The sequence below is a fragment of the Heptranchias perlo genome, chromosome 25 (genome assembly GCF_035084215.1).
Source record: "Heptranchias perlo isolate sHepPer1 chromosome 25, sHepPer1.hap1, whole genome shotgun sequence".
NCBI lineage: Eukaryota > Metazoa > Chordata > Chondrichthyes > Hexanchiformes > Hexanchidae > Heptranchias > Heptranchias perlo.
The window spans coordinates 38,163,652-38,442,927 of NC_090349.1; the positions used below are offsets into that span (position 1 = coordinate 38,163,652).

Below are 279,276 nucleotides of genomic sequence, written 5' to 3' on the forward strand. Positions count from 1 at the left end.
GGTTTGATTCCCTGGGTATTGGCACCTCATCTAACTGGCCATTAATATTGCATGTGGGTGGTCAGCTATTCAACTGTAGGGGGTGCATCGCAGCATAGCACGATCCCATTCTTGCCAACTCCCACACATGCACACATTCAAGCAGGTATTACTATATTGCATCCTGAAGCAGGAAGCCCCTCCCTAGCTTCGAGAGCACTTGTAGCACTTTAGCTGTCATCATTGCTGGGATCAGTTGACGAACTACAGATTGGGGACTAACCCTAGGCCCTCATTGGTTTGTACCTTACCATATGATTAGTTGTGCCTAGAGGTTTAGTAATCTGGCAATATTTTCCTTTTTTTAAGTATTTATCCAATTCCCTTTTGAAAGTTACTATTGAATCTGCTTCTACCACCGTTTCAGGCAGTGCATTCCAGATCATCATAACTCGCTGAGTAAAAAAAATTCTCATTTCCCCCCTGGCTTTTTTTGCCAATTATCTTAAATCTGTGTCCTCTGGTTACTAACCCTCCTGCCAGTGGAAACAGTTTCTCCCTCCCTACTCTATCAAAACCCCTCATGATTTTCAACACCTCTATTAAATCACCCTTCTTTGCTCTAAGGAGAGCAATCCCGGCTTCTCTCTTTATATTTGTAATTTTATATTTTACTTGTATTTGTTATTTTACTGGTTTTTCTTGTATTCAATTTTGTGAGCTGGGTTTGGAATGAGCTATTTTTAGCACTATTCACCTCATTGATAAATCCTAAATTAGAGCACCAAAAACGATTGTCAACAGTCAAGATTAGATTGAATAGGGGAACGGGATGGGTCAATGTGATTAAAACTACCTGATCGCTTGGAGGGTAAACGCCGACACAGACTGGTTGGGCCGAATGGCCTGTTTCCCTGTTGTAACTTCTATGTATTTTTGTGCAAATCTGTTAGTATTAGCAAATTGAGATATATGCAGATAAATGGGAACTTGGATTTAAACTTTTATGTGGCTTCCCTGAGGCTCCATGGAGCCCATGAAGGCAAAGTAGCTTGGATATCACCTGCACCAAGACATGGGGTCCTTTAAGACCACTGCTTTGGCAATTTGGCCAAGAGCTCAAGCAACTTACTCTTTATAAGAACATAAGAAATAGGAGCAGGAGTAGGCCAATCGGCCCCTCGAGCCTGCTCCGCCATTCAATAAGATCATGGCTGATCTGATCCTAACCTCAAATCTAAAGAACACAAGAAGTAGGAGCAGGACCCGGCCGCTCAGCCCCTGGGCCCTCTCCGCCACCCACAGGGCCTTGACCGATCCGAACTCAGCTTCATGTCCAATTTCCTGCCCGCTCCCCGTAACCCCTAATTCCCTTTATGGCAGTGGACACGTTTGAATGACAACTTCTAGTGACTAGAACTAGTAACTATTCATTTCAGAACTCACTTCTCTCCTTGACCAGAATAAGGGCTCAATTTAAAACTATGGTAGAGCCTAAATTATCTTCACATTAGCTGTCCAATTCGTCTCGGATTCACCCTGTCCAACCATGTATGTAGGAATTGAGCCATTGGCTTAGTGGTAGCATTCGGGCCTCTGAATCAGAAGGTGCAGCATTTGAACCCTGCTCCAGACAATCCGAACCAATTGTTGCCCGGAGCTCCAGCTCTGAATTCTGGGTTGACATCCAGCAGGATGCCAGTGTCCGGTGGTATCATCGTATGGGTTGTGGGTGTTGATTAAAACCCTCCTGCTGTATAGGGCTAACCATGGATGGAACGCTGGCGTTGCGGTCTGTCAATCAGCCTGCGAATCCTTCCACTACATCACACTGTTCTCCAAGCGAAGAGTGCGAAAGCAACAAGAACCAGCAGTATAACGGTTAAAATACTGGACTAGCAACCCAGAGATTGTGAGTTGAAATCCCACCATGGCAAGTTGTAAAATTAAATTCAATAAGTCTGGTAACAGGAAAAAATAACCATGTAAGCTGTCATTTTAAAAACCCTAATGGTTCACTAATGCCCTTCAGGGAAGGGAACCTGTCACCCACCCCCTACCTGGCCTAGCCTACACCTGCGTCTAGTCCACAATATGTGGTTGACTCATAATGCCTTCTGCAGTGGCCTAATAAACCATTCAGTTGTACAAACAATTGCCATGTCAGAGGCAACTAGGAAATGTGGCCTTGCCAGTTTTGTCCACAGCTAGAGGACAAATACTAAAATAAAATATCAGGAATTTAGATTACTAGTGAGGTGATCATTCTTGTTAAAGCAGGGAGCTTTGAATTCATAATCTACAAACATGCTTTGTTGTGCCATGTTGAACTTCTAATTTTATATTTTTCTCCTGTTACTGAATATGGTTCCTTCTCTGCTGGCTTCCAGAACTCACCTCTTGACCCCTGTTTCAATTAAAACTTTTGTCTGCTATCTAAGATTTTTTTTTCCACTTTTTCACCTTCAGTGCTTTTAACAAAAAAAATCAATTTGCCAATTTTCTCCTCCTGAAACTATTGATTTCTTACTGGGGTCTGGTTTCATGGATGCTAGGTGCCCTCCAGTACTACGCCAAATAGCTGCTATTCATGTGTGAGCCTCCACAGTAGGTGTTGGTAGACTATTTAACCACATGGGGCATCACACCAGACCCTGATCCTGTCCTTCCCTAAAGATCCACACACAAACATTTGCAGCAGAAGTCACTTGATATCTATCAGGAGTAAAGATTTTGACCAATCTTTATATTTTTTTGCCCCTTTCTAGCTAGGAGTGCTGAGGTTAATTGTAACATCCCTACCACCTTTCCAGCTGAGATGAGCTCACTCATGATCAAACTTAGAACCTTCCTGGTCTGTATCACTCAGCGACTCACTGGGTGAATTCGCTAAGCCATCTGGGATCAAATGAATTAATCACAAATGATGCTATAGAATCATACAGCACAGAAGGAGGCCATTTGGCCCATCGTGCCTGTGCTGGCTCTTTGAAAGAGCTATCCAATTAGTACCACACCCCTGCTCTTTCCCCATAACCCTGCAAATTTCCCTTTTGAAAGTTACTATTGAATCTGCTTCTACCACCCTTTCAGGCAGTGCATTCCAGATCATATCAAATCATTGCGTATTGAAAAAAAATGTTTATTTTCTCCCCTGGATTTTTTGCCAATTGTATTGAATCTAAATGAGCAATTCTACTCCACATTTTTTCTGCCACTCTTATTTTCTTTCCACTTTAATCCTACTTGCATCCACATTTTCTCTTCTATCTGGAAAGAGAGGACTATGGTTAGTGTGTTGTCAAGCTCTCTTTCACCCACAACCCACCCCATCCCCTCCAATTTTCACCCCCTTTCTCCTGAAGGTGCTGACGCAAGCTGGACACTGTTTCATGGCCACCAGCTGCCCTGCAGTACCGTGGCCATCCCTTGTGTGAATCTAGGCAGTGAGCGTCAGCAGGCTGTTTGACCAGAGAACTTATCGCAGCCCAGTCAAATCCCATCCTTACCCAATATCCATGAATGCAGAATTTCCAGCAGAAGCCACTTGATAGCAATCAAGAGCAGAAGCTCAGGCTTTGCCCCCGCATCCCCCTTCACCAACCCTCCCCCCCCTCCCCACCCCCAATCTTAGCTCAAGGTTATGAGGCTAATTGTAGTCCCAAACAGCTGAGACCAGCTAACTTGGCACTGACTGGATCTTCCAAGTCTGTACGTCTCAATGCATAGTATGCATACCAGGCAGTGTATTTACCAAATAAGCTATCAGGGAGTTTCTCAAGAACTTTCTCTGCATTCTAGCTTTTTGCTCCATCTGAAGCAAGACCATTTCTGCGAGATGGAGAAGAATGAGCACATGATTCCGAGATGGTAGGCAATATTTGCCCTGTTGAGGTTCCTGTACAAGCGTTAGAGCATTACATGTGCTGAAGTTCTGTCTTAACTCTATTGGACTCTTCAGCTCCCTTCCATCCTGTTTTATGGTCGCTCCTCCACAATGATGATGATTCTGGGTATCAAGATTTTAAGTTATGAGAAAATGCTGGAAACACTCAGCAGGGGAGGCAGCATCTGTGGAGAGGGAAACAGTGTTAACTTTTCGGTCGATGACTTTCTCTCTCCACAGATGCTGCTTGACCTGATGAGTGTGTCCAGCATTTTCTGTTTTTATTTGAGATTTTCAGCATCTGCAGTATTTTTCTTTTTGTTTTAAATTATGAGGATGGGTTGAGCAAATTGGGTTTGTTTTATTATTTGGAGGGAGGGAGTTTGGGGAAATTAGGCTTTTTAAATAATTGGGATTGACAAAGTTGATCCAGGCAAATATTGGGAAGCTTTCAAATGCCCAAGTTACAAAATGCCAAAGTTTTTCTTTAAAAAATGAAGTTCAGAGCGAAAAAGGAAGTCACTGAACTTTTTCACACAAAGGTAACAAGTTACCAGAGAAGGCCTTGAAGCAAATGATATAACTAGGCTTAAAAAGCAATTGGATGTGTTTGCAGAGAGAAAAGGGATTGAGGGATATAATGCAAAACTGCGTAGGTGAGGTTAATCTATGAAGAAGAAATTGTGCCAATGACAATTTTCTGTTCCTAAATATTCTTGTGTTCTCTTGGTTAAGGACTTAAGAAATAGGAGCAGGAGTAGGCCATTCAGCCCCTCGAGCCTGCTCCGCCGTTCAATCAGATCATGGCTGATCTTCGACCTCAACTCCACTATCCCTCCTGATCCCCATTTCTTAGAGTCCAAAAATCTACCTATCTCAGCCTTGAATATATTCAATGACTCAGCATCCACAGCCCTCTGGGGTAGAGAATTCCAAAGACTCACAACCCTCTGCATAAAGAAGTTCCTCCTCATCTGAGTCTTGAATGGCCGACCCCTTATCCTGCGAATATGCCCTCTAGTTCTACACTCTCTAGCCAAGGGAAACAATTTCTCAGCATCCACCCTGTCGAGCCCTCTCAAGGAACCAAACCTCTCCTCATCCACCCCATTCCACATCCAATCTCCACTGTTACATGTTTATCCTCATGCCCAATGAAGGACCTCGTGGACGACAAGAAGGAGTCGGTTCAGGGAATTGAGGAATGCTCTGATTCGGAAAGGAAGGAAAACAAACTTGGGATTAGAGCAGTAAAAATGATCAATTCAGATCTTGCTCCTGTGAAATGCTAAAGCTGGCTTCATGGCAATCTGAAAGAGGCCAAAGCAATTCATTATCCTACATAGATCATCAACACAGTCATGGTTTATGTCGGAATCTCCTGTTAAATTAATGAGTATTAGATGGTGGCGAGACGTATAATCAAAGTGACAGTATGGAGTATAAAAGAAGTGGACCTGAAAGAACAAGCATAGCCCGTTCCTGCCCAGATGATTCACATTCCTTCTAAGAAAGGCCATGGTTGCCAGCAAATCATTTGAAAAGTGCCACAGCAGGTGATTCAAGCCAGAATGCAAAGCCTGCAGCTACAGTGATGCAAAGTCCAAGCCCTGTCTATTCTACATCTGCAAATTGGCATCAAACAATGCAACAGATCTGAAGTAAAATTATACTCAACCCAGGGTTAATGGTATCACATTAAAACAACCCTTCATCACAGACATTACAATTTGAGATACATTAAAGCCTATTTGGAAATGCATACTGGTTACATGATAAACAGAATTTATGACATATGAAGGGACATTTAAATTTGAATACTGGTTATACCATAATTTAATTTCTATAAAGTTATGTGCAAAAACAGTAATATGCATAAGTAACTACTGCTTGGTAATGTTAATTATTCATAAATAATGTAAATGATTAAACGCTGAGTCAGCTAATTCTCCTTCTGTGAGAATTATGATGACCATATTGCACTGTTTCTTCATTACCCACTTCATAGGATTCACATCACTGACTAGAATACATTGCCAACCAGTAATGGTGTTCTAAACATGCAACTTGCATTTATATAGCATTTCTCATGTAAAACAATGGCCTGGGTTTTCTGATTAGTATTGTCTAAATTCTGATACCCACCCGTTCATTTTAAACCGGCTAATGCTGCTGTTAAAATAATGCGGAGTGGAAAATCTAGGATAATGCCCCAGAGCGTTTTACAAGGAAGGAAAGTGCACTCTGAATCAGAAGTCAAGGAACTGAGGAGGGAGTGGGCTGAAACAGCTGTCAGTCAGAGGGGGAGAGGTGCTAAAGAAAAGTGGCTTTGGGGGGAAAGTCCAGAGAGCAGGGGCATTAATGGCTGAAAGGTTGGATGTGAAAGGATATGCTCAGTAACCCTGTCGTAGGAACGCTCAGCTTTGACAAAAGGCTGGGGAAGATTTCCCAGAAAAGTGAAGTGAGGCCAACTCAAGAAAGATATTAATACAGGACCATTTGCATCCTTAGAACAACAACAGCTTGCAATTTATTGCCCCTTTAACGTAGAAAAGCCTGGACCAGGCGTCACAGAACCTGACGGCCTGATCTGCAGGTCTTGCAGCCATTTCTTTCTTCAGAAGTGCCCCCTGCTCTCTGCAGCCAGAGTGCACCTCCTCTTGAAAAGGTGCTGGCCACCTTTAAGTGGCATCAGTGAAGTCCGTCAGGTGCCCCCTGTGACCTTTGTGGCCAATTCGGGCGCAATCGAATTTCTAGGCCAATGAATTCAAAACTTTATAGGTAATATTCCAAATATATAAGTTGAAGTAATGCTCCCCTCCTAGAAGGGATTACACCTATGTACGTCATTCGGTGGTTGAGAACTGAATCCCACTAGAAATAGATCAATGATTTCATTGCATTTTCTCGTAAAGGTTAATGAAACTCCTAATTTTATACAAGATAATGATAAATGAAGACTGGAATCTTAACCAGCCCCAAAGGGCAGTGAGGATGGGAAGGGTTTGACATAAAGATAGAAGTGTTGCCTTTTGCTGAAGAGTTTTACTGTATTACCTTGTACATATGCAACAAGAACAAGAGGGGAGATGAGGAAACATTTTTTTTACCCAGCAAGTCATTATGATCTGGAATGCGCTGCCTGAAAGGGTGGTGGAAGCAGATTCAATAATAATTTTCAAAAGGGAATTGGATAAATACTTGAAAAGGAAAAATTTGCAGGGCTATGGGGAAAGAACAGGGCAATGGGACTAATTGGATAGCTCTTCCAAAGAGCTGGCACAAGCACGATGGGCCGAATGGCCGCCTGTATGATTCTATGATACCTTGAAAAGTTTATGGTAATGGCTTTGCACCAAATATTGGGGGGGGGGGGGAAATGATCTGTGGATTGAGTGATGTGATAAAAAAAATCATTAGAATGTTCCCTGATGGCTCAGTAGGGAGATCATACAGAGCAGGAAGGTTCCCGGTTCAATTCTTGATTTATACTGAGCTAGCGGATCTCAGCGCGGGGACTGGGAGGGATTTGCCTCCAATGCAAGAACATTTAACATCTGGCACTGCCAGCAGAAATTGGCCCATTACATCATGCCCCCTATCACTTGAACTCACCAGTCCAGCAGCTTAACTCCAGCTGATGAAGAATTGACATTGGGTGATTTGTGGATTTCTATTTCCCTCCTTATTTTTGGTTCTAAAACCACACCGTGGTAGAGGTGGTAGGGGCATGGAAATTGCATAGCTGCACCTTAGCTTTTTCTTAAATTCCATTTCGGGATGTGGATGTCATTGGCAAGGCTGGCATTTATTGCCCATCCCTAGTTGCCCTGAGAAGATGGCGGTGGGCTTTCTATTCTTTGTAGTGGTTTGACACAATAGAATGGCTTGCTAGGCCACTTCAGAGGGCAGTAAAGAGTCAATCACACTGGTATGGGACTGGAGTCTTATGTAAGAAATAACTTGCATTTATATAGTGCCTATCACAACCTCAGGATGCCCCAAAACGCGTTACAGCCCATGAAGTACTTTTGAAATGTAGTCACTCTTTTATAATGTAGTAAATGCGGCAGCCAAAGTGCGCATAGCAAGGTCCCACAAACAGCAATGAGATAATGACCAGTTAATCTGTTTTTTAATGATGTTGGTTGAGGGATAAATATTGCCCAGGACACCAGGGAGAACTCCCCTGCTCTTCATCGAAATAGCACCGAGGGATCTTTTACGCCTCATCTGAAAGATGGCACCTCCGACGGTGTAACACTTGCTCAGTGCAATACTGAGTGTCAGACTTGATTATGTGCTCAAAAATATAAGCCAGACTGGGCAAGGATGGCAGATTTCATTCCCTAAAGGACATTAGTAAACCATGTGGGTTTTTACAAGAATCCGACAGCTTCATGGTCACTTTTACTGATACCAGCTTTTTTATTTCCAGATTTTCTTGTGAACTGAATCCAAATTGCCATGGTGGGATTTCCATAAGGTGATAAATCGGGCCATGTAGCGCCCTTTGTTACAGCCCTACGCATCTTCGCGAACATCCAAGATGGCGTCTTGACTGCACGTGCAAGTTTCCAGCTTGACATGCGCCAGGTGCCATCTTGGTATAGGAGTTAGCGCAGGCGCAAATACCGAACGCGGGAAGCATGTAAAGTAAGGAGAAAATGGATACAATCAGTGTGCAACGCCGATTTAAAGTGATAAGTCCCAAAATGGTGCCTAACGCTCAACTCAATGCACAGTCTTAACCCCGACCATCTGAACGTGTCTTAGAGTGCCTGGAGGACCCCCAACAGCGCAATTTAAAGGGACCATGCAGGATTTACAAGTTAGTGGCTGAATTATTGCTTCTGGCTGCCGAGACATTTGTAACTGTTCCTGGAGGACTCCTATACTTGAATACTAGGACTAGGGGACATAGTCTAACATTTAGAGCCAGAACGTGCAGGAGGGAAGTTAGGAAACGCTTCTACACAAAAAGGGTGGGAGAAGTTTGGAACACTCTTCTGCAAACGGCAGTTGATGCGAGCTCAATTGTGAATTCTAAATCTGAGATTGATAGATTTTTGTGAACCAAGCGTATTAAGGGATATGGGGCTAAGGCAGCTATATGGAGTTAGGTCACAGGTCCAGCATGATCTCATTGAATGGTGGAACAGGCTCGAGGAGCTAAATGTCACTGGCACTTGCTGCCTCCTGTTATGCGCCACCTTCTTCCGCAAGAAAGCAGTATGTGTGTCTGGGTGGTGTGCCTGTCATGGTTAAATAGCTGCCGTTGTGGGTGGGTGGCTTGCAACAATGGTAATGTGTAAAGGTAAGAGGAAGCATCTGATTGGAAGAGTTGAGTACTGATTGAAAGAGTTTATTGGTATGTGGGTGATGGGGGGTGTAGTGCGTGGTGCAATTGGTAGGAATAGCCACTTCACAGTTGACCTCACTCACCTTGACCACTCGTGTCAAAGCATTGAACTTCTTCCTGCACTGCATCCATGTTCATGGTGTTGTGCACCTGGCATTGACTTTGTCCCCCGCTGCCTCCCACTGCCTTTTGGCCATATGTCTGGAGGGCCTCTTGCACCCCATCCCCCCTTGCAGATATAGGATGTCCCTCCTTCTGTCCACCTCTTGCACCAAGGCCTCTAGTGCCTCAACGGAGAACCTTGGTGCACGCACTCTCGCAGGGCTGGTACCAACACAGATCGGCAGATTGGTGAGGTCTGGCATGCGGATTAGAGGATGTGGGATTTAGCAGTGCGCAACCTTTATTCAATGTTTTAACATAACTCATCAGTGTGTAAACATAGGAACGGGACCTGGATCTGTGTTTTACGTGTGCGATGTCTGATCTCTGTTCAGACTCCGTGCAGTCAGCAGACTGTTATTTTTAGCAAATAACAGGTACCGGCTACCTTTTAAAGGGACTTGAAGAGACATCCTCCCTTTAAGAGATTGGGGCTCCCCTGCTGGTAGAAAGTGTGAATTGCATTGAATCAACATGCAATGCCTGGATTTCAACACAGCTTGATGGTGAGTACTGAGACAGGACAAAGTTCTTGTCCTGCCTGCGCAGGGACTATTGGGCGCAGGTTAATAGCAGATCACGCTACCTGCACCCAATAATTATCCCCCGTGTTCTCTAGATTATTAGCCAAAGCCTCTGAATTACTAGTCAAGTAACATAACCACTACACTGCCGTACCCATGCCAGGGCAAACTTATACCCTCCCTCACTTCCAGTGGAATTTAGGGCAGAACTTAACGGTGGCCTAAAACTGCCATATTCTCTCAGTCCCAAATCCCCCCCCCTCAGTTAGATCTGTGGGATTAGGTCCTATGAAACCATTGGAATTTCAGGCCAGGTCTTAAGTGAGGCATAAGCTTGGTCATAGAATCTGACAGGAGGCAGCAAACTTCAACCTTCTGTTTTTTATTCTTAAAGTTTCTTCTTTGTTATACTGAGGACAATAGTTTCAAGGACAATTATTTTAAAATGAAATCCAAAAACCAGCCAGCATATTTCACAGTCTAATCCAGGGGTCTGACAATAAGGAATGTATAGGTATTGATTATACATTTATCCTTCTAGTGTGCTCCCTGCTTATAGTAATGTGGTACGATTTATTGCTGTATTATGTTACGAAATGAGAGAGACAAAAACCTGTTTAAGAGAGCAGAGGTCCGATGAATTTAAAGCAGCGTTACAGGTTGATAGCTCGAACATGAGCCTCTAACTGTCTAAGTTGATTTTTATACTTGCCAGTGTGGCTCCCAACCCCATGTGTGTAGTTCAGGATGTTGTAAATACAGGCAGTGTTCTCATTGTCACCATTCATATCACAAGCTGCACTGCTAAGCCCATGAGGAGAATAAAAGGACCCTAATTGCTTATAGTAGTCCACACTAAAATTAAAATTTTGGGGCAGGGGGCAGTAAAATCCCATCGAGATGAAGAATGTCAGTGCTGAGCAATGGAATGCTTTTTCTGTGGCATCTACAGGCTGAATTTTCAAATGTGTGCCTGCCTTTGAGAGTACTTATTGGAAAATAGAGGGCAAGTGCCATGATTTCCTAATGTGCTGGAAGATGAGGCTCCATGTCGGGAGTGTGCTTTTAGGAAATCAACCAGACTTTAGGAAGGATTTCAAGGCCTAGGAGTTCTCCTTAGAGTAGAGAAAGTTAAGGCGAGATTTCATAGAGGTGTTCAAAATTATGAAAAGTTTTGACAGAGTAGATAGGGAGAAACTGTTTGCACTGGCAGGAGGTTCGGTAACCAAAGGACACAGATTTAAGATAATTGGCAAAAGAACCAGAGAGGAGATGAGGAGAATTGTTTATATGCAGCGAGCTGTTATGATCTGGAATGCACTGCCTGAAAGGGCGGTGGAAGCATTTTCAAAAGGGAATTGGATAGATACTTGAAAAGGAAAAATTTGCAGGGCTATCTGGAAAGAGCAAAGGAGTGGGAGTAATTGGATAGCTCTTTCAAAGAGCTGGCACAGGCACAATGGGTGGAATGGCCTCCTTCTGTACTGTATGATTCTATAAACATGACATAGGTTGCATGCTCTACTCCAACAAAGTGTCCAAACCCCCACCTTACATGACATCAGTGTGATATTTGTGTTTCTCGTACAAGCTATTCTTGTGGCCTCTTTAATTAAACTGTCAATTTATGATCAGTTTCATGATGGTGAACTTGTGCAATTGCTACTCTTTCTAGATTGCCCCGAACTTACTTCACTTAAAACCCTTAGCCTCCTCTCCGTGCGAACATTTATTCTGTCATTCTAGGCTGGATTCAAACTCCGTTCATAAGATCTGAAGAAGGGTTCAGATGAAAAAGACCCTTTGGCCCATTTGATCTCATCATTTCACAATACCAAACCCATTTTATTCGCATTACAACATCTAGCGGTTTCTTAAATAAGTTCAGTGTACTGGCATCAACCACTGTTACAGTTTTTGAGTTTTGTGCTAGACCTTCTGTCATGTTCATTGTCACTGATCAAACCTATAAGCGGACCTTGTGTTCCTTATGATCCAGAGTGCATCTTTTACTGCCCGATTCTAGTCAAATGATATTGTGACCCGATGTTTCTAACATAAACTCCTGCTGCATATACTGGCCACTTTAATACCACAGGTGCCATTACATGTGTTCTCCCCTCTTTATGGAAGCTGAATTGAAAAAAAAACTCGATTGAGATGAGGTGCGACTACAAACTTCTTTATTTTACATGTAGTATGTGAATGAACAGAATGCAATTTTCAGGGCTCCTTTGCCTGAGAGCGAAAGAACCTGCCCCCTAAGAGTGAGAGATTACACAATTAGTTAACAAATCCAGTTCAGGAAATACAGTTAAGGAGCCTATCATTACAGCCACCTGACCTGTCACCCCATTCCAGCTGTTGATCAACCTCTGCTTAAAGAAATACTCCCTGATGTCTGTCGCAAATTTGCCCTTCACAGCGTGAACCTCTGTCCTGTTGCCCTGCTGTTGCCTTGATGTACTTTTTCCATTCCATTAAATGTCACACATTCTGATCAAGTCCCACCTGAGATACCTCTTATAATCAATACCTGTACATTCTTTATTGTCACACCCCTGGATTAGACGGTGAAATATGCTGTGCAGTTTTCAGATTTCATTTATAAATAATTGCCCATAAAACTATCGTTCAGCGTTCAGTGCAGCAAAGAAATAATTTTAAGAATAAGAAAAATAAGGTTGAAGTTTGCTGCCTCCTGTCAGATTCTATGACCAAGCTTGTACCTCATTTTTTGAGGCCGAAGAGCCCTGGCTTATCTGGCCCTTTGTCACAGCATGATTCTTTGAAACCTGGATTGTTCCCATAGGTAATAGGACAGTTTGTAATTTTGTATCGCTATCCAATAATGTTATTAATTTTTCAAATGCACGATGACAGTAACAGAGTACTCAATGATGAATCAGTTTTTGTCCTGCTCAGGAGGAAGACCATAAATCTTTTCCGACCTTTGTTAGTCATGAGTTCTATGGTCTTCCTCACTTGTGAGTTTAAAAATAGGATTTCAGTTAATTGTAAACTATCCTCTACATTTCAGTAAGACGCTAGAACCTAGAAATGACTGTCATGATACTAACATTACTTCATTATTTTAACAACACTGTTGAGTTATTTGTTTTAAACAAGTTAGTGCCTCCATTAAAATAGTGACTAGAGAATTGAAAGAAAAAAAGACTTGCATTTATATAGTGCCTTTCACTACCTCAGGGCCTCTCAAAGCACTTTAGAGCCAATAACATACTTTTGATGTGTAGTCACTGTAGAGGAAGGTCGTACGAATGCCTTCGCATTTAATAATTTCCAGGATTAGGAACCCAAAAATCAATTGTTGAATCCTAGCAAATTCTGTTAGAAGCAGAGCCAAGAGGCAATACTGATATGGAACGGTCAGAAACTAGGGCAAGATGCTTTGAGCACTGTGAAAGGAAATAGATACACCTGTGGAAGTGGTACAATTTTGATCAATGGGTGTCAATAGTTAGTGTGGAGTTCAAAACCCCTTTAACAAAAGATATTTGAAGAAAAGGGTTAGCTGCACCTCTTTTAAACAAAAACATTTGAAAACCTGCGAGCACAGTAATGTGGTAAACTGTATTCTCACAAATCCTATCTTTCCCTCACTGATGCTGATGGCATTGGAGACGTATGAGTTTCGGGATCGAAGACCTTGTACTGCGGATAGATATCTTGATTATTAAATAAATAAGCCAGATGGATAACATTGTGCTTAAAGCGTTGTCAGGCTTTCAGAACACTTTGGCTTTTGGAAGCACAAGCTTTTCAACACAGCAGGGGGGTAATGGAAGAAAAGGCAACAAAGACATACATCAAAGGCTTCGGATCAGGAAAGCAATGATAGGTGTGAAAAAAGCATGGGCCTCTCATTCCTATCTGGTAATCTGTTCAAAAGAACTGGGATTTGTAAAACATCAAATAGTGTTGCACCCAGCATATGGTCAAATGGTATAAGGAATGGATTTGAAACCATTGAAGCAATCAAAATTGGAGACGTAGAGACCGTTAAGAATGTCTGTGCGTAGAAATAGGGGCTATCTCTACATGAAAGGCCATAAACAGAGACAGTAAAGGGGCCTTTTACAACCCATCGTTCGAGCACATGATCTTTTCTACATCAAAAGGGTCTCCAGTCACATGATCAAAGCCTAAACTGTCAATCATTGAAGTATGTTAATTGAGGCATAGCAACAGGGTGCAATTGTACAAAAAGAATGACCCTCCCCAATCCTACATCCTATTGACAAAAAACAATATAAAAAGACTTGAGAGAAGAACGGGCACTTCTCTTCACCACCCGGCAATCACAAGGAATGCACACTACATTTAAACACCACGCAAGAAGAAAAGGACCTCGTGTTCAGAAGAGCTGATCAAACTTCAGGCCCGATGAGCAAAAGCCTTGGTTTAAAGGTTGTATATATATTAATGATTTGCCTGATGTGTGTATGAATTGTTATATCATTACATAATGTTGCAAATTATTAAGTGTATAGCGGGATTTTGTAAAGGAAAGTCATTTGTATGGTTTGATTTTGCTTTATGAATGATAACATCATTAAATAATTACTTTACTTTTGATTGATGAAATTACCATGAGTGAGGGTGATGTTCTTTGCTTGACTATTCGTCCAGTGTCCAAGAATCACACACAATAAGGAATTCCCTACATTAGTTATATAATATATAATCACACAAAGCATATTAAATTGTAAAAATTCTCCATGATTCATTGTTGATGCTATTGCCAGTTGATCAGCTAGATCCATGATCTGAAGTAAATGATGTCATCGCTAGACTATGTTAGAGGATTCCTGGTTGGTTATAAAGAAAGAAAGACTTGCATTTATATAGTGCCTTTCACAACCTCAAGACGTCCTAAAGCACTTTACAGCCAATGAAGTACTTTTGAAGTGTAGTCCCTGTAGTAATGTAGGAAGCACAGCAGCCAATTTGCGCACACAGCAGTGAGATGTATGACTCAGTGATATTGGTTGAGGGATAAATAATAGCCAGGACACTGAGAAGAACGCCCCTGGCCTTCTACGAAATAGCATCATGGGATCTTTTACATCCACCTGAGAGGGCAGACGAGGCCTCGGTTTAATGTTTCATCCAACGGATAGCACCTAAGACAGTGCAGCACTCCCTCAGTACTACACTGAGTGTCAGCCTAGATTTTGTGCTCAAGTGTCTGGAGTGGGACTTGAACCCGCAACCTTCTGGCTCAGAAGTGAGAGTACCACCACAGAGCCATGGCTGACACCTATCAAGAGATACACTTTGAGTAAGGTGGGCTAAACAATATAATAGACTAACACTCGAGTATATATGTGTGTGGGGTGGGGGGAGGGGAGCAGGTGTAGTTCTTTTCTAGTGGAGCAGCAGAGCTGGTGAGGTGGGGAGAGGTTTTAGTGTGTTTTTTTCTGCAACTGACTTTAAGATCAGTAGGTTGCAATAGATCCTTAACCAGTGCCAAGGGAATAGGAAGATATTTCCTTTGAATTTGTTATGAATAATACATCAACGCAGACTGGAGCTTTATGTTCTGCATATCCTTAACAAATACACCCATTATTTCTTCAGGTTTTTATCTCAGTAAGGGAGTTGTATGGCCACCACAGAAAATAATTGTGACACAGAACATCCCCTCTCTGGCCTTTTTATTCATTTTATGGGAAAGCCACAGCTGATACTTCAGCTTTTATTAAACTTTCCTGAACAAGTCAGCCTGTTACTGAGTCTCCTTTGAATGACAGTACCTCAGGACTGTACTGTCTAGCTGTCTTCCACTTGCTGGCTCGTTCCTCTGGGCATTTCCCTCTCTCTGAATCACTTTGAACTGTGCTGGAGTGATTCGGATCCTTAGTTACCACGTCTGTGCTGTGATTCAGAACTCCATTTTTAAAAGGGAAATTGAAACATGAGTGGGACTTCATGTTATCTTTTATTTTTTTCTTCGGATGTGGGCAAAACTGGTAAGGCAGTATTTATTGCCCATGTTTGGTTGGGCTGAGGGCATTAGGAGTTAATCGCATTATGTGGGACTAGAGTCATATGTAGGCAAGGTTTCCTTCCCTGAAGGACATTAGTGGATCAGTTGGGTTTTTATGACAATCCAATAGTTTTCATGCTCACTGTTCTGGGGCTAGCCAATTAATTACCAGATTTATTGAAATTAATTTCACAATTTACTATGGGTGGGTTTGAACTTACAACCTCTGAGTTAGTAGTCCAGTATCATACCACTCTGCTTGCAACTTTAAGACCACTGGTAAAATAAATGCAGGATTATTGGACCTGGTCACTTTTCTAGAGATGACGTGGATGTATCAGCAATGAAGAACTATAGTATTCAGTAGACTCTGTTAAATATAAAGAAAGAGTTTGCATTTATATCGAGCCTTTCGCATTGTCGGAACATCCCAAAAGGCTTCACAGCCAATTAATTACCTTTTGAAAAGTAGTCACTGTTATGTAGGCAAACATAGCAATGTAATAATTCAAACTAATGATACAGTTATACTGAAGCCTTTCTATTGATGTTGTGTGTCTTTCACATTGCATTGATGCAGAAGCTGCAGTATAACCTGGGATTGAAGTCACTAATCTGATGTGCATCAAACTGGCAAGCACTGTGCGCCCACCTCAAGGAGACAGTCTTGCATTGATTGGGTTTCTCACCGACTGTAGTACATTGGCAACTGATGCAAAGTTATCATTTTAAACATTAAATATGAACTTTAAGCAGATTGCAGATTTGACAGGACAGACAGCACTTCAGTAATTTTAAACATTTAACCAGCTTCCTGACCAGAGCTCTACGATGAAGCACAGATGTGCAAAGCCTCACTTTGCCTAGGATCTGAGCGTTGTTCCCAGCAGTATATCACAGTAGTGCCATCTCACACCACTCCTCACTAATAAGAGGGCCATAAACAGTTTAATAACCAGAGGTGACCCTGCATCCCGGCCTTTAATAAGTTGGACTTATTTTATACAGACTATAACTGAAGCTGTGGAAGTAAGAGCTTTATAGTTTAGTCAAGAAAGTAATTAAAATACAGGCCCAAAAAGCCATCTGCTGACAGCAGGTGGGTGTCCCAACACTTTGGAACAAAATTCTTTATGGTCTCATGATTGCAAAGTGCTACAGATGATTTTCTCCACATATGTCTGTCTTTTCATGGTGCGCCTGATTGGGAGTAACCTAATGGCTGTGATCAGTGAGGAATAACAGCTACAATCCTGATCTCTGATATAGAGTAGGAGGTTTAGGGGTGATCTTATAGAAGTCTATAAAATAATGAGGGGCATAGATAAGGTAGATAGTCAAAATCTTTTCCCAAAGGTAGGGGAGTCTATAACGAGGGGGCATAGATTTAAGGTGAGAGGGGAGAGATACAAAAGGGTCCAGAGGGGCAATTTTTTCACTCAAAGGGTGGTGAGTGTCTGGAACGAGCTGCCAGAGGCAGTAGTAGAGGCGGGTACAATTTTGTCTTTTAAAAAGCATTTGGACAGTTACATGGGTAAGATGGGTATAGAGGGATATGGGCCAAGTGCAGGAAATTGGGACTAGCTTAGTGGTATAAACTGGGCGACATGGACATGTTGGGCCGAAGGGCCTGTTTCCATGTTGTAAACTTCTATGATTCTATGATTCTATAATGGGCTTGATTTGTACTCCCAGGCGGGGAGGCAGCAAAGCGAGCGACCGACCCGTTCAGGAGCAACAGTAGGCGGGCTTGGACAATTTTGATGGCTGGGCCTCCTTAACATGCCACTTGCCAACTTCCCAATGGGGCTGGCAGGAGTCCGCCGCCAGGGATCCAAGGGAACAGTCGCCACCACAAGGTAACTGGTCTTGGAGGGGAATCCTGGTCAGGAGAGAGGGCAGGGGGGGTGGGGCGGGAATCCTGAGGTAGGGGATGCCCAAGGTTTCCTTGCGGGGCCCAGATGAGCAGTCCTGGCCTACGAGGAAACTAAAATAAAAAATTTTAAAACTCACCGTGTTGGGCCTCTTCTGGCTCAGGCTGCTGTGTATGGCAGGATTTGCCTGGCGAGGAAGCCATCACTGTTCACTGCCCCCCTCTTCCCCCCCCCCCACCCAAATCCACTGGGGCCATGGGTTAAAATAGCAAATCGGGGCCCCATTGACCTCATTGGAGCTTGATCTACATATTTAAAGATAATCCCGCCGATTTGGGACAGGTGTCCTTACCGCCTACAATTTAAAATTGCAATCGGTCAGATTGGAGCGGGAAGGCAGTGAGTAAGTTCACCTGCTCCATTTTAACCACCGCCCCTACCTGGTTTCTGCCGGTCAGAGGAGTTAAAATTGACCTCAGTGTGCCAGACAACCAAGATGAAATGCCACTGTTTTCTAACCTGGACAGCATTCCGCCGTAAGTTAGCTTCTTATTGAGTAGATGAAAACAATGCACATGAATATTAGCGGGACTTCGGATAACAGTAAACGTAATGATAGTGCATTGAAAACAAGTTTCCTCAGAGAATGTCCCCATCATTAGCCCTTTTGAAAATTAAACAATAGCTAATGAATTTTCATAGATTTGAGCTGCATTTTGCTCACTTCTATCTTTTTGTTTCTTTTAAAGAATGAGTATCAGTGCAATGAATGTGGTACTAGTATGGAGAGATTACTGAGCCTGGCAGTGTGAGGGAATTAACTTCCATGGAAATCTACTCCATTCATTTTAATTGTAACTGTACTTGTGTTCATTTTATTTCCAAATGTTGCCTCTCCACAGGCTCAGTAACTCCAAATGTCACCAATAGTCCCAGTTCGCAAAGGGAATCCCAAAGCAGTGCCCAAGTGGGAATCTTGAGTTGGCACCAAAGTGCAATTGCAGGAGATGGGGATGGCTCTTCAGCTCTGTTTCAGTGCTACCTTGAGACTCCCACTTACTCACGATGTTTTGAGAATTGTGCGTGTTGGCAATACAGTAACTGCTCCAAATTAATTTCCCCAGTGTTGTCATGGGCATCAATGAATAACAAATCTTCCAAAAAACAAGTGTTCCAGAGACTTGAGCACATAATCTAGGCTGACACTCCAGTGCAGTACTGAGTAAATGCTGCATTGTCAGAGGTGCTGTCTTTCGGATGAGACATTAAGCTGAGGCCCCGTCTGCTGTCTCGGGTGGATGTAATAGATTCCATGGCACTATTTGAAGAAGAGCAGGGGAGTTCTCCAGTGTCCTGGCCAATATTTATCCCTCAACTAACATCACTAAAACATTGTCTGGTCATTGTCACATTGCTGTTTGTGGGACCTTGCTGTGCGCAAATTGGCAGCTGCGTTTCCTACATTACAACAGTGACTACACTTCAAAAGTACTTAATTGGCTGTAAAGCACTTTAGGACATCCTGAGGTCATGAAAGGCGCTCTATAAATGCATTTTTTTATTTTTTCTTTTAAACAGAAATAATTATTTGTAACTTTTCAAAGGGAGCATTCTCTTTGAAGAAATTATCATGGAAAATACCTCCCAATTAAATCCAGGGGCCTATGGATTAGTTCAGTAATGATCCTATTTTCATATACAGAAAAATGCAAAGCAGTTGGCAAACCATATGTCTGCAGAAGTTTGGCTTTGGGCTTCCTAGTTCAAGTATTTCATTTATTGGTTAATTGGGTGACTGAGAAAGATGCGTTCTGCTTCCATATGGGTAGAAACTTAAATTGCCCACGAATCCAATCCAAGGGCTACCGGCTTTCCTTATCGTCCTAATCTTTTTTTAATTCTATGGTGTACAAAGATCCATTTCAAGAAACGGTGACTGGAGGGTCAACAAGTGTAGGGACATGGGGCCATTCTGTGTTTATCACTAGGAGATGGTCATGCAGGAGAATAATATTCATTTTAAAATTGGGACCTGCTGTTAATTGGCATTGACCATCTACAGCTCTGCTCAGCTGCTGCAATCAAATTAAGAGTCTTCGGCCTCATTTGAATAAAGGGTTTGTCCTTAATGAGCCTTGTGCACAGTTGGTGTGAGTCTCCTAGTGCAGTGGGCAGTTTTCAGTCACACTATCTCTCGCTGCTTGCATTGGCACAGAGCAAGTCAGTTCTCTGGTCCCAATAATATGGAGACCCCTGAACCGGAAGCATTGCAGCACCTCAGGCGGTTTCATCGCATTGTTGGTCCTACAGACTTATCATAAATATATTCAAAGGAGCATGGGTGATAACTATTGTCATTTTGAGCGGTGTACATGAACTGAACAGATAAGAATTGCATAGAATTACATTGAATCTACAGCACAGAAACAGGCCATTCGGCCCAACTAGTCTGTGCTGGTGTTTCTGCTCCACACGAGCCTCCTCTCACCCTACTTCATCTAACCTTATCTGCATATCCTTCAAGACACATTGCTACAATGAAACTAACAGTCTAACAAGGATGGTGGCAATCGGGCAATGGACAGAGACAACATATCACTCAATCACCTACACTCTTACACTATATCACTCCCAGAAGGACACTTAGCTTCTACCCAAAGCAAATTGTGACCCATAGACTCATGGTAATAGTGTAATCTTCCATTCCTGATTATATAAATAGTTGAATTAATTTCAGTAAAATTCTATTTGACCCAGACATGCAACTGAAAACCACCGATGACACTTTGCTATGATAATCAACCATTGATTGTGAAACAATTACTAGTTTAATAAGTGACAATCATCAACCCTCTCGAGGGATGTCATCATATATTGTCTGCATGAGCATCTTGACTGTTGATGTTCAACATGGCACTTGTTAAAAAAACAGACAAAGTGCTAACTGAAAACAATTACTCCCATGAACTATATAGTATATTTTATAATAAATACTCAGCTTTCACTTTCCCTGTTGATGACATTGCCTGAATAATTTGCTATTCTCCAAGTAGAAATACAACTGGTGTGAATCCATGTTTGAAAAGTTGTTTAAAACTTGATTTTAAAAAAAAATATTACCAATGATCTGAAGAGACTGTCAACTTTCTCCTAATATTAGAATTTAAGTCATATATGGATGCTGGTGACTGGAGCTTTGCATGTATATACAAACACAGATGAGCAGAGTTCAATTGTCACTGGGCAAAGAGCAATGTGGGAGCGAGTGGTGTATGTCAACCCTGCATTGGTACTGGCCCGGAAGGTATCTGTAGTATAACTGGCTCCTGAAATTCATCTGTCTAAGATGAACTTAAAAGGCTGATGTTTCACCATTAGATTAAGCTGGTACATGGTGTAGATCACCAGACCCTGATGATAAATCATGATAAGGTCGCCAGTATCTGGGTGAGATTTTTTATCTTCAGTTTGTATCTAATAAGGAGGACTACATGTTAGGAATCTAATTTGATTCATTCCGAAGGTGTAAATTATTTTCTTCTTCAGTTCCCTGAAGTTCCAGATCCTTAAAGCTTTAGCAGGAGGTTCAATTAACTTCTGAAGCATTGGAATACATCTGTGAGCTGTTCACTAAAGAAAACGAGCTCATTTGTACACATTAGTGGTGCTAATTCTGAAAGGAGGATCACAGTATGTCAATGGGCTCTTCTCATTCATTGTCCTCATGGGCAACATTGCTTTCTATTGCATAGCATGAATTGTAAGTTTTGTATCAACTGTAGAGTTCTCCTTTCTAGATCAAACAGTCTTCAAAGAGATTGAAAACTGGATATAACTGTCGTCTAGGTAAAATATTTTTAAAGCATTGATTCTTAGGACTGGGAGCATAACATCTAATCAGCTTCTTCTGAATTTCAACCACAGGTAAGAAAGAGAGAATTTGCATTTATAATGTACTTTTCATGTCCTCAGGTCATCCCAAAGCATTTCACAGTCAATAAATTACTTTTGAAGTGCAATTACAATTGTTACGTAAGCAGTGAGACAACCAGTTTGGGCACAGCAAATGACCAGTAAATCTGGATGACAGATGAATGTTGGCCAGAACACCTTTGAATATTGGGATGTAATCTTTAACATGCGCTTGAATAGTGGAGTTAACATCTCGCCTAAAAGGTGACTCTTCCAACAATGCAGCACTCCCTTGGTACTGCACTAAAATGTTAGCCTGAATTGTATGCTCAAATCCATAGAGGAACTCGAACCCACAATTTTCTGACTTGGAGACAAGAGTGCTATGAACTGAGCCAAGCTGTCAACAATAGCACACACCCATCTACACATGAGTTCAAGCCCACTCGAGAGAATTGAGCACATAATCTGGGCTGATACTCCAGTGCAGTACTGAGGGAGTATTGCACTGTCGGAGATGCCGCCTTTCAGATGAGACGTTAAACCGAGGCCTCATCTGCCCTCTCAGATGGTCATAAAAGATTTCATGGCACTATTGGAAGAAGAGCTAGGGAGTTCTCCCAATGTCCTGGTCAACATTTATTTCTCAACTAACACCTAAAACAGATGATCTGGTCATTTATTTTATTGCTGTTTGTGGGAGCTTGATGTGCACAAATTGGATGCCATGTGTCCTACATTACAACAGTGACTACACTTCAAAAATATTCCATTGGCTGTGAAGTGCTTTGGAATTTCCTGAGGTCATGAAAGGCGGAATATAAAAGTTTTCTTTCTTTCTTTACAAGATTTGTTCACCGCAGATGAACAACCAAGAGAATAATAGCAAGTTATATATATAGGAAATAGTGAAAGGCTGATACCATTGGAATATTTCTCTCTCCCCAGTGGATGAAATTGTGAATATTAATATGTGACCAGCAAAGATAGATCTTGGCAATCAAGCTCATTATATTAGGAATCAATTTGGGAGAAAAGCATTGTTCCCCAAGGAAGGTGCTTGGGAAGGGCTGAGATAAAAAAGCAAAGTAGGCTTACCTCAGGAAAAATGAAAAGGGAAGCAATTGCCTACCTGGAGATTAAGATAAAATAAGAACAAAGTCTGACACATCCAGCTTCTATAACCCCTGAGAGAACTCTCTCCCTGAATTTAATTATGGATGACTTGAAGTGTCCCTTTCAGGGATTGAAATGTCATTCAAAGTTGCTTGGTCTTTTCTCTTGTGGTTTCTAACATTATTGAAACCCCTTGCAAATGCATTGCAGACTTACAACAGTCTCCCAGCCAACTGTTATGTATATAAAAATCTAAAAATGTTGTGTGGATCCCCTGATGACCCAGTGAGCAAAGGCACCAACTCATAGAGTCGAAACTGTTATATAGAGCAGAAGGCAGCAGGTTGATTCTTAATCTGTGATGAGTTAGTTGATGTGAGAGAGGTCATGGAGAGCTGCAAGTCCCCTTGGAAACCCACCATAGCATGAGTTAGGAGGGGGGGGTGGAATTATGGAGGATGCATCAAAAACTAGCCCCAGTATTACAATAAAAGTGGAATCAAATTATTATATATGCTACTTGGCTCCAAACTAAGGTCCTTGACACTTCAAAAATGCCTGGCTTTACGCTAGAAGTATGTGTGGCCCAGAGGATGAGGAACTGTTACTGGATACAATGACAAATATCGTACGAAAACAATGCCAGCTGTCATCCTAGATTGTCATCAATCGCCATGATCTCAAACCCAATTTTAGTTGTGACAAAATATTTTTTAAAGTGGCATCCTCCTTATGGAAAAAAAAATTGTTTAGCAAACTATTTTGGGAGTGATAGGGTGAAGTCTTAGATAATGAGATCACATGCAGGTTTAATAGATTTCGGCCATTGCGTAGGATGTTTACAAACAAATTGGAAAAAATCTGCACTCGGGCCAATCCTTGTGAAAGGGATCCGATTTTAATCCCAGATTTATTTGATGTTGTTTTGGCAACTGCAAATTATGCGCTTGACACTTGACACGCGAGCTGCATCCTTTGGAAAGTAATGGCAGCAGGTTAACTAATTACACATTTTATTCCTTACAACGTAGAGGTCTGGGGTAGAAGGGTTTTATAATGAAAGGTGACCCCTTGTCTAAACGCGCCAGCAAGCCTCACCATTGACATGAAGCGCACGTTTGCAATTAGCCGAAGACAGACTGAGATAACGGTTTAGGATGAGCTGGGAAGCGGCCGAAGGACACACGGCGTTAGAGAGTCACAGATAACCCCCCGGCCAGCCTGCGATCCGCCAAATTTCCAGCTGACAACCAAAAAAAGCGGTGACGCAAAGAATCGATCCTCAGCGCTTCAGAATGCGAAAAGTGGCTTAGATCTCTGACTGCCTGCTACTCTTCCTAAACAAGATCTGCCACCCTGGCTTTGAGTGAGAAGTGGGGGAGAGCGAGAGGGTGAGCTGCAGTCGGTGATCGCTGTTGTTATTTCGGGAGAAGCTAGCACAGAAAGGAAGATTTCTCTCTTTTTTATATATATATATAAAAAAAAAACAAGGGACCCGTTGGAAATAAGGAACCGAGGATGTTGCCTTTCGGATTGGGGAACTCTCGCGTTCTATGGGTGCTTCACGCGTTCTTGATGTTGGGAATCCAAGCCCAGGTGCAAGGTAAGATATTTCTGTTGTATAGACTCAGTTTTTTGAAATCTTCTCCCTTTTCTCACGTATTCCTCAAATTCTTTCAATCTGTACTCTTTTCCTAGCTCAATTAATTACCAGCTTTGTCTACTGGAGTGCTATCCTGTTCTTATACCTATCTTCCCTCTCTATATATATCCGTGTTATTGTTCTATCTCTTCTCCCAGTTATTTATTTCTCCAATTGCTTTTATTTCATTGTATCAATCACGTTCTGTTGTCGTCGCTTGCCTGGACTCTTATTCTCTTTCTCTTGTTTCTGCCCTTTCTTGTTTCAGTCCCCCCCCCCTCCCTCCCTCGCCCCTCTCACCCCCTCGTTTTCCCCTCATCTCTCTCTCAGGATTCCAACATTTCACTTAAAAACAAAAGATAAAAAGAGACAAAGACCGATCCGCCCACGTACCGCTCCTCCTCTCTCCTCAATGATAATCTTTACTTCCTCTCTCAAGACCAACGCTAACCTTTAAATAGTCTGACACATAAATTCTGTAACTTCCTCTGAAGGCTTCAATAAAAACCGTAAGGAGCCTTCTCAAGAGGACGTACCTTTCGGATTTAATTATTTCTGTTATAAAACACAATCGATATTTCTCCGGTGGTTTTGATCTAAGAAACCCTACTGAAACGATAAAGACATGTAATTTGATTTGTCTACATGCTTTAAATAGTCCCAAATAAATAAATGTTACACTACATCAGTGAATCGGAGTGGATCTGTTGTTTCTGTTTGCTTGTTGGGTAAGATGATCCTGATTTGGTGAAGAATAGTTCCCCGCTTGCTCGGATCTGATTTCTCCAGCATCCAATTAATGGTGCCTGCAACTATTTTTCACCGTTGGATCACAGCGCCGTGTATGGGGACCCTCTGAGACTCCCTTTAGTCAGTGGAGTCAGGATACTCATTTGTCAAGCTCCAAATGTATTAACAGTAGATTTATTTGGCCCTGTTTCCTGCCAGTGTGTGTTTTGATTAAACGTTTAGAGGCAATTGATGAAGGTTTCGGTCAATTTTTCAAGCTAAACCCAACTTGTACACACAATCACTCATATATACCGCCCGGGCGGTGTATATGAGTGATTGTGTGTACAAGTTGGGTTTAGCTTGAAAAATGTTTCGATTGTTGACCAACTTTTCTTCTGCTTCTCGATTCTGTCCATTGTCCGACAAAAAGTGCATGAAAAAAATGGTGTAACATCCATTTTCCTATCAGTGGGGTCACCAAAGCAATCTACTTTATTACAAGGGTGATAAAGTTTAGCCTGATGTAGAATAATCCAAGTGCGCAAGCCGCTCTGGATTGCAGTCAGAATCTTAATACTCCCGCTTTAGGTTCTAGTAATTGTCTGCACTTTGTGTATGTTTATCATTACAGCACTGGACACTGTAGCAGCGGCATGCAATGCTGTCTGTGGTGGTGCAATAATGCTTGGTAAAACAGATTCTTTCTATCAAACAATTTACCATTTGGACAGTAGCCAAGGATAGTTTTGAACGTGAAATTTTTTTTCTATTTTGCAGGGGAATGTTCTTTCACCGTTTTAATGAAAAATAAAACTATTAGAGAAGGATCATTAATTTGGTTAAACTGGTAGCTGCGTGGCTGATTGTCTGATGCTTTAAGCACGATAAAAAAATGTGGAAGTTTGGTGATTCAGCACCACGGACAGATTGAGTTTGCGAATCAGTTTCAGCACCTCAAGCGTGGACAGCTCCGAACATGCTGAGCCGTGACCAAGCGGCGCCAGACTAGTCTTCCCTGTTATTAAACAGGGTACAATGTTGTGGCAGACTCGCCCCTCTAGTGCAGGTCCTTTTTAAAAAAAAAATAATGATTCCGGCTGGTATGGGGATCTTGTATATTCCTTATATAAGTGTGCCTTATAATAAATTGTCATTGAACGAGGTATAAAGCGTGACTCAAGTATCACAATGCTGTCTGAGGCCGGAAATGTACGCAATATGCATCATGCGATTAGACAAGAGCCTTCAACTCACCCTATTCTTGTGATGTGTTATTTTCCGAATGAATACCACGTATTAATACGCCCCCTCCTATAGTGTTCATTGAAGCTGCGTAAATGAACTGTCCTCTGCTCTGTTAAGGCCCGCTGTGAGTAAATTTGTTAATTTGGTGTACCTCGACCCCCCCCCCCCCTCCCTTCCCCAACTCTCACACACACACACAGACACACCCTGAACATGCTGACTCTTGCTGGGGTATGGTCCCTAGGCACCAGTAGCCTTCAAGTACCCTGCCCAAGTTGGCAATCTTCATTGATGAGGTGAGACGGTGAGTGTGGGCAGGCTGTTGGATCATGGAGAGAATCAGAGCTGAGTCCAATGCTGTCTTCACCTGACCTCTGCACATGGGAGTTGGGATCACTGGATAATCATCACCAGTGGAAACCCTGGCGAATGATTTTTTTTACCCTGGGGGTCACTGATGTGGATTGCAAGTCTGTCAGGGCGAGGACAAACTAAAGATCCAATCTGGGACCTTCTGGTCTGACTGGTTCAGTATCACACAGGTTTCTGCAATTGTCCACTAAGCTTTTGTGGGAGCTATTTAAAAATTGTTTGACATCTTGAAGAATATTAATCACAAGAGATGCTAAAGGTGTGTCCCTCACCTCTCCCTCAGGTGATCCAGAAGGTTAGGACTAGACAGAGATTCAAATTTACATATAACTGGATAACATGACGTGAAAAGGTCTTTGTTATAAATAACCTATGACTGTAAAATGATTATCAACCTCTATGAATGGCAATCATTATTACTCTTGTCATAACATGACTCCATTTGTATGGAGACAGCTTTTAGATCGAAAAGACTGCAATTTCTTGCTTTTGCTTTTAAACCCATGTTCCTGACTTAACTTTTACAACGTATTAAAATGAGTCACGCTGCACATAAAGGGACGTTAACGTCAGAATACGTTATTTGTTTCTTTACATGTGTATATAGAGAATTATAGGCCGAAAACGTCATTGTAATGATGGGGTAAAATTTCGTTTTTTTTTATTTAAAAAAAATTACAATCTGGGGTAGCATATTGGAGCTGCAACACATTGTATAATAGAACAATAAGTTGCAAGTTTGTGCTTGTGATGTTTACCCTGGAATTAATGCAGAGGATAAGGGCAAAAAAAAAGACTCTTCCTAAAGCATAAAACTACAGGACTGAGACAAATATAAAAATAAGACAAAGGAGGTTAAGAAACCGAACAGAAGAGCTAAATTAGGAAATGAGGTTAGGAAAACAGGGAATATTAAAGGAAACATCAATCATTTCTATAAATATATTCAAAGTAAGCAGGTGAAAAAAGTGGTGGGGCCATTAAAAGATCCCAGAAGTGACATGATGTCATGTGACCAAGGTGTAGCCAACATACTAAATACATTCTTTTCTGTGTTCATTGAGGAGACCATCGGCAGTCCGCCTAGCACAGAAGCTGGAATTCAAGTAGGGATAGAGGAAGTACTAAAAGAAATAGAAAGTGGTCACGGATAGGCTGAGGAAGGTAAGGGAAGACCAGGCACCAGGTTTGGATGGACTTCATGCAAGGGCATTCAAAGAAATGGCTAGCAAATGCAGTCAAGTCCTTAGCGCTATCTTTAGGGAACTATTTGAAGCCAGAGTAGTGCTCAAGGTTTGGAAAGTAATTTCCTTTTAAAGGGGGCACACGGATAGCCCAGGAAACTATAGGCCACAAAGCTTAGGAGGTAATTTTCAACTTGCTGCTTGAGTGTAAAACTGACATTGCAGTTTGGCCGTCCATAATAGAAACTGAAATCAATGGAAAGGAATATTAGGTGACGACTATAATGGGTGCCTGACCCACAAGGCCAGCTTCACGCTCTAGTGGAAAGTTGAAATTATCCCCTCATGGCTGTTTTGGCTAAAGTATTAGAAAAGATCTTGATTTTAATTAATTCTCAGGATGTGACCGTTGCTGGCAAGGCCGACATTTGTTGCTCATCCCTTGAAAGAGGGGCTAATGAAACACCTGAGTAGGTATGGTACAAGGGAGTCAGCATGGATTTGTGGGAGAGAGGACTTGCCGAACAAATTTACCGGACTTCAATGACAACAGAAATTCTGTGCGTGTGATTTATTTTGATTCTGCAAGGCTGCACAAGTGATTAGTCCACAAGGTAGAAAGATATGGGATGGGAGGCAAGCTTCTGAGGTGGCCTGAAAATTGATTAAGCCAGAGAAAGCAAAGAGTGGTTGTGAGTGGAGCTCTACAGATATGGCATGGGGTCACTAGTGGGGGTCAGGGGGAGGGAGTTGGCACAAGGATCAGTGGCACCATTGCTGTGTTCTATTTGTCCCTCAACCAACACCACCAAAAACAGATTTACTGATCATTGTCACATGTCTATTTCTGGGAGCTTACTCTGCACAAATTCCCTGCCAATAATATGCTTTGGGATGTCCTGAAGTTGAGAAAGGCGCTATATAAATGCAAGTTCTTTCTTCTTTCTTTACAGCGTATGGAAATGATTTGGAGCTGGAGCTAGAAACAAATCTGGTTATTTGTACATCACACTAAACTGGAAGGGGGGGTCAAACAATAGGGAAGAAGGAAATCAAATTCACAGGGATCTAGATGGGTTGGAAAGGAGGACTGATGAGTGGCAAATGTGAATAAATATGAGGTAATGAAACTAGGGAAGGAAAATATACAATAGGAATGTAAAATAAATAGTTCCAGGCTGCAGGTAACAACACATGAGAGGGACCTGGAAGTATTGGTGGCTAGCTCACTGAACCCAACAACACAGTGTAACAGCAGTAAGGAAATCTAACTGGATCTTGGGATGTACAGTCAAAGGGATTGAGTACAAATCCCAAGAGGCAATAATGAGTCTGTACACAGTACTGGTATGACCATTTTGGAGTACCATTTTGATTGCTGTACCATATGAAAGATATCCAGACATTGGACGCAATGCAGAAAAAGATGAACAGAATGATACATAGCTTAAGGCATCGGAGCTAAGAATAGAGGTTGAAAAGCCTGGGAACAAAAACAGAAAAAGCCGGAAGCACTCAGTAGGTCAGGCAGCATCTGTGGAGAGAACAGACAAGTCAATGTTTCAGATGTGGACCGTTCATCAGAACTGGAAGATATTATTGTTGAACAGCATCTAAAAAGAAACAGGACAAAGGGAAGAGAGAGGGAAGATATCTCACAGTCACGCACACACACACACACACATACACACACACAGCCTGGAATGAGAAGAGAAGGCTCAGGGCAGATACTATTTAATAGTCAAGATTCTTAGGTGATAGATAGATTTGACCCCAATAAGATGTTCAAGGTTGCCACAAACTCTAGAACCAGGGGATATGGGCTTAAGGAGGGAAGGTGCACTGTTTAGATTCTACTTTATTCAGAGGGTAGCAAATGTGAAGAATCGACCATCCAAGGAGGCAGTAGAAGCAGATTGTGTGGAAAAAATTCAGGGTGAATTGAATAAATGGTTGAGAAAGTGGCCAATTCAGAGGTATTCACTTTTGGGACTGGCCAGATGGACTGCAGAGTCTTTTCTGGTCCTGTGCTTGCTTACCTTCCTTAGGTTATGAATGACTGATTTCAGTCAGCCTATTACCAGGTAGAAAGTACATGCTTTTCTACTAGGAAGGGGGGAGGCAAATTGCCAAGCGAGGCATCCAGGGCTCCACACCTCTAGAAGTTGATTAAAAAGTGATATGTCAGATGGGGAATGTTGCACAGGATGGGTTACTGACAAAGAATAGAAAATAACCAAACAATGAAGGATATATTTTTTAAAAATAAAACCACTTGCTATTAACTTTGTACTCGCACAGTAGTATCATCTGCAATACAGTAACATTGCACGTTCAGTTCAAGAAGTCTGCGGAGGATAATAAAAAAAGGATAATAAAAAAACATTTACATTGCAGGCTTTAAAAAAGAGATTTCATTATGTAACTGCCAGTTGAGATCCACGGTGACTTTTAGTCACAAACACATGATTGTCACATGAATAATTGTACATGAATAATTGCACTCAAGAAGCCCTCAGGAAGCCCATAATTATTTGCTGGAACAATTGGAGTGGAGAGGGCTGTAACTGAATGAACAGTCATTTCCTCAGCTGCAGTAAACAACTGCCAAAACACAATTTGTTGCATCATCAAAAATTAAACAGTTACATAGTCCAAACACACAAATTATAGGCTTTGGTTTTTTTTGAAAAGAACCGATTAGAAATTATTAGATCTCCCATTTTCACAATGATTTAAATGTAAATTGTTAGTTATAAAATGTCAGATGACTCCTTACTATTGGATTGGAATTAAATTTTTTATTTTAATTTGACAGTGATTTTTTTAATATTTCGTGATTGCAGATTAGGGCTAGTACCATGAAACATAACATTCAAATTCTAATTAGTGATGAATTGCAGTTTTCATAATGCACTAACATTTCATTTATTTTGATCAGCCATAGAGACCCAACGCCCCCAATCTCTTGGATGTTTGTTGATCTCTTATAGAAAGTCATGACTCTCATCCCATTTCAGATTAGTGGTGCCTCACCATCGCACACTTCCCACATATTTATCCCATATAGTCAATTCTAACAACCCTGGCCATTCAACTGTAATGCATGTTAGACATATATAGATTTAAATGCTAGACATAAAGAAATATTACTTAAACTAATGCATTTTTGGAGGGGAGGAGAGTACTCAAATCAGCCTTTGAGTCCATTCATTTCTTCACATTTCAATTTATTTTATGTACTGATGTCATATTTTAAAATGGATATAATCACTTTCCTTTTGAAGAAGTCAAAATGTCTCCTTATCCAATGTCACCTAAACCATGAATACCTTTATGTTTATTTTTTTGCACAAGATGCTTAATGAATGTGGCAAAATTAAGATCAGTGCTATAGTTCCGAAATATTCTCCTACAATCTGAAATTTTTTAAACAACTTTCCCAGAATATCTGTCCTTTTTTGTTGGATGTTTCAAATGTTCACTGGTCCTTTTATCTTTAGGACATAGATTCAGGTCCATGCCTGAGATGTTTGCTTTTCCATTATTCATCCATGAGTGTGAAAGATGCCTGATTGCCACAAGGACCAGTCAATGAACCTTCGACAATATCCTGCTCTATTCTATGGGTATTGCGGAACTGAGATATCAAATCACAGAAGAACAATTTACTTGTCACAGTCCATTAATTTAAAGAAGCAGGTTTGTTTCACAAGTAATATATATTACAGTTTTCATTGTGAGTAAACCCTCCTTCATGCCTTTGTAACCTCTAGATTCAATTATTCCAATGCTCTCCTGGCCGTCCTCACACCTTGCATCCTCCGTAAACATGATCTCATCCAAAACTCTGCTGCCCGTATCCTAACTCACACCAAGTCCTGTTCACCCATCACCCCTGAGCTCGCTGACCTACATTGGCTCCCGGTCCGGGAACGCCATTGATTTTAAAATTCTCATCCTTGTTTTCAAATCCCTCCATGGCCTCACCCCTCCCTATCTCTGTAACCCCCGAGATCTCTGCGCTCCTTCAATTCTTGCCTCTTGCGATCCTCGATTTTCATCGCTCCACCATTGGCAGCCATGCCTTCAGCTGCCTAGGCCCTAAGCTCTGGAATTTCGTCCCCAAACCTCTCTGCCTCTCTCTCCTTTTAAGACACTCCTTAAAATCCACCCCTCTGACCAAGCTTTTGGTCACCGGTCCTAATATCTCCTTATGTGGCTCGGTGTCAAATTATGTTTGATAACGCTCCTGTGAAACGCCTTGTGACGTTTTACTACATAAAAGCGCTATATAAACTAAATCAATGCAAGTAGTTTTTTTGGAAGAGCCATTTTTCGCCAAAGGCTCGTCAATGGGGAGCAAAGGTACACCCCTCAGTGGAAAGGAAAGTGAATGGATGGCACATTAGCCTACCCTCATTATATTACAGTGGTTAGTTACCTAGGAGTTTGGGGACATTGTTAAGAGAAAGCAATTTAGCGGGCACCATCTATGAGGACTCCAGTCATTGGAGAGTGCACATGCCAGAGATATGAAGACTGGGGCTGAGAGGTAAATTTGGGTGTGAAAAAGGGACCAAGACTGATTCAACGAAGAGACCACAGGAGAAAACAAGGTTGGGGCCAAGATAGTGAATCCAAGTAGTGGCATTAATGAGGCTGAGATGAAGTAGAAAATCAGAGGGTACAACAAAGAACAAAAGGAGGTGAGAAGAGCAGAGGAAGCAGTAAGATCACATAGTACTGAGATAAGGGGCAAAGGGAAGAGTAGGTGAATCTAAAGGAAGTCCATGGTCTGGTTTCTGGAGTTGGTGTAAAGAGAAAAACTGAGACCAATATGAATAGTGAAATGATGAGAGATGAGAGAACATTTCTTCAGAGCTGGGCAAGCTTACTAAGTCTAAAAGTGAGGTACATAAAGGGCTTGATATTTCAGCAAGGCAACTCATTGGCGGACAAGACAACTTACAGCTTTGGCAAGCTGTAAAACAAAATAAGTAGTCCATTTCTAAATAGCATTAACATGTTTCTTCCTCCATCTTTGATGCGTTCTGTGTTTTTCAGTTTCCAGGTCTTTACAGACTCAGTCAGATCTTTCCTGCCCATTTACTCACTGCTGACTGTGTTGCCTTTATTTCCTCCATTAGCTAATTTCAATGAAGAATTAGACACATGGATAAAGCATCGATTTTCAAATTGAAGTCAGCGAGAGGACCACAGGGGTCCTCGAGGGTATCAGATTTCTGTTCAGCTGGGGCTGGGCATTTCACGTCCCACGAGTACATTATCTGTTTCAATATTGTTCAGTGTTTGTTGATTTACTAGCATGTTATTTGGGTTGCTGTGTACTAATAAAGAGAATGTCAGGACAGAGGCCCTCAGAGTGTAACACTTGTAAAGAGATCCCTCATGCAAAAAAGTTTGAAAACCACTGGTATAAAGTACTACTTACAGACTGCCTTCAGAAAACGGTTGCTAGCACTCAGACCAGGAAAGTCCCAAGTCCATTACAAGGTCTGTGCTAGCTTATCTGATCTCAGCCACGACAGCAGTAGGCGTTGCTACATTTGGCCTCTGTATGCCTGGGCTAGAGATAGTTCAAGTCACCCAGTGCTCCTATTCTCGACTGCTGTCTAGTGACCCCTGCTGGAAAGTGAACACTTGTGGACAACTGGTGAGGGCAGGATTGCGTTCCGCTGTGATGCCCCCTCCGTCTACACTTGAGTAAAATGCTCATCATCCGACCACATCCAAGAAGAACAATCACCAAAAGTTGGCTGTTGTCACAGAATTGTGCCCTATTATAAGTCAGCAGATCGATGAGACAATATCAGAAAAGGAAATAATGAGGGTTGCTGGTGAATTCAGTGTAAGTCAGGTGGATTTGACTGACTAGGCTTATACCCTGGAGTGAGTGTCGGCAGGTGATATTAAACCAGTCAGAGTATCAATCTGAGCAGGATCTGGACGAGACTTTTTTATTAAACAAAAGCAAAATCCTGCGGATGCTGGAAATCTGAAATAAAAACAGAAAAGCACTCAGCAAGTCAGGGCAGCATCTGTGCAGAGAGAAGCAGAGTTAACATTTTAAGCTGATGGCCTTTCATCAGAACTGAAATTTTTATTAAACTTTTTTTGACTTCATCATAGAGATGTTGTTTTTTTATGGAATGCATTTTTTCCATGGAACCCTGGAAGATCTGAAAAGTCAGAGGGACATGATAATCACACAGTGATGTTTTACATGGATTTTAAAGACTTCTGTGAAATTCAAGCTGCCCTATCCCCAACACCTTGACTTCATGGAACTTCAGGTACTCTGAAGAAAAAAAAAACTCCCTGAACTCCCTACAAAAAATGTACAGCCTGTGTATTTTATTTCCTATTGACTATCTGATGCTCTGTCAAGTCAGTGTGGGGGAAGAGGGTACAGCCTTAATCATCCCGTGCGCTGTCAATTATACTCCACAGTCTCTCAAATTAAAATTCATGCGACATTCAGCCTAACATTTCAATCAATAGAATTGCCTTGTCTTGAGCTCTTCGGGATAACATACTGCGTTACTGAGCCTTTTTCCTGGGTGCCATTTTAAGATGAAGTCGCAATGATGAAAGACATAAGTCCTCTTAATCACATTAAATTAACATTTCTAGGTATCATTGATATGATAAGAAAAATTCACTCAAATAACCTAATTTATAATTAAACATCCACTTTCAGTCCACAGTCCAGGGTTGTCGGGTGTTCTGAATGTGCTAACACAATGGAATACTGATAAACGGACATAATTAAAATATATTATGCTTGGCCCAGTTTATTTAGGAGTTACAGAACAAAATAATTGGTTTACAAGTTGCGGTTCCATGGCCCATTTAATCCTTTCTTCGTGTCATTTGTCTCCTACACCAACCCCCACCACAATTTCTTTGCCTCCTTTCCTAAAGATAAAGAAGAAAGAACTCGTATTTTATAGTGTCTTAGCACATCGTCAGGGCATCCCAAAATGCTTTACAACCAATGGATTACATTTGAAGATTGTCATGGTTGTTACCTAGGTAAACATGTTGGCCAATTTAAACACAGCAAGGTCCCACAAGCAGCAAGTGAATGAAAGACCAAATAGTTTTTGGTGGTGTTGGTTGAGGGAGGAATGCTGGCCAGGACACTGGGAGATCTCTCTGCTCTTTTTCAAATTGTGTTACGGGATCTTTTGTGACCACTTGACCGGATAGACAGGGATTTGGTTTGATGTCTCAACCAAAAGACGGCATGTCCAGCAATGCAGCACTCCCTCAGTGCTGCACTGAAGTATTAACTAGATAATCTTCTCAAGTCTATAGTGGAGTGTGAACCAACAACCTTCTGATTCAGTGTTCTCGGCTGATTCTTGCTCAGGGTTTAGTTGCACTGTTGTACTTATTCAGTCAGAGCTGGAGAAGTATTCTGCCATGGAGACCATCACACCTTAGCCCAACCCTGTTCTCCCAACATTCTTACATTTACGCTTTCCAGCAGGAGTCGCTGACCGTGGCCAGCAGTGGGAATCGTGGTTGATTTCCCGAACCCCAGGTCAGTAGAATTGAGACCAGATGAAGCACCTCAGTTACTATCTTGGCTAAGAGCAATTAGCTCAGCACAAACTGGGAATTGATCCTGGGACAATTAGTCAAAATAATTCAGTCTATGGCACTTAACCCGTCAAACTAAATTACCTGAGAAACTGTCTGCAAGGTAATGTGAAGAAAAAAACATAAAAGATGTTCAACAAAAAATAAACTTTACACAGACCAGATTAGACTTGTGACTATCCTGCTGTTTTTAGGTAAATTGAGGCAGTGGACTGACTATATTCTGTGTGAATGATTATGGAACATTTTGTTACTTGACTAGGGTCCTATATTGAAATGTGTTGACTCTATCTATAGGATTCTTATGGCTTCAGACATCAGATAATTAAGCTCACAACAACAAATTGTCTTTAATGATTTTACTAGAAGCACTGCCAAATAAAGCAAGAGTATTTACCTCAGTTCAGGGAACAGAAGTACAGTAGCATCAGCGCACTATCTTGTCGAGTCTGTCCTAACAAGCTATGGCTAACCTAGTTGTAGTTGTACCTGACTTTATTACATTAGGGAACTGTCCTTAGTCAATACTGACCATGAGATATCTGTACCTTGCTCTGATTATGTACCCAAGGCTGCTTTTTGTCAGATAGAAATACCACTTCCTTGTTCCACTTCTCCATACAAAGATTATCTGTTGATATATCCTCCTTCTATACAATTGTAACAAACATGAGCAGGATGTTAGGTTCTTATGAGATACACGTATGTGCATTACTCAACTTAACAATGTTGATATTCTGATTCTAAAACTACTAAAAGGTCATACTGGTACAGATATTTAATAATTCTCCATTGTAAGCAAAAAGAACAATAGTACAACGGCATACTGGCTAAGTCCGCAGAATCTCATCCGCCCACAAATACTATGCTTTGGATCAAGGACTCGATATAAAAGGAGTGAATTGGAAATCAGTTTGGTCGATTTAGATTCTAGACATGGGAAGGAATGGAAAGTGTTTCGATTAGACTCTATTTTTGGATCAGAATTCTGCTTGAATCAGGCATGTATTCACCTGGAACTCTGCACCAGTAATACAGCAAACACATCAGATAAATGAATGGAAATTGGAAATAATCCCAAACCACATTCCACCTATACACAATGCATTCACTCCTAATAACTGGATACATTCCTGCTCAGGTTACAATTTACCATCATTTCAGCTCAAATCAGATAATTGGGTATGTTTGTGTGTGTTTGTTATGGTGGGAGAACTGCCTGTTTACCAGTCCCAAAGATTGCATTGTTGATGGCTGTGAAAAGTCTGCCAATGCATAATTACTTTGTTGCTTCACTGATGCAAGGTAGGAAAAATTGGGGGACATCAATAAATCAATAATGTTGGGGAATTTACGATTGAATTACAAAGGGATGAACATTTGTATTTTGCCTTGGATAGATGTTGGCTCAATATTAAATTCTAATCCCAACTGCGGTTTTGACCATTAAGATTGTGATTCTCTGAACCTTAAACCAACTGAGGAAACAAGCTCTGAAAATCTCAACACAATTCCACTTACCTCAGAGTTCAGATGATGCCATAAAGATTTGTAAAGATGCTTCAAACAATGGGATTAGACTATAGCTTTGAGCTCTCCCCCTGCTATCCTTTATCTTATATAATAGTATATCCACAGTTTAAGATTTCTCCATTAGAGCACCGCTTTATGGGAATGTGCAGTACTGGAAGAGACTCTTGTGGTCCCAGCGTTTGAAAAATTCTATACAATATCTCATCTCCTCAATCTCTTTCTCTGGATTCTATCCATGTCTGTTGCCTCCCCCGGAAAACCTATTCCACACATTTGGCAATCTCTGTGTGAAGTAGCTAAATCAAAATCTACCCTCTTGTGAGCTTGGGTCTCTGTCCCTTGCAGTGCTATGGCAGGTGATGGAGCCCAATCTCAGCTGGAGGCACCAAATGGAGGTCAGGCACAAGGGGTCTCGTCACTGGGTTGGGATTGCTTCAGTGTGACCTTTCAAGAGAGGCGGAAGCTGGAGAGCAGGTCACCTGTCCACGTTCTGGGCGACTGAACATTGATAGCACAAAGAGAAAAATGAAAATAGTTTCTTACTGTGTCGGGAGAGTTCAAAGGTTACAGTGATGTCTAATGTGAGGCTCCTGAAAGGATATTAGTCTTGTGACCAGATACTAAAGTATCAACAGAAAGTAGTTTATGGTAAATGGACAGGAAATTCTGTATATATTTAATTAAATGTAGCAGTGGTCTGTGTTGTGTTAATAGACACAGAAATTTATTGCACTAAAGATTTGATTGTGATGAATTCAAACAAGCTGTTGTAGCAGCCTCCGACTAGCTCCAAAAACTATGCTTAACTCCAGCTCAGTGTGCAGCCAGGCAGAGTCAACATGCATCAAAAATCAACCAGAAACGAGACATTAGCACAAGGGGAGTCTTACCCTGATGTCTAGTTAATTGACAAGAGTCTGGGGAGAGCACTGATGACATCCTACAGAGTGCTGTATTCAGTTTGTGCATTAAATTAAATCAAGGAATGAATTCTTAATACAGGGATAGCTGCGGAATTCCTTCCTACGACAGCCTCCACTCCTCTTTCAGGTTCAATGATGTTGTATACTTGGATTGTTCGGAACCAAGGAATAAAATTAGTAACTTCTCTCCCCTGCCTCCAACATTCATCTTTCCTCAGCTGCAGGCACAGGCTCCTGCTGAGGCCACAGGTCCATTAGCACTGGCGTTCCTCCAGTACCTCAGTCATGTGGCCATCCTTCACGGGTGACTGAGCCTGCACTATGAGTGTTGGTAAACTCTTTGACCGTGGAATCTTAGCCTGATGTCTAGTTCATATTTGAGAGTCTGGAGAGAGAACGGATAACATCAGACAGAGAGCTGCATTCTGAGTTTATGCAATAAATTAAATCAATAAACGCATTCTTACTACACCAGTAGCTGTGGAATCCCTTGTTGCATTGCAATGAAATTTGATCCTGTACTCACCCAACAAACATGTGTTGTTCTTTTCTTTCCTCCTTGTCTCTAGTGTAGTGGCCTTACTGCTACCCCTGCAGGTGTCAAAACATAGGAAGTTCCTCATCAGTTACACACTGGTGTTGGTGGGATCTTACTGTGCACAAAATGGCAGCCGTGTTTGCCAACATAATAGTCATTGCACTTCAAAGTATTGTCTCTGAAGTACTCACCAACTGAACCATCAGGGTAGTGAGGATTTTTTTTTAAAAACCTTAATTTTATTACTTTGTTTGGAATCTCAAGTGCCTGAGTATCTGAGTAAATCGGAAGTGTTGAAGTCTGAGTAACTGGGTTTCCAGTTATTGTTGTACATTAGTTTTGCCAGTTCTCAGGAGGGGGGCTTCATGTTTCTGTACATGCATGCTGCGATTTCCCTGATCCCACCGTGCGTTTCACTCCTATCATCGCAGGTTCCAGCAGGATGGGGCTCAGCTGTGATACACACCTTTATTTAACGACTTTGCTAAAACTCACGGTCTAGGCTCAGGTGAAGATCGGCCAATTGGGCCAGGTAACAGAGTCACTGCCACTGGAACTATATCCTAGCTCGAGTTAGCATCTTCAGGAGAGCAGAAGAAAACCGAGCCAAAAAAAAGATAATGATTGCAGGTGTCTAGGGGAGTATGGCTTGTGTTTGAACTCAGTAATTAATGGTGATGAGCAAATATTCAAACTAGTCAGCTAGTAGTCATTTGCAAGGAGTACAAAACAGGCGACAAAGGTGTGACCAGCTGTAAATTTAGATGATCGTTTCTTTGTTTATTTTCTATAGGCACGTCCCCATTTATTGGTGCATTTATGTAGCAGTATTGCCATTGATGACAGCCCAGAATGAGGGGGCATAATCTTAAAATTAGAGCTAGGCCATTTAGGAGGGAAATCAGGAAGTACTTTTTCACACAAAGGGTAGTAGAAATCTGGAATTCTCTCCTCCCAAAGGCTGTGGTGCTAGCACAATTGGAGCTTTCAAGACAGATGGATGGATTTTTGTTAGGTAAGTTTATCAAGGGATATGGAGGTAAAGTGGGTAAATGCCGTTGAGGTGCAGATCAAATGATCTAATTTGAATGGTGGAGCAGGCTCGAGGGGCTGAATGGCCTACTCCTGTTTCTATATTCCTGACTTCAGTAACAGAACTGTAACACATTTATATTTGTCACAACTCTCAGAAACATCTCAAAGCGCTTCAGGCAATGAATTATTTTTTGAAATGCAGCAACCGTTTTGTGAGTAAGAAAAATCCAGAGCGAGAAAATGCTATTTGTCCCTTCGAGCCCACTCCACCTATAGTTATTCCATGGTGGACTTCCTTCCCACACACATGGCAGTCATATTGTACAGTGCAAGATCGTACAAGAAACAACGTGATACCTGATCAATGTTTTGCTTCATTGTTGTATTGGTAAAGGGAGAAAGGCTACTGGGATACCATGGACTCATCGTTCTTCCCTGAATAAGGCCATGGGATCGGTATTGTCCACCTGAACCACTAAAACCAGGCAGACAGGTTCTCAGTTTAAGATGTTATCCAAAGGGTGGCACCTCCAACAATGCAGTCAATGTTTCATGCCATTGTGACTGTGTAATTTAGAGATGCTCCCTTAACAATCAATATCTGACAATGTTGTAATTGGGCAACTGGGTTTATCCAAACTGGACTCACCGTGAGTCACCATGATGACGATTGTAAGAAATGCTTAAGCGACTGTATATAAAGTTGTTTTAAACCTTATTAAAGATGTTCCTTTCTTTATTTAGTTGGATTACAATGAACTCTCAAACAAGTACAAATAAGAACAGTAGAAAAAAGGGACACGCAGTATTCAGAGTTAATGTACTTTTGTGATCTTATTTCTCTCCTGCTTCTCAAATTCCTTTCAGCAAACAACCTAGATTACAACTCATTCCCCTCCCCACCCAATAGCATTCACTGATATTGCTGTAAAGTACCATTAAACATCACATGAGGCTCTGGGGGCTAACTGATGATCTGGAAACCAGTACAAAGATTGGTAAGGGACTTAATTAATAGATCGCTCTGAGGTTTTACCTGAAACGAAAATCTAACTTACTGAACATTTAAGCAATTGTCGAGTAGCCAAAAAAAATAAGAGTCCCATAATTTCAGGATGTTACGATTATGGCAAAATGATCAAAGGGCCTCTAGCTGGAGCATAAGGAAGGATTGTGATGGGACATCAAAGTCTGACCTTTGTTATTCTGGCACTTTGGCTCGATGGAAAATGGAATTAATCCCTGCATCCCTTAACACTTTCGATTTAATGAAACAGGCTGAATTGCCATGCACTAGGGAAAAGTGACGTGACTATTTTTATAATGTTTGCATATCATTTTTAAAAAATCAATACTGATCTTACCATTTTAATCCATTGCTTTACAGGTTTGTGTTTTTCTGCAACACATGTCACAACTTGAATATCAAAATATTGAAATATTTTTGCCCTATCATTTTTGATGAATTTAGGTGCCCCTGCTTATTTGATATCCTTTTGTGTAAAGGACATACAAACAGGAAATAAACTGCCATGTGAGCTTGGGACTAATACTTATTAAGCACTGTAGATGTGAGCAAAATATTGCTGATGATGGAAATCTGAAATAAAAACAGAAAATGCAGGAAACACTCAGCAGGTCAGGCAGCATCTGTGGAGAGAGAAACAGAGTTAACATTTCCAGTACTTTCTGTTTTTATTACTGTAGATGTGAGTGTGGTTAGTGACCCATTTAGGAGTGGGTTTTATTGGGTAAGTTCATTCCTCTCCTGTCCTCAAAATGCTTGATAATGTTCGAGTATAGTTCCATGGGCACTGGCTGCCCTCTGGTACTTCCCCCATATGATCGTTCTTCATGCCAGAACCTAGACAATGCATGTCGGGTGATTTAAACAGCAGTGAAAACAGAAGAGGAAGTGCCAAAAAAATATGGCGGGCAATAACATTGGAAGGAACATTGCCATATTTCCAGTACGAATCCGTGGCTGGGTATCACTGGTTTATCAGCAACACGATGGTAATGTGAATATAATCGTGTAATGAAGATTGGCACTTGCATGTGGAGTGTGTAGGCAGCGGGTGAGGTTTACACTTCATTAGTTTAATGGCGCCAAATACCACCTGTGTAAATGCTGATCTGTTCATCCAAATGAGTTTGTTTAACACCTCATCATTCACAGCCTATATAGTTCAGATAGTGCAAATGTCACACTTATTTGCTCCTTTTACGGTCCTTTTACATTACAGCTTGGTGCAGTCTCAGCCTCAGAAAGTTGATACCAAAATGAGTTCATGGCGATAATATCCTGATTTTACTTTTACACTCATACAGCACAGAAGGAGGCCATTCGGCCCATCGTGCCTGTGCCGGCTCGTTAAAAGTGTTATCCAATTAATCCCACTCTCCTGCTCTTTCCCCGTAGCCCTGCAATTTTTTCCTTTTCAAGTACATAATGTAGCAGAGTAACTGAGGGCCCTGATCCCTGAGTAGGAGTGTGGCCCTATTAAGAAACCTCCCCTTTAAGAAGTAATTAAGGCTGGAGTGGGTGGACACCTTCCCCAGTCAGGTGAGAGTTAAAAGGGCAAGACACAAGAGAAACAGGACTGCTGCTGATATAGAGCTCCCTTAACATAGCCCACAGAGGAAGCTGGAAATCAGCAGGGGCTGGCCTGGGCTCTGAGACCTGTGAAGGAGTTGATGAGCTGAAAGGCAGTCGAGGGCAGTTGCAAGGCAGCTGCGGACAGCTGAAAGAGCCTGGGACTGGAAAGCGTACTAGGCGTTGCCAAAGGTGCTAGAGTATGCTTTGTGTGGAGTGAATTAAAAGAAATGTGCTACGAAGTATGAATTGGTCAAGGACTATCGTTTGTCATAAGAAGATGGTGATGAGACAGTAGGATTTTGTGACAATAGCCAATTCCCTTTTGAAAGTTACTATTGAATCTGCTTCCACCGCCCTTTCAGGCAATGCATTCCAGGTCATAACTACTCACTGTGTTTAAAAAATCATTCTCCTTATCTCCCCTCTGGTTCTTTTGCTAATTAACTTAAATCTGTATCTTTTGTTTAGTGACCCTCCTGCTAGTGGAAATAGTTTCTCCTTATTTACCTGTTGGACCGAATGGGCTCTTTCTGGGCTGTAGACTCAATGTAATTCTATGTAACTTTTAGGAAAAGTTAAGGTGCTGTTTTAGTTTGGATTCCAGGAGACTTGTGTCTGTGAGCCGGTGGGCAGTGTTGATGTTTTCAAATCACAGCTCTTTATGTTGGCGCTGTTTTAGTTTGGATTTCAGGAGACTTGTGTCTGTGAGCCGGTGGGCAGCATTGATGTTTTCAAATCACAGCTCCCTTATCCTGGTGCTAGACTTGTATATTAAACTTCTCGTGGATCTGACGAGACTGCCTCCAGGGAAGAGATCTGGATATAACAGTGCAAACGCCAGGAACTGGCTCACGGGATCCAAGTTTAAGTGGCACCATTGTAAAAGTGGCTAAAACCAATAGAGTACATTGTGTTAAACAGGTGTAAATAGCTTATTTAGTCCTGTTTAAATCATGGGGTGGATTAGGAGACTGGCAGCAACATCAGAACAACTGCAAAAACTGAAGTTGCTCTTCTGGTACAATGCAGAAGTTAAAATGTTCTCACAACTGCAGTCTAGCACAGTTAGTTACATTCTTTGCTTAATAAGACACCCTTAAATCTTTGCTGTAAATCTTCCAGTCCTATTCTTAACCAGATAATCCACTTTAAAAAAAAAATTTGATCAACAGTATCATTAGGTGTCAGCCATGGCTCAGTGGCTAGCATTCTCACCTTTGAGTCAGGAGGTTGTGGGTTCAAGTCCCACACCAGAGACTTGAGCACATAATCTGGGCTGAAACTCCAGCGCAGTATTGAGGGAGTCCTGCACTGTTGGAGGTGCCTTCTTTCGGATGAGACATTAAACCGAGGCCTCCTCTGTCCTCTCAGGTGGACGTAAAAGAGCCCACAGCACTATTTTGAAGAAGAGCAGGGGAGTTCCCCCCCCCCGGGTGTCCTGGCCAATATTTATCCCTCAACTAACATCACTGAAACAGATTATCAGGTCATATCATTGTTGTTTGTGGGACCTTGCTGGGGGCGAATTGGCTGCCATGTTTCCTACATTACAACAGTGACTACACTTCACAAGTACTTCATTGGCTGTAAACGTGCTTTGGGACGTCCTGAGGTTATGAAGTCGCTATATAAATCCAAGTCTATCTTTCCTTCCTCTATTATCTGTTTCTGATAAGCAGCTATTCCACATATCCACTGGTTTGGGTGGGAGGAATCTAATAATCTCTCATCTGACTTCACATTTGTTAATTTTGTACGTCAGTCCTCAATTTCTACAATCACAGTTCAAGTTTAATAATCTCTTACATTATCCATTCTTCTCAATATTTTAAAATCTAGGTTGCATTCCCCACCACAACCTTCGTTTCTCCAGTGAGAACATGTTCTGAGCCTTTCTTCAGATGGTTGAGGTCGGACTCTACGAGATGAGTAACGAATGCACTCACCGTTAGTTACATTCCGGCATCTTTTATTTTAATGTTAAAAATGGCAGGCAGAGGGTATTTCATACCAACCCATTATCATGTTCATTACTAATAGTGCACAGCATTATTTTAACCCATTAAGGCTTTTAACGCCATAGAAGTTTGCAGCACAGATTCGACCCATCATGGTAGAATAATCCAAAACTAATCCCACTGCCCTGCTCTTTCCTTGTAGCCCTGTATCGTTTACTTCAAATACTTCCCTTAAAAGTACAAAAGTCTCTGCCTCAACTACTCCCTGTGGCAAAGCATTTCATGCTTTAATGACCGTGTAAAGAACTGTCTCCTAATCTCTCTCCTCACTCCCTTCATGGCAATTTCAAATTGATGACACCTCATCGCTAACTCTTCAACTAGAGGAAATGTTCTTTCCCGGTCCATTATCAAAACCCTTCATAATTTTTAAAAACCTGTATTAAATCTCCTTCAGCCTTCTCTGCTCCAGAGGAAATAGTTGAAGTATCTCAAGTCTCTCCTCATAACTATGACCTTAGTATTGGCCAATTTTATATTGGAGAGCATTTTTTTAAAGAAAAACTAGACATTGGGTATAATTGAGCTTTTCTTCCCTTTAAAGTTTCTGCTGCATCTCACAACCGATATTCTAGAGAACCCTGTTCTGTACTATGATGTGTTTTCTTATGTATTAGCCTGTTTAAATTATGGGGTGGATTTGGAGACTGGCAGCAACGTCAGAATTACAGTACAGGTGAAGTTGCTCTTTTCGTATTTGTAACTGTGCCCTGGAATGGCCCCAAATGCTGGCCGGTACAGGTGTACTGAGGGCTGTGGTTGCCTGCAATCAGAACAAAGTGACAGCCACAATCGCATGACTACTGTCTATTTACCTTTGCCAACAGTAGCACTTTGCCCCTGCAGAAAGGGAACAAAAGCGCTTGACAAGATGGTGATTTCCCCATCTTTGGAGGCAGTGCTGTAATATAAATGGGGTGTCTCAGAATTGTTGTCGCCTCTCTTCTCTGAGATTACTCCAAGGCAATGCTTGGCTCAGTTGGTAGAACTCTTTGCTGTAGGTCTGAAGGGAGCAAATCCAACAACAGCAGTCGAGCTCCTAATGTAAGCTGACACCCCATTGCAGTGCTGTAAGGGTGCTACATTGTCGCAGATGCTGTCCTTCAGATAAGAGATTAAACTGAGGTCCTGTCAGATAGATGTTAAAGATTTCAAGATCAGGGAGATCTCCTGATATTTTCAACCAATACCGCCACCAAACAGATGTATCGGTCATTCATTCCATTGCTGTTTCGGACACATTGCTGGTGTAAGATGGCTGCCACTTTGCCTCCATTTAACAACAGTTACCATATTCCAAAAATAATTCATTGTGTGAAGCACTTGCAGATGTTTTGATATCATGAAAAGACGCTGTGTGAATTAGACACACCATCCTAAATATATCTTCGTAGCTGAGTCATATAGGGTTAAAATAGCCTGTTTCTAATCAGATAGCCTGAGAGGTGTCACAGTCCTGTTGATAATTGCATTTTTTTTTTAAATGTTATGGGAACAAAATTTCTCCTTCAACAATGTTTTCTCTATAATTAATTGCAAGAATGCATGGTATCGAAACTTGTGATTTCCATACCCGGTCGTTAATTCTGGAGAGAAATCAGCATTCTCCTGTTTGTCCATTTAAAATAGGAAATTTACTCTCCTCCTGTCCTCAGGTCTGATTTCCCATCTGTGTGAATGGAGTAATAGATACTTTATAGATATTTAAAATAGAAGGGAAAATGCTGGATGTGCACAACGAGTCTTAGCAATATCTAAAAGAGAAAGGCCCGCTAACATTTAAGGTCACTATTCATGATTGAAGGGTCTACACCCGAAACATTAACCTATCTTTTCTCTTTCAGATGCAGACTGACCTGCTGTTCATTACCAGCTTTCTTTTTTAGCATTTCAAATATTTAGCTCAGTTGGATATGAAGACTTCATTTTTTTTTGTCTTTCTTCTTCAAAACCAATTTCTTTCCAACTGAAATGAATGAGTGTAGTTGCGAGCAATTCACAACGGTTTCCAATGCTCAGCTCTATTACCTTGTGCTTTCTATATAAAAGGTTCAGAATAAATTTCAATCTGGAAAAATTGGAGCTCACAAGGTCCAATTCACGATAATGGAAATGAAGCAAATTGCTGTAATATGTATTTGGCTGCCTTTCTTGCTTGGCGTGTAACCATTGAACTGCCAGTCTCATCACTTTAAAGCAGTGTTACTAACTTTATGCCAAGTGCCACAATCCCAACCAATGTGTTGCTTGAGTGCCAGCCTCAAGAACGCTGCACCAAGGATGATTGGCCGTAGATAGGAACAGCAGTAGGCCATTCAGCCCCTCCAGCCTGTTCCGCCATTCAATTAGATCATGGCTAATCTGCATCTGCGGTTTGCTGGACAGTGAACTCTTGAATTCAGTCATATCACTGTGACCAGTTACTAAGTGGAAGCCAGGAACCTCCCCACTGGAAGAAGAAAGAAGCCAGTAGTTCCATTGAATAGTTCTAATTTAACAAAACATTTCTTTGATATACGTGAGCTGGGATAATCTTGCCTCCAACAAGTGTTCCTTTGCCTACTTTTGCTGGGAATCTTAACTGGGTCAACACAGTGAATGCCTGTCCGAGAACTTCATTGATCAGAAGATATAACCCAGAACTCAAGCTAAGATTTACCCCTCACGCAGCCTCTATTCTACCTCCTGTCCGGTTGTGGATTTGATAAGAAGATGGGAATCTTGAGAACACAATGGCATTTGTGCTCCAACTGGTAAAATCCATTAGGCCCAACAAGCTTGTCACTTATTCATAGATCAACGCCACCAACCCATAGTTTCACTGAGGGGAAAATTTCCACTTGTCAATTTGAGTGACACTGGAAACGAAGTGGGAAGATTTGCTCTGATTACTAGAGATCTGAGAAAATATTCCTGCTATATTTCCAATCTAACTAATGCATAGCGACCAATGAAAATCTCCCTAATATTCCTCAATTTCTTCTCTCTCCTGAAACACTCTAGGGGTAGATTTTCAATTTGCCACCCAGGTGGAAAACTAATGTTGTAGATCAGCCGCTGGTTGCAGAGATCGCCCGATTTTCGTTTGCATTGAAATCAGTGGAATTGAAAATCAGTGGGTTTCTATAACCGGAACCACACGTTGCAAGTTATATCCCTCTCAAACAGTGCGGATACAAGTAATGGCAGCTGCTGAACCATTTCAGAGTCGCCAGCGTTAAACCGAATGTTTGGCATCAGTGCAAGAAAATCATGAAAATCGTGACAAACGTGTCGAATGAATGATGGGTTAATAATCAAGGGATGAGAGGAGGCCTTCACCTCATCAGTCTGGTTTAAATTGAAATCCCAGTGCTGGCCCACTACATCACCCAGTTTCCTTCAGGCCATATTATTTAATGGTGTGGTTTGTATCGAGGGGTTACCGACCTTTCCACTGCTGTTTTGTATCTTACAACATGCACAATCCCCAGTTTCTATGCTCCAATATCAACCGCTGAGTTTTTTTTACTGTAAAATATTGGGTGCCAATTGTATTGTCTTTATAAACCTTCTGTACAGATATATTAGCTATGCTCCAGAATTTGACTCATTTGGTTACAAAAACAATTAATGCTACATGTACATTTAGTGCTGCTCACACTGCTGCTGGAATTAGCCTGTTTACCTTGAAGGGCAGTGTCCACAAATTAACAACTGCTGTTTTAAAGGTGCAGTTCCCAACTATACCCAGGAGCTGCTTTTGTTTTTATTCATTCATGGGATGTGGGCGTCGCTGGCAAGGCCAGCATTTATTGCCCATCCCTAATTGCCCTTGAGAAGGTGGTGGTGAGCCGCCTTCTTGAACCGCTGCAGTCTGTGTGGTGAAGGCTCTCCCACAGTGCTGTTAGGAAGGGAGTTCCAGGATTTTGACCCAGCGACGATGAAGGAACGGCGATATATTTCCAAGTCGGGATGGTGTGTGACTTGGAGGGGAACGTGCAGGTGGTGTTGTTCCCATGTGCCTGCTGCCCTTGTCCTTCTAGGTGGTAGAGGTCGCGGGTTTGGGAGGTGCTGTCGAAGAAGCCTTGGCGAGTTGCTGCAGTGCATCCTGTGGATGGTACACACTGCAGCCACTGTGTGCCGGTGGTGAAGGGAGTGAATGTTTCGGGTGGTGGATGGGGTGCCAATCAAGCGGGCTGCTTTGTCCTGAATGGTGTTGAGTTTCTTGAGTGTTGTTGGAGCTGCACTCATCCAGGCAAGTGGAGAGTATTCCATCACACTCCTGACTTGTGCCTTGTAGATGGTGGAAAGGCTTTGGGGAGTCAGGAGTTGAGTCACTCGCCACAGAATACCCAGCCTCTGACCTGCTCTTGTAGCCACAGTATTTATATGGCTGGTCCAGTTAAGTTTCTGGTCAATGGTGACCCCCAGGATGTTGATGGTGGGGGATTCGGCGATGGTAATGTCGTTGAATGTCAAGGGGAGGTGGTTAGATTCTCTCTTGTTGGAGATGGTCATTGCCTGGCGCTTGCCTGGCGCAAATGTTACTTGCCACTTATCAGTCCAAGCCTGGATGTTGTCCAGGTCTTGCTGCATGCGGGCATGGACTGCTTCATTATCTGAGGGGTTGCAAATGGAACTGAACACTGTGTAATAATCAGCGAACATCCCCATTTCTGTCCTTATGATGGAGAGAAGGTGATTGATGAAGCAGCTGAAGATGGTTGGGCCAAGGACACTGCCCTGAAGAACTCCTGCAGCAATGTCCAAGGGCTGAGATGAATGGCCTCCAACAACCACTACCATCTTCCTTTGTGCTAGGTATGACTCCAGCCACTGGAGACTTTTCCCCTTGATTCCCATAGACTTCAATTTTACTAGGGCTCCTTGGTGCCACACACGGTCAAATGCTGCCTTGATGTCACAGGTAGTCAATCTCACCTCACCTCTGGAATTCAGCTCTTTTGTCCATGTTTGGAACAAGGCTTTAATGAGGTCTGGAGCCGTGTGATCCTGGTGGAACCCAAACTGAGCATCGGTGAGCAGGTTATTGGTGAGTAAATGCCACTTGATAGCACTGTCGACAACACCTTCCATCACTTTGCTGATGATTGAGAGTAGACTGATGAGACGGTAATTGGCCGGATTGGATTTGTCCTGCTTTTTGTGGACAGGACATACCTGGGCAATTTTCCACATTGTCGGGTAGATGCCACTGTTGTAGCTGTACTGGAACAGTTTGGCTGGAGGCACGGTTAGATCTGGAACACAAGTCTTCAGAACTACGGCTGGGATGTTGTCTGGGCCCATAGCCTTTGCTGTATCCAGTGCACTCAGCCATTTCTCGATATCACGTGGAGTGAATCAAATTGGCTGAAGACTGGCTTCTGTGATGGTGGGGATATCGGGAGGAGGCCGAGAAGGATCGTCCACTCGGCACTTCTGGCTGAAGGTGGTTGCAAACGCTTCAGCCTTGTCTTTTGCACTCACTCCGCCATCATTGAGGATGGGGATGTTCACAGAGCCTCCTCCTCCTGTTGGTTGTTTAATTGTCCACCACCATTTACGACTGGATGTGACAGGACTGCAGAGCTTTGATCTGATCCATTGGTTGTGGAATTTGCTCTGTCTATAGCATGTTGCTTCTGCTGTTTAGCATGCATGTAGTCCTGAATTGTAGCTTCACCAGGTTGGCACCTCATTTTTAGGTACGCCTGGTGCTGCTCCTGGCATGCTCCTCTACACTCCTCATTGAACCAGGGTTGATCCCCTGACTTGTTGGTAATGGTAGAGTGAGGAATATGCCAGGCCATGAGGTTACAGATTGTGCTGGAATACAATTCTGCTGCTGCTGATTGCCCACAGCGCCTCATGGATGCCCAGTTTTGAGCTGCTAGATCTGTTCTGAATCTATCCCATTTAGCATGGTGATAGTGCCACACAACATGTTGGATGGTGTCCTCAGTGCAAAGACGGGACTTCATCTCCACGAGGACTGTGCGGTGGTCACTCCTACCAATACTGTCATGAACAGGTGCATCTGTGACAGGTAGATTTGTAATGACGAGGTCAAGTAGGTTTTTCCCTCATGTTAGTTTGCTCACCACCTGCCACAGGCCAGTCTGGCAGCTATGTCCTTCAGGACTTGGCCAGCTTAGTTAGTAGTGGTGCTACCGAGCCACTCTTGGTGATGGACATTGAAGTCCCCCACCCAGAGTGCATTCTGTGCCCGCTACGTCCACCTACCCCCACCCTACCACCACCCCCCCCACCTCCCCCCCACCTCCAGTGGCTGGGGAATGACCTCGCGTCTATTGAAAGTAAAACTGCTTTGCAGTTTGCAGGCCCCTTTGGGCCAGGAAAGGGAAATTCAGCTGCTCAGTTAGCTGGCAGCTGAAAAATATGGCCTCCCTCCCACAGCAATCCACAGTGTATTCATGTTGCCTCCAGAAGTGATGCTGTTGTTGGAACGGTAGACCTCAAACATTTGTTTTGCTGATGTGCGTTGCCACAGGCACCGTTAACGGAACCCATTTTTCATTTGTTCATTCTCAGGATGTGGGTGTTGCTGGCAAGGCCGGCATTTATTGCCCATCCCTGGTTGCCCTGAAAAAGTGGTGGTGGGCCTTCTTCTTGAACCGCTGTAGCAGTTTGACACAACTGAGTGGCTTGCTACGAGTGTAGTTAAGAGTCAACCACATTGGTGTTTTACTGGGGTCATATGGAGGCCAGATCGGGTAAGGACGGCAGGTTTCCTTCCCTAAATAACATTCGTGAACTAGTTGGGTTTTTGCAACAATCTGACAGCTTCATGGTCACTTTTACTGAAACCAGCTTTTTATTTCCAGATTTTTTACTTCATAAATTATGAACGCTATGCTTGTGTGCTATTTGTAGACTGGTTAGTTTACTATGGCAATTATCATTTTGATACTGATTTCTAGGCTGCAGTTGGTCGCACGTAAACCACAGTTGAAGGAAAGAAATGGCTTGACTGGTGCTCCATGCTAATGAGAGAACTGTGATGGACTATAATGACCTTTATGTCTTACATGATACTTTATTTCTCTTTTAAGGCACTTCAACCTTGGAGGGCAACTGAAAACAGACACTTGGGGCTCAATTTTACCCCCAAGATCTGGGGGGCAGTGGGATTTTCCATTGTAAAAAAAAAGTTAACAAACATACTTTAAAACCGATTCTGCCTCCCCCCCCCGATCTCCAATGTCACCTGCACGCCCCCCCCCCCCCCCCCCGATCTCTGATGTCTCTCCCTCTTCCGGTGAGGTGTCTTTCTTTCTCCCGCCCTCCCCTCTTGGACACGTAGCTCCTCTCTGCCAGGCGTGAAACCTGGAAGAGGCATTGGTTGGCCTCATTAAGCGACCCGCCTACTTCCCTTCCGGATTTCACATCCGAAAATCCCCCCCCCCCCCCACCACTCCCACTCTCCTCCCACTGGCATGATATCATGCCCTTGGTTCTTCTGCCATCTGCTGTGCTTGCTTTATTAGCAGCGTGACCTACACAGAAATCTAGCCACGCAGCTCCGCTTGTCAGATTAAGTTTCCCCTGGTTCCGCAAGTCAAATGTGAACTGATCCAGCATATTTTTCACTCCTTTCATAATTGGGTTTGTACAGCTGTGAGTCAGACGGTTGTGGGTTTAAGACTTGCTGCAAGTCCTGAGCAATAATCTAGGCTGAAACCTCAATGCAGTGCTGTCGGAGGTGCCGTCTTTTTGATGAGATGTTAAACTGATGCCCTGTCTGCCTGATTAAGCGGATGTAAAAGGTCCCATGGCACTATTTGAAGAAGTTCTCCAAGTGTCCTGGCCAGCACTTAACCCCTCAACGAACACCACCAATACAGATGATCTGATTGCTGTTTGTGGGATCTTGAAGTAAGCAAATTGGCTTCTGTGTTTGCCTACGTAATCACAGTGACTACGCTTCAGAAGTAATTCATTGGCTGTAAAGCACTTTGGTGTGTCCTGAGATTGTGAAAGGCACTCTATATAAATGCTAGTTCTTTTTGGATTATTCCCATATTTTTTCGGATTCGGGGAGATCAGTGTCTGGGAGCCGACTCCTAACATTCGCACTTCCCAGTGACAAACCCGTAGATCCATGATAGGCTGGGCCAACTATTGCTGCCAAGATAAAGTATTGAATCTTACAACACCAGGTTATAGTCCAACAATTTTATTTTAAAATCACAAGCTTTCGGAGATTATCTCCTTCGTCAGGTGAGTGACTCACTCACCTGATGAAGGAGATAATCTCCGAAAGCTTGTGATTTTAAAATAAAATTGTTGGACTATAACCTGGTGTTGTAAGATTCCTTACATTTGTCCACCCCAGTCCATCACCGGCATCTCCATATCAAAGATAAAGTATTGTAATTGGTGGGAGCTGGCACAAGGATACCAGTCCCCTAGAATCTGAATTAAATCAGATCCAACCGTGGCTAACTAATGTAGTTAAGGATAGTATTAGATTAAAAGAAGAAGCTTACAATGTTGCCAAAAAGAATAGTAAGCCTGAGGTTTGGGAGGGTTTTAGAAAACAGCGTCAAGAAATTGCTAAAGAGGGAAAAAATTGAAATATAAAAATAGATTGCAAGAGCTTCTATAATTATATTAAAAAAGGTAGAGATCAGCAAAAGTAAACATGGGCCCCTTTAGAGGTTGAGACAGGAGAAATTATATAATAGGGAATACGTAAACAAATATTTTGTATCTGTCTTCAAGAAGAAGACACAAAAAACAAACACAAAAAAAAGTGGGGAGCCAAGGGTCCAATGAGAGTGAGGAACTTAAAGTAATTAAGATTAGTAAAGAAAACGTACTGGAGAAATTAATGGGACTAAAAGTCGACAAATCCCCTGGACCTGGTGGCCTACATCCTAGGGTTTTAAAAGAGGAGGCTGTGGAGATAGTGGATGCATTGGTTTTGATCTTCCAGAATTCCCTAGATTCCAGAACAGTCCCCATGGATTGGAAGGTTGCAAATGTAACCCCGCTATTTAAGAAAGAAGGGAGGGAGAAAACAGGTCAGTTAGCCTGACATCAGTAGTAGGGAAAATGCTAGAATCTTTTATTAAGAATGTAGTAACAGGGCACTTAGAAAATCATAATTAGGCAGAGTCAACACGGTTTTATGAAAGGGAAATTGTGTTTGACAAATCTATTTGTTTTTTGAGGGTATAACTAGCAGGGTAGATAAGAGGGGATCAGTGGATGTAGTATATTTAGATTTTTAAAGGCATTCGATAAGGTGCCACAAGAGGTTGTTACACAAAATTAGGGCTCATGGAATTGGGGAGAATATATTAGCATGGATTGAGGATTGGTTAACGGACAGAAAATAGAGAATAGGAATAAACGGGTAATTTTTGGGTTGGCAGGTTGTAACTGGTGGGGTGTCGCAAGGATCAGTGCTTGGGCCTCAGCTGTTTACAATATATATTAATGACTTAGATAAAGGGACCGAATGTAATGTATCCAAGTTTGCTGATGATACAAAGCTTGGTGGAAAAGTAAGCTGTGAGGAGGACGCAAATGACTATAGACAGGTTAGGTGAGTGGGCCAGAAGGTGGCAGATGGAGTATAATGTGGGGAAATGTGAAATTATCCACTTTGGTAGGAAGAATAGAAAAGCAGAATATTTTTTAAAAGGTGAGAGATTAAGAAATGTTGGTATTCAGAGGGATTTGGGTGTCCTTGTACACAAATCGCAGAAAGTTAACATATAGGGTCAAGGATGGCACGGAGCAGCTGCAGGGCATTCTGGAGGGGGAGAGTGAACAGCCAGTAGTCATGGTCCATATTGGTACCAACGACATAGGTAAAAAAAGGGATGAGGTCCTGCAAGGCGAATTTAAGGAGTTAGGAGATAAATTAAAAAGCAGGACTTCAAAGGTAGTGATCTCAGGATTACTATCGGTGCCACATGCTAGTGAGTATAGGAACAGGAGAATAGACAGGATGAATGCGTGGCTGCAGGGATGGTGTAGGAGGGAGGGATTTAGATTCCTGGGACATTGGGACTGGTTCTGGGGAAGGTGGGACCTGTACAAGCGTGACGGGTTACACCCGAGCAGGACCAGGACCAATGTCCTCGCAGGGGTGTTTGCCAGTGCTGTTGGGGAAGGTTTAAACTAGAGTGGCAGGGGGATGGGAACATGAGCGGGGAGTCAGAAGGGAATAAAGTTGAGAGCAGCAAGAGAGGGGAAGACCCAGGGGAAATCTACAATACAAATAGTACAAACAGTTGTTCAAGAACAAGTGAGAGGGAAAAGCGTAGAGCAGCAGAAAGAAAGTGTACTTTAGGCACGACAGATAAAATAAAAACTAGAAGGCATAAGGCGATTAACCCAGCATCAAAGCTGTGGCAGGGGGTTGGGAACCTGAGCAGGGAGACAGAGGAAAGCGTGTCAGGAAGGGACAGAAGGTATGGAGTAAAAGGTAAAGTGTTAAAAAAGGAAAAAGCAGGAACTAAGTGTCACAAAACATATTTGAAAGTTCTTTATCTGAATGCACGTAGCATTCATAACAAAATGGACGAGTTAACGGCACAAATAACTACGTATGGGTATGATCTTGTGGCCATTACAGAAACATGGCTGCAGAGTGACAATGACTGGGAATTAAATATGCCAGGGTATTTAACAATCAGGAAGGACAGGCAGGAAGGAAGGGGAGGTGGGGTGGCTATGTTAATAAAGGAAGGAATCACTGTAATACAGAGAAATGATATTGGGACAAAGGATCAGGATAATGAAACAGTTTGGGTAGAGATAAGGAATAATAAGGGGAAAAAAACACTAGTGGGCGTAGTATATAGGCCTCCTAATAGTTGCAACTCTGCTGGAAGAAGTATTAATCAGGAAATAGTCGGGGCATGTAATAAGGGAACAGCTATAATTATGGGGGATTTTAACTATCATACTAACTGGACAAATCAAATTGGGCAGGGCAGCCTTGAGGAAGAGTTTATTGAGTGTATTAGGGATGGATTTCTTGAGCAGTATGTAACTGATCCTACAAGGGGGCAAGCAACCTTGGACCTGGTCCTGTGTAATGAGCCAGGATTAATTAATAATGTCCTAGTTAAGGATCCCCTTGGAATGAGTGACCATAACATGGTTACATTCCATATCCAATTAGAGGGTGAGAAGGTTGGTTCTCAAACAAGCGTACTGAGCTTGAATAAAGGAGACTATGATGGTATGAGAGCGGAATTGATTAAAGTGGACTGGGAAAATAGATTAAAGGGTAAGACGGTACATGAGCAGTGGTGTTCATTCAAGGAGTTATTTTACAACTTTCAAAAAATATATATTCCACTGAGGAAAAAAGGGTGTAAAAGAAATGACAGCCATCCGTGGCTAAGTAAAGAAATGAAGGATAGTATCCGACTAAAAACAAGGACATATAAGGTAGCCAAACTTAGTGGGAGGATAGAAGATTGGGAAGTCTTCAAAAGACAGCAAAAAGTAACTAAAGGATTGATTAAGAAAGGGAAGATAGATTATGAAAATAAATTAGCAAAAAATATAAAAACAGATAGCAAGAGTTTCTACAGTTATATAAAAAGAAAAAGGGTGGCTAAGGCAAACGTAGGTCCCTTAGAGGATGAGACCGGGAAATTAATGGTGGGAAACATGGAGATGGCAAAAATGCTGAACAAATATTTTGTTTCAGTCTTTACGGTAGAGGACACTAAGAATATCCCAACACTGGACAAACAGGGGGCTCTAGTGGGGGAGGAGCTAAATACGATTAAAATCACTAAGGAATTGGTACTCAGTAAATTAGTGGGACTCAAGGCGGATAAATCCCCTGGACCTGATGGCTTACATCCTAGGGTCTTGAGGGAAGTGGCAGCAGGGATTGTGGATGTTTTGGTAATAATTTTCCAAAATTCTCTGGACTCAGCAAAGGTCCCGGCAGATTGGAAAACTGCTAAAGTAACACCATTATTTAAAAAGGGTAGTAGGCAGAAGGCTGGAAATTATAGACCAGTTAGCCTAACATCTGTGGTGGGTAAAATTTTGGAGTCTATTATTAAGGAGACAGTAGCAGAACATTTGGATAAACATAATTTAATAGGACAAAGTCAGCATGGCTTTACGAAGGGGAAGTCATGTCTGACAAATTTGCTTGAGTTCTTTGAGGACATAACGTACAGGGTGGTTAAAGGGGAACCAGTGGACGTAGTGTATTTAGACTTCCAGAAGGCATTCGACAAGGTGCCACATAAAAGATTATTGCTCAAGACAAAGAATCACTGGATTGGGGGTAATATTCTGGCATGGGTGGAGGATTGGTTATCTAACAGGAAGCAGAAAGTTGGGATAAATGGTTCATTCTCGGACTGGCAACCAGTAGCCAGTGGTGTTCCGCAGGGGTCGGTGCTGGGTCCCCAACTCTTTACAATCTATATTAACGATTTGGAGGAGGGGACCGAGTGTAACATATCAAAGTTTGCAGATGATACAAAGATGGGAGGGAAAGTGGAGAGTGAGGAGGACATAAAAACCTACAGGGTGATATAGACAGGCTGGGTGAGTGGGCGGAGATTTGGCAGATGCAATACAATATTGGAAAATGTGAGGTTATGCACTTTGGCAGGAAAAATCAGAGAGCAAGTTATTATCTTAATGGCGAGAAACTGGAAAGTACTGCAGTGCAAAGGGATCTGGGGGGTCCTAGTGCAAGAAAATCAAAAAGTTAGTATGCAGGTGCAGCAGGTGATCAAGAAGGCCAATGGAATGTTGGCTTTCATTGCTAGGGGGATAGAATATAAAAACAGGGAGGTATTGCTGCAGTTATATAAGGTATTAGTGAGACCGCACCTGGAATACTGCATACAGTTTTGGTCTCCATACTTAAGAAAAGACATACTTGCTCTCGAGGCGGTACAAAGAAGCTTCACTCGGTTAATCCCGGGGATGAGGGGGCGGACATATGAGGAGAGGTTGAGTAGATTGGGACTCTACTCATTGGAGTTCAGAAGAATGAGAGGCGATCTTATTGAAACATATAAGATTGTGAAGGGGCTTGATCGGGTGGATGCGGTAAGGATGTTCCCAAGGATGGGTGAAACTAGAACTAGGGGGCATAATCTTAGAATAAGGGGCTGCTCTTTCAAAACTGAGATGAGGAGAAACTTCTTCACTCAGAGGGTAGTAGGTCTGTGGAATTTGCTGCCCCAGGAAGCTGTGGAAGCTACATCATTAAATAAATTTAAAACAGAAATAGACAGTTTCCTAGAAGTAAAGGGAATTAGGGGTTACAGGGAGCGGGCAGGAAATTGGACATGAATTTAGATTTGAGGTTAGGATCAGATCAGCCATGATCTTATTGAATGGTGGAGCAGGCTCGAGGGGCCGATTGGCCTACTCCTGCTCCTATTTCTTTTGTTCTTTTTGTTCTTTTGTTAGGTACAACAAGCAATTAGGAAGGCAAATAGTATGTTAGCCTTCATTGGAAGGGGGTTGGAGTTTCGAGTAAGGAAGTATTGCTGCAATTATATAGGGCTGTGGTGAGACCACACCTGGAGTACTATGTACAGTTTTGGTCTCCATTCCTAAGGAAGGATATACTTGCCTTAGCGGAGGTGCAACAAAGGTTCACTGGATTGATTCCTGGGATGAGAGGGTTGTCCAATGAGGAGAGATTGAGTAGAATGGGCCTACACTCTCTGGAGTTTAGAAGAATGAGAGGTGATCTCATTGAAACATATAAAATTCTTAGAGGGCTTGACAGGGTAGATGCTGAGAGGCTGAGAGGCTGTTTCCCCTTGCTGGAGAGTCTAGAACTCGGGGTCATATTCTCAAGATAAGGGGTTGGTTATTTAGGATGGAGATGAGGAAAAATTTCTTCACTCAGAGGATTGTGAATCTTTGGAATTCTGTACCCCAAAGGGCTGCGGATGCTCAGTCATTGAGTATATGCAAGATTGAAAGCGATAGATTTTGTGACACTAAGAGTATCAAGGAACATGGGGATAGGGTGGGAAAGTGGAGTTGAGGTCGACGATCAGCCATGATCTTATTGAATGGTGGAGCAGGCTCAAAGGGCCATGTGGCCTACTTCTGCTCCTATTTCTTTCTTATGTTCTTATCAGCCCCAATATAACTGCAGCTTCTATACAGAATCAGGACTGAATAGACTGGAGCCCAGCTGACAGCAGTGCATTGGGTCACTTTTTCAGGTCTAGATCAAAAAAAAAAGTGAGATAAACGGGCCTCAAGGGTTTAATTACCTCTGGTAACACACTGTGTAAAATTCCTTTGGGTGCTAATTTAGCCTGTTTATTTTAAGCAGACCATTGACTATGTTAAAACATCAGGTAAAGGAATTTTACCTGAGCACATTGAATGGCATGCTGTCAAAGTAAATGAAACTCCTTAGCTGGTTAAAACCAAGCCTTGCTGCATCGCTAGCTATATACTTGTAATTTTGCTGGAGTTATTACTTACTCTGCACTTTGCAATTGACTATACTGGAAAAATACTCTGGAGAGATATCTCAATGTGTTCAGTGTTGCAGTAGGTAACAATATAATAATGAATGTGAAATTATGGATAGGGTAGGTGGGAAGGTATTGCAGAATATGTTAAATAGATGACTATCTCCGTCTGTTGAACAATGGTGCAAGGATATGAATATTAATGGCTTTAGAATGAGTCAGTTGTACTTTAATAGTAAACAATTTTACAACACCAAGTTATAGTCCAGCAATTTTATTTTAAATTCACAAGCTTTCGGAGACTTCCTCCTTCCTCAGGTAAATGTTCAGGAGCTCCTTGAAGCCTACGCATTTATACATATTGAACAATACATGGTGTTTACAGACTGCCCCTGCAACTGCCCGTTGCCAAGGCAATCACCGTGTTCAGACAGAGAGGTGTCACCTGCAGAACCCCCGAATACACATTCAACAAAAAAACAAACAGGGAAAAAAAAACAGAGAAAAAAAACTGTTTGTTTTTTTGTTGAATGTGTATTCGGGGGTTCTGCAGGTGACACCTCTCTGTCTGAACACGGTGATTGCCTTGGCAACGGGCAGTTGCAGGGGCAGTCTATAAACACCATGTATTGTTCTATATGTATAAATGCGTAGGCTTCAAGGAGCTCCTGAACATTTACCTGAGGAAGGAGGAAGTCTCCGAAAGCTTGTGAATTTAAAATAAAATTGCTGGACTATAACTTGGTGTTGTAAAATTGTTTACAATTGTCAACCCCAGTCCATCACCGGCATCTCCACATCATGAGTACTTTAATAGAGCAGACAGAATAGGTATGTGAGTTGGGCTGAAAAGAGAAAATGAACTTGCATTTATATAGCACCTTTCACGACCTCAGGATGTCCCAGAGCGCTTCACAAGCCATGAAGTATTTTTGAAATGTTGTCACTGTTGTAATGTAGAGAAACGTAGCAGTCAATTTGCGCACAGCAAGATCCCTCAAACAGCAATGAAATAAATGACCAGATGATCTGTTTTTAGTGATGTTGGTTGAGGAATAAATGGAGGACTGCCAGAATCCATGGAATTCTACCCTAGCATGAGACAGCACCTTCAGGAAAGGACAGAAGAAATGATGGGGAGGTGGGAGGTTTAAAAAAAAGCCTCTCGATGCCAATTTTTTAACCTAACTTATATTTATATCACGGCTAGAAATTGCTCCAAACGGCAAGGCAGCGGTGACCACCGCTCCTGCAAATTAATGAAATTACTTACTGTGGGCTCTGTGGTGTCGAATTGCTTGAACTTGAACTTTAAAAAAAATTGTCCGCTATCAACCCAACCTCTGGTCAGCGTGAGTTGCCGCAGCTGGAAAAATCTGTGAGGATAAGACATGCCCACAAAATCTGTCAGGAAGAGAAGTCACGCCCTTGGATCCAGGCTGCATTGCTCAAGCAGACTTCATTTGTTGAAAGTCAATATTCTGAATGTAATTGTAAATAAAAAAATTTTTTTTATATAAAGCCAAAGAAATAATTAAATTAAATAAGAAGAAAAAAGTTTTTAAAATTTTTTGGTCATTAACTTTTTTAATGACCAAAAACAATTAAAATAAGGAGTAATAAGAGACTCCACATTTTTTAAAAGTTAATTTTTAATTGTTTGGCAGTCATTAAGACTTACCGTGCTGTTAAAACTTAGATAAGACCTGTATTTTTAAGCGTATCTGTTTGGTGGCGTAATTAGTTACTTTCCAATGGGGCAGATAAGCAAGTTGGTGCTTTTTCAATGATTTCTTTGATTGCAGTGTGCGATATCCCTTTAATTCGAAGCTGCCATATCGCCAGTGAACCACTAGGAGCAAATTCTGGATTTCCGCATTTTAGTGCGCATGTGCGAACGCGGGAACTTGCTCCTTCGATTCGCCAGTAAAAACTGAAAGCGCTGTTGAGCTCCTCTGTTATTTCAGGAGCGATTTGTGCCCCAATATACTCATTTAAAAAAAGATGTTAATACCACAGACAAGCAGCGCTAGAATTATATTGAATGAAGGTGATATAAGATAGGATTGTAATGGTATCAGTGCACAATACTTTTACAGAAAGATTCAGTGGAATTATTTTGCATTTTTGGGGTTAGTGAAACTATTATAGATATTGTAACAACATGGTTGTTTAGTCCAATCGAGGATTGCTATGAATCAATTGTGTTGATTAATAAGTCAGTTGTCTCTGTAATTTTAGGTGATGAGATTTTTCCATTGAATTCCAGGATTATTGCTCAATAAACAGGTTCTCAAGAATGGCCCAAAGGAGATTGGCCCAGTAGTTTTCCTTCACCATCTTACCTTCATTCAATTCCTCACAGTGATAGAACAGCTGACATTGGGAAGCCTCACCGTTCCCTCATGTCCGACCATTACTTGGCATTGGGAGTTGGAAATTTTAATAAAAGAGCCTGAATGTGAACCGAAGAGCCAATTGATGTCTAAATCTAGCTGTGGCTCAGTGGGTAGCATTCTTGCCTTTGATGTCAGAAGGTTGTAGGTTCAACTCCCACATTGAGGATATAATGTAGGTTGGTACTCCAGTGTTGTACTGAAGGAGTGCCACAGTGATGGAGGTGCTGTCTTTTGAATGAGATGTTGAACTGAGGACCTGTCTGCCTCCTCAGGTGGATGTAAAAGACCCCATGGAATTATTCAAAGAAGAGCAGGGGAGTTCTCCCCGGTGTCCCAGCCATTATTTAGCCCTCAAATGATATCACTAAAACAGATCATCTGGTCATTATCTCATTGCTGTTTGTGGGATCTTGCTGTGCACAAATTGGCTGCCGTGCTTCCTACATCACAACAATGACTGCACTTCAAAAGTACTTCATTGGCTGTAAAGCATTTTGGGACGTCCTGAGATTGTGAAAGGTGCTGTATATATATGTGTGTTTCTTTCTTTAAACTCAATTATCTTTTTTTGGATACTCTCACCCTAATCGTTAAGCGTCCATTTCTGCAAAATGTTCAATCAACCAATCTGCTTCCAAAAAAAAAAGTCCAAATGGAGCTAGGGATGTTACTGTGCTATTAGATGAATGAGCTTTCAACCAAGCAACCAGCAGTTTTCCCAAAAGAAGGGCCTCCAAAAAGCCTTGGTGCTTGGATCGTCTCATAGCGAAAAGCTGCCTAATTTGGGTCTGTTATGTAACAATCGGTTTGTTGAGGTTGAAAAATCGGTTTACAAATAATGACTGTTTCAAAGGCAAAAGGCTGAAGAGGCTGTAATTATAATGATTTAAAAGGCGCTGTTTGTATCGACCTTTGGAAAAACAGTAAAACTGATACTCTGCATCACTAGTAGAAATGAAGCAAGTTCATCCCTTAAGGCAAGTGACTGTTCAGTCCAAATGCTACAGTTTCATTTCCTCATAATTTAAGGCCGCATGAGCAGAACAGATTGGTGGCAGTGATTGTGGGTGCTTAATTTATAGCTGATTGCCTCGCAAAAAAAAAAGTTCGCTTGACAGCAGGCTTCAAGTCATCTGCTTAGATGACTTTGATCGAGAAAGCCAATGCAATTGTCTCACCGGATTTTCTGAATCTGGAAAGGAATTTTTCTGTTGCCGGGTTAGACTGTTACACATTCTGTATTTCAGCAACGTTGGCTCGGAAATAACGGGTACCCAGGAATTATTACATAGCAGTTATCTGATCAGGAATCTTAGCTAACTCACAAAATATGAGTAAACTCTGAACAGATTTTAATCACCATCTGACTCGTGCAATGTGATTACAACCTTGCAGTCATTTCCAGATATCAGTATATCTTCACAGTATAAATAGTAGAATTTATAAGGAGATTTTGGGCTCCTATTTTTTTTGCCAATGTTGTGTGCTTGATGTAGACTGGTCACTATCCAGTTCATGTGTGATGCCATAGTCATTGAAGAACCAATAAATGTGTAAGTTTACTCAAATGATAATTCACAGTTTAATTCAGTCTATTACTGAACTGAATCCTGTACTTCTTAGGTATTTTCTTGATTCTCTTGAAGCTTTAATGACCAAGATGACTTCTGTGTAGCAGAATATGATATGATCAGCCATGATCATTTAATGAGATCAGCCATGATCTCATTAAATAGCGGAGAAGGCTCGAGGGGCCGAATGGCCTACTCCTGCTCCTATCTCTTATGGTCATATGGTCTTATGGTTAATATTTTTGTCCTTGCAAGCATACAGAAGGGAGCAACCAAAATAATTCCAGATGTATAGAATTTAAGTTCTAAGGGAAAGTTAACAAAGTTTGACTTTTTTTTTTGTAAAAAGATGATTTTGAGCTGACCAACTTGAAGTTTTCAAGATTATGAAGGCAATCGATAAAGATAATCCAGGCAAATTATTACTATGGTGAAGGGTTTGAAAAGGTGGTTAGGGAGGTCAGGTGGGACGTTTTTCCAGAAAGGGTAATAGACTTTGGAAAAGTTAGTAGGCAAGACCATTGAAGCAGATGTTGTTCAAGATGCAATTGGAGATATTTCTGGAGAGGTAAGGATTAAGCAATATATTGATAAGGTTTGTAGGGTGTAATTGCAATCTATCAAAAAGGAACAGGCTAAATGGGCCTCTTGCTCTTCCTAATATTTCTTCAATTCTTACCCGAAGGATTCCTTGTAGGAAAAATTAAATCAAAAACCCACAAGAATTGAGTTATGATTTACATCTAAGGTCCAAATGTGACATCGATTGGCTGAGGAGTCATCTTATATAAACCGACTTGTCACAACCAGTTGTTAACATGGGTTTATTGTAGCACTGTAAAGATTAGTTCAACACAGGAAGTGCAGCGTAGATTTACGAGAATAATACCTGGACTCCAAGGGTTAAATTACGAGGAAAGATTATACAAACTAGGGTTGTATTCCCTGGAATTTAGAAGATTAAGGGGTAATTTGATTGAAGTTTTCAAGATATTAATGGGAAATGATAGGGTAGATAGAGAGAAACTATTTCTGCTGGTTGGGGAGTCTAGGACTAGGCGACATAGCCTAAAAATTAAAGCTCGGACTTTCAGGAGTGAAGTTAGGAAATACTTCTACACGGAGAGGGTGGTAGAAGTTTGGAACTCTCTTCCGCAAACGACAGTTGATGCTAGCTCAGTTGTTAATTTTAAATCTAGATTGATAGATCTTAACCAAAAGTATTAAGGGATATGGGGCTAAGGCGGGTATATGCAGTTAGGTCACAGATCAGCCATGATCTCTTTGAAGGGCGGAACAGGCGCGAGGGGCTAAACGGCTACTCCTGTTCCTATGTTCCTATCTGGAAAACCACAAGGACTTGACTCAACACTCAATGTACTACTAACAACTATATCATTTGACAAAATCTATAAGACTCTGGTTGACACCATGATAAGATTCAGTTTCAGCGATCACAGTAAAAGTAACTGATACTTAATACAATTTTCAATCTATATCATGCAATATCACAGCATTAGCTGGGCTTACTCCAACAGTGATGGTAAAATTCAGTTTCCATGGTTACAATATGTATTTGGTCGAGTTCAAATCCAAAGTAGTACTAGTAAACTCTCAATTTACGTCTCTAACTCTAATTACATAAGTTTCAAGCTCATTCATGTAGTAGGAGACCTGCAGGAGTGTTAAATAGATCAACCAGTTTTGATAATGTACAAATTCAGCTTTTGTCAAGTTGTCTTTCATCATCTCCCTGATCGGCAATCTTCCAAACCCTTCTCCGATACCTTTCTCTTTAAGAGCTTCCATTTTAGAGGGAATTATGCTCAACCTTAAATCCCTTAAAATACCACGATAGACCAATTATAACAAAGAAATTCTTTGTTGTCAGACATTTTAAGAGTTATATAATTAAAAATAGAATAGACACATCCATAAAAGCGGATGACAAAATAATTAAAATAACTTTACTAATAGTTCTGTTTCAAGGATTTTATTGCACCAGGGTATCAGCTACAAGTCCAGGGAAAATAAGTTCCATTTGTTGGCCTTTCATTTGAGCTAGACAGATGTAACAGAAAATGTAGCTGTCAAATTAACTTTTATCTATATAAACTTTAATATTACTGGCCACAAGGTCAAAGATTAAATCCCTTTTTCAGGCAACAAGCTTCTGTTATTTACATATCCAATTTTAAGTTGTCAATCACAAGACTTGTAGAGAAAACAAAACTCTTTTGTGTCAGTTACTTTGTATGTTCATTATTTTTGACAGCACAATTTTAGTAACGTCTGCACTATGGTACCGATATTAATTTAAAAGTGTCAACTCTTTAATCCAACCTATAATTTAAGTTTCTCCTACAACTTTCAACATATTCTTTCCTAATGCTACACTGCAATGTCCACATTGGGTGTGAGTGAATGGAAAGAAAGACTTGTATCAATCATGTCTCTCAGAAACATCTCTAAACACTCCACATTATGGGTACGGTAACATAGTGGTTATGTTACTGGACTAATAACTCAGAAGTCATGAGTTCAAATCCTGCCAGGGGAATTTAAATTCAATTAATTAAATAAAATCTGGAATTTAAAAAAAACTAGTATCAGTAATGGTGGCCATGAAACTACTGATTGTTGTAAAAACCCATCTGGTTCATTAACGTCCTTCAGGGAAAGAAACCTGTCATCCTTACCTGGTCTGGCCTATATGTGACTCCAGACCCACAGCAATGTGGTTGATTCTTAATCGCCATCGGAAATGGCCTAGCAAGCCACTCAGTTGTTCAAGAAGGTGGCTCACCACCTTCTCGAGGGCAATTAGGGATGGGCAATAAATGCTGGCCTTGCCAGCAATGCCCACATCCCATGAATGAATTAAAAAAAACATACAATGGAATGCACTGACTGTTGATCTGTGAGCAGTCATTTTGCACACGAGGTCTCACCAACAGCGATGAGATGAGTGAGCAGTTAATCTATGTTTGGTGGTGATGGTTGAGGGAGGAATGTTGGCCAGGATACAGAGAGGATGCTCTACTTTTATTTGAATAGTGCGACAGAATCTTTAACATTTATCCTAACTCTCACCAAGTCCTGTTCACCATCACCCCTGTGCTCGCTGACCTACATTGGCTCCCAGTCCAGCAATGCCTCGATTTTGAAAAATTCTCATCCATGTTTTCAAATCCCTCCATGGCCTCGCCCCTCCCTATCTCTGTAAACTCCTCCAACCTACAACCTTCCAAGATCTCTGCGCTTCTCCAATTCTGGCCTCTTGCACATCCCCGATTTCCATCGCTCCACCACTGGCTGCCGTGCCTTCAACTGTCTAGGCCCTAAACTCTGGAATTCGCTTCCTAAACCTCCGTCTCTCTACATCTCTCTCCTCCTTTTAGGCACTGCTTAAAACCTACCTCTTTGACCAAGCCTTTGGTAACCTGTCCTAATGGGCTCCATTTTAGCACCCGCTATCGGGTGCGTTCCTGGCGGGGGGGGCTCTGAAAATTGGGGAATCCCGGAGCGGGTTGGGAGCCCGGCTCCAACCCGCCCACTGCCGGGTTATCAACAGGCGCGCCAACGTGCGCGCGCAGCCCCCTTCATGTGGGACTCCCGCAGGCAATTAAAGCCAGCGGGGTGCCACTTGAGAGTATTTGCCTTGCTATTTCAGGTCATTAACAGACCTGATTAAGGGAATATGTCAGGAGGGGTGGGATTTTAGAAACAACTGGGACTGTTTCCCATACTGGGGGAAACACTCTAAGTTGAAATGGACGTGTTGTAGCTATCAGCCTGTGGCAGCTGCAAAGGTCCATTTGACAGGTGGGGGGGAGACCCTCACTCATTGCAGGAGGCCACTCTGTCACTTGGGACAAAGTTTGGCCTCCACCACCCTCCTCCTGACAATCAAATTCACCAACTTGCACACTTACCCCGGGGTCCAGAGACATGTACCTACCTTGCGGACCCCCTCAGATGTACATCTTCCAGATGGGGGCCGCCGTAGCTGCAGTCATGACCTCCTTGGAGGGCGAACAGCCTCACCAGCCCCACCGGCCAAGCTGTCCACCTCTGACACGTGGAACTCCACAACACAATGCTGTGACACATCCACCTGCACAGCAGGAGGGAGGGCAACCGCAGAGAGAGATTCATTTCAGGGGGCACTACCCTCGCCACAGGGTCCACAGACCGAGGCTCAGCTTCCTGGACCACTCTGAGCAGCAGTGCACACGGAGGCTCAGAGTCACTCAACATGTAGTCGTGGACATCTGCAGCCTCCTTCATGCCGAGCTGCTCCCGGCTGGCCCGAGCACCATCTTCTTACCTGTCGCTGTCAAAGTCACCACTGCCCTCAACCACTTCTCCTCCGCATCCTTCCAGGGTGCCACCGGGGACATCGCCAACGCCTCTCAGTCGTCTGCACAAAAGAGCCCTGCAAATACACCTACACCCACTTTGCAGTGACACAATGGGTGGCATCAGGTGTGGGTCTTCATAGTGATCCTCAGGAAAGGGCATTATTGCACAAACCAGACAAGATTTGCAAAGACGTGGCAGTAGTGGCGCCAATATATGTAATGTGAGTTGGTCAGAAGGTAAACACCATGACAAACCCTCAAACACCCTTGTGCATCCCCTTCATGCTCACAACACGTTTGCCTTACGCTTCCTACTGCACATATGTGATGCATGCCCTGTGGCTGCAGCACAGGTAGTGGCAGGTCGAGTGAGGCTGACTGTGAAAGAGATGCACGAGAGGGTGAGTATGAGATAGAGCCATGAGATTGTATGAGGATTGGGTTGAGTGGTAGTGGCGGGATGAGTACTGGCAAGGTGAGTAGGTGCAGGCAAGATGAGGATGAGGTTTGAGTGGGTTTGAGGGGTGATGTGACAGAGTAGTGTTGGCTGTGCAGAAGGAGATGTGGGGTGGGGGCGGTGATGTGGCAGACGGAGTGCAGGGGAATGAGTAAGTGTACTCACTTTGGCTGACCTACTTAGGTCATTGGAGCGCCTCCTGCACTGTATGCAGGTGCGTGATATGTTGGTGGTGCAGGTGACCTCCTCTGCCACCTTGAGCCAGGCCTTCCTGGTGGCAGAGGCAGGCCACTTCCTCCCGCCCGCCAGGGAGAAGATCTCTGCCCTCCCCCTCCTCCTCACCCCATCTAATGATACCTGGAGTGAGGCATCATTAAACCTGGGAGCAGCCTTCTCCCTGGGCTGCTCCATGCTGTATTTTTTCCTATTTGTTGCAGCATCTGTCAGTGGAGGACTGCCCCTTTAAATAGAGCTCCTCCAGCTGACAGACCTTACTGCGCATGCGCAGCCCGCCCGACGCGCAGATCAGCAGTGGGGAACCCGGAAGACCAGGTAAGTGGATCCAATTAGGCTGCGATCGCGCGCGGGGCAGACTGATTTCACCGGGCGCGTTACCCACGCGCCCAATAGCCTCCCCCGCCGCAAACCCGCAGCCCTGGCAATATCGAGCCCAATATCTCCTTATGTGGCTCGGTGTCAAATTTTGTTTGGTAATGTTCTTATGAAGCGCCTTGGGACGTTTTACTATGTTAAAGGTGTTATATAAATGCAAGTTGTTGTTGTTGAACCTTCTTTGTCTGAACTACATACAGTAGTTTGTGGGCCAGCACCAGGGGAAAACGACCACAGAAGGTACTGGAGGGAGTCCGTCATCTCTACCCAGTGTGACCTATACATGACTCGTGTCATCCACATCCTGAGCACAAATTAAAAGAAAATTACAGCAGGCAGAAAATTTGCTGAGGGAGCTTTACATATCCTATTCTTTTTACTAATCATTGTTGGTACCATTATACAAAATAATAGTACATTTATAGTCCTTTTAATAAATTATGCTCCTGTACATGAGAAATAGAAATTGGATCAAAAAAACAAAACACAAAAAAAAGTTTTATTTGACAAAGAAATAACAGGATTCATAATCTGTGACATGATTATTTGAGTCTCTAAAATACAATTCTTTGTAAAAGTATTATCATTGTTAACATTGTTTTTGTAATTCATCCCAGTGACTGATAGCAGCGATTTTTATCTCTCTGTTGGGTCGTTGATGCTGGGCTGCTTGTTTCTATATATAACATCAACCAATCTCACTTGGATATACTTTTTCAAAGGGCGTCAATTAAGGTTAATGAACAATAGCTCACCAGAGGGTATTTCACTGCTGGTACTATAATGAAACAGGCAGCCATTTGTCTTCATGTTTCAATAACCCTACTCCAATACTGGCCGTACTCTGGTGATAACTTAGTTGCGCTGGTGAAATTTTCTTCCATTCATTCCCTCTTATGTTTCAACTTCATTTTTTTGTCGCTGCTCTTGTTTATAAGAACATAAGAACATAAGAAATAGGAGCAGGAGTAGGCCAATCGGCCCCTCGAGCCTGCTCCGCCATTCAATAAGATCATGGCTGATCTGATCCTAACCTCAAATCCAAATTCATGTCCAATTTCCTGCCCGCTCCCCGTAACCCCTAATTCCCTTTACTTCTAGGAAACTGTCTATTTCTGTTTTAAATTTATTTAATGATGTAGCTTCCACAGCTTCCTGGGGCAGCAAATTCCACAGACCTACTACCCTCTGAGTGAAGAAGTTTCTCCTCATCTCAGTTTTGAAAGAGCAGCCCCTTATTCTAAGATTATGCCCCCTACTTCTAGTTTCACCCATCCTTGGGAACATCCTTACCGCATCCACCCGATCAAGCCCCTTCACAATCTTATATGTTTCAATAAGATCGCCTCTCATTCTTCTGAACTCCAATGAGTAGAGTCCCAATCTACTCAACCTCTCCTCATATGTCCGCCCCCTCATCCCCGGGTTTAAGTTTCTGTCTGATTTATTTCCCCTCACTGGTCTTTGGCTCACTGGCAATTTCCATGGAGAGGTCTGGTCCATGGGCATCTCCATGGATGCTGTGGAGATATGAGAATGCTATGAGAATGTTTGCCACTTTTTGCCAAGTCAAGAACCAGGGGTGGCAGGAGGACCTCCCTCTTTGACCAAGCTTTTGGCCACCTGCCCTAATATCTCCTTATGTGGTTCGGCCCCAAATTTTGTTTGGTAATCGCTCCTGTGAAGCGCCTTGGGATGTTTTACGACATTAAAGGCGCTATATAAATGCAAGTTGTTGTTGTTGTCATGGCCTGAGCAGTGATGTATGGAAATTCAATGAAAACCTTGGTAATTTTAAAAACTCATTCCTGCACATCCCCTAAATCGAAAAGTAATATTCCAACAATCAAACTTTTTTGTTTTTTAAAAAAATTCCAGATTGCCCAATTCAAAACCAGGCAGCTGGCAATCCTAGTTATAAATATCACACCATGGCCACCCAATGGAACTGCCTCCTGCAATGATGCCAGCTGACTTGTGCCATCATCATGCCTGAATGGACTCACTGAGAAGACGCAGTGCCCATCTGCCCTTCCATATGTCTGCAGAACATTGTGCCTACAATTGAGAGTGAAGAAATCAGCCCTATCCAGACAAGGTTTAGTAGCCCGTTGGAAATGTAAACGTGAGGAGACTTTTAATGCTATTGCAGCAGAATAGCTTTAAAAAATTGTACTCATGAAAAAGATTTAGTCACCTAGCTGGAGCACAAGGTTGAGTGAACGATACCCCTGTTAAAGACACATTTGCATTAGAGTTTCTAATTATAGTTGTAGTGAAAGTTTCAATAATATAATTATATAACCTTTCTTATTTTCCTAGAAGTGAAGGGAATTAGGGGTTACGGGGAGCGGGCAGGAAATTGGACATGAATTTAAATTTGAGGTTAGGATCAGATCCATGATCTTATTGAATGGCGGAGCAGGCTCGAGGGGCCGATTGGCCGACTCCTGCTCCTCTTTCTTATGTTCTTGAAATCAGAGCCAGGCCATTCAGGGGAGAAGTTAGGAAACACTTCTTCATGTAAAGGGTGGTAGAAGTTTGGAACTCTCTCCCACAAAAAGCAGTAGATGCTCGCTCAATTAATAATTTAAAATCTGAGATCGATAGATTTTTGCCAGCGAAGGGTATTAAGGGATATGGAGCCAAGGCGGGTGGATGGAGTTAGGATACAGGTCAGACATAATCTCATTGAATGGCGGAATGGGCGGACACGTGGCAAGTGCAGTTTAATGTGGAAAAATGAGGAGAGGCAATATAAACTAGAGGGCACAATTCTAAAAGGGGTAGAGGAACAGAGGGATCTGGGGGGGTATATGTGCACAAATCGTTGTAGGTGGCAGGGCAGGTTGAGAAAGTGGTTATAAAAGCATATGGGGTCCTGGGCTTTATAAATAGAGGCATAGAGTACAATAGCAAGGAAGTCATGATGAACCTTTGTAAAACATTGGTTCGACCACAACTGAAGAATTGTGTCCAGTTCTGGGTACTGCACTTTAAGAAGGATGTGAAGGCCTTAGAGAGGGTGCAGAGGAGATTTACTTGAATGATTCCAAGGATGAGGGACTTAAATTACATGGATAGATTCGGGAAGCTGGGATTGTTCTCTTTGGAACAGAGAAGGCTGAGACGTGATTTGATAGAGGTATTCAAAATCATGAAGGGTCCAGACAGAGAAGGTAGAGAGAAACTGTTCCCATTGGTGGAAGGGTCAAGAACCAGAGGGCATATATTTAAGGTGATTGACAAAAGAACCAAAGATGACATGAGGGAAAACTTTTTTACGCAGCGAGTGGAATGCACTGCCAGAGGGAGTGGTGGAAGCAGACTCAATCATGGTCTTCAATAGGGCGGGGGAGTGAGACTAGCTGGATTGCTCGTGCATAGAGCCGGTGCGGACTCGATGGGCTGAATGGCCTCCTTCCGTGCTGTAACCTTTCTATGATTCTATGAATCTAACAGTCTCACGGGGCTAAATGGCCTACTTATGATCCCATGTTACTTTTTCTATACCCTTAACAATCATAGCTCTTATATAACAATATATAGCTCTTTAAGATCAACCCTCAGTCGCCTCCTTTACTGAAAAGGCCCGAGTTTTTTCAGTCTTTTCTCATAACGCAGACCCCTGACACTGGGGATTAGCCTTGTGGGGTCTTCTCTGTAATGGCTCCAGTGCTTGAATATCTCTATTTTCTTGTCAACCAGAACTATATGCAGTATTCAAGGTGCGGTCTGTCCAAAATACTATAAAGTTTGATCATTACCTCTTCTGACTTGTATTCTACTGTTTTGACTCTATAGTTCAACATCCTATTGGCTTTGTTGATTGCTGCTCTACATTGCTTGGACATGTTTAGTGTCAAGTCTACTAATGTAGGGTATTCCTTATTTCTTGTGATTCTTGGAACTGGACGAATAGTCAAGCAAAGAAAGTCATCCCCACTCACGGTCGTTTTGTTAATCAAAAGTAATTATTTAATATTCCTACCAGCATTCAGGAAGCAAAATCTAACCAAACGTATGACTTTCCTCTATAAAATCCCATTACATAATAATTTGCAACGTTATTATGTAATGACTTAACAATTCATACACACATCAGGCAAATCATCAATACAAATACAATCTGTAAACCAGGGATTTTGCTCATTGAGGCCTGAAGGTTGATCAGCTGTTCAGTCCACGAGGTCCACTTCTTCTTCTGTGATGTTCGACTGCAGTGTGCGTTCCTTGTAACTGCTGGGTGGTGAAGAGACTGTTCTTCAGTCTTCTTTCTTATATTGTTTTTACCAATAGGACGTAGAATTGGGGAATGTCATTCTTTTTGTCCAATCGCTCCTTGTTGCTATGCCTCAATCATTAACATATCTCAATGATTGACAGTTTAGGCTTTGATCATGTGACTGGAGACCCTTTGATGTAGAATAGACCATGTGCTCGAAAACAAGGAACGTTTATGGCCTTTCACGTAGAGATAGCCCATTTCATTTCAATGCACAGACATTCTTAATGGTCCTGACGTCTCCAATTTTGATTGCTTCACTGGTTTCAAATCCATTCCTAAATCATTTGACCATATGCTGAATGCAATACTATTTGATGTTTTACAAATCCCAGTTCATTGAACAGATTACCAGACAGGAATGATAGGCCCATGCTTTTTTCACACCTATCATTGCTTTCCTGATCCGAAGCCTTTGACGTTTGTCCTTGTTGCCTTTTCTTACATTACCCCCTGCTGTGTTGAAAAGGTTGTGATTCCTAAAGCCTATTGGGGAAAAATTCGACAGGGCCCATTTTCGGGCACGGGTAGCGTGATCTGCTAATACCCAGTGCTCGATGGCCCCTACGCAGGCAGCGTGTGAATTTCAAGCTGCCTGCTACTTACCATGATATCTCCGTGCTAACTGCGCTGCTGAGAGGCTGCATGGAGAATGAGGAAGCCCGAAATGGGGCGCGCTCAGCGCATGTCATCGGCAGCCTGCACCTCTTAAAGGTGCAGGTGCACATTTTAAATGGGACATGCACAGTCCACCGGAGGAGGGAAAGATGGCCGAAAGGATGGCCGGACCGGCGCGAGAGAGGGCCCCACGCTTCACGGATGATGCACTGGAGGCCCTGGTGGAAGGGGTGGACGAAAGGAGGGCCAACATGTACCCACAGGGTGGCAGGAGAACCTCCAGACTGCAGCTCCGCAGGCATTGGCAGGCTGTGGCCCAGGAAGTGAACGCCAGGAGCAATGCACCACGCTCGCGGGTGCAGTGCCGAAAGAAGTTCAATGATTTGACACGAGTGGTCAAGGTGAGTGAATGCAAGTGTCAAGTGGCACATCCAACCAACTGCCCCGCTGCTCCACGCATCACACCTCCCGTCACCCACCCACCCCCAACAAACACTGCCCATCCATACACAACGCTGCACTCGGCATGCTGCATCTCACCCGCACATAGCACCACACTTGCATACCACACAACCACCACTCACAGGTCACACACACTGGCAGCTATTCGACCATGACAGGCACATCACCCAAAAACCTTGTAGGAGACTCACTGACACACTGCCCTCTGTCTTGCAGGAGAAGGTGGTGCATAACAGCCAGCAGCAGGAGGGACCTGAGGGTGGACGGGGATGCCTACGCATCCTCACCCACCTCCCCCCCCCATTCCCCCCCCCCCCCCCGCAAGAGGAGACAGTGCTTCGGACCATTGAGCAGGCCATCGCTGCATCCGTGACAACATGCCGCGCTGGAGGTCCCGATGAAGGGGGTCTCGGCATATCTAATGCTCCTTCTCCTTTCCCACATCTCCCTCCTCCCATAATCTTTTCTGGCTCATGTGCTGCAGATGCTGTCGGCACACTCGTCTTACTTGCTCCTCTCCCTGCTTCACAACTCGACCTTGTTTCCCTTTGTCATCGCAGATACCCAAGAACATGTGGCAGCACTGTCCAAGGAGGAGGAGGAGGAGGGGGACACTGAAGGCACACCGTCACTCGCATCCACCGGCTCAGACACTGACACTGCACGTCGTTTAGAGGCTAGGTTAGAGGAGGGATCTGCACATGGCACAAGTGCACAGGAGCCGGCGAGAGGGAGAACAGATACCACAGGTACCAGCTCGCCGGAGGGTGAGGTCACTTACCAGTTCTGCTGCAGAGGAGTCAGATGAGGACTTCGATGGGCCAGGCTACAGAAGATGGCTGATGGGCGTACACCACCAAATGCTTGTGGCACTGGAAAGCCTGCCAGAAAACCTGTGCACAAAGACAACTTGGCACAGGGCTTTGCGCAGAGCTTGGAGCCCATCATTTCCAACATGGAACGGGTGGTCACCTCCATCAGCACACCTGTGGAACTCACCATGATGCAGCGTCTGAAGGCTGATGTTGCGGCTTCCATTGCAGCACAAATCGATGTGATCAAAGGTCTGCAAATTACGGTTGCTGCTCAGACTGCTGCATTGGAAGCTCAGACTGCTGCTATCGTGGCTCTGGGGACCACTGTGGAACAGGGCTTCCAGGGCGTCGCAGCACTCCAGCAATCCGTTCTCCAGCTGATCACCAGGAGTGCCATGGCACCGCCCCGTGCTAGTGGCAGTGGTGCCATGGCAATCAGACCTGCTGTCCTCTCTCAGGACGACAGCGTTCCTGCTCCCACCCCTGCCATTCCGCCAGTGCCCCTGTTGTTGCATATCGGCCAGACTGCTGCAGCCCATGGCGAGATGGTGCAGTCTGAAGCCGAGCCCTCCCATCCCAGAGCTGCTCGACGTCGTCCTCCAAGGCTATCTGCACACTCTTCCATTGAAGGCCAGCAGCCTTCCACCACCCATGCTCCAGCCACTGAAGAAGTACCTCGTAGGAGCACTAGGATAGTTAAAGGCACACAAACAACAGGCACTAAGGGAATGCACAAGGGTGAATAGTTCGGTTCTGTTTCCATAATTTCATTTATTCATTGATAAATGTGATTTTGAATTTGCATTTGGTGGTGGTTTTGATTTGTGCGATGAGCTGAGGGGAAACCAATGTGCAATCAGATGGAGGGCGATTTGATTGTCTTGTGGGAGCAGAAAGGTGGGGAGTGTAGGACTGTTGGTGAGTTGGGGGATATAGTTGACATTACTGATACCAGGTACGGATCAGGCGAGCATGCAGAGCCCTTGCAGACAAAGCATGTGGTCCCTGTTGCACCTTTGCGTCTTCCTCCACTTCCTCTTCTGGCTCCTCCTCCTCCTCCACAGCCTCTTCCTCCTCCTTCTCCTCCTCAGCTTCTTCCTCCTCCTTCTCCTCCTCAGCTTCTTCCTCCTCAGCCTCCTCCTCCTCCACCTCTGGCTCAGTGTCTTTTCCGATCATTGGTGGCAAAGGCTGCTCCCTCACGATGGCAAGGTTGTGCGGCATGCAGCAGACCACCACAAATCTGCCCACCAGCTCAGCGGAGTACTGGAGGGCTCCTCCAGACCGGTCCTGGCAGCGGAAGCGTTGTTTGAGGAGGCCTATGGTGTGCTCCACGATGTTGCGTGTGGCAGCATGGCTCTCATTGTAGGCCTGCTGTGCACGTTTGCATGGGTTCCTGACTGGAGTCATTAGCCACGGCATGAGGGGATAGACCTTGTCACCCAGCAGCCAGCCTTTAACTTGCCGAGCCGGGTGAAAGATGGCTGGCACATTGGACTGCCGCATAACGAAGGCATCATGACTGCTCCCAGGGTAGCGGGCATCGACCTCCATGATCCAATGCGTGTGGTCCATACACCAGCTGCATGTTCAGGGAGTGGAAGACCTTCACTGCCACAGGCAATGCTGTCCTTCCCTACAGAGATTAAATAAATTGAGTAGAGCCCATCGAAGGGGCTGTAGAAAGATTTGGTTTAATGGTCAAATTGTCTTTTCTGATCCCCTATTGTTTTCTTAATCGCGTTGCTAGAACTGGCACTTTCATTAGCCTGCTATTTTCTACTATCATGCATCTTCTGGAAACTACTACATAGATAGAATTTATATGTACAGTTGGGCAGTATCCTCCCTGTATCCTCACTGTATCAAAACCATGACCCATTGCACTACCTCCCATTCTAACTCAGTCTTTCCCATCACCTCTAAACTGTGCAACTCCTTACCTTACGGTAAGGGTACCTTCCCACAATCATCAGGCTTTTAAAACCCCAAAATAATGCCATCTAATCAGTACCTCCTGATTTATCAGGGCATATTCGCAGGTTGAGGGGTCGACCATTTAAGACTGAGATGAGGAGGAATTACTTCCCTCAGAGGGTTGTGAATCTTTGGCATTCTTTACCCCAGAGGGCTGTGGATGCTGAGTCATTGGGTATATTCAAGGCTGAGATAGGCAGATTTTTGGACTCTAGGGGAATCAAGGGATATGGGGATCGGGCAGGAGTTGAGGTCAAAGATCAGCCATGATCTTAGTGAATGGCTGAGCAGGCTCGAGGGGCCATATGGCCTACTCCTGCTCCTATTATGTTCTTATGTTCTTAACCTTGTCTTGTGTTCAACTTTTTTTTAGCAATGGGGGTGTCCTACAGTATAAACCATGGTCCTTCACCTAGATTTCTCAATTTTAAAAAAATTGCAGCAAGCTACAGGTAACTAGCTAGATATTTTTAAAACTCTTGATAATTAAACGCCCAATGAGTAATCACTGCAAAATGAAGCAAAGCCAAGAGTCATATATTGAGTTTCTAGCACCTGCTCCGCTGGCATTGAAAAGTATACTGTTAAATATAAATTATTCCCCAGCATAGATAAAAAGCTACTACTTCAAAAACAACACGCACAACAAATCTAAAATTCCCCTTTCTTGTCACTGCAAGGTTGAATGAGACAGTTTTAGTAACAAGGGAACCAGATGAGGATGGATTTTTCCCAGGAGAATTATCACCGTAAATATTCTGAGCACAGCCTGGTGACAGGTCCAGGAATATCCAACTGTTCAGCTGCCTTTCCGACTGAATTCAAAGAACATCGATCTGTGATGTTTGGTTTCTTGGAGGAAGAAGGGAATTAAAGATAAAAATACTGACAAAACCCTGCTATCCAAAAATATTTATGGCTTTCTCTTTTAGGGATTCTGCTAAGGAAGACAATCGCATTGTAGTAACGGTAAGGGTGGCGACAAGGTGAGGAATGGAGTCACAACACAAAGATGTGTCAAAAATGCACGTACTGGAGGAATAATGCTCCCGGCTAGACGCTGACTGATCGCATCCAGCAAAGAGGCTGAAGAAGCTGAATCAGACTTGCCCAAGATCTGGGCTGGTGTGATCTATATGGGGAGATGAAAATCTCTCCCATCTGCTGGCAGCAAAACATCCCATTTCATCGCAGGACCACACATAGGGAAAAGAGATAGGCTAAATCTGTATTCCACAGCTACTTGCCACTATCTCAAAGAAGGCTCCGAAAGCTTGTGAATTTAAAATAAAATTGCTGGACTATAACTTGGTGTTGTGAAATTGTTTACAAATCTCAAAGAAGAGCAGGGCAGTTCTCCCCAGTGCCCAGTGAATTACTTTTGAAGTGTGGTCACTGTGGTAATGGAGGGGAAAAAACAGCACAGCAAGGTCCTGCAAACAGCAATGAGATAAATAACCAATTAAACTGTTCTAGTGGTGTCGGTTCAGGGATAGATGTTGGCCAGGACACTGGGAAAATTCCTCATGTCTTCTTTGTATAGAGTCATGGGATCTTTTACATCCACCTGAGAGGGCAGACTGGACCCCAACTGAATGTCTTACCCAAAAAGGCAACACCTCTGACAGTGCAGTACTCCCCCAGCCCTTGGAGTTGGACTTTCACCCATGACTCTCTGACTCAGATGAGAGTGCTACCACTGAGCCACGCTGATGCCTATATTGATGCTCAGATGCTCAAGAATACACAATGGTTTCTGTACAGTCCGGGTGAATCATCGGTGGAAAGCAACTAGTCAGAACTAAATAATATGGGTTCTAAGGTTGAAGTAATATCCTGGAGTTTTGCTTGGATACTCTTATGAGTTAGGGACTTCACAGAACCTTGCTTTTTTGGGGGACATGGTTGTTTGCCTTGTTCAAGAAGTTGCAAGGTTTGGGTAAAATGCATCAATGGACCCTAATAAAAGTCAGGGATAAGAAGTGGCATTTTTATGTTTATCTCATTTCTTGATTATGGGACTTTGCTGCGTGCAAATTGGCTGCCACATTGACCCACATAACAACAGTGACTGCACTTCAAAAGAACATTAAATCTCCAATTATGGCATCATAGGGTAAGTTGTAAATGGTCTACTAAGGGAATAGGGTTAATGAGCTGAATGTACTTTTCTCATTCCATAACTTCCTATGTGCCAACATGGTCACTCTAGTGGGACACAACAAACTGCACTCTTGTGCAGGGGACCCTGAGATTTGACTCCTAGCTGATAGCCTCAAAAGACGGTTAAGTTGGCTATCCCAAAGTCTACAAGATGCTACAGTGGGGTGACGTTACGATCTCTCTGGATGAATGAATTATAAGGTGGGCTGAATGGCTTTGCTCATTCGTAATTATCTTGTGACCTTGTAAATCTTTCTCAGGTTCTGTGAAAAGGGACTAACCAGACAATGTGTATTTCAAGACAGTCTTTTTATTTATTGAGAAACCTATGTGAACGGCTAAGGCTCAAGGCCTTGTTTCAAAGTTGAAGTCGGAGAATGTTTCTCTTTATTCAGTTCAATCACAATAGCTAATTAATCATCAGGTTCATTATTTTTCAGATATTATTTTTAAGGCTTCAATTGAGATAACAATTGCTCTTTTCCTGCCTCTATTTAATTCTGTGAAACGGGAGTTTTATTAATTCGAATGCATGGCTTGGTATTGTATACTCCAATAAGGCAAATCATTATTTTTACACAATAAGGAGCATCACTGCAGAAAACGTGCGTTGTTTGTTGAAGTTAGAAATCCACTGTTTGAGAGTCCCCTATCTGTGAGCTGTAAGGATTCTGCATGAAATCAGCTCGTGTGCAGTCTTCATCCACTTCCAAGTGGCCCTGAGCCAACAGATCAAAAGGGACCCTCATTTTGCACAATTTGGCCTCATTAAATGAAATGAGGTTACAAGATGGTCGGTGTGTGGAATCTGATTGGTCACACTGGCGCAGCAAGGAGGCTTGGTATATTGAGGGAAGCTTTCTGCCGTTTGCTCAACAAAATAATGTTCCTTATGCACAAGTTTATAATTTTCCTATAAATAGCAAATGGTAGAAAACTCTCCCCATTGTTTGCACATTCTGGATTGACTACGCTACACCTGACCTTGAAAGGCTTGACGCTTAACAGGGTACGGTAGCATAGTGGTTATGTTACTGGACTAGTAATCTAGAGGCCTGGGCTAAAATCCAGAGTTATGAGTTCAAATCCCGCCACGGCAGCTGGCGAATTTAAATTCAATTAAATAAAAATCTGGAATTAAAATACTAGTATCAGTAATGGTGGCTATGAAACTACCGGATTGTCATAAAAACCCATCTGGTTCACTAATGTCCTTTAGGGAAGGAAGCCTGTTGTCCTTACCTGGTCTGGCCTATATGTGACTTCACACCCACAGCAATGTGGTTGACTCTGGACCCCATGAATTCTCATGGCATCAGGCCAAACATGGGCAAGGAAACCTCCTGCTGATTACCACCGACCGTCCTACCCTCAGTCCTCCTCCATGTTGAGGAAGCACTGAGGGTCGCAAGGGCACAAAACGTACTCTGGGTGGGGGACTTCAATGTCCATCACCAAGAGTGGCTCGGTAGCACCACTACTGACTGAGCTGGCCGAGTCCTGAAGGACATAGCTGCGAGACTGGGCCTGCGACAGGTGGTGAGCGAACCAACACGAGGGAAAAACTTACTTGACATCGTCCTCACCAATCTACCTGTCGCAAATGCATCTGTCCATGACAGTATTGGTAGGAGTGACCACCGCACAGTTCTTGTGGAGGAAAAAGTCCCGTCTTCGCACTGAGGATACGATCCAATGTGTTGTGTGGCACTATCACCGTGCGAAATGGGATAGATTCAGAACAGATCTGGCAGCTCAAAACTGGGCATCCATGAGGCGCTGTGGGCCATCAGCAGCAGCAGAATTGTATTCCAGCACAATCTGTAACCTCATGGCCCGGCATATTCCTCACTCTATCATTAGCCAACAAGCCAGGAGATCAACCCTGGCTCAATGAGGAGTGTAGAAGAGCATGCCAAGAGCAGCACCAGGCGTACCTAAAAATGAGGTGCCAACCTGGTGAAGCTACAACTCAGGACTACATGCATGCTAAACAGCGGAAGCAACATGCTATAGACAGAGCTAAGCAATTACACAACCAACAGATCAGATCAAATCTCTGCAGTCCTGCCACATCCAGTCGTGAATGGTGGTGGACAATTAAACAACTAACGGGAGGAGGAGGCTCTGCAAACATCCCCATCCTCAATGATGGCGGAGTCCAGCACGTGAGTGCAGAAGACAAGACTGAAGCGTTTGCAGCCAGAAGTGCCGAGTGGATGATCCATCTCGGCCTCCTCCCGATATCCCAAACATCACAGAAGCCAGTCTTCAACCAATTCGATTCACTCCACGTGATATCAAGAAACGGCTGAGTGCACTGGATACAGCAAAGGCTATGGGCCCCGACAACGTCCCGGCTGTAGTGCTGAAGACTTGTGCTCCAGAACTAGCTGCGCCTCTAGCCAAGATGTTCCAGTACAGCTACAACACTGGCATTTACCCGACAGTGTGAAAAATTGCCCAGGTATGTCCTGTCCACAAAAAGCAGGACAAATCCAATCCGGTCAATTACCGCCCCATCAGTCTACTCTCAATCATCAGCAAAGTGATGGAAGGTGTCGTCGACAATGCTATCAAGCAGCACTTACTCACCAATAACCTGCTCACCGATGCTCAGTTTGGGTTCCGCCAGGACCACTCGGCTCCAGACCTCATTACAGCCTTGGTCCAAACATGGACAAAAGAGCTGAATTCCAGAGGGGAGGCGAGAGTGACTGCCCTTGACATCAAGGCAGCATTTCACCGAGTGTGGCACCAAGGAGCCCTAGTAAAATTGAAGTCAATGGGAATCAGGGAGAAAACTCTCCAGTGGCTGGAATCATACCTAGCGCAAAGGAAGATGGTAGTGGTTGTTGGAGGCCAATCATCTCCGCCCCAGGACATTGCTGCAGGAGTTCCTCAAGGCAGTGTCCTAGGCCCAACCATCTTCAGCTGCTTCATCAATGACCTTCCCTCCATCATACGGTCAGAAATGGGGATGTTCGCTGATGATTGCACAGTGTTCAGTTCCATTCGCAACCCCTCAAATAATGAAGCAGTCTGAGCCCGCATGCAGCAAGACCTGGACAACGTCCAGGCTTGGGCTGATAAGTGGCAAGTAACATTCGCGCCAGACAAGTGCCAGGCAATGACCATCTCCAACAAGAGAGAGTCTAAGCACCTCCCCTTGACATTCAACGGCATTACCATCGCCGAATCCCCCACCATCAACATCCTGGGGGTCACCATTGACCAGAAACTTAACTGGACCAGCCATATAAATACTGTGGCTACAAGAGCAGGTCAGAGGCTGGGTGTTCTATGGCGAGTGACTCACCTCCTGACTCCCCAAAGCCTTTCCACCATCTACAAGGCACAAGTCAGGAGTGTGATGGAATACTCTCCACTTGCTTGGATGAGTGCAGCTCCAGCAACACTCAAGAAGCTCGACACCATCCAAGATAAAGCAGCCCACTTGATTGGCACCCCATCCACCACCCAAAACATTCACTCCCTTCACCACCGGCGCACTGTGGCTGCAGTGTGTACCATCCACAGGATGCACTGCAGCAACTCGCCAAGGCTTCTTCGACAGCACCTCCCAAACCCGCGACCTCTACCACCTAGAAGGACAAGAGCAGCAGGCACATGGGAACAACACCACCTGCACGTTCCCCTCCAAGTCACACACCATCCCAACTTGGAAATATATCGCCGTTCCTTCATCGTCGCTGGGTCAAAATCCTGGAACTCCCTTCCTAACAGCACTGTGGGAGAACCGTCACCACACGGACTGCAGCGGTTCAAGAAGGCGGCTCACCACCGCCTTCTTAACGGCAATTAGGGATGGGCAATAAATGCTGGCCTCGCCAGTGACGCCCACATCCCATGAACGAATAAAAAAAAAACTTACATTGTCAACTTTGCTCATTTGATCGCACCCTCACCTCTGACTCACAAGGTTGTAGGTTCAGGCCCCACTCTAGAGTTGGAATATATAATCTAGGCTGACACTTAAATGCAGTACTGAGCCAATGCTACATTGTTGAAGGTGCCATCTTTTGAATCATTGTAAACAATTTTACAACACCAAGTTATAGTCCAACGATTTTTATTTGAAATCTACAAGCTTTCGGAGGCTTCCTCCTTCCTCAGGTAAATGTCAGGAGCTCCTTGAAGCCTACGCATTTATATATCACAGAACAATACATGGTGTTTACAGACTGCCTCTGCAACTGCCCGTTGCCAAGGCAATCACCGTGTTCAGACAGAGAGGTGTCACCTACAGAACCCCCGAATACACATTCAACAAAAAAACAAACAGGAAAAAAAAACAGAGAGAGAGAGAGGCAGAAACATCCGGAAGGCAGAGAAAGCCAGCAAATGACCCATTATATTAAAAACAGATAGCTTTTGTTCGCTGGTGGGGTAACGTGTAGCGTGACATGAAGCCAAGATCCCGGTTGAGGCCGTCCTAATGGGTGCGGAACTTGGCTATCAATTTCTGCTCGACGATTTTGCGTTGTCGTGTGTCTCGAAGGCCGCCTTGGAGAACGCTTACCCGAAGATCAGTGGCTGAATGTCCCTGACTGCTGAAGTGTTCCCCGACTGGGAGGGAACCCTCCTGTCTGGCGATTGTTGCGCGGTGTCCGTTCATCCGTTGTCACAGTGTCTGCATGGTCTTCTGAATCAGACATTAAACCTGAGACCATGTCAGCCTGTTCAGGTAGATATTAAAAATCCCACTGCACTTTTTGAAGAAGAGCAGGGAGATCTCTTAGTGTCCTGGCCAACATTCCTCCCTCAATCAACACCACCAAAATCAGATTAATTGGCCAACTATTTCATTTCTTGTTTATGGGAATTTGCTGCACGCAAAATGGCTGCTACTTTTACCCACATAACAACAGTGACTGCACTTCAAAAGTTATTCACTAGATATGAAACACTTCGAGATATAAGGGTGCGATATAAATTCATGTTCATTGCTGGTTGAAATGAAAAGTGTTCCTTTCTCCAGCAGTGACATTGGCGAAAGCAACAAGTGCACCGTTGTCAAGAAAGCATGTTGGGTAGACCTTCCGTTTGGGGGTGGAGTTGCATGTCATTTTCATCAGGATGATATCACAGGCAAGTGACATGAAGTTGCCCTTCATTGCAATTTGCGTCCTTCCATCGTGCATTTCTAAACAAGTAATACGAGGTTTGTCAAAAATCAATATATGACTATGCAAGAGGGAAGTACAAGCTAGAACAGTGATTATTTCAGATGTAATATGGAGATGAGTCAATATAAGTAGAGTCAAATCATTGCTGCCCGTCTTGCAGTGAACCATAACAAAGATGTCAACAAATCCTAGGTGTGAGATTTTCAGTCACGAGTTTGCTACATACCCAAGGTATACTTTCTGCCAAACAAAAAGGTTAAAAGTCACAAGTTGTGTCTGTCACAGGTCACAGGGAACAGCTTGACAACACTTTAATCTCTGTCCTATTACTCGGCTGCTCCAAGTCACCGAAGCCAACTTTCGCTTGGCCTGCACTGGTGCAAAGGAGGGGCAATAATACTGTTAAAATGGCGGTGCAGTGCTTACCGCCCTGTTCGTGCCTCCATTGCGGCTGCTGCCGTTTTGGAAGGAGGCCTACCGCTGGGCCTGCTTCAGGTGTAGGCCCCTTTAAATATGCAAATCATTATAGGCCCCCCCCACCCCACTCACCTCTAATTGCCATTTTAAAAGAGAACTGATTGGAACCGTGAATTCAGTGATCAGTTCCACAGGCGATTGAGGTGAAGGGGCCCTTGCAAAGGTAAGTTAGAAATTATTTTTGATGGTGCCGGGAGCAGCAGCAGTGCCTCACAAAATAATAATCTGGGCCGCTGCCGCCCCGGACTGAGGCGGGTAAATGGAGTTGAGATACAGATCAGCCATGATCTAATTAAATGACGGAGCGGGCTGGAGGGGCTGAATGGCCTATTCCTGTTCCTATGCACAGGTTTAAAATGTTTACCAAAGCAGATATTTCACAAATCCTAGCTGGCGGAGAATTATGCTATTTTACTTGAGACATTTGATGTTGGTGGGAGGACATCAGGGGCATTGAGGAGGATATTTAAGTGACAGTGTTCAGAAGGAAATGTTTATAGCCTTGGGAAAAGTAACAGTGGCACAGGGAAAGAAGATTGAGCTGAGGGAAATGTAGCAGAATATGTTGTGGTTAGAATCGACTGATTTTATAGTTTATTCAGGGAGCCATTTTAGAAACAGCAATCTACTTTATTTACAATAAAATAGACAGTTTCTTTCTGTACGACCTGTCAAAAATATCCATGAAGATAGTACTCTACTCTGTGCTGTGTAAAAGCACCTTTATGAATTACACAGGCGCTTCTAATGTTTGTATGTGAGATATCACCCATCTTAAATGCTCCCTAACTGAATGCCAGCTTTTCCATCACCAAAGAAAGCTCGTCATACTTTGAGATCAGATTCTTTGCCAAAGCAGTCGTATACCGTACCCAGTTTGCACTGGTGAGGTTGACCCACGGATAAACACAATGAGCTATATGGAGGCAAACTTGACAGATTCAACCTGACCCACATTCTGTGTGCAGCTAAGAATTTTCAGCATGTTTCAGCTTAAATGAGGCAGTGTACATGCCTCTAGAGGAACCGAAGACTACCTCACAAGATGCTTTTGCTTCCTGCCACTGGTGGCAGAATAACATGGATCGCAACAGCAACTACAACTTGCATTTATATAGCTCCTTTAACGTAGTAAAACATCCCACGGCGCTTCACAGGAGCGACTATCAAATAAAATTCGACACTGAGCCACATAAGGAGGTATTAGGACAGGTGACCAAAGGCTTGGTCAAAGAGGTAGGTTATACAGAGCGCCTTAAAGGAGGAGAGCGAGGGAGAGAGATTTAAGGAGGCAATTCCAGAGCTTGTGGCTGAGACGTCAATGGCGGGGCGAAGGAATTCACAAATCTAAGATGGATGCGTCTTCCAAGGTGCCATTTTCTCTGCCTGACTGCAAGTTGAGTTTTCAACCCGTCTATACAGACCGACAGGGCTGGTTTTGAATTGCTGGCCTGTACAAATCTCTTCCCCCCCCTCCTCCCCCTTCCTCACAAACAATGGGGAAGGTCTGTTGCCCAAAACTTAAAATCACAATTGTGACCCGGAAGCATTTGCAAACCCGATTGTTTCTAAATCGCAATTGTGTGCGTGTTGTTTAAAATCATAATTGGGCAGATGTTTCTCGGTTGTTGGTCAGTGCACTGAATTCCAACTCGTGGTGTAAACGGGAGTTTCAGAAGCAACACTTCAAGATGATGAAGAGGTTCATAGTGTGAGCAAGGTATGAATGACCTATTTCCACTTAATATGTGACAGATGCTCTGGGCTGGAGGTAAAGCCTTTTCTGATGCTACCCTATATATTCATAGAAACATAGAAAATAGGAGCAAGAGTAGGCCATTCAGCCCTTCGGGCCTGCTCCGCCATTCAAAATGATCATGGCTGATCGTCTAACTCAGTACCCTGTTCCCGCTTTTTCCCCATATCCCTTGATCCCTTTAGCATTAAGAAATATATCTATCTCCTTCTTGAATACATCTAATGACTTGGCCTCCACTGCCTTCTGTGGTAGAAAATTCCACCCTCTGAGTGAAGAAATTTCTCCTCATCTCGGTTCTAAATGGCATACTCCATATCCTGATACTGTGACCCCTGGTTCTGGACTCCCCAGTCATCAGGAACATCCTCCCTGCATCTAGTCTGCCTAGTCCTGTTAGAATTTTATATGTTTCGATGAGATCACCTCTCATTCTTCTAAACTCGAGTGAATATAGGCCTAGTCGACCCAATCTCTCCTCATACGTCAGTCCTGTCATCCCAGGAATCAGTCTGGTAAACCTTCGTTGCACTCTCTCCATGGCAAGGACATCCTTCCTCAGATAAGGAGACCAAAACTGTGCACAATATTCCAGATGTGGTCTCACAAAGGCCCTGTATAACTGCAGTAAGACATCCCTGCTCCTGTACTCAAATCCTCTTGCAATGAAGGCCAACATACTATTCGCCTTCCTAACTGCTTGCTGCACCTGAATGCTCGCTTTCAGCGACTGGTGTACAAGGACACCCAGGTCTCGTTGCACCTCCCCTTTTCCCAATCTATCACCATTCAGATAATAATCTGCCTTTCTGTTTTTACAACCAAAGTGGATAACCTCACATTTATCCACGTTATACTGCATCTGCCATGTTCTTGCCCACTCATCCAACTTGTCTCAATCACATTGGAGCCTTTTTGCATCCTCCTCACAGCTCACATTCCACCCCAGCTTTGTGTCGTCTGCAAACTTGGAAATGTTACATTCAGTTCCCTCATCCAAATCATTGATATATATTGTGAATAGCTGGGGCCCAAGCACTGATCCCTGCGGTACCCCACTAGTCACTGCCTGCCACCTGGAAAAAGACCCGTTTATTCCTACTTTCTGTTTCCTGTCTGTCAACCAATTCTCAATCCATGCCAGTATATTCCCCCCAATCCCATGTGCTTTAATTTTGCACGCTAACTCTTGTGTGGGACCTTATCAAAAGCCTTCTGAAAATCCAAATGCACCACATCCACTGGTTCCCCCTTTCTATTCTACTAGTTACATCCTCAAAAAACTCCAGTAAATTTGTTAAGCATGATTTCCCTTTCATAAACCCATGCTGACTTTGTCCAATCCCGTTAATGCCTTCCAAGTGTTCGGTGTAATGCCTTCCAAGTGTAATGACAACACTGAGAGGTAAAGATCTGTATTGATATTTTAGAAAACAATATCTAGTTAGAAAGAAAGGATTATAGCAAACCTTACCCTGTTGTGTGAACTGTGGCTCAGTGTAGTGTGATTCCAGCTCTTCAAATAGTATCAGGGGATCTTTAACATCCACTTGAACAGTTTGTCTCATCTGAAGACCTCCAACATTATAGCACTCTCTCAGTGCAGCAGTGGGGCGTCAGCCTAGATTATGGGCTCAACTCCTGGAGTCGGCTTTGAACCCAAAGGCTTATGACTCAGAGATGAGAGTGCGACCGACTGAGTGAAGCTTACTCTGTGCTTCTCTCTGTGGTTGAATAGCCCGCTGACGCATGAGGGGCGATTTTAACCCAGCCCACCCGGCGGAAATGGTTCCAGGGTTGAGGTGGTGATGGGGTTGGCGCCGCGTTCCCTCCCCCACCATTTTAACTCAACGTTGGCACGGGAAGGCTGCTTTGCCCTCAGACAAGCGGGGCCCTAATTTCAATGGCAAAGTTGTGTCCCAATGAGGTCATCGGAACGCACCCGCCATTTTAACCGTGGCCGCGACTAAGGCCTGCGTGGTCTCAAACCCACCAGCGAAAGCTGCTGGTAACCTGGTTCCTGGCAACAGGAGGTCCAGGTAAGGATATTGTTTTTTTAAAAGGTTCATTGTGGGGGAGGAGGAGGATTTCCCCACAAGAATACCTCGGGCCATCCCTACATCCACAACCCCCCCCCACCCCCCAGGGGACATAAAACAAAAGAAAAGTCATTGCAGTGATAATTGATGGTGGGGATGGGGCTGGATACCAATGGATCAAGGATGAAAGCTGGAGTCTGTGGTGCTGCGTCCAATTGATGTACGGAAAGCTGCAGGAAGAAGCAGAGAACATGAATTAAAGAGGAGAGAAATGTCATAAAATTTTAATCCATTTTATTCCAGCTACATATATAAAAAAAATTTGCAGTCTGATATTGTGAACTAAGGGTTCTTTGTCACTGTCAAACACATTCTGGATCTAAATTCTCTACATTTAATTCTTTGCTGGCCTCTTCCCCCACCCCCACCCCCCTCTTTTGGGCAATTCTGCTCTGTGAGCCGATCCCCAGGCAAGAGCCAAGACAGCCATCTTGCTTTCAGTCCCCCGCCAATGCCATTGGATAGCATTTTTTTTTAATTTGAGGAAGCTAGCTGTGGCACTACCAACATTAGACAGAGAAAAGGAGAAAATTAACGATAGGCAGAAGTTGAAGGCAAAGCTTGGTTTTCAAAAGCCGGTTATAGGCAGGAGGGACGATGGGAAGGTAAGCGGTTCCACAGTTTTGAGATCCTGAGAAAGTTACAGTAGGCGACTATGCGATGGATCTTGCTTTCAACGCGGTGCAGAGGAAGAAAGAGTAGGGTGATGCATTTGGACCTTAGGAAGAACGGGAAAGTAAAGTTCAGCGGACCACCACTTATGTGACTCTGAGAGCTCCAAATGATAAGTGGTTGTCCCTTAAATGAATTGTAAGAGGCGCTATTCTATCAATCTTCCACAGAGAGTGTATGATCACTGGCACAGGATCCCCGGCAGGTCTTAGATGCTTTTATCTTTGCCAATCCAGCATTCCACCACTCTTTGAGGAAGGGCAAGGATACAGGGCTGGGGTAGCTTTGCTATCCCCTTGTTGCTGTGGCAACTGACCCCACTGTAGTGCAGTGGAACAGACATACACCATTGCTCTGCCTCCGCCACAGTTACAGTCGAGAACACCACCAGTATATTAAAGCAGAGGTTCCACTGTCTGGATCACTCGGGGGGAGTCTTGCACTCGATCCCGCAAAGGTCTCCAGGACCAACATGATCTGCCCTGTTCTCCATAACCTGGCCATAGGAAGGGACATTGAAGGCCATTCTGGTAAAGCCATCAGGGAAAACCTTATCAAGACATTTTCCTGATTCTTTCTATCCTTGTAACACAGCCTTTCCTACAACTAGCGTCGGACCCCAATTTAAATATTATAATGAGCTTCCTGAATCGTTTCCGGCATACACCCTGGACATGGGGGAGCCCGGTTCAGTATAGGTGGTGCACTTCCGGGACGGGACGGGTGTGCGTGCGCCACCTGCTATATTGGTCCCTTAATTGCCCATTTTACATTTGAAAAATGGGTGTGCACGATTGAACTTCTAGGCCCTGATATGTCTCATTTGCTTGATTCACGGCTACTCCATCCACTGAAAATTCTTAAAATGACTTTTCTTGCATAAATTCATATGGTTTCAACATTTAGGTCTTTGCTATGTTCCAACCATCCACACGATTTTCTCTATTTTCTCTTTCCCCCTTTAACTTTGATGGACCGCAGCTCTATTTCACAATTGCTTGTTTTTTAAGCTCTCGACTACTGTCTGCTTCCCTTTTCCTTGCCGCAAAGACATTTGGCTTACTGTTTTTTGGTCGATATCCTGCCAGTTTGCAGTGACGTGTCTAACACCAGATTTTGCTCTTGCAGCAGCTTTCTCTCACAAAATTATTTTTCCACAAATTATTCTGACTCTCATTTGTGAGTGATAATTCACCAAATTCACAAGTCTCAAGTTCCCAGTTCAGTTATGTACTGATTAATGGTTCCTCCCATTTTCTGCAAAAATGCAAAAATATTGTTCCTTTCCTACATTACATTTCATTTACGGTTCGAGTAACTTGGGCTAACTGATAATTACATACCATGCCAGATTGTCTCCTTTCCTAAGTTGAAATTATTATAAAATCTTCTTCCCCAATAACGTAGGAATATGAATGCTTTCATTTTTTCACTTTCTTCACCTACTCCAATAGCTGCCAGAAACATTTCAAATGTGGTTTAAACCTTTTCCAATTTTCTCCAAGATTTCCAGTCGTCTGAAGACTGGATGAAGATTGTAGCTTCTCTATTTTACTCTTTTATTTTACTGCATAATATCCTTTATTTTAATTTAGTGAATCTTTACTTTTCCTTTCCACCTTCTTCAGCCACTTCAGACAGTGAGCAGTATTCTTGTTTGAATTTATTTTGGGGTTCTTTGCAATGCAAGTTTAAATGAAAAGGGAATGCCTATTAAGCATATTAGGGTGTTTTACTACATTAAAACCGTTTTGTAAATGCAAGTTGTTCTTAATGCTTAAATCTATCAGCAGTTCAACCTTTAACAAATTCCATCTTCTGTCTCCTGACTGGAACAGCCTGCCTCAAATCATTTGCTTAATTGTGAGATACAAATTGTCAAGGAATGTCTCTAACTTACAGACTCCAACAACAACTACAACTACAACTAGCTCCTTTAACCTAGTAAAACGTCCCAAGGCACTTCACAGGAGCGTTACCAAACAAAATCTGACACTGAGCCACATGAGAAGATATTGGGACATGTGGCCAAAAGTATGGTCAGAGGTAGGTTTTCAGGAGCGTCTTAAAGGAGGAGAGAGAGAGGTAGAGAAGCGGAGAGGTTATGAAATGGATTCAAGCAAGGCTTTTGACAAGGTCCCACACGGCAGATTGGTCAAAAAAGTAAAAGCCCATGGGATTCAAGGGAAAGTGGCAAGTTGGATCCAAAATTGGCTCATTGGCAGGAAGTGGTTGAAGGGTGTTTTTGCGACTGGAAGGCAGTTTCCAGTGGGGTTCCGCAAGGCTCAGTACTAGGTCCCTTGCTTTTTGTGGTATATATTAATGATTTGGACTTGAATGTGGGGAGCTTGATCAAGAAGTTTGCAGATGATACAAAAATTGGCCATGTGGTTGATAGTGAGGAGGAAAGCTGTAGACTGCAGGAAGATATCAATGGACTGGTCAGATGGACAGAAAAGTAGCAAATGGAATTCAGTCCAGAGAAGTGTAAGGTAATGCATTTGGGGAGGGCAAACAAGGCAAGGGAGTACACAATAAATGGGAGGATGCTGAGAGGTGTAGAGGGACAAAGGAACCTTGGAGTTCATGTCCACAGATCCCCTGAAGGTAGATAAGGTGGTTAAAAAGGCATACAGGATACTTTCCTTTATTAGCCAAGGCATAGAATATAAGAGCGTGGAGGTTATGTTAGAACTGTATAAAACATTGGTTAGGCCACAGCTTGAGTACTGCATACAGTTCTGGTCACCACATTACAGGAAATATGTGATTGCACTAGAGAGGGTACAAAGGAGATTTACGAGGATGTTGCCAGGGCTGGAGAATTTTAGCTATGAGAAAAGATTGGATAGGCTGTGATTGTTTTCTTTGGAACAAAGGAGGCTGAGGGGAGATTTAATTGAGGTATATAAAATTATGACAGAACTAGTAGAGTGGATAGGGAGGACCTATTTCCTTTAGCACAGTGGTCAGTGACTGGGGGCATAGATGTAATCGATAGCAGGATTAGACTGGAGCTGAGGAAAAAGTTTTTCACCCAGAGGTCTGGAACTCACTGCCTGAAAGGGTGGTAGAGGCAGAAACCCTCAACTCATTAACTCATTTAAAAGGTACTTGGATGTGCACTTGAAGTGCCGTAACCTACAGGGCTACAGACCAAGTGAGATTAAGTTGGATAGCTCTTTTCCGGCTGGCACGGACACAATGGGCCGAATGGCCTCCTTCTGTGCCGTAACTTTCTATGATTCAGTGATGATTCTATGAAACATTGACACTACAGTAATGGAACCCTGGTAAGTGCTCCTACTATAACATTACAATTGTTAGATGCACATGGTCATTGAATATCTGCATGACTAACCTAGCTGCACCTCAAATGTCTACTATCAGTTAGGGCTAATCCAGCTCTAATCTCTCCGTGTACTACCTGCCAGAACTAACCTGACTACAGTACAACCATTCATTTGTTCCCCGACCTAGATTTATCTTTTGACTGTGAGGAAATTGGAACTGGCTAGCATTCTGCCAACAATTTTTTTTTTACAATTTCAATCTTTATGGATTGCACTATGAATGTTTAACAAGGAGATTCAAGTTCATAACAACATCACTGTGTGCTCCATGATAAACCAAGAGTTTCCCTTGATCTGTAGCCCACCTGTTACCTTCCTTATTTTCACAGCAATATGAAGAGTACCCTGGGAAGGGAGGGTTATTTTCCCATGTCCATGCATAATTTAGAAAATAACTATTCCTTATTTTTATAGTGTGAGTTGGCAAGATAATATAAGCAAGAATATTCTTGTGATGGATGGGAATTCTGGACAGCCCCCTTAACTTTAATGATATTGAGAGCTTAAGTGAAAATACCAGTACTGAATGTTAGACTGACCCAACAATTACACATAAGAACATAAGAAATTGGAGCAGGAGTAGGCCAATCGGCCCCTCGAGCCTGCTCCGCCATTCAATAAGATCATGGCGGAGCAGCTGAAGAACCAAGGCCCATAACATGGGGCAACTAGATGGAGTACAGTGGATAGGATATATCAGAAATTACATGTATTGATGCAGAGCGAAGGGGTTGAGGATAGGGTTAGAAAGTGGCTAGGTGAGGTTCATTTATCAAAAAAGAATGGGCTTGTTGAGGCTAATGGCCTTTTCTTGTCCCTAAGCGTTCTTTTCTTAAGTCGATAAATAAAGTAACCAATTTTGCGGATGTTATATGACAGGAATTGATACAAATATGAAAAGACACTGTGGAGAATGAGTGCTGACAGAGTTGTCCTACCCATTTACTGTGAGCAGAGAAATCTAGGTCGTGGAAATGAAGGGCAGTGTATTAGAACCTTGTATTATTAGACTGCCTTTCATTACTTCACTTTACAAAATAACATCAGCTACGTGGTTTAAAAATCTCCAGAGATTACATATTGTGATGAGTCAAGGTACGCACAGGATCACACAGCACTTACAGATACTAACGTCCTGTTCCTATGCTATATAGTTTTTGGTTCCCAATCCTCCATCAAAAGACAAAGCAACAACTGGATTTACGATGGTCTGCAACAGAAATCAGCATTCAGCAACTCATTGTTAGCTGAACAACACTGGGGGTGATTTTCACATGCAGCACACACTGGGTGGGTAGTGGGCAGAGTGCCCGCCTAATGGCACTAGTGAGGGCATCGAACCATTTTTATGGTCGGGGCTCATCTGAATTTGAACTGTGAGCTGGGCGTTGACAGGCAGTTCGCCGATCGGGGGAGGGGGGGGGGGAGCGGGAGATCCTTAAAGGGGGAGGCAATTCTGGGAGGGAGGGGGTAGCAGATGGGGAGATTTTTCTGGGGCCAGGAGGAGCATTCATGCTCCACCCATTGGTACCTGAAAATGGTGTCAGGGTTCTGCAACCCGCAGAGGGCTCCCATTTAAATATTTTAATATGGGGCCTGGCTGTTTCAGGTGGGGTCGCTGAATGTCCATTTCAAGGCCCGTTTATCAACTTGAATGGGGCAGAAGGCAGATGAAAAATCGCTTCCTCTAACTTGCCGACTGACTGAATCCAGACTGGATCTAACAAATCCAGTTTGGGATGCCCTGAGGTTGTGAAAGGCGCTTCCTTTCACAACCTCAGGGCATCCCAAAGCACTTTACAGCCAATTATGTACTTTCTTGAAGTGCAATCATTGTTGTAATGTAGGAAACCTGGCAGCCAATTTGCGCACAGTAAGGCCCCATAAACAGCAATGTGATAATGACCAAATAATTTGTTTTAATTGATGTTGGTTGAGGAATAAATATTGGCCAGGACACCGGGGAGAACTCCTCTGCTCTTCTTCCTATAGTCTGGCAAGTTATGTTAAAATGAATCTCCCCGTCCCCCCCACTTATCTTTAATGATCTCTGGACAAGGGCTGCAAGCAATAAATACGATACCTAAACATGGAATTCTACAAGTAATGCTGGTAAAGTGTTTTCAGACATTACGGTAACATGATTAGTACTGAGAGAAAAGAAATGGATTAGTAAACTGATATTAAGTACACGTGTGTGTTTTTTTCATGAATAGCTGAAGGTGCTCGACTCACATTGCAGGACACTGCCTGAGGATAGGGGGGAAGCAAAAATAAGTCGATGTAAAGGTTAGGTGGTGGCCTGTAGCAGGAGAAATGTCCCGCTGAGGGAGGTTAGGAGTTTTGCACTTCCTTGGAAAGAATGAATTGGATTAAGAGATGGTGCAGTGAGGATTGGTTTCATGTAAGGAGGAGAGTTCAATGAACATTGTAGTATGAATAAAATAGAGTGAGTGACAAGTAAGGATGTGATGGGAAAAGCGAGAGAAAGGGGTTTTACAGCTTTCAGGTTCTGGGAAAGAACCAGTCAGTTTAGGAGATGGTGCCATGAGCATTGATTGGAACAGTTCTCTTGGAAACACTTGCTATAGGGGTGGCGTGGTGTGTAATTACTTCTGACAGTCCCTCACTGTCACAGAATACAGTGTAAGGGAACTTGTGGACCTGTTCGGCAGGTGCTCGTTCTGCAAATTACTGGAACAGCGAGGGACTTGCTGAAATAATTTATTGTACTTCAGATCAGATTAGTTCATTTACTTCTCACCTCGTAGGGATTCCTGCCAGACTGTCGCTATGTGGCATCTCACCAGACTGAGCCTCTGCAAGGGAATGGTTCGGGTCCCAATTTAAAACCTAATTTTTGCACAGCGCTGTTATGTGGTTCTTCAGAGATTAAGCGTGTGTTACAAACAGGTGCTGGGTTCAGTCCAGATTTCTACAACCCCCATCAACAGTCAGTTGTGATTAGCTTTCTTGACAACTATTCCTACAAGGAGTGAAAGAAGCTGTATGAGAGATATGAGGAAAATAAGAACTCAGCATCGGTATCAGGACTTACTAGAGTCACTACTGTTAGATCTGCGCATCCTGTTATAAACAAATCCTTACTTGCAAAAACTGTTTAAATTTCTGCCCTGTATACTCCGCACTGAGCCGCTGTACGTCCTAAATACAAATATGGTTACAAAGCAACTGTTGGCATTTTTCACTCTGCCCTGAGACATAGAGAAGTAGGAACTGAGAAAAAGCTGATAGTGAGTTCTTTTCATCAGACCATGCATAGGGAAAGTGATGCATTTATATATGTCTGTGTGTACAAACGTAACTGTGATTACAAGCTCTTTTTTCTCGCTGTGTTAATCAAAACTAATTTCACCCTTTCCTAGTCTGTTCTTTTCCAAAACCCAAAGATGTGGAGCTCTTTAATCTTCTTTGGTCTTCCTTACCTCCTGCAGTCTACAGGCTTTTAAAACCTCAAGCTGGCATCACTTAGCCATGATTTGATTTACCTCATCCTCTCGCTCCCTCTTTTCACCCTAAGTGTTGTCCTATGCTATGGGCCTTGACCCTTCACCCTGCTCTCTCAATCAAAAGTGCGAACGAACGATTGCATTTTGCATCACCTTCAACTGCACTATCAACTCCAGTTACTGTGAAAAAGGGGAGCTCTGTCTCTTGAAAGTACTTCAGAACCAGATGACAATTTAGATCCAAAGTTGCTGTATAGTTAGTTTTAAGATTCAGCCTTGGCTGGATGAAACTCAAGCACAGTGACAGCAGAGGCCTGAAGCAGGTTTATACGTTTTGTAACGCCCTGAATGTTTTTGACAATGTCAGGACCTGATTCCAGTCGTCCTGAGAAAAAAAACAAAAAAAATGCAACTCCATCCGTAATGGATGAAATTGCTACCACAGCAATTTCTTCTAATGAAAGCCAAGCAAAAAGTAACTTCCACCGTAAGCTGTTAAGACAGGGTAGCAAATGTAGAGGCTGTGAGTGTCAACATTTTAAACCGGTGACATGGCAGCAGACTTGATGCAACAGCACTGAAGGTTAAAAGCATCCATTTATCAGGAGCTTACACTGCTGTGTCGAAACAGATTCATTTAGGTTTTTTTCCCTTACATACTTGCAAATTTTGTGCACGTCAGCATGAGGGATGTTAGTGCTGGGGAATGGGCCACTTTCCATTTTGGGCATTCAATGTTAGGATCAAACATTCGCAGGTCAATATACCAGGGCTAGAGGCAGTGTAACGCCCAACCGTGCCAGTGTGACACTATTCCACTTCCTACATCAGCTACTAGTGCTGGTGAAGGTTAAGGGTAGATGGCTGGGCTTACTCTTGCTCATCACCTGATACTTATTTTTGTGCAAAAGTTACCTGCCACTTGTCAGCCCAAGTCCGGGTCCTGTTATGGGCTGCTTCATTAACAGAAGAGTTGTGAACGGAGCTGAACACTGGAGTTGTCAGTGAACAGCCCCACTCCTGAACATACGGAGGGAAGGTCAGTGATGAAGCAGCTGAAGGTGGTTGATTCAAAGCCCTTTCCCTGAGGAACTGCTGCAACGATGGATCGGAATTTGCTCCGACCGGCTTGGCACATCCTGCTGACAAAGCCTACGAAAGTACTTACCTCGTGGTCTCCGACGCCCACTTGCTCCATTTTAATTTTTTTCTCAGCTCAGCGCTGTGGTATCAGCGCAAATTCCTTCGTGCCGATAGACTCTGTAGGAACGGAAGCCACGCCCACAGTGTCTGTCAAGTAGCTGGCAAGTAAAACTCATTCATTTAAAGTGAAATTCTCTATGTTAGTGTAAATAAAAATTTTTAACATACCTTATAAAAATCCAAACAAATTATTTAATTTAATGAAACTTACAGAAGTTAAAGGTAAAAAGGTAAAAAAAAATTTAACTTTTTTTTAATGATCAAAAAATATTAAAATAAGAGTAATTGGACATTCCACATTTTTAAAATTTATTTTTTTGTTGTTTCGCAGTCATTAAACAGTCACCGCGCTTTTAAAAAGTAGAGTACGGCTGGTATTTTCCAGCGTGCCTTTTGGTGGCGTAAGAATCTTCGTTCCAGCTGGGCAGACGGGTAAGTTTACGAATTTTTAACGATTTTATTGATTACAGCGTAGGTGGCCCTTTAATTCGGATCTGTCAAATTGCCGACGAGCCAATGGGAGCAAGTTCACGATTTTGGTGTTTTACTGCGCACGTGCACATTCCTGAACTTACTCCATCGATTCGCTGGCGGTCGGAGAGGACGCCATTATGGGACGGCGTCCTCAGGTGAGTAATTTCTGGCCCAATGTCATGACCTCTGATGACCACAATCATCTTCCTTTGTGTCAGGGCTGATTCCAGCCACTGGTGCATTGTTCCTTTTGACCCCCCCCCCCCCACCAATTGACCTCAGTTTTGCTAGGGCTTCTTGATGCCATAATCAGTCGAATGCTGCCTTAATGTTGAGAGCAACTAAACTCATCTCTCCTCTTGCATTCAGCTCCTGCATCTATGCCTGAATCAATGCCGTGATGAGCTTTGGAGCCTCGTGGTTCTGACGGGCACCCTAACTGAGCAGTTTATTTGTGAGAAGGGTGTTGCATGTTGGAGCCATTGATGACTTCTTCCATCACTTCACTGATGACTGGAAGGAGCTTGATAGGACGGTAATTAGCCAGGTTATATGTATCCTGTTATTTTGTGGATAAGACAGACCCGGATTCTTTCACATTGCCAGTGTTACAGCTGTAGTGGAACAAGTTGGTTGGGTGAGTGGTTAGCTGTGGTGCACGGGTTTTCAGCACGACAACCATTATGTTGTCAGGTGCACAGCCTTTTCTGTATCCGACTTGGCAGCTACCGTTAGTGCCAATTGTGGGGCTGTTTTATGCTCTGGGCCCATGCCCACTCAGAATTGGATTGAGACTGTCCGATGCACGTGTATTCAATAGGGCTTGTGATAATCATAGCAGGAATCTGTTGATACTTTGATATTGAAAAGGTTTCGGGGCTGTTTTTGGAGCGGCCAGCAGCGGTCCTTCAAGCCGTTCAGTGTATCGGCCCGCACTCCGCCCATGTGTCCCTTGAAATTACATAGAATTACATGGAATGTACAGCACAGAAACAGGCCAGTCGGCCCAACAGGTCCATGCCGGTGTTTATGCTCCATACGAACCCTATCAGCATAACCTTCTATTCTTTTCTCCCTCATGTGTTTATCTAGCTTCCCCTTAAATGCATCTATGCTATTTGCCTCAACTGCTCCTTGTGGTAGCGAGTTCCACATTCTAACAACTCTCTGGGTAAAGAAGTTTCGCCTGAGTTCCCTATTGGATTTATTAGCGATGATCTTATATTTATGACCCCTAGTTCTGGTCTTCCCCACAAGTGGAAACATCTTCTCTACGTCTACCTTATCAAACCCTTTCATAATCTTAAAGACCTCTATCAGGTCACCCCTCAGTCTTCTCTTTTCTAGAGAAAACAGATCCAGCCAGCTCTATCTTTCCTGATACGTTGAACCTCTCAGTTTGAGTATCATCCTAGTAAATCTTTTTTGCACCTCCTCCAGTGCCTCTACATCCTTTTTATAATATGGAGACCAGAACTGTTCACAGTACTCCAAGTGTGGTCTAACCAAGGTCCTATACAAGTTTAACATAACTTCTCTGCTTTTCAATTCTATCCCTCTAGAAATAAACATGGCTTGCTTTTCTTATGGCCTTATTAACCTGCAATCGGGGTCTTAACTACATCATAAATCCCCAATTTGCATAATCAAGGGGCCTACTACTTGAAACAGGCGGGTGATATGGCCACCCTAAGGGAAGGGTCCTTTCAAAATGGCAACACCCAAGGCATTGGCATGATTGGGTCAGTAAGTCCACTGCCCCCATTTTGCAACCATTGCTTTCCCGTTAATGCCGGTATTGGACCAATAATATTTATTTCAGTGTTGCATGAGCTAAAATGGCTGCCCCACAGAGATAGGAATCTCCCTGAACTCTCTTAGTACTTTAAAACATCTGAATAATGGTTTTGTTCTAACCTTAGTGGATGCGCTGGCCTGTGGTAAGATGGCAATCATTGACTTCAGCATTGAGGAGGCAATTCACCAAGTGTTCATCCTCTACTGTTATTATAGGATCATTTCTTCCCTAAGTGCTAAGTAACAGAACATTAACACAACTTTCTGTCACTATCAGCAAGAGATCTATCAGGGCCAACCACAAAGCAATCTCAGCACCGTTTATTTTGGAATAAAATCCTTACACTTGCCGATATTTGGCTTCCTTATACTGACCTGAACCCAAACACATTTATCCCACTTTCCCCAAGTAAATCTTGTTGATTAAATTTTAATCAGCTAATCTCATTCTATAATATTTCTGCCTTTATATAATTACCTCCTCCACTGTTCAAATGCAATTTAGCTACAGAGCAGAAGGATTTGTTCTGCAAATTACAAATCAGCCATAAGATTGGTCGCGTAAAAAGAGAGTACAACTCCTCCTCACTAGAATATTTCAGATGATTCTAAATTGTTATCCTCACTGGAGGATATAACATCATCTGTGATTTAACTAGGGAGGAGTGGATTATCTTTGGCATATTTGCTTGTTTTGAGTTGGTTGAAAATCACCAAACTAGGGCCCCAATTTTAACTTCGGGTGGGTTTTGGACGAGTGACTGGTGGGGTCATTTAGAAACTCACCCACAGTTGCAGAAATGAAGTGCTGGCTGTTTTAACTTTCCGGCCTCAGTTAAGTCCCACCGGCTGAGTTCCCACCCAGAATGGTTGTGGTCATTCATCACATCCCCAGGACATCTGCTGGATACAGCAAAGGCTATGGGCCCCGACAACATCCCGGCTGTAGCGCTGAAGACTTGTGCTCCAGAACTAGTCGCGCCTCTAGCCAAACTGTTCCAGTACAGCTACAACACTGGCATCTACCCGACAATGTGGAAGATTGCCCAGGTATGTCCTGTCCACAAAAAGCAGGACAAATCCAATCCAGCCAATTACCGCCCCATCGGTCTACTCTCAATCATCAGCAAAGTGATGGAAGGTGTCGTCGACAGTGCTATAAAGAGACAATTACTCACCAATAACCTGCTCACCAGTGCTCAGTTTGGGTTCCGCCAGGACCACTCGGCTCCAGACCTCATTACAGCCTTGGTCCAAACATGGACAAAAGAGCTGAATTCCAGAGGTGAGGTGAGAGTGACTGCCCTTGACATCAAGGCAGCATTTGACCGAGTGTGGCACCAAGGAGCCCTAGTAAAATTGAAGTCCATAGGAATCAGGGGGAAAACTGGCCAGTGGCTGGAGTCATACCTAGCACAAAGGAAGATGGTAGTGGTTGTTGGAGGCCAATTGTCTCAGCCCCAGGACATTGCTGCAGGAGCTCCTCAGGGCAGTGTCCTAGGTCCAACCATCTTCAGCTGCTTCATCAATGGCCTTCCCTCCATCATAAGGTCAGAAATGGGGATGTTCGCTGATGATTGCACAGTGTTCAGTTCCATTCACAACCCCTCAGATAATGAAGCAGTCCGTGCCCGCATGCAGCAAGACCTGGACAACATCCAGGCTTGGGCTGATAAGTGGCAAGTAACATTTGCGCCAGACAAGTGCCAGGCAATGACCATCACCAACAATAGATAGTCTAACCACCTCCCCTTGACATTCAACGGCATTACCATCGCCAAATCTCCCACCATCAACATCCTGGAGGTCACCATTGACCAGAAACTAACTGGACCAGCCATATAAATACTGTGCCTACAAGAGCAGGTCAGAGGCAGGGTATTTTGCGGTGAGAGACTCACCAAAGCCTTTCCACCATCTACAAGGCACAAGTCAGGAGTGTATGGAATACTCTCCACTTGCCTGGATGAGTGCAGCTCCAGCAACACGCAAGAAGCTCGACACCATCCAGGACAAAGCAGCCCACTTGATTGTTACACCCCATCCACCACCCTAAACATTCACTCCCTTCACCACTGCCGCACTGTGGCTGCAGTGTGTACCATCCACAGGATGCACTGCAGCAACTCGCCAAGGCTTCTTCGACAGCACCTCCCAAACCCGCAACCTCTACCACCAAGGACAAGGGCAGCAGGCACATGGGAACAACACCACCTGCACGTTCCCCTCCAAGTTACACACCGTCCCAACTTGGAAATATATCGCCTTTCCTTCATTGTCGCTGGGTCAAAATTCTGGAACTCCCTTCCTAACAGCACTGTGGGAGAACCTTCACCACACAGACTGCAGCGGTTCAAGAAGGCAGCTCACCACTACCTTCTCAAGGACAATTAGGGATGGGCAATAAATGCAGGCCTTGCCAGTGACACCCACATCCCATGAATGAATAAAAAAAAAGTTCCTCAGGGAAGTGATCTTGGCTCAACTATCTTCAGCTGCTTCATTAATAACCTTCCCTCCATCATAAGGCCAGGAGTGAGGCTGTTTGCTGACAATGCCACCGTGTTACACACGGATCTGGACAACTTTCAGGCTTGGGCTAAGAAGTGGCAGGTAATGTTCTCGCCACACAAGTGCCAGGTAATGACTTTCTTCAACAAGAGAGAATCCAGCCACCTTCAACAGCAGGATCATCTCTGAGACCCCCACCATCAACATTTGGCTGTTACCACTGACCAGAAGCTTAACTGGACCAGCCATATCAACGCCATGGCTACAAGAGTGGAATAAGGGCTCACCTTCTGATCCCTCTAAGCCTCTGCACCATCTACAAGGCTCAAGTCAGGAATGTGATAGAATAGGCACCATCACAATCTTGACATATATCCACCTCAAGAAGTGACTATCCTAGGTAACACTGCTGACAGCAAATATAAACACCGCAACAAGAGGTGCCATCAGGCATTCTTTCTCATGGCCATCTGACACAGGAATCCACCGACACCCTCTCCCACCCCCGATGCAAATGGGGCCCATTCCATGCCACTGGGAGCTCCAGCATATTACAGCAACCCAGTTGACTAAAGCAATTGAGCATGGAGTGCAGTGACCAGAGGAACAGGAAATGACTGAGAAAAGCCGGCAGTAATTAAACAAAATTCATTTTCTCATTTTAATTTTATTTGCACATCAATCCATTCTTGTACAGTCTCATTGTTAACCAGCATGAGGGACGGACACACACACACATAGGATAAGGCAATTGGCATTTGCTTTGCTCAATCCTAAGAGCTAGAGTTGTCCTGGGAATCAATATTATTGAAAAACCGTGATGTTGCACAGTATTGATTACCTTAACCCTTGACCTTCACAGTGATCTCGAGCATGGGTACAAATTAGGTCAGACAGCAAGAAATTCTCAACACAGAGCACAGGGACAGTGCGCCTCATTTCTGCATTTTTCTCTCTCTTTTAATCAAGACAGAACCCTTGGAATTGCAAGTGTTTGCTTCCTAGAAGGATGAATATAAATCACGATTCTGAAGGACTTTTATACCTCCTTATTGATTTCTCCTCCTTTTAGTTTTATTTTGCCTTTCAGCTCTCTTCCCTCCTCTCCTGGAAGTGCCGTGTTAATTGAACTCAGCCGGGAGTGGTGTGAACGAGTTCAAAATTGACCTCAGCGCCCACGACCCAAGGTTGGAGGCGGGGAAACAAATAGCCAGGACTCCTGATCATAATCCCTAACCAATGATGCTACCTTCCTCCATCTTGCTGTAGGGTGTGTATCGATAGGCATCATGTGAGGGCAGGATGGGGCTCTGCTGTGAGGTCCCCATAGTCGAATAGCTCGCCAACACCATACTCTAGGATTGAATTTGAGAAAGGCACTAGAGGGCAGCTGGTAGTCCTTGGAGCCACATCCAACTAGAACCTTCGGAAAAGGAAGGTAGAGAATTGGAGGGGAATATTTAGTGTGCAAAAATATTCCATGACCAAATGTCAATGAATAAAAGGGTTACATTACCTCAATAGTTCAGATATTGAGGTTTGATTAGGCAAATGTTGCTTTAATACACACCAAGCCTCTGGCAATAAGCTATTGTTTGGGAGTTGATTGAGGCTGGATATATGCAATGATTGGACGCTAAATGAATTCTTTTCTGCCGCAGGCTATGAAACCAGCCAAACTCTTGAAAGGCTAGTTAATTAATAATGATAAATCATAATAAATTGACAAGCTTAAAAGCTTTTCAAATCTTTAAAATAACATGATCACAATGTGAATGCAGAGTTGAGTGCTGAGATCAGTTATTCAAGTTCACTGTAGGACAAGATCAGAAATGGTGCATTTGGATGCTGGCATTTCAGGCACAGTCACGTATTCTGATGTTCAATGCCTGATGTATAATGATAGGCTATCTGCATGGTGCTAGCTGTTTATGGTTTGCAAGGTCAAACACGTTTCATTATGTGAAATGTAAATTCAGGCAAGATTGTACCTTTATCACACAAGAGCATCACAATTGTATTTATTAAACATTTTAAAGGACTGATCTCCCAGTTAGTGGAATTTTCTTTGGCAAGATTTTCTCCCCTCCTCTCCTGAAGGCGTTAGACCACACTGGGGCATTTGTTCAACGGGCACCGGTGTTTCTCCGACTGAGCCTAGACAGTGCATGTCAGTAGGCTATTCGCCCATGGAGTGCTCAGTCCTGTTCTAGACAGCACGCACACGCTCGTGCATCCACGCACCAGACATGCACGTACACATAACACACACACACCCGCAGACAAGCAGACGCATAAACAGGCATACACATGCATACACAGAATCATATACATGTGCACACACGCATGCATTTTCCAGCAGGAGTCACTAGATAGTGATTAGGAGAGTGAGCTCTTGCTGATTTATTTTCTGCTGAGAGACATTGAAGTGAAAACCAACAAAAGTCAGATAAACCATAACTTAGCGGTGTGACTTCATATCAGCACAGCAAACTGCATAATCCATATGGCTGAGTTCCACACTTGGCAGTGCAGTTGTCCAATGAATCAATGGGGGCAGTTCAAACTCTGTGTTGAATTATCTGATCTCAGCCTGGGCAGCAGTCGGGGTTTTACAATAACACCCCCCCACCCCCGGTATAGAGAGAGGGAAAAAGAATCGGCCAGGATTTCTGCCCCTGTTTATTGTCCAATGACCCCTGCTGGAAGAGCAGAGGTCAGGTGAGGACGGGAAAGAGGCTCAACTGCGAGGCCTTCCATGGTAAAATAGCCTGCCAGCACTCACTGACTAGGGTTACGCAAGAAGAATAGTGGGGAGCTAGCGGGAGACTGGTGCACATGGAATTGTATCGAAGGAAGGATCAGTGGGTTCAAGGAGAGGGGGACAGAGAAAATTGGAGAAAAAGGGTGTTTAAAAATGATATTTGAAGACTAATATCTCCATCAGTTTACGTGATTCTTTTGAAAATTTCAGTGTTAACAGCTGTGGAACTAAAATCCCTTAGGCTTTGGACAATGATTAATGATATTTTTAACGAATTAGTCACGGATTGAGTTGAAGGTCGCTTACACAATGAGGTTTCAAACTGATTGGCCTAAATGATGACAAAATGGTGGTGAGAGATACTATTATAATCCGAGCTGCTCGGTGATTTTTTTTTGGTTTACTTGGTGACGGGGAGCAGGACAGAGTTTACACGTGTACTTGAAGCAGAAGTTCAGAATCTGAAGTGTTCTGAGTTGATACTGAGTCTAATCTATGCAGATTGCATCTTATTTGGCTCAATCTTTCAGCCTATACATTACACTGAACAATACTTCACACCCCACTGTGGAGTGGGATTTTAAATCTTCTCAAAATGTATACACCGTGTCTGAGACCTTAAGAAAATCTTAAGAAGCTTTAGGAATGGAAACACGTCCGTTAGGCCCCCAAAGCCTTTTAAAACCCTGCCGGAAGGTTTCCCGTATGTTTTAGCCACCAGCAAAGTTGTAAACTTCAACAACATTCAAGAAGCTCGACACCATCCAGGACAAAGCAGCCCGCTTGATTGGCACCCCATCCATCACCCTAAACATTCACTCCCTTCACCACCGGCGCACTGTGGCTGCAGTGTGTACCATCCACAGGATGCACTGCAGCAACTCGCCAAGGCTTCTTCGGCAGCACCTCCCAAACCCGCAACCTCTACCACCTAGAAGGATAAGAGCAGCAGGCACATGGGAATACCACCACCTGCACGTTCCCCTCCAAGTCACATACCATCCCGATTTGGAAATATATCGCCGTTCCTTCATCGTCGCTGGGTCAAAATCCTGGAACTCCCTTCCTAACAGCACTGTGGGAGAACCTTCACCACACGGACTGCAGCGGTTCAAGAAGGCGGCTCACCACCACCTTCTCAAGGGCAATTAGGGATGGGCAATAAATGCCGGCCTTGCCAGCGACGCCCACATCCCATGAACGGATAAAAAAAAACAGGCTCTTTATGAATGAATTTCAGATTTTGCTATACCTGGCAGGCACAGCCAATCTCTCCCCTCCCCATTTTCATTCTTTCGCTTCTGCTTCTTGCCCTTTATTGCCTCCTACTACAGCCTCATCTACTTGCATGCCATTTTGTGCTACCTTATCTGCAATGCATATCCTCATTTTGGTTGTTCTTTTTATGCTTGAATTATGCTGTTTTTTTTGTACTTTGCCTTTATTTTCTTCATGAATGTCCTCTCTTTTTTTTAAATTCTTTCTCGGGATGTGGGCGTAGCTGGCAAGGCCGGCATTTATTGCCCGTCCCTAGTTGCCCTTGAGAAGATGGTGGTGGGCCTTCTTCTTGAACCGCTGCAGCCTATACGGTGATGGTTCTCCCACAGTGCTGTTAGGTTGGGCGTTCCAGGATTCTGACCCAGCGACGATGAAGGAACGGGCGATACATGTCCAAGTCAGGATGGTGTGTGACTTGGAGGGGAAACTGGACTCACATTTAAAGAATGGTCAACGCAGGGGAGGAACGGGTGTGCTGCCCACGGAAAATGTCCGCACCTTCAGAAGAAGAGAGGTCGAAGGGGAATCAAATATATGTATGTTTGGGATGCCCCAATCTTCCCACGTTCTCTCATGAAAATATTTAATATCCTAAATGAATGATTCCAGTGTCGGTAGCCTGACATCAAAGAGGATGCAATCTGTTTCGCTGTGAACCGAATGCCTGTGATTGAAAATAAGTGATTTACCTCAAATGAGAAATGGTGTGAAATTTCTGCTTGCCCTTGGAGAAGTCATAGAGTAACTGGAAGAGAGCCAGGTTGCAGCTGCCAGACATTTCTTCTGCCTCCTTCACGATGCTTTGTGACTACAAATTAGCGGGGATAGATGGCAAAGGGAACAAATCTTGCTCCAACATAAATAACTACATAAATAAATAACATAAAGTGTCCAAAACTAGGGGCCATAAATACACGGTAGTCACTATTAAATCCAATATGGAATTCAGGAGAAACTTCTTTACCCAGAGAGCGGTGAGAATGTGGAACTTGCTATCACAAGGATAGTTGAGGCTGAATAGCATAGATGCATTTAAGGGGAAGCTAGATAAATATATGAGGGAGAAAGGAATAGAAGGTTATGTTGATTGGGCAAGATGAAATAAATAGAGTGGGAGGAGGCTCATGTGGAGCATAAACACCAGCATAGACCAATTGGGCACCACGTGGCCTGTTTCTGTGCTGTAAATTCTAGGTAATAAATAGAAGTCAATTTGACTTTCACACTGACCCACGTGATTACAAATTAAGCCACTGTAATTCTCCTTATTGAACGTTGGGTATCCAAGCCTGTGCTGCAACCATCAATTTGGCAACAGTGTGACATACTGAAGATATACAAGGCTGTTGGGACCCTGGGTTCAAATCCAGATACCAGACTGATGGGCTGAAAATGTCCTGTCTGCTAGCTGTAAGGGCTCAGTGTGAAATGCCCCTACATTGGCCTTTCTGAAGGTAGAGAGAGGAAACTTTCATTTCATCACCCTCACTATATAAACTGAGAATAGAGATGATGATGAGAGGAATTATGTCAGAGTGACTCAGAGACAGAAAGACAGAGAGAGAGAAATTAAAGATTAGAGAAGCTGAGATGATTATCGCAAGAAAGATGCCATTTTTTAACATTTTTCTCTGAACAGTGCCATGGGAGATCAACAAATTTACATAAAGGCTTTGGGCCTTGTTTATACATTATAACATACACATATTCATGAATTTCAACATTACTGGTAGAACTTTACTGCTATTGCAGTGAGGAGGAGACCTGGAATCACAAACTGAGCAAGTTCAGTGAGAGATCTGAAGACACTCCAGCAAGATTGATTCAAAGGTGATCTTCTAGAGGTATGAGATTGATAAGGGTATAGATTAGGTAAACCTGGAACATTACTTTAAATTAAACTGCAGGAGTAGGACAAGGGGACACAAGATCAAACTAGAAAGGGGTACTTTTAAGACAGATATCAGGAGATTCTTTTCACGTAAAGAGAGATCAACATGCGTAATTAACTTGCAGACAGAGTAGTGGGGGTAAAAGACCTAGAATAATTTAAGAAACAATTGGATGCTACAATGCCGGAGGGGGGAGGGGGGAGGGGGGAGGGGGGAGGGAGGGGGAGAAAGGCGGAATAGTGTTAGGTTCTCTCTGGGTGGATGAATCAAGGGCTGTATAGCCTTCCTCATCTGTAAGTCTCTTGTGAACTGTCGATTTTATTTAGTGAGGCAGTTGCAATGCTGGTTCAGCCCACTAGATGTCAATGGCCACACGGTTTAAATGCTGGAATAGAATTAGAATGGGTGAAAAATCAGAGCGGGAAATATAGTTCAGAAGTCAAGTCACACCCGTGAAGGAAAGTGACATATTTTATGGTTATCACTTTTCACATTTCAGCTTTTGGTAATCCTGCCCAGGAATGGTGCTGTCCCAGACATTGCAGTAGACAATAGCCTAGAAATTACAGAGAATTACATAGAATCTACAGCACAGAAACAGGCCATTCGGCCCAACTGGTTCATGCTGGTGTTTATGCTCCACACAAGCCTCCTCCCACCCCTCTTCATCTCACCCTATCAGCATAACCTCTATTCCTTTCTCCCTCATGTGTTTATCTAGCTTCCCCTTAAATGCATCATACTGTTGGTGATATTATCAGACAAAAGCTTAATGCTTTTCCGTGGTATTCCTTTGGTATTTTAGTGGAGGCACTAACCCATTTAAAACAAATGAGTTGATACCTGTGTTAAAATGGTCGATAAAGGAATGTCATACCAACACATTAAGCATTTATCCGCTAATATCACTGCCACTAATTTCTAACATTCGAGGTAAGTACCAGTCAGTGAGAGGACTATGCGTCCATGAAAGATTTTGATTTACAATTAAACTGAGGTGATGGCAGAAATGTTGTAGTAAATGGCCTCCTACCAGAGCTTCCATCCATTATCACCGATTTTTTATTCGTTCGTTCATGAGATGTGGGCTTCGCTGGCGAGGCCAGCGTTTATTGCCCATCCCTAATTGCCCTTGAGAAGGTGGTGGTGAGCCGCCTTCTTGAACCGCTGCAGTCTGTGTGGTGAAGGTTCTCCCACAGTGCTGTTAGGAAGGGAGTTCCAGGACTTTGACCCAGCGACGATGAAGGAACGGCGATATATTTCCAAGTCGGGATGATGTGTGACTTGGAGGGGAACATGCAGGTAGTGTTGTTCCCATGTGCCTGCTTCCCATAGTCCTTCTAGGTGGTAGAGGTTGCGGGTTTGGGAGGTGCTATCGAAGAAGCCTTGGCGAGTTGCTGCAGCGCAGCCTGTAGATCTTGCAAAGTATATTATTGTACACCATTCCCAACTCACTAGAGAGTCATTATTGAATAAGAAATAATACCGTCTGACTCCATAGCACAAAAAATATAATTTTGAACGAGTTGACATTTAGCGATCAGGGCTCCAATATTCCCCCTTTAATTAAAAATCAGAGAAATGCTTGTTTTCAATATAATTAATGACCTGCTAACAAAATTGCAGGAAGATATAGCTTTTAAATGTGACAATGCATCCAGCAACCAATTATAATGTACATGCATTATAATCTCAAGCAAATATTGAGTCACTTAAATGGCCCAAATGTCGAAGTTTGCTTATTCAGGTGTGGTGTGCATAATTTTTGGTGAGAACAAACACAGACTTGCATTTATATAGCACCTTTCATGATCTCGAGATGTCTCAAAGCACTTTACGACTAATTAAGTACCGCCACTGTTGTAATGTAGGAAAACCCAGCAGCCAATTTGCGCCCAGCAAACTTTCGCAAACTGTTTTTGTTTTGTTCATCGTTTGTTCAGACCATCTATTTAGGTGATGTTGGTTGAGGGATCAATATTGGCCAGGACAATGGGGAGAACTCCCCTGCTCTTCTTCGAAAAAGTGCCACGAGATCTTTTACATCCACCTGAGAGGGCAGACGGGGCCTCGGTTTAAAGTCTCATTCGAAAGACGGCATCTCCGACAGTGCAGCACTCCCTCCGTACTGCAATTTGGTGTCAGCCTGGATTATGGGCTTAAGTCTTTGGAGTGGGACTTGAACCCACGACCAGATTCTGACTCAGATGCGGGAGAGCTACCCACTGAGTCACAGCCGACACCTAAAATGGTTGAACGACAAATGGAAAATCCTGATTTAATGTCAAGGAGCTGCAGATTTTGGTAATCTCAGTAACGGAGTAACAGGAGCGCGGAGAGCAGAGGAGGGCCACAAACATGCAAAGAAAGTGCTAAGGTGGTGAAATGCCACTGACCGATTGAAATCTGCCTCAATATCTTGGCTGGAGGTCCAGAAAAAAGTTGCAAGAAGAGCAAGAAGGGAAGCATGAATATTATTGTGAAGCAACATATGTAGATATGAAGCAAAGCAACAGTTAAAGATATACGTGGAAATCACTGAGCTGGCACAAATAAGTAAAACAAATTAAATAACTGATACAAAAAAAAAGTAAGGTTTAGTAAATAGGCAGAAAAATAGCAAAGTTTTGCAAAATTACAATCTGGTTGCCTTGAGAGTAAAGAGAATGTGTTGCGGGAAGGGCTAAATCCCCACAAAGGACTAACGGAAATCAGGAGCAACAACCCCGGGTTAGTTTTCCCATCCCTAACCCAGAGGCACTGAGGTCAGTTGTGACACTCCTACCTCCGAGATCAGCTAACTTGGCACAGGTCAAGGATGATGACCGGAACAACAACAACTTCAACAACAACAATTTGCATTTATATAGCACCTTTAAGCCTCGTAAAACATCCCTAGGTGCTTCACAGGAACGTTATCAAACAAAATTTGACATCGAGCCACATAAGGAGATATTAGAAAAGGTAAAGGTAGGTTTTAAGGAGCGTCTTAAAGGAGGGGAGAGAGGTGGAGAGGTTTAGGAAGGGAATTCCAGAGCATAGGGCCTGGGCAACTGAAGGCATGGCCGCCAGTGGTGGACTGATGAAAATCGGGAATGCACAAGAGACAAGAGTTGGAGGAGCTCAGAGATCTCAGAGGGTTGTAGGGCTGGAGGAGGTTACAGAGATAGGGAAGGGCGAGGCCATGGAGGGATTTGAAATCAAGGATGAGAATTTTAAAATTGAGACGTTCTAATGTAGGTCAGTGAGCGCAGGGGCGATGGATGAATGGGACTTGGGGCGAGTCAGGATACGGGCAGCAGAGTTTTGGATGAGCTCCAAGTTTATGAAGGGTGGGAGATGGGAAGCCGGCCAGGAGAGCATTGGAACAGTCGAGTCTAGAGGTAACAAAGGCATGGATGAGGGTTTCAGCAGCAGATGAGCTGAGGCAGGAGCGGAGACGGGCGATGTTACGGAGGTGGTAGTAGGCGGTTTTGGGGATGGAGTGGATATGTGGTCAGAAGCTCACCTTCCCGGTTCAGCTAACTCGCCGCCTTAACCATTTCTAAGCCATCAGAGAAACCTTTCAAAACTACTAAGTCTGCAAACTCCTGCCATGCCGTGCGTGAAATCATTTTTATTTTTTTTGACTGCACTACTAAGCTTGTCAACTCACATTCATTTCTCACCTGTCAGAATGATCTCTTCCATTTTAACTTGCATCCCCCCTCCTAATGTATCACGATGATAATATATTGCCCACCTGCGTCAGGAGTCATTTATAATTTGCAAAGCCCCAGACTGCTGTTTATCACACGTACCCTGGGTATGATTTGCACGGTCACAGGGAAATTATTTCACAACAGCAGAAAATAGAAACGAGATCAGGCAGGTACGAACGCACAACAGCCTGATGCAGCAATAACAATAACTTGCAATTGTACAGTGCCTTTAACGCAGTAAAATGTCCCAAGGCGCTTCACAGGAGTGATTATCATCAAAATTTGACACCGAGCCACATAAGGAGATATTAGGACAGGTGACCAAAAGCTTGGTCAAAGAGGTAGGTTTTATAGAGCGTCTTAAAGGAGGAGAGAGAGGAAGAGAGGCGGAAAGGCTTAGAAGGGAGGGAATTCCAGAGCTTAGGGCCGAGGCAGCTGAAGGCACGACCGCCAATTTGGCAGGGGGGGGTGCGACGAATGATATCGGGGTTGCGCAAGGGGCCAGAATTGGAGGAACTCAGAATTCTTGCAGGGTTGTAGGGCTGGAGGAGGTTACAGAGATAGGGAGAGGAAAAACTTGGAGACTGTTCGTACAAGAACCAGCTCCGAAGCTTTACAATTCTAAAAGACCAATAAATATTTCCACTGTTACATCAGGGGCAGGGTTAGGGGTCGTGCTGCTGCAAAAGCATGATGATTAGTGGCAATTAATTGACAGATGCAGTGATGGGAAATGCACAGATCTACAAGGAGCTGTTAGCATAATATTGGCTTGCCAGTTTGTGTCTGGCCGTACTGTTAGTGTTGACATTTTTCACAGGGCACTGTTTGTGAAATCTTTGAATAATTGTCCTTTGCAGATGCAAAGAATGATCAGGTAACATGTGGCATGACACACATGAGGGAAATGTATGTACACTGCTGATTCACCATCGAGAGCAGTGGACTACAATGCAAAAATCAATGTAAAAACATGGGGGAGCCAAAGCTTACACTGACATGATAATTGCGAGAACTGTACCATTATCTGAGCAGAGCATTAAATTCATTAGAAAAGGACGAGACATGTGAAATCCTCAAAGAAATAATAATTCGCACCAAGTCCCGTTCACCCATCACCCCTGTGCTCGTTGACCTACATTGGCTCCCAGTCTGCCACTCACCCATTTGTGTTCAAATCCCTCCATGACCTTGCCCCTTCCTATCTCTGTAACCTCTTCCAGTCCTACAAACCTCCGGGATCTCTGCGCCCCTCTACTCTGGCCTCTTGCGCATCCCCGATATTCATCGCTCCACCATTGGCGGCCATGCCTTCAGCTGCCTAGGCCCTAAGCTCCGGAATTCCTTCCCTAAACCTCTCTGCCTCTCTACCTCTCTCTCTTGCTTTAAGTAGCTCCTTGAAACCTACCTGTTTGACCAAGTTTTTGGTCACCTGTTTAATACCTCTTTACTTGGCTCTTGTCAAATTTTATCTGCTATCACTCCTGTGGAGTGCCGTGGGATGTTGCTGTTGAGGACAATTGTAGTGCCCTTACTGCTGTTGTTTGTTTTTAAATCTCAATTTAAAAAGTTTTTTAAATCAAATGGGTCCTAGTGCTGATGGAAAGCAGTTACTTTAGTTCAAAAGGCATTTGTTAAACTGCAGTTATGGCACCAAGTTCTGTTAACACTGGTTTAGAAAAGAAACATATGTAGAATAGATTGATGAAAGATGTATGGAGTTAATTCATTTTTCATCCATTGCTAATGTGGTCTTGACCCCATCAGCCTGGAGATGAAGCTAAATCTCTAGAAGTTAATAAGTTATTGGCAATGCTCGTGTGTCTACTGATTTTGACCAAGAGAAAAAAACGATTTAATTTCTTTGAAGAGTTATCAACTGAATCAATTGCATAGCTGCTTACAGTCAGGGAATCCTGCGGGTATCTTTTTTTAGCTTTGCTTCAGTCCCTTTCTTGATGAATCAATATTGTCCAACAGTCGTACTAATTGCATTTACAGGTATCCGAGTGTCTCTTTCCTCCAGTGCAGACGGCTAACAGCTTTGGTACACAGGGCCACTAACATTCTGCCAAACTCAATTAGGCTCCAGAGCCACAAGGACTTAGGACAGAGCTTCTTTTCAAGAAGCAATTTGAACTTAAAAGTATTGGTATCACTTTCTTTCTCTGTAGGCATCACATCCAAGTTCCCCGCCAAGTCACACGCCATCCCGACTTGGACAGATATCGGCCATTCCTTCATTGTCACTGGGTCAAAATCCTGGAACTCCTGACCTAACGGCACTGTGGGAGCACATTCACCACACGGACTCCAGCGGTTCAAGAAGAAGGCCCACCACCACCTTCTGAAAGACACCTAGGGATGGGGAGGGGGAGGGGGGGGGGGTAACCCGGAGTAACAGAGGCCACAAATTTCCTTGTGGGGCCCGGAGTTCCTTCACCTACCTCCAGTGGCCTGGCTGGATTCCCAACAGCTTCATCCAGTGGGACAGCTTCAGCGGGCACCCCATTCCGGAGTGGATTAAAATACCATCGCATGTTGTGGTGCCCTGATTTGCACTTATTAAGGAGGCTCGGAGCGGAAAATGGAGCTGCTGCATTTTAGCCTCATGCCCGCTACGTTTCTGCTGAGAGGGAAGGGTTAATTTGCCTCCAATTGACTTATTTGAGACACATAGAGACTGGCAAAGTTGTTATCAAAGGGTTCATTTATTTTTGTGGATTAAGCTCCTCTATTAAATATTCTCTGCGGTTTATGGATAATGTGATTTTCATTTTGACTCCCTTATCCTCCTGTACTCGGCTTATCCTTCTCCTGAGTTGTACCAATCGAATACAATGGGGGTGTGGGGAGGGACTAGAGGGTTGAGAAACCCTGCTTGGCTTTGAATAGGGAGTAGAACCTTTTTATTGTAAATAGGGAATCAGTGTTGCATCCAATAGACACTGCATTTAGATGATTTAGGTAGGCACTCTCTCCTAAACATGGGATAGTAGTAAAATAAAGAAAGAACTTGCATTTATATAGCGCCTTTCACAACCTCAGCATGTTCAAAGCGCTTCACAGCCAACGAAGTACTTTTTTGAAGTGTAGTCACTGTTGTGATGTAGGAAACGTGGCGGCCAATTTGCGCACAGCAAGATCCCTTAAACAGCAGTGAGATAATGATCAGATCAACTGTTTTAGTGATGTTGGTTGAGGGATAAATATTGGCCAGGATAATGGGGAGAACTCGCCTGCTCTTCTTTGAATAGTGCCATGGGATCTCTTACATCCACCTGTGAGGACAGACGTGTCTTCAGTTTAGTGTCTCATCCGAAAGACGGCACCTCCGACAGTGCAGCACTCCCTCACTGCTGCACTGAGGTGCCAACCTAGATTATGTGCTCAAGTCTCTGGAGTGCGGACTTGAACCCACAACCTTCTGACTCAGAGGGGAGAGTGCCACCGACTGAGCCACGGCTGACACTATCAATAGAAAGTTTGTCATAGTGCGCGGTTTACAATAAAAAGGACCGACTCCCTATTCAAAGCCAAGCAGAGTTTTTCAGTAATAAAGAAAGACTGTTAAATTGCCACCTTTGCACCTTTTCAACTGGAGAGAGTTGTATGAAGTCGGGCAAGTGTATGCAGAACAGTAATTAGAAAAACTGCAGCAATATGCTGAGAGGAGGCTAGAGTTTGTTTTTTAAACTGATCCATTATTCTATGTTACGGGTGACATTGAAGCACTTGTCTTCTTTAGTGTGTTTCTCCTTGCTTTTCTATCTATAAACAAGTCTGACAGCAGCGAGAATAAATCACCTAAATGGATGGACTTTTGGTAAAATGTCAGATAAAAGGTAGAGAGCAAACAGCTTATTGAATTGTTGCAGCTTATTCCAGCCTCGGGGACATTTCAGAAACCTGCCTCTGATATATGATATTTGCTGGCCTGCTTGAGCACACTTAATGCTGTACATGTGGGCACTTAACAGGAAGCTCTGCCAACTGTCTAATTATTGAGATTATGGCTGCTTCATACTTGTTTCGTTCTTGCCTTCTATGAATTGAGCTTATTAACAAACACAGCCAGAACTTCAATCAATCCAGCCCTCTGAGTGGCAAACACTTTGCTTTACCAGACGCCATATTGTGTCACATGTCTGTGAAGTAGTACCTTCCCTCAAGAGAAGACAAAGCTGTATCTAATGGGTAGATGACTCGAGGATTGCCACCTCTCCAATTTTGGACCAGGTTTCTGAGAGGGTTGTCCAGAAATATCTAAGATAAACTGGGCCGCAAAAGTCAGGTTTTTAAAGAAAAAGTCAATTTTAAACACTTGTGTCTGTGCCTCGTGGTGGAGGCATTGGTGATTCTTAAGGTTTCTGAAGAACTGTCATCATTCGCCAAGCCAATCTCAGCTCTCAAGCCCACCCCACCCCAAAAAATTCAGTTTTGAACTTGGCAAAAGATGACTACCCCAGGCAGCATGGATGAAAAATGTGTGAGGATACCCCACATTATCAAGCATTGGAGCGTGAGAACTAGTATTTTAATTAATTGGACTGCATGAAGCTCAAGAAGCTCGACACTATCCAGACATAACAGTCCGTTTGATCGGCACCCCATCCGCTGGCTTAAATATCCACTCCCTCCACCATCGGTGCATCATGGCTGCAGTGTGTACTATTTACAGGATGCACTGCAGCAACTCACCAAGGCTTCTTCGGCAGCACCTCCCTTGAAGGACAAGGGCAGCAGGTGCAGGGGAGCATCATCATCTCCAAGTTCTCCTCAAAGTTACACACCATCCTGTCTTGGACACATATCGCCGTTTCTTCATCGTCGCTGGGCCAAATCCTTGAACTCCCTACCTAACAGCACTGTGGGAGAACCTTCACCACTTGGATTGCAGCGGTTCAAGAAGGCGGTTCACCACACCACCTTCTCCCTGGGCAACTGGAGATGGGCAATAAATGCTGGCCTTGCCAACAATGCCCACATCCCGTGAATGTAGAAAGGAGAGCCGTTAACTATGATCCTTTTTTTGTTTCCAAGACTTGGCATAGTGAAACTGTAATAGTCATTTTGATGAAACTGTTTATCATACGTCAGTTGTACCATGCTAAATACACATGGCCTGCTGTCACTGTCACTGACGGAGCACATTGCTTATACCAGTCTCACTCAGATAGAACAGGACACTATGATAAATGGCTCAAGTGCTTTATTTGTTTTATCCTATGATGTTACTGATGCATGGTACAAAAATAAGATTACGTTTCAACTTTGCTTTTCATCACCACAGATACCTAAACAAAAAACAATTGGCTGTACGATACTTGGAAAAGAAATAGCCTTCTCTCCTTAAAGATCTTGCCTGAAGATGTCAGAGTAATTTTACTTTCATTTCCCTGGTTGGAAAGTAAATAACTCACCACCAGTGCCTTTATTTTGGAAGCCAGACTCCTGTTTCTAAGGTATTTTTCTTTCTGTCCACCTTTCTTCGACTGGCCTGCGCCATATATGTTCCACATGCCAAGAGGGCAGAAAAGGTTCAGCTCCCAGATCTCTGCCAATACTGCTCTAAAGATGTCTGTCAGGAGGTATGTGGGCAGGTGTGGGCCCTTGTGTGCTCTCCGTTTCTGGACTAGAATATACAAAAATAATGGAAAAAAGAAAGGTGTCAAAAATAATCAAATTGACTTCATTTTTCCCTCTTCAATTTTTTCGCTTCCCCTCACAAAAGCGCTAACTCATAATTGGGGCATCGTTCCACAAGCACCAACTACCCACTGATATTTTGCTCAAGTGAGCGTTCTTCATGTGTAAGCATGGTCAGTGGGTGTTGGCAGGCAATTTGGGTATCATAGCCAAGCCAATTCCTCTCTTCTGATGTCCACACTCAGACACTTTCCAGTAGGGAGTCACCGGATAATGACCGGAAGCAAAAACTAGTTGATTTTCTTTTTATCCCAACCCTGGTCTCAGGGCACTGAAAACAATTATAGCATCTACCACTGCCTCAGCTCAGATCAGTCAACTCAACACGAAATAGTAGTCAACTTGTTTCATTTTCAACAGAAACCTTGATGGTTAGACTTCCCTTTTGACTTAATTGACTGTAATTGACGATTGATAGTCAACACGCTACCTTCATAAATAATTGAGAACACTTTCAGAATAAAAAGGACTGATGCAGGAGAGACAAACTGTACCTAAATAAAGCAGGAACAAAGAGACCTGTGAGGAGCATTGGGGCAGCTGTCAAAAATCATTTAAATTGAACAGGGAGGGCAGGGAGATAGACATATCCCCAATGAGCCTGATCTTAGGGGTAATGGCAGTCAACAAGTTGGTATGGACACAGATATCCAGAGAGACATACTTGAGTTGGAGACCAAGGATAGGCAGATACTGGGGGACATGAAAGGAGGCAAATCTATTATACGATCTCAGGATGTGGGCGTTGCCGGTAAGGCCAGCATTTATTGCCCATCCCTAGTTGCCCCAGATAAATTGGTGTTGGGCCGCCTTCTTTGAAGCAGCTGAGCTTTTATACAACTGAGTGGCTTGCTAAGCTACTTCAGAGGGCAGCCAAGAGTCAACCACACTGGTGTAAGACTAGATTCTACCTAACAGCACTGTGGGAGAACCTTCACCACACGGACTGCAGTGGTTCAAGAAGGCGGCTCACCACCACCTTCTCAAGGGCAATTAGGGATGGGCAATGAATGCTGGCATTGCCAGCGACGCCCACATCCCATGAACGAATAAAAAAAAGGCCAGACTGGATAAGGACAGAAGGTTTCCTTGCCTAAAGGACATTGGTGCACAAGTTCCGACAGCTTCATGGTCACAAAGTGTATCTAGGCTTTCAAAGAGCATTTGACAAAGTTTCACATGAAATGCTATTCATTAAACTGAAAGCTATAGGGATTTAGAGCAAACCCTGGGAGTGGATAAGAAACTGACTGAAGGGTAGGAAAAAAAGCTATCCATTAGAGGAGACATGTCAGATTGGGAGCAAGTGGAGTACCTCAGAGCTCGGTGCTGGGACCACTACACTCTCTAATTTACATCAATGACCTGCAATCAGAAACTCAATGCAAAGTGGTCAAATCTGCAGATGACACCAAACTAGGAGAGGCAGCTCAAAAATTAATTGAATGACATGGACAAAAATAACAATGGCCAGATCAGGTCTTGAACAGGGCTTAAATGAGTGAGCATAGGAGTTAAATGATTTTTTCTTTTTGAACAGTTTTGTATGTTATTTCAGTTTTCTCACCGAGAGATCAGTACAGGTTGTTCTACAAATTCTGTTCATTTACTATCACAACATCGTGGGTTCAAACAAGACATGGAAAAAAGATGAGCCTTGACAGAATTAACATTTTCTCTCTTCCACCTTATTTGCAGTTCATGTTTACTGAACCTTGACTACTGAGATAAATGAGTGGGCGCAGTGCTACAGCAATCAAAGACTGCAATTGTAGCAAATGAGTGTGGGTAGAGAATGTCATATATAATGGAGCACATCAGGGACTGTGTATCCCATTCCATTTATGCACAACTTTAATGAAATAATGATGCACCACTTTATGTAACCGAAATGGAAGTATTTTATTTTCTACCCGGGTTTTCACACAATGCAAGTCGAAATTAATATACATGTGCTCATAGCATATGGTGAATAGTCCTGCATTGAACTAACACTGGAGTTAAAATCTGTAAAGCAAATGGCATAATGGCATAATGATTTTGTTAAAATTGCATTCTGAGGAATTTGACTCAAAACAATTGATATCCTTTGATAAATTAAAAGCAGTACATGTCTATACATTTCCTGATGATTGACACAAATGCAAAGATTTAAATTTTCATTAAGTGGCAACTAGCAAATGTACACGTAAAACTGATTTTTATAGCATTAAAACCCATACAATATGAACTAAATCTATATTAAATCCTTGTTATGTCAGACACTTACCTGTAGACTGGTCTAAATCCCAGGAAAACCTTTTCCTCCAAGCAGCCTACTCCTAGGTCAGCAACCTAATCCTCAGTTTAAAGCCATTTTCTGCGTTTCCCTGCCTGCCCTGAGCCCCAGTCACTCCTCACCCAGCCCTGAGTCTTCCCCTGCCCCAGCCTCAGACTTATATATAGGTTTTCCCCATATTTTACTATCTTCAACTCTGAACCAGTTAATGCCAAGCAAATAGTGGTGATGAAATCCAGAACACAAGTATTCCACATAAACAGAAATAACAGCAACAAAAAATAACTATCAGAACACGAAGCTCCAAAAAAGAAAACACCATAAACAAGTTACTGACGTCAGCATGAAAGAACCAGAGAACCAGCACAGCACAAACAGAAACAAGAAAAGCACCAGGAGGTATCCACAATATATTACTAATTTTCTGCACTCAACTTTAGCAGCAAAAAATACATTACATCATGAATGCTTCCAAATTGATCCTTAGAATTTGTTGGAGATCTTTACAAAATTACTGGTCGCGAAAGTGGAGTAAATGCTCCATTCTGAGTCATTCGAGATGAAAGCCTCCTCTATCTGTGGGCTGTGAAATGAATTTGACTGCTCTCAATCCAGCTCCAAGTGGACAGGAGCCCATTGCACAAAATTGTTCTTAATTGGCGTCAAGTGGGTAATTTCAGTCCAAAAATGGCATGGTGCGAGGAAATCCAATGACATCACATTGGTGCAGTAAGGGATCATCTTCTGAGAACCCATATATAAAAAAAACAAAATAAGAAATCAGCTATGCTTGTTAGCAAAATAGAATGTTAATGTTACGTTAATTATAATTATTTGCAAGGGACCACCCCCCCCCCCCTTTAATGTGACGTTCACAGGAGCATAGAAGTTTATAGGACAGAAGCGGACTGTTCTGATTTTTTGCTAGAGGAATCCAAAACTAATCCCACTGCCCCAATATCTCCCTGTGGTGCTGTATCTTCATCTGCTTCAAATATTTAACTATTCTTCCCATAAAAGATGCAGTGGACTCTGCCTCAAGTACTTCCAGTGACATTGAACTACTTCATTGGCTGTAAAGCACTTTGGAAGTTCCTGAGGTTGTGAAAGGCGCTATATGAATGCAAGTCTTTTTTCTTTCAGAGCATTCCGTGTTCTTACAACTCTGTGCACAAAGAAATTTCTCCTAACATTTCCTCTTCACTCTCTTAGTAACAGTTTTAAATTGATGATCCCTTGTCACGGACTCCCCAACCAATGGGAATAGTTTTTTTTCCTATTCACCCTATCATAACCCTTCATAATTTTAAAAGCATCTTATTAACTCTCCTTTTAGTCCATTAGAATTAATTACAGTATCTCAAGCCTCATCTCATAATTTTTCATCCCTTGTTTTATCCTGATGAATCTACACTGTACATTCCCAGTATTCCTACACTGATCAATGCAAAATGAATACCAAATCATTTCATTGCATAAGCATTTTACTAATAAGACAGTGCAGCTTTAAAGTGTACGCCTAATAATAGTAATGTGAGTAAAAGCATTTTTAACAAGATATATTACAGCTCGAGATGCTGCCCATGGGAGAATGATGATGGCAGTAATTCAGTGACCTATCACAAAGCCCTATCTAATGTATAAATAATATTGCTAATGCTGCATTTTAAGATTGAGAAGATACATTAGCTCTTCATTCTATAATCTGTACGTCTGCTTCTTGGGCACTTACAGCTCATGCATCTGAATGGAATATGTGTTTAAGTCAAAGGGACTTCTGTGCCAGATTACAGTGGAGGAATGCCTGATATTGTGGTGAGCTGTCCTGCACTAGGGGGAGCTGTACATTCTGTCTGCCTTGCATCCTCCGTAGACTTGAGCTCATCCAAAACTCTGCTGCCCGTATCCTAACTCGCACCAAGTCCCGTTCACCCATTACATTGGCTCCCGGTCCGGGGACACCTCGATTTTAAAATTCTCATCCTTGTTTTTCAAATCCCTCCATGGCCTCGCCCCTCCCTATCTCTGTAACCTCCGCCAGGCCTTCAATCCCCCAAGATTACTGCGCTCCTTCAATTCTGGCCTCTTGCGCATCCCCGATTTTAATCGCTCCACCATTGGCGGCCGTACCATCAGCTGCCTCGGCCCTAAGCTCTAGAATTCCCTCCCTAAACCTCTCCACCTCTTTAGCTCTCTCTCCTCCTTTAAGATTCTCCTTAAAGCCTACCTCTTTGACCAAATCTCCTCATATCTCCTTATGAGGCTCGGTGTCAAATTTTGTTTGATAACGCTCCTGTGAAGCGCCTTGGGATGTTTTACTACATTAAAAGCGCTATATAAATGCACGTTGTTGTTGTTGTTGTTGAGTGGTTTGGGCAAAATTGGTTACGGCAACCTGTGATTAACTTTACCAGTCTGTCACTAAGTCACATATCCAGGGTCTGATGCCTAGCGTGGTTGGGTTGCAGGCAGGCAAGCAGCCATTCTTCAGGAACTGATGGAATCACCATTCAATGGAGTAAGATGTGTGCCCATGCTGTGGTCCATTGGCAATGCCCCCTTGAAAATGTAGGAATCAGATAACTGAGGGCTGGGCAGATCCGCAGTACTCCAGGACAATGTTGATGATCAGTCACCAGCTTGGCCTCCTCTTGGAACCTGGGCTTGGAATTCATCCCACTCATCTCTATTTAACCCAGCAAGCCAATATTCTAATGGGTAGGGTGGTCCTAGCTGGACAACAATTGGAAGTGCTCTGTACTGGTAAACTACACAGATGCAGCGACACACTGTATATTTACAGTCACTACAGGTTTATGTATCCCTCCTTGGAATGATAGAAAAAACAGCCGCATGAGCTGTGCTAAACTGCAATGTAAACTTGACCAGCCACGAGGTCCCTGAGTATTAACTTTTACGTGGTGATTTGTTGCTGACCATTCGTGGATTCGTTCTACCTCTCTCTGAGGCTTCCCCCTCCCTTAGGACTTACCTGAGGGTCGCTGCAGGTGAGGGAGGAGGCCCGAAATTAAAGTCTACGCTCGAGTGAGCTGCCTGTGGAGGCGCGACCAGCTCGTTCCAAGTATGTTGATGAGGCCCAAGGACCAATTCTCATCGATCCTCAGGCCTCTTGGTATGGGTGCGTGCCGGTCGCAAAGCGCTGAGTCTATTTTCCTCCAGCAGTTTATACAAAATTGTTTTAGAGTTAAAGTCATAGAGTTATACAGCACGGATAGAGGCCCTTCGGCCCATCGTGTCCGCGCCGGCCATCAAGCCCAGTCTACTCTAATCCCGTATTCCAGCATTTGGTCCGTAGCCTTGTATGCTATGGCATTTCAAGTGCTCATCCAAATGCTTCTTGAATGTTGTGAGGGTTCCTGCCTCCACAACCCTTTCAGGCAGTGAGTTCCAGACTCCAACCACCCTCTGGGTGAAAAAGTTCTTTCTCAAATCCCCTCTAAACCTCCCGCCTTTTACCTTGAATCTATGTCCCCTTGTTATAGAACCCTCAACGAAGGGAAAAAGCTCCTTAGTATCCATCCTATCTGTGCCCCTCATAATTTTGTACACCTCAATCATGTCCCCCCTCAGCCTCCTCTGCTCCAAGGAAAACAAACCCAATCTTCCCAGTCTCTCTTCACAGCTGAAGCGCTCCAGCCCTGGTAACATCCTGGTGAATCTCCTCTGCACCCTCTCCAAAGCGATCACATCCTTCCTGTAGTGTGGCGACCAGAACTGCACACAGTACTCCAGCTGTGGCCTAACCAGTGTTTTATACAGCTCCATCATAACCTCCTTGCTCTTATATTCTATGCCTCGGCTAATAAAGGCAAGTATCCCATATGCCTTCTTTACCACCTTATCTACCTGTTCCGCCGCCTTCAGGGATCTGTGAACTTGCACACCAAGATCCCTCTGACCCTCTGTCTTGCCTAGGGTCCTCCCATTCATTGTGTATTCCCTTGCCTTGTTAGTCCCTCCAAAGTGCATCACCTCGCACTTTTCCGGGTTAAATTCCATTTGCCACTGTTCCGCCCATCTGACCAACCCATCTATATCGTCCTGCAGACTGAGGCTGTCCTCCTCGCTATTTACCACCCTACCAATTTTTGTATCATCAGCGAACTTACTGATCATACCTTTCAGATGTTTGGGGATTTGCAAAACTTTTTCATAGAGGGATAGAATTGAAAAGCAGAGAAGTCATGTTAAACTTGTCTAGAACCTTGTTTAGACCACACTTGGAGTACTGTGAACAGTTCTGGTCTCCATATTATAAAAAGGATATAGAGGTACTGGAGAAGGTACAAAAAACATTTACTAGGATGATACCAGAATTTGAGAGATTATACCTATCAGGAAAGATTGAACAGGCTGGGACTCTTTTGTCTAGAAAAGAGAAGACTGAGGGGTGACCTGATAGAGGTCTTTAAGATTATAAAAGGGTTTGATAAGGTAGATGTAGAGAAGATGTTTCCACTTGCAGGGAGACCAGAACTAAGGGCCATAAATATAAGATAGTCACTAATAAATCCAATGGGGAATTCAGGAGAAACTTCTTTACCCAGAGAGTGGTTAGAATGTGGAACTCGCTACCACAAGGAGTAGTTGAGCCAACTAGCTCAGTTGCATTTAAGAGGAAGCTAGTTAAACACATGAGGGAGAAAAGAAAAGAAGGGTATGCTGATAGGGTTAGATAAAGTAGGGTGGGAGGAGGCTGGTGTGCAGCCTGAACATCAGCATGGACCTGTTGAGCTGAATGGCCTGTTTCTGTGCTGTACATTCTATGTAACTCTATGTAATCCCAACAGATAACTTTGGCAAGTGTGTCCACCAGCCAAGAGTGCACCCTCACACACACATGCATTATATGGAAGAATTTAATGAGGCAGGAGTGGGGTCGTGAGTCGATATGGGGAAAGAAACACTGAGGCAAGACACAAGGCCTAAGTCCAGGATAGATTCCCAGTTTATGACAACCAGTTACAGAAAAGTGATGGTGAAAGGTATAGTTTGGGAAATTACGATACATTAAAACTGAGAGGGATGAGCCATTGTTTATTTTAGTTACATTGAATCAGTTTGACAGGACAAAACCTGCATTAATTAAAAACTGGATCAGCTGCAACAAGTGTGCCTTTCCTGCCCTCCCCCCTCATGCCCTCTCCATATTAGGAGAATATCCTGCTGTGCAAAATCAGTTCTGATCCCTAGCAGATTGAGAATTAGCCACGAATAAAAGAAAAATCAGAGCCAGGCCTGTAAATTAATCTCAGGCCCTGACCTGTCCTCTCACTGGGAGAGCGAAGGTTTAACAGCAAATGATTTGCACTGAAGTGAATTACACACTGAGCGAAAGATAAATTAGGTAAAACTCAACCAATGTCAGTTTTAATACTGAAAGGCTTATTAGATTCTTACTTGATTGTTTCATTTCAAAGACAAGATAGGAAGCTGCTACCGCTCCAATGATTGGGTTGAGTTTGAATTACACATTCACATAAGGGTCCTTTTGTTGAATGGGAGTCCTTTTCTTAATTCAGTTTGCCTTTCTTCCTTTTTTATGCTCTACGACTGTTTCCTAATATCTCCTTGTGCATCATATCAGTCTGTGTGCATGCCTGGGGTTGATTTTAACCTTGAGTGGGCTTCGGGCAGTTCGGGGCCCGAAACGCACTTGCTGGCTTAAGTTTGAGGACAGGGGTCTATTCCGCCCGCTGGGAAGGGTTAAAATCGACACTCTCTGTGTCCAGTCACTAGTTGCTTATTGAGGTGAGCAATGATCACTTTCAACAATGCCAGTTCAGATCAGGTTAACATTCACCAGGTACAAAGGGGCACTCTCGCGATTTCTCCAAAATGAGTAGGCGCCCGCTCCCAAATGCTAGTTCGTACAAGTTCCAAGCAGTACCGCGAGCAATTCTGGAATATTATCGGAGTGTCAGGCAGGGCTAGCTTGGCATTGCTGAATCAGTGCGACTGTTCCACACGGCCCATTGTCATCACTTTCCTGAGTAAGATTGTGAAATAAACGCTAACTTGGAGAGTACTGCAGGGCTCAAAATATTAATTCTGAAATGGAGTTCGGGCCTATGTATCAGGGCTGTAAGTGGTCTCACAATGGGGGACTATCCCTACAACCCTGGTATAAATCCAGTGACGGTGCATAGAATGACTGCAGCACTATCAACACAATATTGTACATTCTTACCACCTATTACTTCTTTTCATTGCTGTCCTGCTCATACTACTCTTTTCTCTCGAATCAGGAATATGCCGCACTCCCTTTGAAGGTAGGGTTGCCAACCCTCCAGGATTGCTCCAGGAATAGAAGGTTAATCTCCTGGATGCCACTGCGAGCAAAACCCTGGAGAAAAATCACTGGGGCATTAAAAAAAATGAGTTTTTTTACAATTTCTTTGAACAATTTCCTTTATTAGTTGTAAAAAATATTAGAGATAGGGAAAAAGGCTGCTTTACAGGGCCGGAGGGTTGGAGTTGTGCTGTCATGTGATGAAACCTCCAGGATTATGTCCAACCAGAGTTGGTAACCCTATTTGAAAGGTAGCTTGCTTCATTTTGAATTTAATTCTGTTTTTTCTCCCCTCAGATGTTGGTCTTCGAGGCGGCCTCGTCACCACAGCTGCGTCCCAACTGCTGGAGAACGGTCAGGCAAATCAGGACCTTGACGCGAGTGACCGAGAGCAAGAGCCCACGAAAACTCAGAGCGCCGTCCCCCCTCCGCCCAGCTTTTTCGACGCGGTCATGCAGAAGAAGGATCTCCTGCTGCGTCAGGAGGCTCTGCTACTGCCCTCCTCCATTCCCGCCGGACTAACAATGCAGCCCCTCCCGCAAAGGCGCCAGCTTCCTTCTCCAGAACAGATGGACCTGCTACGGAAACGCCTGGGAGCCAAAGGAGTGCCGGCGGGGCTACTTGGCGGCGCCCTGGTGACGACAGCCCCGCCGTCGTCAAAGGCTCTCTCTTCGTACTCAACCCCTCGCTCTTCTACGCTGGTCTCCGAGGCGGTGACGGAGAGGCCAGGAATTCAGGACGACCTGCCGGGCATCAAATCGGTAGCTCGGCGCGCTGGGTTGGCACCGCCGGCAAAATCATTGAGCCCCGGTTATCAGGGTACAACGCAACAGCCGTCTGTTCTGCCTGGGCCGCACTTCACGGATTCACACGATCTCGTCAGCGCCCGGTCCGGTCCGGAGGCAACACCCAGCTCCGGCAAGGACATCTCACCGGCTCCGACGGTCGTCCCTCCCACAGACGGGCAGACCTCAACGGTCAGAACGGATCGCTCGGGGGAAAATTCTGAAATGGGCGGGATGGAGACTGTAACGGAAGAAAGAGTAGACACGACCACTACAACCATCGTAACAACTACCATAATCACCACTCTGCAGACAGCAGGTAACAACAACAACAACAACAACAACAACAACAACAATTTATATAGCACCTTTAACGTTATCAGACAAAATAACACCAAGCCACATAAGGAGATATTAGGACAGGTGACCAAAAAGCTTGGTCAAAGAGGTAGGTTTTAAGAAGTGACTTCAAGAAGGAGAGAGAGGTAGAGAGGCGGAGAGGTTTAGGGAGGGAATTCCAGAGCTTAGGGCCCAGGCAGCTGAAGGCACGGCCGCCAATGGTGGAGCGAAGGAATATCCATGATGCTACAGTGCCATGGTATGGGCATAGTGGCACAGTGCATTGGAATGATGTTTTGAAAAAGTGCCTTTCCTCCTCTGCGACCTGGATTTGAATCCAGTCCTGTGAGATGGAATGACGGGCTTGTTTTTCACTTTGGATAGAGGTAGTGGTGGTGGTTCACACAAACATAGGATCTGGGTTAGATCCAACCCAGAGAGATGAAACAAAGGTCCCATTTCTCTGATTAACGTCGGGTGTTACCTCCCATGGGACATGGTCTTGTGCTTAGTCCTTTTGTTTTTGATCGAGAAAGGGGGACAAGGTTTGTGGGTACCCGGGCCAGGCTGCACGTGCCTAATGAGGCCAGCGGCAGGTCCACGACAAATTGGGCTGAGACAGCTCACCGGTTGTGGGAGCGAGTAAGTTCAGCCGGCTGAGAGCCACTTGGAGAGTACTGCAGAAATAGACAGTTTCCTAGAAGTAAAGGGAATTAGGGGTTACGGGGAGCGGGCAGGAAATTGGACATGATTTTAGATTTGAGGTTAGGACCAGATCAGCCATGATCTTATTGAATGGCGGAGCAGGCTCGAGGGGCCGATTGGCCTACTCCTGCTCCTATTTCTTATGTTCTTATGTTCTTATGTAAGTCCAGGTGTGCGGGAGCCAACTGGGAGGAGGGGGCAGTCAGGAAAGAGGTGAGTGGTGGCCGGCAGTGGACCACAGTTTAAATATGGAGGCTGGAGGAGCACTCCATATGTGGGTAGAATTTTGACTGAGCCCGTTTTCGGGCCCTGACTGGGCAGTGGCCCAAAGATCACCAGCAATTGGTCCTCGGGCCTCATCTACATATTTGAGGCGTGCTGCCTCCAGGGCAGCTCACCCCAGGGCTCCCTGCCTCCTCGGCAGCAACACTCAGGTAAGGAGGGAGAAGAAGAACTTGCATTTATATAGCACCTCTCACATCCTCAGGGCGTCCCAAAGCAGTTTACAGCCAAGGACGTACTTTTGAAGTGTAGTCAGGGTTGGAAAGGCAGGAAACATGGCAGCCAAATTGCGCACAGCAAGCTCCCAAAACCAGCAATGTGATAAATGACCAGATCAACTGTTCCTACTGATGTTGGTTGAGGGATAAATATTGGTCAGGACACCGGAGAGAACTCCCCTGCTGTTCTTCGAAATAGTGCCATGGGATCTTTTACATCCACCTGAGAGGGCAGATGGGGCCTCAGTTTAATGTCTCATCCAAAACACAGCACCTCTGACAGTGCAGCACTGGAATGTTACCTAGATTTTGTGCTCAAGTCACTGGGACTTGAAGGCGCGACCTTCTGACTCAGAGCCACAGCTGATATCGAATTTAAGTTCCGGGAAGGGGCTTGGAGCGAGCATCGGGTGGGGGTGGAGGGAGGGGGGTGATCACATGATGGGCTCCAGTGTCTGACCGCTGTCCATTAGCATGGGTAGATGAAATGGGTTTGGACAGTTAAAATCAACATCAGCGGATGTGCCAGAACTACATCCATTTTATGCTTACTTCTACAGTCTGGTGGACTGAAATGAAAGCATAGAAATAGTTGGCTGAACTATTGAAGATACTGCCCTGAGGTAGAATTAGGGTTATTTACTAATGCTGTAGGCTAAGACTATAATTATACAGTGCAAGTAACTTCTGTGCTTTAAAACAAAGAAAGCCAATCACCAATATACTGCGCACTTACTTTATATCCAGTTAGGAACAGTAGAATACATTGGACTGTATTGAGGTTGGATAATTAGACACTGACGGATTCTTATGCTTTTTTTAAGTAGCGAAGTCTTTAAAAAGGGGTTTCGGAATGTATTTGTTAATTAACCCTCTATTTCCAGTTCCATGCAGCATAAACTTCTCAGACTCAGAAGGGTACATAGACTCCACAGATTACCTCCCACTGTCTGCATATGGCTCCCTGCAGTGCACTTTTAATGTGACTGTCTTCACTGGATATGGAGTCGAACTCCAGGTAAGACTGACAGTTCCTTTTATTTTCATCTTGTTACACTGTCCCCATGCCAGATTCATGAAAACAAAATGCGACAGTCATTGTGCTGCATGAATGCGTCTGCAAAAAAATTTAGATTGTTCCAGAGCTTTGACAGGATTTGGATTTACGTCCCTTGTGCTGGGTATGACACATTGATGTCATTAACTTTGGTCGTGTAGCAGCCGGAAAAGAAGATGTGATAGGGCTTCCCTGATAACTCACTTGGTAAACGTACTTCCATGTATTGAAATGAGCCATACAGACCCGGGAGGCTCAATCTCTAATCTGTGCTGAGTTAGCTGAGCTCAGCAAGAATGAAAGAAAGAAAAAGAACTTGCGTTTATATAGCGCCTTTCACGGCCTCAGGACTTCCCAAAGCGCTTTACAGCCAATTAAGTAATTTTGAAGTGTAGTCACTGTTTGGGAAACATGGCAGCCAATTTGCACACAGCAAGCTCCCATAAACAGCAATTAAACAAATGACCAGATCATCTGTTGGCCAAGGGGTTTCTCAACACCTCCTGGCCAGGGAAGGAAAAATCAGTCCGCTTTTCAACGTTTGATTGCTATCCATTGACTCTTGCTGGAAAATGAACGTTTACAGACAACCTACCTGTGAAGCCATCAATAGGCAAATGCCTGTATGGGCTCACACAAGAAGGATAATCGCTTTGGGGCGGGTGTTGGAGGGTTGGACTCATATCCCAGCACAAGTCAGTGCCTTTAGAAGAAGGGAGAAATAAAATGGAGATGGATTGGAGTGAAAGGGGGGGGAAGAACACACTATGGAGAATGGAAAACGATCTTATTGCCAGGGGGCTCCAGCTATGACATTGTGCGGCATGGTGTCTGTTGGTAGAGAAAGGGGCCACTTTCCTCGATAATCATAGTGGGTAGCAGAGTAACCATGCAATGGCAGCAAATCAGTATTGTTACTTATTCCTGACATGATGCAGAATGATGCAAAAGCTGCATATAGATTATGCACTGAGGTGGCTTGCACCACTGTACATTGCTGAAATGATGTTGGAGCACCAACTCACTGCAATACGAAGCAGTGAGACGCACATTGGCATCGGCAAACTCCATGCTCCTCTCACCCGCTGGGCAGCTCAGATGCTCATCTCATCAGCAAGAAGGAAGAATCAAAGCCAGGCCACCGTCGTTCAGCTCACTGCGGCCAGTTACAGACCAGCAAAACACAAGGGGCGTGATGACTGCTCATCCCTTTGGTGGCGGTGTGTCACACGGTGAGGGGGGATCCTCAAAAACAGAAACAAAAAACAACAAATGAAAAATTAGGACCTTTTTAAATTGTCGCTCCCATAAATATTCAAGGTGGTGTCCTGAACCATTAGCATCCTGTCATGTGATTGAATGAAGAAGGGAGTGGTACAATATTGATTATGGTGAACTCCTTGGGGGTATGTCATGCCACATAACAGGAGAAACCATCACTTGAAAAACATTTTGTTGGTGTTATATTGGGGAAAACTGGGAGATGGCTAGCCAGGGTATCATTTATAATAAACCTCACAGCAGTTTGCCTGTGGCAGAAGGGATGGGGTAGCACAGATGGTGCACAGGCCATCTGCTTTAGTTTCGTATCTTCCTTGTTGCAAAGCTAGAGTTGCCAACCCCCCAGGATTGGCCTGGAGTCTCCAGGAAGTAAAGATTAATCTCCAGGGGCACGATTAAAATGTCGGCGGGATGGGAGCGGGGATGGGGTGGGAGCGGGAGTGGGATGGGAGCGGGGATGGGGTGGGAGCGGGGGTGGGATGGGAGCGGGGATGGGGTGGTCAATGGCCCACGGCAAGCCCCGTGTAATAAAACCTTCCTGTTCCCCGCACGATCCCGGCTTAATTCGTGGCCATTAACCTTGTTTCCGGGTTTGCCATCTGAAAGCTACGCAGCGGGCAGACTGCTCACCCACGTGACCTGCTGTCAGCTGGAGTGTCTGGATTTAAAGGGCTATTGCACCAATGGCTTTTGCTCAAGCAAGGAGCAAGGACACAGAATGGAGCAGCAGAGGGGCAAGCCAGCTCCAAGATTCAGTGACGCCTCACTTGACGTGCTGCTGGCCGGGGTGAGGAGGAGGTGGGAACAATTTTACTCGGCCGACAGGAGGAAGCCCCCTGCCTCTGCCACCAAGAAGGCCTAGCTGGAGTTGGCAGAGCAGGTCACCAGCAGGAGCAACATATCCTGCACTTGGGTCCAGTGCAGGAAGCGTTTCAATGACCTAACTAGGTCAGCAAAAGTGAGTGCACTTACTGATTCTCCTGCATTCCGTGTTGCAAATCACCCCCTCGACCCCCCCTCACATCATTCTGCACTGCCAAGACTACTCCATCTCATCACTCCTCACACCCACTTAAGGCTCATCCTCAATTTACCTTCACTTCCTGAGCACTTCCTCCCCTCCCCATTTGTGAACCCACCACTACCACTCACCCCAATCCTGATCCAATGTGATGTCTCTGTCTGATACTCACCCTCTGATGCATCTCTTTCATGGCCAGCCTCACCCAAAGCAATGCATTCATTGGATGACCACTTCACCCTCACTCACTCACACATTTGTACATTCTCCCCTTGTAGGAGAAGAGAGGTCAAAATGCACGTGAGAGGGCGAGGACTGGAGGGGGGCCACAACAAATAGTGGTCCTCACAGAGGCGGAGGAGGAAGCCCTGGAGTGCCTGTCCATCGGGGACGCCGAGACTGGCACCCCGCAAACGTCTGGTGACACAACTTTAACATTCATCACACACAACATGAATTGATGTTAAGAATGATTGGCATGTTGAACACCTCAGTATGCTCATCGCAACATGACACATCTGTGATGATCCTTAATATTGCCTTCTGTTCTCTTACACGCCCTTCAACGACCGCAGTGAGCCATCCACCAGTGCAGATACTCACATCTCGGTGAGTCCTAGTAGTCAGTTAGTTGGGTTGGCACCTGGTGAGTCACCACACACAAGTGAGCACGAGCAGACACTGGTGGCAGGGGCAGCTGTGGAGATTCCGTGTCGGTGGGCGCACTCCTTACCAGGCTCTGCTCAGCTGGACAAAGGTGCTGAACCCCGGGGGCCATCCTTTAAAAGGAGAATGATCGAGGGACAGCAGCACATTTGCGAGGTACTGGAACACGCTCCACTCTCCACAATAGCGGGCAAGTGCGGTAAAGTCTGAGATAGTGTCGCAGGTAAGTGCGGGAATGTCTGCGATGGAGAGAAGGCTAGCTTCCGTTGAGCTTCGAGCATGGCTCACAAATGAGTTCACTCAAGCCCTGACAACGGCCGTTCAGACTCAGGGTGAACAACATTCTGCCACCTTAAACAGGCAGACAGAAATTTTACAACTGGGCTTACAAAGCATTACACATGTCCTCCAAACTGTAGTCCATGAGGGTGGTAGGAGTGATGTGGGCCTGGCCCAGGAGAGGGATGATGGCGAGAGGGGACATGGAAGTGGGGACGCCACTCAAAGTGCTCCCACGTCTCACCCGTTGCCCACCTCTCAACAAGTACCCGCAATGCTGCCTGCTCTCCAGATGGCCGAGTCTTCCCCCGCACAGGTACAGGTGGGGCAGTCTTTGGCGGGGCCCTCACAGGCTCCAAAACCCAGAGGGCATAGGCCAAAAGCATCTAAGCAGTCAGGGCATGAACAACCTGCCACTACCTCTGCTGCAATCTCAGGGGACGCACCACGTAGAAGTAGTAGGAAGAGAAAGGCGAAGGTTTTTGTGATCACAAAGGGTATGCACAAGGGTGTTTGACAGAATGTCATGGTTTTCATTTATATTTGTTTTTTGATAAAGTCACATTAAATGTTATCATTCTCACCACTACTGCCACGTCTTGCCCATTTTTGACTGCCTTTTGTGATAGTGCCCTTTCATGTGCTTGATCATGAAGGGCGAGGCTTGATGCCACCCAGTGGGTGACTTTACAGTGGGTGTATGTGTAACTGCAGCACTATTTTGTGCGGTGGGGAGAGTGGGGGTGGTGATGGTGTTGGCGCTGCTCTTTCCAGGTGGTCTGAGGACTGGACTAGTCTCATTTTGTGATCTCCTTATGAGACTCGTTCAAATATTAGTGACTCCCTGACTTCACGAGCAGCCAGGTGAGCCACTGCTCTGCCGATGGGTTCCTCCTCCTGCTGCTCCTTCTCAATGTTCATGGCATGCTGGACGAGGGCATGGGGCCTCATCAACCGGCAACCCTCTCTGTTGCGCCATATTGTGCAGGACACAACAGATGACTATAATTCGACCCACTCTCGCTGGTGCGTATTGAAGCGCTCCCCCAGAACGATCCAGGCACCGAAATCGCATCTTCAGCAGTCCTATCACGTGGTCAATGACAGACCGGGGTGGCGATGTGCCAGTTGTTGTATTGACGCTGTTCCTCGCTGATGGGGTTCCTCAGAGATGTCATGAGCCACGTGTGCAGGGGATATCCCTTGTCCCGAGGAGCCAGCCCTTAAGGCTGTTTGGTGCATGGATGTGGTCCGGGATGTTGGATTCCCTCAGAATGAATGAATCATGGCAGCTGCCAGGGAATCTCGCACACACGTGAAGAAATCTTTTGCGGTGGTCACAAACGAGCTGAGCGTTGGTGGAGTGATATCCCTTTCTGTTGATGAATAGTCCTGGCTCGTGTGGAGGCGCTCAGATTACTATACACGTGCAATCAATTGCACCCTGTACGTGTGGGAAGCCAGCCACAGAGTGGAAATCCACTGCCCTCTCCGTCTGGCTGAGGTCGTCCATGGGGAAGTTGACGTATTGCGAGACCCTGTGAAATAAACCGTCGGTGACCTGCCTTATGCACTTGTGGGCAGATGACTGAGAGACCCCGGCGATGTCATCGGTGGCACCCTGGAATGATCCGGAGACGAAGAAGTTGAGGGCAGTGGTCACTTTAACTGCGACGAGCAATGCGATGCCACCAGGCTCAGCTGGGAGCTGCTCAACATGAAGGAGGCTGCAGATGTCTGCGACCACCTGGCGACTCACTCTCAGCCTTCGTAGGCACTGCTCCTCCGAGAGGTCCAGGAAGCTCAGCCTCGGTCTGTAGTGCCTCTGACGAGGGCAGTCCCTCTGTTGTTGCCCACTCTGCTCTTGTGCAGGTGCCTGTGAAGCACTTCTGTGGTGCAGCTGCAAGTGATGGAAGTGCACGCCGTGCCTGGCGAGGATGGTGATGTTCCTCATCCTCGAATATGCTCGTGAATGCAGCCATCGCGCCCCCCACCCCCTCCATCCTGATGGTGTCAGTTTGAGAGGGGTCCAAAAAGTTGGTAAATATGCATAAACAGAACGATTCTGAGTGTGAACCATGAATTTTCAGTCTAAACATAAAGAACTCCCAGCCAAAAGTTTGCCGGAGAGAACTGAGTGCCCTGGTGGGACAACTAACCTTTTATCCCCATCTGCCAAACAGGGATTTAAATGGCCAAATGGCTGCCGGCTGCAACCCGCCTAGTTTCCGATGGCGTGTTTCACACAGCACGGGAAACATATTGAGGTATCATTAAAATCACTAGCCTTCATTATTAATTGGATTTATGGGCATTTCAAGTACTTTAAGTACTTGATTTACTGCTTTAAATATCGTCCCGCTGGCTTTAATTGTTGGCGGGACTTCCGGGTTTGGGAACGGCGAACGCACCCAATGGACTCTGGGTGATGTGCGTTCTTCGGCGGGTTGGAGCCGGGATTCCCGCCCGCTCCAGAAAATCCTGATTTTCTTTGCCCCCCACTCTCCCCGCCCTCAACGCACCCACACTTTTGTTTTAAAATCGTGCCCTCAGAACACTGCTGCAAGCAAAACCCAGGAGAAAAATCACAGGGACATTAAAAAAAATTGTATGTTGTTTTCCTTTTCATTGAGCATTTTCATTTATGAGTTGTAAAACTATTGGAGATGGGAAAATTGGTTGTTTGACTGGCAGTCAAGAGTCATCCAATCGAGTAAGAAAGGGTCTGCTCACTTGGTATGGGAAGGCGGTGCATCACATGGGTGGAGGTGTTTGGGCGACCAATGGCTGGAGTGTGGGGGCGGGGCAGTTGGTTGCGAGAGATCATGTGATGAAACCTCCAGGAATACATCCAACCAGAGTTGGCAACTCAATGCAAAGCCCTTACTTTAACATCATTCATAAACCCTTTCCTCTAGCAAATGTCGGACAACTGAAATGAATTCCTGCACAACCAAGCCTTCAGTCAGTAGTGTTGGAGCAGGACTGCGCCGGGGACAGAAATTCCTATCCTTTTTTTTCCAAGACAAATTGTAAATAATGTTTCCTATGTAGATTTGTTTCCTATGTAGATTCTAATGGGATTTTCCAATAAGGAGCTGTTTCATTATTCGGTATAGATGATTACATTAGAGGCACTCTAATGAATATTCTTCAGCTACGTCAGCAGAAATGTCACTGCTGAGGGTGGATGTTAACAGGGAGATCTCAACTGATAAATCTGCAGCATCTGTCATTTTGCTGACACTTACATTTCCGCAGTACTTCGGTCCCCTTGTGCTGAGCTGTTTTGTTTGCCAAGGTCTTGGGTTAATTGTGACCCAAATATTATCTGCTGAAGCACTGTGCTGCGCCCACATGGCATGTGGGCAAGTGGGCAAGTGAGCAAGGTTTGAACTTGCTGGATTGTATCCAGTTGATTTTCAGATTTCAAGAATTTCTTCTTTGACATTTGATACCGATTGCGTCAGTGTTGCGGATGACGGGATAGTGGTTTTGGGGGGGGAATGGGCATTCTGATGAAGCTTATGCAACAATTAACTTCCCTTTTCTCTTTACAGATGCTGTGCTGTGTGTTTCCAGCACTTGCTGTTTTTATTTCAGATTTCCAGCGTTTGCAGTCTTATTATTTGGTATTAGAGAAGGAAGTGGTGAAAGTTGGGGATAATGTTGGGGGTGGGGGGGTGCGGGGGAAGTGGAAATAGTAAAAATAAAATAAAAAATAAATATTTGCATATGTACAACAGCTCATCAAAAAAACAATGTCTCAAAGCATTTCACACAATTCAATGTTTTTGGACTCTGGGCAAAGGTACTGTCCCCATTACCATTGTGCCTCTTTCATCAATAGTCTGAGCAAAGATATCACAGAGGGAGCTTGTTGTGGACAGTATTGGTGTGATGGGGACAGTATTTGTGAGGGAGGTGCTTGGGGATAGTATTGGTGTATAGGAACATAGGAACATTGCCTGGATGAGTGCAGCTCCAACAACACTCAAGAAGCTCGACACCATCCAAGATAAAGCAGCCCGCTTGATTGGCACCCCATCCACCACCCTAAACATTCACTCCCTTCACCACCGGCGCACTGTGGCTGCAGTGTGTACCATCCACAGGATGCACTGCAGCAACTCGCCAAGGCTTCTTCGACAGCACCTCCCAAACCCGCGACCTCTACCACCTAGAAGGACAAGAGCAGCAGGCACATGGGAACAACACCACCTGCACGTTTCCCTCCAAGTCACACACCATCCCGACTTGGAAATATATCGCCGTTCCTTCATTGTCGCTGGGTCAAAATCCTGGAACTCCCTTCCTAACAGCACTGTGGGAGAACCGTCACCACACGGACTGCAGAGGTTCAAGAAGGCGGCTCACCACCACCTTCTCGAGGGCAATTAGGGATGGGCAATAAATGCTGGCCTCGCCAGCGACGCCCACATCCCGTGAACGAATAAAAAAAAAGGAATATAGGAACAGGAGTAGGCCATTCAGCCCCTCATGCCTGCTCCGCCATTTGATAAGATCATGGCTGATCTGTGATCTAACTCCATATACCTGCCTTTGTCCGTATCCCTTAATACCTTTGGTTGCCAAAAAGCTATCTATCTCAGATTTAAATTTAGCAATTGAGCTAGTATCAATTGCCGTTTGCGGAAGAGAGTTCCAAACTTCTACAACCCTTTGTGAGTAGAAATGTTTTCTAATCTCGCTCCTGAAAGGTCTGGCTCTAATTTTTAGACCATGCCCCCTACTCCTAAAATCCCCAACCAGCGGAAGTAGTTTCTCTCTATCCACCCTATCTGTTCCCTTAATATCTTATAAACTTCGATCAGATCACCCCTTAACCTTCGAAACTCTAGAGAATACAACCCCAATTTGTGTAATAATGTTGGTGTGATGGGGACCGTTTTGGTTAGGGAAGTTCATGGAGACAGTATTGGTAAGAGGGATGCTTGTGAATAGTACTGGTGTGATGGGGACAATGTTGGTTAGGGAGGTTAATGGGGACAGTATTGGTTAGATGTGGATAATATTGGTAAGGAAGGTGGTTATGAACAGTATTAGTGTGATGGGGACGGTATTGGTAAAGGGAATAGTTGTGCACAGTATTGGTGTAATGGAACAATATTGGTGAGGGGGATAGTTGTGAACAATATTGGTGTAACGGGACAGTATTGGTGAGGGGGATAGTTGTGAACAATATTGGTGTAACGGGACAGTATTGGTGAGGGGGATAGTTGTGAACAATATTGGTGTAACGGGACAGTATTGGTGTAACGGGACAGTATTATTGAAGGGAGTAGTTGTGGACAGTATTAATGTGATGGGGACAGTATTGGTGAGGGGGATAGTTGTGGACAGTATTAATGTGATGGGGACAGTATTGGTGAGGGGGATAGTTGTGGACAGTATTAATGTGATGGGGACAGTATTGGTGAGGAGGATAGTTGTGGACAGTATTAATGTGATGGGGACAGTATTGGTGAGGAGGATAGTTGTGGACAGTATTAATGTGATGGGGACAGTATTGGTGAGGGGGATAGTTGTGGACAGTATTGGTGTAATGGAACAGTATTGGTGAGGGGGATAGTTGTGGACAGTATTAATGTGATGGGGACAGTATTGGTGAAGGAAATGGCAGCACTATCGGGGGGGCTGGAGAAGGAAGCAGCAGGCTTAATTAGGGAAGATAACATCAACAAAGGGAAAGATGTGTGAGGTAATGAGTCAGGATGTACTGCAGTCGGATCATTAACAAGCTGTTTTTCCACTTGTTAACAGGAGTTACGAACATAAGAACTGTCAAGCACAGGATAAAGACATTCCGCTAATCAAAAATCATCTGTCTAGATCGCTAACTCCCCCAGCCTAGCATCCAACTGCATTTTGAATACCCCTAATGCTTTCATCTCAACTACTTTGTCTAGGAGATTTTTCCAAAGAGTAAAAAAGTTCTTGTAAATATCAATGTTAAATTTTTTTTTCAATCATTTAAATTTATATAATTTAATCTTACTGGTCTGGCCTAATGAAGTAATATTCTGGCTTCATCTAATTTGTACCAATTAATACTTTAAATACCTCGATGAAGCCCAACCTTGTCTAATCCTTCCTCGCAGCTCACCCCTCCCCCTTAGACGGGATTATTCTATGCTCTTCTCTGCACCCTCCCCAGTAGCATATTTCCTTTCTGATACGCGGGTTGGGAATGGGTTGAGAGCCGCTCCCACTCTGCAGCCCTATCGTCACCGGGAGTGTGCCAGTAACCCCGTTAAGCGTGTAACCGGGGTTTCGCCTCACTTCTGGTGAAGTTAAAGCAGCGGAGTTCGAGAAGCTCCGAAGAAATTCCCAGCCACGGTGACCAGAACTGAACGCTGCAGTTCAGCTGTGGTCCGACCATAGAACTATGCAAGTTCACAACATAACAGAATGCCACTCGGCCCATTGTAACTGTGCCAGCTCTTTGCTAGAGCAATCCGAAGCCAATCCCACTGCCCCACTCTATCCCCGCAGCTCTGTCTCTTCTTCTGCTTCAAATTTCAATGTAACGACAAGATTTCAATTGACCCAGCATCCACAGCCTTTTGGGAGAGAGAATTGCAGATTTCATTAGCCTTTGTTGTGAAAAAGCGCTTCCTGATTTCACTCTTGAATGGACTAGCTCTAATTGTAAGAATGTGGCCCTTTGTCCTGGATTCCATTACCAGAGGAAATAGCTTCTCTCTATCTACTCCATCGAATCCCTTTATCATTTTAAACAACTCGATTAGATCACCCCTCGACTTTCTAAAATCAAGGGAATACAAGCCATGTTTATGCAACCTGTCCTCATAATTTAACACTTTAAGCCCCAGTATCATTCTGGTGAATCTGCACTGTACCCCTTCCAAGGCCAATATATCCTTCCTGAGTGCCCAAAAATGAACACAGTACTCCAGGTAGGGGTTAATCAAGGCTCTATACAACTGAAGCATAACTTCATCCCCTTTATATTCCAGCCCCCTTGAAATAAAAAGCCAGAGTCAGGGGAATGGAGAGTTCTGGGGGCGGGGTGGGGGGGAGTTGGAGGTTTGGAGAAGGTTGGGAAGGGGCATATAGTATAATCTCAGTAGACTTATACTGAGCTACACTGAGCTTTTCAGGTCACGTATTGCAACCTTTTATTTACTTCTTTTAAATTGCATCACTACATCCTTGACAGTAAAAGTGTTGAGTCTGGTGTTCCTCCCAGATCCTTTCCTTAGTCTCCTTCGGCAGGATTTTCCTCTGCCTTTCCGTCAGTTTTGCAGCAGTAGTGGGGTGAACCAGGAAGGAAAATCGAGAGGAAACTTGGATCAGTACACTCCGTGTTTGCTGCTCCCTCCACTCTATCACCGAGGACAGCTCTTTCAGCAACTACATCCCTGCTCACTAGACCGTGCTCCCCAAATCCCTCCACCTTGCTACCTCCCTTCCCTTCAGCTGAGCCTTTGATCTAACATAGTTTCTATTTTCCCTTTCCACCTCCTATTTCGCGTCGTCCTGTACACGAGGAGAACTTTGGGAATGCAAGCTGAAAAATTACCACAGAAATAAACCTACAATAGCCAACTGCGCTTTGCAAGTTCCTTCCCTTGCCCCCGTCTAGAGAGATGAAAGTTAATAAAGCCTTAATTTAAGAAAATAATAAAATTGTAAGCCATTTCCTCAGTTGTTCTTTAAGTAACGGTTTGATTTCTTTCCTGTCAGTTTGCGGGCGATGCAAGATAAGATAAGATAAGAAATAGGAGCAGGAGTAGGCAATACGGCCCCTCGAGCCTGCTCCACCATTCATGGCTGATCTTCTACCTCAACTCCACTTTCCCGCCCTATCCGCATAACCCTTGATTCCCTCAGTATCCAAATATCCATCGATCTCAGTCTTGAATATATTCAACGACTGAACATCCACAGCCCTCTGGGGTAGAGAATTCCAAAGATTCACAACCCTCTGAGTGAAGAAATATTTCCTCATCTCGGTCCTAAATGGCCAACCCATTATCTTGAGACTACGACCCCAAGTTCTAGATTCCCCAGCCAGGGGAAACAGCCTCTCAGCGTCTACCCTGTCAAACCCTCTAAGAATTTTGTACATTTCAATGAGATCATCTCTCATGCTTTTAAACTCCAGAGAGTATAGGCCCATTCTACTCAATCTCCCCTCATAGGATAACCCTCTCATCCCAGGAATCAATCAAGTGAACCTTCGTTGCACCCCTACCTAAGGCAAGTATGTCCTTCCTTAGGTAAGGAAACCAAAACTGTACACAGTACTCCACGTGTGGTCTCACCAGAGCTCTATGTAATTGCAGCAAGATACACCAACCCCCTTACAATAAAGACTAACATGCCATTTGCCTTCCTAATTGCTTGCTGTACCTGCTTATTAACTTTCAGTGATTCAGATAGAAGGACACCCAAATCCCTCTGACTACCAACATTTCTTAGTCACTCACCTTTTAAAAAATATTCTGCTTTTCTATTCTTCGTACCAAAGTGGATAATTTCACCTTTCCCCACATTATACTCCATCTGCCACCTTCTTGCCCACTCACTTAACCTGTCCATATCTCTTTGCAGACTCTGCATCTTCCTCACAGCTTACTTTCCCTCCTAGCTTTGTATCATCAGTAAACTTAAATACCTTACACTCGGTCCCCTCATCTAAGTCATTGATCTATATTGTAAACAGCTGAGGCCCAAGCACTGATCCTTGCGGCACCCCACTAGTTACAACCTGCTAACCCGAAAATGACCCGTTTATTCCTACTCTCTGTTTTCTGTCTGTTAACCAATCCTCAATCCATGCTAATATATTACCCCCAATCCCATGAGCCCTAATCTTGTGTGACAACCTCTTGTGTGGAATGCCTTTTGAAAATCCAAATGGACTACATCCACTGGGTCCCCTTTATCTACCCTGTCAAATGTTTTAATTCATTTTAAGTAGCACAAAGAGAATTAGCCAATTTGCAAAGTGAAATACAAACTATTTCAGAGAGAATCAGATTGGTTAATTATTTGGGAGGCATGAATCAGAAGCGGTGGGCAAGCTGCCCAGGTAAGTTAAAAATCTTTCTAAGTAATTAATCTGTCACAGGTAAAATGCTTTAAGTACCTCAATGAGATACATTTGGCTCTTTAACTGTCATCCCGCCGGCTTTAATTGCCGGCACTACTTCCGGTTTTGGGTCACCCGTTCGCACACAGGTGGGTCCCTGGGAAACTCGGAAGTCGGCGGGTTGGAGCCGGCTTCCGAAACCAAACGGGATTTCCGCGATTTTCGGAGCCCCCCCCCCCCCCCGCTCCCAACACACCCGCAATTGCCTCCTAAAATCACCCCCTTGATGTTGCAGTGAAGCAGTTTGCTTCAAAGAACCTTCCAGAAACGTCTTGATGTGGTGCTATTATTTCCTGTTGAAATGTTCACCCTTGCTGACCCTATAGCACAGTTCATTCACGGACTATGAAGCTGACTGGCCAAGGAAAGGTATCAAAGTGTCCATGACTCATAGTGACCTCTCAGACATGACTATCTAAGTGCGAGATTGAACAAAGGCTTGGTAGCTACTCGCTGGGGAAGGGATATCAAAATCCTTGCTGCCTCCTTTGTGGTTGACTGGAGTATGTCATTGTAAGACATTGAGGGAAAGAAAAAATATCTTTTCAAGTGGAATGCTGGTGAGGTTACCAGGGGAACTATAATTAAAAAATCCAATTATTTACACAGCTTCTCCAAGAGTGCTAATAATGCACTGTCCGGTCTCTCCAGTTTGAAGGATCAGTGAGTTCCAGGTGAGACTATGGGGTTGAATTCCCACAGGGATTCTCCCGATTGTCTGCCATTACACAGTGGAAACCCCAGGGAAACAGCATAAACGCCATTTAATCTGGCGTTTCCACAGATCTTCCACCAAAGTTACGGCAGATAATTGGGAGAACCCTCACAGAAATTCAACCCATAAGTTCTTGGTACAGTTTTCAATGGAATTGGGGGTTGGAGGCTAGGGTAAGGGATTGGTGTTGAGATCCAAGGCTGAATCATGAAGGGTTTTGATAGAGTAAATAAGGAGAAACTGTTTCCTGTGGCAGAAGGGTCAGTAACCAAAGGACACAGATTTAAAGTAATTGGCAAAAGAACCAGAGGTGAGATGAGGAGAATTTTTTTTACACAGCGAATTGTTATGATCTGGAATGCACTGCCTGAAAGGATATGAACATAAGAAATAGGAGCAGGAGTCGGCCAATCGGCCCCCTAAGCCTGCTCCGCCATTCAATAAGATCATGGCTGATCTGATCCTAACCTCAAATTTAAATTCACGTCCAATTTCCTGCCTGCTCCCCGTAACCCCTAATTCCCTTTACTTCTAGCAAACTGTCTATTTCTGTTTTAAATTTATCTAATGATGTAGCTTCCACAGCTTCCTGGGGAAGCAAATTCCACAGACCTACTACCCTCTGAGTGAAGAAGTTTCTCCTCATCTCAGTTTTGAAAGAGCAGCCCCTTATTCTAAGATTATGCCCCCTAGTTCTAGTTTCACCCATCTTTGGGAACATCCTTACCGCATCCACCCGATCAAGCCCCTTCACAATCTTATATGTTTCAATAAGATCGCCTCTCATTCTTCTGAACTCCAATGAGTAGAGTCCCAATCTACTCAACCTCCCCTCATATGTCCACCCCCTCATCCCTGGGATTAACCGAGTGAACCTTCTTTGTACTGCCTCGAGAGCAAGTATGTCTTTTCTCAAGTATGGAGACCAAAACTGTATGCAGTATTCCAGGTGCGGTCTCACTAATATCTTATATAACTGCAGCAATACCTCCCTGTTTATATATTCTATCCCCCTAGCAATAAAAGCCAACATTCTGTTGGCCTTCTTGATCACCTGCTGCACCTGCATACTAACTTTTTGATTTTCTTGCACTAGGACCCCCAGATCCCTTTGTACTGCAGTACTTTCCAGTTTCTCACCATTAAGATAATAACTTGCTCTCTGATTTTTCCTGCCAAAGTGCATAACCTCACATTTTCCAATATTGTATTGCATCTGCCAAATCTCCGCCCACTCACCCAGCCTGTCTATATCCCCCTGTAGGTTTTTTATGTCCTCCTCACTCTCCACTTTCCCTCCCATCTTTGTATCATCTGCAAACTTTGATACATTACACTCGGTCCCCTCCTCCAAATCATTAATATAGATTGTAAAGAGTTGGGGACCCAGCACCGACCCCTGCGGAACACCACTGGCTACTGGTTGCCAGTCCGAGAATGAACCATTTATCCCAACTCTCTGCTTCCTGTTAGATAACCAATCCTCCACCCATGCCAGAATATTACCCCCAATCCAGTGATTCTTTATCTTGAGCAATAATCTTTTATGTGGCACCTTGTCGAATGCCTTCTGGAAGTCTAAATACACTACGTCCACTGGTTCCCCTTTATCCACCCTGTACGTTATGTCCTCAAAGAACTCAAGCAAATTTGTCAGACATGACTTCCCCTTCATAATGCCATGCTTACTTTGTCCTATTAAATTATGTTTATCCAAATGTTCCGCTATTGTCTCCTTAATAATAGACTCCAAAATTTTACCCACCACAGATGTTAGGCTAACTGGTCTATAATTTCCAGCCTTCTGCCTACTACCCTTTTTAAATAACGGTGTTACATTAGCAGTTTTCCAATCTGCCGGGACCTTTGCTGAGTCCAGAGAATTTTGGAAAATTATTACCAAAACATCCACAATCCCTACTGCCACTTCCCTCAAGACCCCAGGATGTAAGCCATCAGGTCCAGGGGATTTATCCGCCTTGAGTCCCATTATTTTACTGAGTACCAATTCCTTAGTGATTTTAATCGTATTAAGCTCCTCCCCCACTAGAGCCCCCTGTTTGTCCAGTGTTGGGATATTCTCAGTGTCCTCTACCGTAAAGACTGAAACAAAATATTTGTTCAGCATTTTTGCCATCTCCATGTTTCCCACCATTAATTTCCCGGTCTCATCCTCTAAGGGACGTACGTTTGCCTTAGCCACCCTTTTTCTTTTTATATAACTGTAGAAACTCTTGCTATCTGTTTTTATATTTTTTGCTAATTTATTTTCATAATCTATCTTCCCTTTCTTAATCAATCCTTTAGTTACTTTTTGCTGTCTTTTGAAGACTTCCCAATCTTCTATCCTCCCACTAAGTTTGGCTACCTTATAGGTCCTTGTTTTTAGTCGGATACTATCCTTAATTTCTTTACTTAGCCACGGATGGCTGTCATTTCTTTTACACCCTTTTTTCCTCAGCGGAATATATATTTTTTGAAAGTTGTAAAATAACTCCTTAAATGAACACCACTGCTCATGTACCATCTTACCCTTTAATCTATTTTCCCAGTCCACTTTAATCAATTCCGCTCTCATACCATCATAGTCTCCTTTATTCAAGCTCAGATGGTGGAAGCAGATTCAATAATAACTTTCAAAAGTGAATTGGATAAATATTTGAAGGGGAACAATTTTCAAGGCCATGGGGAAAGAGCTGGGGAGTGGGACTAATTGGATAGCTCTTCTAAAAAGCCGGCACAGGCACGAGGCTGAATGACCTCCATCTGTGCTGTATTATTCTATGATTCTATGATAAAGAAAGATGTCAATCTAGTGTCTAGCCTCAGAAATATAATAATGGCAGCTCCATTTTATTTAAATGTAGAAATATCTGCTCGGGCTCCCTTGAGGGCTCAGTGCAAAAAGGGAGCAATATAAACCAGGAAGGTCCCACTCTCACTCCTCACGCCCCACTGAGTCAGCTGATCTCAACCAGGGCAGCTGTAGAGGTGCTGATGAATAAAAAAAACTGCAACTGCTGGAAGTAAAAAAAGCAGAGCTGTCACCATCTGAAAAGAGAATAAGGGAGAGGTTAACATTTGGGTGTCGACCGTTTGTCAGAACTCAAATGGCCTCAGTGACCCCAAGTCATGGATGAAGAAAATCGGCCGGGGTCCCTGCTCCTGACTGCTTCACGTGACTTTGTAGAATCGTAGAATCACACAGCGTAGAAGGAGGCCATTCAGCCCATCGTGTCTGTGCTGGCTCTTTGAAACAGCTATCCAATCAGTCCCACTCCCCCGCTCTTTCTCTGTAGCCCTGCACATCTACTTCTTTTCAAGTATATATCTAATTTTGTTTCGATAGTTACTATTGAATCTGCTTCTGCTGGAAAGGGCAAGCAAATGGTTATCAGCTGAAGGCTGCATCAGTGCGACACTGTGATGAACCCCATGGTAAAATGATCACTTACTTGTGGACTCACGTGTGAAGAGTGGCCATTTGGCGAGGAACCAAAAAGCTGCCAGCACCTGTGCAATTGTACCCCAGCATTAGTCAGTGGCTTCTGGAGAGGAAGGGAGTAAATTATGTGTGTTGGTGGGGGGGAGAGGATGTGGATAAATAATACAGCATCTAGTCTCTAAAGATAATGGAACTGAAGACTGCAGAGGAGTGGTGAAGATTGCTCTCCTTTTATCGTTAAGTGTTGAGTGATCTTATAAATATCAACCCTATCTTTGTCTGTGTAACTAATCTGTGAGAATATAATCCTGCTTTATTGCATTATAGGAGAAATACTCGTGATTTAAAGCAAAGAGTTTCTCTGGGGCAAAGAGCTCAGCCGCCAAAGATACCATAATTTACATGCCTGTAAACATTTGCTTACTACAAAGAGTAAAAACGCTTTCTACTGCCCAGTACTCCCATCTATTCATCTTGACAAGTACGCAAAAGATAAATATATACAAACACACAGACACAGCAAAAAAAAAGGACATTTGCCTTGGATCCCTGCGGTGATGATGTTTTGAATTTGACACTTAATGTGGCCAAGCGCAACTTGGCCTTGTAAAACTTCCAACTTTCAAAAGATGGTATCAGAGAGTAAAGCCAGTAACATTAGGGAGATTTAGCAGCCAATTAGAGAGTTTTAACAACTCATCTGAGGGATATGGCCAAGATAATCCATCAGAGACAGCCAAATCATAGAGTTGGATTCAACAACTAGCATCAGTAGTTTCAGGTTGCAACATTAACACTAGTTGCTGTTATTATCATTAGTATTATTACTATTATTGTTATTGTTATTAATAGTATTATTATTACAAAGGCTGATGATTCAATCACAGTTACATTTTCAGAGTATCTTTACAATAATTAATGAAATAACATCATTATCAAAGGTTGTTCCTTACTTCCTTTTGTTCCAGTAGAAAAGTAGGCAACTTTCACATATCCCCCATGACTAAGTGCAAGTGTCTTTTCTTTCTCTGTTTGTATGATGCAGTGCACTCTTTATGTCTCTTGGAATCTCTTGTTCTTAGCTTTTTTATATTTTCAACTATCTAACATGTTTCTGTCTCCCCTCTGCCCTTTTCTCTTTGCGGCCCCTCTCTCATCTCTTTTTCTTTCTCTATCCCGCTCTCTGTGGTTCCCTTACGATTTTCTTTCTTTCCTCCTTTTCCCTTTTTGACTGTTGGACCCCAAGGATGGCTCCATTCTGGCTGAGTCATGCAGAGTTTGATGTTTGGTTCTGTAGTCCAGGTGGGAGATATTCCGTCTGATTTCCCTTTGTATTGTTAGCTCTAGATTTGACAGGCGCCTATTTTTCTAAATCTCATTTTAATTTTAATTTCTCTCCTCATCCAAGGAATTTCAGCTTTTGCTACAGTCCCTTGTATTTCTTGTGATAATATGTTTAGTCTTTACCTTAACCATCTCTGGTTTGAAAATTTTTGAAAAATGTTTGTCCATTGTTTTATGTGCCAGCTTTTTCTTTCAAGTTTGTCTGGGCTTGTTCATTTTTTTTTATCTCATTGAAGTGTTCTTTTCTCAACCATGTACCTTGTAACCATCTTTCTCCACAGATGCTGCCTGACTTACTGAGTATTTCCAGCATTTTCTGTTTTTATTTCAGATTTCCAGCATCCACTGTATTTCGTTTACCTCGGTCTATCTTTGGGTAATTAAAGTCATCCATTGTTATCCCTCCATTTTTTAAGAACATAAGAAACAGGAGCAGGAGTAGGCCATACGACTCCTCAAGGCTGCTCCGCCATTCAATAAAATCATGGCTGATCTTCGACCTCAACTCCACTGTCCCGCCCGATCCCCATATCCCTTAATGCCCCTAGAGTCCAAAAAAAGTTTCTACAATTTTCTTTTCTTTTATTCTGCACAATTGAGCATGAAAATTCCATAAACTGCTGAGAGAATGTTGGATAAGTACCTAGTGAAAAATTTGATTGAGGAGTGTGACAGGTATCGTGGGATATGATATCTCCTAGACACTGGGACTTGCCGGATGGATCACTGTGGTCTTTTCCAGTACTGTGTATTCCTATGTTCCTTTCATTGAATAGCCTGTCTGCCAACACCCGGTCTATACTCAGTCATTAAATGACCACTTTGGCGACCTACCAGGGATCTCAGGAACTCACGGAACTGTAACCGAGCAAGATTTAACACCTTCAGGAAAGAAGAAAAGAAAGAAAGACTTGCATTTATGGAGCTCCTTTCACGATCTAAGGACGTCCCAAAGCATTTTACAGCCAGTGAAGTTTTTTTTTAAAGTGTAGCCATTTTTGCCCACAGCATAGTCCCCGAACAACGATGAAATAATGTCCAGATAATCTGTTTTAGTGACGTTGGGTGAGGGATAAATATTGGCCAAGACACCGGGGAGAACTCCCCTGCTCTTCTTCGAAACAGTGCCATGGGATCTTTTACATCCACCTGAGAGGACAGACAGGTCCTCATTTTAACATCTCATCTGAAAGACGGCACCTCTGGCAGGGCAGAACTCCTTCAGTACTGCACTGAAGTGTCAGCCTAGAGGAAAAACTGGAAGTAAAGTAGAAAACAAAACAGAAAACACAGTCAGTTCAGCATCAAAGTTCAAAATGGCCCTGGTATGAGTGTAAGGTGGTTTGACAACACTGAATAATTACATTCTCCAACTTGATCCCTGCTGTTCTCTTTCTTGTGAGCCCATTTACTCAAGAAGTTAAATATATATGTTATCCTAAAGCACTGGTTGAGTGGGTTGTCACTTTAACTGTTCAGTTTTAAACAGTCTGGAATTAGTTTTCATAAATCAAGATCATCCTGTCGACTTTCATCTATGTCTCCATTAGTGAAAGTGTTTTTCACTCTTTTCTGTGAAAAAGAAATTTGTGATGTCCCTCAGAATTTTTTCTTCCTTTCATTTCCCTCTCCCAGTTTAAAGGGGAATGTTTCTGTATTGCTGTATAGACCTCAGTGCTATAAAGTGAGCAAGTTGTACATCTATTGGTGGCTCTCAGTCACGCCGACCTTTGTGGTTTGCAACTGCTGACTAGAGGTAGGGTAGGAACAGACATTTTGCGTGCAATGCCCTGTCATGTGATGTCATGACGTTTTACTTCAGCGGCATTATGAATAGGATAAATGCTTCTTTTATGTGATTTTCTATTTCTCCTCCCCTCTTTTGTATCATCTATTCTAATGTTTAAGTCTCCATCCCCATGTCGTACATTATTCCCATATCCCACCTTGAACTAGTCATTGGCTGGTGCATGACCCAAGGAAGATTTTCCTCCTTGGGGAACAACCTAACTTCCCTTTAATGGCTCCTCCTCCTTCTGTTTGATGGTCCAACTGGATTGGGAACTCAATACTAGGACATATTGAATTGTACGGGCCTACCATGTTGTCCAAATACTGTTCTGCTGACAACAGTGATGGGACCCATCAGAGTGCCACTCCACTGGATACCTTGCAGATGTGTGCCCTGACCAGTCCTTCTTGCTAATCAAGAGGCGCTGAAGCTTCAGAACAGGACAGTTGTACTCTTTACTGGTCTGCAGCTGCTGCTCTTGCCTGGAACTGGGAAGCATCTGGAAAACGGGTAATAAGAACCTCCAAATAAATAGAAAATGCAAACAGCTCTGAATTGGGACAGTCATACTTCTTCAGAAAGCACTTGCATTCTGCACAGTGCCAACCTTTAGAGTTTGGGTGGTTTGTCGCTTTAAGAGATGATGAGGCATGTACGCTGTACGAATACATGATACGATATTGCACATCCTGTCACAATGATGAATGGTAAGCAATCAACTGCCATCTGCGGTTGGAGCCATAGCAACAGAGGGAGAATTTATCTGTTTGTATTTTATTTTTGTTAACGGAGAAAAGATTGGCCAGGGATCTAGTAGAGGTGAGGAGACTACACAATCAGAGCATGGCAAGATGTCATAACTTGTGATATTTATGCTGTTTATTTTACTAAGTATAACATATTTTTAAAAATACTACCCACAACTGGTTAGGGATTAATTAAGAGAAGTGGTTTGTTCTGAATTTTGTATTACTGCAGTTTAAGCCCATGTCTAATGGCTAATTCAATTGGCACAACTGCATCATTAACATAATTAGTTAATTAGTTAATTCTCTTTGAAGCAATAAATTGTCTTCAGCAGTGTGAAATCATGTAACAGCTAAAACATTTGTGTATCTGGAGCTTTATATTTATAAGAGGGTTATTATTATTTGATGTTAAGACAGAATGACAGGCTGAAGGGCAGCAGTTACAGAGGTTATACCAGGATGAGGCAAGTACTGTCTAGGGTTCCCCAGGGAATGGGACCACGGTGGACCACTACTGTTTTTAATTTGAAAGGAAAATCGGGGAGAGATGTATAATGGGTGGCCGATCTGATACTGCCCGTTTTATACTATTGCCAGATGTTGAAATGACCTCCAATCCCTTCAAACCGTTACGTGCTGTATCAATGTTTCAATTAGGCACCCAGTTAGATCCAGATTGAATTGAGTCAATGCGCCAGATGGAGTTTGTAAGTTAACAGGAGCTGCTGGATGATGCCATATATAAAGTTGTTTTCAACTGTAATCAATCCAAGTTTATTTTTTTCTTTCTCTTTCAATTCATTATTAGGAACCCTAAAAGCAATACAAGAACAAAACAATGGTGCTCTTCTTTGATGAAAAATCCAGAAATTAAATATCTGTCTTGGATGCCTGGCATATCGACCATTTAGGCAGTGTAGGAATATCGATCCTGAGAGCCTCTCGGTATATGAAGTGTTGGTGAAGCCTGGAAAAATCTTATCTTTAGAGTCCACAGAAAAAGGGGTGGTTGTGTGTGATTTCTACAGTAGTGGGTGAAATGTTGGCATCCTCCAGCTTTTTACTACTCACCTGACAAAGGAGATAATCTCCGAAAGCTTGTGATTTTAAAATAAAATTGTTGGACTATAACCTGGTGTTGTAAGATTCCTTACATTTGTCCACCCCAGTCCATCACCGGCATCTCCACATCATGGCTACTTTTTAAATGCAACAGTTATCATTACAAGCTGGAGATAGTTGTTCTTAAAACCTTGGTTGAAGCTCAGCAAGCATTTATCAATGATGCCTGAGGCGATTATTGGAGAACTCAGAACAGTCCTGAGATGGGTATGTTAATTTTTTATGTCAAATAATCACGAATCTTTCTCCTGTCATCATTCACCAAGTATTAATGCAAGATTTGGAAAACAGGTACCAGGAACCCAAATGATTTCTCGTGCAGTTGGAAATGTCTGTTTTCCTTTGACTGCCCCTTGATAATTACCTCAGCAGATAAGCTACAGTGTGCAGAAGTAAATTGAATCATAGAAAGGTTACAGCACAGAAGGAGGCCATTTGGCCCATCGAATCCGTGCCTGCTCTATGCAAAAGCAATCCAGTTAGTTCCACTCCCCAGCCCTATCCCCATAGCCCTGCAAATTTTTTTCCTTTCAAGTGCTTATCCAGTTCCCTTTTGAAGGCCATGATTGAATCTGCCTCCACCACCCCCTCGGGCAGTGCATTCCAGATTCTCGCCGTGTTAAAAAGTTTTCCTCATGTCACCTTTGGTTCTTTTGCCAATCACCTTAAATCTATGCCCTCTGGTTCTTGACTCTTCCGCCAATGGGAACAGTTTCTCTCTATCTACTCTGTCTAGACCCTTCATGATTTTGAATACCTCTATCAAATCTCCTCGCAACCTTCTCTGTTCCAAGGAGAACATCCCAGCTTCTCCAGTCTATCCACGTAACTAAAGACCCTCATCCCTGGAATCATTCCAGTAAATGTCTTCTGCACCTTCTCTAAGGCCTTCACATCTTTCCTAAAGTGAGGTGCTTAGAACTGGACTCAATACTCCAGTTGTGGCCAAACCAGTGTTTTATAAAGGTTCATCATGACTTCCTTATTTTTGCACTCTATGCCTCGATTTATAAAGCCCAGGATCCCGTATGCTTTTTTAACCACTTTCTCAACCTGCCCTGACACCTTCAACGATTTGTGTACATATACTCCCCGATCTCTCTGTTCCTTTACCCCTTTTAGAATTGCGCCCTTTAGTTTATATTGCCTCTCCTCATTTTTCCTACCAAAATGCATCACCTCGCATTTTTCTGCGTTAAATTTCATCTGCCAAGTGTCCGCCCATGCCACCAGCCTGTCTATATCCTCTTAAAGTCTATCACTATCCTCCTCACTGTTTACTACCCTTCCAAGTTTTGTGTCATTGCAAATTTTGAAATTGTGCCCTGAACACCCAAGTCCAAGTCATTAATATGTATCAAGAAAAGCAGTGGTCCCAGCACCGACCCCTGGGGAACACCACTGTACACCTCCCTCCAGTCCGAAAAACAACTGTTCACCATTACTGTCTGTTTCCTGTCGCTTAGCCAATTTCGTATCCATGCTGCTACTGCCCCCTTTATTCCATGGGCCGCAATCTTGGTGACAAGCCTACCATGCGGCACCTTATCAAATTAAATTGCATAGAAATTGAATCTCCCTGCCCTGGGATGGCAATTAATGAAATGTTTTTTGTCGGATCATTGAACATGACTTTGAGTTGTGTGCAGTAGTGTTATGACTCAGAAGAAGTCCATGAGGTCCAGCGAGAACTTTCAAGCTGCATTACACCAAGCTCAACAAAAATAATTGGTTTCTTTTGTGTATGTGTGCTCATTAAACTGAAGAATGACAGTACCAGGAAGTGGAACCTTTTTGTGCTTTTATCCACAGACAGCATTAAGTGCTCCCAGGCCAGATGTGGTGCAGGATAACATAGGAACGGCTGGAGAGCACAGGATTCGCAAACAAGAGAGCTGTGACTCTGAATTCTCAGCCTTGATTTGAGTTTTGGGAGTTTTCAGTCAAACGTTTTCATCCAGGGGAGGGTTCAGATCTCATTTATGCATCAGCTGTTGTGTCACATAGCTAATGTCTAATCCCAATTATTGTCAATCAGCACGTTAATCTCATAATACTACCAGGGGCTAGGGACACATATCCAATTTAAACAGTTTCCTGGCACAAGTGTATGTTTAGGTTTGAGCACATATCTTCCTTCTTTGCTTCAGTCAATTTTATTCATTTCTTTGAAGTTCAAGTCAGTAATGAACATCCAAAATCCAGATCCTCTAAATTTAATGTTTGAATGATGAGGATGGTCCATGAGAGAGGAGAATCTCTCCTCAGTTAATCCATACCAATTGGCAGGCTGTCTTCCCTTTAAGGCATAAGGCAGAATATTGCTGTCACTCCCTCTTCAGAATGTTTCTCAGATCTGGACCAAAATATTTAATGGTCTCATGATAATAAGCATAATTATGCTCTGATATCCCAGAACTATAATGTTGGTTTCAACAATCGAATAGAATATTATATTTTAAAAATTTTCATTTTGATATATCTTAACTTCAGCTTTGTTCTCTGACCTCTTCCTGTGGAGGTAAAACTCCTCTCAATGCTCTTAGTGGTTCAGCAGGTAAATCACCTTTAACTCTACGGGTCACTTCACCTTTAACTTTGAATTCGATGATGGATCTCTTTGCCTGGCAGCCATTTTTTTTTGGCAGATCTCATGCCAAATATTACCATAGTCTACTTGGGACAATTTGAGATTATATCTGTTCTAACCAATAATGGAAACATGTTTTAGAAATTATTTGCTGTTTGTATGGTAGGATTTATTTTTAACTTGCCCGAGTAAAATTAAACATTAACCAGATGAACGAATTTGCTCACCTTTTGATGTGATTTTCCTCATTCTTTCCATGTACCATTTTTTCTCCATATAATACCAGAAGAGACCCTTTATCCAAAGAAGCAAAATAATAGGACAAGATCCCTTTAACAACTTCTGTACCCTCATGGTATCAAGTATCTTTGCGTCCCCTTAACCACTGTATGGCCCCGATATTTATGAGGAGATGGGGAGGGAATGGGGGCGACTCTCAGCAGCCAGGAAACCCTGAAATACGGGGAATGCGGAGGTCCTGCCAAATTTAACGGCAAGACCTCATTTGAATCTTTTTTTCTCCGTTTCCTGGCAGGCAGTTGGCCAGATTGAAGGCTGGCTGGCTGTCGGGCGGGAAGGCCCACAGTAGAAGGGCTTTATTTTACAAGAACTCTTCGTGAAGGTCAAAATTACAGCATGGTTTCCCAATGGTTTTCTATAAAAAGATGACTAGCTGAAAAAAACTGAAGGACATTGGCATAGGGCATCGAGTAACAAAAGACTGGTTAACAAATGTAATGATAGCACATCCTTCCATGCTGAAAGAGTTCATGGGATGCGAACAGGTTACTCCTTGTTTGAGTTCTTGTGAGAAATGAAAACATACTGATGCTACAGGCAAAATTGCATGTTTCTTTAGATGGTTTGATTTTGGTTTTGTGTTGTGCTAATGCCACTGGCTTCTGACACATGAGAGTCTTGCAGTTTGAAGCAGCCCCAAAGAAAACTGACCAGATTCGCTAAGGCCAGTGGCCAGGAAGACCTGCTGTTTTTTTTTCTGGCCTTTCCAGGAGCGGAAACTGATTTAAAAGCAGCTCTTGTCTCACAGCTTGCCAGACTTGAAAAGAACCCTTCCCCAGAGTGGTTGACAATTGGGATTTTTCAGCCCTGGCACCAGTCTGTTGTATGCAAATGGCTCACACTGTATTTGGACAATTCTTGTCTAGTTAATTTCAGTCTTCATCCTTAAGTGATGCCATGCTTTGACATTACCTGCTCAGCTAATTATCAAACTAATGGAGTGTCTCATCCATGACAACCACATAAATACTGTACTAACATCAAGATGAGAAGCTCCAAAAGAAATCAATGCAAACTAAGTAATCGTGACTCTTCTAAAATTGTAACCGTTACGGTAAATGTTTACATTGCAGTATGATTTCTTATGCACAACCTCAGTAATTTACCTATTTCAGCGTGTGTAGTTAAAATTTGATCAAGCATATGGGCACCAGTAAAATAATAGTGGCTCCGCATTGACCTTAAGCAGGTTCTAGACTCAAACTGGTATTTGTTTTTTAACGGCACCATTGTACTGTAGCAGCTCCGCTAATTACGGCAGTCACGCTGGGGTTGTTACTCAAATATAACATCTACTAGAAGATGTTCTACTGTCTTGTCTTTCTTCAAAATTGACAACTTGATGATTTGACATTTACCTGCCGCAGACAGATGGTGAATGTTGTTGTTGTTGTTTTCCAAGCCATTTGGTGCTAAATCTTGTAGCTCTTTCTGTTCATATGACGCTACTCCCGAGGAAATGACACTTGTAAAAGTTCTGTAGGAAGCAGCTGAGAGCTCTGTTTCTGTTTTTCCTTCTTAATGTGTTAAGGATTGGCATTCAGAGACTTGGACCCTCTATTTCTGAAATTCATAGAAGTAGCTGATGTACAAGGTTTTTCTTACACCATATATACTAGAAAGAAGAAAGAAAGATTTTGCATTTATAGAGAGACTTCCACGATCTCAGGACGTCCCAAAGTGCTTTATAGCCAATGAAGTACTTCTGAAGTGTAGTCACTGTTGTAATGTAGGATATACTGACAGCACATAGACCCATATAGACTAAGCAAATCCTGGACATGTTTCCCCCATCCCCAAATTAGAGCCCCAGATATTGGACACAAGCCACTTTCCCAGTTAAGCCATCACTGGTCAGACATGGAGGTCTTGAAATTATAATCTGTGACTATTAGCATAAAAATATTTAATGCATGAAATTCATTTGTCTGCTATTTTAGCATAGGAATTAAACCATTTAAAATAAACAAGTTAATGCTCGTGTTAAACGTACAGGCAGAGGACTTTCAAACAAATGCAAGAAATAAGCACAATTTCAATCCAATACTGCAAAGTAGGTAGCGGAAGTTGAACATATCCACTCCTCCAGTATCAGTGATTGGATTCATTCTAACTGTCCAATGGAGCACAAATGATTACGCACATAAAGGTAAATTATCCAAATGTCCACCCCTGGTGTAGAGCCTCAAATTCCCCAACCCCCTCCCGGTGTGCAGATCAGGAAATTTTCAGCCCATAAATTTCCACACCAGTGGATGTAAAGCTCATGGACTGTGCATGTGCAATCTCCCGATATACACTCCCGGGGGTTAAGGCTCCTCACCAGGTGTGTGTTATCAGAAAATGTACCTTATAGATCCTCCCACAGTGGAATGCCTGGAAAAACGTGAACAGCCGGTCCACAGTGATATTATAATTCTCTATATTTCTGAAATGTTTAAGTAGTGGAGTGTAGATTAAAACTTCTAGCTGAAGAGCAAATTATTTAATTTCTTCAAAAATACCCTCTTAAAATGATTGTATCAAACTTAACTGGTCTCATGTAGGGTTACTTGTTATTGGAAATATTTTAGCATATTCTAAACAGTTATTGCAATTAATCACTCACTACCCTCTCTTTCTTTGATATTAAAATCCACCCCTAACAAAAAGGCAATTTTGGTCTTTATATATTTTTTTATCATTAAAGTCAAAATGGTAGTATATCTCTCTCTTTTATGTAATGGAGAAACCAATGTAAGGAGTCTTACAACACCAGGTTATAGTCCAACAGCTTTATTTGAAATCACAAGCTTTCGGAGGCTTCCTCCTTCGTCACCTGACGAAGGAGGAAGCCTCCGAAAGCTTGTGATTTCAAATAAAGCTGTTGGACTATAACCTGGTGTTGTAAGACTCCTTACATTTGTCCACCCCAGTCCATCACCGGCATCTCCACATCATGGAGAAACCAGGCAAGGTTGATTATTCTGGAAATTGGTCAAGAGAAAAGGGTTCCCAGTGCAAATTGAATTCAACACTATCAGGATATTATCAGGTGCCGAGGACCTGGATGACATGGTTAATTGCTTATTAGCATTCGATTCAATCATCCCCATTGATTGTACCTTTGTAGTGTCTTCAACGGGCCTTAAACTGTATAAAACTCCATGGGCAAACTTTGGCGCCTTAACGTAGAAAAATTTCCTACGGTATGTTCAAGGTCCACAAAAGAGAAAACTCAACTGTTCCATCTGAAAGACATGTTGGTTGCTAATAAATTTTAAGAAGCAGCTTACTATTAATAGTCTATAAACAAATCCGAACAATTAGTTTAGCTAGTGTGCATTGATCTGGCAACATCATGGGCTGGACTTTGCTGTGAGCGGCGAACGAACGGCACCCAGACTTGCGCTTGCCCATAGACTTTCTGTGACCTTTTGCATGGCAAGTTGCTCTAAATTAGAGAGCTGGTCAGCGCGGCGCCCTCTACAGAGCATTAGGGACCTGTGCGAACAGGGCAAGCAGCTGTGTATCTCTCTAACCAATCAGATTGAAGCATCATTAGTAACAACGCAGAGTCAGAACCAGGAAGTGTAAGTTAGAATAGTGAATTCAATGTCAAATCAGGTACAGAAAGTGAAATAAAGAGAGGTTAAGAAAGATTGAATTAAGAGATAGCAATAAAAGAGACAGAAAGAGAAAGTATTAATTAAATGTCCAACAACAATTAAAATCTGAAAGAATGAGACTCCATGCCTGTAAAAGTTAATTTTCAGTGCCAGAGATGTTTTTTGACAGTAATTACGACTTACCACGTCGTTAAAATGGTACTTAGACATGAAATGACTTGACTTAACTTTCATTGACAAGATTGGTCCGTATCTATCAGGTAAGTACAGGAACTTCACACCAGATAGAGAGGTGACGTATTGCACAGCTTTTGGAGGAGCAGGCATCTGGTACAGCAGCTTCTGGATTTCCACATTTAACTGCACACGTGCAGTCGCTGGAAGTTGCTGTCCGATTTGCACATAAATAACGGTGAGGCTAACTTCGGGTCAGAAGTCAAGCCTTTGGCTTCCAGTCTGGAAAGAAAGGAAGTGAAAAACAGACCGTGGAGAAATCTGAAAGGAAGTCAGGGGAAGAGCGTGAGGGCTCCCTGGTTAACTCTAGTTGACCAGTTTTAGAGAATTGTAAACAATTTTACAACACCAAGTTATAGTCCAACAATTTTATTTGAAATTCACAAGCTTTCGGAGGCTTCCTCCTTCCTCAGGTGAATGTTGTGGAAATGAAATCCTCGAACCCTTCGCATTTATAAATCACAGAACAATGCCTCGTGATTACAGATAGTCTTTCCAACTGCCCGTTGCCACGGCAATCACAGTGTGCAGACAGAGAGGTGTTACCTAAAAGGCCACCGAATATACAAACCACCAAAAAAAAACAGAGAGAGAGAGGCAGAAACAAACATAGAAAAGACAGCAAATGACCCGTTATATTAAAAACAGATAACATTTGTTCGCTGGTGGGGTTACGTGTAGCGTGACATGAACCCAAGATCCTGGTTGAGGCCGTCCTCATGGGTGCGGAACTTGGCTGTCAATTTCTGCTCGACGATTTTGCGTTGTCGTGTGTCTCGAATTACTGGTCAGAAAGTGTAGTTCGCCTACCAACAGGAACAGCTCAGTTTTTTTCCATCTTATGAGGAGCATTACAAAATAGTTTAAAGTTTGTTACTCTGCTCAAATCTGATAGGTAAAATACAATTGTCCTCATCGCACTAGAATGATTATCAGTCCACCTGCTAATGGATAGGAGAAACACACATGGGTGCACTTGCAAGATTACAGTGTCCAATTCACACAAGATGTTTTCATTGTTCTAACCCCCGGATCATGCTATCATATGACTAGACATTGGGCAATAAAGGTAAACTGCTGATCGTAGGGGACGAGGGGTCCACTTACAGGAGAGAGCAATAATGCTGAGAATATGTAGTACACCCCCAAAATTTAAAGCAGCCATTAAGCCATTAGCAGAGGTCATTTGCAACTTTCAAAATAGAAACAGAGCAAGACAAATTGAACGATGAATGAAATGGCTCTTGATTCAATGTTCAACTAAAAAATTACGGTTTCGTAATCTTGTTATAAGTTTTATCGCTGTGGTTTCAGAGCTGCTACTGTAGTCCTCAGAAGGTTACATCTACAAACAAAATGATTGCTTCTCGCACACTGGTGCTGAGATATTGTGTTGTCTTTCATTTCAGGTTAAGACTCTGAATCTCTCTGAAGGGGAACAGCTCTCCATCCGTGGATTGGAAGAGGACAGCTGGGTAGTTTTGGCCAACCAAATGCTTCTAGTCGAAGGCCAGGTGATCCGAAGCCCAACCAATACCATTTCAGTGCATTTCCGGTCATTCCAGTATGGAGGAATTGGGACATTTCAACTCCATTATCAGGGTAAGTGATAAGAACATAAGAACATAAGAAATAGGAGCAGGAGTAGGCCATACGGCCCCTCGAGCCTGCTCCGCCATTCAATCAGATCAGGGCTGATCTTCAACCTCAACTCCACTTTCCTGCCCGATCCCCATATCCCTTGATTCCCCTAGAATCCAAAAATCTATCTCGCTTAGCCTTGAATATAGTCAACAATTCAGCATTCACAGCCCTATGGGGTAGTAATTCTAAAGAGTCACAACCCCCTGAGTGAAGAAATTCCTCCTCATCTCAATCTTAAATGGCCGACCCCTTGTCCTGCAACTATGCCCTCTAGTTCTTGACTCTCCAGCCAGGGAAAACAACCTCTCAGCATCTATCCTGTCAAGCCCCCTCAGATTCTTGTAAGTTTCAATGAGATCACCTCTCGTTCTTCTAAACTCCAGAGGGTATAGGCCCATTCTACTCAACCTCTCCTCATAGGACAACCCGCTCATCCCAGGAACTAATCTAGCGAACCTCCGTTGCACCGCCTCTAAGGCAAGTATATCCTTCCTTAGATAAGGAGACCAAAACTGTACGCAGTACTCCAGGTGAGGTCTCACCTAAGCCCTGTACAATTGTAGTAAGACTTCCTTACCCTTGTACTCCAACCCCCTTGCAATAAAGGCCAACATGCCATTTGCTTTCCTAATTGCCTGCTGTACCTGCATGCCAACTTTTTGTATGCTAGGCATGCAGCTGTAGAAACTTGGAATGAGGAAGATGTCGGCCAAAGCTCACTTACATATTTTTCTAACTCATTTTGCAGCTCCTGAGCTGCCTCCTTAGAATCAGCTGCCCCTTTCTAGTTTGCTATCATCTCCAAATTTGACTAGTTTCCTTTGAGGTATCCGAATCCAAACCATTAATGTAAATTAGAAACAGGTACCACACTCAGCACTTGCCTCCACCCTGACATAGCTCCTCTAACGTAGTGCGCACCCACTACTTCCTACCCTTCAACCAATTTAGACTTTTCCCTCAATTCATACAATTTTTATGCTCAAGTACTAGCCAGTTGTGCAGAATATTTTGGAAGTCAAGACACACCGTGTCATCGGGGTTTCCACAGTCCACTTGGCATGTCACCTCCTCAAAAATGTCACGGAGGTTGGTCAGTTAGTATCTTCCCCTTCTGGATCTACATTGGCCCTTGTTTACCAGCTTATTATCATACAGGTAGCCACTAAGTGTATAGCTGATAATAAATGACATTATTCTACACGGTGCTGATTCAAGCCAAATGGGTCTGTAGTTGCCTCAGTCTGTTTGTCTCCCTCTTTGAAAATGGATAGCATGTTAGCCTGTCTCCCATCTATTGGTACCTCCCCTGTGTTCATTGACTCCCTCATATATTAAGGGATATAGAACCAAGGCGGGTGGATGTAGTTAGGATACAGGTCAGCCATGATCTCACTGAATGGCGAAACAGACTCGAAGGGCTGAATGGTCTACTCCAGTTCCTTTGTTCCTAACCTTGAGGTTTTTTTTTTGTTTTGAGCCCTTTTAGCCTGGCTAGGACTTCCATCTCATTTGACGAAGCAGTTAATTTCACTAAGCAGGTACCAACTGGGACCAATAACATGAAGTAAACAATTTACAGGCTCTTCAGTCCCATCTTTCCGTCTCAAATCCTGTCCTCGGTTTGGATAACACACACACACACATGCATTATTGTTTAGTTATAGATTTTGTAAGAAATCAAAAAGAAAGTTTGAAAATAAAAACATTGACAGCCCAGGATAGATTCAACTTAGTCATTTTTACATTGCCAGCCCAAGGCCAGAAATATGGATTTACGGACAAATTGGATTAAAGAGTTATCATTTCTACTGTCCAATGTGAATTGATTCTCGCCAGCAATGGATGTGCACTGTGATCAGTTCTAACAGTTACCATCCATCTTATTGAGTACATCAGTATCTTTTAAAACAAGAATCCGTGTTCCTTTTTTAAATTATGAAATCCCAATTATTCTGTAAAATGTTGAATTTGCCTCTGATTGTCCCATCACATTTGCTGTTCTCTAGAAAAAAAAAAGCTCATTTTCCTTTTGTTGCATTCACTTCAGAAGAAACCATTGTCGTGCTCCACTCAAAATTATTGTCACTGATTTTACAAGAACAAAGGTGTGCCTGGCTATACATAGGCAACTCGGGAAACTGAATACTTCAGCACGTTAAAGCACTGTCCTTTCACCTCTGAGATGTATTTGATTGCAGTTGAATCCCCAATGTACTGATTCTGTCAAACCTACATAGATAGAAATGCCAGTGAATAAAGTCTGAACTTAGACTGAAGACAGGAAAGGATCCCACTACAGATGTTCTTCTTGTACGTCTTATTTCCTCCTTTTGTTTATTTCCAACTTTTGTCTCGCTGTCAGGTAAGATGGACTTCATTTATGCTGTTGTATCACTTTCATAATATAAATGAGGCAGCTTACATGCATATGGAGGCATAGGACAGCAAGATAAAGAAAAGAAAGAAAGACTTGCATTTATACAGCGCCTTTCATGACCTCAGGACTTCCCAAAGCCAATTAAGTACTTTTTGAAGTGTAGCCACAGTTGTAATGTAGGAAATGCGGCAGCCAATTTGCACAAAGTAAGGTCACACAAACAGCAATGATGATAATGACTAGATAATCTTTTTTTTTAGTGATGTTGGTTGAGGGATAAATATTGGCCAGGACACCAGGGAGAACGCCCCTGATCTTCTTCGAAATAGTGCCAAAGGATCTTTTACATCCAACTGAGAGGGCAGACGAGGCCTTAGTTTAACATCTCATCCGAAAGACGGCACCTCCGACAGTGTAGCACTCCCTCAGTACTGCACTGAAGTATCAGCCTTGATTTTGTGCTCAAGTCTCTGGAGTGGGACTTTGAACCCACAACCTTCTGACTCAGAGGCGAGTGTGTTACTAACTGAGCCACAGCTGTCACCACAATGGTTTCATTTCCTCCCTTCAAAGCTGAAGTGGGACAGAAAGAAGAAATAGTAGTTAATGCCGTCATCAGGCCATTTGTTCAAGGCTGCAGACAGGTTGCTATCTCTGCCTGGCCACAAAGGCTAGTGTAGTGTCCGACATATTGATCATGTTGCTTTAAGAATGTTGTGGGATTGTGTGTCCTGTCTAGTTGCTACTTCGGTAATTTACATGCAGGAAGTAAAAGGTCCAATCTCCACCACTGGCATCCTCTGTGTACATTATTAATACGAGCTGATCACTTGTGTTGCTCATGGGTCATCTGGGGCTATGCAGTGCAGTTGTGATGTTTAGCACAGGCTGATTCTGAGCAGGTGAACAGTGCACAGCTGGATAGGGGTGGATGGGGAGGCGGGCACAGTGGAGGAATGGCTGTGGAGAAGACCACAGCATGGGGGGTGGTTTGGAGAGTAGTTACCTGGGTGAAGGAAGGAAGCAAACCAAAGTGTAGCAAAGAGGGCAAGAGGGATGTGGAGTAGTGTTCATCCCCACTTGTTACTTGTTGTTCTGGACCTATTCAATTGAGATTTCTTGGTGTTATATGAAAACAATATTTGAGTCAATCAAAAGCAAATGCAACATCTGCTTTCAATGATGGCACTTTTCAAGTGTGACGTTTTAAGGTGTGATGCATAAGTTCCAAAACTTTTTTATACACTATCTGCTTCTATGAAAGGTAGAGGCAGAAATTTGATTTTTACATTTCCTACCTGTCCAGATCTCCTTTGACATGAAGGAAAGTCTGTGAGTAGCAAATCAGAGTCACGGACACTGCTTGACACCAACTGTGTCACACGCAATTGTGCGAGTGACTCTGAACGGCCACTGGTGTGTGGAATTCCACCCTCCAGTGTAAATGGGGTGGACTCCAAGCACCAGGAGCCAACGCATACTACACTTACATAGTGCTTTGTCTAACCGGAAGGTCTCGAAGCAAGATGCGCAATGAGTCAGTGAAATTGCATAACCGCCTCAAGTGATGGTAGTTCTGGGTTATTATAGTCTGACTCTCCGGCGAAACAGCAAGTCTCATCTTGTACTTTTTTTTTGTGTGTTTTAAATCTCCAAGTGGATTTGAGAGTTAAAATGCAACTCTCTTGAAATCTGCATCTATTCTTTGCTGAAGCAAATTTGTCAAGGCCACAGAGAAAAAAAAATTGACATCTATTTTTGAGTAATGTATCTGTATATGCAATTTCATTAACATGCAAATTTACTACTGGTAAATCCATAGCAATCACACCACATAAAGCATTAATGCCTGTCTACAAATGGCACTTACCAGTGTGTCAAGGTCCTAACAGTAGCACAGATTGAGTGCAAAGTATAAGCAGTATTATGTAAAATAACAGAACCAGAGTCAGACAAAGACTGTCATTGGATGGAGCTCTCCCATGGGTGTCTGGGTAACTGTACTGCCCAGTGTGGTCTGAACTCATACAGGCCTTGGGTTTTTTTTTATTCGTTCATGGGATGTGGGCATCGCTGGCGAGGCCGTCATTTATTGCCCATCCCTAATTGCCCTTGAGAAGGTGGTGGTGAGCTGCCTTCTTGAACCGCTGCAGTCCGTGTGGTGAAGGTTCTCCCACAGTGCTGTTAGGAAGGGAGTTCCAGGATTTTGATCCAGCGACGATGAAGGAACGGCGATATATTTCCAAGTCGGGATGGTGTGTGACTTGGAGGGGAACGTGCAGGTGGTGTTGTTCCCATGTGCCTGCTGCTCTTGTCCTGTTCTATGCCGACTCAACTGATCTTAGCCAGCGTAGCAGTAGAAGCACTGGGTTTGGACTCAGTGCCCTAAGCTAAGGAGGAGTAAGCATCTGCTCCCTGGTAGAAAGTGTGCAAGGGTGGTTTGTTGGGTGAAGATAGGATTGGGGATGGATGTGATGCTCCCTAGGTCAACTAGCCCAGTAACACTCATTGTCGGGGCTCACATGTGAAGAATGACCACTTGAGTGAGGCATTAAAGATAAATCAGCACCTGTGGAGCTAAGCCCAGCGAGAATTACGCCTTCTCGAAAACAATGGAGCACAAGATAAAACTGTGGGAGGGAGGAAAGTATTGTGTGGCCAGGTTAATAATCCATTAATTGCTCAAGCCTCATTTTCATGCCTTACGATGCAACTTAAACCTCCCGATTAGGTTACAGGCTTGGAATTTGGCCCCTCTATTCATTATTCAATATATGTCCCTTCAGTTATTGTTATCGTCCGCAGTGATAGATCAGTTTTCCCAGGATGAACAATTAGTTCCTGATTTAGCTGCTGTCTCATAATACAATGGGAGGATTTTACTGGCTGAACATTATATAATGTTCGAGAATTAAAAGTGAAATATTATTCCACCCTTTCAGGTCTTATTTTACTTTTACAGCAGGCACTACCCTATACGACAGTTACACGAACTCCCGATCTACATTAAAGCTGTAAATTCAAATTTCTCAATTTTGCTGGGATCTTAACAATGAATCTTCGAAACTCCTGGATGACTGATTGTACAGGACTGCTTGGGGCATGGTTTACGGATGGGTACACATCCGATCCCATTATAAATCACACTATCTAGTTTCTGTCTGTCACTGCTTTATATAGAGAATTCTTGATCTAAGCATAATGCCAAAGCAGACTCAATATTTCTTCAGAAACTAGTTACACAGTTATTTTGATTTAACTGTAGGATTGATATTTTGTCCTATGGGACAATATAGGGTGTAATCAAAAGTCTATTTGGATTGTTGAGTGAGGCAGCCAAAATTATATAGTGGTACCAGCAGTGGAAATGAGGGGGGTAGAAATTGGACCTTGTTGGGCACCATTTTACGGTGGCCAATTTCGGGGATCAACGTCGTGCGCCTCAAGGACACCTGAAAGACGTCCAACCCGATATTGGATCGGGCTAGTATTCAGGCATCTGAGGTGGCCACCTAAAACAGACCTTCAGCCCCTTTTCATATGCTCCTGAGGGGCCTAATGGATGTTTTAGGAGCCCTCAGGGAAATTGGGCTGCTCAGGTTTTTCAGCTGTGAATGCAGCCTAGCAGACGGCCACCGCCAAAGAGGTGTCCTTTCATTTCGTAGCTTTGATGTGAAGCCAGGAGGAGCAGAACATTGATCTTCATAAAATGGGCAAGCCGTCTGTGGAGGAGCGTCAGCATGCCCAAATAATGTTAATGAGGCCCGAGGTTCAACTTCAGGCCGGTCGCAGGCCTCCTGGTTAGGCCTCTGTGCGCGTCACCAATTTCAGGCCCGTAAACGATCCCGAGGGAATTTCCACCCCGAGAACTCCCGCAGAATCCGCAGTCGTGAAGCTGCCTCCGAACCTCGAATGTCAATCAATGGTCTGAGTGGGTCTTTGGGACGTGTCCGCACAAACGATATGAAGACTGATGGGTTGTTGAGGCCACTGTGTGAAATGAGCCCAGCAATCTCAGGCCGGTCCCCAGGGGTGCGGGAGTGCAATACTGATTCCAGATTCGGCATTAATTTAAGTTAATCGAACGTTTGGCTCGTACCTTGTTTAAATAACAGCAAATAACAGAATGAAAGATGATTCTGGAGAGTAATGGAAATGCTACCAGTCGGCTGGTTTTTCGCCAATCCAGCCAAGTTTTTGTTTAAGCACTGCTCTAAGAAACTGAATCTTCGCCACTGATTCCATCCCCTTTCTGGTCTTCACAGTTTTCCTTTCATCTGAAGAAATCCACTGCATTTATCCAGGTCTAGTTAAGGGCAGCTAAAGATTGTGCAACATGACAGATTTCTGTCTGATCTTTGATGAGAAGACTGGTAACGATGTCACTTGACTCCTGAGAAATTATCATCAAATCATAGAATGATACAGCACAGAAGGAGGCCATTCGGCCCATCCTGCCTGTGCCAGTCCCTTTGAAAGAGCAATCCAATTATTCCCACTCCCCTGCTCTTTCCCCATGGCCCTGCAAACTTTTCCCCTTCAAGTATTTATCCAATTCCCTTTTGAAAGTTATTATTGAATCTACTTCCCCCAGCCTTTCAGGCAGGGCATTCCAGATCATAACAACTCACTGCGTAAAAAAATTCTCCTCATCTCACTCTGGTTCTTTTGCCAATTACCTAAAATCTGTGTCCTCTGGTTACTGACCCTCCTGCCACTGCAAACAGTTTCTCCTTATTTACTGTATCAAAACCCTTCATGATTTTGTACAACTCTGTTAAACTAAGGAGAACAACCCCAAATTAAGAAGGTAATTTGACAAAATTCTCTAGATTTGGTTCAAGCCTTCTATTTAGTGAGACTCAATAGGAATGGATTGTTTCCATGCAAGATTAAATCAGAACTATGCAAATATTCAGCAGACAAGTTATTGGTGACCTGAGTCCAGTTAGCGAGACTACCTGTGGTGGTCAGTCTCCATTAAGCAAAAATGGTGCAAAACTAATTCCCCATTCTAAGTAACAAACATCAAAGAGATATTGCAATGCTGCCATGCACATTGCTTAGGTCCTGCCATCTCCTCTTTCTCCCAAGGCCAAGGACATGGACCCCAGTTTATCCAGCTTAGAATGATGAAAGGCTGAGTGAACCCTACCAGGATTCAAACCCAGGAACTTCTCGATCCGTTTGGCTTTTAACAACTAAGCTACCAGACCTCTTACCAATCTATAAGGCCCATTGTAGCCAGCAGATATTGGGTTTCTACATTGCTTGAACCCAGTCTGTAATTTTACTGTTAGATTCTGTTTTCGACTTTGTTGCATTGCATAGTTTTTTGTGATTATTAAGCCTATAATGGTGATCCTCGAATTTTCCTGTCAAACCGAATTTCATAGTTGATGTTTGTTCACTATCTGTGTGTTAACCTGTTCTTCCCTTTCCTCAATGCAGTGCAGTTAATGTTATTCATATTAATAAGTACCAAGGGCTAATTGAGTATAGAGGAGCGGCTTCAGTGTGACTCTGTCTTTTTGCAGTATTCATGCTGAGCTGCAATTTTCCCCGGAGGCCAGACTATGGAGATGTATCTGTGTTGGATCTGCATGCTGATGGGACTGCACACTTCCGTTGTAACCCTGGTTACCAACTGCAGGGACTGCAAACACTGTCCTGCATGAATGCATCAAAACCACACTGGAGCACCAAGGAGCCAACCTGTCAAGGTAAACACACAGGCGAAGTCTACGTCCAGATGCAACTAATTCTTTTTATAGACTTTTCCATTTATTTCTCCCCCCTTTCCTTCATAAAGGTTCCATGCTTCTCCATTTTACCTTCCCAAACATTAAATACTGTGAAGGACCTTTTCTTGCCCTTTTAAATTTTCTCTTAATATTTCTCACAGTCAAATCAACATGACTTACAATAGTGAATCTTTACTTAGAACTAATAATTTCCTTCTCCTTTCTCCCACTAACCCCCCCCCCCCCCACCTTCTCCTAAAAGTGATGTCTTCATTGGAGGGGTACAGTTCTACAGGTTTGCCCACCCCACCTAAGTGGCCTTTCTTCATGTGTGAGTGTAGACGACAAATGCTGACAGACTATTTTATCATGGAGGGTATCACAACCAAGCCCATTCCTGCCCCCACAACATCCAACATGCACACGCACACACACACACATATATAGATCTGGATAGCACAGGGGTGGAAATGATGGTATCCCACTATGACCTAATGGGTGAAGATGTTGCCTGGTGTGGTATTTGAGACAAGGAAAGCCCCACGTTCAATCCTCTGTACCAAGATAGTTGTGCTCAACCAAGGTACTGATCTGGGAGCTACCATTGGCCTCAGTGCCACTGCGTTATGGAAAGGATAAAAAAAAAAATCAGCTAAGGTTCCTGTTCTTGATTACTATCCAGTGTGGAAAGTGTGTGGTGGTAATGTTGACTTTGTGCAATAGTGTATAACGGGCGATAGCAAATCGACAGAGATGTAAAACGGGCAGCCAACTCACTATCACTCATTTTACACCATCGCACAAAGTCAAAATTGACCCCCTGTATGTGTGGTGTTGTGCGAGAACATGCTCAGACTTGGCTGTGATGCCCTCCATGGTTAAATAGCCTGCTGACACTCATACTTGAAGAACAGCTACTTACGTGCTGCAGTCGAAGGCTGTCTGAAACTGTGGAACCGCAGTCCTGCAAATCAGAGCATTCATAAGGATGGAGTGAAAAACTGGGCAATAAAACATTCACTGTTTATGTGACAGATGATAGTCTTCCTATCTTATATACACTGTTTCTCTCTTGCTCTCTTTCTCTCCTTAGCACTCTGTGGCGGAGCTATATCAAATGCCACCATAGGTAGAGTACTGTCACCCAATTATCCAGCAAACTACAGCAACAACTTAACCTGTACTTGGATAATCAACGGCACCAAAGGCCAAAAGTTCCACATGCACTTTGAAAAGGTGTCCCTTGCTGGAAAGGGAGACAGGTAAGGATGTGTCCTGGGACATTATTCTTCTTCCGCCTCATTTCAACCTTCTGGTACTATGATTCAGGCCAATAAGTAAAGATGTTCCATCACGGTAATTCATGTACAAAAATACAATCTTGGCACTTTATTGTCAGATATCAACCAAGGAGCTCACTGAGCTATGCTGAACAAAGAGAGTTAGGCTATCCCGTTGTATCGCTGACCTTTTGTTTTGACATGCAGATCATTTGCATTGGTTATTGATAAGGAAACACAAATTTATTTAGAAGTAACACCATGAACAGTGGGGTCAGCACTGAAAGGCACCTGTGTATGCGATCTCGAGATAACTCTTGGGACCTCCAGGGTAATTGTGATCAGAAAGATTTGCTCGTGTGGAGGGTAAACACCAACTGGTTGGGCCGAATGTCCTGGTTCCACGTTGTAACTTCTAAATATTTCTATGTAAAACTGTGGGGTGAGTTTCTATGGGACGGCGATGGGTGGTTCTCTCTTTGTTCAGTATAATGTGATTCCTTTATTTAAAAAGGGAGATGTAACCAGTCCAGGGAATTATAGACCAATTAGCTTAACATCAGTGGTAGGAAAGATAAAGGAATCCTTTCTCAAAGATGTAATATAAAAATATCTAGAAACCGAAAATATAATAAAGAATAGTCAGCACAGATTTCAAAAGGGAAGGTCATGTTTGACCAAACTTATTGAATTCTTTGAAGAAATAACAAAAAGGGTAGACAAGGGTAATATAGCAGATGTAATATATTTGGATTTTCAAAAGGCCTTCAATAAAGTAGACTCCTGACTAAGGTCAGAGCATGTGGAGTCAGGGGACAAGAAGCAGAATGGATAGCAAGCTGGATACAAAACAGAAAACAGAGAGTAGATGCTAAATGTAGTTACACAGATTGGCAAAAGGTTCATTGCTGGGACCACTGCTGTTCGCTATTTACATAAATGATTTAGACTCGGGAATCGGAAGTACAATTAACTATACAGTATTAACCATACAAGTATAGTTAGTATTAACAAGTATAGTTAATACTGAGGAGGACTGCAACAAAATACAGGAAGACATTAATAAACTTGCAGAATGGGCGTGCAATTGGCAAATGAATTTCAATATAGATAAGTGAGGTTTTGCATTTTGGTAGGAAGAATAAGGGAGCCACATAGTGCTTGAATAATAAGAGTCTAAATGGGGTAGAGAAGCAGAGGTATCTGGGGATACAGAAACACAAATCACTAAAAGCAGCGATGCAGGTTAATAAGGCCATAAAAAAAAGCAAACCAAGCACTGGAGTTCATTTCTAGAGGGATAGAATCGAAAAGCAGATAAGTTATGTTAAACTTGTATAGATCATTGGTTAGACCACACTTGGAGTGTTGTGAACAGTTCTGGTCTCCATATTATAGAAAGGACATAGAGGCACTGGAGAAACTGCAAAAAAGATTTACTCGAATGATACCAGAACTGAGAGGTTCTACCTATCAGGAAAGATTGAGCAGGCTCTAGAAAAGAGAAGACTGAGGGGTGACCTGATAGAGGTCTTTAAGATTATGAAAGGGTTTGATAGGGTAGATGCAGAGAAGATCTTTCCACTTGCAGGGGAGACCAGAACTAGTGGGCCATAAATATAAAATAGTCACTAATAAATGTAATCGGGAATTCAGGAGAAACTTCTTTACCCAGACAATGGTTAGAATGTGGAGCTCTCTACCACATGGAGTGGTTGAGGCGAATAGCATAGATGCATTTAAGGGGAAGCTAGATAAACACATGAGAGAGAAAGGAATTGAAGGATTTGCTGATATGGTTAGGGAGGGAGGAGGCTCGTGTGGAGCATAAACACCAGCATGGACCTGTTGGGCCGACTGGCCTGTTTCTGTGCTGTACATTCTATGTAATCTATCTAATACCTCAGTGAGTTCCTTGGTAGTTATCTGACAGTAAAGTATCAACATTATATTTTTATATAAGAGAGAGTATTAAGTGTTACAGAATTTATTTTTTTGATAATAGAGTTACTGACCAGTAGAGGGTTTTTTTTCTGAAATAATTCTAAGTATGCAGGCATTATATTGCAGTTGAATGACGGTGAATTCATGCATGTGGCAAGCAGAGCCATTAGTCGAGGAGATACTGAATTTTTTATAGTGAGGGAATTACATGCTTTGTTGAACACTCCTGCTTCATTTTTGTAAATTTTCCCTTAAAACCAAGCTAAAAATGGGCTTAAACTCTGGAGGAAGAAAAAGCTTCTTGAGAAAAGTCGTTTATAATTTTTGATCATGATTTGATTGTTAGCTCATTATATTTTTGATGATCACACACCTGGAAGATACAATTAAGCCTTTACAACAACAACAACTTGCATTTATATAGCACCTTTAACATAGTAAAACGGCCCAGGGCGCTTCACAGGAGTGATTATCAAACAAAATCTGACACCGGGCCACGTAAGGAGATATTAGGACAGGTGACCAAAATCTTGGTCAAAGAGGTAGGTTTTAAGGAGTGTCTTAAAAGGAGGAGAGAGAGGTAGAGAGGTTTAGGGATGGAATTCCAGAGGTTAGAGCCTAAGCAGCTGAAGGCATGAACATCAATGGTGGAGCAAAGAAAATTGGGGATGTGCAAGAGGCCAGAATTGAAGGAGCACAGAGATCCTAGAGGTCTCTGGTAGCTGGAAGATCCAGGGAAACTCCTGTCTCCCAGGGCAGACCAGTTTTATAGCTCATGGACTGAAAGTAACACTAAAAGTATAGCAATGAAGTTACTTAAACACCAGGAATAACTTCATTACTGTATTATTAACCATTAAAGGCTTAAATAAACACTGAAACAAATGTTCATGTAGGAATAAAGCCATTAAAATATTTTATTTGTGTTTTATTCTTGTTGAGTATTTTCTCCGCCAATCTTTTCATTTCCCATTTTATATTTTAATTTTAATTTTATTATTTTTATAGCTAATATATTTAAACCTTTCTTTCTGCTTTTTGAAAATTTTTAAATCGCTCTCTTCCATTTTTTTCTGCTGCCTACTTGCTGTCACTGCCCATTTCGGGACTAACTAAGAGCAACTTAATAAAAATGGCCATCTATTTGGTTTCCTCCAGCTAATGAAATGACAACATCTTAAGCCCTTGGAGAGGGTGAAGAGGAGCCTTAACACAATGAGGGACTTTGGTTATCTAGAGAGACTGAAGAAGCTGGGATTGTTCTCCTTAGAGCCGGGAAGGATAAGAGAAAATTTAATAGAGTTGTTCAAAATTATGAAGGGTTTTGGTAGAGTAAATAAGGAGAAAATATTTCCACTGGCAGGAGGGTCAGTAACCAGAGGACACAGATTTAAGATAATTGGCAAAAGAAGCAGAAGGGAGATGAGGAGAAATTTTTTAACGCAGTCAGTTGTTATGATTTTTTAAAATTTGTTCTTGGGATGTGGGCGTCGCTGGCAAGACCAGCATTTATTGTGGTGGTGAGCCGCCTTCTTGAACCGCTGCAGTCTGTGAGGTGAAGGTTCTCCCACAGTGCTGTTAGGTAGGGAGTTCCAGGATTTTGACCCAGCGACGATGAAGGAACGGCGATATATTTCCAAGTCGGGATGGTGTGTGACTTGGAGGGGAACGTGCAGGTGGTGTTGTTCCCATGTGCCTGCTGCCCTTGTCCTTCTAGGTGGTAGAGGTCGCGGGTTTGGGAGATGCTGTCGAAGAAGCCTTGGCGAGTTGCTGCAGTGCATCCTGTGGATGGTACACACTGCAGCCATGGTGCACCGGTGGTGAAGGGAATGAATGTTTAGGGTGGTGGATGGGATGCCAATCAAGTGGGCTGCTTTGTCCTGGATGGTGTCGAGCTTCTTGAGCTTTGTTGGAGCTGCACTCATCCAGGCAAGTGGAGAGTATTCCATCACACACCTGACTTGTGCCTTGTAGATGGTGGAAAGGCTTTGGGGAGTCAGGAGGTGAGTCACTCACCGCAGGATACACAGCCTCTGACCTGCTCTTGTAGCCACAGTATTTATGTGGCTGGTCCAGTTAAGTTTCTGGTCAATGGTGACCCCCAGGATGTTGATGGTAGGGGATTCGGCAATGGTAATGCTGTTGAATGTCAAGGGGAGGTGGTTAGACTCTCTTGTTGGAGATGGACATTGCCTGGCACTTGTCTGGCACAAATGTTACTTGCCATTTATCAGTCCAAGCCTGGATGTTGTCCAGGTCTTGCTGCATGCGAGCATGGACTGCATGATCTAGAATGCACTGCCTGAAAGGGTGGTGGAAGCAGATTCAATAGTAACTTTCAAAAGGGAATTGGATAAATACTTGAAGGCAAAAAATTTGCAGGGCTACGGGGAAAGGGCAAGGGATTGGGAATAATTGGATTGCTCTTTAAAGGGACTGGCACAGGCAGAATGGGCCAAATGGCCTCCTTCTGTACTGTATGATCCTATGATTGACAGGATTACATCATAAATGTGACCCTGTCAATCTAATTTCTCAGGGTCAAATCCTGAAAAGGCTGCTGCCAACGAATATACTGGCCATATGCGGCAACTGGCTCATGGCTCATTGAACATTGAACTGCTGCCAGCTTCCACTTGCATAGCATTGTTAAAGATAGAAACAAGCTGCTAGTGCTTGGGAGGGTCCAGTGAATTCTCTTTGTAGCTTTCTGCTGCTCATCTGCGCGGTGTAGTCAGACTGCATTTACATAAGAAATAGGAGCAGGAGTAGGCCTTATGGCCCCTCCAGCCTGCTCCGCCAATCAATAAGATAATGGCTGATCTTCGACCTCAACTCCACTTTCCTGCCCGATCCCCATATCCCTTGATTCCCTTAGTGTCCAAAAATCTATCAATCTCAGTCTTGAATATACTCAACGACTGATCATCCACAGCCGCCTGGGGTAGAGAATTCCAAATATTCAAAACCCTCCGAGTGAAGAAATTTTTCCTCATCTCAATCCTAAATGGTTGACCTCTTAACTTGAGACTATTGATTTAAAGGGTAGGTGCACAAGAATTATCCATCGGGGCTTCAAACTACAAATAGCTTTGTAATGTACCGCAAGCAACTACAAGGAAATGTTTGCACTTTGTCAATTGAAGCAGATGCTCTTATCATCTGAGATCGTCATTTGGTTTCACTGTGGGTTCTCTCATTCATATCTCATTTACATCTTGCTAGCTTGACAATACGAGCTCCAGCAGCATTTCATGGTTGGGTCACTTACACAGCGATCTGCTATTCATACTTTTCTCTTACTGAAGTGTTTGGGTTACAGCCAGCCTTACTAATATAAGGCCCCTCCCCGAACCACTCACCCCCCCACCGTCCCCCAGACACAGATATACGCGTGCGCGCACACACACACACACAAACACACACGTTAAAGGCCGCATCTGGAATATACCTTTGTTCAACATGTTGACCGGAGGTCACCAGTTACGGTTATTGGCTTAGTACAAAGACGAGACGAGTCAATTCTCTCTTAATTCTCAATTCGCTTTATTAACGTTGTTAGGTCATGTACATATAGCTTATACGTCTGGTTAGATATAGGCATGCAGTTTACAGCAGGTTATACAGTTTTATACCCAAACTAGGATTTAAACGCACACCCACTAGGTTTCTCTGACACTCCCTGAGTGGTCACAGAATAAAAAGGATACTATATTACCCGGAAAGGAGAGCTGACGCTGGCCAGGCGTTCCGTTCTCTCTCTCTTGACGTCGTCTCCACGTCCCTGACGTGGGGTCTTCCACTTCCGCGATGGTTAGTCTCTGGAGTCTCGCACACACTGGCACCAAGCCTGCAATGCTTCATTCTTATTCCCAAGTCTTAACTCTTCGAGTGGTGTTGTCTTTCTCCTGTTGGCTTAGATTTGCTTGAGTAGTCGGTGTCATCCCCTGATTGGCTCTGTTCCAAGGGGTTAGGTAGCATCACCTCATTACTCCTTTCCTAAGTAAGGACTGGTGTCTCATCACAGCCCCTTTGTCTCTTAGAAGCATAGCTAATTCAAACCAGTTCAGGCCAGCTCAGACCAGTGACTGAACTCCAGGTGACTTCAGTTCAAAAGTTACTTTTGCCTGAGTGTTAGCAATTCGGAATAAACTCAGTAGTATTTTTTGCAGCCCCTGGCCAACAAACATAATGCAGAGGAATGAGGACGGCCAACTAATTCTCAATGAGCTATTCATCAGAACATTCACTGAGCCTTGTCTAGTTATTTTTCCAATATGGCTCCCATTTCTGTTATTGCTGCCAACATGAATTGTGTGACAAAATTATTCAATGCTGTCGTAGCTGCAGCAGTATAAAAATGGCCTTAAGCGAGACTTGCACTTTGGCTCTCAGTGTGGACTAGTTTGCCAATCTGAGGCTGTTGAGAGAATGAGGCAAAACTGGACAGAGAGCAGCAAGTGTTCCATTGCTGAATATCACCCCCTACGGATGATGTGGAGAAGCATCTGGCCTCTAATCAACATCTCTACACCATTGGAACTGGGAACTCAATATGGGCTATATTATCCTTCTGGTGCAAGAAAAGGATTCATCACCTTTTGTTGTTATATAAGGACCTGCTTACAAAACAGCAGAAGCGTGCAATATTTAAACAGGCAATTTCATCTAATTGGCAGGATTGGGCAAAATTAATCATAATACACCTGTAGCAATGATCCTTTCACACTTCTTGAGCAGCTAATGAGCCACTCAACCTGTTTATAAAAAGTAATTAACACTTTGTGAATCCTCTCTGTGGAGAGTTCAATACTTTTGCAAGATGACTGAGTAGCAAGGAAGGAAAGCCTATTTCATGGAGTAGGTTCTCCTTGTCCTAGCGGTCTGTGCAATGAAGAAGTAGCAAGAACTTATTAATGTGGGAGTACAACCGCCTCCCCCTACCTCCCCACCACCAAAAGAAGAGATGGGGGAGGCAAGATGACCAAAGATACACAAGTAATGTGAACTGAAGTGTCCACCACTCTTAGAGTCTGGTGGAAGGTTGAACAGAATTTGCATGAAAAGAGCACAAGAGTAACAGGAAAAGTGATCCAACCTTGGCTAACTAGAGAAGTTAAGGATAGTATTAGATTAAACCAATAGAACCAGGCTGCATATAGAAAGTTCAGAGGGGAAGTGAAAAAGGAACTAAGAGGGGCAAAGAGAGAGTATGAGAATAGACTGGTGGCCAACATAAATGGGAATCCAATAGTCTTCTATAGGCATGTAAACAGTAAATGGATAATAAGAGGAGGGGTGGGGCCGATTAGGGACCAAAATGGAGATCTATTCATGGAGGCAGAGGGCATGGCCGAAGTACTAAATGAGTACCTTACATCTGTCTTTACCAAGGAATAAGATGCTGCCAGAATTTCAGTGAAGGAGGATGTAGTTGAGATACTGGATGGGCTAAAAATTGATAAAGAGGAGGTACTGGAAAGGCTAGCTGTACTTAGTAGATAAGTCACCGGTCCGGATGGAATGCATCTTAGGCTGCTGAGGGAAGTAAGGTTGGAAATTATGGAGGTACTGGCCATAACCTTCCAAACATCCTTAGATACGGGGGTGATGCCAGAGGTCTGGAGAATTGCGAATGTTACACTCGTGTTCAAAAAAGGGTGTAAGGATAAACCCAGCAACTACAGGCCAGTCAGTTTAACCTCGATGGTGGGGAAACTTTTAGAAACCATAATCCGGGACAGAATTAGCAGTCACTTGGACAAATGTGGATTGATTAAGGAAAGCCAGCACAGATTTGTTAAAGGCAAATCGTTTTTAACTCACTTGATTGAGTTTTTTGATGAGGTAACAGAGAGGGTAGATGACGGCAATGCAGTTGATGTGGTTTATATGGACTTTCAAAAGGCGTTTGATAAAGTGCCGCATAATAGGCTTGTCATCAAGATTGAAGCCCATGGAATAAAAGGGGCAATAGCAGCATGGATACAGAATTGGCTAAGTAACAGGAAACAGAGGGTAGTGGTAAATGGATGTTTTTCGGACTGGAGGGAGGCGTACAGTAGTGTTCCCCATGGATCGGTACTAGGACCACTGCTTTTCTTGATATATATTAATGACTCGGAATTGGGTGTAAGGGGCACAATTTCAAAATTTGCAGAAGATACAAAACTTGGAAGTGTAGTGAACAGTGAGGAGGATAGTGATAGACTTCAAGAGGGTATAGACAGGCAGATTAAATTTAATGCAGAAAAATGCGAAGTGATACATTTTGGTAGGAAGAACGAGGAGAGGCAATATAAACTAGAGGGCACAATTCTAAAAGGGGTACAGGAGCAGAGAGATCTGGGGGTATATGTACACAAATCATTGAAGATGGCAGGGCAGGTTGAAAAAGTGGTTAAAAAAGCATACGGGATCCTGGGCTTTATAAACAGAGGCATAGAGTACAAAAACAAGGAAATCATGATGAACCTTTATAAAACACTGGTTCGGCCACAACTGGAGTATTGTGTCCAGTTCTGGGCACTGCACTTTAGGAAAGATGCGGAAGAGATTTACTAGAATGATTCCAGGGATAAGGGACTTTGGTTACATGGATAGACTGGAGAAGCTGGGGTTGTTCTCCTTGGAAGAGAGAGGGTTGAGAGTAGATTTGATAGAGGTATTCAAAATCATGAAGGGTCTAGACAAAGTAGATGGAGAGAAACTGTTCCCATTGGCGGAAGGGTCAAGAACCAGAGGACATAGATTTAAGGTGATTGGCAAAAGAACGAAAGGTGATATGAGGGAAAACTTTTTTACACTGTGCGTGATTAGGATCTGGAATGCACTGCCGGGGTGTGTGGGGGGGTGGGTGGTGATGGAGGCAGATTCAATCATGGCTTTCAAAAGGGAACTGGATAAGTACTTGAAAGGAAAAAATTTGCAGGGCTATGGGGATAGGGCAGGTGAGTGGCACTAGCTGGATTGCTCTTACATGGAGCCGGCAGACTCGATGGGCCGAATTGCCTCCTTCCATGCTGTAACCTTTCTATGATTCTATGAAAAGAAGAGGCTTATGATGTTGCCAAGAAGAGTAGTAAGCCTGAGGATTGGGAGGGTTTTAGAAATGAGCAAAGGATAACCAAGAAATTGATAAAAGAGGGAGAATATTGAATATGAGATTAAACTAGCAAGAAATATAAAAACAGATTGTAAGAGCTTCTACAAGTATATAAAAAGGAAGAGATTAGTGAAAATAAACATGTGTCCCTGAGAGGCAGAGATAGGAGAAATTATAATGGGGAATAAGGAAATGGCAGAGACGTTAAACAAATATTTTATATCTATCTTCACAGTAGAAGATGCAAAAAACATACCAGAAATCGTGGGGAACCAAGGGTTTAATGAGAGGGAGGAACTTAAAGTGAATAAGATTAGTAATGAAAAAGTTTTAGAAAAATGAATAGGACTAAAAGCCATCAAATCCCCTGGACCCGATGGCCTACATCCTAAGGTTTTAAAAGAGGAGGCTGCAGAGATAGTGGATGCATTGGTTTTGATCTTCCAGAATTCCCAAGATTCTAGAAAGGTCCCCGTGGATTGGACGGTAGCAAATGTAACCCTGCTATTCAAGAAAGGAGGGAGAGAGAAAACAGGGAACTACAGGCCAGTTAGCCTGACATCAGTAGTAGGGAAAATGCTAGAATCTATTATTAAGAACATAGTAACAGGGCACTTAGAAAATCATAATATGATTAGGCAGAGTCAGCACAGTTTTATGAAAGGGAAATCATGTTTGACTAATCTATTAGAGTTTTTTGAGGGTGTAACTAGCAGGGTAGATAAAGGAGAACCAGTGGATGTAGTATATTTGGATTTTCAAAAGGCATTCGATAAGGTGCCACATAAGATGTTGTTACATCAGATTAGGGCTCATGGGGTTGGGGTAATATATTAGTATGGATTGAGGATTGGTTAACGGACAGAAAACAGAGAGTAGGAATAAAAGGGTCATTTTCAGGTTGGCAGGTTGTAACTAGTGGAGTGTCACAGGGATCGGTGCTTGGGCCTCAGATATTTACAATCTATATTAATGACTTAGATGAAGGAACCAAGTGTAATGTATCCAAGTTTGCTGACGATACAAAGCTAGGTGGGAAAGTAAGCTGTGAGGAGGACGCAAAGAGTCTGCAAAGGGATATCGACAGGTTAAGTGTCACTTAACCTGTCGATATCTGCAAGAAGGTGGCAGATGGAGTATAAAGTGCGAAAATGTGAGGTTATTCACTTTGGTAAGAAAAATGGAGAAATGGTATATTTTTTAAAAGGTGAGAAACTATTAAATGTTGGTATTCAGAGGGATTTAGGTGTCCTTGTACACGAAACACAGAAAGTTAACATGCAGGTACAGCGAGCAATTAGAAAGGCAAATGGTGTGTTGGCCTTTATTGCAAGGGGGTTGGAGTACGAGAGTAAGGAAGTCTTCCTGGAACTATACGGGGCTTTGGTGAGACCACACCTGGAGTATTATGTACAGTTTTGGTCTCTTTATCTAAGAAAGGATATACTTGCCTTAGAGGGAGTGCAACGAAGGTTCACTAGATTGATTCCTGGGATGAGAGGTTTGTCCTGTGTGGAAAGATTGATTAGATTGGGCCTATACTCTCTGGCGTTTAGAAGGACGAGAGGTGACCTCATTGAAACATATAAGATTCTAAGAGGGCTTGACAGGGTAGATGCTGAGAGAATGTTTCCCCTGGCTGGAGAGTCCAGAACTAGGGAACATAGTCTCAGGATAAGGGGTCAGACATTTAGCACTGAGATAAGGAGGAATTTCTTCACTCAGAGGGTCGTGACTATTTGGAATTCTCTACCCCAGAGAGCTGTGGATGCTGAGTCATTGAGTATATTCAAGACTGGGATCGATAGATTTTTGGACTCTAAGGGAATCAAGTGACATGGGGATAGGGCAGGAAAGTGGAGTTGAGGTTGAAGATCAGCTATGATCTAATTGAATGGCGGAGCAGGCTCGAGGGGCTTTATGACCTACTACTGCTCCTATTTCTTATGTTCGTATGTTTCAGTTCAGCTGACTAACACCAGGAACAACCTGGAATTCAATACTGGCATTATGTTTATATCTCACCCTCCACCTTGTGTAATTCTACAGGAGTTTCTCATGAATGACCTTTAACAAGGCCTTAACAATTAAAAACCTGTTTTATCCTGCTAATTTACATGATTTTATTTGGAACATAGAGCAATCCTCAGAGCAGCATCAAACTTGGATGAATAATTCATTAGCATTTTCTGTTTATACACAGATACTTTACACTAAGTTTAGGGAACGGAAGAAAATATGGTGACTCTTTGGTGGAACCACGGATCTGAGCCTTTGTCCTGCCGTTCCTTGATGTGCTATATTAGAGCTTCAGCGTACTGCTTGACTGCAGCAGACTGGATGTTACAGAGTGGTTTAACCTTTATTCTATTTTCTCCTTTATTGATTAGACTGATTGTCCACAGCGGAGAGGATGCCACCTCATCAGCCATATATGATTCTTTAAAGAATGAGTACTTCCCACTGGAAGGTTTGATCAGCAATGGGCACTTTGTCCGGATTGAATTCACCTCTGATGAAACTAAGACAGCGGGCGGGTTCAATATTCGATATGAAGGTACCTGTCATTTCAAATCCTACTGTCATGGGCTAGAAAAGGAGGCCAGTATATGGGCAGAATGTTTCTTTTTTCTCACTCATTGCAACTGGGGAGGAGTGGAAATTCTACCCAGTTCTATAGCGCAAGGTACCAGGATTCAAACCCAATCTTGGAAGGAGTGCAGCGCAGATTCGCCAGAATGCCACCAGGACTCCAAGGGTTAATTTTATGAGGCGAGATTACATAATCTCGGCTTGTACTCGCGGAAATATAGAAGATTGAGGTTTCTAGAATTGTGTAAGGAATTGATACGGTAGATAGAGAGAACCTTTTTCCGCTGGTGGGGGAGTCTAGGACAAGGGGACATAACCTTAAAATCAGAGCCAGGCCACTCAGGAGAGAAGTTAGGAAACATTTCATCGCCACAAAAGGTGATAGAAGTGTGGAACCCTCTCCCACAAAAAGCAGTAGATGCTCGCTCAATTAATAATTTTAAATCTGAGAGCGATAGATTTTTGCTAGCCAAGGGCATTAAGGGATAGGGAGCCAAGGCGGGTGGATGGAGTTCGGATACAGACCAGCCATGATCTCATTGCATGGCGGAACAGGCTCGAGGGGCGGAATGGCCTGCACCTGTTCCTATCTTTTTACGTTCCTATGGATGACAGTGTGAAAATACTCTAGATGAGGGTATTACCATAATGGCACTGCCACTTCAAACAGTAAAATTAATGCATTGAGACCACCTGTCAAGTGGACAGCACAAGGAAATGGTGAAATGCTGAGATAAATAAAAGAAAATGGAAGCAACAATTAGAATTGTTTTTCAGTGGAAGCGAGATTGACCCTTTACTCCTCTGTTGAGATTCGAACAGTTTTTATATGAGAAATAAAATTGTGGCCAATTTTTCAATGCTTAATGAACAGATAATAGGGCAAATTTTGTGACTTAATACTCCCAGCATAGAGCGTCCATTCATTTTAACGGGCAGAAAATCATGTGGTCATCAATCGGGCGTGTTGAGCTGTGTCCCTGGAACAAAGGTCTGCGCTCCCGGCAGATAGGGCTCCTCATTGTAAGCACACATTGGGAACATTGACCTTACATAGTTAGAGAAAATACAAACAGAAAATGCTGGAAATACACAGCAGCTCCTGAAAAGAGAAAGGACAGGTTAATGTAATCTCTTTGATAGATGAGCGAGCTCCTATAGAGGATTGACCGAAACAAATAAAAGCAAGGCAGGAGCAAAAGGCGAAAGTGAAAAGTCAGGTAGGGCTTCAAAAAAGGACTTGCATTTATATAGCGCCTTTCACGACCTCAGGACGCCCCAAAGCTTTACAGCCAATGAAGTACTTTTGAAGTGTAGTCACTGTTGTAATGTAGGAAACGTGGCAGCCAATTTACACACAGCAAGGTCCCACAAACAGCAACGTGATCATGATCAGATAATCTGTCTTTTAGTGATGTTGCACGAGGGATAAATATTGGCCAGGACACCGGGGAGAACTCCCCTGCTCTTCTTCAAAATAGTGCCACTGGATCTTTTACCTCCACCGGAGAGAGCAGATGGGGCCTTGTTTTTTTTTATTCAATCATGGGACGTGGGTGTCGCTGGCAAGGCCAGCATTTATTGCCCATCCCTAATTGCCCTTGAAAAGGTGGTGGTAAGCCGCCTTCTTGAACCGCTGTAGTCCGTGTGGTGAAGGTTCTCCCACAGTGCTGTTAGGTAGGGCGTTCCACGATTTTGACCCAGCGACGATGAAGGAACGGCGATATATTTCCAAGTCGGGATGGTGTGTGACTTGGAGGGGAACATGCAGGTGATGTTGTTCCCATGTGCCTGCTGCCGTTGTCCTTCTAGGTGGTAGAGGCCACGGGTTTGGGAGGTGCTGTCGAAGAAGCCTTGGCGAGTTGCTGCAGTGCATCTTGTAGATGGTACACACTGCGGCCACAGTGCACCGGTGGTGGAGGGAGTGAATGTTTAAGGTGGTGGATGGGGTGCCAATCAAGCAGGCTGCTTTGTCCTGGATGGTGTCGAGCTTCTTGAGTGTTGTTGGTGTTGCACTCATCCAGGCAAGTGGAGAGTATTCCATCATACTCCTGACTTGTGCCTTGTAGATGGTGAAAAGGCTTTGGGGATTCAGGGGGTGAATCACTCACTGCAGAATACCCAGCCTCTGACCTGCTCTTGTAGCCACAGTATTTATGTAGCTGGTCCAGACAAGTTTCTGGTCAATGGTGACCCCCCCAAGATGTTGATGGTGGGGGATTCAGCAATGGTAATGCCATTGAATGTCAAGGGGAGGTGGTTCGACTCTCTCTTGTTGGAGATGGTCATTGCCTGGCACTTGTCTGGTGCATGTGTTACTTGCCCCTTATCAGCCCAAGCCTGGATGTTGTCCAGGTCTTGCTGCATGTCGGCACAGACTGCTTCATTACCTGCGGGGTTGCGAATGGAACTGAACAGTGTGCAATCATCAGCAAACATCCCCATTTCTGACCTTATGATGGAGAGAAGGTCATTGATGCAGCAGCTGAAAATAGTTGGGCCTAGGACACTGCCCTGAGGAACTCCTGCAGCAATGTCCTGGGGCTGAGATGATTGGCCTCCAACAACCACTACCATCTTCCTTTGTGCTAGGTATGACTCCAGCCACTGGAGAGTTTTCCCCCTGATTCCCATTGACTTCAATTTTATTGGGGTTCCTTGATGCCACACTCGGTCAAATGCTGCCTTGATGACAAGGGCAGTCACTCTCACCTCACCTATGGAATTCAGCTCTTTTGTCCATGTTTGGACGAAGGCTGTAATGAGCCGAGTGGTCCTGGCGGAACCCAAACTGAGCATTTGTGAGCAGGTTATTGGTGTGTGAGTGCCATTTGATAGCACTGTCGACGACACCTTCCATTACTTTGCTGATGATTGAGAGTAGACTGATGGGGCGGTAATTGGCAGGATTGGACTTGTCCTGCTTTTTGTGGACAGGACATACCTGGGCAATTTTCTACATTGTCAGGTAGATGCCAGTGTTGTAGCTGTACTGGAACAGCTTGGCTAGAGGCACAGCTGGTTCTGGAGCACAAGTCTTCAGCACTACAGCCGGGATGTTGTCGGGGCCCATAGCTTTTGTTGTATCCAGTGCACTCAGCCATTTCTTGATATCACGTGGAATGAAGCGAATTGGCTGAAGACTGGCTTCTGTGATAGTGGGGACCTCGTGAGGAGGCCGAGATGGATCATCCACTCGGCACTTCTGGCTGAAGATGGTTGCAAACGCTTCAGCATTGTCTTTTGCACTCACGTGCTGGGCTGCACCATCATTGGGGATGGGGATGTTCACGGAGCCTCCTCGTCCCGTTAGTTGTTTAATTGTCCATTCAAATAACGGCACCTCCAACAGTGCACTGGGAGCCTGGATTTTGTGCTCAAGTCTTTGGAGTTGGACCTGAACCCACAACCATCTGACTCAGATGCGAGAGTGCTGCCCACTGAGCCACAGCTGACGCCGTTTACTATCATGAAGAAGTAGTATGTGGGTCTACCAGCCTGTGAACAGGTTTTTTTCCCCTCTTAGGATGCTGGCAGACCTGCTGTGTATTTCTAGTATTCTCTTGTTTTTATTTCGGCATCTCAGTAATGGTAGCATTATTTATATATATATATATATATATTTTGTTTCAACATCAAGTGAGCTATCTCTTGCCTCTCCCCAGCCTTTGAGCGTGGACACTGCTTCGAGCCGTATGTACAGAATGGGAATTTCACAGCAACCAATCCTTCGTACAGTGTTGGGGCAGTGGTGGAGTTCACATGCGATCCAGGTTACACTATGGAACATGGATCATCAGTTATTGAGTGCATTGACATCAGGGAGCCATACTGGAATGAAACTGAACCACTTTGCAGAGGTAAGTAAAACCTTTGGGCGTAGTGATATGATGAAGAATGTAACATGATTTTTAAGAAATATTTAATGTGCACAATACATCATTTTTTGAAGTGTACTTATTGTTGTTTAGTCGGCAAATGCAGCAGCCAATTTGCACACAGCAAAGTCCCACTAGCAGCAATGAGATCATGACCAGTTAATCTGTGTTAGCGCTTTTGGTTGCAGGATTCAACTTCAATGTCGCACAAGAAGAAGCTATCTCCGCCTCAGTCCTGAGGAGATCAAGCAATGCAGGTCTCCGCTCAATTTTCTAATCAGGAGCACTGGAGAAAGAACAAATTTGCATTTATTTGATAGCTTTTACGACCTCAGGATCTCCCAACGTGCTTCACAACCAATTAAGTATTTTTGAAGTGTATCCAATGTTGTAATGTTGGAGATACCTGCAAATTGGGCAAACCTGCCCACAAACAGGGATTAAACACCAAAACCCTGTCAACAATTATTGATGTGGAGATGCCGGTGATGGACTGGGGTTGACAATTGTAAAGAATTTTACAACACCAAGTTATAGTCCAACAATTTTATTTTAAAATTCACAAGCTTTCGGAGGCTTCCTCCTTCCTCAGGTGAATCTCCGGTGAATGACATTCACCTGAGGAAGGAGGAAGCCTCCGAAAGCTTGTGAATTTTAAAATAAAATTGTTGGACTATAACTTGGTGTTGTAAAATTCTTTACAACAATTATTGAGTGGGGCATGTGCATTTTCATGTCGTCGTTTCACTCTCCTCTGCCTTGTTTTAGCTCTGTGTGGTGGGGAGCTGTCCAGCCCGGCGGGCGTTATCCTCTCACCAAACTGGCCTGAACCATACGATGAAGGAGAGGACTGCATCTGGAGAATTCATGTCGGGGAGGACAGACGAGTATTTCTCGATGTTCAACTGTGAGTATCTTACAGCAATGAGCTTATTTATCGTTGAGGAAGCAATGTGAAGGGCCAAGCACCATAGCGCAGGACATCGCCAGGGATTCAAAATTATGAGGGGTTTTGATAGGGGTCGGGTAGAGAGAAATTGGTTCCACTGGGAGGAGGGTCAGTAACCAGAGGACACAGATTTATAGTAATTGGCAAGAAATCCAGGTAGGAAATGAGAAGAATTTTATTTACGCAGCGAGTTGTTATGGTCTGAAATGCACTGCCTGAAAGGGTGGTGGAAGCAGATTTAATAGTAACTTTCAAAAGGGAACTGGATAAATATTTGAAAAGGAAAAATTTGCAGGCCTATGGGGAAAGAGCAGGGGAGTGGGACTGACTGGAGAGCTCTTTTCAAAGAGCCGGCACAGACCTGATGGGCTGAATGGCCTCTTCTGAGCTGTATGATTCTACGAGTAAAAGAGATACTGGCCTAGATATTGGATCGGACCCAAAGTGGGGCCTAAAGAGGCCAGTGGCTGGACCACGGCAACTTAGGCCGCCAGCCTCATTTGTGAGCTGCAGGCGCCAATCGTGGCACCAGATGCCATTCGCCAGTCGTGAGGGGGCAGCGGGATCAGCCGGTTGGGACGACGGCTGAGGGCCTAAGGTGTGTCTGGGAGGGGAGGTGGTGGGGGTTGGTGGCGGGAGGCGATGGGGGAGGAGGTGAGTGCGGGCCGGCAGCGGTACACGGTTTTAATGTGGAGCCGGAGGAACACTCCTGCTCCACCTGGTTCCACATTCAGGGAAGTAAAAAAATCTTGACGACCGCTGGTTTGGGCCTGAGGAAACTGTCAGTAGCGTGCACAGCACTTGCTGTGGTCAGTCGCGATCCAATCTCACTAAGGGGCCTGAAGCAGGCGTTAGGCACCCCCAGCGGTTTGCAAGGTGTTAGGAACGATCCCTGCTGTTTATTAATGAATGTGGTGCCTGATGAATAGTGGTAGATCAATCTTCTCTGGTTTCCTGTTGAACTAAATGACCAGTGAAAAACAGCGCAGGCCTCTTATCAGAAGCACAGCAAATTTGCCTGGACAGCTGACGGTTAAACTTAACAAATTCCAAGGGACCCACACACCTGAGAGAAAGTAGCATTTTGCCACAGTTTATTATCAGCGCTGCAAATGTCACAAACATAAAGCGAAACACTGCAGATTCCAGAAATCGGAAATAAAAACAGGAAAAGCAGGCCAATCAGTGTGGAGAGTTGAAGACAATTGAGCCTTCATCAGAACTAAAAAAAAAATGGAGACAGACAGGCATATTAATAGAATCAGGTAAAGGGGGATATTCATTCGATCTCCCATGGCGATGCACACCGGGGGTAGATTTTGACTTTTGGTTGACCGCCCATTCTGGCGGCGAAGATATCCGCGTCATTTTGAGGCTTCGGCCTCATTTGAATTCGCCACCCTAGCTACAGGGAGCAAAACCAGGCGTCCCGTAGAATCACACAGCACAGAAGGAGGCCATTCGGCCCATCGTGCCTGTGCTGGCTCTTTGAAAGTTCCACTCCCCCACTCTTAGCCCTGCAAAAATGTTTTTCTTTTCAAGTATTTATCCAATTCCTTTTTGAAAGTTATTATTGAGCCTGCTTCCACCGCCCTTTCAGGCAGCGCATTCCAGATCTTAACAACTCGCTGTGTTAAAAAAAAAACACAGCGCAGGCCATTTTAAAAGACTGTAGCTTGGGCCGGAGCTTCTGCCAGCAAGGTAAGTTGCGGAGGGGGGAGGTGGGGGGAGTGGTGGTGGTCACAATCACGGAGAGGGGTCCCCAGGGTGGGAGGGGTGCCGCAGTAACTGTGCGGGTGTACACCCACTAACCTGGCACCGGGTAGAAGGTGTACTGGTGCCCAAGATGCCCACGGAAGAGCAGGGAGAGTGGCCAGTTCTGATCAGATCACTCACCATCCTGTGGCACTCGTCTTCATTTTCTGTGTACAATCTCCTGAGGGGAGGGCTCGGAGGCCAGTTTCGCTGAAATTGTGAACTCTTCTTCTGTTCCTCCTTGCATGCCCTCGTCCCTACTTCAGCTGTCTGTGTCAGATCCTGCAGTGGGAGACATTCGTAAAAAATGAGACAAAGTGGCACATGAGCAGACTGCCAGTGAATTAAGTGATCCAAACAATTTTCTACTTACCACCCTGCTCCCCCAACCTGCTGCTGTAATCTTCAGACTTGCCTTTTTTAAAGGCTGCACTACTAATTTCCAAGCATATTACCTCCGTTTTACACCAATGGATTCGTAAATGAGCTGACCCACACAGTTTTGGTGGATTCAGCTCTGCAGAGTATCGGTGAGCGCCAGTCCAGATGCATTGGTTCAAATCTGGCACGATTCACCACGTGATAATTACGTGGGCAGGATCGGGCGCAGTGGTTATGCCCCTTCCATTGGTATATCTGCCAATTCAGAGCGGCAATCAACAAAGCCAACAGGATGTTGAACTGTGCAGCCAAAACATAGAATATAAGCCAAAGAAAGTGGTGATCAGAGTGTACAGTGCTCTGGTCACACCGCACCTGGAGTACTATGTCCGATTCAGGTCGCCAGGAAACAAGGGAGGCATTCAAGGACTGGATGCAGTGCTGAGGAGAGCCAGAAGACTGAGTCCTGGTGTCAAGGGTCCGATTTATGAGGAAAGACTGGAGAGATTTGGGCCTTTCAGCCTGGATAGGAGGCGTCTGAGAGTTGATAGAGGTATATAAACTGGTAAATGGGATAGGCATAGTTAAGCCAGAATACTACTTTAAATTAAGCAATTGTAAACAATTTTACAACACCAAGTTATAGTCCAGCAATTTTATTTTAAATTCACAAGCTTTCGGAGGCTACCTCCTTCCTCAGGTGAACGATGTGATCGTTCACCTGAGGAAGGAGGTAGCCTCCGAAAGCTTGTGAATTTAAAATAAAATTGCTGGACTATAACTTGGTGTTGTAAAATTGTTTAAATTAAGCAGTACGGGTAGGCCGAGGGGACACAGGTTCAAACTTGTAAAAGGTAACTTTCGGACTGATATCAGGAGAAGGGTTGAGTGATCAGCACCTGGAATAGACTGAGCAGAGTGGCGGAGATGAAAACCCTACATACATTTAAGAAACAATTAAATGTCGCAGTGGGGGCAGCATAGGGATGTTCTGGATGGAAGTATAAAGATGACCTTCCTCATCTTTCGGTATCTTGTGATCTTGTAAAGTAATGGACAGAAGCATTAAAGAAATAAAAAGCTATTAAAGAAACAAAGGATGTGTAAGAGGCCCAAGGAAAATGCGAGAAAACGGAGGAGGTGAAAAACATGGACAACCTGGGGACAGGGGATGAAATTAAAACAGGCTTGAAACCGAATAGACGATATTGGCAAAGTTCAATGGGTCCCATCCATTCTGAAAAGAGAAAGAACTGGTCAACACCGAGGGTGACTCTCACCTTCCTAACCAGCACTGTGTGCTGCTACAAATATGTTCAAAAGCTTTTTGTTCGATGAGATGGTTAATGGAACAGATTGAATACAAGAGCGTGCAAACTCATTAAAATCACAAGGGATAGGGGCTCTGTGTCTTTTTTAAAATCGGATTGTATTTTTAAAGACGAACTGTGTTTGCATGAATGGCCGTGTAATCCCACCTGTCATAAAAAGGCTTTACACTTCCCAGTGTCGTTCAGACAGTTTGCCCCTTCTTATTGTGTTTAACGTTTGACATTAATCTGGTGTTGAGGAAGGCAGCACTTTCCTCACCCCCTTGTGAACTGTTTGTGACCTTAAACTAAGCTTGCATGTTTACAACTGTTTAAATTTGGATCTGGTGCTCAGAAACATTCCCCCTCCACCCCCCACAATTAAGATGCTTTTACCTTTATATTGGTGCTGTTGATTACCGATGTGCTGTTCTCCTGCAGCCAGTGGCACTTATGGAAGTAAACAGACTGACCCCAAATCAGCTGACGGCAGCAAAGACATGTTTTTTTAATGGGTTTGCCGCTGTACTAACAACCTTGTCCCCTGACTTACTGCATACAATAACTTCAGTGAGCCAGCATGTGTGTGTTGTGGCGTAATGGCATCATGATGTGAGCTTGCTGACCCATGGGACCAACCCAGGGTCATTTTCATAGAATCAGGTGCATTTGGTCCCAAGGGGAAAAAAACAAAGTTTTTATTCAGACAACCCTTGATAGGTTGTACAGTCTTAAGAAGATAAAATGCCACATTGTCCTGTGCCCCTGTTCTCCTGGAAGGAGCTGATTCAGAAGAGTTTACCAATCCTGCTTCCAATGGGATCTACAGGAAAGTGAAGGGAAAGAGAGAGAGAGTGTGAAAGAGAAGGAGATAGAAAGAAAGAAAGAGTAAATAAATAGTCGTACAGTAGGGAAACAAGAGAGAAAGACACACAGGGGTGAGTTTGATGTTTACTAATCCAAGGATTTAATTTAAAAACACCTCTAAACGGGGCAGTTTCTACAACACTGGGATCTGTAGCTGCTTCTGCAGATCTGCCAGAAGCGCTATAAATCCAGCCTCAGTTACAACCCTGAACCACACAAAATCAGTAAAGAAAAATAATCAGTTAATGGCCATTCAGTCTCTCAGCATACAATTCTCATTCATGTGCTCACTGTGTGATTGGTTTATAATAGAACTTTTGCATTACTAGTTCAGGTGCTGAAGAGACTTTAATAATATTAATGACAGATGCGAATGATTCCCCGTACAGGTAGGAGGGGGTGAGTGGGAGGTGGGTGGAAAGAGGACTTAGGGGAAGCCATAGGTGGTGGCCTGAATTAGCAAAGCCTGGGTCCCTATTGGACATAATTTGTATACCTATTAACTGTGACAAAGCAATTAAATCAGATCTCATCATCTGTGGTTCTGCATTCTCTGCCCACTTGATTTTATTAACGATTTTTTTTCCACTGCGTTCCAACCACTGCTGCACATAATTCATTATATAATTCTAAAAAAAGAAAGGCCCTATACAGCTTTCTCTTGTTTTTCATGATTGAAAACAGTATGTGCATTTGGCTTAATTGGTGGTATTCTTGCCTCTGGATAACAAGGCCCTAAGCTCTGGAATTCCCTCCCTAAACCTCTCCACCTCTCTCTCCTCCTTTAAGACGCTCCTTAAAACCTACCTCTTTGACCAAGCTTTTGGTCATCTGTCCTAATATCTCCTCATGTGGATCAGTGTCAAATTTTTGTTTGATAATTGCTCCTGTGAAGCGCTTTGGGACGTTTTACTACGTTATAGGCGCTATATAAATGCAAGTTGTTGTTGTTGTTGTGAGTTCAAGCCCCGCACCAGGAGTTTGAGCTCATAATCTAAACCGACAGTACAGAACTGAGGGACGCTGTACTTTGGATGAGATGTTAAACCGAGATCTTGTCAGGTGAACCTTGAAGAACCTATTTAATCCTCCTATGGTGGAGACCAGACTAGGGGCCATAAATAGAAGATAGCCACTAATAAATCTAATAGGGAATTCAGGAGAAACTTCTTTACCCAGAGAGTGGTTAGAATGTGGAACTCGCTACCACAAGGAGTAGTTGTCATGAATAGCATCGATGGGGAAGCTAGATAAACACATGAGGGAGAAAGGAATAGAAGGTTATGCTGATAGGTTTAATAAAGAGGGGTGAGAGGAGGCTCATGTGGAGCATAAATACCAGTATGGGCCGAATGGCCTGTTTCTGTGCTGTACATTCTATGTAAGAAAAGCACTGAGTTCTGACCAACATTTCGTGTCCTGGCCAATGTTCCTCTCTCAATCAACACCACCGAAAAAAAAAAATCAAGGGCCAATCCATCATCCCATTGTTGTTTGTGGGATCTTGCTGTGCTGCTTCATTTACCTACATAACACCAGTCACTGTACGTCAAAGTAATTCATCCTAAGAGAAGCACTTTGAAATGTCTCTCAGACATGATAAAGTTTCTTATAAATATAGCCTGTGGGAATTCTGCACCTTCTGCCCAGATTCTTTTGTAGGAGTTTAATAGTCCAATTTCAACTTTGGCTCATGGGGTAGTTTTTAAAGAGACACTGGTTTCCCCCAATTATTCATTTGATAAAGGCAGTGTGGAACTAAGCCAAAACAGACCAGAATATCCCAGGTCTGAACCACAATTTGTGCCAAGGTTAGTTGGTGTCAGCCAGGACAGCAGTACAATTGGGCCCCAACATCCCTGGGCTAGTGACAAGGACAGGGTTCCTGCACCAGACCGCTAACCAGAGACTCCTGCTGGAAAGTGTAAGGTAAATATTGGTATGCGTTGCACTCATTTTTCGAGTATAAAACGGACACAAAGCATGCCAATTCAGAGGTGGGACGGCCTGAGCCCAATCAGCACAGGCCTTGGTCCCCCTGTTAAATCCGTGGGGACTATTTTTTTAGGCGTCCACAAACAGGCGTTAGGCCTCTCTATAACATATTGAAGGGGCTTAATGCCTATTTTAGGCATCCACCTGGGCATCTAAAAAATGGTCCCCATGGATTTAGCAGTTTAAGAACCTCTTTATACAATTAGTTATCGACGAGCAGGACAAGTCTCTCAATCGGGCCACCGCGACCGCCAGCAAAAGGGAAGTGTTAGATGCTTTTTCTTTGAAATTAAATTTTCTGTCGAGCTAGGAGGGGCAGGAGTGCTCCTGCAGAGACTCCACACCCCTGGCAATCAGCCCCCTCCCCCACCCATCCCCATTGCCCGCTCCAACGACCCTTCCCACCCCAGGACTTACCTGAAGTCCGCTATCGGCAGCCTGAAATTCACGGAGGCATGACAAGCACCGGTAGCTCACACCCAAATACGTAGATGAGCCCCGAGGTCCAATTTCGGGCCGGATTCGGGCCTCTCCATCTGGGTAACTGAAACCGGCCACGGATTAATTTCTACCCCTGTGCATACTTGTTTTTGGGTATTACATGAGGACAGGAACTGGTTCAGTCATGTTCCTCCTCCATAATCCATAGCCTCCTGAAACTCACTATCTGGGCTCACCCATGAAGAATGGCTCTTGGTTGAGATACTGGAGGTTGTTTGGCACTCACGGAACTGCACCCTATTGTGGGTCAGCGACTTCGGGACAGAAAGAGAGAAAATAGGAGGAGAATAGATCATGAATGTTAATTGTTTCTTTATTTTTCATCTCTTGCACAGCCTGAACCTCACTAACAGCGACATCTTATCCCTGTACGACGGAGATGACTTAACCATGAGGATTCTTGGACAATACGTTGGAAGCAATGCGCCGCTAAAAGTGTATTCCACGACCTCCGACCTTACTGTCAGATTCCATTCAGATCCAGCAGGCTTGATTTTTGGAAAAGGGCAAGGATTTATCATGAACTATTATGGTGTGTTGCATTTTTTTTTTAAAACTATGGCATTTTAGCAATACAACTTTTTATATTGCACCTTTAACATAGGAAAATGTCCCAAGGTGTTTCATAGAGGTTTAATTATTAAAAATATGGACACCAAACCAAAGAAGGAGGTATTAAGAGGGATGACAAAAAGCTTGGTCAGAGATGGATTTTAAGGAGGGTCTCAAAGGAAGAGAGGACACAGAAAGGCAGAGGGGTTTAGGGGTGGAATTCCAGAGCATGGGCCTGTTCAGGTGAAGGCATGGCCATCAATGGTGGGGTGAAGGGAGGCAGGTTGCACAAGGAGCCAGGGTCAGAGGAACGAAGTGTTCAGGGAAGGGGTTGTAGGGCTGAAGGTGGTTACAAAGATAGGAAGGGGCAAGACCATGAAGGGATATAAATACAAGGATGAGAATTTTAAATTTGAGGCATTGGGGGACCAGGTCATATAGAGAGGGACGATGGATGAGCGGGATTTGGTGCGGGATAGGATATGGGCAGCAGAAGTTTGGATAAACTGATTTTTAGAGGGTGGAGAATGAGGGGCCAGCCAGGAGAGCTTTAGAATAGTCAAGTCTAGAGGTGCAAAGCCATGGATGGGGTTTTCAGTAGCAGGATGGGCTGGGGTAGGGGAAAAGATGAGCACTGTTACACAAGTTACAGTAGGTGGTCTTTGTGATGAAAAGGGCAGGAGGTCAGAATCTCAGCTCGGAGTCGAATAGGACACCATGGTTGCCAACAGTCTGGTTTCGCCTGAGACAGTGGCCAGGGAGATTGATGGAATTGGAGGCAAGACTATGGAATTTGTGGTGGAAGCCAAAGACAATGGCTTTGGTCTTCCCAATGTATAGTTGGATGAATTGCAGCTCATCCGAAACTGAATTGCGGACAAGCAATCCGATAACAGAGACAGTGAAGGGATCGAGAGAGGTGGTGGAGATATAGAGTTGGGTATCATCAGTGTACATGTGGAAGAAATGAAGTTGTGTTTCAGAAGTGAGCTGAGCCAGTATAACCTGGTGGGACATGTTGATGTCTTTGGGCAATCTTTTTCTCTCTAATTTTACAAGTTTTTTCCAATCATGGGCTAGAAATTACTGTAATTGATATCAGCAAGTGAACAGAACATCTTCCTTAAAATAGTCAACAGAGGAATGTTATACAAACCCATTAGACATTTGTCTGCTAATATCACCAACAGTAACTCCTAATCTTGAGTCTTTCTCCAACCAAAAAACCAAAAATATCTGACTGAAGACTTATTCTTGCTCCTTCTCTCCCCTCTTCTTCTAACGTCACTGATCTCATACTTAGGTGCAATTCTGCAGGCACCAGCCACTCTCTGGTATCTTGAGGAAATGATTGCTCTTCATGCGTGAGCCTAAACAGTGGGTGCTGGCAGGCTATTTGACCATGGGGTGAATCAAAGCCATGATCTGTCTTCACCCCACATCCACACATTTGAACTTTTAGCAGGAGTCACTGGATAGTGATCAGGAGGGGAACCGTGATGATTGATTCTTTCTAACCTCCATAGCTCAGGGATGGTGTAGCCAGTTGCAATGTATCAAACATGGTCCTAGCTGACATCTGTTGACATGACTACAGAGCTTCTGGTTCAGTAGTTTGCAGATTTATCCATGAGCCACGTCTGCTTTGTGGTCAGCCAGAATGAGATGTTATTCAAGTATATCAATCTCCTTATTAAGTTGTCAGTAATCCTCTTCCTTGTGTCACAGTGTCCGCTGTGGCTCAGTGGGTAGCACTCTCGCTTGTTTCACAAGGCGGTGGGTTCAAGCCCCAATCCAGAAACTTGAGCAGAAAATCCAGGCTGACACTTCAGTGTGTAGTACTGAGGGAGTGCTGCACTGTCAGAGGCACCGTCTTTTGGATGAGACATTAAAATGAGGCCCCATCTGCCCTCTCAGGTAGATGTAAAAGATCCCATAGCCCTATTTCAAAGAAAAGCAGGAGCATTGTCCCTGATGCCCTGGCCAATATTTATTGTACAATCAACATCACTAAAAACAGCTGATCTGGTCATTATCATATTGCTATTTGTGGGACCTTGCTGTGCGCATATTGACTGCGACGTTTCCTACATTATAACAATGACTGCACTTCAAAAAGTACTTAATTGGTTGTAAAGTGCTTTGGGAAGTCCTGAGGTCATGAATGGCACTATATAAATGCAAGTTCTTTCATTCTTCTTTCTTTCTTTCTTTGGATGTGACACCCCACACAGTGGCCTGGCCGAGACCTAACCAAAAACTCACCCAACTGAAGTACGGTTCTCCCCTGAGTCAAAGCGATGGGCAACCTGAAAATATTTAAACTGCGAAGCTTTGATTTGTGGAGGTTACCAGCGTTGTAGAAATAGATCCCTTATGGGTCACAATGGCAGGTCCTGTATCTGGGTTCAAGGACTAGACAGCTCAAATAAAGGTAGACCTCCATTTTATCTTCTCATAACATCAGCCAATTAGAAGAAGTAGAATACACACCAATGTGAGCCAGTGCTTGCCCAGGGAGAAAATTGGGGGTGTGGGGGGTGGGAATGTAAATAGAATCAAAAGTTTGTACTGCGACAGACGTCCTTTACCACACTGCGATCATGCAGTATCATCCAACATGGTATCTTTACAGCAGAGTTTACAAAGCAGAGTATGCGGCAGCCTGAGAAACTCCCTGAGATAGATAACATGGAGCAGCGCAGTGATCACTGCTGGAGAGTCTAGAACTAGGGGGGCATAGTCGCAGGATAAGAGGTCGGCCATTTAAGCCTGAGATGAGGAGGAATTTCTTCACTCAGAGGGTTGTGAATCTTTGGAATTCTCTACCGCAGTGGGCTGTGGATGCTCGGCCGTTGAATATTCAAGGATGAGATAGATAGATTTTTGGACTCTATGGGAATCAGGCGGGAAAGTGGAGCTGAAGTAAAAGATCAGCCATGATCTTATTGAATGGCGGAGCAGGCTCGAGGGGCCGTATGGCCTTCTCCTGCCCCTAATTCTTACGTTCTTATCACACGACTGAGGAGGGCCATTCAGCCCATCCTGCCTCATCCTTAAAGAAACATCCTCCACTCCAGCTGTTTCCTTGTTAAATTGAGGGCTTTTGCTTCCTGTACCCTACCTGGAAGCTCATTCCATGCATCGATTACTGTCTATGTGAAAAACTTCCTGATATCAATCTTAAATTCACCTCTCACTAGTTTGACTCAATGCTCTCTTCTCTTGTTGTCATGGTTTAATGTTCTGGATTTATCTTTCCTCTTCTGTTTAATATCTTTTAAAACCTTTTTTTTAAAAAAAACCCTTCTTAGTCATTGCATTTGAACACTAAAAGATTCTGAACCGGATCTTGCTGGAGTGGGGCACCTTGTGGCGTATGCCTTTATTAGACTTTGTCCTGCGTCCTTCAGCTCGAAACAATTTTTGCGCCGTAACTTGCTGGAAGTGCGAGCTGATAACGGCGCGGTGATGGCAAGGGGGCATCTGGGACCTTGGTGAACGATGGGACCAACAGTGTATCTCCTTAACCAACGAGATTTAAGGACTGAGAAAGAAACAGAGGAACAACGGAGAAGGAGGGTGAATTAGAGTGGGCGAATTGGAGCCAAATCAGGTGCAGAAAGAGAGGGAAAGAAAGATTGGATTAAGAGAGAGAGAAAAAAAGAGACAGATTGAGTTGCCAATCTCAGTCTGGTCACTGTGGGGAAGCACCAATTGTGAGGCGTTTCCCCCACACGCGGAGATGGGAAATCTGAGATGCAGCCAGACCTCTCCAAAATTCAGGTGGCCATTTCAGCGTGATGGAGGTCGAGGCTGTGACTGCGTGGCTCTGGAAAGTTCCACGGCACCTGCTAAGACCCCCCCCCCTCCCAGACTTTATAAGGAAAAAGTCGTATGGTACTTGCTGCTTTACATTTCTTCACAGATTGCAATTGGCCCAGATTGCGAGCAGAATATATTACTGAATGCACTGAACCTTGAAGCAAAATCTGCTTTTAAAAAAGTGTGACAGGAATCAAGATTTGAAATATTGTATTATTGACAACCAACGGCTGTAACAATGCGAGGGGTAATTGCTGGTCTTGGCAAACAAGTGAAGCTCCTGTAAATGGCAGTTCATTTCCTCTTAACTGCAAAATGAACATTAAATACTTGAATTAACTGCATTTGGAATATAAAATAAAGATTTCAAAGTGACGCTCCTGAGCTCTCAGATGGTTCAGTTTCTAACTGCGCTGTCCGCTGTGGAATTGAATCATTTTGACCCACAGGCTCCCAGGGTTTGATCCGTGGTCTGTCTAGAGTTGGGTGATCTCAGTCAGCGTAGTAGCAGACGCTATAGTTGGCCTCAGAACGCCTGGGCTAGGGAAGGGAAGAATCTGCCAAGATTCCTGCTTCTGATTGCTATCCAGTGACTGCTGCTGGAAAGTGGATATCGGATGAGGGGCCCCCTTCCCAAACATAACTCCCCTCCCAATCCCAACAATTAAAGCTGAGAGTCCTGCCGACATGGATGAATGAGATCACGCAAGAAGAATACCAAATAGGTGAAGTACCAGGGTGTGGCCAGTGCCAGTGGAACCATCCATACCGAGAAAGGCTGATAAAAAAGCACATGGGATCCTTGGCTTTATAAATAGAGGCATACAGAGTATGAAAGAAAGGAAGTTATGCTAAACTTCCATAAAACACTGGTTAGGCATCAGCTGGAGAATTGTGTCCATTTCTGGGCACTACACTTTAGGAAGGATGTCAAGGCCTTGGAGAGGGTGCAGAGGAGATTTACCAGAAAGGTACCAGGGATGAGGGACTTCAGTTATGCGGAGAGACTAGAGAAGCTGGGATTGTTCTCCTTCGAGCAGAGGAGGTAATGGGGAGATGTAATAGAGGTGTTCAAAATTATGAGAGGTTTTAATAGAGAAAATAAGGAGAAACTGTTTCCACTGACAGGAGGGTTGGTAGTCAGAGGACACAAATTTAAGATAATTGGCAAAAGAACCAGAGGGGAGATGAGGAGAATTTTTTTTATGCAGTGAGTTGTTATGATCTGGAATGCGCTGCCTGAAAGGGTGGTGGAAGCAGAAGATTCAATAATAACTTTCAAAAGGGAATTGGATAAATACTTGAAAAGGAAAAGATTCGGAGCTATGGGGAACGAGCAGGGGAGTGGGGCTAATTGGATAGCTCTTTCAAAGAGCCGACGCAAGCACGATGGGCCGAATGGTCTCCTTCTGTGCTGTCTGATTCGACGATTCTATGAAAGGATAGGGAGAAAATTGGTAGAAAAAAAAATCAAGGAGAAAACAAAATCACCTCTTTGTTGTGAAAACGTTATTGTGTCACTTGCATATAATATGTGGCTCTCTGAGATATTCTCCATACCTGATGATCGCAACTGTCCATTTTCTTGTCAGGTGAGTATTTTAATATATTCACGCCAGTGATAACCTAGAAATAGCGTGTAAACATATCCAAAGGCTTCAATTAAACTAAATCATTAATAGACACTTTCAAACAGTATAATTACAAGACAGTAAATTTGTTGGCAGTAGTGTATAAGACAGTAATTCATTCTTGGCTGGTCTGATATAAACAGGAAAAGTGCAGCTCGAGTGATTTATGAGGATGAGCAGAGCCATGGGATTGAATTACTGCTTCAAAATCAGAGCCAGGCACCTGGTACTCTCTATTTTGCTTCATTTCTGCTTGGCTTTTCTCCCTCAATTTTCTCCCCTCCTGTCCTGAAGGCGCTGACTCATGCTGGGCTCTGAATCAATAGACAGCAGAGCTCTCCGCTACCTCATCCAAGTGACCCTACGCCGTGAGGCTATTCATGCACAGTGTGGCAATACCACCAATCACGGCCCTGTCTTTAGCTGACGCGTAGAGAATCGGCAAATGGTAATCAGGAGTGGGAACCTCCGACAGTTGTTTTTTTTTTTCTCTTTCTCCCTAGCCGAGGTACATTGAGGCCAAATTTAGTGCTATGCCAATGTTCTGGGAATCAGTTACGCGATAAGACCCCATCATGGAACCCAGGGCCATTCTGGCCTGTGTAACTTAGTACCATACTACATTACAACAGAGACTAGACTTTAAAAAGCATTTCATTGTTTGTAAAGTGCTTTGGGATGTCCTGAGGTCATGAAAGGCACTCTATAAATGCAAGTCTCTGGAGTGGGCCTTGAACCCATAACCTTTCTACCACTGAGCCACGACAATCTTACAACTATTTTTACTATAATGGGAGATTCCAAGGAAGAAGGACTGTAATGTAATCTTCTAATTCAGTGAGGGGGGTGGTCATTGGGTCCAATTGTTGTACCCCCCATCAACTAAAATTCAATAGTTCATCATACATCAGGCTGCTGATCCTGGGACTTTCCTGGTCTGCATGGCTCACCTCTACACTGGGCAGTGCGTTCACCATCTAAGCAATTGGGGAGCCTACGAGAGTTTTTTTGATCTGACCTTCTTGACTGTTGCTAACAGATAATATTCACTGCAGCTAATTTGATTATCTTGACAAATGGAGGGGGAGGGGGGGTGGAAATCACATTTATTGAGTGACCGGAAGGGATCTGTCCATCACAGTGCCACATCCCAGATCAGACGCTCAGTCAGTATTAGTATTGCGCCTTCCTAATCAGTGATGTTTTTGCTAATGCCAGCAACGGAACAATTTTCCAATCTTCCTTGCTTCATTTGTTTTGATTTCTAACTCGACTCGCTGCTGTGTATCAAATAGACAGAAAAAAAAGTAATCAAATTTTCCCTGAAAATTGTAAGTGAGCAGCTGCAATTTTGTACTTGCATTAAAAAATACTTTCTTCATAAATAAATAATACATGAAGAGCAGAACGCAGATGGCATTGTAAATCTGACTCAGCCATGGGTTACAGGTTCTGGGTTAGCTCACATGTTTTTTAAAGGGGTATTTTTGTGTTTTTCAGCTTTACTAGTCCCGAGACTCGAGCACAAAATCTAGGCTGACACCCCAGTGCAGTACTGATGGAATGCTGCACTCAGAGTTGCATCTTTTGGATAAGACGTTAAACCGAGGCCTCATCTGCCCTCTCAGGTGAACGTAAAAGATCCCATAGCATTATTCGAAGAAGAGCAGGGGAGTTCTCCCCGGTGCAAATATTTATCCCTCAACCAACATTGCTGTAGCAGATTATCTGGTCATTATCACATCGCCGTTTGTGGGACCTTGCTGTGCGCAAGGGATAAATATTGGCCAGGACACTAGGGAGAACTCCCCTGCTCTTCTTTGAAATAGTGCCAAGGGATTGTTTATGTCCACCTGAGAGGGCAGACGGAGCCCCAGTTTAACGTCTCAGCCGAAAGATGGCACCTCCGACAGCGCAGAACTCCCTCAGTACTCACTGGAGTTGTCAGCCTTGATTTTATGCTCAAGTTCCTGGAGTTGAACTTGAATCCACAACCATCTGACTCAGATGAGATGCTAGCACTGAGCCATGGCTGATACTGTGTTGAATCGTATCCCAGTATGGGTTAGAACCTTCAGGAGAGGATAATATTGGCGTCGGGCGAGGAGGTGGGTGGGGTGGTGGCTTGGGGAAGAAAGATGGTCTGCTTAATGACACAACTTTTTGTTTTTTGATTCCTATATTTGTCTTTTTTTCCTGCAGAGGTTTCTCGAAATGACACCTGCTCAGATCTTCCAGAGATTCCCAATGGCTGGAAAACCACTTCCCACAGAGAAATGGTCCGTGGAACCATGATAACTTATCAGTGTGACCCAGGATATGACATCTTAGGAAGTGACACCCTCACTTGCCAGTGGGATCTCACGTGGAGCAGTGATCCCCCATTCTGCGAGAAAAGTAAGGGAAGTCCATTAACCTACGCTGTTCTGCGGAGCTGGGGGTCAAGGGATTAACTGCATTAATTTGCATATAATGGGAATACCAGTACAACAGTGGTTCTGAAAGAGAGCTGTTAATGGACTTAAACTGACCTACAGAAAAGAATAAGTCGTAGAAGACAAACACAAACTAGGGACACACTAACGCCTCCAACACATTTTCCATTTCCATTTTATAATGTACTGAAGATACTATCAAACCTCCTCTATAAATACCTCCTACATGTCTGTTTTTGGACCCTACCATTATAGGACCATGATGAATGGACGGTCAATGTTTTGGTGAATGTGCTTTTTAAAGTAAGATTTTCAGTGCTGGAAAATGAAACATTTTCTACAGTTTCCACTGCACTGCTACATATTACAATTATTTAATGGATCAAGGGGTTGAGGTGCATTCTCAGAGATATGCTGTGAGGCTTTCAACAGCACTATCATCGCAGATATTGTCTACCCCTCCTCTTTTTCTGGCAAGCAAAATTATGACTGATGCCAAGGAGATACTGTACTGGCAATACATCAAAAATGAACTATTGTTTAGGCTCCACAAGCAATCCATCCTTTCACTACAGTGACCAATATGTAAAAGTGATTGATACCACATCCATATATTTGAGCAAGATGTATTTGAACTGCCTATGACAGTACTGTGCTCTCAGTTGGTGGATTCAGCTGCCTGTCGAAGCATAGAAAGGACAGGAGATCTTCCATTGAAAGGGTCAAAGATGTCCTAACTGGACAGTCAGTATAATACAGGCCGATAAATGTCATTAGTACGTTGATGAATACCATGAGGTGGATTTTCCTGTTCCTGGAACACTGGGCGAGGAAGAGGGCATGTCTGTGAATAAATGGACCATTAATCAGGCAGGCTCCATTAGGGGTGTGTGTTCCTCCCACCTGATTTCCCTGTCTTCACAGCAAACAGACGATCCATTAAACCCAGGCAAATTACAAACCATATTAACGACATCCAGGGGCAGACATTATAAAGCTGATTCTCCCCTGCTTTGTTTCCGGGGTGCAAATCAGAGGAAAAGGAGAGCCATGATGCCAAGTCTCCACCCTCTTTGCATTGCGCAGGGATTTCCTGTGCATCCCCTCAAATGGGTAGAGTTGTCTTGGCAACAGCATGGGGCTCTTATGCAAATGAGACAGGAGAGACGGAATGGTTCCTACGTTAACGCCAGTGGACAACCATTTGCAGGTTCCCCGAGAAGAATTGGGCCTTGTTCCTTGTGCCCAGCCCCGCTCAGATCAAAGGATCTAAGAGGGGTGGGCGTCAAGGACATAGAGGGCCTGAAAAGGTAGGTGGCCTATTTTAAGGTTCTGCAATGAAGCTTCAAGCTTCAGGCCTTCTGTCTGCTATTTTGAACAGCAACCAGATGGCCTTGCAGCCCTTGGCCATTAACACTGTTGCTGGCCTCTCAGGCCTGCAGGAACGGTTGACTTTGCTCCCCTATTTCCAGGCAGTTGACCCTGCCAGATGGTGGACCTGCACCAGGGGGAATTTTGACCTATTAAAATGATGTGAACCAGCAAAACAGGTGGGTTCAGTTTCTCCTTAATTGCTTTGAGGAAGTGAAAACTCAAGTCAACTGTGGTAAACCCAATGATGATGTGTATTTAGATAGTTGATAAAATTCCACATGTAGGGTTACTAATCAAAGCTGAGGGGATTCAGAGCAAAAACATGGGTGTGGATAAGGAAGTGGCTGAAGGGTAGAAAACAAAAGGTACTAGTTAGAGGGGTAATGTCATGGTAGAGATTGGAACAGACTTCCTGGCAGAGTATTGGAGGCAAAAACTCTGGAATCATTTAAGAAACAATTAGATGAAGCTTTGCGGGGAGGGTAGCGTTGTTCTGAATGGATGAATTAAGAATGGCCAAATGGCCTTCCTCATCACTAAGTACTTTGCGATCTTGTGGTGTTAGGTGTAGGGCATATTGAGGTACACGCAATCCGACTACCGCCCAGGTGAAGGAGATGGAGGGAAATTGGCCCTCATACGTGGTCTGAATCCAATGTGCCCCAGGACTCCGCATTGGGACCACTGCTGTTTCCAATTTACATCAATGAATTGGATTCAGAAACTCAATGCAAACTGGTCAAATTTTCAGATGATACCAAACTAGGAGGGGCAGTGGAATTAAAGGATGCAGCCCAGAAATTGGAGATTGAGCTAAACAAAATATGTCAGAGGGCCGAACAATGGCAGATGAAGTTTAATGCTGACAAGTGTAAAGTATTGCACGTAGGCAGGAAAAATGGGCAACACATGTATTCCATGAATGGTATTGAAATAACTACGGATGAAGTTGAAAGGAACCTTAGAGTTCCAGTAGACACAGTGCTCAACATGTGCCATCCAATGCAGAGCAGCAGTCAACAAAGCCAATAGGATGTTGAACTACACAATCAAAATAGTAGAACATAAGTTAGAGGAAGTTATGATCAAACTGTACAGTGCTCTGGTCAGACCATACCTTGGGGTAGATCATGGCTTCATGCAATAGTATAAAGCGGGAGCTAGAGAGTCGGGAGCCCGTTTTACACCTCTCCCAATTTTTAATTTCCATTGACTTCAACGCATAAAGTCAAGACCCTACCCCCTTGAGTAATGTGTCCCGTTTTGGTTGCCAAGAAACAAGGGGGATAGTCAAACACTGGAGGTTCTGCAGAGAAGAGCCACGAGGCTCATCCCTAGTGTTATGATGAAAGACTGGAGAGCTATGCCCTTCAGCCGGAAAGGAGGCATCTGAAAGGTGATCTTATAGAGGTATATAAGATGCTAAATGGTATGGAAAAGGTTAATCCAGAATACTAACTTTAAAATAAACAATGGGAGTAGGACAAAGGAACATTGGTTCAGACTAGTAAAAGGTAACTTTAAGATAGCATTCTGAGATGTCCTCCTGCATGTGAGGAGTGCTAATGTAAATACAAGTTGTCGTCTTTCTCAGATCAGTTCCATCACTAAATGTGGGACAAAAAGTGATTGTGTTCTCTGGTATTTCAATCACCAACCTTAATAAGAACGATAAAAATCAATAAACACTCGCTCCAAATAAGGAACATTAAACGTATAACTTATCCTTTCTGTTAGTGCCTTTCGAGCAACGATTCTCTGTCCAATCGTGCAGGCGTTCACTTTCCTATCACCTGCTGAGGATTGATTCACATCCGTACAATAGAGCAGGGGGAAAGAAACATAACGGGCTGCGGCTAAATTCATCACAGGAGCCCCAGGGGACATCAGAAATATTGGAGCAATGACAGAGGCAGCAAGCAGAAAGATTAAACACTCAGCAGCACAACTTGGTTCTAAACTCCTCCCGCAAACTCCAACTTCCCGAAGTAAGATACTGCACTAAGTAAAAATCTTCAAAAGCACTTTGCCCCTCTGCTTGATTTTTCCAGCACAAACTTAATAAGTGAACGTAGATTATCGTTGAGAGGACAGAGCGTGTTACAAGGTTGGACCCAGTTAATGATGGTGCCATTGCCTACAAAAGCAGCTCATCCCATGGCAGTGTGGACAGGGAAAGGACGGTTGTCAGGACGATGACAGGCCAGGGTGAATAGTAGGGATGTGAGGATGGATTTTTATTTGATTATCATTGGGAATCAAGCAGTTTTTATACAGAACTTTCCCACAGAAAATTAAATAAACAGGGGAGAGTCCATAATCGGGTATATTGTACATTGTCTGTGGAAGTTGCAGGGGTTCAGTTGGCCAAATGGTCTTTTCTCATTTGTGCATTGTTCTGTTCTAATAGAAGTGTGCTATAAATTATTTGTGAATTATAATGTACTCCTAATATGGCTAAAGGTGTGTATAACTCATTTGCTTTTCAGGGTTTGGGATTACACTGTCCATTGTGTAATTCTGTGGGTTATATTTCAAATGAAGCAACTCTGATTGACCTTTTGCGTGCTATTTAGGCCTCAGGATAGTTCCACTAAAGGTGTAAGCTCTCGCTCACTGTCTCTCTCTCTCCCTCTCTCTGTAGTTATGTACTGCACAGACCCTGGGGAGGTCAAACACTCCAGTCGCTCCATATCGGACACCAAGCTGCTGGTGGGATCCACGATACAGTTCAGCTGTGACCCGGGCTTTATACTGGATGGAAATGCTCTGGTAACTTGCTACAGCCGCGAGACTGGTACCCCGCTATGGACATCTAGACTACCACATTGTGCACGTAAGTCAAAGAAAACTGAGACAGAGTTTTAGAAGCATTGTTATAATTGCTGTTTGAACTTCCTGCCATGGCTAAATGAGTAAAAGCAACACCTATTCAGACATACAGACCAGCGAGGCTCTGCGTTTGATTCTTGGTTTATTATGAGTTAGTTAATCTCAGCCAAGGCAGTGGTTGGGTTGCTACAATTGGCATCAACATCCCGGGCTATTGGAAGGGGAAATTAGCCAGGTAGTCCTCTCCCCTCTGCCCTGTCCCCAGTGACTCCCTCTGGAAAGTGAGTATGTGTGTGGATATCGGGTCAGGACAGGCGCGGCCCCCTACAGTTGAATAGCCGACCAACTGATCACTCTTTAGGCACATAAATGAGACTCGGCCGTTTTGTTGACATCCTGAAGAACTGCCACCATTCCCAATCTCTACAGCTCCCACCCCTCCCCCTCCCCGCCTCTCCCAGGAAATATACCCAGTTTGAGTTAGAATCTTCAGGAGAATGAAAGGAAAAATTGGAAAGAGAAACCATTCAAAATAAATAATTTATTTCTATTTTCCTTTCATTTCAATGTACTGTCTCTAATCATGTAGTTAGCTAGATAGCTGATAAATTGCATCACACCGCAGTCAATTCCTGATAATTCATACTCTGCTAAGGGCGCATTTTAGATTTAGGTCCAATGCTTGGTCACTGAGAGACACATAATGTATGCAGGCACATCATTTGCATGAAATTTGAATATGCATGAGGTTTCCTTCAGGGGCAAAAAAACACTGTAAGATCTGGTATGCGTGTTGCACCTTTCCACAAATCATCATCATCATCATCATCATCATCATCATCATCATCAACAACAACAACAACAACAACAACCACTTGCATTTATATAGCACCTTTAACGTAGTAAAATGTACCAAGGCACTTCACAGGAACAATTTTCAAACAAAATTTGACATCGAGCCATATAAGGAGATGTTCGGACAGGTGACCAAAAGCTTGGTCAAAGAGGTAGGTTTTAAGGAGTGTCTTAAAGGAGGAGAGGTTTAGGGAGGGAATTCCAGCTCTTAAGGCAGCTGAAGGAACGGCCGCCAATGGTGGAGCAATTAAAATCGGGGATGCACAAGAGGCAAGAATTGGAGGAGCGCAGAGATCTCGGAGGGTTGAAGGGCTGGAGGAGGTTACAGAGATAGGGAGGAGTGAGGCCATGGAGGGATTTGAAAACAAGGATGAGAATTTTAAAATCGAGGCGTTCCCGGACCGGGAGCCAATGTAGGTCAGCGAGCACAGGGGTGATGGATGAACGGGACCTGGAGCAAGTTAGGATACGGGCAGCAGAATTTTGGATGAGCTCAAGTTTGTGGAGGGTGGAAGATGGGAGGCCGGCCAGGAGAGCACTGGAATATTATGCCTATGGGAGTGTACTTATAATCTTTTACACATAATCCTATGGTAATGGTGACTGACTCGAGGAATGAAATACAGCACAACGAAGCCTTTCAGCCCATCAAATCTGCTGTGGTAATTTTCTCCCCATGAGTCAGCTAGTCCAATCCCACTCTCCTGCTTCTGCCCATGAGCTTTAATATTCTTCATTTTCAAGCAACTATCTAATTCCCTTTTAAAAGAATTTATGAACACTGTTTCAACAATGATATGCAGATAGGGTTAGATGAAGTAAGGCGGGAGGAGGCTCATGTGGAGCATAAACACCGGCATAGACCTGTTGGAACGAATGGCCTGTTTCTGTGCTGTAAATTCTGTGTAACAACAGTTTGTGGCAGAGCACTCCATATTCCAACCACCCACTGTGTAATTATTGATTATTTTCTATGATTAACTTAAACTTATGCCCTCTCGTTACCATCTTGTTAACCAGTGGAAACAATTTAGGGCAATTTACCTCCCCATAACCCTACCTGGCTTCGAAGACCTCTATCAAATCTCTCCTTAGCCTTCTCCGCTCTAAAAGTTCTAACTCTGCAAGTCTCTCTTCATAACTGTAACCCTTCAACCCTGGGTGACATCCTACTGAAAGTGCAGTGCATCTTTTACATTACTTTTATATCCTATCCATAATGGGGTGTCCAAAACTGTACACTGCCTTGAACAAGTTCAACATGACCTCCTTGCTTTTGTGCTCTATGCTTCTAGTTGCAAAACCAAGGATCCTGATTGTCTTTTTAATGACCTTATCTACTGCACTGGCATCTTTAATGACCTGTGCATCAGCTCATCAAGATCCCTCTGCTCCTATATTTCAATTTGAGTTCCTAACCCTGTTTTCAATAAAAATATTTGTTAATGAAGTGTTAAGCACCCCTTTCAACTCTTTTGTCCCAATATTTACGGGGAGACGGGAAGGGGATGGGAGCACCTGTCAGCAGCCGGGAATACCGGGAAAGGTGGAGGCCCTGCCGAATTTAACGGCAGGATCTCATTAGAATTGTTTTACTGCCGTACAAGGCCGCAGCCGGGGACCGGAGATGAGGGAGGAAGGGAAGGAGAGACCGTGCGGGCGGTGGGATGGGTGGGGGGCAGAGAAGGAGAAGGAGAGATCGCGCAGGGATGGGAAGAGATCGCGGAAGGGAAAGATCGCGGGGGGGGGGAGGGGGGGGAAGAGATCGTGGGGGGGTGAGATCGGATTGGGGAGGAGGGATCGTGGGGGAGAGATCACGGGGCAGAGATCGCAGGGGGTCTGAAGATTGCGAGGGGGAAGGGATCACAGTGGGGGTGAGTCGGCCGATTGCGGGGATGGAGGCAAATCATGGCAGGATTGCTTGAGGAGCCGCGGAGAAGCACTCCTGCTCCTCCAGGCCCCACAAGCAGTGCTGGAAAGGCACTTACCCGCTGGATCCGGCAATTCTCGCCTCCCTTTAGCTGCCTGGTTTCCAAAACCCTGGGAAATCCGGCCCGCAGCCGTTAAATCCGAATGGCTGCCAAAATCTGAGGCAGGCAGCCTCATTAACATATTAGAATTACCAACCCGCCTCTTGACAGCAGGTTAGTCGACTGCCCCCCAACCTGCCCCGGTTAAACCAGAACCAGGTTAGGGTCGGGTTTCACATTTTTAACAATTTAACCACCCTCCCCCCTCACCATTATCCCGCCCATCCTGGGGGGATAAAATTCCCCCCCTTTGAGACCCTGAGGTCAGATTTTGAAATGGTTGTTCATCACAATGTTGGTTTTATTACTCCCTGGTGGCTCAATTAGAAAATACATTGCCCAGTATAATACTCACTGTATTAGTAAAGCTCACTGTCTTAAATGGTGAGATGGTGACCAGTGCCTATGGAGCCAAACTCCAGCATAAGTCAACACCTTCAAGTAAGGGAGGGGAGAGGAGAGGAGGAACAAAAAAATCAGACAAGAATCTATTTAAAAGAAAAATATTCTTGCATGGGATCTTTGAATATTGTCACTTGATTCCATGAAAGTCTCACCGTTCATGAATAATTCTGGTTAAAATCAAAATAATTCACGGCAGAATAACAACATCACCTCCATGGTCTCCGAGGAGAGAAGTGCCTTTTAATTACTGTGGAGCCATGAAGAGGTAGATGAAGCATTATTAATAGTTAAAAAGAAAATGTTCTGCATTGAAATTACTTTCAAATAGGAAGGTTCTGCTATTCATTAATGATAATGAATATCAGCAAGGTGTTTCATTACCACGAGGTGCTCTGTCGAAATGGCAGGTGGATAACGATACTCTCTGACAGGTGGATAACGATACCCTCTGAAAGGTGGATAACGATACCCTCTGACAGGTGGATAACGATACCCTCTGACAGGTGGATAACGATACTCTCTGACAGGTGGATAACGTTACTCTCTGACAGGTGGATAATGATACCCTTTGACAGGTGGATAACGATACTCTCTGACAGGTGGATAACGATACTCTCTGACAGGTGGATAACGATACTCTCTGACAGGTGGATAACGATACTCTCTGACAGGTGGATAACGATACTCTCTGACAGGTGGATAACGATACTCTCTGACAGGTGGATAACGATACTCTCTGACAGGTGGATAACGTTACTCTCTGACAGGTGGATAACGATACTCTCTGACAGGTGGATAACGATACTCTCTGACAGGTGGATAACGTTACTCTCTGACAGGTGGATAACGATACTCTCTGACAGGTGGATAACGATACTCTCTGACAGGTGGATAACGTTACTCTCTGACAGGTGGATAACGATACTCTCTGACAGGTGGATAACGATACCCTCTGACAGGTGGATAACGATACCCTCTGACACGTAGATAACGATACCCTCTGAAAGGTGGATAACGATACTCTTTGACAGGTGGATAACGATACTCTCTGACAGATGGATAATGATACTTTCTGACAGGTGGATATCGATACCCTCTGACAGGTGGACAACAATACTCTCTGACAGGTGGATAACGATAATCTCTGACAGTGGATAACAATACCCTCTGACAGGTGGACAACAATACTCTCTGATAGGTAGATAATGACAGTCTCTGATAGGCGGATAACGATACTCTCTGACACGTAGATAACGATACTTTCTGACAAGTAGATAAGATTACAACAGTGACTACACTTTGAAAGTACTTAATTGGCTGTCGAGCACTTTGGGACATCCTAAGGTCATGGGCTGAAACTGGTATTTGCTCTGGGATCAAAGGTCCATGGGATTTTGGCCTTCAGATATTTATCCAGCTTCTTTTTCAGATGGAACTCATTGATTGCGTCTCAACTGCTTCTGCTGTGCGTGTGTTCCACATAACCCATGATTCTGTGGGGAAGCAAATTTCTTGAGTTTTGTTCATTTGAAACCTGTGTCCTTTTGTAGTGGAATCACAGTCAAAGTCAGATAGCCTGCTTGCACACGCGTTGTCTAGCGAGACTATTTGCACATCTGCACCACTACCCCTACCAAGATTATTAGTGGGGCTCACTATACTCCACAGGAGACTGCAGTACAGGTTAGTGCAACAACATATCAACAAAAGAGCAAGCTACAAAGCACACCACTGTTTCAATAACTCCCCCTGAGAGAGCAAATTCATAAATCTTTGAAGCATTTATTCAAATGATGTGATAAATATAGTGCAGAAATTGTTGGAGCATCATATTTCATGCAGAAATTATTAATATGTTACATAATTAAGAAACATTTCCTGGGACAGGTAATTTTCTTGCACTGAATTACCACGTTGGTCTTGAACTAAGGTTCAAATCAAACTGAGGCAGATGGCATTAAGATGTCCTCTGTCTGACAGATGCATTGGGCCCAATACGAAATGGCTATGGGCACTCCCAAGACAACTTCCTGCCATTATTAAAAGAAAGAAGGAAAGACTTGCATTTATATAGTGCCTGTCACGACCTCAGGGCGTCCCGTAGCGCTCTACAGCCAGTGAAGTACTTTTGAAGTGTAGCCACTGTTGGAAACGCGACAACTAATTTGCGCACAGCAAGATCCCACAAACAGCAATGTGATAACGACCAGATAATCTGTTTTAGTGATGTTGGTTGAGGGATAAATATCGGCCCAGATACTGGGGAAAACTCCCCTGCTCTTCTTCGAAGTAGAACCATGGGATCTTTTACATCCACCTGAGAGGGCAGACAGGGCCTCGGTTTAACGTCTCATCAAAGGCAGCACCTCGTGGGGCTTGGACCCACGACCTCTGATTCAGAGGCTACTAACTGAGCAGTGGCTAACGTTAGCCTATTAGCCCACAGTACGGATCTACTTTAGAAGCCAACTGATCAACATGCTCCATTTGTCACTTCTTGACTTGATCTGACCTGTGGTGAAGTTTGAGCTTGCAGAGGTCAGAAAGACCGGAGTTATACTGCTTCTCTGCCACGGTGAATCTTCTCTGCTCTGAAAGCTGTTGCTTGCTTATTAAACGTATGCAGAATCTGAGAGGAGGGGTGGGTGGGAAGGGAGGGGGTGCCGTGTACTTGCACACCAGAGTTTGTAGAAAGTATTCCTGAACTGACAGCTACTGGGAAAAGCAATTGGTCTCAATTTATGTTGTTGCTCTGCTGCATTTTTTGGTAGAAACAGATTAAAAGTACAGCAACATCTCCTGGCCTGCAGTGCATGTCAAGCAAACAGGAGTTATACTGCTCAGCAAAAAAGATTGGTGACACCAGATGTTGGCTGTTGTTGCACTCCTCCTGCTATCATGCACTCGGAAGTTGGTTAGGCATCTTAACTGGTTTGGGAGGAGAAAATTAAAGGGTAAACAGGGCCTGAACTATCGGGAGAGCCCCAAAAAATAAATCTAGAACATTCCCCTTCCTTCGCCTGACTCCTGACTCCCACTGTCCATTTGGAGGTACAATCAAACTCCAAAAAACCATTGAACTTTCTCTGCGTTCCAAAAGCTGGCTTTTCAGCCAATCGAATGCCAGAAACTCAAATACAAAAATCTAGGCTGACACTCGGTGCAGTACTGAGGGAGTGCTGCACTGTCGGACGTGCTGACTTTCGGATGAGAAGTTAAACCAGGTGCCCTCTCAGGTGGACGTAAAATATCCCATGACACTATTTCGTAGAAGAGCAGGGGAGTTCTCCCCGGTGTCCTGGCCAATATTTATCCCTCAACCAACATCACAGAAAAATAGATTATCTGGTTGTTGTCACGTTGCTGTTTGTGGGAGCTTACCGTGTGCAAATTGGTTGCCATGTTTCCTACATTACAACAGTTTCTACACTTCAAAATGTACTTCATTTGCTGTAAAGTGCTTTGGAACGTCCTGAGGTCATGAAAGGAACTATATATATATGTGAGTCTTTCTTTCTTTTTATAAGAGGGGGGTGATGAGACAATTAGTTGTGTTCATGGAAAGCAAGAGGTTATGAGGAGATTTTGGAGAAGGTAGGTAGGCAGAGTGGATCCATCGAAGAGAGACAGGCTTATTGTCTCTTATGGTCTTTTCCTGCTCCTTTAGATGCTTTTGTTGTGTGTTCAACAGGAAGGAATGAAGTAAAACAGTATTCAAAAAAAATCTCTGGCTTCTGCAAATAGATAATTTTGGTAGCACTACCGCTATTTAAAATGAATGGATTTTTTTTTGCTGCAGTCGCTGATTAGTCAGGTCTGCCCGTTCCTACCACTGAACAAATGTAAGGAATCTTACAACACCAGGTTATAGTCCAACAGTTTTATTTTAAAATCACAAGCTTTCGGAGATTATCTCCTTCGTCAGGTGAGTGAGTGAAAGGTTCTCAAATCGCATATGCGATAACCTGGTGTTGTAAGATTCCTTACATTTGTCCACCCCAGTCCATCACTACCACTGAACGGCTGAGAGTGAGTCAGTGAAAAGGTTTCTGCTGCCATCTTCTGGCACCTCAAAGAAATTGCATCTTTAAAAAATTGATTCTGAGAGAACAATCAAGCTGTTTGCATTTCAGCAGTTGGAATACCCTTGTTTGCCATCATTTGCTTAACTCAAGCGACTTTCTGTGATTTTTTTTATGGCACATGCAGCGTCTGTGTCAAATCGCAACATAAAGGGGCACTGTCTTCCATCAAAAAGAGGTGTTCGGCAAACACACAACACAATGGTGTCTAAACACATCATCATACTGCTAGCAAATGATGATGATGTGACAGAACTGGTGCATCTCTTATTAGCTATTCTCACTCTCCAAACCATTACAAGGTCTCGTGAAGTGAGTGCCCCCTTTAAACGTGCTGTCCTAAAGAAACGGAATGTGCTCTTTCAGTAGCATTGCCAACATCCAGCGGTTTGTTAATGAATCGCTTATTTGCACTTTTGTTTTAAATGTCTGCGACTCACGGGGAGAAGGAGAAAGACTTTCCCTTCAATAATAGATGGGCACGATTGGGGTTTGTAAAGTTAGCACAAAAAAAATTGGTCAACTGTAGGATTAATTCCGTGACGCTGTGCTCTCGGCGCTGAGCTACATTGACAGGAAATTTTGGGGGTCAGAGGTGGGGCTGCAACAATGTAGGCCCAATTCTCTGACCTGGGCTACCTGGGACTGTGGGGTCGCAGAATTGACCATTGTATGTAGGAAAGAAAGGACTCGTATTTATAAAGCACCTTCAGGACATTCCAAAATGGATTACAAATGGAATTTCTCAGCGTGTGTCTGTGAATCACTTCTGCTTACATCTAAAATTTTTAAATTCTCATCCTTGTTTTAAAAATCCCTCCATGGCTTCGCCCCTCCCTATCTCTGTAACCCCCTCCAGGCCTACAATCCTCCGAGAACTCTGCGCTCCTCTAATTCTGGCCTCTTACACATCTCCGATTTTAATCGCTCCACCATTGGCGGCCGTGCCTTCAGCTGCCTAGGCCCTAAGCTCTGGAATTCCCTCCCTAAACCTCTCCACCTCTCTCATCATCCTTTAAGACGCTCCTTAAAACCTATCGCTTTGACCAAGCCTGTACTAATATCGCTTGATGTGGCTCGGTTTCAGATTTTGTCTGATTAATGCTCCTGTGAACCGCCTTGGGACGTTTTACTACGTTAAAGGCAAATTGTTGTTGATATTGTAAAATATATACTGCAGCCAATATCAAAAATAATCTGATGCAGCTCATGGACAGAGAATCACGGGCTGCACGCTCGGGGTTTTACAAGGTGCGTTTTCAGGGAGTACGGCTCCGTGCTGGGAACGAAGCATTGCAGAATCACCCCAGAAAGAAAAATGACAGCATTCCATCGTGACCCAAAATCCACGTGTGATTCCAAATTTATATTAGAGAAAACTGTTTCCTTTGGGGTGTATCCTTTCTCTGCACTATGCATCAAAGGAGCCATATGTGTGACTATCAGAGTGTGGCAGTCAGCCACAACCAGATCACTTCGCAATCTCTGGCACCATAAACCCAGCCTTCAATTGCAGTGCATCACAAGCCCCTTTCCCCTTTGATTAAAGCCACAATATGGGCCAATTAACTGGATTTGAAACAGAGGCCAAAGGTCACTGTTCCTACCCATCATTCACTCCGGATAATGTTCTCCGCCACGCTGACTGTCGACAAGACAGCCTTACTGGCCAGATGGCAGTGGGGTCGGAGTCCCACGGTTGCTTGTCATTCAGATTTAACTTCCATAGTTGTGACCGGTTTATCCAGATGGCGAAGCGGATTGTGACACCTCGGAGAGGAGGGAAGAAAATGAGACTCTTGTCACGTCCTGTCATTCTTTGTGCCTGATTATGGGAAACTTTGGCATCAGACACGAGGAAGCCTGTGGCCTTGTTCACCTTGCTGTCACCACAGCATCCCTCAAACACAAGGGGAAAAAAACACAGGGAGCACGTGAAGTAACAAGATCCAAAGAAAACAGACCTTTTTTTAAAGAAAACTCTTAACGGTATTTTTGCATATAATTTGAAAGAGAGCCAGCTTTCCCAATGCCTGATGGGTAAAGACACTACCCGGTGTAGCATTGAGCAATATAACAGCTGGTTGTATTTATGTAGCACCCTTAACATAGTAAATAGCCCACGGTTTTGAGGAGGGGAAATAAACACCAAAGTGCAGGGGTTTAGGGAGGGCGTTCCAGAGAGTTTGTGCCGAGACAACAATGGTGGGGAGCAGAGGGAGGAGGAAAAATTAGGAGGAAATAGGATGAGGCTCAGCAACAGTGAACTCCACTCTCTAAATATCCTGCCCACACATCATGGCTCACACCTGAAAAATGACCACATGGATGAGGTACAGGAAGTTAGCTGGCACTAATGGAACTAGAGGGTTAAATTCAGCAATCTTGTGCTCTCAGCTTGACAGGAACGCAGGAGATAGGGCTGCAACATGTACCAATTTCATTTGGTCCTAAAGGACTATGAAGTAGCTATCTGACTGGCAGTTTTGATCACGTGATCCTAGACTTTAAATAATCACCCTTCCTCTCTTGGAAGCACTGACCGTCTTAAAGTATGGTTCCATGGACACCGGGCAAACTCCGCAACTTTGCCCAACTGGGCGTCCCAGTGCGGAGGGAAAAAAAATCAAACCCAAGCCCGAACTTGTCCTAAGTGGACATCCAAGTAAATGACCACTTTCCAGCAGAGGCCAGAAAGAAGAATGGGAAACCCTAGTTCATTTCTTGCTCTCCCTAGTCCATGCCCACCAGTTGTTTCAGCTCTGAGCTAAGTTAAATTAGCTCAGGTGGCAGATCGAAACTCGCATGTACGGCTCAGTTCAACACTAGTGTTGTCCGTTTGCCAACTGAATCCTCAGGGACCATCAGCATGATTTACATCAGGCCTTTACTTGCAAAGCTTGGTCCTGAAATTCTGCGGGGGTCTCCCGCTGTAACTCCAACCAGCGGAACCGCCAAAGAAAAAGAATGGTGAAGGTCCAGCGTAAACCAGTTAGGCTGGGTCTCCACCCTTTCTTTGGGAGCTCGGCCATCCCTCTACCATCGAAGTAAAGGCAGGAGACCCAGAGAAACCCCAGCAGAATTTCAGGGCCCTTTGCTGGACCAGAACATTACTAATTACTGGAAAAATCAGAGTAGGAAAAATGTGGATGTATTTTTCCTTTGGGACAAATGTACTTTGTAAAAATGAATACCAGTTTCAAAATTGTGGAGGCGTTGCAGCCCAGGCCAAGAAAACGGTCCGTCTTTCTCAGATGAGACCTTAAACTGAGGCCCCGTCTGCCCTCTCAGGTGGACGTAAAAGATCCCACTGGCACTATTTCGAAGTGGAGTTTCTCTCGGGTGTCCTGGCCAATATTTATGCCTCACTAAAACAAATTATCTGGTCATTATCACATTTCTGTTTGTGGGATCTTGCTGTACACAAATTGGCTGCTGCGTTTCTACACTACATCAGTGACTACACTTCAAAAGTACTTCATGGGCTGTAAAACACTTTGGGAAGTCCTAAAATCATGAAAAGCGCTATATAAATGCAAGACTTTCTTTCTTACTATTCCCTCTTGCCTGTGCTACCCCTTTGTCCACCATCTGAAATATTTCCTCCCTTTTTGTTCCAGCTGAGGAGTCCGTAGCATGTGAGAACCCTGGACTACCAGAAAACGGTTACCAGATTCTGTATAAACGGCTGTATCTGCCGGGAGAGACGTTGACCTTCATGTGTTATGAAGGGTTCGAACTGGTTGGCGAGGTCACCATCAAATGCATCATGGCTCATCCATCTCACTGGAGCGGGACACTGCCTTTATGTAAAGGTACGGCCTTATTTTATATGACTGTTTGGAGTAGTATATGCTACAAGTAAAAGGAGAGAATTCCGGATCTCCTGTGTTGGCTCTGGATTCCCAATATTGCTGCCAAACCTCCCTCTGTCTCTGGATTCCCAATATTGCTGCCAAACCTCCCTCTGTCACTGGGTTCCCCATATTGCTGCCAAACCTCCCACTGTTTCTGGGTTCCCCATATTGTCAGCACGCCTCCCGACTGCCTTGGTGTAGACAGGACAATTGGAACAGTTGGGGCGGGAGATTTGCCTGTAACATCCAGGGTCCGCAGTTTGCACGGAAAGTTGGCGGTAGATCAAGAGATTTGTATGACATACTATAAAATAAGAGTCCATTTTACGGGGGAGTATTCAGTTTGAGCACATATTGGCTGGGCGGTGGGCGAGCTTAACGCTGTGCCCATCCGAAGGAGTCGGCGTGGCGGCCATGCCATTTTCATGGCCAGGCCTCATTTACGTTTATTCGCCGAGCTGCCAACGTGAACCTTGCTCCCTGAAGACAGCTTGCCGATCCGGAGGGTAGAAGATCTACCAAGGTGGCCAATTTTGAAGGCCCTGCAGCAGAACCTTAAAGGGGAGAGGTGGAAGCATCAAGAGTGAAAGAAAGCATCAGTTTTGAGCAGTAGTCAATATTTTTACAGCGCCTGGAGTAGTATGGACATTAAATGTGGAAGCCTTTATGCCTCAAAACCCACAAGGTGAAACACAGCCTTGAACACATGTGAAAACAAGTAAATACACTGAAAGTGCTACAGGACATGTGCCTGTAACTTAAGCTGTAGGTATACACAACATTCCTTCAATAATATTGCAGAAAATATACCGTAAGTACATTAAAGTATGAAAGGCAATGTAAGTACTAAATGCACTAGATTTATTGTCTGGGTTTTCTGGGAACACAACTCCTCTCCGCATCCCATCCCCCACCCCATCCCCGAAAACTTTATCCGATGGAATTTCCCAGTATTTTGGAACCTACAATGAACATGGGCACTGCGTTGTTAAACAACCACTAATGCTTATATCGTGCACACTAACGTAGTGGGATCTCCCAAAGTGCTTCATAATATGGGGCGGGAGGGGGGGTGGGTAGGAGTGGGTCTGAAATACGGACAGAAAGCAGGAAATGGGATAAAAGAGATAGGGGAGGTGACTGAAGAAACTGAAAAGAAAAAGGTGTTGAGGAGGCTTGTGACAGTGAGGAGAGACGGACTAAGGAGGAGTTTAGGGAGAGACTGCGGAATGCTTACCACAGTGTTGTGGTATTTGGCATTGGAAACAGGGATCAGTGAAACATCCATTGGCCAATGAAGAAGATTTGTAGCTCTCTTTCTTGCACCAAATTACCTTTGCACTTCAACCAGGTTTCCCAATTTAAAAAAAATACCGACCAATTCATCTCTCTCTGTCCCACAACCAACCAGGGCAAACGTTGATTTATCTTTATTGGTACTGTCATATTCAACTCTCTCCTCGTTGATATGCGAGCAGGGTCCTAACCTGACATTGTTTAAATGGGTTGTTGCCCAGCCCCGAAAACATTAGCCATGCAAGAACAAAGTCTTTAGCTCTATCGTTGTCGATTAATCACTCCGTGTACCTAGATTTGTTCTGTTTCTGCATGCCTGGAAAGGCTTGGGAGTCCCTGATGCAGAAACGTTTATAAATCAAGTGTTTGCGCTCAGTAAGATTATTGGGAACTCTATTGCCCAACACATTACATAAGAGGGATTCTATAGAGATTTACTTACGGTGAAAAGTGCCTCACCTTTGTACACTAATTTTTTCTATTATTAAAAATCCTTTAATGTCAGGCCAGTAGTGAAGTTCACTACAATTAACCTCAGTCTTCATGGAACGGGGTAGGAAAAGAAATCAGTGAAGATTCACACCCATGATCACTATCTAGTAACCGCTAGAACTAGAAAGTGTAGGTCTGTGGGCACCGCGCCCTCCATATAATGCTCTAATTTTGAACTTGTTTTAGGTTCTTTGTAATCCAAGATTGAATAGAAAAAGAAATAACTTTGTATGAGGTTTAAAAACATTGTAGACAACACCATTCAGCGGTTTAGCCTTGTTAGCAAGTTCTGTCTTCAGTCTTCCTTGTTAGGGCAGATCCGTCTCAAATAAGTTATCTAATTGATACATCGTCAAATACTCTAAATTACAGAGTACAGTAGACTAGTGATTTTGATACTGGACTACCACTCCTACCTGATCTATCCTACATGTGACTCCAGCCCCATACTTAATGATCCGCAGGGCAACTAGGGATGGGCAATAAATACTGCCTTGCAAGTGTCACCCACATCTCAAGAATAAAAAATAAATTACCGGCTGAAATAAAACATTGAAGTAAGTGAATACCCATAAATGCTGATAGTGTATCATTGCACCCCACGGTCGATAAGCCTGCCAGTATTCACAGTCCAGGCTCTCACGTGAAGCATAGCTACTTAGGTGAGGCATCACAGTGCTGTTACCGTAGGAGGAAACATACCCCGTTACGAAAAGTCTTTCAAGAAAGGGGGAAGATATAGGAGTGTGGGGAAAATCCAAGCACATATAGGGCGCATAGATCTTTGAACACGTACTGCTAAACTCTTGGCGCAACACAATGTATGATCATCGATGTTTTTGTGTTCCTTATCAGTAGGGCAAGTGATTTGTTTTTGCACAGAGCACCTTCACTGGGCCTTTTAAAGTAAAATTGTGGTGTTTGGGCAGCAAGTTGGCTGATTACATGACGTTGTGCTGTGACATCTACGCACAGGATTGCCCTGGCCAGCTTGTATCATTACAAAGAATTACACCACCGCTTCAAAGGATTTTCTTTTTTAAATAAAACCCTTTCCTGTTTTTCTTTCCAGCTGCTCAGTACGGCTTCGAACACTCGTTGCAAGGTAAGTTGATAGCAGGGCTTTAACTGTCAGTCTGGGCTGACTATAAGAAGGGTTAAAACCTGGCTGGGCGTTAATGTAGAAGACTGATCGCAGCTTTAGTGATTACGATCAAATCGCAAAAACTAAAAACTAGAATAATGTAATTTTTTAAGCTGTTCATGATAGATCACTTCTTTAAAAATGTTTTTGTCTGCATATTTTGTGAAGTCATGGGAAATGGAAATTTTCTTTCATTTTTGGCATCTCCCATGTCAGGCATAGTTAGTTGGACGCAGAGTCCCTCAATACTATCATAACAAATTATCCCAGGTCAGTTACGGCATGGGATGGACCCAGAATAAAGCTTCCTATTATCTCCCATCAAGCACTCCTATGTCAGGTATAGCATGGGCTAGATGCAAAATAAATCTCCCTCTATATTATTGGTACCCAATGTTAGCATCAAGCTCTCCCAGGCCAGGTATAGCATAGGTTGGATGTAGAGTAAAGCACCAATTAAACTGTCCTATCAAGCTTTTCCAGGCCAGGTACAGCATGGGTTGGATGTAGAGTAAAGCACCCTCTACATTGTCCAATCAAACTCTCCCAGGTCAGATATAGCATGGGCTAGATGCAGAGTACTACTCTTTCAGCCCTACCTAACAACCTGACTTATCCCCAACTCCAGAATCGCAGCTCCTTCTCACACCAGTGAGACTATTTTTTTTTGTTTCCTACACCTCCCATTTTTGTGGAGTCCAAGAATGAGTCTGGCCATTTTGTGCCAACTTGTGGGCAGTTTCATGCTTTGTACTCACATCCAGTGGGCACACTTCTCCCTTCCACACCATCACCTCCTCCTCTTTCAGGCCTTGGCAAAACTGTCATACCAACTCAAATGCCATCCTGAAGACCGGCTGTCTAAGCAAGGCAACTGCGCTCAATTATACGGACTTGCACATAGAACCTGGATTACAGGCTGCAGTACAAACAGGGCAGCAACACTGGTCAGCATTGGCAGTCTGCGGTGCAGCGTGTATAATGGAAACCAGGAAAGACAAACTGGAACATGGTACAGTTAGAACTCCCCTGATGGTTTATTGGATAAATACAGTGCTGGGTGTTCAACTGAGCACAGGCGAGGAAGGCCGGGTTTCAATGCCCAGTCTACACTGAGTTAGTGCTCTATTTGGGGTACTACATTTCGCTTCAGAATCTGTAGACTACAGGAGTGTAAAAACTATATGGCATTTGAACTGATATAAAAGTTTAGCCAGGTTCTTTTCCACTGTAGTCCATGGCCAATCCACGACCAGTTTTCCACACCACGTAAGTTAAAATTAGCCCTATTGTGTTAAAATAGCAAAGGAGTCTCAAAGGAGAAATGCATTAATACTGTTAAAGTAATTCCGAGGCCATTTCCTTTTAGGTGAGGAATGCTATACCAGGTTAAGCTACTGTCATCTGGGCTCACTCACAAAGAATGCAAAGGTACCAGGCCAGGCCAGGACCCCCAACAGAACCAAGCTCCAGCATGACTCAGTGCCTTCAGGGAAAGAGGGGAGAAAAATTGTCCCGGGGAAGGGGAGGGAACGATCTGAAAATGGTTAAGCGGGTGAGAGAGCTTTGAAATTATAAAGTCACTTCTCAGTTGCTTTTCCTCCAGTAGCAGAGGCAGCTGCAGAGACGTCAATGGAAGGCGGAAATATGGCTCTGGCGATATTCATCCCCATCCTTATCATCTCCATACTGCTGGGAAGCGCCTACATTTACATCACCAGGTAAGGGAGCAATAATCCTTTGGACTCCTCTGAATATTGTCGTACTCGTCAGCGGATGAACACAGTGCAAATTTGCCAAGGCTTCTTCAGCAGCACCTCCTAAACCCGCAAACTCCACCACCTAGAAGGATAAGGGCAACAGGTGCACAGTATCAGGTGCACACAATGTCAGGTACAGCATAGATTAGATGGAACTCACTGTATAATACCAACAATTGGATTGAAATTGTGCTGTTAGGTCAACATTTTCACTATTAATATCTATCATATGAAATTTTAACAAAGCTACTAACTATATGGGCCAAATAGTGGGCAAGGGAATTTCATGTGAGTACATCAGTGGGTTCATTACTGATCTTGTACTTAGGGATTTCAACCCTAATATGGCTTAACTCCTCTGTCACTACACCTTGATATTTTACCACTTCCCACACCAGCCACCCCCAGTCTGTTTGAGTGAAAGCTATTAGTTACAGATAGAATTGAGTTGTTGGAAACATTTGTTTTGTGTTCTGAATTTGATGTTGGTGTTTATATTTGTACTGAAGTGAGGGCAAGACCCATAAGGCTGGATTGAAGGAAGGCAAACATAAAAACATAAGAAATAGGAGCAGGAGTAGGCCATATGGCCCCTCGAGCCTGCTCCGCCATTCAATAAGATCATGGCTGTTCTTCGACCTAAACTCCACTTTCCCACCCGATCCCCATATCCCTTGATTCCCTTAGTGTCCAAAAATCTATTGATCTCAGCCTTGAATATAATCAGTGACTGAGCATTTACAACCCTCCGGGGTAGAGAATTCCAAAGATTCACAACCCTCTGAGTGAAGAAATTTCTCCTCATCTTCATCCTAAATGGCCGACCCCTTATCTTGAGACTATGCCCCCTAGTTCTAGACTCTCCAGCCAGGGGAAACAACCTCTCAGCATCTACCCTGTCAAGCCCTCTCAGAATCTTATATGTTTCAATAAGATCACCTCTCATTCTTCTAAACTCCAGACAGTATAGGCCTATTCTATTCAATGGGCCTCACAGGACAACCCTCTCATCCCAGGAATCAATCCAGTGACACTTCGTTGCACCGTCTCTAAGGCAAATATATCCTTCCTTAGGTAAGAAGACCAAAACTGTACACAGTACTCCAGGTGTGGTCTCACCAAAGCTCTGTACAATTGCAGCAAGATTTCCTTACTCTTGTACTCCAACCCCCTTGCAATAAAGGCCAACCTACCATATGCCCTTCTTATTGCTTGCTGTCCCTGCATCTTAACATTCTGTGTTTCGTGTACAAGGACACCCAAATCCCACTGGATGATGGTGGTCAGGATTTTGGGACTGTTGGTGTATTGGGGATGGGAGGGATGGATCACGTGAAGTGCTCTTGGATGAGCTGCTCTCCGAGAGCTCTGGCAGCGAGGTGGTCGATGTCGCTCTTGCTCTTCCTCCTCTTCTTGCTGCTCCTCCTCCTGCATTTCTTTCTGCCCAGGTGGTGGTAAGGGCTGATCCCTCATAATGGCAAAGTTATGCAGCATGCAACAGACAACCACAAATCTAGATAACCGGTCAGGGTTGTACTGCAAAGCTCCTCCTGAACGGTCCAGTCAGCGGAAGCATTGCTTGAGCACACCGATTGTTTGTTCGATCACACCTGTTGTGGCGGCATGGCTCTCGTTGTAAGCCTCCTCTGCAGCTGTGCCTGGGTTCCTGACAGGAGTCATGAGCCAAGCCTGAAGGGGATAGTCCTTGTTGTCCAGTAGGCAGCCTGTGACCTGACAGCCTGGTAAGAATAAAGGCGGCACAGAGGACTGACACAGGATGAATGAATCACGACTGCCGCCAAGAAAACGGACATAGACCTGCACTGTTTTTGATTGCAAACCAGCTGGACATTGAGGGAGTGGAAACCTTTTCTGTTTGGAAAGATGCCAGGATGGTAATAGGGAGCATGCAAGGCAATGTGGGTGCAGTCTATGGCACCTTACACCCTGAGGAAGCCAGCAATGCGAGCAAACCCTAGTGCTTAACAGGTCAGCTAAAGCCTTGTGAACAGTTGTGTTGTTTACCATTATCTCCCATTTAATATTTCTTTCTTTCTCTCTATTCTAGGTGCCGATATCACTCAAACCTACGCTTGCCTCTCATGTCGTCTCACCCATACAGTCAAATCACCGTGGAAACAGCCTTCGACAATCCCATCTATGAGACAGGCGTACGTTACCAGTTTTCTTTCGCTTGTGTAGGAGAGGGTTTGGTTTAGGTATCTCTCTGGACCTACATCCATAAAGGGTGGGGAGGGAACATTTGGCGATGGCAATCATTTCTTGGTTCTGGAGTAGCCAAGTGCAACCTTTGTCATTGAATGTCGTGCACCAATGCACAGATGATGTGAAACAACAAGAATGGCGTTTTTATGTCATTGTGTTGCAGGATGTCATTGCATGGTGGACGACGTCATCAGATTATGTGCTGATAAGCAAAATTCAAAAGGTTCTTCCTAGCAACTTTACAGAGGCAGGAGGGGGAGGCATAGGTTCATTCAGGAGGCAGTTCTGTAAATATGAACCACTTGTCCACTTGTTCACCAGTATTCCATGAGGAATTACTATGAGACTTTATATATTTTTATTTTTGGTGGGATAGAATTTTGTGCTCATTCAGGTGAAAGATAACAATGTTGCAGAATGGAATTCATAACACTCTTACTCCCTCAGGGGCTTCGTGGGTAAATGCAATTGACAGTCTAACATCCAACCAGAAAGCCTAGGGAAGTCCCAGATCGAATCCCTGCTCTGCAACAACTGACCATAGTAGCCTGGGCTAGAGAGGGGGATATATCAGCCTGGGTTCCAGCTCCTGATCACTATCTAGACGCCCCCACTGGACAGCACACGTGTGGACACTGGGAGAACAGGATTGTGGTCGATCACGTTGGGCCTCACAATGAATACCCTGCCAGACGCTCATTGATTAGGCTCACACATAGAGAATGCCACTTGGATGAGAGTAGCCAGCGCCAACATGAAAAAAAAAACTGAGGAGAAAAATGGTTTAAAAGAATAAAATTGGCACAGCCCTATTCAATATTATGTTTTAGTACCTGTAAAAGCCAGAACATGACAACACAGTACCATGTCTTTCATTGATAACATTACTGATATGAGAGGGACGCAATCCCTGCTGGAAAACAATGGACCTCCCACGACAGCGCCACCTAAAAGAAAGCACCAACTTAGAATCATGGAATGCTACAGCACAGAAGGAGGCCATTCGGCCCATCGTGCCTGTGCCGGCTCTTTGAACGAGCTTTCCAATTAGCCCCACTCCCCTGCCCTTTCCCCATAGCCCTTCAAGTATTTATCCAATTCCCTTTTGAAAGTTACTATTAAACCTGCTTCAACCACCCTTTCAGTGCTTTCCAGGTCATAACCCACTGTGTAAAAAAATTCTCTTCATCTCGCCTCTGGTTCTTTTGCCAATCACCCTAATGGTGCTTATCTTGATGGTTTGAGGTTGGTTTAACACTTTTGTCATTGTTATTGAGGTGGATGAAAAAAAAAGCACCGCTCTCATTGCTCCTCTGTTTGATTTCAGGACACTAGGGAATACGAAGTTTCCATATGAATAAACCCATGGAAGAGGCAGAATAGTGAGATTCCAGCAAACTGCCAGAGCCTTCCCATTACTCAACCCAGAGAATGACGCTCCTCTGTACTTTCTAATCCAAAATAGAAATTACTGACATTCCAGACACGGTCGCTCCCCTAAATGTATTGTACCCGGCTGCATTCCTTTGAAAATGGATCTTACAGCTCAGCATGGGAAAACCTCTTCAAATTCTCCAAAATGCATTTTGGGTCGAACGGTTTAGGTAAAATAAAAAAAAAAGTTATTCAGAATATTTAAAGGAGACCAAAAAAAAATAAAAAATCGATGGAGATTTATTTTTGGTCAAAGCAATTCGCCAGCGTCTACATAAAAAAAAAAGTATGTTAAGTGTTTTTATAAAAATATTCCTTGCTGTTCGGTGACCTCGCTGACCGCTAAGAGCTATCCTGTGACCCAGAGTAGCTCTGTTGATTCAAACCTGCCCCATAGAAGATACATTATCAGCCGGGCACTCTAAACACAAGCACTCTCCGGCTCTAACATCACCAGAGTGGGCCGGAGGGAAGAAGATTGAAAATGGCGGTACCTCCATTGGGTGGGAAATTAGGAAACCTCACTTTATTTTTAAGGAATATTTTTATAACTCTATTTCTTGACAAGGACATTGGTTCAAAACTTTGAACAAAAAGTATTCCTTCCCTTTTATGTCACTGATAAGGACAGACATATATTTGACGTTAGACGGGTGAATTGCTTGACAAATATTTTCTAAATGTTCCCTAACTGTACACCACCTGTGTATGCACTTTCCCTGTATATATGTGTATATGCAGGCACATACATGTGTATACATGCATGTACTGTATGTCTGTGTTTATTCATTAACTAAACAGCATATGTGTGTGAAGTGCATCTGTGCATGTATATCCTTACTGTACATCTACAGAATTCATACATACCTGTGCTAACATACAGATTTTGTATTGGTGCGTCTGTTTTCATATATTCTCCATATATAAGCAAAGCACATTGCACCAGCACTGTAGTGTACAGCATTTTCAGCATTAATCTCATTGCTGCTTATTTTGAAGAGTTTTATTCCACAGGTGAAGTTACACACAGGAGAATTTGACATTGCGATCAGTTACAAAGTGTAAATAATATTTCTTTCGTTGTCCCAGCAATATAATATTAAATGGCAATCATGTCAAAACAACAATAATAACAGTTCAGCTCTTCCCTAATGATGAAACAAGTTTATCCAGTGAGTAGCTGAGCTGTACGGATCAGGAAGGTTTTGCTTTGATTGCCAGTCTATGCTGTGCTAGTTGAGCTCATCATGGGCATCAGTCAGAGGTGCTACTATTGCCCTCGGGTCCCTCTAAATTAGGAAGGAAAAAAAAAAATCAGCTCGGATTCTCACTTCTAATCACTGTCCACAATCCCGGGCACGTGCGGACAGGATCAGTGATGCTCGCTCGGCAGAACCACCCGCCGATACTCTGTCTAGGCTCACCTATGAAGGATTGGCACTAGACGTTGTAACAGTGGGCGACTGGTCCCTCTAGAACCGTATGCCGGCGCGAGTCATAACCTTCTGGAGGGGAGAAAATCGGAGGGGAGCGCAGGGAAAGACGGCCTGCTTCACTGACTTAACATTTCAGGACAGGAGGGAAAGAGAAAAATGAATCAAAGAAAAAATATTCTTAAAATAATCCACTTCTGTGCCGTATGCTGTGTGAGGAGCACCTGGTGTCAGCACTTCCTTACAGCAACAAGGCTGTAACTGCAACTTAACCAGATATAACGGCAACCTAGCAGTAACTTTCCTTCCTCCTTATGAGGAAACATCTTACCTACGATCTGTATGGCTGAGATGGGAGATGGACCAAAAGGTTGGGGATGGGGGGATGGGCAATTGTAAATTTGTTCCTCCATTTTATGGTGTTCCAAAGTGCCATATTACTGTGTTACAGGTTCTAGCTGTAATGTTTTTAAGGTGTATTTTGTTCCACACATTTTACATTCAAATGGCTTTTTTAATTCTGAATCCAGGGGGACTAGCGTACATGAGCCAATTCCTGGCATTTACACTGCTAACTCCGCCTTCTTTATCTTGGTGCTTGACTGTAGACATAGCTTTTCATGGGCCCGTGAGTCTACCATCAAGATAAGAGAGCCGGATTTAGCACTGTGAGCATAGTTCTCCTGGAATTGGTTAAAATAGCATCAAAATTAAAGCAGCTTCAGATAATTTGCTGTTTGTAATGGCTTTAGTGGAGCATCCTGAGGGCTCAGAACTGAAGTCTCCGCCTCAGGGCCATACAGTGCCCAGGTTAGATCAAGAGTTGATCTCAGCCAGGCCCGCACTGTGAGGTGCTACAGTGGACTACAGCGCCCATGGGGTTAGGGAGGGGGAAATCATCCAGGGCTCCTGCTTCTGATCGCGATACAGTGGACGCTGGATAAAGACAGGATCAGGTGCGGCTGAGATGCCACCACAGTATGAAGGCCTGCCTACACTCACTTGTCAAATCTATACATGAATAGGCGCCACCTAGATGAGGTACAAGGATGCCCATGGAATTGTGCTCCCATGAAGTGGGGGGAGTCAATACTTTAAAGAGAAGAGTGGGAGAAAATAGGAGAAAGAATCTGGAGAAAGGAAATAGCTTGATGGGTAAATGTGCTACAAGGTATGATACTGAGCGGTGCAGGCCAGCTTCAAATCATGATCTTCATCAAGCTGGTGTCACATTTGGCTGAAGCATCCATGGGTGAGGGACAGGTTCTATGTCTCTGTTTATGAATGCTATCCATTGACTCCTGCTGGAAAGTGTGGCTCAAGCTCGACTGAGATGTTCCCAGTAGGTGAATAGCCCACTGATCCTCAAGGGGTGGTTTTAACCCTGCCCACCCAGCAGAAACTGGGCGGATAGGCAGTTAAAATCGCGTTGGAGACTTACCCGCCAATGTCCCGCTCTCTTCCCGCAGTCTTCGATTTTAACCAGAAGGATAGCCGCCAGAAACCGGGGGTGGGGGGGTCCTTCTTTAAATATGCAGATTAAGCTTCCATGGTGTCATTGGGGCCCAACTGCTATTTTAGCCTTGGACCTGAGCGGCGAAGCCATTGTGGACAACCCAGCGGGAAGAGGCGCCGAGGCCAGAAGAGGTCCAAAGAGATAAGTCTTTTTAACTCCTGCTCCTCCGGGCCCTCCACAAGGAAGGTTTAGGCCTTCCCTGCCCCAGGCTCCCCCTTTCCCCAGTTGTGAGACTCTCCCGAAATCCCCCTGCCACTTACCTAAGTGCCGGGCCTCCTGCTGCACAACATTGCGCTGCTCACCCGCTGGCTAGATGCTGCATCCTGCCAGTTTCAGGCAGGAAACAGGCCTCACGCAGCCCAGGTCAGGATGGTTTGCCCTAGTCCCGAGTTAAAATCGGGATCCACTATCTAGTTTCACGTGAAAAATGGATACTTGGGTGAGTTATCAAAGGACTACAAGGGCCCATGCAAATCAGTTACTGAGTCCTACTGCTATGAGGCAGAGAGAAGTCCCATAGATGTAAATATATGTCAAAATGAATAATCACTATACTAACCAACTTAACACTGCTGGTCCTTTAACTTCTGAGAGTTTTAATACAATGGGCATATCAAATCAAACAATCCCATTGTGCAACTAAGACAGAGTTAAATTGGAACTTGTCAAAGACTTCCTTCTGTTCGATTTCCATATAATTGTGATTCACTTTGTGTGGGTCTGACTGTACTTGCAATATTCAGACTCTCATTTCTAACATTAGATTGTTATTACTTGTCCTAATGTGTGTATTTTTTAAATCCTAAAGTATTTAGCGGTGAGTTATTATTAAGCCTTTATCTGAATTTCCAGACATGTCACAATACTGTTTTTCAGCATGTAGTATGGATGATTGAATTGCCAATTGGACCAAGGAATGAATCCCATATTGACCATTCATCATCCAGCCTGATGCAAAGGGTTGAATGAATCCCCTACACCATCTCAACATAATTTTTAGGAATAGGAGAAGGCTGTTAGGCCCAACAAGCCAGTGTTTTTTTGACAAATTTCAGCCCACCTACCTGTTCTCAATATATCACTCAATCCTTTGTCACTCCGGAAACACATCGAATTGAATTTCTTGCTGTCTACTTCAGTGGCCTTCCCTGGTAACTTATATCACAGCTGTTTGGGAGAAAAGGTTTACATCTGATTTACCTTCTTATTCCTAACTTCCTAATTTTCAAATTGTACCCTCTGGTATTTGAACCCTTTGCAATAGTGAACAATTTGCCTGGATCCATTTTGCCATGAGGTGATGCAAAATATGGAGTGGGTCCCATAGGAGCCACATGTCAGCCAGGATGATACAAAACATGGGATAAAAGCATGAGAACATAAGCACAGAATGAAGAATGGTGATTTGGCCCATCAAAACTCAGCCTTGAGCTACCATCATCCAGGGTGATCTAAAACATGGAATCAATGCCGTTAATCATCCAGGATGATGCAGAACATGGGGTAAGAGCACAGAACATGAAACAATAAAAGCCCATCAGTCATCCAGAGTGACGTAAAACATGCAACGGACTCTGTAGAAGGCAGGTTTTAGGAATTACAAGATTTCTACAAATCAGTCAGGGTATATCCCATGTAGATTAGTAAATGCTTTAATCTTGGTGAATCTGTTGGTTGAGAGAGTATATTAATGTGTGGTAAAAGCCCATATTCTGAAAGTGAGCTGGTTTGGCATGGCCCAGTAGTTGTGACACTCTGTCTGATGTGGATATAAGCAGACTATTTACCTTAGTGAAGAAGTTGGTGCAAGCATTAAATGGAGGAAGCCTTTTTAGTCACAGTAACCCTTTTGCTCACATTAATAACTTGAGGAAAATGTATCCCTGTATGTGTGTAAAATTGGCAAACTTCAAGTGAGATTAGAGAGTTCAAAGAATGTTTCTCCCCCACAGAGTCAAGTCACTAATATGGAAAGAACTGGATGAACATCTAGTTTTAAAAGGAATTGAGCATTACAGGATTATGTATAGAACAAGATCAAATACTGTACAGATGGTGTTGGGAATATTAACTGTGGTGTTATAGCAGTTGTAGGTTGTAAAGATAGACTGAAGACATGGACCTTTTACTCCATGATTACACAAGGCAAATTATAGATAGTCAGTTGTAAGGACCTGATTCAATGGGCTATTTTTTTTTTCACATTTCATATTTTATGTACTAATGGTCACATTTTTAAAAACAAATTCTCCTTCCAATTTTCTTCTTTTACCCCATCTCCTGATGGCACACAAACATACACACACACACACACACACATATAGATAATCACGTGGGAGGGATCAATGTATAGCAATGAAGGGCCGAAACCTGGTCAATTATTTATTCTCACCCAAGCCTGGGTATACTGAAACCAACTTTGCAGCACTTGCCCTGGCTAGGGCAAATTAATTAACTCAAAGTAGGCCAGAGAATGAACCAGCGAGCTTCCTGGCCTGTGTGGCATGTCCTATAGTGCATTTACATAAACATCTCATTTTCATTAAAATTTACCAACTTTTAGAAACAATTTTTAGATGTTCATGATGCATCGAATGATATCGTTGCTTCCTGGAAATTCAGCCCCGCTTTTGAGAATTACTTGCACATTTTGTTAATGCCAAGAATCTGTCCAATTCAGAACCAGCAGTGATAGCACCCATTTCACACTTCTCAGGTGCCTTAGCAGGCAATTAACTGGGAAAACTAATAGCAAAGGCGATTACTCTCACTGTTGAGAGGTAAATGAATTGAATCCCAAACCTAGGTGAACCAACCCATGGGAATCCATTACTTGAAAGGCACATAAGCTTTCTGGACTGAGGGGGTGATACACAAAAATTCCCAGTAGTAGAAGATTTGAGGGTCATGCCACATTGGCATTGTCAACCAGACCTACCACACGTCAACCTTCAGGGTGGCAAGTGGTAACACATATCAAGCACTGCTGTGCATGTACACACTAACAATAGTGTATCTGACAAATTCTGCTCCCTTAACAGCTTCTGAAGTAATCTCTTCAAAAAGTCGATGAAATGGCACGATATAATAATTAAGCTCATACAGAATAATAGTGATGCATGGCTGAGCTGTGGCCTTTTCATTCATGTTTCTCATGGGAATCATTTCATTCATAAGTGCAAGAAATTGAAACTTACATCTTAGTTTGCCAAATATCACTATCCTTTCCACATAGGGAATGGCTGAACTGGAATAAGGATTGTCATTGCATTCATAACTTTGATCATTTGACACTTATTATTTCAGGTCAAACATATTCAGTTGGATTTATTGGCAGTAATACATTTTAGGGCATTGCATCATGTCAAAACAAAAAACCCATGACACACACATATATCTTAAAGCTTATTAACACTTCGTTTTGCATTGGTTCAGAGTAGCTCAGCTGGGCTTGTGTTTCAGTCAATCGTATAGTAACTTTCTAACTGAGCTGTGTATTTTAAAAAAATTATGATGGATCCTTCATCAAAACCCATTTTCCAAAATTTCAAACTTTGAAGTTTTCCACTGGATGATGGATTTCATGGAATAAGTAGATGGTGCAGGGTGTAGTAAACCTCGACCAGAGATTGAGAGCTATTAAAGAAAATAATAAATGAACAGCAATATATTCCTGCCTTCCACCAACATCAATAAAGCAGATTTTCCGGTCATTACCTCATTGCTGTTTGTGGGACCTTGCTGTGTGCAAATTGGCTGCCGCATTTCTTACATTACAACAGTGACTACACTTCAAAAATAATTCATTGGCTGTAAAGCACTTTGGGACTTCCTGAGGTCGTGAAATGCGCAATATAAATGCAAGTCTTTCTTTTCTTCTTTCTTCCATTTTATGAGTGCAAATTAAACTTCCAATGCCTCAGTTATGTTGCACCAAGCAGTGCAGTGACTGGGACTTATTTAGCACGCTGCCTCCGTCCCTATTGACCAAGGTTCATTTAAATTCCATGGGAATGTACTTAAACACATTCACCGAGCTCTGCTCACTGGATTCTAAATCTCAGTGCTGATTAAAAAGAACTGGTGTGATGTTATTGACTAGAAATGAAATGTTCCAGGTACAACATCTGGGGCACGATTTTAAAAGTGAAAAACGGGGCGGGGGGGGCATTCAAAATTGCAACCATTTCAGACTCGCCCACAACCCGCCCACAACCCGCCCATTTCTGATTTTCACCGGGGCGGGATGAGGGGTGGGTAACCGACCCGCTCAAAGGAGGCGTGTTGGAATTTAAAACCTTTCAAGGAGGCAGTGGGCCTCCATTGTCCCACAGTTTTCGATTTCAACCTCAGGGGCTGGGATTCCCGGGCCTTCTCTTTCATGCCACGTCAAAGGAGGTGAGAAGGCCTGAGACTAACAAGTACCTGCCTTTCTGGCACAGCTTGTGAGCCCAGAGGAGCATGAGTGCTTCCCCCAGGCCCAACAAGCCTGCCTGCAGCGACCCCCCTAATGATCGAGGACTCCCGCTCACGATCCCCGATCCCCCCCGCAACGATCGTGGACCCCCACGATGACCCCAGACCCCCCCCCCCCCATAATGATCGCAGACCCCCGACCTCGATCCCTGATCCCTCCCCAACAATCATGCCCCTGGTCTCTGGTGAGTTGGCTGATTGTCGCCAGGGGACCTGCAATTAGCTGCACTGCCTCTGAATTACGGAAGGGAAAATTAGTAGGATGTCCTGCTCCTGGATGCTATCAAGGGACCACTGCTGGAAGTGCATGTGTGTGGAGGTCGGGTGTGGATAGAATCAGGCTATGATGTACCAGGAGTCAATTACCCTGCTAACAGTCACTGTCAAGAGTCATACACAAAGAACGGCCACTGGGCTAGGCATCATCAGCACACAACGCCCATAGAACCATACCCTAACATGAGTCAGCATCTTCAAAGCAGGAGTAAAGAAAATGTGCAAAAAAAAAACAGTTTTAAAAGGGGGAGAGTGGGAGGAGGCTCATGTGGAGCATTAAAACCAGCAAAGACCATTTCGGCCCGATGGCCTGTTTCTGTGCTGTAAATTCTATGTAATTCTATGTAAAAAAAAACAGAACTGATACCTGCAGTATCTTAAACTTTAAGATTTAAGCACTTCGAGATTGGTAGCATTATAATGCTGGTTTTACACTGGAGCAGTCAAAAAACCTTTCTGCTACAATACAAGACCTGTAGTATAACTAGAGCATTACCCTCAGTATTGGTGCAATGGCCAGTTTTTTGATCATTATTATTTCAGTGAATGGCGATTGTACCGTTAGCCACTTAATGCTTTGTTCATTATTTGTGTGTTTGACTATATTTGCAAATAAGCAGTTTAATTTAATTTTTAAATGTAAAGAAGGCATTGTGATATGAAATTTAGCACTAGTAGCATCATTCAGTTTAAGATATTAATATTTTAGTGTGCAGATCTCAGTGTAGGATTTTATTGATACTGTGATATGGCTGACACATATGTCTAATAAATATAAAATAGAGGGGTCGATGGGAGAAAGTTACAAAGCATGGAAACCATCAAGACATTCGGAGCAAAACTCATACAGCTTATATATGGCATATATCTGAATCCTGACGTTATCGTGCTGAATTATGCTATTCCATCCACCTACCTTGTATTTTGCTCGTGGAAGATGCATTTTCCTGTTGACTTATTTTAACGCAGAGATTTTTTTTTTGTGTGGATTTAATGTGCGTCATGTTTGAAAATAAACAGGACTAACCTGTCTGTCAGTTCAAATGGTTGCAGATAGGACTTGAGTTGATGCTTTCGGACTAGAAAGCATGGAAAAACAAAACACGTTTGTAAAACTCACCCAACCATGGTCAACATGCAGTTCTCCTGTCCTCCAGAGCTTCCACTGGTTCTCAATAAGAATGTGCACTTTGATGTGTTACTGTTCTATCGCCCTTCTATCTCAGTGGAACTTAACTTGGTATTTGAAGGGCTAATAACCCATATTTCCATCAGGGCTCAATGTGGCTATGGAATCACCTCTTCAAGGTGTTGGCCAAAATATTTAGTGTGAGGTCGATAAGACCTCCATCTCCTTATGAATCCTCCAGTTAGTCAATGGGCAATAGTAACAATTTTATGCCATGTTACTTGCATTTTAGCCTGTTGTGTTCCAAATTCTATTCCAAGGGTATGACAAAGTAGATTAAAACTGTTACTTTCTCATTCCATCCGCTGCCTATCTCTGAATAGAGAAGCAACTTTTGTGGTCAAATTATTGTACAGTTTGGGAATAAAGCTGTCAATTTGTGGAAATGTTGCATACGATTCCATTGTCTGTGGTGTAAATAATAATTGTGTGCATGACATTATTTGTGTTGCATCTAGTGTGAAAACCAGTCAACTGGTGAGTTTTGAATAGAGCTGAGACAAAGTGTCATCCTTCGCAGTTTTACTTTTTCCTGGAACTATGATTGGAAAGCCCCAAGTCCAACCGCTTGCTTCCCTGTCTCCCAGAATTTCATCCCAACAGAAAGATCAACCAGAGGTTCTCCTCCATCTCTGTCACCTGGCAGCAAACACACCCCTTAGGAAGCCTGTCCTTATGGGCCATGTCAAGGGTGAGAAGCATGCTACAAAGAGGATGCTTCATAGTGTTTCTCTTAGTATTTGAAAGCCAGTAGCAATGCCTGTTATATCAGACAGCAATATAGTGAAGGAGTTGTGTAGAAGGATGGATAGACAACTGGCTGAATATTTTCATCATTTGACTACTCTACGAGCCAGTGCTGATGGAATCAAACTTTTCTGCAACATTTTCTGGTTGACCCATAGTTGTGCAGACCATTTTTTAAAAATGTATTACTTTTCCATACATTTGATCTTCTAGCCCATTAAAGTAGGATTAAACCATATAGATAACTTGACGATACAATAAACCATCAAGTGATATTAAAGACTAAGTAGCCCACTTATCTTTCACATTTGTGGGTTATATGTGTCCTAACATCTCATGGGAAGGTGTTCAGTAAACCGGTTGATTATCATAGAAGATGGTCTTTAAATATTTTGAGACTGCTAATTAATCAAATATGTTGAGACCAAACCCCTGAAATTAACACAGTACGAAGTTAACTTTTTAATTCCAATTTTTTTCTTTAATTTCCTCCTCTAATAATGTTTCCACACGTCCTCTCCTGGACTTGTTTACTCCTTCACCAGGGTACAGTTCTCTGGATGCCTGGTACTATCCAGTACCTCACCCAAGTGATGAATATTCATGTGCGATCTTAACAGTCCTAGCAGGCTATTCGACTGTGGAGGATGTCACAGCTGAATCCGGTCCTGTCCTCGCTCAGTATTTACACTTCCAATAGGGCAATGAGAAGCGGAATCCCTGCACAATTTTTGTTCCGCTACATAACTTAGGGATGTTGAAGATTATTGTAGTGCTCTTACCATCGATCTGGCTGAGATCAGCTAACAGAACACAGACCCGAGATGGAGACTTCATCTCAGAGCCATCAGGAGGTGCATGAGGCCAATTTCACAGCAACATTACTTAAAAGGCACCAAACAATTTTGTTCTTTAAAATAAATTACTTAGTAGCTTCCCCGATGACCTGATGGGTAAATCACGAAGCCATCAGGTTCCTACAATCGCCTATGGTACTAAATCATGCAGACCAGATAGATCATGGGTTTGATCCCCGGTCTGTGTCCAGTTAGTTGATCCTAACTGGAGCAGCGGTTTGGGGTGTTACAATTTCCCTAGTTGCCCCCATGCTAGGAAAGGGACAAAAAAATTAAAAACCAGGCCGACTTCTCATTTCTGATTGCTACCCAGTGACTCCTGCTGTTGACGTCACTTAAGGACAGGATCTGCTTTCACTGCGATGCCTCCTGTGCGAGAAGAGCCTACCAGCGCTCGCAGTTGAGGCTCGTGCGTGAAGAATGACCATTTAGGCAAGGTACTAGGACTCTATCGATGCCTATGAATCCATACCCCAGCATTGAATCAGCACCTCAAGACAAGAGAGAAGAAAATGGGAGGGGAACGAGAAAAGATAGTATTTAAATAATGTGCAAGAGCTAATTAATCAAATATAATGTTTATGTGTCAAAGAAATAATTTGAAACCGATTTAACAGCAAAAACATGCAAAAGACCAACTTGCCATCAAATAAATTAAAATTGGCCAATTAAATAGTTAGACGTCAATAGACTCCACCTGTTAATTGAATATTTTAGGTGCAGGATCTATAAGGTGCAAAAATATTTGGCAGTATATCTTTGATAAATTGACACTCAGAACAAAATCTTTCCTAGAATTTGAGAATATTTGGCATTCTGTGCCTCTGTGGTGCTAATACCTTCACTGAAATGGAGAGAGAATGCAGTCGAGAGTTAAAGGATTTGTCGGTGTTGATGGTGAATGCTTCAGCCCTATTCTGTTATCATGGTTCCATCAGGAAAATGTTGCCTTGCTGCATAATTCATTTTAATTCTGAACTGTCATAAAGGATTTTTTTCTTGTAGTTTCACTCATTGTCGTTACTTTGATGTGAATAATAAAAGCTCATTTGCCAATAATGATGTTTTATTTATTAAAAAAAAGTACGAATCACCATAGAATAAATATGCTGTGATGTTTACTCTGTATGAACTGATGTATATGTTTTTAATAACTGTTAGATGCTAAAATGGGAAGATTAACATTTTCCCGATTAATAAAGGTGACAAGGATTTAGACCTTTCAGATGTAGTTGTTGGATTGTGTCTTGGAATTTGTGTCGATATTTCCTCACACTTTTCCCCATCCCTTCATTTTCTTTTTGTTTGTTGTCAGGATATGGGCAATATTGGCAAGGCCGCATTTATTGCCTATTTCTAGTGTACTTGAGAACCACCACAGGCCGTTTGTGGAGAAACAAAGGGAAGAGAGAGATTTGCTCAGGTTGTTGTGTATAGTAACATCATAAATATGATTGTGAAAGGCACATTTACAAATTCACTGGAACGATTGATTAGAGGAAATCTTCAAAAGTATATATTTACAATGTTGCTATAGATAGTGACTGGAGGAATTCTTATTCCAATATGGGTAGATGGAGGAGGGAGACTTTCTGCTTTTTAATAAATAGTCAAACGGTAAATTACTTTTGAAGTGTAGTCGCCATTATTTTGTAACATCCAATCCAACCTGCAGTGGTTCAAGAAGGCGGCTCACCACTACCTTCTCGAGGGCAATTAGGGATGGCAATAAATGCTGGCCTTGCCAGCGATGCCCACATCCCATGAATAAATAAAAATAAAATTTGCACCCAGCAAGGTCCCACAAACAGTAATGAGATAATGACCATCCAATATGTTGCTGGTGGTGTTGGTTGAGGGATAAATCTTGGCTAGGATAAAGAGAGGAGAAAATTGGAGAATTAAGAAAAACTGAAAGGTTTTTCATAAAATTACAAGGAAATTACATCAGGGAAACAGGCCATTCGGCTCAACCAGTCCCTGTTGGCATTTATCCTCCACACAAGCAGTAGTCTTAATCCTATGAGCCAGCCCTGTTCCCATATGCCTTCAACCACCTATCTAACCTATTCATAAATGTTGACGTGGTCTCTGTTTCAATCACTAATCCCAGCACTGTGTTACTGACAGAAAACTTGCTTGAATTAGTCCTCTTTATGACCTCTGAACTGGTGCTATTTTGACTACAATACATTGACTGCACGCAAATTGGAGCCAGCACTAGGAAGTGAAGAGTTTGTAATATCCATGGATCCTAGACCTCCTCAGGAGTTTTCAATCCAATTCCTTTAATTAACCTTCGTTATAATTAAAAATTAAACGGTTCTCACTTTTAACATCCTACAGGAGAATAATTAAATCCATGTTGATTGAGAGGGCTTTAACCTGGGTATCAGTTTAATGTTTTTAAATTTAATTTTATGAAGCATTTAATTTGCTGTCCTCAGCAAAACTGCCCAAACCCTCAGGGACCCGAGTGCAGTATCTCTGTCCTGGCGCACATTACCGTTAATGAAATATTGTAAGAGTTAAAGCTTCAGCAATTAGGGATGGAAATGCCCACAATACAAATCCAAGGACAATAATGTGCCAATTCTGCAATCACTGATGGATCCAACATTGTGGTTTTTGTCTTTCCATTTTCTCCCTTCCTTTCTTGAAGGTTCTGACTCTTGCTTGGCAAGGGCATTAAGGGTTATGGAAACAAGGTGGGTAAATGGAGTTAAGATGCAGACCAGCCATAATCTAATTGAATGATGGAACAGGCTCGAGGGGCTGAACGACCTACTCCTGTTCCTATGTTCCAATACAGTTCCGTGAGGAGCATCCTTCGACACCTCATCCAAGTGACTATTCTTCATATGCTTGGACAGTGAGAGTTGGATGGCTATTTCTCATGAAAGGTATCACAGCTGAGCCCGTTCCTGTCTTCACCCAAATCTCACACACATGCACCTTCTATCATGGGGTCACTGGGATATTTAGGAGCAGGAGTCCAGGCTGATCTTCCCCACTTGATCCTGATGTTGCTGAGTTCAACTGTAGCGGCCCAAATGTAGTTTCAGCTCAGATTCGCTAACTCAGCCACAGATCGAGCATCAAACCTGAAACCTTCAGGCCTGTGTGGCTCCGTGCTGCAGAACACGGCACATTTAAACGCATTGCCATCGGGTGAGCAGATTCAGCATTGAAAGCACATGTTGAGTGTAAATAATAGATTTGGATAGGAGATGGATAGCTCAGCTTGTAACCCTTCCAACCTCTTCTCTCCCCCTTCCCTCCACCCAAATACCACATGATTCCATCCAAACCATTGGAACAGAAATAGGCTGCAAGATGAGAAAAAGGAACTACCAGTGGAAAATTGGGAGAGGACCATTGACTTCCCTGAACAAATGCATCAGCATCGGCACAAAAAATGTTTTGATAACATTACATTAGGGAAGATGATGGTCATAGCTGAGCTAATGTATCACCTTTGCATTATGACTCCATTAAGATCACTCCATTCCTTCATTGCTATGCTATGGGCTACAGCCATCTCATTGCAATAATGGGGTTAGTGACTATACCTTCTGCCATCCCTCTGTCTCCCACATGCTGAAATGTTATACTTGCTGTTTGTGAATCCCTGGTTATCCAGGCCATAAAAAACAGCACAAAATGAGTAGCTTTCTTTTTGTCATACTTTTAACACTTTGAAGTGTGATGTTTGAAATATTATGGTCACACACAGGATGCTTGACTTATATATATAGAAATATATACATGTATACATATACTTATGCAGATATAGATATAGATTTGGATATAGATATAGATGGTCACTACCACATCAAATCTTCTTGCCTTCAGGCTGCTTCAGTGGCATTGACTGGGAGATGTTCTATTTACTGTAATCAGAGAAGTGACTTTGGCTTGGCCTCAGAGCCACCTGATACCAAGGAAGCATGGTCTTGGCTAATAATCTGCATCCCCAACTCTCTCCCCTTAAAGAGACAACTTGAAGAAAAGTTATAGATTTCAGATAGTTCAGACGGAATCTGTCACAATGCCTAGCAGACAATATTAAAACTTCTTGTGCCCATTTGATATCGACCTTCCTGCTTTAATGCCAAGCTCATAACCCTCTAGTCCTTGCTGAATTAGGATCCTCCTCATTTCGTCTTTGATTGCTTCAACCATTTGCTTCAGCTCCCCCGATGATTCAGTTAGTAAGTGTGCTACCCAGGAACTGAGCCATAGAAACCAAGAAGGTCCCAGGTTTGGTCCCAACCCATTTTGAGTTAGTTGATCTCAACCAGGGTGATTGTGCGGATCCTACATTAGCCATTGTTTCTCTGGACTGCAAAAGAGGAATATCAGCCAGGATTCCTATTCCTGATTGCTATCCAGTGACCGCTGCTAGAAAGTGCAGGTGTAGGGACATCTGTAGAGTACTGTGTCGGCCTTGGCTGCGGTGCCTCTCACAGTCGAATAGCTGGCCACCAATCACTATCTAGGCTCTAACAAGAATGGTCAGTTGGGCAAGATACTGGAGGGTAGCCAGTACCTGTGAAACTGTACTCTAGCTTGCGTTAACGATTTCAGGAAAGAAGGGGCTAGAATCAAAATAATCCAACAACTTTCTCCAACTGCACTTATAAGCAGTTTGCTCCAGAAGCATACAATTTACAGCCAATAGTGCAGCAAAGTGCTTTCAGGTTTAACAATCCATTCTACACATTTCAACACAAAAGGACCCATAACACAGAAACCCTCCTGTTCAACCGCAATCACTTTGATTATCGAAGGCAGCCAGGTAATCAGCATTCTGTTTTTTTAATTATCTACTGACAAAGCATCAGCTGGTGAATGCACAAGTGAGGGGGGTTTTGGAGTTTGTAGCAAAGCAAATTTAACAAAGTCATTCTTCAATATTCTTTAAAAGAGCTAGAGTTGTGATGAGGGGAAAAATTTTAAGCAGCGAGTTATTCTGATCTGGAATGCACTGCCTGAAAGGGTAGTGGAAGCAGATTCAATAGTAACTTTCAAAAGGGAATTGGATAAATACTTGAAGGGGAGAAAATTGCAGGGCTATGGGGACAGAGCAGGGGAATGGGGCAAGTTGGATAGCTCTTTCAAAGGGCCGGCACAGGCACAATGGGCTGAATGGCCACCTTCTGTGCTGTACGATTCTATGATATCAAAGAGGGTGTTTAAGAATTGAGATGGCTTGTGTATCATCATTATCAGGTATGCAGATGTCTGAAAAATTATCTGACATTTCAAGTTTAGTCTTCAGGTAAAGCAAGGTTAGAAGGCAGAGGATTAGTGGACATGGGCGTGCAGATGTAATTTGGTCCTCATTTTAATGTCATACTTTCTGCCCTTATAGGAACATGAGTTGGCCATTCAGCCCCTCAATCCTCTTCCTCCATTCATTCAGATCATAACTCATCTGTACCTCAATTCCATTTATCTGCCTTTGATCCATATCCCTTGATTCCCGTACCTAACAAAAGTCCATCGATCTCAGTCTCGAAAATTTCAATTGATCCAGCCTTTTGGGGGAGAGAGTTCCACATTTCCACCACCCTTTGTGTGAAACTGTGCTTTCTGATTTCACTCCTAAATGGCCTAGCTCTAATTTTAATTTTAAGATTGTGCCCCATTGTTCTGGATTCCCTCCCTTCTTAAATAATGGTGTGACATTTGCAACTTCCCAATCCAAAGGCACAATCCCCAAATCTAGAGAGCTTTGGAAAATTATAACTGTCGCAATTTCCTCACCTATTTCTTTTTAATACCCTGGGGTGGAATTATGACTAAGGCATCTGCAATTTCCCCATCTATTCAGTATATTTTGATTTTATGGTTAAATAACAACCCTTACAGCAATTTGGGAAGCAGAGAAGGAGAGTTGGGTGGAACATTGGGGCTTCTCTGTAATATAGGTTGAGGAGTGGGAGACACACACTGCGACACTACAGCGCCAACACTGGTGGGAGGGTGTAATTATAGTGTGACAAGTTTACATAGGAAGTTTCCATTGTAAATGTGGACATAAGATTTTAGAATGGAAAAAGTGAACACAAAGATGTGACAACAGGAAGTGAGGTTTTATAGATAGGAAATGTATGCAGATGTAAGATTTTAAATATATTCTAGATATTGGGCTTTAAATTATTACTGACATTACACAGTGCCATTTCAGCCCAATAAAGACTTTTGAATGTGCAATAGTGATTTTCCAAGTCCTCACAGTCAGGCGGGAAGCCTCACCCACTGGCAGTGCATATCAATATTTTCCAATAATTTCAAACTCTGTGAGCATTTAGGGGCTCACATATTCCACGTGTAACCTCTCTATCTGAAAGACCAACCGTTAGACTGCATTTTGTTTACCAAGGAACAAGAGAAGGCTCATCTGGTTAATGGGGAGAAACTGCAAAGAAAAAACATTACTTGCTGTACTGTTGGTCTGTAACCCTAAAAAGACTGAGGCTTGAAAAAGGTGAATTAACTTCTTATGAGCTGCTTCTAGATCTCTCATATAATTGTGCAGTGTAATATATTGCCTCTATTTTTTGCTTCTATGCATTACTTTAGTTGTAAATAAATCTATTCAGCTGTGTAGCCTGTATAAAGTGGCCTTACGGCATGATATTTTCTGCCTTCTGGATTGATGGGAGATGTGGTGGGCATAGCCTGTACTCTTCAGTAAGTAATTGACCGTGATTGGGGTTAATTGTTAGAGAGCTAACAATACAGTAGAGAATAAAAGACACAAGTTTCTGTTTATAAGTGTCTTAGTTACAAGTATGATAGTGTAGCGTCTATGCATATGCCAACTTCTCCGGCTAAGAAGGCATCGTAGCAAGGCTTTGTGGAAAGTTCAGATTTTCGGCTTGTGTGCATCAGATACTGCAGGCCATCTACTGCAGCCCTCCCCATCTCCAGACGTCTCGACTTCATCTTGCGGCTGGATTCAGATGTGGCGGCAGAGAGGATGAGAGAAACACTATGCAAATTTCCCTCGCTTAAATCAAGCTCACATGCAAGTGCCTTTTATCTCATTGCAAAAAAATTATATGTTAATTCTGGCTGTCTTCTTTGATATGGAAGGATGAATAATAGTGGTTGTGGTACTCCACTCACAACCCACCACAAAAATAGATAAACTGGCCGTTCTTTATCTCATTGCTGTTTGTATGGGACCTTGCTGTGCCCAAATTGGCTACCATGTCTCCCTACATTACAACAAGTGACTACATTTCAAAAAGTACTTCATTGACTGTGAAGTGCTTTAGGGCATCCTGAGGTTGTGATATTCCAAATACAAGTTTATAAGGTAATTGGCAAAAAAACCAGAGGCGAGATGAGGAGAATTTTTTTTTCACGCGGTGAGTTTTATGATCTGGAATGTACTGCTTGAAAGGGCGGTGGAAGCAGATTCTGTAGTAACTTTCAAAAGGGAATTGGATCAGTACTTGAAGGGGAAAAGTTTGCAGGGCAGGGGAGTGGGACTAATTGGATAGCTCTTTCAAAGAGCTGGCACAGGCACGATGGGCCGAATGGCCTCCTTCTGCGCTGTAGGGTTCTACATTGGTGCTTTCTTTTAGGTGGCGCTGTTGCGGGAGGTCCGTTGCTTTTGCAGCGCCCCTCACGCGCAACCGTGCTGCGTGGCATCTCGAGCGACACCAACGCGCTTGCGCAGGGCAGGGGACCGTTGCCGGGAGTTGGAGTCTTTTTTACGCTCCGGCGCCGGTTCTTAGTCGCGGTTAAAGGGGGCGGCGACGGCCCAACGGGACTTTTCCCCGACACCGCTAAAACTAACAGCGACGACACGAACGCGGCGAACTCGTATATATATATATATACACACACACAAAAAAAAACGGTGGAAAAAGTTGAAATAAACGCCGGCGAACGGGATGAGGTTGGGGGCGGACTGCACAGCCCAGGCCGCTGTGCGGCGCGAGCGTGCTGACGTCACCAGGGCTGGCTGGCTGGCTGGCTGGAGGAAGCTGCAGATTAATGAATCGGGTCGGTGGCATTATTCAGGTGGGCACTGAGTCTCTGTAATGGGCAGGAAGGTGGGCGTGTAAATGCAATCATGAGCTTTGGTTGGCATAATGGTGAGATCTTGGCATAATTGCATTTGCAGCCAGGCAGTGACTGAGCTTTCATTTATTTTTTTATATATATATATATATATTTCTTTCCTATATTTTTTTTCTCTCTCTTCCCCTTTCTAGCCACTGCTTGGGTTTGTGTCACGTTAATGCAGGGTCAAATAGAGACTGCAAGCTCAGGCCTGTCACCGTATCTCTGATCGGTCACCTCACCTGCAAAGGAAGATGAGCATGAGATGTCGTTTTATACTTTAACTCTGTGGTGCGATATATATATATATATATATACACGTGTGTGTGTGTGTGTCACAGGTGGTTTTCTTTTCTGTCAGTGCTTGTTTTGTAGAAGATTAGACTGCAAATGCAAGACTTGGTACTGGTGCAGGTGCAATGCACATGTAATGCTGATAGGAGACGAGCTGTAGCGCTGACTTGAAAGCGTACATTTGAATAGATATTCATTTAATAGGTGAAAAATTGTTAGACGTTGGTGACCTTTTGATTATTTCAAATTAGTCATGGTTTTACAACTGTGTTTGGTTCACCCATAGTGCAAGAGACTAATGCATTTTGCGGTTCCACCATGGAGAGATCTCAATAATAAACATTAGTGTAATGTTGATTTGCCATTAGCACATTTTAGTTCTGTTATATCATATTTACAAAAGATGCTAAGGCTCTCATACTAGCTGATGATTGAGCTCTGACTTTCAGACTGATACTTGAAAATTTTGATTTGGAATGAGAGGAAAATTAGCCGGAGTTCCTGTTCTTGCTACTGATTGTTATTTAGTGATCCCTGCAGGGCACTGGACTTGGGTGTAATTTAAATACTTGCCCCCAACCATGTTCGAGTAGACCACCAATATTCATTGTCTAGGCTTGCAGATGAAGAATGACCACTTGGGCAAGGTCCCAGAGGGGTATCAGTGCCTGTGAAACCATACCCCAGTATGAGTCAGTGCCTTCGGGGGGTGGGGGAGAAATGGAGGAAGGGGAAGGGGAATGGGATGGAAGAAATTGGCACAAGAAAAAACAGTAAAATTGGATTTACTAGTGTTGCACAGCATTTTTTAAACTTGTTGAGGACTTGTTGCATTTGGTTATAACACTGCTGTTTCACCTTTGGAATTTTGATTCAAATTCTACTTAGAACGTGATGAAAGCCTTTTCACTTTTCATGTTGAGAGTTGTGAATGAAATATGTACCCTCAACCTAATGGGTATGGGTCCACAGTACAAATCAATGCAAAATTGCTAGCCCCGCTTGGAGAGGCTACAAGATAAGCTGATGTGGTAATGAAAATATCTCACTGGTGCAGTGCGTCATGCTTGTTTGAGAACTTTATTGTGTACCTAACCTACACTGTACCTAACTTTGTGTGGTAGATGCTTGTGTTAGGTCAAAAAATAGAAAAATGTTGCCCTTTTTTTGACACTTTTATCCCATTCCCTTTGCTCCTGATGGCATTGCTCTGGTACAGTCTCATGGTTGCCAATCACCCTCTGGTCCCTAGCCCAATTGGCCATTCTTCATGTGTGACTCTTCATGGAGAAAGTCAGCAAGCTTTTTTTTTACCAGAGGGAGGATCAGAACTGAGCCCAATACTGTCCTCTGGAACCAGCACATGCATTTCCAGTAGGGAATGCTGGACAGCAATTAGGAGGAACCCTGGCTGATTTTCCCTTCTTTAACCCAGCAGCGCTACGCTAGCTGTAGTACCCTAACATTGTCCTAGTGTACATCAGCTAACTTAGCATATACTGAGATTTGAACCTGGGACCTTCCTGATGTCTATGGTCCACAGTTGACCATCAAAGCTGCAAAGAGGTAGGAAAGAAGAAGAGATAATTTAGAAAGTAATGGTTAGGCACTGTCAAGCTTGGGATTTGAAAATCTATACATTGTAGCAGGATGGACTAAGGGAACTGAGGTGAGGAATTCACGCTTTTGAGGCTCTGGGAAAGAATGACAACATTAGCACCTACTAGGACACTTATGGAAATGTTTTTTTTGGTGTTTTCACTCCTCCATTTCCAAGCATTTATTAAAATGAGTGGCCAAGTCTGAACTGCCCTCTTTATTTTATGCTTTTGTATTTTACATTCTGGGGCAGTGCTGAACCTTCACCACCTCTGCTCAAAAACCAAGGTGTCAGCCCTGGCTTGGTGGTAGCACTACGGAGACTTGAGCACAAAATCTAGGCTGACACTCCAGGGCAGTACCAAGGGAGTGCTGCACTGTTAGAGGTGCCGTCTTTCAGATGAGAGGTTAAACCGAGGCCCGGTCTGCCCTCTCAGGTGGACATAAAAGATCTGGTGGCACTATTCCGAAGAAGAGCAGGGGAGTTCTTCCTGTGTCCTGGCCAATATTTATCCCTCAACCAACAACTCTAAAACAGATTATCACAGATTTGCTGAGCGCAAATTGGCTGCTGCGTTTCCTACATTACAACAGTGGCTACACTTCAAAAGTACTTCACTGGTTGTAAAGCCCTTTGGGACATCCTGAGGTCGTGAAAGGCGTTCTTTCTAATTCAAGATCGAAAACTTGCCACACGGGGAGTTGTGTATGCAAGATTTCAAGGTGCCACTATGTTAATGGTCTTTTCTTAACACTTATTTTCCATTGCTTTCTGTAACTCTCCTGACTTTACAGCAACGATCCTGACGCAGAATCATGACTCTGAGACTAAAGTAAACAGTGCATCTCTAGCGGATTATGTAATCCCATTTGCTGAATCTGCAGCTAAAGCCTATTCTACTTGCAGCCTGATTTAAAAGCTCTGTTACAAAAGAGTGTCACTTTTGCAAATGGTACATAATGTTCTGATGAAAGGTCATCGACCTGAAATGGTAACTCTGTTTCTTTCTCCACAAATGCTGCCTGACCTGAGTATTTCCAGCATTTTCTGTTTTTATTTCAGATTTCTAGTATCTGCAGTATTTTGCTTTTAACATAACGTATGCATGTTTGAGCATCAACAGGGCTGCTCATAATTCAGAGGTTTAATCAAAAGAGTTTTTGTATTCTCAGGATCTAGTAAGTATTCTTTGGAACCCCTGATGCTCCGTAGCCTTCACTCTACCCTTTTCTGTTCTCATGTGAGCAATTATTGACCAGTCAGCAATCTGTATTTTGCAGAGTTTAAAGCTGAAGAATCTTTTGTTTTTTTGACCTTCACAGACTCTGCACTGCTCGCATAGCTACAGGGTGCTGCATGACAAAATCCAAACAGCACAACCTCCTCACTCACTCATAGCCTGACAATTTAATTTATGTTTTTTTACACAAGCAGACCGTGTTATGATCTTCTAAGTGTCATTCAATTGTTAAGTAGCATGTTAAGGCTTTCGTTGCATTCAGAGCTTATTAGCAATTGTCAAAACACCATCTTTTGAGGGGCGGAAGAGAGATGAGTGCTCTGCCTCGTTTTATGTGGAGGCTCGGTATCCAATTCAGTCTCATGAATCAAGTTGCCAAATTGGACTTTTCGGGCAGGCATCTTTACATTATAGGTTCTCCTCAGGTCACCTCCACTGCTGGTTTGTGTGCTGGTAATATGTGTGTGTGTGTGTGGGTGGTGTCAAACACACATTGCTGGGACATTCAGCGGGTCAGTCAGCATTGCTGGAGAGACGAGATGAGTTAACATCTTGGGTGTAAAACCCATTGTCAGAAGCGGAAGACATTTCAGATATATAGCAATTAAAAAGGAACATAACGAAAGGAAGGGGGAGGGACTAACATGCACATACCCGCACATGCAAACACACGCACAAAAGGGACAAGTGGAATGGCTATAAAGTGCTTAGATGGAAAACAGGAGATAGCTAAATGGCTGAAGTGATATTAACATGAGACAATAAAAAGCATAATGGGAGAAATTAAGGACACCTGACATCCACCCACATCCAGTTTCCTGCAGGTACCTGGTTCCCAAACACAGATCGGAACCCTGCTTTCTTTCTCCCCGCCGCCCCCCACCCTTTCCCTTTCCACCGCCACAACTAAGATCAGTTAATTCAGCAGAGATCTGTAATTGAATAAGGGACATCCATAATTAGAATTACATAGAATCTACTGCACCAAAAACAGGCCATTCAGCCCAACTGGTCTATGCCAGCGTTTGTACTCCACACAAGCCTCCTTCCACTCTAATTACCTCTTCCTACCCTGCCCCCATGTCCCTCTATTTCTTTCTCCTTTAAGTATGTTTGTTTCTTAAGCCTCCCTGATCAGCAGTTGCTTCTGCGTGTTGTGTTTTACAAGGAACGGTTGAAATAAGCCAGTGAATGTATGGTTATCTCACTTTTATAATATTTAGGATTATGTAGCAATTGACCAGGAAACATATTATTGATGTAACATTGATCATTTCTGACTGACTTTTTCGAATGGATAAAATGGTGTAAACCAGTAGTTAGAACTTTTGTAACATGATTCACAAGCATTCCAAAAGGTGAACATTATAATTTTAAATGCATTCAGTGACTAAATTAGATGGTGATCTGCATGTCTTTGTACTACACTTGCTGGTGCATTTACTCATTGCTGGGTTGTTCAGATTGCTCACTAAGTTTATTCAAGAGGTCTCGAGTTTGATCAGCAGCCTCTGCCGAATTAGCTCGTTTCAGCTGGAGGGAGGGAGGTGGATACGGGCTTGAAAGGGATCAACAGTTGCCCTCAGCATTTCTGGAAGAGGAAGGGGCAAATTAGCCTGCGTTCCCTCTCTTGATTGTTATCCAATGGCTCCTGCTGGAAGTGCTCAACACCAATACTCCAGCATTCACTGTCTAGGCTGACACATAGGGGGTTGAATTTCCATGGGGTTCTCCCGATCGTGCACCGTAACTTTGGCAGAAGATCTGCGGGAACCCCAGAGAAAAGGTGTAAATGGAGTTTTACATTGTTTCTCCGGAGTGTCCATAGATCTTCCACCACAGTTACAGTGGACGATTGGGAGAACTCCCCCTTTCAACCCCATAAATAATGGCGATTAGTTATGGTACCAGAGGGTAACCAGTGCCTGTAACACTGCTGACCTGCTGAGTGTTCTAGCATTTTCTGTTTTTGATACCATACACCTGACAAGCAGTTAACACCTTCAGAAGCTGAAGGATAAAACTTGCCAGTGTAAATCAATAAGGTCGTACTGCTCTTGTTTTCCCAACAAAATAAAAGCTAACCCTGAATAGTAGTGTAGGAGGTACTTCAACCAAAATAGGTGCTTTTACAATATAGACCAGATCTTTGGATAATGGCCTAAGGGTGCCATTCCAGTGAATTTGCTTTTTCAAATCACGTTGTTGGTTTCCCTGTGAGCTGGCAGGCAAGGGGAAATGCATGTGGCTGCTGGCCGTGATGTTCTAGCCAGCTTGCGTGTGTGGACATTGCGTCATGTTGTCACCACAGAGGTACCATGCTGCGAAGTAGTGCATTTACCAGCCTGGTTAAGACTGTCGGCAGTCACCATGTTGCAGTGAAAAATGGGTCTAACAGATTCTGGTAAACATACTACGATATGGCCGCAGGCTGCGAGAGGAACTGGCAACCGAAGAGCAATATAAGAACGCCAAAATACTTTTCTATTAGTTAGTGCTTTTCTATATCATCTTGTCAGTGAAGTGGCCCTTTAATGGGAATGTTTGTAAAACTGCATTCATGATACAGTACACCTGTAGCCTTACAAACATTCCCACTTACATGGTGCAGTGTTACCTTCCTTTCAGAATTTAAACAGCACAGGGCACGTTGGGGTGAGAAAAACTAAAGGTTTCTTCTCCCATTCTCCCTTTGGGGTGTGCTTACTTTGTTCCTTAAAATCTACAACACAAAAACAGGCCATGCCAGTGTTTATACTCCACATGAGCCTCTTCCCACTATGGCCCCATTACTCTATTCTCTTATCCCTCATGTATGCATCAAGCCTCCTCTTAAATGCATCAATACTATCTGCTTCAACCATTTCATATGGCAGCGAGTTCTACATTCTCGCCACTCTCTGTGTAAAGAAATTCCTCCTAAGTTCTTTATTTGATCTGTTAGTGGCTGTCTTATATTTGTGCCTCCTTGTTCTGGGCTCACCCACAGTGGAAACGGTTTCTCCACATCCACCCTGTCGAACCCCTTCATAATTTTAAAGAACTCTGTCAGGTATCCTCTTAGTCTTCTCTTTTTCAGAGAAAAGGGGTTCCGGCCTGCTAAATCTTCCCTGATAGTTATCTCACTGGTGTGGTTATGTTTTTCAGTCTCATAGAAACATAGAAAATAGGAGCAGGAGTAGGCCATTCGGCCCTTCGAGCCTGCTCCGCCATTCAGTATGATCATGGCTGATTCCCTATCACAATACCGTATTCCCGCGCTCTCCCCATACCCCTTAATGCCTTTTGTGTCTAGAAATCTATCTACTTCTTAAATATATTCAGTGACTTGGCCCCACAGCCTTCTGTGGTAGAGAATTCCACAGGTTCACCACCCTCTGAGTGAAGAAATTTCTCCTTATCTCAGTCCTAAATGTCCTACCCTGTATCCTGAGACTGCGGCCCCTCGTTCTGGACCCCCCAGCCAGGGGAAACATCCTCCCTGCATCCAGTCTGTCCAGCCCTGTCAGAATTTTATACGTTTCAATGAGATCCCCTCTCATTCTTCTAAACTCGAATGAATACAAGCCAAATTGACCCAATCTCTCCTCATACAACAGTCCTGCCATCCCAGGAATCAGTCTGGTGAACCTTCACTGCACTCCCTCTATGGCAAGTATATCCTTTCTTAGGTAAGGAGACCAAAACTGCATACAATACTCCAGGTGTGGTCTCATCAAGGCCCTGTATAACTGCAGTAAGACATCCTTGCTCCTATACTCAAATCCTCTTGCAATGAAGGCCAACATACCATTTGCCTTCCTAACTGCCTCCTGCACCTGCATGTTTGCTTTCAGTGACTGGTGTACAAGGACACCCAGGTCCCTTTGTACATCACCATTTCCCAATCTATCACCATTTAAATAATACTCTGCCTTTCTGTTTTTCCTTCCGAAGTGGATAACTTCACATTTATTCACATTATATTGCATCTGCCATGTATTTGCCCACTCACTCAACTTGTATAAATCGCCTTGAAGCCTCTGCATCCTCCTCACAACTCATGATCCCACCTGGTTTTTTGTCGTCAGCAAACTTGAAATATTACATTTGGTTCCCTCATCCAAATCATTGATGTATATTGTGACTAGCTGGGGCTCAAGCACCGATCCCTGTGGTACCCCACTAGTCACTGCCTCATACATATTTAACTTTGTATATATTGATGTATATATGTTTGGCTGTTGGAATAGGAATTAAACGGGAGTATTTCTGAAACTAGTAACTTTTCATCTTTTTTTTAAACTTGAGTCTAGTGTTTGGAGCTACTTATGATTCATAGCACTCACCCTTACACCAATAGTCTTTCAAATTGTCCTCTTGTGTATAATGAGGATAATTTAAATTGACAGTTTTTAGCCAGATTATGTCACCACCAAATGCTTGTTAATTGTTCACCTGCCTACTAGTTTAGCCATCCTTCCCAAGTATTATATCTTCAAGGTTTTATAGAGTGTTAAATTATTATAAAATGCTGTTTCACAAATTTTTATTTTGATGGAATGTTCTGTAATTTTATTGTCAGTTGCATAGCTCTCCATTTTTAAAATATCAGTCTTGCCTTTAACAGAAGTGCACTGTCAGAAGGCTGACTTAAGAATATTTAAACATTGAGAACATTTAAACGTCAAAAAATTGTATCTAATATTCTTTGAATCCAGTTTATTACAGAACTAATTGTGTGTGTATGTGTCTGTCTCTATGCTCTTGTTTGTAGGAACCTGGGGCTTTTAGCGATGCTGATTTATAACCAGATGCTCTATAAAACAACAATCTAAATCGAGGCTCGCTGGTTTCTCTCCTATGCAGCAGGAAGATCGTGGTAATGTGTATGTTCTGTGAGACGTGCAGACAGACTAAATGTTTTCTGGCTGCTGATACAGTGCTCGGGAGCCAAAATGCCATCCTTGCCTGTCGATTAGTCCACGGCTGCTCTTTTCCACTTAAAAAATTACTAACCCTGCATGGTGTGGGTGCCTGTGCAAAATTCGAGGACTGACAGCGTTGCCTTGTTACATCGATCTAACAGGAACCTTGGGAGCATGTTCACTGAGTGGTTCACAGACTGGGACCTGACACTGGAGCGAATGAAAGGCTTGGTCCTGGCTAGCCTGCAGGCGGTGAGAGAGTGCGACATAACCGCAGTGACCACTATTGCCTGCATCTTGGCCCTTTTTGTGTGGTACTGTTACCACGTAGGCAGCGAGCAGCCCCGCAGCTACACGCCGGTGAATGCCATGATGCAGAGCGCCGATGTAAATGGTTTGCAAAATGGTTACTCGTGCTGCCAGTCTGCCGATTGCGTAAGGTGTACCCATAATGAGGGGCGCAATCAGAAACTTTATCACAATCTGCAGGAGTACGCCAAGCACTACTCGTGGTCAGGAATGGGGCGGATCCATAAAGGGATCCGGGAGCAGAGCCGGTATTTAAACAGCAGGCCGTCCATACAGAAACCAGAAGTTTTCTTCCTGCCTGACTTGCCAACGACTCCTTATTTTTCACGCGACGCTCAGAAGCATGACGTAGAGCTGCTGGAGCGGAACTACCAAGCCATCCTGGCCGAGTTTGAAGTGATCTTCAAGGCGTTCTCCAACTGCAGCCTTCCGCAGGGCTGGAAGGTTAACAGCACCCCCAGAGGCGACTGGTTCACTTTCTTTCTGGTTAACCAGGGCACCTGCCTTCCCAGTAATTGCAGAAGGTGCCCTCGGACTTACCGGTTGCTAGGCAGTCTTCGTACTTTCATCAGTAACAATGTCTTTGGGAATGCCTGTTTCTCCGTATTGAGCCCAGAAACACTCATTACTGAACACTATGGCCCCACAAATGTTCGAATCAGGTGCCATTTAGGTACGTGAGTATTTCTGCCTTTTCACTGGCCATAATAATGTGTATCCTGTGTGTGGCATGAGGCTTGGTGTGTCTTACAATGTGTTTAAATGTTGCTTTTTTTGTTGTTATAAACAGGCATTCATGGGATGACATGACAGTGATCCAGTCTTAGGCTCAGATGATAGGTTGAACTAACCAGCATTTATTCCAGCCTTTTATTTCCCCTAAATTTTTTAAAACATTTTTTTTGTGCGTATTCAGGTGTGGGGTGCTGGGATTTTGTCATTTCGGGCATCAAGTCACTTCCAGGTCAGTTATAACAGAGTTAGATGCAGAGTAAAGCTTTCTCTACTCCACCAACAATATCCCCCAACTCCAACCCCAACCTCAATTACATATAGAAATTACAACACAGAAACAGACTGTTCGACTCAACCAGTCCGTGTAGGTGTTTATCTTCCACATGAACAGCAGTCCTAATCCTACATGACTGCCATGTTTCCATATCCCTTTACACCCATTTCCTTCAACAACCTATTCTTAAATGCTTCTGTCACAAGCTCTGGTAGTGCATTCCACAGCCTCCACCCTCTGTGTAAAAAATAAAAATTCCAGATCCCTCAACCACTGGAAATAGTCTGTTTCTATCTACTGTCCCAGAAAGAAAGAAAAGGGGATAAGGGGTTATGGAAACAGGCAGGGTGAATACAATTATGACTATTTGCTCGCTTGGAAGGTAAGCGTTGAATCTGACTAGTTGGGCTAAATGGCTTGTATCCTTGTTGTAATATCAGTGTATTTCTATGTTGCAACATCTACGTATTTCTGTGTAAATACCTCCATCGAGCACTCCCTACTGCATCAATGTGCCACTTTTCCATTTCCAATCTTATAGCCTGTCTGAGTGAGATTGACAGTTAGTGGCTTGTCAGTAAGTGACATTAGCGGAGTTTATCACAGAGTTATTTTTATCACGTTTTTATGGACCACCTGCAGCCAACTGACCTGCTCTGAGACCTCCAGCTATACTGAGTTGAATTGACTGCTAAGAGAGCATGATAATTGACTATCATTCCAATAGTCACTCCTTATCTTCAGCAAGGTACTTGACTTCCACTTGGAGTTTTGCAATAGCAACATGGCAGAGATTCGGAACTCAGTGGAGTGGGAGAATCAAAGTTGTAATAAAAAATACTTGCATTTTTATAATGTCTTATCACGTCAAAGCACTTCATCGCCATAACTGTTATTTTGTTGGTAGAGAGGTTGGGTATTTTGCATGAGCGATATCCCAATGAGATAAATGACCAGTTAATCTCTTTTTAGTGGCATTAATTGAGTGGGGAATGTTGGCTGGGACACCGGGAGAACTCCTTTTTATTCTCATGCCAGCTATGACTCAGTTGGTCGCATTTTCGTCTCTTGAGACAGAAGGTTGTGGGTTCAAATCCCACTCCAGTGACTTGAGCCCAAAATCTCGGCTGACATTTCAGTGCAGTATTGAGGGACTGGAGGTGCCATCTTTTGGATGAGATGTTAAACTGAGGCCCCATCTGCCCTATCGGGCACTATTTGAAGAGCAGGGGAGTTCTCTCCAGTGTGCTTGCCAATATTTATCCCTCAACCAACACCACTAAAACAGATTGTCTGGTCATGATCACACTGCTTTTTGTGGGAGATTGCTGTGTGCAAATTGGCTGCCACGTTTCCTACATTACAACAGTGACTACACTTCAAAAGTACTTCATTGGCTGTAAAGCACTTTGGAACATCCTACAGTCATGAAAGGCGCTGTATAAAAATGCAAGTCCTTCTTTCTTTGGATAAAGCAGTGAAGTATTTTAACACCCGCCTGAGCTACTGGAATGGGTAATTTGATTACGGTGTGAAGCACCTTGTGGTGCCTACGTTAAAGGTGTTTTATAAGTTCTTGTACATAGAATCATAGAAGTTTACAACATGGAAACAGGTCCTTCGGCCCAACATGTCCATGTCGCCCAGTTTATACCACTAAGCTAGTCCCAATTGCCTGCACTTGGCCCATATCCCTCTATAGAAATGCAAGTTCTTTCTTTCATTCTTCTGGAAGATGTCAGTCAGGATTTTCCATGCAGTTGATGTATGGTCGCTCCCATGCTGAAGAATTAATGATTGTGATGTAGTCGTCACTAGTTTATTGAGTGATACTCTAGTTGATTACCAGAGAATAACACCATCAGTGGACATATTCTGTAGGGAATTGTAGGTGGGAGTGATTATGAGCATCTCACTAAGTGGTTCAAATGTCACCATAAAGCTACGGGAGCAGATCTCGACTTTTATCATAGTAACACCAGGCCGCAATTAATGTCATCAATATTTTTGATATCTGTAGAAGTGTTTTGAATGCTACCTAATGGCTCTCTGGGTAAATGCACTGTACAATGCACTACTGAATCACAGAGACCAGGAAGTCCCCGTGTTAGATTGAGGGTGGAGAAAAATCAGCCATGATTCACGTTAGAAAGGGTATGTGTGGATGTGAGATGAGGACAGGGTTAGGATTGGGTTTGGCTTTGATGCCACCCATAGTTGAAATGCCTGCCAAAACTCGCCATCAAGGCTTGAGCATGAATAATGGTCAGATGGGTGAAGTACCAAATGGCAGTTCCTGTAGCACAAGTAAGCGCTTGAGAGGGAGGGCAGAATATATTGGTTAAAAAATGTTAATTGTTTTTCAGTGTTCAAATTTTTTGGCAGCAATGTTGCAATGAGGCAAGATAGAGGCAAGAGGGAGGAAGGAGGCGAGAGGAGAGAGTCTGGTGCTGAGCACCGCAGCCGATCCTGGTGAAATTGCTGCTCGTATTAAGAACCTGCAGCAGCGCCCAATTTCCTGCCTCCTAATCGGAGAGCTGCCTTTGAGGAATGCATTTTGCAGTTGTAGCAGCTCACCTTACTCATGCAAATGAGGGATGACCTGGAAACTGGGACACGTGTGTGTGTGTGTGTGTGTGTGTGTGTGTGTGTGTGTGTGTGTGTGTGTGTCTCTTTCTGCCCCCTTTGTCCATCTCTCTCACCCTCTTCGTGTGTATCTCTCCTCCCTGGATCTCTTTCTTCCCCCCCCCCCCCCCACCCGCCGTCACCCAATCCCTTTTTTCTCTTTCTCCTTCTCTCCCCCCCCCCCCCCCCCCCCACACACACACACACACATATATTCTGTGTCCCATATGCTCCATCTCTCTCCTTTTGAAACACATACTGACTCTCCTTATGCACATTCTCTCTCCCCTGCACCACTTGTCTGTCCGTCGCTGTTTGTGCCTCTTTGTCTCTCTTTTCTCTCACTATTCGTGTGTGTGTGTGTGTCTCCCTATCCTGTCTGTGAGCGTGTGCATGTCTGTCTGCCTGTCTCTCACCCTCATTATCTCTCTTGCGCCTTATCCACCTTGCCCCTTTTGTCCCTCTTTGTCTCACTGTCCCTCCTTTGCCCTCTTTGCATGTGAATATATTTTTTTCTTTCCCTAGAATCCCTAGATTCTAGAATGGTCCCCGCAGATTGGAAGGTAGCAAATATCCCGATACTCAGAAAAGGCGGGGAGAGAAAACAGGGAACTATAGGCCAGTTAGCCTGACATCAGTAGTAGGGAACATGCTAGAATCTATTATTAAGGACGTAGTAACAGGGAACTTAGAAAATCATAATATAATTAGGCAGAGTCAGCATAGCTTTATGAAAAAAAATCATGTTTGACAAATCTGTTAGTGTTTGAAGGTGTAACTAGGAAGATAGGAATATAGGAACAGGAGTAGGCCATTCAGCCTCTCGAGCGTGCTCCGCCATTTGATAAGATCATGGCTGATCTGTGATCTAACTCCATATACCTGCCTTTGGCCTATATCCCTTAATACCTTTGGTTGCCAAAAAGCTATCTATCTCAGATTTAAATTTTGCAATTGAGCTAGTATCAATTGCCGTTTGCGGAAGAGAGTTCCAAACTTCTACCACCCTTTTGTGTGTAGAAATGTTTTCTAATCTCACTCCTGAAAGGTCTGGCTCTAATTTTTAGACTGTGCTACCCTATCTGTTTCCCTTAATATCTTAAACTTCGATCAGATCACCCCTTAACCTTCGAAACTCTAGAGAATACAACCCCAATTTGTGTAATCTCTCCTCGTAACTTAACCCTTGAAGTCCGGGTATCATTCAAGTAAACCTACGCTGCACTCCCTCCAAGGCCAGTATGTCCTTCCGAAGGTGCGGTGCCCAGAACTGCTCACAATACTCCAGGTGTGGTCTAACCAGGGTTTTGTATAGCTGCAGCATAACTTCTGCCCCCTCGTACTGTAGTCCTCTAGATATAAAGGCCAGCATTCCATTAGCCTTGATTATTTTCTGCACCCGTTCATGACACTTCAATGATCTGTGTACCTGAACCCCTAAGTCCCTTTGGACATCCACTGTTTTTAACTTTTTACCATTTAGAAAGTACCCTGTTCTATCCTTTTTTGGTCCAAAGTGGATGACCTCACATTTGTCTACATTGAATTCCATTTGCCACAGTTTTGCCCATTCACCTAATCTATCAATATCGCTTTGTAATTTTATGTTTTCATCGACACTGCTTACAATGCCACCAATCTTGTGTCATCAGCAAACTTAGATATGAGACTTTCTATGCCTTGATCTAAGTCGTTAATAAATATTGTGAATAATTGAGGCCCCAAGACAAATCCCTGCGGGACTGCCAATGTGAGTACCTCCCCATTATCCCTACTCTCTGTCGCCTTTCGCTCAGCCAACTTCCTAACCAAGTCTGTACTTTTCCCTCAATTCCATGGGCTTCTATCTTAGCTAACAGTCTCTTATGTGGGACTTTATCAAATGCCTTCTGGAAGTCCATATAAATAACATCCATTGACATTCCCCTGTCCACTACTTTAGTCACCTCTTCAAAAAATTCAATCAGGTTTGTCAGGCACGACCCACCTTTCACAAATCCATGCTGGCTCTCTCTGATTAACTGAAAATTCTCGAGGTGTTCAGTCACCCTATCCTTAATTATAGACTCCAGCATTTTCCCCACAACAGATGTTAGACTAACTGGTCTATAATTCCTTGGTTTCCCTCTCTCTCCTTTCTTAAAAAGCAGAGTGACATGTGCAATTTTCCAATCTAGAGGGACAGTAGGGTAGATAAGGGGGAACCAGTGGATGTAGAATATTTGGATTTTCAAAAGACATTCAATAAGGTGCCACACGAGAGGTTGTTACACAAGATTAGGGCTCGTGGATTGGGAGTAATACATTAGCATGGATTGAGGATTAGTTGACGGACAGAAAACAGAGAATAGGAATAAACGGATCATTTTCAGGTTGGCAGGTTGTAACTAGTGAGGTGCCGCAAGGGTCGGTGCTTGGGCCTCGGCTGTTTACAATATATAGCAATGATTTCGATGAGGGGACCAAGTGTAACTTATCCAGGTTTACTGACTATACAAAGCTAGGTGGGAAAGTAAGCTGTGAGGAGGACGCAAAGAGGCTGCAAAGGGATTTAGACAAAGTGAGTGGGTGCGAAGGTGGCAGATGGAGTATAACGTGGGGAAAGGTGAAATTATCAACTTTGGTAGGAAGAATAGAAAAGCAGAATATTTTTTAAAAGGTGAGACACTAAGAAATGTTGGTATTCAGAGGGAATTGGGTGTCCTTGTACGCGAATCACAAAGTTAACATGCAGGTACAGCAAGCAATTAGGAAGGCAAACGGGATGTTAGCCTTTATTGCAAGGGGGTTGGAGGTCATGCTGCAATTATATAGGGCTCTGGTGGGGACCACACGTGGAGTACTGTGTACAGTTTTGGTCTCCTTACCTAAGGAAGGATATACTTGCCTTCGAGGTGGTACAACGAAGGTTCACTAAATTGATTCCTGGGATGAGAGGGTTGTCCTATAAGGAGAGATTGAGTAAAATGGTAAACTTCTGTGGAGTTTAGAAGAATGAGAGGTGATCTCATTGAAACATATAAAATTCTTAGAGGGTGTGAAAGGGTAGATGCTGAGAGGCTGTTTCCCGTAGGGGTCATAGTCTCAAGATAAGAGGTCGGCCATTTAGGACCAAGGTGAAGAAAAATTTCTTCACTCTGAGGGTTGTGTATCTTCGGAATTCTCTACCCCAGAGGTCTGTGGATGCTCATTCGTTCAGTATATTCAAGATTGAGATCGATAGATTTTTGGACACTAAGGGAATCGAGGGACATGGGGATAGGGCAGGAAAGTGGAGTTGAGGTAGAGGATCAGCCATGATCTTATTGAATAGCGGAGCAGGCTCGAGGGGCCATATTGCCTACCCTTGCTCCCATTTCTGTTATCCTTATGTTTCCACCCTCCATACGTCCTCTCTGCCATTCCCTCTGTGTGTGTCTCTCTCTTGTGCTCTGTTTTTCTCTGTATTTCTTTTCCATCTTGCCTTCTGTTTGCCTCTCTCCTTGGCATCTTTGTGTTTGTGTCGTTCTTGTGCGTGCTCTCTCTTCCCCCATCTTTCCTCTCCTATTCTTTGTATCTCTCTGCCCCCATGCACTCTCGTCCCCCATTCTCTTTGTTTCTTCCCCCTTTCCCCCTCTTCTCCTCTGTCTTGTTTTACTTGCTGTTCTTTTGTGTGTCTGTCTAATAGTCCAAATTAGCTCAGCCATTCTGCAGTAGACAACACACTGACCATGATTTATTGGCACTAGTTCAGCAACTTGTCACTCCAATAGGTCATGAGGATAGATTCAGAGTATTGGTTCCCACGGAAACCATAAATGGGCCTGGTGATCTGCCAAAGGGGCATGAGGTTTGACCGATGAGAGACATTATCTATGCTGGTGAATAGCTGTTCAGTTGTAATGTGCAAAATACTTTCAAGCATTAGATTATTTATGATTAATTTCTGTATTTACATTGTTTAAAAGCACAGTGTTCGCAGCATAGATAGCATTGTGTCTACTACAGATTGCTTCACTGTTTCTAGTGCTCCCTTCAGGCCACCCACAATCGTGCATATCTTTAAACTTTTTTTTAATACAGCACTGCAATCTGTCTGTTTTGCAGACTGGGTTTTATTTTCACTGCTTTGATGAAAGACCTGCAGTATAGTACACTCCCTTTATCATTTAACCTAGCTTTTTTGCCAGTTTTCGTCACCCCTCCCCTGATGGTGCTCACTTTTGCTGGAGGCTTATGGTTCTGAAGGTGCTGGCAGTTCTCCAGTACCTCTCCCAAGTATCCATTCTTCATATGTGAACCTAGATGATAAGTGTCAGCAGGTTATTCACCGTGGGCGACATCACAGTGGCCTCTCCTCACCCGGTGACTAGATCTCAATCCAGAGCAGGAACCTGGCTGATTTTCCCCTCCTTAGCCCAGAAACACTGCAGCTAATTGCCTTCCTGCCACCCTCAGCACAGAAAATAAAATCCCTGGGACCAACTGACCTGCATAGTACATCAACACTCTGTATTTACCAACCAAGCCATCATGGGGCCGTTTTTTGCAACCCCGAACTGCAACTCAAAATAAAAACATAAAATTCTGCTAATACACAGTAAATCTGTCAACCTCAGAAAAGATAATTAACATTTCAAGGGGAGACCAATTGACACAGGGCGTCCACCCAAAACGATAAACTTATCTCTTCTCTTTTCAAATACTATATATTTCTAGCATTTTCTGTTTTTGTCTAACATTTCCATTAGTCTTGTATCCACAACACATTACTTCATTGCTGCAGGTTTTTCCTTTTTATTACTACAAAATCTGAGATCTTAGCGGCAGCCTTTCAAGTTATACCAGGGCATCTAAGTGAAATAAAAATAAATAGCATGTTGACATTGCTGGTATACAGTGAATTCGGCGCTTGCTTGCAACATACCTGCCCCTTCACCTTTAAAATTGGGGCTACTGTTCCTATTTCAAATAGGAACCTACCTATCAGGCAGATGAAACTTTCCTTCAATCAGTTTGTGCTGGAGTTGTACCCAGATTCTAAAGGTGGGAGGCTAATGTAATATGCCGTTCAAACCCTATTGCTTTTTTGGTTGTCATGGTCAGGTATGTAATTGTTACGGAAAGTGTTCTGAATACAGGCGAGGAACATAGATTGAGAAAATTGAGTACAATCAGCAGCAATATATTTGAACAGTTTTACATGGGTGTGTGTTCTGTCCAGCTGTTCAGTGTAGGGGAAAATGTAAATGCACACAACACTCGTTGGTGCTATTACTCAGTTGAGTACTTAGATGCTCACTTTGGGTTCCGCCGGGACCACTCGGCTCCAGACCTCAATACAGCCCTGGTCCAAACATGGACAAAACAGCTGAATTCCAGAGGTGAAGTGAGAGTGACCGCCCTTGACATCAAGGCAGCATTTGACCGAGTGTGGCATCAAGGAGCCCCAGTAAAATTGAAATCAATGGGAATCAGGGGGAAAACTCTCCAGTGGCTGGAGTCATACCTAGCACAAAGGAAGATGGTAGTGGTTGTTGGAGGCCAATCATCTCAGCCCCAGGATATTGCTGCAGGAGTTCCTCAGGGCAGTGTCCTAGGCCCAACCATCTTCAGCTGCTTCTCCAATGACCTTCCCTCCATCATAAGGTCAGAAGTGGGGATGTTCGCTGATGATTGCACAGTGTACAGTTCCATTCGCAACCCCTCAGATAATGAAGCAGTCCGTACCTGCATGCAGCAAGACCTAGACAACCTAGCCCGCTTGATTGGCACCCCATCCACCACCCTAAACATTCACTCCCTTCACCACCGGCGCACAGTGGCTGCAGTGTGTATCATCCACAGGATGCGCTGCAGCAACTCGCCAAGGCTTCTTCTATCGCATCTCCCAAACCCGCAACCTCTACCACCTAGAAGGACAAGAGCAGCAGGTACATGGGAACAACACCACCTGCACGTTCCCCTCCAAGTCACACACCATCCCGACTTGGAAATATATCGCCGTTCCTTCATCGTCGCTGGGTCAAAATCCTGGAACTCCCTTCCTAACAGCACTGTGGGAGAACCTTCACCACATGGACAGCAGCGGTTCAAGAAGGCGGCTCACCACCACCTTCTCAAGGGCAATTAGGGATGGGCAATAAATGCCGGCCTTGCCAGCATCGCCCACATCCCATGAATGAATTTTAAAAAAACATCAGCCCAAGCCTGGATAAGTGGCATGTAACATTCGCTCCAGACACGTGCCAGGCAATGACCATCTCCAGCAAGAGAGAGTCTAACCACCTCCCCTTGACATTCAATGGCATTACCATTGCCGAATCCCCCACCAACAACATCCTGGGGGTCACCATTGACCAGAAACTTAACTGAACCAGCCACATAAATACTGTGGCTACAAGAGCAGGTCAGAGGCTGGGTATTCTGCAGTGAGTGACTCACCTCCTAACTTCCCAAAGCCTTTCCACCATCTTCAAGGCACAAATCAGGAGTGTGATGGAGTACTCTCCACTTGCCTGGATGAGTGCAGCTCCAACAACACTCAAGAAGCTCGACACTATCCAGGACAAAGCAGCCCATTTGATTGGCACTCCATCCATCACCGTAAACATTCACTCCCTTCACCACCGGCGCACTGTGGCTGCAGTGTGTACCATCCACAGGATGCACTGCAGCAACTCGCCAAAGCTTCTTCGACAGCACCTCCCAAACCTGCGTCCTCTACCACCTAGAAGGACAAGGGCCGCAGGCACGTGGGAACACCACCACCTGCACGTTCCCCTCCACGTCACATATCATCCTGACTTGGAAATATATCGCCATTCCTTCATCATCGCTGGGTCAAAATCCTTGAACTCCCTACCTAACAGCAGTGTGGGAGTACCTTCACCACACGGACTGCAGTGGTTTAAGAAGACAGCTTACTACCACCATCTCAAGGGCAATTAGGGATAGGCAATAAATGCTGGCCTTGCCAGCGACACCCACGTCCCATGAATGAATAATTTTAAAAAACTTCATACTGCATTCCAAAACGTCTTGCAATCATGAAATATAGTGACTTCTTATGAATCCTAGGTAGATGTAACTCAAAAATATTGCAGTGTTATTGGCTCTGTCCAAAATATCAACCAGCTTCCCCCGATAAGTCATTAGTTAAGGCAGCGAGTAGCTAAGCCGGGAAGGTCTCTAGTTCGATCCTTGGTCTGTACTAAATTAACTAATCTTTGCCATGGCGGCAGTATGGCAACTACAGTTGACCTCAAGGCATCTGGGCCAGGGGAGATAACATCAGCCAGAGCTCCCATTTCTGATCATTATCCAGCAGCTCCTACTGGAACTGCGTATCTGTTGATATTGGATAAGATAAGATCAGGCTTTGCTGTATTGACCCTTACGGTCAAATATTCTGGTCTCGGCACTTACAAACCTTACCCAAAAACAATGTCTGCAAGCGCAACTTTACTGCTACCATAATTTTATATGCAACCCATACTGTGTGTATCTGCTTATTTCTTTCTACCACCGTGCTTCTTGTTGCCAGTGTGCGGCATATGAATCCTGGTACCAGGGATGAGGGACTTCAGTTATTGGAGAAGCTGGGATTGTTCTCCTTAAAGCAGAGAAGGTTAAGAGGAGATTTGATAGAGGTGTTCAAAAAATCATGAACGGTTTTGATAGAATAAATAAGAAGAAACGGTTTCCAGTGGCAGAAGGATTGGTAACCAGAGGACATGATTTAAGGTGATTGGCAAAAGAATCATAGAAAATTTTAAAAATGTGGTGCACATCCAGGTATTTTTAAAATGAGTTGAGGGTTTCTGCCTCTACCACCCTCTCGGGCAGTGAGTTCCCGACCCCCACCACCCTCTGGATTAAAAATCTTTTGCTCATTTCTGCTCTAATCCTTCTACCAATCACTTTAAATCTATGCCCCCTGGTTATTGACCCCTCTGCTAAGGGAAATAGATCCTTCCTATCCACTTTATCTAGTCCCGTCATAATTTTGTACATCTCAATCAAATCACACCTCAGCCTCCTCTGTTCCAAGGAAAACAATCCCAGTCTATCCAATCTGTCATCATAGATAGAATTCTCCAGTCCTGGCAACATCCTCGTTGATCTCCTCTGCACCCTCTCTAGTGCAATTTCATCCTTCCTGTAATGTGGTGATCAGAACTGTGCAGTACTCAAGCTGTGGCCTAACTAGTGTTTCATACAATTCGAGCATAACATCCCTGCTTTTATATTCTATGCCTTAGCTAATAAAGGAAAGCATTCCCATATGCCTTCTTAACCACCTTATCTACCTATCCTGCTTCCTTCAGGGATCTGTGGACATGCACTCCAAGGTCCCTCACTTCCTCTACACCTCTCAGTATCCTCCCATTTATTGTGTATTCCCTTGCCTTGTTTGCTCTCCCCAAATGCATTACCTCACACTTCTCCGGATTGAATTCCATTTGCCACATTTCTGCCCATCTGACCAGTCCATTGATATCTTCCTGCAGTCTACAGCTTTTCTCCTCACTATCAATCTTACAGCCTATCTTTGTGTCATCCTCAAATTTCTTAATCATGCCCCCTACATTTAAGTCCAAATCGTTAATGTATACCACAAAAAGCAAAGGACCTTGTACCGAGCCCTGCGGCACCCCACTGGAAACAGCCTTCCAGTCGCAAAAACACCCATCGACCATTACCCTTCGCTTCCTGCCACTCAGCCAATTTTGGATCCAATTTGCCACGTTCCCTTGGATCTCATGGGCCTTTACTTCAGATGCAATATGAGGAAAAAAAAATTATGCGGTGAGTTGTTGTGATCTGGAATGCACTGCCTGAAAGGGTGGTGGAAGCAGATTCAATAGTAACTTTCAAAAGGGAATCGGATAAATACTTGAATGGAAAAAATTTACAAGGCTATGGGGAAAAAGCAGGGGAGTGGGACTAGTTGGATAGCTCTTTCAAAGAGGCGGCACAGGATGGACCGAATGACCTCCTGTGCTGTCTGATTCTATAAAATCTAATCAAATTGTTAAGTCTAATCCTAATGTTACTTGAGTGGCAGGAGCGTGTGAGGTGGCTGGCTGCTGTATCTCAGTGATGGTCTCTAGTGACTGAAGTAGCCTTTGTCTTGTGGCAGCTAAGTTGTGAGATGGGCTAGCTGCAGGCTGCATCTCTTGTGCTTTTGCATGGATAGCTTGGCCCTGCTAACTTTGTATCACATATGCAGGCACCTGAGGGGGCTGGTGGGATGTTGATGTGCTGTTATTTTAAGAGACAGCAGCATCATATGAGTCCAATCTCTTGTATGTTATGGGCTGTCTTTTTAAGAAGAATGCAAAATGAGAATCCCCTCAGTTTGCTATAAAATGCAGTAAAACACAGGTGTCAACAGACAGACAATAATAGTGGCGAGGATAGGTACACGAGTCAAGCAATCACATCCCATCTGAAGCTTTTATTGGACTACCCGACTGTAAGTGAAGGATTACTTAGATAGGAAGGACGAGGGTGTGCAGAGATGCACCGATCCTCCTGGACATCACTAGTAAGCTTTTGAAGCCCTTCAGCATACTGAGGGAAAGGAAAGTGGCTAACATCCTTAATACAATACATTCCTGTATGGTGTGGCAGACTGTTCCTTGCCAGACCTGGTAAGATTATAGCACTGAGTAGCTATGTGGGGCATCGTGGGGTGGGCAGTTAACTGCCGGGACCGGCACCTTCCAATTCGCTTGGGCAGTTCCCTTTTTTGCTAGCTTTCTCCCTTATGTCTCAAATAGTGTCATTCTCTTCATCTGGATTTATGCCAGGAGCACTTCAGTGGAAGCCTCTGGAAAATTTGGGGCTTTGGGCTTTGCAGACATTTTACTATTGGAAATTCTGATTGCAACAATCAAAAACTGCTTCTGCATTATCTGGCCCTGTAACCTGCTGCACATGTTTAAATTCACCAGCAGCATATCATTTTCACCTCCCCAGCAGCAAGTTCCCAGTCAAAGACAGCAATACTGCTGGGACCCCACCTACATTATGTAAATGAAAGAAAGACTTGCATTTATATAGCACCTAACACAACCTCAGGACATTCCAACATGCTTTACAGCCAATGAAGTACTTTTTGAAGTGTAGTCACTGTTGTAATGTAGGAAACGCAGCAGCCAATTTGTGCACAACAAGGTCCCACAAACAACAATAAGATAATGACCAGATAATCTGTTTTAGTGATGTTGGTTCAGGGATAAATATTGACCAGGCCAACGGGGAGAACTCCCCTGCTCTTCGAAATAGTGCCATGGGATCTTTTACACCCACCTGAGAGGGAAGACGGGGTCTCGGTTTAACGTCTCATCGAAAAGACGGCACTTCCAACAGTGCAGCATTCCCTCGGTATTGCACTGGAATGTCAGCCTAGATTTTGTGCTCAAGTTTCTGGGGTGGGACTTGAACCCATAACCTTCTCCTGCAGAGATAAGGATACTATCACTGAGCCAGAGCTGACAAATTTGCCAGGATCAGTGCCAGGTCACACGGGTACGTAGAAGTCCTGCCCTATCCACACAGGGCCCAAGGAGAAAATCCAGCTATCACTGTCTTGTCTCACTCATGAAGAATGCACAGTTCAGCAAGGTACCAGAGGGCATCATTGTAAGTATAATCCAGTAAGGCATCCTATCTACGAGAGAGGAGGAGCAGAGGGAAGAAAAAGGAGGCGGAAAATCATCTCGTTGAGAACTCTAAATGCTTGCCTGGAAACTGATGCACCCTACTTGGAGCAGAAGGGTTTCGGTATAAATGAGTCATAAAGCTCTTTCAGACAAAACCTCCCCTATAGTTACGTTTGACTTTTAAATGCCTACGCTTATACAGTTAAAAAGGGGAGGTACTTCACCAGCGTTGTATACGCTTCGATAGGTTCCAGTCCACAATTTTGCCAGTAACTATCCAGTTCTGAAATGGATTAGAATAGGCGAGATGAACACAGTATATAAACATTGTAATTGTCACCTGAACATTTTCTCAAGTACGAAATAATTCTTGACATCTACTGTTCTAATGGTGCTGGCCTTTTTAAATAATGATTAATGAACGTTCCCTTGACTGATTAGTGGTTAATGGTCCTGCCCAAAGCTGGACTAAACTATAGAGAGCATTAGATCCCAGATGCAATTTCCCTGCTTGTGCTGAGTTAGTGAATCTCAGTTGGAGCTACAGGTGGCCATTGCTGCCCTGGAGTAGAGAGGGGAAGAATTAGCCAGGGTTCCTGTCCCTTATTTTTGTCATGTTGGATCCTGTAGCTGCTTACTGTCCATTGACCCCTGCTGGAAATTCCGTGTTTGTGGCTTTGGGCAATAAAAGGATTGGGTTCGGTTGTGATGTCCTTCACAGTGAAAAAGCCTGCTGACATTCACTCTTTAAGCTCCATAAAATTGGCTTTTTTGCCAAGGTACGGGAAGGGATGGAGGGAGGGCTGCTGCCGTCTGTTGATCTGTACCCCATCGGGAGGAAATGAGCAAATAAAAAGTTTAAAACATTAAAGTAGTATTCCAGGATAAAACCCAAAGAAAGACTTGCATTCATATAGCACCTTTCATGACTTCAAGATGTCCCAAAGCGCTTTACAACCAATTAAGTACTTTTGAGGTGTATTCACTGTTATAGTGTAGGAAACGTAGCAGCCAATTTGCACACCGTAAGATCCCCCAAACAGAATGAGACAAATGACCAGATAATCTGTTAGTGATGTTGATTAAGGGATAAATATTGGCCAGGAAATCAGAGAATTCTCAATGCTCCTCTTCGAAATAATGCCATGGGATCGGAGAGGTGGGCGTGGCCTCGGTTTAATGTCTCATCCGAAAGACAGCACCTCCAACAGTGCAACGCTCTGTCGGTACTGCACTGAAGTATCAGCCTAGATTATGTGCTCAAATCTCTGGAGTGGGACTTGAACCAACAACCTCTGACTCAGAGGCAAGAGTGCAACCAACTGAGCCACGGCTGACACCAATAAACTGGCATTAGTCTTGAGTATTCATAACAAAATTATTTCAAAGCAAATTTTCATTTCTTTCCTGAAGATGGTGAATTTTGCTGGGGTATGATCCCATGCTGCCCTTTAGTACTTTATGCATTCTTCATTTGTGAATCATACACTCAGTGTTGGTGGAGTGATGTGGATCATCACAATTGCATCTGATTCTGACCTCACCTTATTCAGAACAAGCCAGGGACCTGAATCTGGGACCTTCTGATCTGTGAGATTCAGTGACTATGCTGAGCCACAAAGTGAGTCCATAATTATTTAGTTAACAGGCTAATTGTGAAAGCCCATTATTTGCAAAGTTTTTCACTATGACGCAACTATGTATCAGTGTCCAGAAAATCTTTGTAAAATTTATTTTCAAGTTCATTTTTGGTGAATACTGTGCTAATGAAGGTGGAAAATGTCAGTGTTGTGGAATAGAACACCCTCCTTTCTTTATACCCAGTCTACACTAAGCATTCCAGGCCAAGTACAACAAGAGTTAAATGTAAAGTAAACTTGGTTTTAATCTATACAATAGAGTGCCTCAACTACAATCTCGGAGCATCTTCTGCAGCACCATTGTGACATTTCCAATTCCCACCAACCATCCTTGCAGCTTGTGTGTGTGTTTCGCATGTGCATGCACTAGACTGTTTCTGCATCATTGTGGCCAGTTTTGTATTGTGCATTCTTGCTCACAATACCATGCACCTTTCTCCTGTCCTCAGGGCGCTGACTATTACTTATGTACAGATCCCCACTGGCACTTTCTTGGGACGTTTTAGTGTCATAGGAACATAGGAAGATAGGAACAGGAGTAGGCTATTCATCACCTCGAGCCTGTTCCTCCATTCAGTTAGATCATGGCTGATCTGTACCTCAACTCCATTTACCCACCTTTGCTCCATACCCTTGATACCCTTACTGAACAAACATCCATCGATCTCCGTATGAACATTTTAACTGACCCAGCATCCACAGCCTTTTAGGGGAGAGAGTTCCAGATTTCCATTATGCAGTGGGAGAGTAGTCAATGTAACACCTTTGTTCAAGAAAGGAGAGAAAGAGAAACCAGGTAATTTTAGACCAGTTAGGCTGATGTCAGAAGTAATGATAAATTGGTGCAAGGGATATCTGGAAAAATGAAACACAGTCCACTTCAGTAAGTGAATGGCAATTTCTCTGACAAGTTCTCTGAAGAGAGGGAAAAACACAGTATTGTATCATTTATATAAGGTGACTAGAGGAGCAAGAGTGTAGGTCCTGATGGTCAGATGCTGTCTAGCCCTTTGCATGATGTTATTTGGACTGTTCTGTAACTGTCCTGCAATGTCTATCCATTAGTGTGTATGTGTCTGTATCTGTAATCTTGTGGTACTTGGTGGGCTGAGGCAGATGTATTGCTTCTGAACAGTGCTGCATGCAGGAGGAATGGCTGTGCTCATACTGGCGAGCTCTGGGAAAATGGGACTTGGTGCAGGGGTTTCCATTTGTCAATTCAACTGCATTTTGTTTAACAGCAGGTAAGTCCATGACGAGGTTTGTGGAAAAGTGATGCAGTTACTGAGTTGTGTAGCACTCACACTGCATGTCTTTCTCTTGTGGGCCAGATTGGTCAATTCCTATGAGTGATTTTAATGTAAAATCTGCTCACTATACCCTGAGGAAGTGTTCTGGTCAGAGATCAGGTGCATGTGGCTGTTCTTTCCTCAACCTGACATATGAATGAATAGGCAATCATCCACTGAGAGGAGGGTGGATTGCAGGGAATCCCTTATTGACCTGTACATTCTTGTACTGGAGGTAGGTAGTCCAGCAGTTCCAATAGTCGTACTCTGAGTGACCATAGTCTGCTTTGGGAGCAGTTCACATTGTTGCAGTACGTTCATTGGCACAGATTCAGAAGTGTAAACCTTTTGCTGCTTGACCTTGTTCCATTCTTTTCAACTAAATGTTTTTAGTTTCATTACTTGCTTGTTTGAGTTTTTGTTGTTTTGTTCCAATCTCACCTGAGTTGATATGCTACTTTATATTTTTTTAAATCTAGAAGTACTTTGTCATTATAGGTATATAAAATTATGAGGGGCCTAGACAGTGGGTAGGGAGGACCTATTTCCCTTAGCAGAGGGGTCAGTGACCAGGGGGCATAGATTTAAAGCAATTGGTAGATGGATTTGAGGGGAGCTGAGGAGAAATTTTTCACCCAGAGGGTGCTGGAGGTTTGCAACTCACTGCCTGAAAGGGTGATAGAGGCAGAAACCCTCAACTCATTTAAAAAGTACCTGGATGTGCACCTGAAGTGGTGTAACCTACAGGGATACGGACCAAGTGCTGGAAAGTGGGATTCGGCTGGATAGCTCTTTTTCAGCTGGCACAGACACGATGGGCCAAATGGCCTCCTTCTGTGCCCTAACTGTCTATGATTCAGACCCCTTCTCTAATGCTTTGTGCACTCTTCAAATGGCCACTCTTCATATTTGAACCTTAGCAGTGAGTGTTGGCAGGCTATTTAACTATCGAAGGCATCACAGCTGAGCCAATTCTTTCATCAGCTGATACCAACATATGCAGTTTCCATTAGTTAACTAACAGAAGTGAAAATGGTCCATCCACCCCCCCCCCCCCCCCCAACAAATCCTAGGGGCACTGAAACCAATAGCAGTGCTAAACTGCTGCCCTGGGAAAGATAGCTAACTCACTACAAACTTGGAATAGAATCTGGGACTTTTCTGGTCTGTATGGCATATACTATATGGTACATTTATCCATTAAGCCATTGAGGAAGTTCCTACTGTTTTCAAATGGAAATATTGTGTTTTCACCATATTTTTAGGGAGGCTTGCTTAAATCTTGGAAAAGTTTCTTTTAAACAAAAATCTCCTCTGCAACAACATTTTACCTTGTCTGCAGTAAGCAGCAGTATAATCTTACCTGCTACCAGGCAATTTTTTGCAGTGCTGCTGTGACAATCTCGGCTTCAGTATTTTTAATGACATTTTCTTTGCGAATATTTCAGAAAAGTGAGGGATATGTGTGCTGGGAAATGAAATACTTTCCACTTCAACTCCTAGTATCAGCATCAAGCACTCCCAAATCAGGTATAGCACATGGGATGTGAAGTAAAATGCCCTCCACTCTGCTCAAACAATGTGTGTCGTCTATCTCTCTACCCCCTGCCCCCCATTTTCCAACTTCGGAAGGGTGCTCTCTGCTGCAGGAGTGTAGCAATTTTCCATTTCTCACACAAGCAAACCATCCTGTGGCCTCTCTGACGTAGAGATTTCTAATTGATGCTCAATTAGGGGCAGTTTGGGAATATGTCCCTTCCTACTAGCAACTGGTTGGACACTGCTCAAACTCATTTCAAGTAGCACTTATAACCAAAGGAGACTTTCACCTGTCAGTCTGGGGTGGATTCAAATCCAAATCACACAGTGAAAATCCAGTATCTAATCCAACCATTCCCGTTAATCTACATTCTTAAGAAATTTGCACTACCAGACTCCAGATTCACTTATGTCTTTGCACTTTCCATAGTGTGTAAATTTGGTATAAATGCTGCCTCTTTTTGAAAGAACTTGCTGTTTATCTGTTTTTGAACACTATTACATGAGGCCTTGCTGACCTATGGTATTCCTACACTGTGGAACCAACCATCAGCTGACACATGAGGCAGTCAGATATTCTCCTCGATGGTGTCATGGATTGCAAAATGGACAAGTAATTGTGAATCGTTCCATATGCTTCATGATTGAGAAGTTGCAACTTAAATGTGGAATGAGCAAAAGGCTATTTGGTCCATCTGGCCTGCTCCATTCACACATCAAGTACAATTGATCCTATTTTGGACGCTACCCCATTCATCTAACCTCTTGAGGAAAACTTCTGCATGGATACTCCCTGATCCCCAAAGATAATCAAGAAAACTCCAGAATATTGCAGCATCCGCCTATCTTCACTGTTCAATCCTGGCATATTTTCCTCCTAATGATATTTAATCATTTCAATTAAGGCTATTCCTATAATCACCAATCCCATTCCCAACCAATTATCCAGCTCCTCCTTAAAGGAAGAAATTGCTCCTTTGAAAATAACCGTGGTATTGTGAGGTAAAGATGGTTGGAGGGAGGTACCCTGGAGAAAGCGCTCACCTGGAATTTCCACAAGGGTCCCCTAATGGGAGATCGACAGAACCCCCGGAGAAATGGTGTAAATGGCTAAAAGCGGCCGTTTACACTGCTACTCAAGTTTCTGTGAAGTTACAGTGGGAGGTCAAGAGAACCCTGTGGAAATTCCCCCCCATCCGGTCGCATATTTGGTTACATTTCAACTATGAGTTCACTAAATTAATTTCAGGAGGTAATAGAACAAGATAGGGCTAAGTCTGCCTGTTGCATCCTTACTAACTTGTCTCCTATTTGTTTTAGATGTTGGGTGCTAAATGTCACAGTTGACATTCTTTATTGGTGTGATGTTTGTAGCAGAAGTGCTGAAAATCATACTGTTCTGTGAATAAATAGTTTAGAAGACAAAATTTTAACATTAGGCTTCAGAGAGATAATTTATGAATTTTAAGTTCATAGAATCATAGTTTCATACAGCACAGAAGGAGGCCATTCTGCCCATCATGTCTGTGCCTGCTCTCTGAACGAACTACCAATTAGTCCCACTCCCCTGCTCTTTCCCCATAGCCCTGCACATTTTTCCTTTTTAAGTATATATCCAACCCCTTTTGAAAGTTACTATTGAATCTGCTTCCACCAACCTTTCTGGCAATGCATTCCAGGTCATAACAACTCACTGAGTAAAAGAAATTCTCATCTCCACCCTGGCTTTTTTGCCAATTACTTTAAATCTGTCTCCTATGGTTACCGACCCTCCTGCCAGTGGAAACGGTTTCTCCCTATCTACTCTACCAAAACCCCTCATAATTTTGAACATCTCTATTAAATCTCCCCTTAACCTTCATTGCTCTAAGGAGAATAATTCCAGCATCTCCAGTCTCTTCACATAACTGAAGTCCCTCATCCTTGGTACCATTCTAGTAAATCTCTTCTTCACCCTTTCCAAGGCCTTGACATCCTTCCTAAAGTGTGGTGCTCAGAAATAGATACAGTACTCTAGCTGAGGTCTGTCTAGTGATTTATAAAGATAAAAATTAGTACTTTATTGTAAGCGACGCATTGACATCATTGAAAGTGAGATGCGGCTGTCACTGTATCTCTCTCACCAGCAATCAAAACACGGCCTGAGATTTAAAAATAAATCTGATGTTTTGGATACTTTATTGAAATTGTGGGAACAATGTGATCTTATGACTTCTCAGTTTTACAATGTGGGTTTGGGTGAAGGAAGCACTTTGATCAATTTGATCTTGGCCTCCCAGAATACCAATGCTGTTGTCTTCCCATTGCAAATTCAGATATGCAGTTATCCCAAGATATCTGCAGTTTGGCTAGATGGCCCTCGTTAGCAGTCAGCAGAAGGGAGAGCCAGTTAGCTTAGGTCTGGCTAACTTGAAAGTGAGATCCTGCCTCAAAGTGTCAGTAGAGTTTGTGTTTTAGGAACATAGGAACAGGAGTAGGCCATTCAGCCCCTCGAGCCTGTTTTTGTTGCTTCCATGGAATGAGGAGTGGTTGGAATGAACACATTTTACTGCGAAAACTGTGAATTATGTTTGTGTATGTATTTTATACAAAATAAACCAGTTTGTTGGCTTACAATCATGTGTTGTCTTGCTATGGCGTTTCTCAGTCCACCTGTAAAGACAGGAGAATGAACATGGCAGCATGTGTGTCATTACAGGAGCCAGTCTATGTTACAATCCCTAGCTAATGCTACTGTTTAACTAGATATTGGGCAGTAAAAGCACACTCAAGATCATAGGGAATGCGTGCTCCGCTTATAGGAGTGACCTGTGATGCTGAACTTGGGAGGATCTCTAGCACAAAACCCACAGAATAGTAATATCTGCTTTGGCGTCACTGACAATGTGGCATTTTTATGACATCCCATTTGTTAAATTGTCTGACTAGCAATTATGATATTCTGACTACAGATTGTTGTACATTTCACAGGAGGATGTGGTGAGGAAATTGTTTTGCTAGTCTAAACCCAAACTCTTAAGAGCCTGTTGTATATTCTAGTATAGTATTGGTCAGCAGACGGCCAGAATAATGCTTTGCATATTTAAGATTCTGTTTTACTTTCCACTGTCTGTACTGTTAAAGATGGGCAGGTATGTTATGTCTGAATGTTGTTGCAGGTTTAAAGGTTCCCAACAGCTGTGAACTCGTAGTAGGCGGGGAGCCACAATGCTGGGCTCAAGGGCGCTGTTTGCTGTTTGACGATTCCTTCCTACACACAGCATTCCACGGAGGCAAGTGTACTATTAACGATCAGCGATTCTTTAACCCCATGAATACTACACTTTTGTATTTCCTGTGAATGATTTAACACTTTTATTTCTCCTCCAAACGTCTTTCCCACATGCTTTCTCCTCTTGATCACACTGAACAAGCGCAACATTCTGTAGCCGGAACGGCAGGCAGCCTGATCACAGGTCTCTGCCGGTTCTGCTCTGCAACTGGCCACCAGTGGGTCTAAGAAAGAGGAAAATCACAACCTTGTATTCAAGTCCCTCCGTGGCCTCGCCCCTTCCTTTCTCTCTAATCCCCTCCAGCTCTACAACCCTCCAAGAACTCTGCATTCCTCCAATTCTGGCCTCTTGTGCATCCCCGATTTCCTTTGCCTCACCATTGGCGGCCGTGCCTTCAGCTGTCTGGACCCTAAATGTTAATTGTATCCGTATGATTTATATCAATTACTGTTAATTGTATTCAGGTGGTGCGTATCAATTGGGGCTCTCTTGTATCCATTTATATGAGAGCTTATTTAGGATGTGGAGGGGGTATTGTGGATCTCTGTGAATAAAGGCTTGGAAGTAAATGAAGACCAGGCTCTAGTATTCTATCCTTCATCACCTGGCTATCCAATTTATTACACTAAGCTCTGGAATTCCCTCCCTAAACCTCTGTGCCTGTCGACCGCGCCTCCTTTAAGAAGCTCCTTAAAATCTACCTCTTTGACCATGCATTTGGTGATCTGTCCTAATTTCTTTGTGACTCGGTGTCAAATTTTGTCTGATAATGCTCCTGTGACGTGCCTTAGGATGTTTTACCACGTTAAAGAGGCTATATAAATGCAAGTTGTTGGATGAGGTGGCAGTGAGTGTTAGAACATTAAACCTCATTGCTACAATGCAGGACTCGGGAAGGTTCGATTCCACTCTGCTCCCAGTCTGAGCAACATTGCATAAGTACCATTTACGATGGTGTTTTGCAAGGGGAAGGAAAATTGGATGAGAGGGTGATAACTGAGTAGCACCTACGGCATGTAGGCAGCCAGCTACATGGGCGACTTAGTGGTCTGGAAAGGGACTATGCACCCGAGCTCTCAGCAGATGAGATGTGAAGAACAGACAGATCTGAAATTGAGGACTAATGTATGGAGAGGTGGGGGAGGACTCCAAAATATATTTTCTTAAAAAGTGTCCTGGGTTACTTGCCCTACTCAATTCCCCCTCCACACACAGGGAGTGCCGTGCCCTGCATTTGGAACCTTTTCCCATTAGTTTTGCATTATTGGAGTGAACCCACTTCCTATTACTGGGCCAGTGTATTGCTGTTGCACCACTACCCTATTTCCCCAATTGTCCTCCATTTTACAGTCTTTGTTGCCTCCTGTCCTGGGTCAGTCTGAGCCACAGGTTATTCAGTGTCTGCAGTGATCCATAAAGAGGTACCGAAAGATGCGAATAGCATCAGTTCTTGCATATTCATACACACAATATATTTCTTTAGTCAAATCAGCAGGGAGAGACGAGACTTTCAGCTTATCAGTCAGGTTAGATTCTATTCCAGTTCCCAGAAATTAAAGCACCCTGTGATGCATTGTACTTGCCTGACACCAGAAAAATACTGAATGCACTTCTGTTTGGAGTTGTAAATGTGCACTGTAGCGTCCATGTTTATATAACTTGCTTAAAAGTGGCTTTACATACTGGGTAGAAGAATTAAGCTACAGACGGAATGGAACACACAGCTAGTCTGCTCACGTTTAAGGTTGTAGTTCTGGAGCAATAACAGGAGTACAACGCTACTTGAGATTTTTTTTTAAATACTGCATTTAAATTAATTTTAATTATCATGTGTCAGCATTTTTCCCCCCAAGGTTCACATTGTTTTACATTGTTTCACAGTGTAGTTTTGTTTTTGCAAAAATCAATGAGCTTTTTGGGATAACTCTGTAGTTGGTAGATTATTGGGAGTGGAATAGCAGTGTTTGCAGTTCTATGGGCGTTAACTGCCAATTAAGGAATGCAACTCATTTTTGTTCTTGCTAATTTTCTTCCCTCCTGCTCTCCTGAAGGCACTGACACCTGCTAGGGACCTGATTCCACAGTCAACTTACCCAAGTGCTCATTCTTGACTTGAAAAGTGGTGTTATGAACGGCTGGGACAGAGTAGACAGAAACAGACTGTTTCCAGTGTTTGGAAGAGTCTAGAACAAGAGGACATGGAGAAATTTAGGACAGAGAGCAGGAGAAACCTTTTTCGCAGAAGGTTGTGAGGCTGTGGAAAGCACTACAAGAGTTGGTGATTGAAGCAGAGACCATGACAACATTTAAGAATAGGTTGAAGGATAGGGGAATAAAGGAATATGGGAACAGAGCAGGCAAATGGGATTAGGACTACTGCTTAGGAAGATAAACACCAACATGGACTGGTTGGGCTGAACGGCCTGTACCCATGTTATTAGTTTTGATTTAATTCCTCCTGCGTAACCCATGCAGTGAGTGTTTCCAGGCTATTTGACCCTGCAGGGCATCACAGCTTAGCCTATCCTTTCCTTGCTGCATGCGTGCGCTTTAAGAACATAAGAAATAGGAGCAGGAGTAGACCATACGTCCCCTCGAGCCTGCTTGACCATTCAATAAGATTATGGCTGATCTACCTCAACTCCACTTTCCCCACCCTATCCCCATATCCCCATATCCCTTGATTCCCTTAGTGTCCAAAAATCTATCGATTTCAGTTTTGAATATACTCAATGACTGGGCATCTACAGCTTTCTGGGATAGAGAATTCCAAAGGTTCACAACCCTCTGTGAAGAAATTTTTCCTCATCTCAGTCCTAAATAACCGACCCCTTATTCTGAGACTATGACCCCTAATTCTAGACACTCTAGCCAAGGGAAACAGCCTTTCAGTATCTACCCTGTCAAGCCCTCTAAGAATTTTATATGTTTCAATGAGATCACCTCTCATTCTTCTAAACTCCAGAGAGTATAGGTGCATTCTACTCAATTTCTCCTCATATCAGCAACCCTCTCATCCCATGAATAAATCTAGTGAACCTTTGTTGCACCCCCTCTAAGGCAAGTATATCCTTCCTTAGGTAAAGAGACCAAAACTGTACACAGTACTCCACGTGTGGTCTCACCAAAGCCCTATATAATTGCAGCAAGACTTCCTTACTCTTATACTCCAACCCCCTTGCAATAAAGGCTAACATACCATTTGCTTTCCTAATTGCTTGCTGTACCTGCATGTTAACTTTCTGTGATTCGTGTACAAGGACACCCAAATCCCTCTGAATACCAACATTTCTTAGTGTCTCACCTTTTAAAAAATATTCTGCTTTTCTATTCTTCCTACCAAAATGGATAATTTCACATTTCCCCACATTATACTCCATCTGCCACCTTCTTGCCCATCGCTTAACCTGTCTAAATCCCTTTGCAGCCTCTTTGCGTCCTCCTCACAGCTTACTTTCCCACCTAGCTTTGTATCGTCAGCAAACTTGGATACATTACACTCATCTAAGTCATTGATCTATATTGTAAACAGCTGAGGCCCAAGCACTGATCCTTGCAGCACCCCACTAGTTACAACCTGCTAACCCGAAAATGACCTGTTTATTCCTGCTCTCTGTTTTCTGTCTGTCAACCAATCCTCAATCCGTGCTAAAATATTACCCCCAATCCCGTGAGCCCTAATCTTATGTAACAACCTCTTGTGTGGAATCTTATCAAATGCCTTTTGAAAATCCAAATATACTACATCCAGCGGTTCCCCCTTATCTACCCTGCTAGTTTCACCCTCAAGAAAAACTCTCAGATTTGTCAAACATTATTTCCCTTTCATAGAACCGTGCCTAATCATATTATGATTTTCTAAGTGCCTTGTTACCACGTCCCTTCTAATAGTTTCTAGCATTTTCCGTACTACTGATGTCAGACCAACTGGTCTGTAGTTCCCTGTTTTCTCTCTCCCTCCTTTCTTGAAAAGCGGGCTTACATTTGCTACCTTCCAATCCACTGGGACCGTTCTTGAATCTGGGGAATTCTGGAAGATCAAAACCAATGCACCCACTATCTCTGCAGCCACCTGTTTTAAAACCTAGGATGTAGGCCATCAAGTCCAGGGAATTGTCAGCTTTTAGTCCCATTAATTTCTCCAGTACTTTTTCTTTACTAATATTACTTTAAGTTCCTCACTCTCATTAAACCCTTGGTTCCCCACTATGTGCAGTATGTTTTTTGTGTCTTCTTCTGTGAAGACAGGTTCAAAATATTTGTTTAACATCTCTGCCAATTCCTTATTTCCCCATTATAATTTCTCCTATCTCTGCCTCTAAGGGACCCACGTTTACTTTCGCTAATCTCTTCCTTTTTACATACTTATAGAAGCTCTTACAACCTGTTTTTATATTTTTTGCCAGTTTACTCTTGTATTCTATTTTCTCCCTTTATCAATTTCTTGGTCACCCTTTGCTGATTTCTAAAACCCTCCCAATACTCAGGCTTACATTGGCAACACTTTTCCCGTGGAGTTTTTATTCCTCAAAGGAATGTATATTAGTTGAGAGTTATGAATCATTTCTTCAAATGTTCACCATTGCTTATCTACCGTCATATCTTTTAATCTAATTTCCCAATCAACCCAAGCCAACCCGCCCCTCATACCTACGTAATTAGCTTTGTTTACATTTAAGACTCTCTCTCTCGTTCTCTCTCTCTCTCTCGTTCTCTCTCTCTCTCTCTCTCTCTCTCTCGTTCTTTCTCTCTCTCTCGTTCTTTCTCTCTCTCTCGTTCTTTCTCTCTCTCTCTCTCTCGTTCTCTCTCTCTCGTTCTCTCTCTCTCTCTCGTTCTCTCTCTCTCTCGTTCTCTCTCTCTCTCTCGTTCTCTCTCTCTCTCTCGTTCACTCTCTCTCTCTCGTTCTCTCTCTCTCGTTCTCTCTCTCTCGTTCTCTCTCTCTCTCGTTCTCTCTCTCTCTCGTTCTCTCTCTCTCTCGTTCTCGCTCTCGTTCTCTCTCTCTCTCGTTTTCTCTCTCTCTCTCTCTCATTCTTTCTCTCTCTCTCGTTCTCTCTCTCTCTCTCTCGTTCTCTCTCTCTCTCTCGTTCTCTCTCTCTCTCTCGTTCTCTCTCTCTCTCTCTCTCTCTCTCTCTCTCTCGTTCTCTCTCTCTCGTTCTCTCTCTCTCGTTCTCTCTCTCTCTCGTTCTCTCTCTCTCTCGTTCTCTCTCTCTCTCTCTCGTTCTCTCTCTCGTTCTCTCTCTCTCTCTCGTTCTCTCTCTCTCTCTCGTTCTCTCTCTCTCTCTCGTTCTCTCTCTCTCTCGTTCTCTCTCTCTCTCGTTCTCTCTCTCTCTCTCGTTCTCTCTCTCTCTCTCGTTCTCTCTCTCTCTCGTTCTCTCTCTCTCTCGTTCTCTCTCTCTCTCGTTCTCTCTCTCTCTCGTTCTCTCTCTCTCTCGTTCTCTCTCTCTCTCGTTCTCTCTCTCTCTCGTTCTCTCTCTCTCTCGTTCTCTCTCTCTCTCTCGTTCTCTCTCTCTCTCGTTCTCTCTCTCGTTCGTTCGTTCGTCTCTCTCTCTCGTTCGTTCTCTCTCTCTCGTTCGTTCTCTCTCTCTCGTTCTCTTTCTCTCGTTCTCTCTCTCTCGTTCTCTCTCTCTCTCTCGTTCTCTCTCTCGTTCTCTCTCTCTCTCTCTCTCTCGTTCTCTCTCTCTCGTTCGTTCTCTCTCTCTCGTTCGTTCTCTCTCTCTCGTTCTCTTTCTCTCGTTCTCTCTCTCTCTCGTTCTCTCTCTCTCTCGTTCTCTCTCTCTCTCGTTCTCTCTCTCTCGTTCTCTCTCTCTCTCGTTCTCTCTCTCTCTCGTTCTCTCTCTCTCTCGTTCTCTCTCTCTCTCTCGTTCTCTCTCTCTCTCGTTCTCTCTCTCGTTCGTTCGTTCGTTCTCTCTCTCTCGTTCGTTCTCTCTCTCTCGTTCGTTCTCTCTCTCTCGTTCTCTTTCTCTCGTTCTCTCTCTCTCGTTCTCTCTCTCTCTCTCGTTCTCTCTCTCGTTCTCTCTCTCTCTCTCTCTCTCGTTCTCTCTCTCTCTCTCTCGTTCTCTCTCTCTCGTTCTCTCTCTCTCGTTCTCTCTCTCGTTCTCTCTCTCTCGTTCTCTCTCTCTCTCGTTCTCTCTCTCTCTCGTTCTCTCTCTCTCTCGTTCTCTCTCTCTCTCGTTCTCTCTCTCTCGTTCTCTCTCTCTCTCGTGCTCTCTCTCTCGTTCGTTCGTTCGTTCTCTCTCTCTCTCGTTCTCTCTCTCGTTCTCTCTCTCTCTCTCTCTCGTTCTCTCTCTCTCTCTCTCTCGTGCTCTCTCTCTCTCTCGTGCTCTCTCTCTCTCTCGTGCTCTCTCTCTCTCGTGCTCTCTCTCTCTCGTTCGTTCTCTCTCTCTCGTTCGTTCTCTCTCTCTCTCTCTCTCGTTCTCTCGTTCTCTCTCTCTCTCGTTCTCTCTCTCTCTCGTTCTCTCTCTCTCGTTCTCTCTCTCTCTCGTTCTCTCTCTCTCGTTCTCTCTCTCTCTCGTTCTCTCTCTCTCGTTCTCTCTCTCTCTCGTTCTCTCTCTCTCTCGTTCTCTCTCTCTCTCGTTCTCTCTCTCTCTCTCGTTCTCTCTCTCTCTCGTTCTCTCTCTCTCTCGTTCTCTCTCTCTCTCTCGTTCTCTCTCTCTCTCTCGTTCTCTCTCTCGTTCTCTCTCTCGTTCTCTCTCGTTCTCTCTCGTTCTCTCTCGTTCTCTCTCGTTCTCTCTA

General features: G+C 43.6%; 2 protein-coding genes across 2 annotated transcripts in view; both read left to right on the plus strand.

Moving 5' to 3' along the window:
- The first annotated feature begins 24,346 nt into the window (after nt 1–24,346).
- On the plus strand, nt 24,347–223,509 carry LOC137342404 (seizure 6-like protein). The gene is made up of 17 exons (XM_068006333.1): nt 24,347–24,431; nt 125,655–126,461; nt 128,571–128,704; nt 158,441–158,633; nt 166,593–166,778; nt 167,893–168,061; nt 179,519–179,685; nt 183,386–183,580; nt 184,367–184,505; nt 191,692–191,888; nt 199,567–199,761; nt 203,818–204,009; nt 214,998–215,192; nt 218,095–218,127; nt 219,773–219,887; nt 221,995–222,097; nt 223,480–223,509. Exons 1-17 carry the CDS (start codon nt 24,347–24,349, stop codon nt 223,507–223,509), a joined length of 3,135 nt encoding a protein of 1,044 aa, XP_067862434.1.
- Nucleotides 223,510–242,065: 18,556 nt separating this feature from the next.
- Nucleotides 242,066–279,276, plus strand: part of LOC137342405 (aspartate beta-hydroxylase domain-containing protein 2-like) — a 42,910-nt gene continuing 5,699 nt past the window's right edge. Inside the window, exons 1-3 of the mRNA XM_068006334.1 lie at nt 242,066–242,126; nt 250,059–251,191; nt 272,431–272,544. Of these exons, the coding sequence (XP_067862435.1) occupies nt 250,306–251,191; nt 272,431–272,544 (1,000 nt within the window). The 5' untranslated portion in view covers nt 242,066–242,126; nt 250,059–250,305. The remainder of the gene's footprint in view (nt 242,127–250,058; nt 251,192–272,430; nt 272,545–279,276) is intronic.

What these genes read in the sequence shown, in the direction of transcription:
- LOC137342404 (XM_068006333.1), top strand. Translation starts at nt 24,347, where the DNA reads ATGTTGCCTTTCGGATTGGGGAACTCTCGCGTTCTATGGGTGCTTCAC. An exon ending in CTTCGAACACTCGTTGCAAG is followed by an intron (nt 218,128 to 219,772) that starts GTAAGTTGATAG and finishes CTTTTCCTCCAG; the next exon opens with TAGCAGAGGCAGCTGCAGAG. An exon ending in ATCCCATCTATGAGACAGGC is followed by an intron (nt 222,098 to 223,479) that starts GTACGTTACCAG and finishes GTTTGATTTCAG; the next exon opens with GACACTAGGGAATACGAAGT.